The sequence below is a fragment of the Lampetra fluviatilis genome, chromosome 28 (genome assembly GCF_964198595.1).
Source record: "Lampetra fluviatilis chromosome 28, kcLamFluv1.1, whole genome shotgun sequence".
Classification (NCBI taxonomy): domain Eukaryota; kingdom Metazoa; phylum Chordata; class Hyperoartia; order Petromyzontiformes; family Petromyzontidae; genus Lampetra; species Lampetra fluviatilis.
The window spans coordinates 9,694,422-9,937,524 of NC_136302.1; the positions used below are offsets into that span (position 1 = coordinate 9,694,422).

At 50.6% G+C, this 243,103-nt stretch overlaps 9 protein-coding genes and 1 pseudogene across 12 annotated transcripts; 2 read left to right on the forward strand and 8 right to left on the reverse strand.

Moving 5' to 3' along the window:
* The first annotated feature begins 9,009 nt into the window (after positions 1-9,009).
* Positions 9,010-40,328, forward strand: LOC144942750 (complement factor B-like). The gene is made up of 18 exons (XM_078869635.1): positions 9,010-9,226; positions 17,442-17,651; positions 19,549-19,734; positions 20,427-20,600; positions 22,312-22,392; positions 23,499-23,632; positions 25,578-25,716; positions 26,885-27,016; positions 28,800-28,877; positions 30,474-30,614; positions 31,450-31,571; positions 32,094-32,241; positions 33,247-33,409; positions 34,698-34,789; positions 36,377-36,492; positions 37,196-37,316; positions 38,181-38,230; positions 39,534-40,328. The coding sequence occupies exons 1-18, from the start codon at positions 9,103-9,105 to the stop codon at positions 39,663-39,665; spliced, it is 2,343 nt and encodes a 780-aa protein (XP_078725761.1). The 5' UTR covers positions 9,010-9,102; the 3' UTR covers positions 39,666-40,328.
* Positions 40,329-43,051: 2,723 nt separating this feature from the next.
* Positions 43,052-48,786, reverse strand: LOC144942860 (trypsin-like). The gene is made up of 5 exons (XM_078869865.1): positions 48,744-48,786; positions 45,882-46,059; positions 44,599-44,740; positions 43,843-44,100; positions 43,052-43,234 (listed from the first exon to the last, which is right to left on the reverse strand). The coding sequence occupies exons 1-5, from the start codon at positions 48,784-48,786 to the stop codon at positions 43,052-43,054; spliced, it is 804 nt and encodes a 267-aa protein (XP_078725991.1).
* An 11,722-nt stretch (positions 48,787-60,508) lies between these two features.
* LOC144942861 (trypsin-3-like) lies at positions 60,509-67,196 on the reverse strand. The gene is made up of 5 exons (XM_078869867.1): positions 67,160-67,196; positions 64,173-64,374; positions 62,657-62,798; positions 60,811-61,077; positions 60,509-60,710 (listed from the first exon to the last, which is right to left on the reverse strand). The coding sequence occupies exons 1-5, from the start codon at positions 67,194-67,196 to the stop codon at positions 60,540-60,542; spliced, it is 819 nt and encodes a 272-aa protein (XP_078725993.1). The 3' UTR covers positions 60,509-60,539.
* Positions 67,197-69,746: 2,550 nt separating this feature from the next.
* LOC144942862 (uncharacterized) lies at positions 69,747-75,843 on the reverse strand. Its single transcript, XM_078869868.1, has 4 exons — positions 75,182-75,843; positions 73,931-74,106; positions 73,099-73,436; positions 69,747-72,697 (listed from the first exon to the last, which is right to left on the reverse strand). The coding sequence occupies exons 1-4, from the start codon at positions 75,826-75,828 to the stop codon at positions 72,506-72,508; spliced, it is 1,353 nt and encodes a 450-aa protein (XP_078725994.1). The 5' UTR covers positions 75,829-75,843; the 3' UTR covers positions 69,747-72,505.
* Positions 75,844-75,964: 121 nt separating this feature from the next.
* On the reverse strand, positions 75,965-80,273 carry LOC144942662 (uncharacterized). The gene is made up of 3 exons (XM_078869460.1): positions 80,110-80,273; positions 76,384-77,211; positions 75,965-76,120 (listed from the first exon to the last, which is right to left on the reverse strand). The coding sequence occupies exons 2-3, from the start codon at positions 77,194-77,196 to the stop codon at positions 75,965-75,967; spliced, it is 969 nt and encodes a 322-aa protein (XP_078725586.1). The 5' UTR covers positions 77,197-77,211; positions 80,110-80,273.
* Positions 80,274-84,391: 4,118 nt separating this feature from the next.
* Positions 84,392-100,605, reverse strand: EIF2B5 (eukaryotic translation initiation factor 2B subunit epsilon). The gene is made up of 17 exons (XM_078869636.1): positions 100,360-100,605; positions 97,447-97,571; positions 96,862-97,047; positions 96,149-96,323; positions 95,632-95,712; positions 95,216-95,293; positions 94,288-94,442; positions 93,600-93,760; positions 92,816-92,961; positions 92,531-92,675; positions 91,692-91,802; positions 91,242-91,352; positions 90,420-90,510; positions 88,837-88,960; positions 88,329-88,454; positions 87,293-87,403; positions 84,392-85,824 (listed from the first exon to the last, which is right to left on the reverse strand). Exons 1-17 carry the CDS (start codon positions 100,495-100,497, stop codon positions 85,765-85,767), a joined length of 2,124 nt encoding a protein of 707 aa, XP_078725762.1. The 5' UTR covers positions 100,498-100,605; the 3' UTR covers positions 84,392-85,764.
* A 1,942-nt stretch (positions 100,606-102,547) lies between these two features.
* On the reverse strand, positions 102,548-115,197 carry LRRC34 (leucine rich repeat containing 34). Its single transcript, XM_078869869.1, has 12 exons — positions 115,167-115,197; positions 114,805-114,890; positions 113,517-113,636; positions 111,666-111,811; positions 110,354-110,418; positions 109,684-109,770; positions 108,608-108,736; positions 107,353-107,448; positions 105,889-106,043; positions 104,614-104,775; positions 103,369-103,495; positions 102,548-102,791 (listed from the first exon to the last, which is right to left on the reverse strand). Exons 3-12 carry the CDS (start codon positions 113,627-113,629, stop codon positions 102,564-102,566), a joined length of 1,308 nt encoding a protein of 435 aa, XP_078725995.1. The 5' UTR covers positions 113,630-113,636; positions 114,805-114,890; positions 115,167-115,197; the 3' UTR covers positions 102,548-102,563.
* A 3,637-nt stretch (positions 115,198-118,834) lies between these two features.
* LOC144942864 (E3 ubiquitin-protein ligase MIB2-like) lies at positions 118,835-140,220 on the reverse strand (annotated as a pseudogene). The gene is made up of 18 exons (XR_013639420.1): positions 140,167-140,220; positions 136,477-136,714; positions 135,789-135,960; positions 133,344-133,450; positions 132,817-133,014; positions 132,050-132,195; positions 131,046-131,226; positions 129,442-129,516; positions 127,472-127,638; positions 126,601-126,749; positions 125,595-125,754; positions 124,825-124,979; positions 123,653-123,779; positions 122,958-123,194; positions 122,665-122,840; positions 121,901-122,082; positions 121,638-121,703; positions 118,835-119,546 (listed from the first exon to the last, which is right to left on the reverse strand). The product of XR_013639420.1 is annotated as an E3 ubiquitin-protein ligase MIB2-like (transcript).
* Positions 140,221-148,526: 8,306 nt separating this feature from the next.
* On the reverse strand, positions 148,527-205,456 carry DVL3 (dishevelled segment polarity protein 3). Of its 3 annotated transcripts, none has more exons than XM_078869639.1 (15): positions 205,019-205,456; positions 187,736-187,805; positions 181,505-181,629; positions 178,806-178,915; positions 168,086-168,224; positions 165,931-166,018; positions 164,581-164,650; positions 163,772-163,911; positions 163,399-163,475; positions 160,603-160,671; positions 159,533-159,690; positions 158,319-158,450; positions 157,583-157,750; positions 156,414-156,623; positions 148,527-155,195 (listed from the first exon to the last, which is right to left on the reverse strand). In XM_078869639.1, the coding sequence occupies exons 1-15, from the start codon at positions 205,186-205,188 to the stop codon at positions 154,558-154,560; spliced, it is 2,364 nt and encodes a 787-aa protein (XP_078725765.1). In that variant the 5' UTR covers positions 205,189-205,456; the 3' UTR covers positions 148,527-154,557. The 3 variants fall into 3 exon arrangements, with proteins under 3 accessions (XP_078725765.1, XP_078725766.1, XP_078725764.1); XM_078869640.1 differs by having other exon boundaries at positions 159,533-159,679; positions 160,604-160,671; positions 165,931-166,024; XM_078869638.1 differs by having other exon boundaries at positions 165,931-166,024.
* Positions 205,457-209,064: 3,608 nt separating this feature from the next.
* Positions 209,065-232,996, forward strand: ABCF3 (ATP binding cassette subfamily F member 3). The gene is made up of 22 exons (XM_078869641.1): positions 209,065-209,192; positions 212,793-212,940; positions 213,595-213,674; positions 214,175-214,230; positions 215,528-215,625; positions 216,603-216,725; positions 217,002-217,106; positions 217,979-218,140; positions 218,826-218,906; positions 220,555-220,614; positions 220,992-221,048; positions 221,738-221,760; positions 222,190-222,245; positions 223,403-223,603; positions 224,195-224,271; positions 224,920-224,964; positions 225,595-225,727; positions 226,797-226,885; positions 227,121-227,212; positions 227,792-227,924; positions 228,296-228,383; positions 228,798-232,996. The coding sequence occupies exons 1-22, from the start codon at positions 209,120-209,122 to the stop codon at positions 228,954-228,956; spliced, it is 2,139 nt and encodes a 712-aa protein (XP_078725767.1). The 5' UTR covers positions 209,065-209,119; the 3' UTR covers positions 228,957-232,996.
* Positions 232,997-243,103: the final 10,107 nt, after the last annotated feature.

Sequence of the window (243,103 nt, forward strand, 5' to 3'; positions counted from 1 at the left end):
TCTGACTCGAGTCCAAGTCACATGACTCGAGTCCACATCTCATAGGTGGGACAAAGTCATTGTTATGCAAGTCCAAGTCGAGTCGCAAGTCATCAAATTCATGACTCGAGTCTGACTCGAGTCCAAGTCACATGACTCGAGTCCACACCTCTGGTGTAGGGTACTGAAGGGCAGGACTTCTAAGACTGGTTCAGATATTACTCGCCACTGATGGTAGCCACGCCTGGGGATCGAAGGGTTCGTTATACACTGCGCGTACCACTGCGATGGCGTTCTAAACCAAAGACTACGACGGGGTCGCCTTGCGATGATTTTTTCTCGCTACGCCTGCTGGCTGATATGACTCCACAAGAGGGAGCTCTTAACTACCGAAGCAATTATATTCATCAGAATGATACGTTCACGTTTCACATCCTTCATAATATTTAGAAGTGATTGCAGAAGACCGTTTCTGAGTATAAGTGATGAAAAAAAAACATGTTCAATAATATAGCAATTAAAAATGAGTCTCTTAATGAAGTATATTAAATTGAGGTTAACTTATCCAAGTTCACGTTTAACGTTTCACAAGTTATATTTTTTTGTTAATTCATTTAAATTTGTCTCTGAAGTGTTTCATTAAAGTGGAACAGTAAAGTCGAATTGTTCATCATAATCGCCCATGATCAATCCACTGCTGGATGAACGCCTCTCCAAACCAACGGCAACTCTCACGATCCCGTGATGCAACAATCCACCTAGCACAAGGGTGGGGAATGTCCGGCCCGCGGGCCGTATGAGGCCCGCGGGCCGTATGAGGCCCGCAAAATCATTTGGTGCGGCCCTGCCAAGGCAACCGCAGGCGGGACTCGAAATTCAATAAATATAGGAGAAAACCTGGAAAAGCAGTTGCGAGTAGCAACATCATCAATAGCCAGCTAACATCACACGCCTCGCTAAAGAGAAGCAGTTCCAGCCATCACATTAGGGGTGAGTTAAATCAATGTTGACCAAATATAACAGGTTAATTTTTTTAAGTTGATAATTTTGTATGGCCCGCGAATGATGTTAGAAATATACAAATGGCCCTTGGCAGAAAAAAGGTTCCCCACTCCTGATCTAGCACATGCCCCTGAGTTGATTTCATTGCTCCGTCTCATCGGCCGTTGCCCCTCAGACACTCTCCCTGCTTTGGCTGCCACTCCGTTGTTAATCTCTTCCACTGGTCCCCATCCATTCCAGTGACGTGTCCTGCTTTAAAGCCCACTCAACATTCGTAACCGTCAAAGTGTTATCTTTAATCTGCCTATGTTCTGTTACCCATATCTGCCTCTCTCCAACTCTCATTGTAGTCCCACGCATACATCTCTCCATGTTTTATACACACTCTTTTTTTATTATTAAGACAGAGCATTTGTGAAACGAGAACCCCTCATTCCACCAAGTTGCCTCCCTCACGGCCACCACAAGCCAAATGTGGTGGCGCACGCCCACGAACAAGCACACCGGAGCCAAGAGTAGGTGGATCGTGCAGATTTGTGAAGCTGCCATCTCCCGGCCGCAAGGCAGTGCAGCAAGTGGATCCCTGGCCTCATGTGTAGACCCTTGAGTGTCATCCCTTCTCGATCCATAGGTTTTAATCAGGGTTGGTGCCACATTCAAAACGCTCCTTGAAAAGGAGTTTGGTCAAATATCCCAGTGCAGGGGTCTAGAGACTCAACGGGCCTCTCCCAGATTAAGAAACGGCATTTGTTGTTATATACGTGGGTTGAGAATAATTTCCATCGACTGCCCGCATGTACTGCGTAGGTTCTCGTGGTGGTGCTGTGTAGCTCTCCGATGTGATTTCGGTGGTTGTACCGCGTGTCGTTCGCCACGATGGGGAGCTTCCGGGACACCATGTCCAGTTCCCGAGGAAGCAAGTGGCACGAGACGTCGGACATCACCTCGAACAAACGCGCGACTACAACCCGAAAACAACGCATCAGGAGACTCCAACTTGTTGCCGTCGGCACCAACAAAAAACGTACCGTCATGTTTCCGGCGAGCCGGAACACCTCCGTTCTAAATCCCTTTGGCTGGTAGCCACCGAGGGCATCTCTCAACCTCAGCATCTGCGCAGCCAAGTCCACCGACGACGCGCCGCTGTCCCCGCCGTCGCCTCGCTCGGACCCCTTCAGATCCCCTTCGGCCTCGTTGAGCTCAACGATGTTGAACAAACTCCTGTCAGCCACGCTTCCAGCTCCGTTGCTTTTCACGGCCGCCGCCGCCGCGCGAGTCGCGGGATGAGTCTCGCTGCTCGCGTTGCGCCCGCCGCTTCCACGCTCCGCCCGGAGGATCTCCGCTCCGCCGTTCTCGCGAAAGAAGGCTTCGACGAGCTCATTGAGCTCTCCGGCCTTGTCCAGGATGTGCCGAAGCCGCGGGCTGCCCGGGTCGAAGTGAAGATTCCGCCCCTCGGCCAGCGACGCGCCGCTCGGCGGCTTGGGAAGCTCCCGCGAGGCATCCTCCTCCTGGCGCGACGAGGGCTCGGGCTGAATCTGCCCGCGGATCGCGGTGGAGTTGGTGGATTCTTGCTTACGGAGCATTTTTGCCGCGTAATTTTTTAAAGGAGCGCTCGTGGTTCTGGCCCGAGGTCACTGACTCGGACTGTTACACCGGTCTCCACACTGGCTGCCGACACCGGAATGATCCTGCTCGGAAGCAGGAGTCTGCCGATTATGAAAAAAAAAATTGCCACCACCCGTATTTTGTCCCTGTGTGATGTCATGCGGTCATTACGCTTTAAGCTCCCTGCGGTTTCACGATGTGCCTGGAACGACCTCCGCCGCAGCGACAAAACAACATTTAAAGGGATGGGCAAGTCAGCAAATTGCGGTCGAAATTTGCATGACGCCAACGGAATCGCCGTACTGTGTGTGCACAGAGCCACACCTGAAGCGACTCAGAGCCTTTAAAGGGGCATGCGAGCAAGGTCCTCATCTTCTTGGTTCTTTTGGTAAAGTCACGTAAAATGGAAATAATAAAATAATAAAAATAAAACATTATAATATAATAAAATAATATTATATAATTTTTTCTTTTATTATTTCCATTCTACGTGACTTTACCGAAAGAACCAAGAAGATGAATCCCTGCAGTCACGAAAGCTTTAAATCGAAAGGTCATCATCGTGACATCTGACGTTTACAAATGAGCTCAAGCGATTTCGTGCTCGAATGAGCATCGCGGCATTGGTGTTCATCGCCTGTTCACAGCTCTGAGCGAGTTGCAGAGATTCCACATTTCCCTCATCTCTATGGGTGTGTGGCAAACTTGAGGACGATCAGAATCGGAATCAGAATTGTTTAAAGGGGAGGAATCCGATGATATATGAAGCTATTTTTCACAGATGTCCAGTCGGGGCCTGTAGGAACGTTACAGCGACAAAACAATACACAAAAGATGATGGGAGTACCATTGGAACCTCATTTTCCAGTAAAAATATGTTAATTGTTTTTTTACCCTTCTATCTGGCAACAAGGTGTCAGTTTTGTTGCCAGATAGAAGGGTAAAAAACCAATTATGATGGGAGTACTAAGTACAACAGAGGTAAACACATCACCCACATACTGATACAATTAATCCATCCCCATCCTACCAGACGTGGCTTCCCCACAACGTGGTTCTCATTTAACGACCCTCCGAGGGATGATAGGCTGAGTCACCTCCCCCCCAACTCACAAACTTCCGATTTTGAGCCGCTCTCTCTTCGGACGAGACACCAGGCCGACTGTAACATATTCTTGGATCTTTCGGTAAAGTCACGTAGAAGGGAAATAATAAAATCATAAAAATAAAACAATTAAATTCTCACGACGTTTCGGCCAAAACACAAGCAGCTGTCCTCAGGTGAGGACTCAGGTGAGGACGGCTGCTTGCGTTGTGGCCGAAACGTCGTGAGAATTGTATTGTTTTATTTTTATGATTTTATTATTTCCCTTCTACGTGACTTTACCGAAAGATCCAAGAATATGAATCCCTGCAGTCACGAAAGCTTTACATCGATTGTAACACCTCAAGTGACTGCGGTCGTAATTGAGATGACAGCACGTGTGTCGCTTCGGCAGTGATATGCATGAGCAACGATTGACCGAGGAAATTCAAACGCGTTTCCGGGTTACGGTTTCGTTACTCCGCCTGCTGGGCGAAGTTGAGAAACGCCGCTCGCTCTCTCTTTTTTTACGATCAGTGGAAACAAGAAGATGCTCGGTGTAGTCGGCATTTTGCTTCGTTCATCATTTCGTAATTTTTTACTTTGCTTTATGTAAACCCCCACTTCTCGCTCGCTCTCTCGCTCGCTCTCTCTCTCTCTCATGCTCGCTCGTCACCGTGACGTGAGCGATGACACCACAACCACGTGACTTTTTCTTTTGTGTTGTGTGCGGTGCTTACAGCACCACAGCACGTAGATTTGTAACCATTATCTAACGTTTGTTTTCTTTTCGGTTGCTGGTGACTGGTTTTCGTATTGGAGTCGCCTCCGGTGCTTTTTGCTGCTGGTGGCAATAAAAGTTGTTTAAAAGTCAAGTCTCTCATGATCGCGCTCCCGAGGTCACGATCAGAGCGGACTGCTCAGGAATCACCGATCTCGCCGATGATATTTTAGCCGATCAAATGAAGCCGGAGAGGGGGGGGGTGGTGAGGCCGTGGTCACAATATTGGCGATGAATCGACACGGCGATTATCTCGCAAATTACGATGAACCCGCCATCGTTGATGTTCGTTGATTTATATCGTGCCCTTATCTCACGGTGTCCATTTTCATCTTAAACTTGAACCGCATTCGTCACCCCAAGAGCTCTCGCCGTGACGGCCCGGGGAGGCATCCGCGCTTCGCCCCGCACCCACGATCAGCACGGTTGGCGGCTGCGTATAGGGTGTGCGAAAGAAGTTCAACATATTGTACATACATACATAGGCTTCAGCAAAGCAAGCCAAAGGTCTAGTGCCTTAAATAGCCCAAGCCCCCCACCACACACACACACCCCACCCCCCCAGCAGATTTGTGAAGAAAATAGAGGCACGTCAAAAATTCCGGCCCCCAAACTTCAACTAATAATGATGACGACGATGAGCATAAGAGGCGCCGCGTGTCTCGTGTTGAACGGGTGAATTACTTAGATTTTTCTCAATCTAATTCTAACAATCGCGGTAACAATTCAGACGACGAGGTTTCGCTTTGCTCCCAACGAGAGAGAGAGAGAACAACTGAAAGACGCAACGAGGAACCAGAGACGAGCCGGAAGGTAGAAGGAGCTAGGCGACAGTGAGCCGGTGCCAACGATTACCCAAGCTCTAAGGGTCCTCTATATATGAAGATGTTTTCAGGCAATGAATGGGTGTTGAAACAGTTAGGCGGAAAGTGGACGACCCAGATAAAACATGCGTGTGCTGGCCACCCCTCCTCCGCTCCCCCGTGTGACGTAGGTGCTCGCTCACAGCACTTGGCCCAGCAGTGCGTGCCTCGACCCAGGTGCCATGGGTTGACTGACTGAGATGACCCTGCTGTGTTTTGGCCACCCGGCGCTCTGCTCGTTATTGTGGACATTGATCCTCTGCCCGATGCTGTTGTTGGAGGGCGATTGCCTCCAGCTGGCCAGATGCATCCTCCTGTACCACATCAGTCCATCCCTTCTCGAGCCCGTGCCGCACCCATTTCATCTCCTCTATCTGGCCAAACAAAAGCTGTTTGGGTATGCGGTGACTAGGCATTCAGGCTACATGCCTCAGCCAACGCAGCTCACCGATGGTTAAACCCAGGATGGATTGCAGAAAGGGCAGCCTGAACGTTTCTAACCTGGTAAGATGTTCTATTAGAGGGGGTTCACATTTTCTCAAGCATAGGGAAGGGAGGACCGTGACTGTGACCGAGAAGACCCGAAGCTTCGTGTGGAGCGACAGACCAGGTAGCTTCCACACAGACGCAGAGACCCCAGTCATAGAGAGATGAAGAGAGACACAGACGGACAGAGCTGGAGAGAGACGGGCACAGAGAACAGAGATGAAGAGACACGGAGAAAAAGATTGAGAGAGACAAATACAGAGACGCACACACACACAGAAGTGGAGAGAGAGAGAGCCACACACAGGACAGAGATGGAAAAATATGGCGAGAAGACAGACATGGATAGAGACGTGGACGAAAGGAGATACAAGCAGAAACAGATCATGTTTTGGTCTCCCTAAAAATATGGTGCCGAGCTGCTGTGTATTGGTTTAGCACACTGGACGAAAGGTCGCCTCCTCGATTCGATCTGCAGACACGTACGCACGCACGCACGTACGTTGAACTTATTTCTAACCGCGCACAGCCAACCGTGCGAATCGTTAACAGAACGGTGCAATCTTCTTGGTTCTTTCGGTAAAGTCACGTAGAAGGGAAACAATAAAATAATAAAAATAAAACATAACAAAATACAATTCTCACCACGTTTCGGCCACAACGCAAGCAGCCGTCCTCAGGTGAAGAACAGGTCTGTCGGAAAGACAGCGTCTGAATGAACACCACCAAGCTTGGCAGCGTATATTTAAGCTGGGTTAGGGGAAGAAGGGCGCCTTGACAAAGGAATGTGCATATCAAGTTGATTAATCCTCGAACCTCCTCTATCCATCTGGCATCGTACGTGAGTCGCCGTCGTCGGCAAGGGAAAAAGTCGACGCCCTACGGCATCCTCCTCTTGACCAAGTGTGCCCAGACACTTCCTGATCCTAACAAACGCAGTCTCTCGCCTGAAAGAGCGACGAGAGACCACGAGGAATAATCGTGTGGGGACCGCATGAGCTCGTCCGATCGGCAGGTCGTTTGCGGCGGGGCAAAGTGTCGGTTGCTCCTACATCCTACAACAGCAACACGTCTGGCCAGCTTGGAAGAGTAGGCCTAACATCCCCCCCCGCCCCCCGGGGAGGACTCTCTCGAGCGGAGGGCCTGATGCCGGCATTGGCACGAGCGAGGCATACTCTTAGGTTATTTCGGTAAAGTCACGTAGGTAAAAAATAAAATTAAAATTAATAAAAGTAAAATAAATAAAAAAATTCACGACGTTTCGGAGGCAACACAAGCTTCCGTCGTCATGTGGAACCGTCACAGCACGATAGCTGTATCACTTGATTTAAAAAAAAACTCTTTACTTGATACAGCTATCGTGCTGTGACGGTTCCACCTGAAGACGGAAGTTGTGTTGCCTCCGAAACGTCGTGATTTTTAATTATTTTTTTATTTTACTTTTATTAATTTACATTTTTTACCTTCGTGACTTTACCGAAAAAACCTAAGAATATGAATCCTTGCAGTCACGAAAGCTTCAAATCTAGAATTTAAAAAAACTCTTTACTTGATACAGCAATCGTGCTGTGGCGGTTCCACCTGAAGACGGAAGCTTGTGTTGCCTCCGAAACGTCGTGAATTTTTTTCTATTTTACTTTTATTAATTTTAAAAAAAAAATTTACCTACGTGACTTTACCGAAAAAACATACGAGTATGAATCCTTGCAGTCATGAAAGCTTCAAATCACGAGCGAGGCTATTGCAGGGCCGCGCATTGACATTGCGCATGCTGCGGGCTGTGAACTCCCGGGTGACGAAACACGTGGTTTACGGGAAAGCGGTTTTATCTCCACCGCTCCCTGGAATGTGGCTGATTGTCAAGCACAAATGTTTGCCTCCACCAGTGAGTGACCTCCGTGAACACTTCACTTTTGTTTGAAAAAATTCATGGCTCCAGCAAACGTTTACAGGAATCGTACAATTTCGTTTGAAATGTTGTTTTAGGCCTAAATGAGTTATTGTTATTATAATTTCTTACGATGGGCAGCCGTGTGTCGTGTGTTTCTACGCTCTTACATTTGTTATTTCAAATGAGTTACCTTTAAATGAGTTTACTTGTGTCACCGATTCGGTTTGTGTTTGGGATTGTGAGAGGTCACAGCAGCTTGTGTGTGGATTGACCATGACTGATTGTGATTATTGACATGGTTTTTTTACAGCCCTTTGTCATTTCACGCCGTGTCGCTCATGGGGGGTTGTTTCACCATACTTCACCACACGGGTCAGTGTGTGTTGGTGAAGGAGTTGTGGTCCTGCACTGCTGCAGATATCGCTCGCCACTGATGTTAGTCCTGTCCACGTCGACATCACAGTGCGCTTCAACTGTAGCTATTCGTGTCATTTACATTTCTAAGAGCTATCTATCCTACTCTCCCTTCACTCTTTAGTTCATCATTTTGATCCCGATATCTCTGAAATAATTGTCCGAGATATGCACACTGTATATTGCTGCCTATTTAAAGTGATATTCTTTTTCCTGGAGAACGGTGATTATTTTCCACTTAATATTTATTCCAATTACATAATTATTTACATTTAGTGCCATTGCATTATGCATCAGTTCCACTTTTTGACGGACAACGTTGGCAATGATTAATATGTGCTCATTCGCTTTTCAGACAAACGGGTACATGCAGAGACTATGGACGTGTTTTCTATTAAAATCTCCTTTCACGTCTGCAAATAAATTCGTAAAAACTCAAAACATTAATCAATGACACTGTAGACTTAAAAATAATATAGTATGACGGGTGTATTTTAGGGCATTGACCCATGTATGTACATTGAACTTCCTTTGCACCATATGTAGCCAACCGTGTGTGAGCGTGTCAGTGAGTGGGTGAGTGTACGTACGTATGTTGAACTTCTTTCGCACCGTACGTAGCCAACCGTGCTAATCGGAGGTGTGGGGCCTCTTCTTCATAGCACATCAATTAATAAATGACACACGCATCTGACGGGACATATTCTGCGACAACAAATTTTAAAGAATGATTAACAGAAGAAAAATGTAACTTTGCCAGTGGGATTTTTTATCTGCCAGTACCGTTCCAGAATAACAAACAATTTTTCCTCCCCACATCCCCCCACCCCCCCCCAAGTCCTTGGTTCCAGTTTGGACTTTGATAAGTGCCAGGGTTGGCACGATCTGCACAAATTCCAGCCTCCTCGCTGCTTCACGAGGGCACGCATTCTGGCTTGGGTTTCGGGCGACACTGAGCAGACACCGCCGTGCCATCCACAACACGCACGCCCCGCCGATGCCGCTTGGCTTCACGCTCTCTCCCGCGCGGTCTCGTCTCGGCGCAGAGATGTCCCGCGCGAGGTTGACCGTCGTGGTTCTGAGCATTGTTGTGTGGGCTTCGCATCAGCAGCTCTGCGACGGTAAGTCGAATTCCTTTTCACGCGTGTACAATTGTTTTTGGGGGGGGGTTGGCTTTGTTTTTAGGATGCTACCGCGGTGTGAATTGGTTGCCACGGCAATCGAGAGGTTGCCGGCGCGGCAGTTGAAACAGAGGGGCGAGTTTTATGAAATCTCCCTCTCCTGTCTGTGGGGTGCCATGGTGGCGAGATGTTAACTACCTCGCCTAGTATACAGGAGGTCGTGGGCTCGATCCCGACCCTGACGCCTGCTGTATATTTGGAGTCTGCGTCTCTCTCTAATCATCATCACGGTGGCTATGAGATGTTAACTACCTCGCCTGGCATACAGGAGGTCGTGGGTTCGATCCCGACCCTGACGCCTGCTGTATATTTGGAGTCTGCGTCTCTCTCTCATCATCATCACGGTGGCTATGATATGTTTACTACCTCGCCTAGTATACAGGAGGGCGTGGGTTCGATCCCGACCCTTGACGCCTGCTGTATATTTGGAGTTTTCATGTCTCTCTGCCCGTGGTCGCGTGGATTTTTCTTTGGGTCCTCCGGTCTTTCCCTCCACATTTAAAAACATACGTTTAGATTATTTGGCTGATAAGCCACTTCCTTGAGCTATCATTCGTGGCCAGTTCGCTTCAAAAAAATAGCTATATAGCTCAGCGGACCTTACCTGGTAAAATAAAACACGATTTAGTAGGAGTGTGTTCACCCAGCGGCATAAATGGGTAAACCACGATTTTTCTATGATCGGCAGCGTTAGTTGTGGTGGAGCCAATTGTGGCTAATCGCACATCCTCCAAGATGTCTGGGTCAGCGTGGAAGAGAAGGCCAAATACACTCTGGAGGGGGCTCTCTAGATGTCCCTCTAGCGGAAGCCCTTTCGACGGCAGTGGCGTGAGCTTGCAATTTTATTTGTTTTGTTCTCTGTGTAGGGCTGTTACAGAGAGCCCGTTATGCATGGCAGCCTATGGTAAACAAGCACAGTGGGCGGGGCTACGTCAGTGCACGGGCAGGTGCCCTCTACGACGTCCGCGCTTCGGACGTTACGATCCCCCGGGGCCCCACCCCTCAGGGAGGGGGGTGTATAAAAGGGGAATGTATCGGGGGGCTCGGGAGTGATGTTTAGCTAAAGAAGAGGAGGCGGAAGACGTCTGAGATAGAGCCCTGGACTCCCCCTGGTACGCCGTCCTTATCAGGACCGCGCAGGCTCGAGCCAGTGGCGTGGTACCAGAGCCAGAGCCAGTGCTGGTCTGGACTCTGGGTACCGGGCCCGACTGACCAGTGTCGGGCCAAGATAGCCTCCCCTAGCCCATTAGTGGAGGACTCAGAGGCAGGCTAAGGTTAGCCTAGAGGTGTGTCCTCAGATAGACGGGTGAGGGGGCCGATACCCCCTCAATTGTGTATGTCACAAAGTTGGTGTTCAAATAAACAAGTGTGCCTCCAACTCCGGTGTCAACGAGTCGTAAGCGTTACTACATCTGGCGTCAGAAGTGAAACAAAGTACGAACATGGATACACGCCGGACGACTCGAGTCGGAGTACCAGGGGCGGAGGACACCGCTGCAGTTGGAGAGCCCGAGACGGCTGAAGATGCCATCGAGCAGCCGGGGCTGGGTGCATCCACGCCACAGCAGCTGGAGGAAGGGGAGCCGTCGACGGAGGGGCTGAGGCAGGCGCACGCGAAGCTGGCCGAGCTGCTGTACGCCGCAGCCGCCATGCTCGATAACATCACGCGGCTGGGGGCTGCGGGACCGCCACGAGGCGACAGCAGCCAACGACCACAGCGCCTTCCCGCCATTTCAACGGAGCAACATTTTGAAACTCCCGCCATCGCCGCAGCTGCTATTGAGGGCGTGGCCGCTCTAAGCATCGCGTCCAACGGCGGGAGTACAGTACCTGCCGCGTCACCACGGGTGCGACCGGCGATGCCATCGCTGCTTCGGGCCGACGCTGAGTCGAGTGAGGGAGGTGAGGGAGACGAGGGAGCGCGATCGTCCTCTGCAGCCGCTGCCTTACATCAGCGACTGCCGCCGCTCAAAGAATTTGTGGGCGAGGAGGGCGACTGGGGCGGCTTCCAGCGGCGCTTCCTCGCTCACCAGAAGATGGCACAGTGGACAGACGCCGAGGCTCTCCGAGCACTGCCAGCACTCCTCGACAGCGACGCCCTCGCCACACTAACATCGGCAACGAAGGAGAGGCGTTCCACGCTGCGGAAGGCGATGCAAGTGCTGTCCGCTGTGTATGGGCCACCATCGGACTGTCGTCAACTCTTTTACGATCGCCAGCGGGGGACGAAGGAGTCGCCCCTGGCGTACCGTACAAGCCTCCTGGCGCTGGCAAAGGAAGCCTTTCCACGAATGGACGACGAGGGGATCGACGCCATGGTGACAGAAAAGATACTTTTGCTGGCAGACGACTTAGACATCGTCATTGTCGCACAGGACGATGCAGAAATGTGCTCCCTCCAAGCGGCCCGTCTCCTCCACGCAAACCTGTCCTCTCAACGACGGAAGGCCAGCAAGGCGGCGAGCGGGCGTGCCGTCGCTGCGGCCACCCTCCCGGCAGAAGAGGTTTGCGCCATCAACCATCGACGGCAGCACGGAGCGGGAGCGCGGGAGGACCGGGCCGGTTCAAGCCATCTACAACGTCCATCGTCGCCACCAGCGCTTCCACGCTGCTACAACTGCGGCATCCGGGGCCACGTCGCCTCGGGGTGCCGCTCTCCTCGGCAGCGCGGGACGACACCTCAACGGGACGCCGGCCCTCGTCACAAGCTCCACCATCATAATCCGGCGAGTCGCGGCACCCCTCATGTTTGGCCCACGCACACGCCCGTCGCACACTCAAACACCGCAGCGAAAGGGGGGCCAATATCGCGTACCATGGCACCAACACGCACCGCTCTGGGTACTCACATTGAACCCAGCCAGTGGTCCGTGTTGGCCCATCGGGTTGTAGCCGCGTCGTCGGGGTCGTCGGCCGTTGTGGGTCACATCGATGGGGTCGAGGTGCGCATCCTGGTCGATACAGGGGCATCGGCGACCATTATTTCGGAGTTGATTTATAACATTCTCCCTGCCCAGAGCCGTCCTTTGATGCCTGTTAATGTACCATTCTTTGCTGCTAACGGGGGTTCACTTGGCATCATCGGACAAATTCGAGCCCAGATTTGTGTCGGGGATATTAAATTATCTGGGCCGATTTTTGTTTCCTCCTCGCTGGCGGTTCCATGCCTGCTGGGGACGGACTTCCTGGCCAAAATGCCGATTAGGATATTAATCGACCAGGGATGCATTGAGCTCCCATCGGGCCGACGCATGGCGTTTCTGCCATCCCCCGCTACGAGCCGGACGGCGTGCGCGACGGTGCCGGCGTTCGTAGATAGAACGGTGCGCGTTCCTCCGGGGGCGCAAATGTTGATCCCCTTGAAACTTCGGCGGCCCTTTGCTAAAGGCATTGGGGCTCAAGGGGTTCTGTTGGGACCGTCTAGGGCCGGGGTCAGTGGACCTAATTTACTCCCGGCCCAGACCATAGTGAGAGGGGAAGGAGAACCCTTCATCGCGGTCCTCAATGTGGGCTCGCAGACGGTGGTGGTCCCACAGGGGACCGTGCTTGCTCACGCAACGCCGGTGCCCTGTGAGGAACCCGTCGCGAGTCATGTCGGCGCTGTCCCTGCACCGCGGCCACATTCGGACAGCGATGAAGGGTGGCTCGAGGCGCTTTGCGCGGGATCGACGGACCTCTCAAATTTAGAGCGCCAACGTCTTAAGACACTACTGCGGGAATTTTCCGACGTTTTCAGTCGGGATAAATACGATTTGGGCTGCACTCATCTGCTGCGTCACCACATTGATACGGGTGACAGCGCGCCAATACGCCAGAATCCTTTTCGGTTGAGTCCCGCCGAAAAGGACCATGTCAAATCGGCTGTTGATGACATGCTAGCCGCCGACATCATTTCTCCCTCCAACAGCCCTTGGGGAGCGCCGATCGTCCTGGTTAAGAAGCAGGACGGTTCGTTGCGGTTTTGCGTTGACTTTCGGCGCCTTAATAAAATTACGGTTGCCGACGCATACCCGCTCCCACGGATGGACGAATCGCTTGACGCCTTGGCGGGAGCGCGATTCTTCTCCACATTGGACTTACTTTCGGGATTCTGGCAGCTTCCTCTGGACGATGATTCAAAGCCTAAAACTGCTTTCCGTACTCCGCACGGCCTGTTTCAATTCAACCGGTTGCCGATGGGCTTACACTCAGCGCCGGCAACTTTCCAGCGGTTGATGGAATTGGTTTTGGCTGGTTTGCAATGGGAGTCGTGCCTGATTTATTTGGATGACGTCATTGTCTTTGGCAAAACTTTTGATGAACATCTCCAGAGGTTGCGGGCGGTTTTCCTAAAGATGCGGGCTGCTAATTTGAAATTTAAGCCCCAAAAATGCCATTTGTTACGCGAGTCGGTGCGTTATTTGGGGCACATTGTGGGGCGCTCAGGTATTTCTACCGATCCCGCCAAAACGCAGTGTGTAAGCTCCTGGCCGACTCCCACCTCAGTGGGAGAGGTTAGGAGTTTTATTGGGTTTGCGTCGTATTATAGACGCTTCGTCGCTAATTTTGCGACTATCGCCAAACCCCTACATGCTTTGACATCTAAAGGGGTTCGGTTCTGCTGGGGTCAGGAGGAGGAAGCTGCTTTTTGCTCCCTTCGGGACGCTTTGGTAAACGCTCCTCCCCTGATTTACCCTGATTTTTCTAAACCGTTCTTGCTCGACACCGATGCGAGCAACACGGGTATTGGGGGCGTGCTCTCCCAGGTGGTTGACGGCGTGGAACGTGTGGTTGCGTACGGCAGTCGGGTGTTGTCTCCAGCGGAGCAACGGTATTGTGTCACCCGTAGGGAACTGTTGGCAATTGTCCATTTCGTCCAACAGTATCGCCCATATCTGTACGGTCGGCATTTCACCGTCCGCACAGATCATGCGGCACTGCAGTACGCCCTGAGGGTTCAACAGCCATCGGGACAATTGTCCCGATGGTTGGAGGTCCTCCAGGATTACGATTTCCAAACCACATACCGTAAGGGCGTTCGCCACACCAACGCGGACGCTCTGTCACGCTTGCCAACCACCTCCGAGTGTGCATGCCTCCTGGGGTCTGGACGTTGCAGGCCTCCAGGGGACACATCGGTACCTGTCTTGGCGGCCGCCAACGACGACGATGCAGTGGTTCCTAATTCGATCGAACAACAGGGCAAAGATTCCCTGTTGGGGTTGCCCGTCATTGAATGGGGGCGCCTCCAGATGGAGGATGTCTCCCTCCTCGGGTGGCGACGTCGCGTTGGCGGTGCGGCGGGGGGAAAAAGAGGTGGTTCCGACGCATGGGAAATGTGCCAAGGTCTGCTAATGCATTGGGACGGGAAGTCACGTCGACATCGGCTGGTTGTCCCTACTGGGTTGCGGGGTAGGGTGGTATGGGCCGCTCATGAGCGCCTCCTACACCTGGGGACCCAAAAGACTCTCGCCTTGCTGCAACTTGATTTTTACTGGCCTGGCATGACGAGGGATGTTGGGGATTTGTTGGGATCGTGCCCTCAATGTGCACAACGCAAACCGCCGGCACGGGAGTCTAACCCGCCCTTGCAATCGATCAAAGTGTCCAGGATAAACGAGCTGGTCGCTCTGGACATTTTGGGACCATTCCCTGCCACCCCCAGAGGGAATAGATATTTGTTGACGGGTGTCGAGTATTTTACACGCTGGCCTATGGCCTGGCCTCTGGCCAACCAGTCGGCAGCAGCCATCGTGGAGGCCTTTGTTCAGGGTTATGTCCTGGACAAAGGTGCTCCGGAGAGGCTGCTGACCGACCAGGGCAGAAATTTTTCCGGTAAACTACTCAGACAAGTCTGCGATCTCCTGGGCACAAAGAAAATTCGGAGCTCCCCATATCACCCACAAACTGACGGGATGGTCGAACGTTTGCATCGCACCATCTCGTCCATGTTATCACAACAAGTTTCGGACTCGCAAACGGATTGGGACCTACAAATTCAGGGGGTCTTGGCGGCGTACCGGATGGCACCCCATGCGGCTACGGGGTTTTCTCCCTTTTACCTCATGTACGGCCGAGAACCAGACCCGCCTGTTCGTGCCCAGTTGCGGATCCCCGTGCCGCAGGGAAAAACTAATCTGGCTGACCACGTTAAATTTAATCTGGAAAAATTGACCGAGGCACGGGATGCTGCAATGCAAAACTCTGACCTCCGTCAGAAGGCAAATGAGCGCCTCAGATTGAGTCGAGCGCACATGCTGCAGTGGAAGCCGGGGGACAAGGCATGGTTGCACTGCCCCCAGGTGCCACTGGCAACCTCCTCTAAACTGGTGCGGCCGTGGCGGGGCCCTGTGGAAGTGGTGGAGGTGTTACGTCCGCAGTGCGTGCGCATCAAGTGGGGGAAGCGGCGATGGTTCGTGCACCCCTCCAGATTAAAACCCTTCGCTGCGGTACACAACCTCACTTCACACGCGCGTGGCCAAACATGTGGGGGGTCGGCCGACTTGCTGGGTCCGTCTCCGTCGCTCTCACCTAATGCCTTGCCGGCTGTGCCACCTTCAGGAGCATCAGGAGTGACGGGCTCACGCCCAATCACCCCTCCTGCGGATACCGAGGGTCACGCGGAGTCAGATGAATGCTCACTTCAAGACGGACAGTCGCCACCTGATGGTCCGCCACGCGGGGTTACCCCGTGTGAGGGGCCCGCTGCAAGGACGCGCGCTAAAATGCGCAAACTGTTGTGAGGCCGGAAAATGTGTACATAGCTGTTGTGTTTATTGGGTGGTGTGTGGATGGTGTGTTTCCCGCTCCTCGGATGTACATATGTTGGGTTCACCGTTTGTTGTGTGTGCGGGGTGGGTTCCCTGCTGGTTGTATATAAGCTGTTTTTTTACGGAATTCGTATTTATTCGGGGGGGATGCGACGGGTTGTTTCTCATCTTGTTGTTGTGTCTTGTTCTGGTTCCTGTTATGGTTCAAAAATAGTGAGGCACACGCGCGGTCAGGGGGTGAAGGCACCTTTATTGTCAAATTTTTGTATGTTGGCAGCCGGGACGGCTGCATGCTATGTGGGGGGGAGTGATGTAGGGCTGTTACAGAGAGCCCGTTATGCATGGCAGCCTATGGTAAACAAGCACAGTGGGCGGGGCTACGTCAGTGCACGGGCAGGTGCCCTCTACGACGTCCGCGCTTCGGACGTTACGATCCCCCGGGGCCCCACCCCTCAGGGAGGGGGGTGTATAAAAGGGGAATGTATCGGGGGGCTCGGGAGTGATGTTTAGCTAAAGAAGAGGAGGCGGAAGACGTCTGAGATAGAGCCCTGGACTCCCCCTGGTACGCCGTCCTTATCAGGACCGCGCAGGCTCGAGCCAGTGGCGTGGTACCAGAGCCAGAGCCAGTGCTGGTCTGGACTCTGGGTACCGGGCCCGACTGACCAGTGTCGGGCCAAGATAGCCTCCCCTAGCCCATTAGTGGAGGACTCAGAGGCAGGCTAAGGTTAGCCTAGAGGTGTGTCCTCAGATAGACGGGTGAGGGGGCCGATACCCCCTCAATTGTGTATGTCACAAAGTTGGTGTTCAAATAAACAAGTGTGCCTCCAACTCCGGTGTCAACGAGTCGTAAGCGTTACTACATCTGTAACGTTTAAGTGTCACCAAAGTGCAGCTGCCATCTAGCCAGAAGCCCCTTGGAGATGAGACGCAAATCTCAAAAGGCTGGCTTGGCTGGCGAAAAAAAAACAACTAAACTGCCACTTGCAGAGGATGCCAGAGCTTTGTTGGGAGGATTTTGTAGTTCAACATAACAAGCGATTGCTCTAGATGCGATTGGAAAGACGAGTTTGCAATGGGTGGGACACGTGTAGAAGTAAAATTACTGAGACAGCCATTGGAGTGGTACCTCGATGTTGGTGACCAATGGGAAGACCCTAACCCAAGAAGGTGGCGGTGGTGAGATACTAAGATAGAATGTTGGGCGTTGACTTTGCAATAACTACGTGCCTCAGCAGAAGTAATCAAACGGATGACGAGGGCGTGCTGGCATCGATGGCACGGGTCGCGATGCGCTCTTGACGGCGGTGACACTGACGGCAATCGTTGACAAAGGTGACGCTGACAATGACGGCGGCCGTGATGGTCCCGATGACGACGACTGACCGCGCGCGTTCTGCCACCCACAGCTCAGTTGCAGTGCACCAAGCAAGGGGTGTCGATCCTGGGGGGCAACACCAGCATGCCCGACGAGCCGGCGGTGGGCAGCGTGCTCAAGTACAGGTGCCCGTACGCCATGCGGCCGTTTCCTGTCCACGCGCGCGTCTGCCAGAAAAACGGGGACTGGTCGCCGCTCGTCAACGCCTACAACCAGAAGGCGAAGAGGGCATCGTGCCGCCGTAAATTCGCACGCGCACAAATGCACCCCACCCCCCTTTAGTGCCCCGAAGGGGGTGGATGGAGGGTGGGGGGGGTCTTGTAGAAGGCTGAGCCCCCCCCCCTCCCACCCCCACCTTGTAATTCATAACAAGTAAAGACTATTTGCTACAATCTTTTTTTAAAAATGTGTTGCGGCGGGTTTTCTTCAAAGTTCGGAGGACATCCATGAGCAGCAGCTGCTCATCACGAGGGAGCACGTGTGGTCAGTTCCCACGAGTGAGAAAATTTTGAGTTGAAAAAAAAAATACCTTAACAATCTTCTACCTATTCTTTCGTTCTTTCGGTAAAGTCACGTAGATAGAATACAAAATTATAATATATAAAATAAAAACCACGACGTTTAGATCGCAACACCCCCCCCATCACCCCCCCCCTTTTTCCTGATGACGACCGCTTGCGTTGCGATCGAAACGTCGTGGTTTTTATTTTTTATTAATATTTTGTATTTTATCTACGTGAATTTTACCGAAAGAACCAAAGAATATGAATTCCTGCAGTCACGAAAATTTTAAGTCAAAATTTAATCTTCTATCTGTTCCTCATAAACATTTTTAACCCCCCCCCTCCTTCTCCCCCCCCCTCTTCCCCTGCTCTCCCTCCCTACTCTGTCTTCACGTATAAATATTCGAACTAACCAACGTGGACGGGCCCGCTGCATTGCCAGTGAATGTCCCTCTCTCTTGAAACAGCGAGGCAAGCTCCTCAGACCGTTAGCTCCTGACACGATGCGCTCTGGGCTACCACCGGGTCGTGCTAAAGAACACATTCCTGCGGAGGGAGCTGGTAGGAACGTTGGGTTGCTCGGTCAATGGCCAGGGTCAACGGCGGCGTGGTGTATTCCGCAAATATGCCCGACTGTGAGGGCGGGCACAAGCCGGCGTGAGTAGGTTAAACGTTGAGTTTTATAAGGGCACTACGGGGTGACCAGCCCCTCCCCACCCAGCCCCACCCCCCACCCAGTCCCTCCCCACTCTCCCCACCCAGCCCCTCCCCACCCTCCCCACCCAGCCCCTCCCCACCTAGCCCCACCCTCCCCACCCAGCCCCTCCCCACTCTCCCCACCCAGCCCTCCCCACCCTCCCCACCCAGCCCCTCCCCACCTAGCCCCACTCTCCCCACCCAGCCCCTCCCCACCCAGCCCCTCCCTGCACGACGGGAGGTTCCTACCAGTAAAATCACTCCGGAGTGCTCTGCCCATTGAATGCACCCCAGATCTCCTGTCCCCCCCCCCTGCCCGCATCCCAGAGCTGGACTGGGTGGCGACACAGGACAAACAATCTACATCATGAGGCCTACTTTGCTAGTACCAAAATATAATAATAGGGTTTTTTCCCCTTTTTTCTGGCGACAAAACTGAAACCTTTTGCAAGGAATCATGTTTCCGTTAATCACAATATTTGCAGTTAGAACGCAAACAAAAAACAACACTCTGATAATTTATGCATTGTCCTTGAAACTGATTGGTCCACACCAGAGACAGATTTCCTTAGAGCCTAGTCTCAAACGGTGTTCGACCAGCTGTCTCTGCTGTGGACCAATCCGTTTAAAGGACAATGCATAAATTATCAGAGTGTTGTTTTTTGTTTGCATTCTGACTGCAAGTATTGTGGTGAACGTAAACATGATTCCTTGCAAAAGGTTTCAGTTTTGTCGCCAGAAAAAAGGGGAAACCCCCCTATTATTTCAAACAATCTAGTTGATTATTTACTTTAGTTTGATACAATTAATCGACTGATTTTTCTCGGCTCAAGTTGCATGCCTAACTTACACACGGCCCAACCAATCGGCCACTCATGCCAGCCACGTTCCTAACCCACCAATGTTATTTCCTTTTTCGCTTCCCTCCCCCACCGACAGCGATGACATGCGTGGGGCCACTGGAGTTTGAGAACGGGGAGTATTACCCGCGCAAGCACCCCTACAATGTGGGCGACACCGTCACCTTCTCGTGCTACAGCGGCTTCTTATTCTACGGGTCTAGTAACCGCACGTGCCAAGCCAATGGAAAGTGGAGCGGCACTGTTCCCGCCTGCGATGACGAGAGTACGTGCCCACCCACGTCTGTAAAATGCATCAAAATTGTCGACCAGCTTCGCCCGCTCACTTAGCCTGGGCATTGCAACCGCGACGAACATTCACAGTGAAGCTCTTTGGAGCGTTTGATTATTATTTACGCCTCCTCGCTACACCTAAGTTTTCAACTAACTTTACGATGCTTAATAGTCTTAACTTCCTTATGGAATTGGAGCCAAGACAGGTCTTGGCTTAGGCCACGTATAGCATTGCTTAAGTCCTGAGCTCATGGTCACAGGATCTCGGGTGATGCCAACTCGGCTCTCTGACCTGTTGCAGACACATACCTGTCAACCCCTTATCAGTGTCTACCTTGCTACAGACCAATTCAGATCTTATTGGTCACCCCGTGCCCCTTATACATTTCAACGTTCATCCTACAAAGTCCCATCACAAGGGAGAAACACAAAGACAAAACTAAATTGTGCCCGTATTGAAACGGCTGTTATGCCATATGGACTTGAAAACTAAATTTCCCTGTACAACACAGGTAAACAGTATGGGTTGACAGGTATGCGTATGCACGGTACGTTGAACTTCTTTCGCACCGCAGGCATGGCCAACCGTTGCTAATCGGTGGTGCATTGCGGACCTTTCTGAGCCATCCAACGTTTTCGTTTATTTGTTATTTTTGGGGTGGGTGGTTGGGGGGTCATACACAGGTTCATTTTGCCGAAACCCCGGCGTTCCGTTCGGAGGTCGCAAGATGGGAGTCGACTTCGACATTGAAGGAGTCGTCTCCTTCACCTGCAGCCCGGGGCTGGTGATGTCCGGGGACACCCGGCGCACCTGCCTGTCGACCGGAGAATGGACGGGGAAGGAATCGGATTGTGAAGGTGGGTTGTTGTGGACATCCCCGGTGTTACACCAGTACTCAATTACAAATCAGAACGTGTCTTTGGTAGAGTGTGACCTCATTGTTGTTGTAGGTCCCCCCACCCCGTGTTACACCAGTACTCAATTACAAATCAGAATGTGTCTTTGGTAGAGTGTGACCTCACTGTTGTTGTGGATCCCCCGTGTTGCACCTTCTTTGGAAGTTAGGGGTTTTTTTTTTATTCCGTGGCTGGTTCCTCTCGGTTATTGTTGAAACTTTACATTATAGATTCACAATGCCTCCCTTGGGTGCTCCATGTTCTTGGCAATTACAGTTGTCATGCCATACAGAGGACTGAAAACCCGATTAAACTTACGTTAAACTTAAACCGAACGACAGTCTTCGACACTATAATCGAGGATTTAGTAACCGTCAATCTATATTTAGGAGTCGGGGAGGCAGGAGACTGAAGTCGGCCGCTAAACAATCTAGGAAAGCAGGCAGTCGATGTGGGCCTACATCGCGACCAGCAGCGTGAAATAATGAAGGCAATCCACGCGTTCCCTCTGCCCGTCTAGCCAGTGCAATTCCACCCAGCCCCACCCTCCCCACCCAGCCCCTCCCCACCCAGCCCCACCCCTCCACCCCCCACTCAGCCCCTCCCCTCCCCACCCAGCCCCACCCTCCCCACCCAGCCCCTCCCCACCCAGCCTCACCCCTCCACCCCCCACTCAGCCCCTCCCCTCCCCACCCAGCCCCACCCTCCCCACCCCAGCCCCTCCCCACCCTCCCCTCCCCACCCAGCCTCTCCCCACCCTCCCCACCCAGCCCCTCCCCACCCTCCCCCTCCCCACCCAGCCCCACCCTCCCCACCCAGCCCCTCCCCACCCTCCCCTCCCCACCCAGCCCCACCCCTCCACCCCCCACCCAGCCCCTCCCCTCCCCACCCAGCCCCACCCTCCCCACCCAGCCCCTCCCCACCCTCCCCTCCCCACCCAGCCCCTCCCTCCCCACCCAGCCCCTCCCTCTGCACGACGGACACAATAATCCCCTGTGGGCTGGTGTAACAAGGAGGTTCCTACCAGTATGAGGGAATATCTTACGCATGTCTCCTATGCTTTAATGGTCGCAGTATCATACAGCACAACTGTCAACCTCCTTCACTCTACACGAAGAACTAAGACCATCACTGCTGGGCGCTGATTCTCGGCAGCAGCCCCGGCCGTCTGGAATACCACTGGACATTTTTCGATTTAAAGCTTTCGTGACTGCATGGATTCATATTCTTGGTTCTTTCGGTAAAGTCACGTAGAAGGGGAAATAATTAAATATTAAGAATTTAACACAATAAGATACAATTCTCACGACGTTTCGGCCACAACGCAAGCAGCCGTCCTCAGGTGAAGAACAGGTCTGTCGGAAAGACAGCCTCCTAATGAACACTGCTAAGCTTGGCAGCGTCTTTTTAAGCTGGGTGGGAGGAGGAGGAGAGCGCCTTGACAAAGAAGTTTACATATCAACACTGGACATTCCAAATATTCAGTCTACACCTTTTAAGAAACACCTAAAGGCCCCACCTCTCGCGCCTGGCATGACACTGAGCAGACATACCTCATGGTCATGGTCATTCATGTTTGTCAAATGTTGCGCACGTTACAAATTGCTTTGTTATTATTATTATTATTATATCTTACGCCACTAATTATTTTATCATCTTTGTATCCTCACAGATATTTACAGCTATGACAATCCAGAAGATGTGTCCTTTGCACTCAGCAAAGTCACTTTGTCAATGGGTGTTGAGCAATCAGGTACTGTGTTGCAAGCAACACACGAAATATTACTCTTGCTTCGTGTTTTAAATGTACGTTTATAGATTTGTGTGTGCGTGTTTGTCTAAGAGTATGGGGAGCGGTGGTGCAGTGGTTAGCGCTCTGCACTACGAACCCGGTGACCCGAGTTCGATTCCCACTCACGGCCACCACCAGTGACGATTATATGAACCGGTTCTGGTCCTCTCTTTAGTTGACTCGGCATCAAATGAGTACCTGGTGTAAACATCGCCACTCGGGAGATAAAAGGCGGTCGGGCGTGGTGCTGGCCACCCACCCCCCTCGTGTACCGTTCCGGCCTTCATAAGTCCTCACTAACAGCCTTTGTCCCAAACGTGTGTGACGACTATCAGGGTTGTCTTTGCCTTACAGCGTGGGGAGTGGCAGTCCAGGTGTCAAGCACAGGTGCCATGAAGTCGGTCACGACCACCTGAGTTCGATTCCCGCTCATGGCCACCAACATCAGCGGCGAATATCTGAACTGGTCCTGGGCGTCCCCAAGAGAGGGGAAATAATACAAATTAAACCCTGAGTTTAGCAATACGTAGCCTAATTGCCCTTAATATCACTGGTCAACAAAAAAAAACTTTTTTTTCTGGCCTGGACTTTTGCAGCTGTCTTAGACTAATTTCAGGGTGCTGATTCCAAATCTGATCTCTGATTTGCTCTATCACATCTCATTTTATGCTATCGGCATACCCCATTTTCAATGATTTTACCCGAAATTGACTCTGTCACTTATGATTGCAAGTCGTTGCGAGTCAGTGACTGCTTTAGTGTTAAAATATGGCGCTGTATTCTTAGGATAGTGTGTTTATAATATCATTTTATGTAGATATCCACATTTAATATTTTTCTTCTGCAGTTTTTATTGAAAATGCAATATTTGATATCTCAAAAACCTGATGTGATAGACAAAAACTGATGCCAGATTTGGAATCAGCACCCCAAATTTACATTAAAACCGTTGGAATACCTTATGCCAGAAAAAGTGTGTTGACCAGTGTATTACGTATCCTGCATTTAAATTGACAAATTGTGCCGTTTAATATGTTGGGATTTGTACGTGTGTGTGTGTGTTTAAGAATCAATGGCACGATCCATCAATTTGACGAGCTTGTACGACACGCACATCTACCTGGTCATTGATGCCTCCTACAGCGTTGGCAAGGAAGACTTTGACACGGGCTTGAATTTTGTCAAAGATCTCATCAACAGGGTAAGGCACCGCACACAACTCACCCCCAATCACAGTGCATGGACACGATGGGTCTGCATATTTTGATTCGCACCCCAGCGATTTGATTATATTATCTGTCACGATTGCGGATCTTGATTCAATGCAGTACGTTGATTGTCGTTTTCCGCTGATCCCAGTAAGCGTGGTGTGGAACCGTTGGAACCAGCGTCGGCCCAACATTCCTTGCTTGCCGACGTGGTGCGTGTAGATTTGCAAGTTGCATTAGGGCTCTCATGAACCACTTAGGCACAATATTTGTATTAGACGAGCTGCGACGGTGTTCTAGCGGTCAAGACACCAGATTTGCACGACAGAGGCGGCCAGCTCAATGCGATCGCCACGGGTGGCAGTTCAAACAATAAGGACAAGTTTCTTAAATTCCCCTGCCTCTGTCCGCCCAGCAGAATACATGGGTACGACACAGTTAATTGATCGGAGTGTCACGTGTTCGTCAATCGGCAGGGGTAAAGTGTGCTTATGTCCATCTCTTGCCAACGCATCTGGTCAGTGTGGAAGAGTAGACCAAATACTCGCTCGAGTGGAGGCTTTTTTGACGGCGGTGGCATGAGCCAGCAGTTGCAGGTCCACGCCTTTACCTTTCATATACTTTAAGGATGAGTTGCGGTTTTCATTTCTTAGGATACCAGACTTTTAAATTTCTAGGGCCAATTTAGTATTGTATTTATTCTATTTTCAGATTTAAATGTGTTACATTGAAACAACATTCATTGTGTATTGCACTAAATATAATTGTTCATTGAAATTATTTAATCCAAATTTATTTTTAACCATAAAGTTCAATCAGTAACGCAATCATTTGACCTTCATTTATTTTATATGTTTCAATAGCTAGCAACCCACACGTCCTTTGGATGTGAAATCCCTTGAAATCCCTCGGTCCCCCCCAGCCAGCCAGCCAGTAAAACAATGAATCTTATACAGAGCCCTATCTCATCTCCACCTTTCTCGTGCCTTCTCTGTACCGAGTATCCTAATTTATCCCAATTCCTCACTTTGTCTCTGTTTCTATCTGTTTCTCTATTCCTCTCCCCCCTCCACTGTATCGCCCCCCCTCCATCTCTCTCTCTCTGTTTCTCTCTCTCACCTCTCACCCTCACTCTTCTCCTCCCAGCTCTCCCTTTCTCATCTAGATTTCCCTAATCCTCTCAACCACTGCTAGTTGCTTTCCCTCACTGTCCTCTTTCCGTTTTGCTCTATCTCTTACCTCTCCGTTCCATGCCCTTGCACTCACCCCCCCTCTCCGCTCTCCACCTCTTTCTATCTCCCTCCTTCGCCTCCTTCCTCTATAGCTCTGATTTATCTCCCTTAGCGAGGAACATCTTTCTGCGTTTTTGCATCCCTGCAGGAAATATGTTTTGATTGAAGGTGTAATTTTGGAGAGTTGTACAACTGGCCAAGGCTTGTTGCACACTTTTCAGACTTGCTTCTCATTTTCTTAGGTCTTTTCGGTAAAGTCACGTAGGTAAAAAATAAATAATAAAAATAAATAATAATACATAATATAAGAAATAAAATAACAAGTAATATTTCTTCTTATATAAATAATGTAAGAAATAATATAAGAAATAATATTTCTTCTTATTTCTTATATTATAATATTATTATTTTTTTTACCCACGTGACTTTACCGAAAAGACCTAAGAGTATGAATCCTTGCAGTCACGAAAGCTTCAAATCTAGAATTGTTTCTCATTTCACACACGTGTTATTTAGCATCGTCGATTCCCCGCGCACACAGATTTGAAGCGTCTATCACGAGTGTAAGAATCGATTTTACCCAATTGATCATCGCAATACGTAGAAGATGTGCCTCTTCACGCCGTGCGTGCGTGCGTGGCGCGGGTTTCATTGGTGGCGAACTGTTTAATCCTGACTCGTGAATGTCTCCGTTAAAATTCCTTAGATTGGAATGTACGTCAGGAATATAAGGTACAGCATCGTGATGTATGCCACGAATCCATCCTTAAAGCTTTCGGTGCGTGACAGTTGGTCCAATGACCCCAACGCTGTGATCAAGATTTTGGATGATCTGGATTATTACGGTAAGTGTACATTTTGGCAAGCACTGCGTCACATTCATGATTGTGGTCGGAACATCCGGAGGTCACCCGTTCAATCGGCCGTCGAGGCAGTTAAAAGAACGGGGACGCGTTTCCTGAATCTCCTCTGCCTCTGTCAACCTTGTCACCTTGTGCCGTGAGGTCGAGTGCGAACTCGACTGAAGCCATCACTTTCTGGCTCTCTCTCAACCAGCTGTAACCTCCTGCTTTTAATCAAGAAAGTCCCGCTTTGTCAACAAATATTGGTGGTTCATAATAAAGGTTTTTGGGTCAGATCGCGTTATTTATAAATGTGTCGTAACCCTCCACCACCCGACACGGCCAAACAGTAAAAAATGTGTCACGTTTTTTAAAGGACAAATTAATTGACTTATTTAGCCCACCGGTGTGCTGAAGAGAGAATCAACAGCATTTTAAAATTTGAGTACGACGTTTCGCTGATAATTACAATCAGCTTCATCGGGCAAGAATGGTGAAGCTCTCCTGTTGCTCCAGCAAAATGTTTTCTTGCTGTGGTTTTCCCACCTGATGATGATGATTGCTTGTGTTGCAATCGAAACGTTGTGATTTATATTTTTATTTTATTTTATACCTACGTGACTTTACCGAAAGAACCAGAGAGTATGTTAAGGCTATACGGGGAATCTTTGTCTTATGGTGTAGTAATGTTGTGCTGGAGTCAACACGCTGCCCACGTGACCCTCAACAGGACAAGCGGACTGAGAAACGAATGAACGGACAGACATTTTGAGAGAGGAAAAAACTGATTTCTTAAAATGTTTTCCTTTGATAATTGTTTTTTTACCCTTCTATCTGGCAACAAAACTGACACCTTTTTTTACAAGGAGTCATGTTTGCATAGACCACAATACCTGCAGTCGTAATGCAAACAAAAAACATAACTCTGGTAATGTATGCACTGTCCTTGAAGTTGATTGGTCCACACCCGAGACAGCTTTCCTTAGAGCCTAGTCTCACATGGTGTTGGACCAGATCACGCCAAAAGGCGTCATCAAAATAAAAACAAGGTGTCAGTTTTGTTGCCAGATAGAAGGGTAAAAAACCGATTATCATGTTTTTTACTGGCAAATGAGGTTCCAATGATGTTTTCCTTTGTGTTTTTTTTCATCTCCGGTGTACAATGATACAGAATTCGACGATACTCCGGGTACAAATACAGCCATGGCTTTGAAGATGGTGCTGGATACAATGGCTTTATATAAAGTGGCTAATCAGAGGACATTTAAGGATATCAGACAAGCCATTATACTTCTCACAGATGGTGAGCCGCCGTTCACACGTGCACATCTTTGGCTCAGAAGCAACAGCAACTTTTCATGCGCAAGGCTCCAAATCACTGAACCGAACATCTCGCAAACAAAGTCGTGCCCACGTTGCAATTCTCCCGATGCAGAAGTTCAAACTTTTGTTGTTCGCCCCAGTTTTATCCTGATTGTGCTTTTTTGGCATCATGTCATCATGGGACAGAGCAACACGTAGGCTTTCGCGACCAATGTTATTCATAATCAACGTTTTTGGGTTTAGATCGCGTTATTTATAAATGTGTCGTAACCCTCCACCACCCGACACGGCCAATCAGTAAAAATGTGTCACTTTGACAAAAGACAAATAGTTCACTGCTTTAGCCCACCGGTGTGTTGAAGCCACAACATTTACAATTTGAGTACGACGTTTCGCTGGTAATTGCATCCAGCATCATCGGGCAATTCGCCAGAATGGTGAGGCTCTGCTGTGTCTCCCGTGAGGCTCTGCTGTGTCTCCCGTTCTTATATATATAGCGAAACGTCGTACTCAAATTGTAAATGTTGTGGCTTCAACACACCGGTGGGCTAAAGCAGTGATCTATTGGTCTTTTGTCAACGTGACACATTTTTACTGGTTGGCCGTGTCGGGTGGTGGAGGGTTACGACACATTTATAAATAACGCGATCTAAACCCAAAAATGTTGATTATGAATGGGACAGAGCATCCAATCATATCTCTGAAGAGCTAGCGTAGCCCGTTGTGTTATAAACCAGCCCACCAAAGCGGATAACATAGCAGGAGGAAGCACTTTTCCACTCGCTCTGCATGTGATGAGAATATTGTTCGTTGCATGACAGTCAAACTGATATTTTCATTCTCAGAGCTGCCGTTTAGGAAATTAAGTGCAAAACAAAATGTAATGTGCGTGCAATGATGACTGAACCGACACAATCAACTCTGTACACTTTTAAACTAGTACTGGTAGGAACCTCCTGGTTACACCAGCCCACAGGGGATTATTGTGTTCGTCCGTCCGTCGTGCATCCAAAAATTTGAGGAGTGGGGCCGGGTGGAGAGGGGAGGGTGGGGAGGGGCTGGGTGGGGAGGGTGGGGCTGGGTGGAGGGTGGGGCTGGGTGGGGAGGGGCTGGTCACCCCGTGGTGCCCTTATAAAACTCAACGTTTAACCTACTCACGCCGGCTTGTGCCCGCCCTCACAGTTGGCCATATTTGCGGAATACACCACGCCGCCGTTGACCCTGCCCATTGACCGAGCAACCCAAGGTTCCTACACCAGCTCCCTCCGCAGGAATGTGTAACTGCCACGTGGCGTGCAGTTTACTCCGCATCCGTTTCGTGTTTGTAGTTTCAAACTATTGTGAACATGCAGAGTCATTACGGGGTGGCTGGTGGCACAGTGGTAACACTCACGCCTCGTAGCAAAACAGGTCCTTGGTCTGATTGTTTTTGTCTGTGCTCTTAGCAGAGTATTCCATTGTTCTTCCCCTGTTCTGCATTGATCTCCTACAGCTTCTCTGTTTTCCTCGCACAGATTGAAATAACCGCTATGTAACTGGTACTGGACATTCTAATGTTGAAAACTAACTTGCACCCCCCCCTTCCCCCCATGTAAAAACGTGTCGAGGACCCTCCTGAAGAAATAGCTTTGAGATTCAGCAAAGCTCTCCTGGGTATATAAGTACCATAATGCTAAATATGAAATAAGTGCTTTCTGATTGTGTCTCCCCACCCCCCTCCCCCCACCTTTCCCCTCCCCTTCTCATTTATTTCGTGCTTGAAGGAAGATCCAATGTTGGACCTCCACCGGGCAAATTCCTGATGGACAACATTGACCTGGACATCCCTAAAGAACACATGGGTAGTTGGAGCACAACCTGCAAAAAGCAGAACAATTATTATACTCCTGTGTTTTCATTATTATTACTGAACAACATAGGATGGCATTTCCGTCATTAAAGAGACGTTTAATAATTCTGTAACCTATTGTCAATTTCGATTTCAGTAAGAGTTACACACCCATTAGGGTGTGGCCCTGGTTTCTCGAATGTAAGTCTGATCTTGTCAGAGTAATATTTAGTACAAATCATAACAAAGTTGAAAAAAAGGCTAAATTGCGTATTTAAACCTTGCATTTCCTTTGGCCATTTCAAATGAATACTGATCAAATTAATCCAACAAGACTCAATACCAACCAATCCTATAATGCTAAACAAAATGTGGATACGTACCTCTAAGCGAACAATCAGGTGGCACTGGAACACAGTACAGGGCCCAAACGTAGACAAACACCTACCCCCCAAAACACACAAAATAAGTAATATTTTAAAATACTTTTTTTAAACACGCTTTAATGAAATGTACCGTACGAGTAATGGAAGTGGCCCCGAGGCTTGCCATAAGGTAAGGGGCCGTGGTGATTTACAGCCAACGTCATTTGAGCGTGGACAATCAGACCCAAGCCGAAATCATAACATATACAAAAGATTGCTTAAAAATATATATTATTTTTAATGATAGAATATACGCAGAGGTGTGGACTCGAGTCATGTGACTTGGACTCGAGTCAGACTCGAGTCATGAATTTGATGACTTGCGACTCGACTTGGACTTGCATAACAATGACTTTGTCCCACCTATGAGATGTGGACTCGAGTCATGTGACTTGGACTCGAGTCAGACTCGAGTCATGAATTTGATGACTTGCGACTCGACTTGGACTTGCATAACAATGACTTTGTCCCACCTCTGGAATATAGTATTGCCATCGGTATGACATACGTATACCAAGTTTGCAGTCGATACGACATTGGGAAGTGGGTTGAAATTGAGTTACAAGATTTGAGGATACGACAACAGACAGAGTTGAGGATGCAACAGACAGAGTGTGAGTTAAATAAAAGCGTGCAATAATAAAAACACCCCCATCACCTCGGGAGAAACAACGCATACGTTATACTGGTAGGAACCTCCTGGTTACACCAGCCCACAGGGGATTATTGTGTCCGTCCGTCGTGCAGGGAGGGGCTGGGTGGGGAGGGAGGGACTGGGTGGCGAATGGGAGGGTGGAGAGGGGCTGGGTGGGAAGGGAAGGGGAGGGTGGGGAAGGGCTGGGTTGGGAGGGTGGGGCTGGGTGGGGAGGGTGGGGCTGGGTGGGGCTGGGTGGGGGGTGGGGCTGGGTGGGAAGGGGCTGGTCACCCCGTGGTGCCCTTATAAAACTCAACGTTTAACCTACTCACGCCGGCTTGTGCCCGCCCTCACAGTCGGCCATATTTGCGGAATACACCACGCCGCCGTTGACCCTGGCCATTGACCGAGCAACCCAACGTTTCTACCAGCTCCCTCCGCAGGAATGTGTTCTTGCAGAACTTCAACCCGCCCATTCGATTCATTCGATCAAGTCGCCTTTCTCGAGTGTCTCTTCTGCATGTGTGTATCTTTTTTTGCGTTTGTCCAGACGTTTATGTCTTTGGCATGGGAGACGTCTACAAGGACGAGATCGAAACTATTGCGTCGCAGAAACCCAACGAGCAACATTCCTTCATTCTCAGGGATTACGATGATCTGAACGATGTTTTTGAAAAAATGCTGCAAGCAGGTGATGTTTACTTTGTTTCAATATCGCGCAGTCGAATCGACGCACGGGTTAATATTTCCTAAATCGTTGCAATCGGACCGAGTTCCATTGTAACGGGGATATCAAAGTGCGTGGGCTGTGAGAAACATTGAAATACAAGCTGCCTCAAAAACATGTTAACACTTACATGGGACTATCGTTTTTAATGGTAACATGATAACACATGTATGTTAATAGCTTCAAAGAGTCTCCACTTGTTCGCCGTCATTGTCAGCGCGTGCCTGGAATCTTCCCCAGGTGGTCTCCAGAGCCGGGAGGAGCACTTCTTGCAGTATTGTTGCAACTTCTCGGAAGTGTTAACATTTTTTTGAAGCAACCCCTGCGTTGTTCGAAATGTTTCTCCATGTGGAGAGAGATCCTTACCGGAGAGGGATCCGTGTTGAGTTTGGTAACTGGGTGAGGGAATCAGTTTGGGCTTGTGGAGTCTTTCATTCAAGAAGGGGGAGGGGGGATAAGTGTTATGGAATTATTCCAAAGATTTGGCCAATCGGGGATAAGACTTGCTGCAGGTGGCTCCTGACAACTCCGACAGGGGTGAGGCTCTATTGGAACCTCATTTGCCAGTAGCAAAATATGATAATTGTTTTTTTACCCTTTTATCTGGCAACACATTTTTTGCTATTTTGCTACTGGCAAATGAGGTTCCAATGGTGTAAATGCTTACCCCGAGCTCTCATTGGGAAGTGGGTTAAAATTGAGTTACAAGATTTGAGGATACAACAACAACGACGACGACAGCAACTGACAGAGTGAGTGAAATGAAAGCGTGTGGTGTTCCTTATTGCCTGCGCTGCAGACGAGAAGCTGTTTACACAGTGCGGTACATCAGGCACCTTCAGGATACCGCGTGCTCGGATCGCAGGAGGCGATCCCACTAAAATCGAGCTCTGGCCATGGCAAGCGCAGATTAGTATGAGGGTACGTGTGCACCTTTCCAAACGTGTTCGTGGACTGTCTCTCTGTGGAGGGACCTCTATGTGGAGGTGCACGTCTGTCGGTGTTGTTGTTTTTAAAATTCCCGACTGAAAAGCTATTTTTTTTTAGATACTTCTTTTTCTTAAAAGCTTTTTCTCCAAATTATTTTTAATCCTGCTGCAACACGGTTATTTCTTATTTGACCTTTCTGCTTTCGTCCACGGCACCTTTAGGCATCGTTAAAGGCACCTTACGAGTGAAAATTATGGTGAACGTAGGTGGTGTATAAAGTGTATTGAATGCATTAAATACTCTTTGGTTCTTTCGGTAAAGTCACGTAGACATAAAATTAATTAATTTAGGCGCCTGATGACGTCTGCTTGTGTTGCGATGGAAACGTCGTGAGTTTTTGTTATTTATTCATTCTTTTTTATTTTATCATTTTTATCTTTTTTATTTTATTATTTTCTATCTACGTGACTTTACCGAAAGAACCAACGAATTTTACTTTACTTTTCTTTTCAGGTGCACATCTCAAATGATCACGTAAAACCAGCATTTTGTGGAGGCTCCATCATTGCCGACCAGTGGATCCTCACTGCTGCCCATTGCTTCGACGAATTCGCCATCACTGACGACGAATGGTGGAAGGGATCGATTGACGTTGTGATAGGTACTGCCAAAGCAAAGCCTTCATCACAGGATTGCCGTGGCTTTCGGGTGGCAACACGGCCTATTGTTGCAGGGGCATTGCAGTTCTAGCCTAGCGGTCACCCTTGTAAATGTTTTGTAATGTTTAGTTTGTTGTCCTTCCACCTGCACCTCCGCTTTTTAGCACGGTTGGCTACGCACGGTGCCAAAGAAGTTAAACATACGTAGGATATAGTAATAGGTTTTTACCCTTTCAACTGGTACAAAACTTACACCTTTATACAAGGCATCATGTTTGCAATAACCACAACACAAGCAGTCAAAATGCAAACAAAAAGAAACAACTCTGATAATGATGATATGCACTTTCCTTGCAAATGTGATCCCTTGTATAAAGGTGTCAGTTTTTGTACCAGTTGTAAGGGTAAAAACCTATTACTATATTTTGGCACTGGTAAAGGAGTGTCTCATAGTGTAAATGCTTACCCCGAGCTCTCAATACTCTGATAGTGCACTGTTTTTGAGTTGTACGCCTTTTAGCGTCATCTGGTCCAACACCAATGGAGACTAGGCTCTAAAGAAAAGCTGTCTCGGGTGTGGACCAATCAACTTCTAGGACAGTGCATATCATTATCAGAGTTGTTTCTTTTTGTTTGCATTTTGACTGCTTGTGTTGTGGTTATTGCAAACGTGATTCCTTGTATAAAGGTGTCAGTTTTGTACCACTTGAAAGGGTAAAAACCTATTACTATATTTTGCCACTGGTAAAGGAGGTCTCATAGTGTATACGTAGGATACTGCAGACGTGTTGAACATAGACACACGCCATCTGCTCCAAAGTGGACGTTAAAGATACGGTGCAATGCGGGCCCAACTTGGAAGGTTCAGCAGGGATTGGCGTCGTTGATACGATGTCGCAAGACATTGTGTTGCTGAGCCCTGTAAGCACTATAAGTTTAACTCCTTATCCTAATTGTCGTAAGTTGATGTGCACATGAATTAACGCATACATGTTTCTTGCTTGTAGGATCAAGTAACAAACTTGGAGGAGATAAAATGTCTCCAAAACAAATTATAATCCACGAAGGCTACAACAGGAACCCAGACGCCCATGTACAAATCGAAAATCTGGATAATGACATCGCCCTTATTAAACTTAGCAAGCGTCTAACATTTGGATATACATATCGGTAAGCAGTTCGTCATTAAAAACAGATATTGTTTGTCTTCTTCGAAGCCAGAAATCTCATTCTTGCATAGGGTCGGCTGCTCAGATATTCAATTTCCCACGTGGTTCAGCTCGTTGCCTGTACAAATGTATCGTATACATTTGCTAACGTTGCGTGTTCCAATATTTAATTCTCACTATACTCCATGATACATCGTTTTTTTTTCGTATCAAATTTAAATGCGAGGACATTCATTTGAATGAACATTTTCTACGTTACATGGGTCACACATGTCCACACATACGAAGGTATGTATTGTATGTATTGTCATTTGAATCAGCGTTCTCTCCATCACATGGAACGTTTCGATTTAAAGCTTTCGTGATTGCAGGGATTCATCTTCTTGGTTCTTTCGGTAAAGTCACGTAGAATGTCTACTCGACAGACATGCTCTCCACCTGAGGACGGCTGCTTGCGTTGTGGCCGAAACGTCGTGAGAATTATTTTATTATGTTTTATTTTTATTATTTTATTATTTCCATTCTACGTGACTTTACCGAAAGAACCAAGAAGACACATGGAACGTGTTCAGCAGGCGTGTGAAGTGTGTAATAACGTTTTACTTGCGGATCATGCAAATTATAATGTTGTGTTAACTAGATAAAGAGACCACACTGCAACAGGGTTACCCAGAATGCAATGTGTCGGCAACATTTTTGAATGTTTTACTTTTAATACAAATGAGTTTGTTGTTTGTTGTAACACATGTGTGACCATTGAAGGGTTTGTCTGCTACTCTCTCTCTACGAATAGGTAACTAATCACATTCCAATTCAAAACTATTCGTCACAATGTTTGTACATGTTAATTCTCATCAGACCGCACGAGAAACAGTGCAGTATCTAACTGTTATCCACTATCTGTACCAAGGCCGTAATTATCCCCACCAATATTCAAATATGCTCAAAATGTCCCCCCAATATATTGCTACAACAACATTTTTTTGAAGCACCCTGCATATATCCCCCTCCCCTCCTCCCCTCTCTAATACCACCTCATCAGTTACACACAGTGATGCGTGTTCGTCAGCTCGTAGCGTACGATGGAGCACCGGCGTTTGGGCCTCCTACGTCGCGGGCTGCCCCGTCATCATCAGTGTTGGTCAAGGTGGTGACCGGCACCCCTGTGATGTACGAAGAGCCCAAAAAACGGCTAATCCCATCGTGTGCCCCGACAACGGCATTCGGAGGTTTTTTCGTGTGTCGCAACGGACTTCTGTTCTTCTAAACGCGCTTTCATTCTCACACAGGCCAATTTGCTTGCCATGTACAAAGGAAACGAATGCGATCCTGGATCTCAATTCGGCAAACAAGGATTGGACAACGCTCTGCAACATACATGGTACGTCTTGCCATGAACAATGATTACCCATTAACACTCCGACATTCATTTTTTAAGTTCATTTAAGTTCATTTATTAGGTATAGCCCTGTGAGCCATTCGGCTCTTGAATCGGGTGCAACCGCAACAAACAAAAAACAAAAACATGAACAAAAAACATCTTAAAGTGAATATGTGACTAAGTGCAAACAGAAAATCCAAGAAAAGACAGCAAAATATTGCAGAAAAAAATCACCGTACACCAACGCTGTGTGCAAAAATCCCAGTGGGATGCAAGTCAAACAACAACAACAACAACCACAAGACAACTTATATTAAGGCCATCAGTCTAACTCTGTACTACAACAAACAAACATGGCTAAACCAATACACTTTTCGAAATCACCAAAATAAAGCCATGAAAGCAATGAAACAGTGGTTATAGGAACTGTGACAGACGTGTTCCTGGTTTGCGCCGAGCGCTGTTCGGCACAACGTCACGGAACGTTTCACTGCACGCGCTAGGGAGGTTTTTTTAGGAGCTGAATGGAGCAGCTCCCATTGTACCTCGATTGTCTAAAGCTGTCTAAAGGTGCTGGAGGTGTTTGTCGTAGTGTCAGCCGATGATATTAGCTTCGTCGAACAGCAGACGCTTGGCCTGCATTAAACAGCAGACGGCTAGCAACGTTTTAGAATCGAGATAGAATGAGAGCCGCTTTTAGTTTCGAGGCGAACCACAGTGGCGAGATGCAATCTCCTTCATCTGGTATGCAGGAGGTCGTGGGTTCGATCCCGACACCTGTATATTTGGCATTTTCACATTCTCCCCGTGGTCATGTCGATTTATCTCCGCGTCGTCTTGTTTTTTCACCTCCGCGTTTATCAACATCATCATTAGTTCCATGCGCAGATCGCCCGTTGGTGTCCACTGCACATTTCGTTATCCGTTTCAACTTTCCTCTCGTCTCGTGCCAATATTGTCAAGTAGTGGCCACATCTTTCTGACACCAATCTCTGGTGATGTCGTCAAGCCATCCTCTCTTAGGTTTTCCTCTCTTTCCGGTTCCTTCCATTTTTGCAAGCAATTTTTGTTATTTTCCTGTTCATTCTACGTGTTCAAATAATGCCAGTTTCCGTCTCACCGCTGCCTGCATCAGGTCGACTTCTATAGTGCCGGAGTATCGTAGTAGCAAAAGTAGCGACACGTGTAGCTACGAGCCCCGCACTTTGCAGGGCCCCGCACTAAATGCATTCAAGCTATCAATTCCGATTCAGTGATTCTGCACTTGCTCTATTACTATAGTACTATACCACCTTCAACTTTTATGAACGACTGGGTGTTTAAGGTTAGCGCATTCGCTTAATCCGGCACGGCTTCGATGTGCAACATTTTTCTTCGACGTTGATCACTCTTTTGGGTCCATCTGAGATGCAGCATCCTTCTGTAGCAATAGATTTCGAGTGCCAATATCTTATCTCTGTCAGTATATTTTAACGTCCAAGTCTCACAGGCATACAAAGCTGTACTGAACACGAATGTGAATGTTCAGTTTGGTCTTGTAGCTGTTTTACTTGCTTCTCCTAGATGTTGACATGTTTTTCATTTCAGGAAAAAACCTCATCGATGTCAAAAAAAATACATCACTTACAGTCACAGGATTTGGCCTTCTGGAGGGTGATAAAAAGCACGCCCAGCAGCTTCAGCAAGCTACTGTGCAATATGCGGTGAGTGGCAGCCAAGCGGTCAATCGGCAGGTGGCGTGTGTCGGGGTCAAATGTGGGTAGTCCTCAGAGGTCGCAACCGGGTACCCGATACCCTACCCGATACCCGGCTACCCGTACCCGGCCGGGTACGGGTAGGCCGTGAGTCACTGGTGAGTAACCGTTTGTCACTCATTTCGGGTAAGGTACGGGTACGGGTAGGGAACGGGTACCCGTACGGGTACCCATTCGCGACCCTGGTGCGGCCGGGTACGGGTAAGGAATCAAAACCCGTTTGCGAACTCTGGTAGTCCTCCCTCTTCCGAGATGTCTGACCGGCGTGGAAGAGCAAAGCCACATTCCCTAGTCGAAATGTGAGAAATCGTTCACAGGAACTCCTCTACTTACGAACGAGTTAGGTTCCAGAGGTCTGTTCGTAAGTCGAATTGTTCGTAAGTCAAATTTACCCCTGTCGATTCCAAACACGGGGAATGGGTTTCAACGTTGTATCATCTACTGCAGTTGTAGATGCCGCCACCACCATCTATTGCGTGGCAATTGAACTTACGACTCTCGGTCCGAACAGGCAACTGGACATATGGGCAGGTTTGTTCGTATCTCTACATGTTCGTAAGTCGAATGTTCATAAGTAGAGGAGTCCCTGTAATTATAATGGAGTGCAAATTGTTGCATTCCTACTGAGTGTCACGTGTACTTTATTTTCCAGAAAAAGGAAGTGTGTCTGAAAGACATAATGGCCAGATTTAACGTCACCGAAGAGAAAGCAGAGAAACATATCACAGAGAACATGCTGTGTGCATGGAACGCAACAGCAGACACGTGCCGAGGTATGTATTTGGCTGCGTTAAAGCCATCAGAGCTTTCGTAAAAAAAATAATAAACTTTCATACATTTTACTCAATTTTTTCTCGACATTACTTGAACTAGATTTTTGTTGTAAGTCCATCACCCATGTGGCTTACCAGAGCAATATTATTCAGCAGCATTTGTTTAGGCAAGCAAAGCCTAAGATTCATTATATTTAGTCTTCACATAGAGCTACGTTTTAGGTCCTCTGAAGTCCGCGCTAAAATATTCGTTTTGACCGCCATGCAAAGAACATTCCTCTTCATCATCCCAAAGGTCGCACTCTTTACACACAAAGTGCTTGCCACAAATGAACCACAATACCTTTCCGATCTCACCAAGGAGCAGAAACCATCACGCGAACTCCCGTCATCCTCGCAGTGGCTTTGGGCTAACCATTGAACAAATGCAGTCGCCGTATCGAACGCTTTGAGATGCTCTTGTGCGGACATCTGAAACACGCTTCCTTCCAATATTAGGAAGCTACTGGAGCTATGTACTTTTAAATCATCTATAGAACTGCTTTGTGTTTAGTTTGTGGTCCTTTCCCCGCACCTCCGCTTAGCACGATTGGCTACGTACACTGCGAAAGAAGTTCAACATACATACCCCAGCATCGGAGGCAAAAAAATGTCACTGAAATAAATCTCCGAATTCGTTGTTGCGACATCTCCTACCACAGATCATTCCCCAAAAGCACGATGCATCACTCTACGCGAGGTCTCAGCAGACGTGCGTCTAGCAGCATGACACCAACAGCACAGTTGCTATGAAATGGGGGAGGAAAAAGACAACAGCATGAAATATAAATCCCTCCATCCCCCCCTCCACTCCGTTGTGTGCAGGTGATTCCGGAGGACCTCTTGTTTTGCAAAAAAACAGAAGATGGATTCAGGTGATTTTAAAACACAGCTGGGCATTGCCGGATTTTCTTAGGGGGCGCCCTCTGCTTTACAATGGATAATTAAGAGATCCGGTGACAAATAAAAAAAACAGGTCACGTGGTGCCTGCGTCATGATCCAAATTTGCCCAATTAGAAAACAATTACTTGCAAGTTACTTAATTGGATTAACCAGTAGCAACATCACAACATGACCTCCGCTCGTGGCAGACTTAATTCCCACTTGCAGGCCAGTGTTGTGGTCGCCTCTTGCCACGTGGGGGCAGCTGGCAGCAGAACGGCAGGGGGAGCGGAATCCCATTGTAAAAATTATCCCTTAAAGATGTTGAGTTATGGGTGCAATAGAAATTCAAGTACTAATATATTAGCCCTGTTCTTTAGTATTTAGCCTGGGTGTTACGGTGCAATTCAATATGCATTTGGAAAAGAGAAGTTTCAGTTTTTTTTATTGCAATGACATCACCTCGATTTGCTATCAAGGCGAACTGCTGGAAATATTTCAAAATGTTTTTTTTTAAGGACACAAAACTGAATACCACATTTGTACTGTTACAGTAGTTAATTCAGGAGGCCTATTGGAATGGGGTGGGAGATTAATGATTACTTTGGTATTCTTTTTTCACAAAGTCGAGGAGCAAACGCACTCCACCGTCATAGAGCGTTATGGGGTGTCCGCGAAATATGTCTTTGAGGTTGTGTTTACATTATACTTTTGGGTTAGATCGCATAAATATAAAATGTGTCATTAAACCCGCCACCACCCGACACAGCCAATTAGTAAAGTTTGTCACATAAACAGAACATGCCAATTCATTACCACTACAGCACACCGGTGTGTTGGAGAGTAAACACACAACATTTCACCAGTAATCATCATCAGGTGACAGCCACATTTGGCTCAAATTTGATAGCCACAAATCTTTCTAAATTGGCAATGTCGGGGTGGTGGCAGGTTTAACGACACATTTATATTTACGGGATCAAACCTAAAAATAAACCTCTACCGGATATTCCGATTTAAAGCTTTCGTGACTGCAGGGATTCATCTTCTTGGTTCTTTCGGTAAAGTCACGTAGAAGGGAAGTAATAAAATAATAAAAACAAAACGTAATAAAATAATATAATTCTCACGACGTTTCGGCCACAACGCAAGCAGCCGTCTTCAGGTGAAGAAATGTTTTCTTTTTATTATTTTATTATTTCCATTCTACGTGACTTTACCGAAAGAACCAAGAAGACGGATCATATTGTTCGCGAAAGCGTGTTAAAACCGAGGATGTGTTCGTTCCACAACAGGTTGGCATCGTGGCTGGGGGAGTGGCACAGCAATGTGGGAAGAACATCAAGAGCAGCTTTTACACGAACGTGGCAAAGATGATGCCGTGGGTGAAGAGACAAATTCCCGATCTAAAATTTGGTGACGTTTGAGATTTGTTTAAATGTTAATTGTTCGCGTTGAGATGTCCCGCATTACTCTGCTTCTAAAACGTTAATATGCAACGTGCATTTGTAGGATATCAGATGTCTGGGGTTGGTTAGAGTTCGTAAGATTACTAGTCAGGCCCAGTCAATAACGCCACTGAAATGCACCATTCCCTCGTTATTCGCGAGGGATATCTTGCAGATGACGACAATGGCTTACGAAAGCCTAACTTTTTAATGCGTTACCTTAAATAAATACGTAAATAGGCTCTCTCATTTCATCTCATCGCCTTCTCTCACCACATTCTCTCTCATCACTTTCTCTCTCTCGATGCAGCAGTCGTGTTGAGTTCCAGGGGTGATTCGCGGATAGCCAAAATCGCAGATAGCAAGGTCGTGAATAACGAGGGAATACTGTGGAGTGAGACTCCAGCGAGCGAGCCAGGCTGATTGATGAGGGCCTCCTGGGACCGCGGAAAACCTAAAGGTCCAACCCAGCTGTGAATGCAACGAAAAATCTACGTTAAATAACGACGTCTACAAGTCTAATCCACACAACAATTAAATAAAACACGTGCGCAATTAATAGAAACAGTTTTTTTTACATTTATTATACCACTTGAGGGCTAAACACTGCAATAAATTAGATTTAAAATGAAAAAAATATATAAGTCCTGTGCTTGTGTTACGTCCCATGCTGCAAATTGTAGTTGTGTGCACGCTGTGTGGCTCACACACGTGTGTGGAGGCAGCGAGGGTTTGTAGATCGTGGGCGTGGAGGTGGTGAAATACCCTCACCTCGCCAGGAGCAAGTGTGGCCTCCACTTCTTCCATCTGCATCGGATAGCGTCGCTCCCTCCCACACACGTTTATTTCCTCCCACATGTAAACACCCACTAATTGGCTCAAAGCATCTTTATATGTAGAGGACCGCAGAGCTTGGGGTGGGGTTATTTGGCGCTAGCTCACAAAGTGGCTGCCTTTCCCCGCTTGTCTGTGGTTCCTCGAGCCTCCCGGAGTTGTTCTTGCTTTTCGAGGGGGCCAAATACCGTGGCACGGTGCAAGTTTAAGCGAGCATCACCACAGAAGTTCTAACGCCTTCTTCTTGGTTCTTTCGGTAAAGTCACGTAGAAGGGAAGTAATAAAATAATAAAAATAAAACATAATAAAACAATTCTCACGACGTTTCGGCCACAACGCAAGCAGCCATCCTCAGGCGAAGAATGAAACACCCCAAGCTTGGAGCGTATATTTAAGCTGGGTTAGAGGGGGGGGAGGTGGGAAGAAGAGCGCCTAAACAAAATAATTTGCATATCAAGAGGAATTCAGCATATGGAAAATGCGTAGGAGGTGGGCGGGGGGGGTTCCAAATCAATACTATGCCCGTGCATTATGCAGGATTAGCAGCATCAAAGGGGGGGGGGGGGAAGGGGGGGAGCATTAACAAAGGAAAGGAATGTTAATAGTATGTAGCTGTAGTTACTAAACAACCACGTAAAAAACTACAGTATAAACTGCATGACAAACTAAAGTATAAACTACATAGCATCATCAGTAAACTTACTATACTCTACAATAAGCTGAGTTACTAACAGTAAGTAATACATGAAAAATTCTACGTTGTAAAAAATTATATAATATGCTTCCATCTAAACTTTATTCTCTTACATCACACGCGTCTATACCGTACTATATACTTCCATAGGCAAAACCAACATTAAATTACATACTGTATTGCTATAAACCACCCTATACCTTATACATTTTTAATATAACACTATGTATTATTCTACCCACCCTAATGTGTATCAAAATGGTTTATTACGTCCTTCCAGTGATTGCTAAGCCAGAATCCATCTTCTCGGTTAAAATTGTCTCTGTGTTTGTAAATGTGGATCGCCTCATGTACGAATCTCTCATGATAGCCAGATGGCTTGCAGAGAACCTCTGTCTTGGAGAAGTCAATGTCATGTGAGCCCACTGAGTTGTAACAGTGATCTGCCACGGCTGAGGTGTTTGTCCTACAGTGTTTCAGGTCAGCTTTATGTTCACGGATGCGGTCCGAGACATGTCGTTTGGTTTCCCCAATGTAAAAAACGACATGTCTCGGACCGCATCCGTGAACATAAAGCTGACCTGAAACACTGTAGGACAAACACCTCAGCCATGGCAGATCACTGTTACAACTCAGTGGGCTCACATGACATTGACTTCTCCAAGACAGAGGTTCTCTGCAAGCCATCTGGCTATCATGAGAGATTCGTACATGAGGCGATCCACATTTACAAACACAGAGACAATTTTAACCGAGAAGATGGATTCTGGCTTAGCAATCACTGGAAGGACGTAATAAACCATTTTGATACACATTAGGGTGGGTAGAATAATACATAGTGTTATATTAAAAATGTATAAGGTATAGGGTGGTTTATAGCAATACAGTATGTAATTTAATGTTGGTTTTGCCTATGGAAGTATATAGTACGGTATAGACGCGTGTGATGTAAGAGAATAAAGTTTAGATGGAAGCATATTATATAATTTTTTACAACGTAGAATTTTTCATGTATTACTTACTGTTAGTAACTCAGCTTATTGTAGAGTATAGTAAGTTTACTGATGATGCTATGTAGTTTATACTTTAGTTTGTCATGCAGTTTATACTGTAGTTTTTTACGTGGTTGTTTAGTAACTACAGCTACATACTATTAACATTCCTTTCCTTTGTTAATGCTCCCCCCCTTCCCCCCCCCCCCTTTGATGCTGCTAATCCTGCATAATGCACGGGCATAGTATTGATTTGGAACCCCCCCCGCCCACCTCCTACGCATTTTCCATATGCTGAATTCCTCTTGATATGCAAATTATTTTGTTTAGGCGCTCTTCTTCCCACCTCCCCCCCCTCTAACCCAGCTTAAATATACGCTCCAAGCTTGGGGTGTTTCATTCTTCGCCTGAGGATGGCTGCTTGCGTTGTGGCCGAAACGTCGTGAGAATTGTTTTATTATGTTTTATTTTTATTATTTTATTACTTCCCTTCTACGTGACTTTACCGAAAGAACCAAGAAGATGAATCCCTGCAGTCACGAAAGCTTTAAATCGAAATTCTAACGCCTTGGCTGGATATGGTGCAACAGAAAAGTTGCACGGCCAAAGTACCGTGCACAGACGGGACACACGGGCCCACGTGGTCCCTAAGTTGATACGGTGCGGGGGACGGTGTTAATTTTGTTCATCCAGTCACGTAAAAATTAGTGAGCAAAATATTCTTATTTTTTTATTCAACAATGACCATGGACAGCGTGACTGGCCAACTGCCCACGAATGACCGAAGCATGACGGCCGAGACGATATCAACGTGTCCGGGCGGCGGCCGTCACGCGGCCGCTTAGTCACGGGCGGCGGTTGTCACAAGGCCGGGAGTCGCGGGCAGTCGCCATCGTCTTGCGGATCCACAAGATGTACCGCGACACGTTGGCGTAGACCCCGAAGAAGTGTGGACGTGCGCAGCCCTCCCCCCACGACACCACCCCCGCGAGCTTGTCGTTGCATATCAACGGGCCCCCCGAATCACCCTGAGTTCGAAGAGGGGTGAACGCAGGGTAAGAGGGGACACACGTGCACACACACACACACAGGGGAACGACGGATGAGGGATGGCAAGGGGCGGAGTGGTCGACACGGGGTGGCGGGGGGGGTGGGGTGTAACGATGCGTCCACACGCATCGATTATTATGCTCAAGATGCGTACATTGGGTCGCGGAAGAATATTTTTTTTTTATCTCATTCGTGCAAATGCTACGGGTAGAATATGCACCTGCGTCAGGCAAACTCACACAAAGATCCATCGTGTAACCTTAATAGGCTTCTGGGGAAAGTGCTGCAAGTACCTATGAAGGCCGGCCGCCTTTGTCTCCCTCGTGGCAATGTTTACACATCACAGTGGGTATTGATCTGAGGCAGAGTTGACCTAGGAGAGAGGCTCAGGACCAATGCAGATATTCATTACCGGTTTTGAGCGCAAGCGGGAATCGAACTCATAAGGGGGGAGGTGGTGGGGGTGGTTCGCCAGGCTTGTAGAGCATGTGCGTATGTACGTTGAACCTCTTTCGCACCGTACGTAGCCAACCATGCTACTCTGCCAGTACCCCGCTAACGCAGACACGCGGGCGGTCGGGCGCACCTGGCACGAGTCCTTGCCACCCTCTTCGATGCCGGCGCACAGCATGCCGTCGGTGACCTGCCCGCTGTAGTAGGAACTGCACAGCCCCTGCGCCACAACAGGCACGGCGACGGCCATGAGCTGGTCGGACAGGATGTAGTTGCCCTCGGCCGTGATGCCCCAGCCGGACACGAAGCACAGCGTGCCCGGGGCCACGGCCCTCTCCGAGAGGGCCACCAGCCCCACCACGCCCCTCGTCACCTGTGCCGGGCTTTTGAGCTGCGAGGGGAGGGAAGGTGGACAGAGAGTGATGGGGGTTGGTGGCGGGGCGGGGCGGGAGAACAAGTGTCTCGTTCAGGATTTAATATATATAAAGAGGTAAAAGGTGGAGCCCTGCAATTGCAAGCTCACGCCACTGCTGGAGCAAGGGCCTCCGTTGAAGGGGAGAGCGCTAGAACGTGTGGCTGGTTCAGGACGGAATGGCAGCCAAAGGGAGGGAGAGCGTGTGTCCGGAAGGAGCGCCCATCACAGAGATGGAACGAGGAAACACCGGACACTTCGCGGGAGTGAGATGGATTATGGCATCGTGGAACCGGGGCGGCGACGGCACAGGTGCTGCGGGGTTACCCAACACGTTGCTCCAACTTTGGTCCAACAACGGCACCAAACCACATACCAACGTTGGCCCAACGGTCGGCACGTTTACCGAGTACCACAAAGAAGGGCAGCGCCCGCGTGCAAGCGTCCTCCACCGAAGCCTCCGCACACACGAGGCACCTTGAGCAGCAGGAGGTCGTTGTCCATGGTGACCTCGTTGTAGGCCTGGTGCTTCACCGCCAGGCTCACGAGCCGCACCTGCTCCGTGCCCTTGTGCTCAGAGCGCCTGTGCACGCCCAGCGCCACCTTCAGCAGGGTCACGCTGATTGGCAGAAGACGAGAGGGCAGGGGGGGGGGAGGAGCAAAGGGAACCAATTTAGTGCCTTGGCTCATCCAATGCTGCGCCAAATCACATCGCTGTTGAAAATCGCCTGGCGACAGCTTTGTCCACATCTGAGCGAGTAGTTGTGTAGAAACAACGCCCAGCGGTTTTTTCTTTGTTCCGGACAACAATAGGCAAGCGGGAAAAGGGTCCCCCCATACGTCTCGCCACATTAAAATATTAAAGTATTTCTGACTCAAAACATTGGGCTGTACGGCCTTCTGGAAGTGTGCAATCTCAGCAGCGTTTTCGGTGCAAGAAAGTCCCGGGCCGGTTTCGACATGCAGGGTCTCATCAGCAGCGTTTTCAGTGCAAGAAAGCCCCGGGCCGGTTTCGACTTGCAGGGTCTCATCAGCAGCGTTTTCAGTGCAAGAAAGCCCCGGGCCGGTTTCGACTTGCAGGGTCTTATCTGCAGCGTTTTCAGTGCATGAAAGCCCCAGGCCGGTTTCGACATGCAGTGTCTCATCAGCAGCATTTTAATTCAGTGCAAGAAAGCCACGGACCGGTTTCGACTTGCAGGGTCTGGATCAGCAACAGAGTCGGGGCTTGCTGGAATAAATGCTGGCGAGCCCCCAGATGTTAGCAGGCAAGGACTTCACTCCCCTTGACCATACAGGCCCTAGTTCGACACGCAATTATAATATATAATATATATATAACTGGTTAGGTCCACCAAACCCACCCACACGAGGATTGAAACGAGCAAATCATAGTTCACAAACCATGTCATTACAAATCGCTGAGCAGGTCGCTAGAATGCCCGTGTCTCTTTGCAAGCAACCGTTTGCAGAGACGACAGCCCAAGCAATAACAGTCGAATGCACATCGCCACCAGGTTAGCCTTTGAGGCCGAGTCGACCTCGCGGAGTACCAGGACCAGTTCAGATAATCGTCGCCGGTGTTGGCCGCCAGCGAGAATCGAGCCCGTGTCGCTGGGCTTCTTGGCGCGGCGTGCTAAAACCCTTGCACCGCCGCTCCCCCTAGACACACAAAAGTCACGCGGATTTACAAGAGGGCTTGAGACGATTTAGAGAGACAGAGAGAGAGAGAGGGGGGGTGGTGGGGAGGGGGGGCCGTGTACTCCTTGTAGCAGTGTGCGGCGGTCAGGACCCAGGAGGGCGCGATGAGTGCTCCTCCGCAAATGTGGGACCCCCGGTAGAGGAGCGACACCTGGAAGGGCAGCGAGTGCGGGACCACCTCAAAGCCCCCCACGATGCGGCTCAGGGGGTGCACCGCGTGTCTTCTTGCTGAGCAGCCAGCTGAGGGAGGGGGGGGGTGAACAAGAGGGGGGGGGGGGAGAGGGAGATTTCCGATCAGCACGGTTGGGGCTACGTGCGGGTGCGCGAAGGAAGTAAAAAATCTGAATCAGAATATTCATTTGTGCTGGAGGAGGAAGCCGATGGAGCCATGAAGCTCTTTTTGACAGATGTCCAGAATGCAAAATATAGGAGAGGTAAGAGAATTATTAAAACAATACAAATTTAAAACAAAACTCTTTGTGTAATAAGGTAAGGCCCCACTGGGCTATTCGCTTCATTTTCAGAAGCGACCTGGCCACAAACGGATAGCCAAACGAAGCGGCTTATCACGTGGAAATGTACAGCCAAATCATCGACATACACACCAGTGTAGAGGAGAGGATCAAGGCCGGAGTGTGGAGGAAAAAAAGAGACCGCGATGAGGAGCTCGACGACACGACGAAGAAGAGGAGTTGGCAGGAGGCCGCAGACGAGGCCATGGCGGACGGGCTCGGCGAGGGGGATGCAAACCACCCCGTCGTGCAGCTTCAGGATACCACCGTGGGAGCCCGCTACCCAGCGCCTCATCTACAGGGCCACCACCTGGGGCTCTCGACAGCTTCAGGATACCACCGTGGGAGCCCGCTACCCAGCGCCTCATCTACAGGGCCACCACCTGGGGCTCTCGACCCATCGTCGTCTTCGTCGTCGGTGTCTGGCGGTGGAGCGCCGCGTCGTGTTGCCGCCAGCACGTGGAGGAGCGGCGGCTCCCCGGAAGTCCGGCTCCAGGACAACGGGGAGCGGCTCCGGGCGCAGGCGGCCAGACAGCGCCATCGCGCAGCGTCGTTGTCGGTGTCTGACCATGAACCGGCCGGAGCTGCGGTGGAGCACTTGCGGCACCTCCACGTGGAGGAGGGGGAGCGGCGGCGCGCCTCGGAACCCCGGCTAGACGACGACACCGAGCGGCTCCGGGCGCAGGCGGCGGCTGTGGCCGCGCCGCCCTCGGACGGCGCGGACGGCGCCATCGCGCACGTGGGAGAGACGCGCCGCGGGGGGGGCGGGGGCGGCGCGAGTTCCGGTTCACGCTCAACGGCCGGCGGTGGCGGCGCCGGGTGCAGGACGAGCGGGAGGCTGTTGATTCTCTCTTCAGCACAGCGGTGGGCTAAAGAAGTCAATTATTTTGTCCTTTGAAAACGTGACACATTTTTTTCTGTTTGGCCGTGTCGGGTGGTGGAGGGTTACGACACATTTATAAATAACGCGAACTGACCCAAAAACCTATATTATGAATAATATTGGTTGCAAAAGCCTACGTGTCTACTTGACGGACCTGTTCTCCACCTGAGGACGGCTGCTTGCGTTGTGGCCGAAACGTCGTGAGAATTATTTTATTATGTTTTATTTTTATTATTTTATTACTTCCCTTCTACGTGACTTTACAGAAAGAACCAAGAAGAAAGTTGAATCAAAGAGCTGTTTATTTTATATATATATTTATGCACGACAGACAGACAAAAAATCCCTGGTGGGCAGTGTGGAACATTGTTCCTACCTGCAATATTTAATTCACGGCATGTGCAGTGGATAGATCGTGGCTATGTAAGATGGTGGTGGTGATGATGATGAGAATAATGGTGGGAATTATTTGCGAGCAGTGGTCTTCCTATAGACGGACTGCTGCCACCAGGGAAAATCTGGAATTCCCAACGCTGGCTCAAAACTGCCCCCATAGCTCGTGAGATCAGGCCATCGTTTTAAACTTAATTTTGTATTCACTAATTGCGCCCTTAGCTTTAAAAGGTGTATGGGATTACGGAGCACGATGGGGGTGGTAGCGGTGGTGGTAGTGTTCACCACGCTGCGCCTAAGAACCTGGACCACCCAAACCCGTTCCCCAGCCACGGCTCGAACATCGGATGGCGAGCAAAATCAAAACCGGCGCTGCCCTACCCGTTCATCAACCCGCATTGATCAGCGGTGTGGTGAAGTATGGTCACAACAGCAAAAACCCATAACCGACACGGGGTGGAAAGAACTTCATCCATTGATGGATTTGATAATTGCTGAGATTGTAATACCCGGGCTCGCCTCGTGAAATGAGGGGTTGGTGGACCATCATGAGAGCATCGAGTTCAGTGAAACCCGAGTACCAACCCCGCCGCGCTGCGAGGAGGCCAACAACGGCAGTACAGCAAGTGGGTTGAACAGTGTAATCAACCTGCGTGTGAATCTGTTTTAATTTCCACAGTGTCCAACAGAGGTGGCAAAACAATTGGGGTGCCGCGGTGGCGAGATGTTAACTCCCTCGCCTGGTATGCAGGATGATCGTCGGTTTTATCCCGATCCTGATGCCTGCTGTATATTTGGAGTTTGCGTGTGTCTCTCTCCCCGTGGTCGCGTGGATTTTTCTCCGGGTCCTCCGGTTTTTCCCCTCCACGTTTCGAATCAACATCACGCGTTTAAGAGTATTTAGGCTGCAATAAATGTCCACGTGATAAGCCACTTCGTTGAGCGATCATCTGTAGCCACGTCGCTTCTCAAAAAAGAGTTATGAAGCTCAGTGGACCCTACCTGGTAACATGTTTTTTTAAAAATGCTCAACTTCAATTTAATTACACATTGATATGGCAGGCGCCATTAGAGGCACTGTACACACGATTGACAACACATGGATCGCAAAGTCCCGCAAACAACAATAACCTTACCTGCAGACACCAGCGCCATGATCACACACATCAGCAGCTCCATGGCACACCTGGAGCTACTTGAGTATCACGTGCACACCTGTGGACACGTGACGCTCAGACTCCTCCTGTCGCCACCTATTTATCTGGTGGGGGTGGGGTAAGGAGTGGTGGTGGTGGTTGGGGGGGATTTCTGAACGCCGTTCCGTCCAATCACAAGCAGGCGGCATTGATTTAAAGTGCCATCGCTGTCAACCAATACGGTTTACTCCGTGTTCTTGTACACGTGATAAGAGACTCATTGTCACGTGTGAGACTCATGGTCACGTGTAAGACTCATGGTCACGTGTGAGACTCATGGTCACGTGTGAGACTCATGGTCACGTGTGAGACTCATGGACACGTGTGAGACTCATGGACACGTGTGAGACTCATGGTCACGTGTGAGACTCATGGTCACGTGTGAGACTCATGGTCACGTGTGAGACTCATGGACACGTGTGAGACTCATGGACACGTGTGAGACTCATGATAATTTCCACAACGGCGTTCCGGATTTTTCAGGCCGAAATTCAGCGCTGCCTGCAAAGGTGCTGTATATGGCTGGCCGCTTGACGTTTTTGCGTGATTTCTTTTCTACCATAATTTAATATATATATACATACATTGTCATTATTATAAATCACACGACTGCGGAAATGCCACGTTTGAGAATCCTCGGCTCGTGAAGAGCCAGCTTTGCTGACGAACTAATTACTCGCTCGGCGGTTTTGTTACTGAGACCCCCCTCCCCCACCTCACCTCCCCCACCCCCACCTCACCTCCCCCACCTCACCCCCCCCCTCCCCCACCTCACCTCCCCCACCTCACCTCCCCCACCTCACCTCCCCCACCCCCACCTCACCTCCCCCACCTCCCCTATCTCCCCCACCCCCCCTCCCACCCCACCACCACCCCTACCACCCCCACCTCACCACCCCCCCACCCCCACCTCCCCACCCCCACCTCACCTCCCCCACCTCACCCCCCCCACCCCCACCACACCCCCCCACCCCACCCACCTCCCCCACCCCCACCCACCCCCCCACCCCCCACCCACCCCCCACCTCACCCCCCCCCTCCCCCACCTCACCTCCCCCACCCACCCCCCACCTCACCTCCCCCACCCCCACCCACCCCCCACCCCCCTACCCCCCACCCCCCCTCCCCCACCCCACACCTCCCCACCTCCCCCACCTCCCACCCCACCTCCCCACCCCCCCCCACCCCCACCCACCCCCCCCCCTCACCCCCCCCACCCCCCACCCCACCCCCCCCCCCCACCTCACCTCCCCCACCCCCACCCCACCCCCCCCCCCCACCACCCCACCCCACCCCCCCACCCACCCCCCCACCCACCCCCCCACCCCCACCACCCCCCACCTCACCCCCCCACCCCCACCTCACCCCCCCACCCCCCACCCACTACCTCCCACCTCCCCCACCCACCTCCCCCACCTCACCACCCCACCCCCCACCTCCCCCACCCCCACCCCACCCCCCCCACCCACCCCCCCACCCCCACCTCCCCACCCACCCACCCCCACCCCCCCACCCCCACCTCACCTCCCCCACCCACCACCCCCACCCACCTCCCCCACCCCCACCTACCCCCCACCTCCCCCACCCCACCACCCCCCCACCCACCTACCTCACCTCCCCCACCTCACCTCCCCCACCCACCCCCCACCCCCACCCACCTCCCCCACCTCCCCTACTCCACTACCTCCCCTACCTCCCCCACCTCACCTCCCCCACCTCACCTACCCCCACCTCCCCAACCTCCCCCACCCCCACCTCACCTCCCCCACCTCACCTCCCCCACCCCCCACCTCACCTCCCCACCCACCTCCCCCACCCCCACCTCCCCCACCTCACCCTCCCCCACCTCACCTCCCCCACCTCACCTCCCCCACCCCACCTACCTCCCCACCTCCCCCCCCCCCTCCCCCACCTCACCTCCCCCACCTCACCTCCCCCACCTCACCTCCCCCACCCCCACCTCACCTCCCCCACCTCCCCTATCTCCCCCACCCCCGCCTCCCCTACCTCCACAACCTCCCCTACCTCCCCCACCTCACCTACCCCACCTCCCCAACCTCCCCCACCCCCACCTCACCTCCCCCACCTCACCCCCCCCACCCCCACCTCACCTCCCCCACCCCCACCTCACCTCCCCCACCCCCACCTCACCTCCCCCACCCCCACCTCACCTCCCCCACCCCCACCTCACCTCCCCCACCTCACCCCCCCCTCCCCCACCTCACCTCCCCACCTCACCTCCCCCACCTCACCTCCCCCACCCCCACCTCACCTCCCCCACCTCCCCCTATCTCCACTACCTCCCCTACCTCCCCCACCTCACCTCCCCCACCTCACCTACCCCACCTCCCCAACCTCCCCCACCCCCACCTCACCTCCCCCACCTCACCTCCCCCACCCCCACCTCACCTTCCCCACCTCACCTCCCCCACCCCCACCTCCCCCCACCTCACCTCCCCCACCTCACCTCCCCCACCTCACCTCCCCCACCCCCACCTTACCTCCCCACCTCCCCCACCTCACCTACCTCACCTCCCCCACCTCACCTCCCCCACCTCACCTCCCCCACCCCCACCTCACCTCCCCCCACCTCCCCTATCTCCACTACCTCCCCTACCTCCCCCACCTCACCTCCCCCACCTCACCTACCCCACCTCCCCAACCTCCCCCACCCCCACCTCACCTCCCCCACCTCACCTCCCCCACCCCCACCTCACCTTCCCCACCTCACCTCCCCCACCCCCACCTCCCCCACCTCACCTCCCCCACCTCACCTCCCCCACCTCACCTCCCCCACCCCCACCTTACCTCCCCACCTCCCCCACCCCCACCTCCCCCACCTCACCTACCTCACCTCCCCCACCTCACCTCCCCCACCTCACCTCCCCCACCTCACCTCCCCCACCTCACCTCCCCCACCTCACCTCCCCCACCTCACCTCCCCCACCTCACCTCCCCCACCTCACCTCCCCCACCTCACCTCCCCCACCTCACCTCCCCCACCTCACCTCCCCCACCTCACCTCCCCCACCTCACCTCCCCCACCTCACCTCCCCCACCTCACCTCCCCCACCTCACCTCCCCCACCTCACCTCCCCCACCTCACCTCCCCCACCTCCCCCACCTCACCTCCCCCAACCTCCCCCACCTCCCCCTCCTCCCCCGAGGCCGCTGGAGCAGAGAGGGATGGGAGGGGGTTGGGGTCCGGCTATAAGAAGGGACGGATGGGGGATCTGCCCATGAAAACCCGACTTGGTTTTCTTTAATGAGTCGGGACTTGAATGGGTCGCAGAGGAACGTGAAAGGATGTCATTGTGCCCAATGCAATCACCGTCTTTGTGAGCCGAGTAAGGTGACACTCATCAACGAATGCCCATTCAACTCGCCCCCCCTCCCGCACGTACACACACACCACCACCACCACACATTCCCCCGTATAGCCTTTGTACAGACTGCCGCAGCAAGCGCTGTTAGGAAGGCCGCTACAGCGCACAACGGGGTGATGGTGTGGCCGGAACTGCGCTCATTCAGCCACCTTTGTCTCTCCAGCGCTGATGCGTTGCACGCCGCACCCAGTACTCACTTATTGCTGAGTCGACCTAGGGGGGGGGGCGTGCACGACCGGTACGAATATCGCTGTGCGCTAACCAGTGCCGGATTATCCTCGTAGCAAAACACATGCAGTAGCTAAAAGAGAATAGGTGCACTTGGGGTTAAGTTCCATTCATTGGCTACCACATTCAGATAAGCCCCTCCCCCCCTCCCCCTCAACTTGTATTTAAGGGCTTGTCTCTTGGAATTTTGCCTCACTTGACACAGTAAATTCAGCTGTGACGGTCCCACCTGATGACGGAGACTTGTATTGCCTCCGAAACGTCGTGATTTATTATTTTATTTCTATTATTTATTTTTACCTAAGAGTATGAATCCTTGCAGTCACGAAAGCTTCAAATCTAGTCCAGCTGTATGTTGTTGGTCGAAAAAGTTGTGTTTTTACACCTTTAAAATGGCAGCAGTTGTGTGTGCATTATGACAAAGCTCCCATGGGCTCCTGTATACCTGGGAATGGAATGAGGAGTGGTGAATGAATAATAAGATACGCGATTGAAAATCAGGCGAATTTATTAACATTGCTCAATTCTGTAGCAACGGAAACATTTCAGTTCAACAAAACTAAATCTAAATAACTCGCAACAAATTTTGTGAAAACAAACAACAACAATATTGAACATAATCAATACAGGTATATATTTTAACATCATCAGTTTCATGATGATGATGGTAGTACTTCTTATCGTGGCATTGCTTTTGATTATCCTAATTGTGCACATATCCCTTTCGTTCATACATTTACCGAGAGAGAAAAAAAAAACTTCACCGAGTCTCGAGGCTGTGTCAGCAGGGTCCTGCATTGGGATGTTTTGAAAATGCCGATTTAATGAGTATTTTTGCATGCAGGCAAAAAAACAGAGTAATGCAAAATCAAAACCCACCACTCATACGATGGTGTAACACTTTATAAAAAATATATAAAAAATCCCCACATCGGCAACCCACTTGCTGTACAGCCATTGTAATAGCACCATCAAGTTGTGATGTGGGAGAGCATCACGCACCCCCAATGGCTCCATCGCTGTGTGATCCACCAATCCCGGTCTCCAATTCACCAAAACCACCAAAGACAAAGATCCCCGTATAGCCTTAACAGACTGTTGGGGCAAGTGCTGTTCGCGAATAGCACCTATGATGGCCGGCATGGCACACGAGTGGGTTGGGATGGCCAGCACCACGTCCAGCCGCCTTCGTCTCCCCAGTGGCAATGTTATGCACTGTACCAATTACTTATTTGAGTTCTAGATTTGAAGCTTTCGTGACTGCAAGGATTCATATTCTTAGGTTTTTTCGGTAAAGTCACGTAGGTAAAACATTAAAATTAATAAAAGTAAAATAAAATAAAAATCACGACGTTTCGGAGGCAACACAAGCTTCCGTCTTCAGGTGGAACCGTCACAGCCACGACAGCTGTATCAAGTAAATGAGAGATTGCAAGAGCTACCACTCCGTATATATAATGGTTGGAGAGGGGGAAGGGCCAAGTACGGCACACTTTTTATTAATATGGTAAGGTGAGGCTTAAGAGGCTGAGCCTTTGTTATGGAGAGGTACGGTTTGTGACTAAGCCTGGCCTACATAACAATAGTGTGAAAAAAGAAACAAACTAAACATGGTAAAACAAGCCTGGCTGTCTATCAATAACCTCTAATAGTTGTCTGTCAAATAAGATGGTCCAAATAAGTGTAGTTAAATCTTTTTTTTTGCATGGTTAATCACATCTTTCCAATGATTACTCAGTTTGTAACCATCATCACGGTTGAAATTATGTCTGTGTTTGTATATTTGTATGGCTTCGTGTACAAACCTTTGATGGTAGCCAGGAGGTTTGCAGAGCACCTTGGTCTCGGAAAAGACAATTTCATGAGAGCCCACCGAGTTGTAGCAATGATCGGCAATGGCCGAAGAATCAGTTCTGCCGTGTTTCAGATCTGACTTGTGCTCGCGGACACGATCAGAAACATGACGTTTCGTTTCTCCAATGTAGCAATCACCACAACTGCAACTCAATTTGTAGACTCCAGGATACTGCAAGTCAGAAACGACTTATTTGAGGCCGAGTCAACCTAGGAGATGCCCAGAACCGCTTTCAATAATCGTCGCTGGTGTTGGCCGTGAGCGTGATTCGAACTCGGGTGGCCGAGTTCGTTGTGCAGTGCGCTAACCGCTCTGCCACCCCTCCCAACACCAAAACCACGACATAAACCACGACCAGCTCCCCCGTCCCCGCCGCAGATCTTGCTCTGCCCCCCCCCCCATCTCTAGCCCCGCCCACAAACCCTACCCGATGTAGTGACTTGTAGCGTCACTACTGTGTATACACGCACACGTGTGACGTCACTATGCGGGGGAACGTCACTACCCCGCGGGTCTACACACACACACACACACATGACGTCATCCCGGCTGGAGGCGGGAATGACGTCAGGGCCGGTTCTGGACTAGGGAGGCCACGGGGGTGGTGTGAGGTCGTGGCACTCTGTGACCCCGGCTGGACACGTGACCGGATCCCAGTGGGGGCCGGGGACCCGGGGGGGGGCACCTCGGGGGGCACGTGGACAGCAGGGGGGGGGGGGCTTCAAGAGGGTTCTCGAAGAAAGGCGTGGCCGGGGTGGGGCCAGGACACGCCCATATAAGCAGCCTCCTCACGAGTAGGCCTCGGCAAGGTAAGGTAAAAGTTAAAAGGTAAAAAGCAACGAGCCTACCTTTTACCCTACCTCCATATAAATTACCCAATTACAGGGTAATTACTAGGGAACTACACATGAACAAGGTTTATAACAGGTAAATGCTAGGTAGAGCGCTTTATTCATATAGAATACTCTCGATGATTCCAATTTTATACGCTTGTTGTCGTCGTCGTCGTATCCTCAAATCATGTAACTACATTTTTACCCACTTCCTAATGTGGTATCGACTGCAAACTTGGTCACTGATGACAACACTATATTCTATCATAAAATCTTTTTTTATATGTTATGTTTCAGCTTGGGTCTAATTGTCCACGCTCAGCTGACGTTGGCTGTAAATCACCACGGCCACCTTACGTTATGGCAAGCTTCAGGGCCACTACCTGGAGTCGTGGAGTTCTGCCATTAGTAGTACATTTCATTAAAGCGTGTTTTTTTTAAGAAAGTTTGTTTTAATATTACTTATTAAATGGAGGCCACGGACTGCACCACGGAGCTTTTAGCGGTAAACAAGGTACCGTATTTACCGGATAATACTTCGCGTTACCTTTACCCTACCGGGTAATTCTTCCGAGCTACCTTTACCCTACCCTTTACCTTACCCCTTGGCATGCCGACATCTTTACCTTTACCCTTTTACCCGGTAGAAAGGGTAAATTACCTTACCTTGCCGAGGCCTACTCACGAGGTTCGTGGCTGCCCGTATCAAGAATGAAGATGCATCGTGAAGACGCCAAGAAGAGTCAAGTCAGACAGAGGGCGGGCGAGGTTTGGGGGCTCAGGCGTGGGCCGTCATAGGCGCCATAAAAGAGGCCCTGTGGACGGCCCGCCAGAAGATGATCAAAGGCACCAATATGTTGCCCCTCGGGGTATACCGCCTAGCCAAGGGGCTGTTGGACAGGGTGGTGGAGGTGTAGCGGGAGACGATGGGCAGGAGCGCCACAAACGCGAAATGGCGATGGCCGCCACCCCCGTGTGGGATAGGTTGAATTGTGAATGCCCCCCCGCCGTCGAGAATGGGTGGATGGATGTACCCTCCTTTGCGACGGTGATTTCTTGCCTTTCTGCCTAAAGGGTGTGTAAGAGGGAAATTCTACCGCGTCGTACTCTGCATCTGCTGTAGGGGCACTGATTGTTACAAAAGGATCCCGGGTTCCGGTTACGGTCATGTGTTCTCCTGTATTTTTTTCTGTTCTTTTTGGCTGTACAAGGCAGAGGCCTGCTCTTGATTGAAATGAAATAAAACATTTAAATAGCCAAGAAGAGTCAAGCCTCCAGTCAGTGGACCCACCAGTAGCCCACCCGGCTGGGTCACGAGAGAGTATCCGAGAGTCAGTGCTAGAGAAGTGTGTGTGTTAGCTAGAGTAGGTCGGTGGTCACCACCCTATGCATAATGTAAGAGTTAACTGTCGTGTTCAGTAATAAATAGGGTTGCCTCCCAAGAAGTTGTGTGCACCTAAATTCGAACCCGTTACACCTATATAGCCACTTGTCACGGCAGCTCTCTCGCCTGTTTCAGCAGTTTCCCTGCAGTTATTGTCTCATCTGATGACGATCGCTTGTGTTGCGATCGAAACGTCGTGATCTGTTTTTTTTCTTCCACCTACGTGACTTTACGGAAAGAACCAAAGAGTATACACTACCATTACTGTAATAACATCGGGGATGTCACTGTATGGTGCCGGCCCGGTACAGTGCATGTTTGTTGCGGTTGCACCCGATTCAAGAGCCGAATGGCTCACAGGGCTATACCTAATAAATTAACTTGAACTTGAAGGGCCGTGCCGTTCGATGTTCCTACATCGTGGACAGCACCGTGTGGGTGGCTGTGTGTAATACCAGCCCTAACGGGTTTGGCGAGCACTGGGATAGTGCGGGCACCACGGACTGTGTGGTGGGGGCTCCCACGAGGGGTAGTGGGTGAGCGTCAGCCCAGGGACAGGGTTACCCCGGGCCATGGCACTCTAGTTGACGCCGTAGACACGTGATCCGGAGTGTCCACACAAGGGGCCCCAGGTGGGGGGGCTAGTTGGTGATCACCTGTCCGAGGAGAGCTCTTGAGAAGGATCGAGAGGGAATGAGAATGCTCGAGAAGGCGGGCGGGGCCGAGGACGGAGCGAGTGCCTGCTTCGTGCACCCAAGAAGAGGGAAGAGGAGGTCGAGTACGGAATTCCGCTAGCGGCGGCACCACCACCTGTAGTTGCAGCAGCAGCGGCGGCGGCTATAAAAGTGTCCACAGCGCAGCAAATAGCAAATGTGATGGCGACAGCAGCGGCAGCACAGAGGAGGTGCAGAGCGGGATGCGGACCGGGCAGGGGCCGGTCCGCCTCGGGGCTGGTGGCGGAGGCTCGATCTCGCATCCACACGGAGCCTTTCCGCTCCGAGTACACTCTGGCGGGGAGCAACGAACTGGGAATTGCGGCGGGAGTGGAGATCTTCAACCAGTGCGTGGCGGAGAGAGAGGAGGCATTCACGGAGCGCGACGTAGTGCGCCTCATGACCCAGATCCTGGACAGCGTCGCCTTCCTGCATCGCTAGAGCATCGTGCATCTCGACCTCAAGGACGGCAACGCTGTGGTGGGCAGTGCTGTGGGGGGAGGACCAATTTAAATTGGCCTTTACCCTCATGGCATTTGTAACCACCACAGCGGCCAAATGGGGGATCTGGATGGGTGCGTGGGGCTGGTAACCCCTTCACCTTCAATTAATTACCACTAAACCACGAATGAAACATTTATTTCATAAGCTTGTGCCGGAGGCCCCGGGGGGACAGGTGTCTATGACGTCTCCTGCCAAATCCCATTTGGCGGAGCCAGGAGACCGAATCCTTCCCCTCGTGGCTCCTCCAGAAACAACAAAAAAACACTAACCACCACGCCTTTGGAACCGTTGGCCTAACATTGGCCCAACGTTCCACGTTTACTGGACACTACAACCAGATGTGTGCATCTAAGTCAGAGCAGCCTGCGGTGTTCGAGTCACGGTGTTTTTGGCAAATGGCTCGGCATCACCAGGCAAAGAGACAAGGGGAACGCGATTGGCGACGGATTCCGTAAAACGCCGAGCGAACGTGTGAGACAACGGGATGACTGCCTTCACACCTAAACACCTAATCTGGAAGCGTGACGAAAAGGTTCACGAATGATGTCGTCGTGCGGGGGGGGGGGAGAGATGACGAGAGAGGGTGCCCAGCAGTTCGCCAGAGGAAGAACGTGAGAAGAGCAACCATACTGGTCATCCCTTCATCAGTGCCCTACCTTATCATGGACGAATTCAGACCTTATTGGTCACCCCGTGCCCTTAAAAATCTCTAAGTTAATCCTACTGTTGCGCCATAATAAGGCGCTGTAGGCAGCTGATCTGCTGCCACGCTCACGAGCCGACAGGGGGCAGCCGAGAGAGAGCGAGGTGGGTAGGGGTTGACCAAAGGTCAAACCCCCGCCCCTCCGTGGCCGGAGGTTGACACCCCAGACCCCCCCAGGGGCTGGGGGCTGAGGGGGATGATGGCCCCCCTCCATTTCCTAAGACCCCTTAAGAATTAAGACCCTCTAAGACCTTCCAGAAGGTTCTGGAGAGGGGGTCATGAGGGGAGGGGTGACCCCGACCTGGGGATAAAGGGCCGGCCCTCGGAACGGTCGGGGCAGTACTCACCAACTCAAGCTCGAAGACATCTGAAGATCTGAAGACTGGACCAGCGACCCGGGGACCCTCAACCGTGGCTCTCGTAAGCCGGTTGTAGCGGAGCCGAGGTTGCTCGGACCCCCTGGGACCCTCCCCGAGGCTGTCGCCAAGCCGGGGTTGAAGCGGTCCAGGGCGAGTCCCGTACCCTGGGTGGGTCGGTCGGTCTAGCCTTCCCCTAGCCGCCGTCGCAAGGGAGCGGCGTGTAGTGTAGCCTGGAGTGGGTAGAGGACGCTAGAAGGGAGGCTGTCTCTCCCTTAGAATATCGAGTGGAAGGGGTCATACCTCTCCGTGTTAATATTGTAGTGGTTAACAGAGTAGCGTTAACAGAATGTTTTTGTTTTTTGTTTGTTGCGGTTGCACCCGATTCAAGAGCCGAATGGCTCACAGGGCTATACCTAATAAATGAACTTGAACTTGAGACCTCCTTTGCCAGTACCAAAATATAATAATAGGGTTTTTCCCTTTTTTTTCTGGCAACAAAACTGAAACCTTATTATTATATTTTGGTACTGGCAAAGGAGGTCTAATGATGTAGATGCTCGTCCCGAGCCCTCATTACTTTGATAGTACATTGTCCTTGAGCTGTAGACGCCTTTTGGCGTCCTCTGGTCGAGCACTAATTGGGTCGAGGCTCAAAAGAAAGCCGTCCCTTGGTGTGGACCAATCACTTTCAAGGACAATGCATATATTATCAGTGTGTTTTTTGTTTGCATTTTGACTGCAAGTATTGTGGCTAATGCCGACATGAATCCTCGTAAAAAGGTTTCAGTTTCATTGCCAGAAAAAAGGGGAAAAACCCTATTATTATATTTTGGTACTGGCAAAGGTGGTCTAATGATGTAGATGCTCACCCCAAGCCCTCATTACTTTGATAGTGCATTGTCTTTGAGCTGTGGACGCCTTTTGGCGACCTCTGGTCGAGCACCAATGGGGTCGAGGCTCAAAAGAAAGCCATCCCTTAGTGTGGACCAATCAGTTTCAAGGACAATGCATATATTATCATAGTGTGTTTTTTGTTTGCATTTTGACTGCAAGTATTGTGGCTAATGCAGACATGAATCCTTGTAAAAAGGTTTCAGTTTTGTTGCCAGAAAAAAGGGGAAAACCCCTATTATTAGAGTGTTAAGAGTTGTTCAATAAATGCGTTGCCTTCAGCAGAAACACAAACAAATAGACAAAAACAATGTTTTTACCCTTATTGAAACGGATACGGCTAAACCGTCTAGGTTGACTGCTATGAGCAACGGTCTCCCGGAGTTGTAGAAGCAACGAGATGGGCCAGAGCAGATCGAACATCGGTCGGAAGACATTTGTGATGGTCACAAATCAAATTGCTATTGAACCAATGTGATACGAACGAGGAGTAGAGTAGGGAGAAGGAGCGAGGAGGAAAGAGGGAAGCGGGAGATTGAGGAATAGAATAAGGAATAGGAGGTGGATTGGGGCGGGGGGGGGGGAGGGCGGTATGGAGGATGAGGCGCAGAGGAGAGAGGAGGATGAGTAGAAAGAAGGAGGAGGAAGATGTGTAACAAGAGGAGGAAATATGGTGGCGCAAGAAGGATGAGGAGTAGAATCTGGAGTAGGCGGTGCAAGGAGTACAAGTCGGAGAAGGAAATGAGCAGGGGGGGTGGAGTAGGAGGAAAGAGGAAGGAAGAGAGGAAGCCCAGACCAGATCCCATCCTTTTGTTTCTTCCCCCCCCGACCCCGTACTACCTCCACGCCCCCGCCGAACTCTCTGCCACCGTCTCCAGCGTCACCAGCGGGAGCGGCGGCGTGCGTCGCGTACGATGGTCATCTCGATCCAGTAGCGGAAGCGGGCGATGCTGCTGTAGACGCCGGGGTAGCGCGAATCTGCGCAGCTGTTCCCCCACGACACGACCCCAAACAGGCGGCCCCCGCACACCAGAGGACCCCCGGAATCTCCCTGCCGGAAGGGGATGGGGGGGGGGGGTGGTGAGGGGTGGGGGGGGGATCGCGGGGCACAGCAGCAACAACCGTGGCGGTGCCCGTCGGTGCAACCGCACCTGGCACGAGTCCTTGCCGCCGGACCTGTAGCCGGCGCACACCATGCTGTGGGTGATGAGGCCGTTGTAGGCGAGCGTGGAGTTGCACTGAGCGCTGGGCACGAGCGGGACACGCACGGCGCGGAGACGATCGGCGGTGGCTCGGCCCAGGCTGGACGTGAGGCCCCAGCCGGAGACACGGCACAGCGTGCCGGGGCCGGGCCACGAGCCCGGCTCCGCGAGCCCTACGGTGCCCACGAAGGCGTTGAGGGTGGCCGGGCGGTTGAGCTTTGGAGGGGTGGGTGGGGGGGAGAGGGATTGAGTGGGGGGGGGGGCAGAGGTGGCGGGTCGGGGTGAGACGTGGGGTGAGACGTGGGGTGAGACGTGGGGTGAGACGTGGGGTGAGACGTGGGGTGAGACGTGGGGTGAGACGTGGGGTGAGACGTGGGGTGAGACGTGGGGTGAGACGTGGGGTGAGACGTGGGGTGAGACGTGGGGTGAGACGTGGGGTGAGACGTGGGGTGAGACGTGGGGTGAGACGTGGGGTGAGACGTGGGGTGAGACGTGGGGTGAGACGTGGGGTGAGACGTGGGGTGAGACGTGGGGTGAGACGTGGGGTGAGACGTGGGGTGAGACGTGGGGTGAGACGTGGGGTGAGACGTGGGGTGAGACGTGGGGTGAGACGTGGGGTGAGACGTGGGGTGAGACGTGGGGTGAGACGTGGGGTGAGACGTGGGGTGAGACGTGGGGTGAGACGTGGGGTGAGACGTGGGGTGAGACGTGGGGTGAGACGTGGGGTGAGACGTGGGGTGAGACGTGGGGTGAGACGTGGGGTGAGACGTGGGGTGAGACGTGGGGTGAGACGTGGGGTGAGACGTGGGGTGAGACGTGGGGTGAGACGTGGGGTGAGACGTGGGGTGAGACGTGGGGTGAGACGTGGGGTGAGACGTGGGGTGAGACGTGGGGTGAGACGTGGGGTGAGACGTGGGGTGAGACGTGGGGTGAGACGTGGGGTGAGACGTGGGGTGAGACGTGGGGTGAGACGTGGGGTGAGACGTGGGGTGAGACGTGGGGTGAGACGTGGGGTGAGACGTGGGGTGAGACGTGGGGTGAGACGTGGGGTGAGACGTGGGGTGAGACGTGGGGTGAGACGTGGGGTGAGACGTGGGGTGAGACGTGGGGTGAGACGTGGGGTGAGACGTGGGGTGAGACGTGGGGTGAGACGTGGGGTGAGACGTGGGGTGAGACGTGGGGTGAGACGTGGGGTGAGACGTGGGGTGAGACGTGGGGTGAGACGTGGGGTGAGACGTGGGGTGAGACGTGGGGTGAGACGTGGGGTGAGACGTGGGGTGAGACGAAAAGTGGAATGACAGGTGGGGTGAGGTGTGGGGTCGAGTGAGATGTGCAGTGGTTAAGTGAGCGGTGAAACAGACGCCGGTGTTAAAGATGACGATGAGGTTAACGATGTTGAAGCCGTGATAATTGTTTTTTTACCCTTCTATCTGGCAACAAAACTGACACCGTTTTACAAGGAGTCATGTTTGCATAGACCACAATACCTGCAGTCATAATGCAAACAAAAAACACAACTCTGATAATGTGCACTGTCCTTGAAGTTGATTGGTTCACACCCAAGACAGCTTTCCTTAGAGCCTAGTCTCACATGGATTGGACCAGATGACGCCAAAAGGCGCACAACTCAAAGACAATGCACCATCAGAGTATGAGAGCTCGGGGTAAGCATTGTAAAAAGGTGTCAGTTTTGTTGCCAGATAGAAGGGTAAAAAAACAATTATCATATTTTTACTGGCAAATGAGGTTCCAATGATGTTGAAGCCGACATGGTTGACGATGTGGAGGAGCCCACCTTGAGGAGCATGATGTCGTTGTCCTCTGTGCGCGAGTTGTAGAAGGGGTGCGGGATGGTCCGCACCGCGCGGAAGAACTGCTCGCGCCCCTCCAATTTTGAAATGGAATTTTCCCCAAGCACCACACGTATGATGGGCAGCCTGTACCATCGCACGAATTGAGATGGATGCGGGGGGGGTGGTCAGCCGTTAGCGCTCTGCGCTACGAACCCGGCGGCACGAGTTCGACTCCCGCTCACGGCACGGCCAACACCAGTCACGATTATCTGAACCGATCCAGGGCCTCCCCTAGATCGACTCAGCCTCAAATGAGTACCTAGTGCGGTGTGTAAACTTCGCCACTAGGGAGACAAAGGTGGCCGGGCGTGGTGCTGGCGACCCGCCCCATCGTGCGCCATGCCGGCCTTCACAGGCGCAGCTCCAGTGCCGGATTATCCTAGTAGCAAAAGTAGCTACACATTTAGTAGCTACTACATATGTCGTAGCTACGGGCCCCGCACTTTCAAGAGCCCCGCGCTAAATGCTTTCAAGCTATCAATTCCGGTTCAGAGATTCTGCACTTGCCCTATTACTATAGTACTATACCGCCTTCAAACTTTTATGAACAACTGGGTGTTTAAGGTTAGCGATTTGTCGTATTATCTGGCTGTATAGCAAATGAAAAAAATACAATTACTTTACGATGCAAGTTAAAAATTGCGTTTCAATTTTTTTTATTTAGGGCCCTTTATAAAATATGCTACCCTGCACTAGCTTAATCCGGCACTGCGCAGCACGCAAACAACATTTGCCCCTACCGTCTTTTAAAGGCTATACGGGGGCATATTTTTTGCCTTTGTTCAGCATCGCGGGTGGAGCATTGAGAGAGGCAGGAGCGCTTGCATTGAAAGAGTCCCTGCGATCAATGTAGCTGGCGCACAATGGGTCCATGGAGCACGAGTGGGCCTGGGAGGGCTGCAAGGTCTCCAATCGAAGACCCGAGCGACGGGGCCTTAATTACAGATGAAAGGCAACGACTCTGGTAGAGAATGAAAGATGGAGAGGGTGGGGTGAGTGAGTGAGAAGGGAGTCGGGTTAGGTGGAGGAGAGCGAGAGTTGTGGAGGGGGGGGGGAGTGAGAGTTGTGGTGGGGGGGCGATTGAGTGAGAGTTGTGGACGGGGGGGCAAGTGAGTGAGAAGGGAGTCGGTTAGGTGGAGGAGAGCGAGAATTGTGGAGGGGGCGAGTGAGTGAGGGATGGTTGTGGCGGGGTGGGGGGGGGCGAGGAGTGAGAGAGAGTTGTGGAGGGGGGGGGCGAGTGAGAGTTGTGGAGGGGGGGAATGAGAGTTGTGGAGGGGGGGAATGAGAGTTGTGGAGGGGGGGGGCGAGTGAGTGAGTGAGAGTTGTGGAGGGGGGGGCGAGTGAGAGTTGTGGAGGGGGGTGCGCGTGAGTGAGGGATAGTTGTGGAGGGGGGGGGGGGTGAGTAAGTGAGAGTTGTGGGGGGCGAGCGAGCGAGCGAGCGAGCGAGGCAGCACGTACCGCAGGTTGCAATGCGCCGCGGTCACCACCCACTGCCGTCCCACCAAGGAGCCCCCGCAGAAGTGGGAGCCACGGGGCCGCTGCAGCGACGCCTGGTACTTGATGGAGTAGGGGGGCACCTCGTAGCCCCCCACGATGCGAGGCGTGCCCGGGCGCGGAGTCCCGACGGCCAGGGCGGGTGGGCACACGCAAGTGCACACGGCTGCCCACAGGTCATCACTCGGGGTCAACCGAGTGCTGCGAGGGGGGGGGGGTGGTGGGGGAGGGGGCCCCACGTTGGTGGAGCAGTGGGGGGCTGCTGCTGCCCCCCCTGCATTTCCATTGAAAAATCGGCGCGTCCCAGTGAGTGCTGGGCAGTTGCGTTTCTGTTGATGTTTCTATGTGGCGGTACGACCTCATTGTATAGTTAAAGATCCGAAGACAAATAAGTAAAATAAAAAAAAACGTTTTTTTTAAACACGCTTTAATGAAATGTACTAGTAATGGAAGAACTCCACGACTCCAGGAAGTGGCCCTGAAACTTCCCATAACGTAAGGAACCGTGGTCAATTACAGCCAACGTCAGTTTACCGTGGACAACTAGACCCAAGCCAAAACATAACATATAAATAAGAATGTTTTAGAATATATTTTTATGATAGAATATAGTATTGTCATCAGTATGACATAAGTATACCAAGTTTGCAGTCGATACCACATTGGGGAATTGGGTTAAAATTTAGTTACAAGATTTGAGGATACAACAACAACAGACAGAGTGAGCTAAATGAAAGCGTGTAATAATAAAAAGGTTCGATGCGTTTCATCACAGTGGCAGGAGCGGCCTGAAGTTATGGCACTGCATTCAGCCTCGTTAAACACATTCCTGCGGAGGGAGCTGGTAGGAACGTTGGGTTGCTCGGTCAATGGCCAGGGTCAACGGCGGCGTGGTGTATTCCGCAAATATGGCCGACTGTGAGGGCGGGCACAAGCCGGCGTGAGTAGGTTAAACGTTGAGTTTTATAAGGGCACCACGGGGTGACCAGCCCCTCCCCACCCAGCCCCACCCCTCCCACCCCCACCCAGCCCCACCCAGCCCCTCCCCACCCTCCCCACCCAGCCCCTCCACACCCTCCCCACCCAGCCCCTCCCCACCCTCCCCTCCCCACCCAGCCCCTCCCCACCCTCTCCTCCCCACCCAGCCCCTCCCCACCCTCCTCTCCCCACCACTCCCATTTTTGGATTCACGACGGACGGACGGACACAATAATCCCCTGTGGGCTGGTGGAACCAGGTGGTTCCTACCAGTAGAAGCGATTAATATCCCCATCAATTTGCCTCACGCGGAGTGCGACGCTAAAGCCCAGGCAAAGCACTTTTACCTGTTAGAATGCACCGTGTGTAATACAGGGGTTATTTTTTTGTTAGATCGCGTAAATATATAAATGTGTCGTTTAAATATTTATGCGATCTCACCCCAAAAAAAACCTGTATTATGGATGATACTGGTCGCGAAAGCCTACGTGTTCAACTGCACCGTGTATGTTGCTACTCGGCAATTGTGCACAAGCACAATTAACAAAACAACCTCACAAAAAAATGTATTTTACCAGGTAAGGCCCACTGAGCTGTACAGCTCTTCTTTTCTCAGAAGCGACCTGGCCACAAATGATAGCTCAAACAAGTGGCGCATCATCACGTGGAAGTTTATAGCAGCAACATTACTCTAAACGCGTGGTGTTGTTGTTTCTAAATGTGGAGGGAAAACCCGGAGGACTGAGACAAAGCCACGCCACCATCGGGAGAGAGACACACAAACTCCACATCTAGAGGGGTCAGGGTCGGGATCGTACCCACGACCTCCTGTATACCAGGCGAGGTAGTTCACATCTCGCCACGTGGCCGCAGAATTCGCGAATAACACCACGGCCTTAAACGTAAATAAATATGTAATAGCCAACGTTTCGGGCAACGGCCCTTCAAAGCACGTCTTTACATCACAGATGGATATTCTCATATGAAGAAGGGCCATTACCCGAAACGTCGCCCTATTGTGTTTTATGTCATATTCAGGGCAGTGGTCGTCACAACACAGAACCACTGTCGTCTACTCTCCATCAGCGGAGGAGGAACAGGAAAACGACACGAACTCTCTCATCGTGGCGACGTTTAGGCCATGAACGTACTGCCATCATCATACACAAGATTAGAATAGCCTCTGGACAAAGTTAGTCTATGGGACAAAGTTAGTCTCTGGGCAATATTAGTCGATGGGACAAAGTTAGTCGATGGGCGATGTTAGTCGATGGGACAAAGTTAGTCTATGGGACAAAGTTAGTCTATGGGACAAAGTTAGTCTATGGGACAAAGTTAGTCTCTGGGCAATATTAGTCGATGGGACAAAGTTAGTCGATGGGCGATGTTAGTCGATGGGACAAAATTAGTCTATGTGACAAAGTTAGTCTATGGGCGATGTAAGTCGATGTCAGTGGTTCTTCTTCACCTGGGTTGCACGCACCCCATGGGGTGCGGAGCCATGGCCAGATTGCTTTCGAAGTTAACACGAACTACTTTGTTTAATCAAACCTATGCATTTATTAACATTATACATTTAAACAATTGAGAACCCAAGGGGTGCAAGGCTGCAGTAAAGGTTAAGAACCACTCCTGGTATATTTGCAACGTTAGTATACAGCCGTGGTTTGTTTATGGGCAATGTTAGTCAATGGACAACGTTAGTGTACAGCCAATGTTAGTATACAGCCAATGTTAGTCTATGGGCAATGTTAGGTCTTGGACGGTATATAGTAAACCTCCAACGGTGGAGGAATCAGAACAACACTTCACAAACTCAGCCTCTCGCCATCCCATCGCCAGCAGCAGACACCGACGTTGGCGTTCAGCTCATGAACACCACGCGCGAGAAGAACAACAGAGAAGCAGCAGCAGCATCGGCAAGCGAATGAGCGAGGCAGCAAGTAAAAGTCGACGTACGATCTGAAACCGACCTGCCACGGACAGCATCGCGGTCGCAGTCACTTCCATTGTGCGCCGTGCAAGGATGTCCCCCTCCTCCTCCACCTCCTCCACCTCGCGTGTAATGTAATGGTCCGGGGTGATGTGTTTCTTAATTAATCATAGACACGTGCACACCGCAAGTATAGCAGGATACGGCTTCACACGGCACGGCGTGTTGCCTCGTCTCGCCTGACGGGGGTGAGCGGTGGGGACTCTTTACCTGCAACCCCCCCAGCCCCAGGGCACCTGGCAAGCGTCGAGTTCACCTGTGCGGGGTGACGTCACACGCAATCAGCACGCAAGCGAGTGACGTCACACGCAGCTCGCCGTCATCCACACAAAGAATGACAAAGATGCCCCCCCACCCCCTACTTTAACAAGGCGGTGTGGGGGAGGGCAAGTGTTGGTTAGCGAGCACCTATTATGAAGGACGACACGACACACAAGAGGGTGGGTGGGTGATCACCCACGCCCGGCCGCCTTTGTCTGAACCCCCAACGCCGATGTTTAACACACATTTATGGCTGAGTCGACCTAGGGGAGACCCAGGACCGGTTTCAGATAATCGTCACTGACGGTGGTGGTGGTGGCCGTGAATCGGGACTCGGAACCCGGGTCGCCGGGTTCGTAGCGCGGCGTGCTACCCACTACACTACCGCTCCCCGGAGTCACAGACACACACACACAGACACACACACAGACACACACAGACACACACACAGACACACACACACACAGTCACACACACAGACACACACACACACAGTCACACACACACAGTCGCACACAGTCACACACACAGACACACACACACAGTCACACACAGTCACACACACAGACACAAACACACAGTCACACACACAGTCACACACACACAGTCACACACACAGACACACACACAGACACACACACACAGTCACACACACAGACACACAGACACACACACAGACACACACACAGTCACACACAGTCACACACACACAGACACACACACACAGTCGCACACAGTCACACACACAGACACACACACACAGTCACACACAGTTACACACACAGAGACACACACACACAGTCACACACACAGACACACACAGTCACACACACACAGACACACACACACAGTCGCACACACACAGACACACACACACAGTCGCACACAGTCACACACACAGACACACACACACAGTCACACACACACAGTCACACACACACACAGCCACACACACACAGTCGCACACAGTCACACACAGACACACACACATCTAATACTGGTATGAACGTCCTGGTTACACCAGCCCACAGGGGATTATGGTGTCCGTCCGTCGTGCAAGGAGGGGCTGGGTGGGGAGGGTGGGGCTGGGTGGGGAGGGTGGGGAGGGGCTGGGTGGGGAGGGTGGGGAGGGGCTGGATGGGGAGGGTGGGGCTGGGTGGGGGGTGGGGCTGGGTGGGGAGGGGCTGGTCACCCCGTGGTGCCCTTATACATCTCAACGTTTAACCTACTCACGCCGGCTTGTGCCCGCCCTCACAGTCGGGCATATTTGCGGAATACACCACACCGCCGTTGACCCTGGCCATTGACTGAGCAACCCAACGTTCCTACCAGCGCCCTCCGCAGGAATGTGTTACCTTTTCATCATAACTTAATAGCCCACGGGGCCAAAGCATACATTGGTGGTGCACTGGTGGTGGTTACGCACGCCTGCAATCCAGCACTGTTGGTTCAGGTGAAACTCCCCTCCCGTGAGCGTTGATGTGCCATACCCTGGCTCGCCAGGAGAAGGCAGCAGAGCAAAACATATTCTTAGTTCTTTCGGAAAAGTCACGTAGGTAAAAAATGAAATTAATAAAAATAAAATAAAAATCACTTTTTTATTTTTATTAATTTTGACTTTACCGAAAGAACTAAGAATATGAATCCTTGCAGTCACGAAAGCTTCAAATATAGAGCAAAACGTTGAACTCCCGTCTCTATGGGATATACGTAGATGTCGTGACGTGGAATGAGTCACTGGAGCGCGTGCCGCTGGGAGATTGGTAGACAATAGAATCAGGGGTAGCAGCGCGCTCGACCAGTTGCACCTGTGGGCAAGGCACGGGGCAATCTGGGGGGTCCAGAGGGGTGCGGAGGCCGAGGGCGGAGCCTGGCAACGCTGGGCAGGATAGTTCAAGTTCATTTATTTGGTATAGCCCTGTGAGCCATTCGGCTCTTGAATCGGGTGCAACCGCAACAAACAAAAAAGAAAAAACATGAACAAAAAACATCCTAAAGTGACTATGTGACTGAGTGCAAACAGAAAATCCAAGAAAAGACAGCAAAATATTGCAGAAAAAAACACCGTACACCAACGCTGTGTCGGGGCTGCTGCGATGTGGAGTGGAAGTCGTCGTGGTGCCGTCGTCGTTGTGATCTTCGCCCTCTTCATGCTGTGGGTCTGGCAGCGTGTTGGCTGTCCCGACCCCCCCCCCCCCCCCCCCGGTGGGTGGTTATCCCCTAAAGGCTGTGACGGCCGGAATAAAAGAAAGACTACCTCCCACTGTCTGTGAATTAGTATACTACATATGCTGACCTTCCTTCACGCCGTATGTAGCCAACCGTGATAATCGGAGGTGCGGGGGAAGGATGACAAACTAAACACAAAGCGGTTCTACAGAAATGAGTTTTCAATCCAGATTGAAAAGTGCGCAGCTCCAGTGGATTCCTAATATCGGAAGAACGTTCCAGACGGCCGCAGAAGCGCATCTGAAAGCGCGCGACACGGTGATCGTTTTTGTTCGATGGCTAGCCAAAAGCCACTGCGAGGATAACCAGAGTTTACAGAATTCTCTCAACGGGTTATGCATCTTGACGAGATCGGCGAATAACTGTGGTTAATTTGTGGTGAGCACTGTGTGTGCAATGAGTGCGGGATAGAGTGTTCCCCCCTCGCAGGCGTGGGTTTTTTTCCCAGGGTGCTCCAGTTTCCTCTCACGTGTTAACCACTCGTTAATTAGACCTCAATGTGTAGGAGAACCGCAGAACTTGGGAAACTGTGGGCACCAGCTCATCACGTGGATGTCTTCTCCACTTGTCTGCTTTCCTTGAACATCCAAGTTATTCTCTCTCTCGGAGAGCGAGTGATTGCTGTGCGGTGGCGCGTTACGAGTTTGCATGATCGTTATTATAATGACCAATATGAATTACAAGTGTTTAAGTCACTGATTTAAATGGCCGTGGGTTGGTGAAAAAGGGGTACCGCCTCGGTGATGTTGACAATAACCCCGGCTGGGCATGTTCCACTTAGATTTAAACAATAAAATTATGAATGCCTCAAAATTGACAATCCACATTCCACGTCTTCAATGTTTAATAGTAAGCATATTGTTTTCCCTATTAAACATTCGTAAAGAATACACATTGAATAATCCCATGACCTGTGAAATGCAGTATATATCTCTCTGAACCCAACCCCATTGCTGTAAACATGTGGTGCAAACATAACCCGACATATGGCTTCTCAAAAGCATCATCTGCAGCAGTCGCGCAGTCATTAACTCCCGCACGTGCAGGCAGTCGAGCAAGTGGGTTCATGAACCCGTCAGTGCGAACCCAATGAGAAACCCACCTCGTTTAAACAAATTTCAAACGGTTATCGAATTTGACGAATTTCCATCGATTACATCCGGGACACGTGCCCGAGTGCGTTTCTACCCAACGACCCGTTCGCAGCCCACAGGGCGCATCGTATCAGGAGCGAACAGACTGAGGAGCTCCCTTGCAGGGGCGTTAGGTGGCGAGCGTGTCAGAATCCAGCCAATCGGAGGCGCCGTTCCTTCCCTGCCCTAACGCTACCGTTCAACAGGAGCGAACGTCAAGCCCACGTAGCGCCACGCAAGAGCCCTCTGGGGCTCACTGAAGCGCACCTCGATTCTCCGTGGAATTACGTCACAGGATCCCGTGGCATAGAGCCGCAAAGTAAAAAAGCTCATATTTGGTTAAAGCACTCGCGGTATTTACCAGGGAGGCCGCTTGGGCTCGAACAGCAAATCCCGGCAAGCGCGGTAACGCTCACGACATGTCACCGGCCCATTAACACATTCCTTCGGAGTGGGCAGGTAGGAACTTTGTTGGACAGCGCATTCGTGCGATCCGTATCACGCGGCGCGTCACGTGGTGCTGAGCCCGCCCGAAGCGCCCTATGAAATACAAATCGAGGGCGTGGCTATGCACGACAGACAGACAAATAATCCCTGGTGGGCAGTGTGGGTGGAACTGTTGTTCCTACCTGTATCATCCGCACCTCCGATTAGCACAGATGCCTACGTATGGTACGAAAGAAGTTCTACATACGTACGGACACCATGGGCACTAGACTTCTGACCGCTGGGTCACCAGAGTGGTGTGTATATAGTAGGTAGCAGAGCAAATAGCATGGTGGTCTCTCTGTATATATTATAATTTTTTTCTAGTGTCATCTCTTCGTACGCTCCGGACACTTTGGAGTGGAACCCCACACGTTAAAGTATATATTTTTAAAATTCTCAACAAAAATCCCATGCAAGACCCTCACCTAAATGAGTTTTGAGACTCGGTGAGAATTTCCCAAGTTCATAAATAAAGTATGAATATTTAAATCTTGACTTAAAGCTTTCGTGACTGCAGGAATTAATATTCTTTGGGTCTTTCGGTAATTCCACGTAGATAGATTTTTTATTTTCTATCTACGTGGCTTTACAAAAGACCCAAAGAATATGAATATTTAACTCGTTTGTACTATGACATGTTCGGCAAACGCACTCTCCCTCCAAAAGTTACATTCAAGGCACCCTATATTTAGTTTAAATTTTAAAATAAAACATATGCCCCTACAGTGTAATGCATTTGCGTTTTGCCATTATGAACCGTTTTGCCCACGGCACCACCACACGACGGGAAGGGGAGTTGGAGCCAATTGCACTAAAGGGCAACAGACGGAGGGGGCAAGATGACCAGGAGAGGGAAAGGGACACTGAGACGGTAGACGCCAAGACGGACAAAGAGAAGGGCACGGCTCAAGATGAGGGCAGCAGGAAGGACGAAGGAGCTGCCGGCAAGAAGGGGAGGAGCGGGAAAAGGAATGACCAAGATATCGCTGATGAGAGGGAATTGATGATGATGAGAGGGGTGGAAAGATGGGAAAGGAGACGCAAACGGAGCTGCACGGAGCAGCGTCTGTTTCCACAGGGGGCGGCGGGCAGAGGGCAGGGATTCAAAGTGGGGGGTGGCAGCCATGCATGAGTCACGTGATGTACGGGAGGCTTGAGGCGACTTGGACAAGTGACGAGACAAAAACGGCTTCCGTTGCGAATTCCCCGCAAGCTCACTCCTCCACCGGCGGCCTCGTGGGCCGTAGGAGGGGGCGGACGGCCTTGTCGTAGAATGTGGAGAGACGCCCCAGGGTTTGGTTCCAGAAGTCGGCATCAAAGGGCACGGGCGCGATGGCCAGGTCCTCTTCCGTGTAAACGACAAAGTCTGCCAAGAGGAGGCGGCTCACCGCCAGCTGACACTGCACCTGTACGCACGCGCGCAAAGTGCACACACACAGACAAAGTGTTCCCCTGTGTGGTATTTAACGGACTGTTCAAATGCTGTGTGGTATGGCCCACCGAGCTATCTGGGTCTTTTTCGGAAGCGACCTGGCCACAAATTATAGTTCACCGAAGTGGTTTATCACTTGGACGTTTATAGCAGCCAAATACTCTTGAATGCCTGATGTTGATTCTAAACGTAGAGGGGAAAACCGGAGGACCCGGAGAAAAATCCACGTGACCCCAGGGAGAACACATGCGAATTTCAAAGACAGGCGTCAGGGTCGGGATCAATCCCACGACCTAGGCGAGGTAGTGAACATCTCGCCACCGTGGCGCCCACGGTGGCGAGATGTTCACTACCTGACATAATAACATCTCTCACCTGTGTGTAGTAGCTGTGCTCCCTCTTGAGCTCGTAGTTCGTGCGTCCACCCTGCTCGACCACGTCAAGGCAGAATTTCCGATCGCTCGCCCACGCCTCCCTGACCGACCCCGCACGGTGCTTATACGGACACTTGACCTCCAGCAGCAGTCGCTGCGTCGCATCCACCGCCGGCGGTGGCGATGGTGGGGATCGCGGGGACAGCGAGGAAGAGTCGAGGTCCCCTGCTGACGGTGCCACGGGCTCCAGCGTGACGAGGCCGTCGGGGCTAGCGGCCAGCCAGGGTCGCTCGGCGTCCACGTAGAGGCCGCAGGGGCTGACGCGGACGACGTAACGGCCTGGGGCACGGAATGAGGGAGAGATGGGACGGGAGGGGGGGGATCATCGCATGCGAGCAAGCGGTGTGGCAAACCGGGACACGGCACACCGGGATGGATTTAGCAGTGGGGGTGTGGGGGTGGGGGGGAGAGACATGGGGACAGGACGCAGCACAAGGGACATTTAATCCATGACCCAAAACTCTCGAGAAGCGCACGAAAAAATATACATTTACACCACATGGGCACGCACCGTCATCGCAACCCATCCTGCACCACACAGCATCACCATCACACAAACCACGCACCACCATCAAACACCATTAGACATCTGATAGCGTCATCACAAATACAGGACACGGCACAGAGCGGCGTCATCGTCGTCATCATCATCATCCGCACCTCCGATTAGTACGGTGCGAAATACGTTGAACATACATACATCATTATCATAACCACCACCGCCACCATCATCATCGTCGTGATGGTCACGGCGAGGCGCGTGGCTCCCCCACCTTTCATCTGCCTCTGCTTCTTCTGCCGGTAGAGCTCCACGGCAGTGGCCTCCATGTTCCGGCCCCACAGCAAGGCCGCCGTGCGGAGGGTCCTCGCGGTGGCGGCCCCGCCCGGCGGGGGCAGCAAGGACCGCAGGTAGGACTCGGGCACCCGGTCCGAATGCCCAGACACGTAGCTGTGCGAAGGCGGAACGAGCGACGGCAAGAGGGGCGGCACAGATGCACCGATGCGCCGCGTACGAGAAGCCCGAGGCCTGGTGCCCACGGGGCAGCTGGTGCCCGCAGGTGGTTGGGCTCGCTGCCCTACTAACTCATGTAGGGGGCAAGTTTTTTGTTTGTTTTTAAAACAATGTGATATCAATTTTTCTTCTCATTCTACTTAATTGAATACTGGGTAGTTGGTATTTATCGTTAACATTGTGCATTCTTAAATATATATATGGAATTGTTTGCAGTTAAGGCGGTAAGTCAAGAAGTGTGTGACCTCAGTTTGCTTGGGTGAAAGAAACGAAATACTGTGCACGAATCTTCATCGGGAAAAACTAAAATAAATCACCGAAGGCCATTGTCATCTTCGTCAAGATGATCGTCATCACTGTCGTCATTATCGTGGAGATAGTCATCATCATCATCGGCACCATTACAATCATAGCTGTTGTCGTCAGCGTCATCATAATGAACACGATCATCGCTATGATTGTCATCATTGTGGTCTTCGTCAAGATGAGTACTGTACGACAATCATATTATCATCACTGCTCAGGTCGTCCTGCCCACTGCTCAGTAACCCCGCCCACTGCTCAGTAACCCCGCCCACTGCTCAGGTAACCCCGCCCACTGCTCAGGTAACCCCGCCCACTGCTCAGGTGGCTCTGCCCAGCCCAGATAGCCCAACCCACTGCCAAAGTATCTCCGCCCACTACTCATATAGCTCCGCCCACTGCTCATGTAGCTCCGCCCACTGCTCAGGTACCTGCGCCCATCGCTAAGGTGTAGCCCCGCCATCCGTCCACACATGTCGGATGAAACAGGAAGTAAATCAATATTTAAGCCATGGACAAAATCCCGAATCTCACTAAATGTTCAGGACACCGGGACAGCCTTGCAGAAACCTACCGGGACCCGTACCGGCCAAACCGGGACAAGTCGATAGCACAGCCTTGATTTAACGGCGTAACAACCTGCCCCGGGACGCTTGCCATTTTCCTAGTCGTTGCCGTGATGTCTCGCGTACCCCGACGGTGCCCTTACCGGCAGTGCGCGATCGAGTGAGCGACGGACGCCGTGATGCGGCCCTGGCGCCACGCGAACCACGCCTCGTTGTCGCTCTGGCCCCGCGTCGCCCTCTCCACCTGCTCCACCTGGTCCAGCGTCAGCTTGCGCAGAGGGTGCGTCGGGACGGTCGCCACGAAATCCTCTTTGCTGGCGCTCGCCAAGCCGTCGTCGTCATCGTCGTCATCGTCATCGACATCGTCTTCATAGTTTTCATCGTCGTCGTCGTCATCGTCAATATCTTCGTAGTTATCATCGTCATCATCATCATCACATTCATGGCCACGTTCTTCATCGCGGTGTTCATCTTTGCACCCGTGATCGTGATCTTCAGCGGAATCGTCCTCACGATCTTCGTCGTCATTGTCATCATCCTCATCCCCATGATCTTCCGTATAATCGTCAACATCATAACATTCATGTTCATCATGAACAGCTTCGTCATCATGATATTGACCATTATCATCATCATCGTCACAATCATCATCTTCATTGTCATCATCGTTATAATCACCGTTGTCATTGTTGATGTAGCGCACGGCTGAAGGATCTCCGCGTCCAGCCCCGGTCCAACCTCTGCCCCAACAGCGTCCCCTGGTGCCAACCCCCCAGGTGCCAAACCTCATGGTGCCAACCCTCCAGGTGCCAAACTTCATGGTGCCAACCCCCCAAGTAGCACCCGCCCTGCTGCCAGCCCCCCAAGTTCTGCCCCCCCAAGTGCCAGCCCCCCAAGTAGCACCCCCCCTGCTAGTGTTGCCCCTGTTAGTACAGCCCGCTCTCGTGCTGCCCGCTCTCGTGCTGCCCGCTCTCGTGCTGCCCGCTCTCGTGCTGCCCGCTCTCGTGCTGCCCGCTCTCGTGCTGCCCGCTCTCGTGCTGCCCGCTCTCGTGCTGCTTGCTCTCGTACTGCCCGCTCTCGTGCTGCCCGCTCTCGTGTTGCCCCCACTAGTGCTGCCCGCTCTCGTGCTGCCCGCTCTCGTGCTGCCCGCTCTCGTGCTGCCCGCTCTCGTGCTGCCTGCTCTCGTGCTGCCCGCTCTCGTGCTTCCCGCTCTCGTGCTACCCGCTCTCGTGCTGCCCGCTCTCGTGTTGCCCCTTCCAGTGCTGCGTCCTCTCGTGTTGCCCCCACTAGTGCTGCCCCTTCCAGTGCTGCCTGCACTAATGCTGCCCGCGCTCGTACTGCCCACGCTTGTAATGCCCCCTCTCGTGCTCCCCCCTCTAGGTCTGCCCCCTCTAGTACTACCCGCGCTCGTACTGCCCCCTCTAGTGCTGCCCTTCCCAGTGCTGCTCCCTCTCACCGCCGAGGTCCAGACTCCCGCACCCCTGGGCTTTGCCGCTCGTCCTCTGTCGGCCGCCCTGGCCGCCCGGCCACCTTCCCCACCCGTGGCTCCTTCCGCCCCGAGGCCCATCGCCCTGGCGACGAGCGAGACTCCGCCGGCACCGGCGCCACGGCCAGTCGCTCCGCTCCGTGTGGCGTCGCTCCCTCTCGCGGCCGCCCCACGCGCCGGACGCCCCCTCGCTCTGCCTCCCGCGCTCGGAATCGCCGCTCCGTCTCCGCCCAAACCCGTGAGGCTGCCCAACACGTCCCTCCCCATCTTCAAGCCGGCCTGCAACAACCACCACGCGCCGCCGCCGCCGCCGCCACCGCCACCGCCACCGCCACCCGTCTCGGCACAAGCGCCGCCTCGAACGCTCGTTCTCGCGCTTCCTGCCGCACGCCTGGGCCGCGAGGACGTGGCGCCGGCCGCCTGCCCTCTCCTGGGCCCTGCCGACGGAACGGGCCACTCAACGGCCGTCGGCGGCTTTAAGGGTTCGCCCTTCGCCTTGGCGGGCCTTCGCTCGCTGACGGGCTTGGCTGGTCGCTCTCTCACGGCCTTCGTTTCAGAAGGCTGGGCCTTCTTCACCGATGAAGCCTTCGCTGCTCCTCCGGGTGGCCTCCCCACGTCCCCGGCTTGAGATTTTGAGCCTCTCTTGGCCCCGGCCTTGCTGCTGCCGAACATGATGATGCGCCGCTCCTGCGCAAAAAACGCACGATTGGAAAGACAAGAATTGTTACTCACAAAGCAACGCTTAATCTGTTTATTGTTTGAGCAGGAATGATGCATTGAGCAGGAATGATGCATTGAGCAGGAATGATGCATTGAGCATCCGCGGGATATAGTCGGAAAGTATCAGCTTGTGGGAAGGAGGGATGTTGTGATTCATAGAGTCGTTAGCATGAGATATGTTAGTCCCTAAAGTCACAAAATCAAATGTTCTTGGCAAATGATCTCTCTCTACACCTTGGACAAACAGCACAAGAGCAATGTGGTATACAACATCACCGGACGATAATAGAGCATTCTGGGTAATTAAATAACGAATCACATTCTGCTCCACATCTCAAAAGAATACGTTGTAGTCTCTCGGCTTATCGGCTTTCCAGAGTGCCCCTACACCAACGGCATGTCAATGAAAAACAATTTCGTTTCATAAAACGGGAACTCACTTAAATTAGACTCTCGCACAATGACATCGGTCACTATAGGAACTCGGCGACGCAAGTCGGATTGCACGCCACGGCCGTCATCGTTGGTGACAAACAACTGTGCTGGTTGTAGACTCGCCCCACCCCATCGCCACCAACCTGCACTGACCAGTGTGGTGAATTAGGGTCAAATAACCCCCACGATCCGCATGGTGTGAGAAGGCCTTCATCCGGCAATGGATTTATATAAGCACTGGCGGCTGGCGGCCTTTAGTGCTTTTACACAAATAGTGAAAACACCTGCTTGCAGGCGGTGTGGTGGCCCTCACACCGGCGACATCTTATCGGCGAAAGTGGCCCCCCGTCTGACAATTAGTGAGGGGCACTGGGCCCGCAGAAGTGTTCTCACGATGGAGTCGAAGCCAAGGATCGGAACGCGTCCGAGAGGTAGATCCACCCGGGAGAATAGAGCGATGAAATCATGTTGCAGGTGCTAGGGGATCGTCCATAAATGACGTCACGCGATTTTTGACGATTTTTGACCCCCCCCCCCCCCACTTCGTAACACGACGTCACAAAGAGTCAGACCCCCTCCCCTCAAATATGACGTCACAAAGCTCTGCCCCCCCAAAATTAAACATGCTTCAAATCGCTTTGAAGTATTGTCATTGTAGTGCGTATTTAATGTGGCGCTGCACTCTGATGTTGTAGGAGAAAACATTTATTAAAAAGTCTATTTAATTAAGTAGAACGTGTTGTCTATATTTATTTGAAGTTTCGCATTTTTATGTGACGTTACATTTCTCAACACCCCCTCCCCCTCATCACACCTCGTCACAAATGTCTGACCCCCCCCCCGCCCCCAGGTGCGTGACGTCATTTATGGACGGCCCCTAAGGTGGAGTTATAATTGTCGCGTGATCGTAGCAGGTGGTGGTAGCTTGGGAGAGCATCCATCCACCAGTGGCTCGAACATGGCTGATGATAATGATGGCCTTGAGTCTCGAGACAACGAAAGGTCACTGCTATCTGTCACTTGAATGTTGACTCGTGTAGCTACGTGCCCAGCCCAGTATTGTGAGCTATAGCTGTGGTTACCAATATCGAGTTTAAACTTAAACACATTCCTCTGGTAGGAACACGTTGGGTTGCTCGGTCAATGGCCAGGGTCAACGGCGGCGTGGTGTATTCCGCAAATATGGCCGACTGTGAGGGCGGGCACAAGCCGGCGTGAGTAGGTTAAACGTTGAGTTTTATAAGGGCACCACGGGGTGACCAGCCTCTCCCCACCCAGCCCCACCCCACCCAGCCCCAGCCCTCCCAACCCCCACCCAGCCCCACCCTCCCCTCCCCACCCAGCCCCTCCCCACCCTCCCCTCTCCACCCAGCCCCACCCCTCCCATTTTTTGATGCACGATGGGCGGACACAATAATCCCCTGTGGGCTGGTGGAACCAGGTGGTTACTACCAGTACTATTTTTGACTTTACCACAACAGCTGTCTCTGCTGTGGTCAAAGTCACACGATCACCCCTCGGTGTAAGAAGCCAAACGTTTTGTGGGACTCCGCACTGCTGTGTTTACACATAAGGGGACGTCAATAAATGACGTCACGCGATTTTGGACGATTTTTGACCCCCCCCCCCCTCAAATATGACGTCACAAAGCTCTGCCCCCCCCCCCCCCAAAAAAAAATAGAAAACATGCTTCAAATCGCGTTGAACTATTGTCATTGTAGTGCGTATTTAATGTGGCGCTGCACTCTGATGTTGTAGGAGAAAACATTTATTAAAAAGTCTATTTAATTAAGTAGAACGTGTTGTCTATATTTAGTTAAAGTTGCGCATTTTGATGTGACGTCACATTTCTCCCCCCCCCCCTCGTCACACATCGTCACAAATGTCTGACCCCCCCTCCTAGGTGCGTGACGTCATTTATGGACGGCCCCTAACCCCCTCCCTGTACAGACTTCATAGACTGTTGTTTGCGAGCACCTATTAATGATAAGCAAAGGTGGTGTTTGTGTGGTCAGCACCACGCCCGGCCGCCTTTGTCTCCCCACTGCCAAGGTGCTCACTTGAACGCCGAGTAAACCTCAGACGCTTCGAAATAAACTTGCATAGAGAGACAGAGATCCCCCATACATCCTTACAGATCGTTGATGATAACAATGTACTGTACAACCCTTTAATACGAAAACCCACCGCGCTCTGCCGTGTCAGTCAAGGGTGTGGGGGTGTGGGAGGACATGTCCGATTGACCATACTTCACCGCGCTGGTCAATTACTGTGCTTATTAGATATATCGAGCGGTAGTAGAACTCGTGTTCGTAGCGCAGTGCGCTAACGACTGCGCCACCGCTCCCCGCCCACACTTAGTCAATAAACACTGCACGTCCAAACACAAACAACTTGCGACGTCGCCAAAACGCGATCAGCTGTCGGTACCTTTCAATGCCGTGGCACACACGTGGCAAGAGTCAGCAGCAGCAACAGCAGCAGCAGCAGCTCCGAATCATTATCAGCGTCGCTTTAAACGCCACCACGTCTCGAGGTGGAGGACGGCTTTGCTCGGAGCACCGCCATCTACAACGAATGAGTTAGAAGTTAAAGTCCGGGGGGAGGAGGGGACTTGCCTCCGCCTGCCTCTGCTTGCCGGAAGCCTTCCAGGAATGTGCCCCCACGTGTCCCGAGATCATCATAACATCATCATCGTCATCATAACACACCCACCACCAGCGTGCACCCCCCCCCCCTCGGGCAGAGATGCGCAATGGTACAGCCCGAAAGCACGCCCACGTGTTTACAATGTCCCACCCCACTCCCACAACTCGCCCCCACCCACCCTACCCCCCCACAACTCATCCCCACCCACTCTACCCCCCACCCCTAACTCCCCCCCAACAACTCACCCCCACCCACCCTACACCCCCCCCACCACTCACCCCCACCCACCCTACCCCCACCCCTCCTACTCCCCCCCACAACTCACCCCCACCCACCCTACCTCCCCACAACTCACCCCCACCCACCCAATCCCCCCCCACAACTCACCCCTACCCACCCTACCCCCACCCCTCCTACCCCACAACTCACCCCCACCCACCCTACCCCCCACTCCCCCCCCCACAACTCACCCCCACCCACCCTACCCCCTACTCCCCCCCCCCACACAACTCACCCCCACCCACCCTACCCCCCACTCGCCCCTACAACTCACCCCCCCAGGATAAAGACAATGGGTTGACCCACCACTCCCTCCACCCTCAATGACTCGATTCATCAACCCACACCGAGCCAAGAGCATGGCGAATTATGGTCACATTAACAACAGCACACGACCTAAGGAGGCCCTTATCCAGCAGTGGATGTTATGTGCATTACAATATGCGGTGTACTGTGTAATGCTGGTGAACAAAATAATTACGACAGTTTCGCGTAAATGATCGTGTTAGCATTGCCCCTTCACCAGCCCCTGTTCTGCTGATGAATCAAAATAATAGCTGATGACCCACGCACAGGTTTTGTTCAACTGGGGCATGTATGTGGCTGGCTTATGATGTGACTTTAAACAAAAGGCATTTGTCAACATTCCACAATGGTCCACTTGTACATCCACACGAGCCATTTCGCGGGGGGAGGGAAGAAAGGTGACGACACCAATGCTGATTCTATATCAAAATCAGCATATTTATTTATACCGGAGGAATCCGATGAGCTATGAAGCTTTTTTTTCACAGATGTCCAGTAAGGGGCGGGTAGAACATGTTACAACAACAAACAGTACAAGCACGTGATGGCAGTGTAAAGTACAAGGAAAAGTAAACAAATCACCCAAACACAAATAAAACTCAACCATCCCCATCATACCAGGCAACTGAGCTACATAGATTTATATTATTTGGTTATTTCGGTAGAAAATAAAATATCTACGTGACTTTACCGAAAGAACCAAAAGAGAATATGAATTCGTGCAGTCACGAAAGTTTTAAGTCGAAATCTTTCTAGATCTACTTGGTTTTTTTTACTTATTTTTCAGAAGCTACCTGGCCACAAATGATAGCTCAACAAAGTGGCTTCTCGTGCCATCCTCATCACTCGGGGTGGATGTCCATGACAGAAGCTGTCGCTCGCCTTTTGAGATGTTCATGGTCTCTCATTCTGCGTGCTGACAAAGTCCTACCGAGTCTCATGACACATTGTCGAGGAGGATTCCTGCAAAGCTTTTGCAACATGTGGCGAAGACTGTTTTAAATCGAAATTTAACCGCCACTACGGGGTGTGATTCCACAAAACTTTAAGATCTTTCAACAAACTCCGGGATAATCGAGTCTCTCATCTTTCTGAAGAGATGCCGCGACTCTAAGGTAATACCAATCGCATTTGCACTAACCTCTGCTGCTGTCCTCTTCATATGCAAATTCCTTTGTCAAGACGCTCTTCCCCCTCCAACCCAGCTTAAATATACGCTGCCAAGCCCGGTGGTGTTCATTCAGACGCTGTCTTTCCGACAGACCTGTTCTTCACCTGAGGACGGCTGCTTGCGTTGTGGCCGAAACGTCGTGAGAATTATTTTATTATGTTTTATTTTTATTATTTTATTATTTCCCTTCTACGTGACTTTACCGAAAGAACCAAGAAGATGAATCGCTGCAGTCACGAAAGCTTTAAATCGAAAAAAAAGAAGACTGTTCTGTTTCGGTGCTGTATAGTCCAAACGATCAGCTTGCACTTTGGTTCTTTCGGTAAAGCCACGTAGAAAATAAAATAATAATAAGAATGAATGAGAAAACATAGTAAACTTGGAAATATAACGCAATACAACACAGACTAACACAACAGTCAACACCCACCTGGTTGATTAAGTTCTTCCAAAGATTGCTAAATTTGAGAGAGTGTGTCTGTCTATGTTGTCTGTGTTTTGTCTCTCTCTCAAATTTAGCAATCTTTGGAAGAAGGTAATCAACCAGGTGGGGTGTTGACTGTTATGTTAGCCGACTCTCTGTGTTGTATTGCGTTATATTTCCAAGTTTACTGTGTTTGTTTTCTCATTCATTCGTACCTGATGATGGTTGCTTGTGTTGCAATCGAAACGTCGTATTCTATTATTATTTTATTTTCTACATGGCTTAATTTCAGCCGAAACCGAAACCAGACCGAAAGTAAAAAATTTACTTTCGACCGAAATCGAAGCCGAAACCGAAAGTTCAACTTCACTTTCGACCGAGACCGAAACAGAAAGGCATATAACCGAAGTTACCGAACACAAGATTTATGAAATACTGTACTAGCTTTACTACCCGGCTTTGCCCGAGACTTGGATTCACCACGGCCGGCCGCCTTTGTCTCCCCAGTGGCGATGTTGACACACCACACCGCTTACTCGTTTGAGGCTGAGTCGACCTAGGGGAGGCCCAGGACCGGTTCAAATAATCGTCACCGGCCGTGATCGGGAATCGAACTCGGGTCGCAAGGTTCGTAATGCAGCGTGCGAATCGCTACGCAGTCGCTGCCCCCCCCCCCCTAGGTGCGTGACGTCATTTATGGACGGTCCCAGACCGTGGTTGCGGCTGTAACCTCGCTGGCAAGCTGCTGACGTGTGTGTGTGTATGCAGCCTATCGCATAGGATTGCCTAGCGCCGACTGACCGGCTGATAGACTTAGCACTAGCGTTATATTCTAAAAATAGATCTTCGGTTGACGAGCGAAAGTCAATATCAGTTTCGGTCAAAACCGAAACCAGACCGAAAGTAAAAAATTTACTTTCGGCCAAAACCAAAAGCATGCCGAAAGTGGCCATTTGCCAACTTTCGGCGCCGAACCCGAATTTCGGTCGGCCTCTAAACCAAAGAGTTATTCCTGCAGTCACGAAAGCTTCGAATCTAGTTGGAGTAGCTTGCAGTGTAATCTTCCATGATGCCGACAATAGCCAACTCTTGCATCACGGGATCTTTACCGTCCACCGACGCGCTTATTATTTGAGTTGTTTACACCCGCAGAATTGATGAGGGCTGCCGCTGGATCCGAACCGTTATCCTCTGCAACGAGAAAAAATCACCTGTGCCACATCATCACCTATTGTAGCGACTACTGCCCCAAGTGCTCGCTCACATTGTGCCACTAACGGATTTTATTTAAATCTTCATCCTCTCTTCCCTTACATTTTTATCCTTCATATTTCCAGCTGTAGCCCTCTTGTGCCTCGTTGTTGTTGATTGAACTAGGGGAGCAATGGACGAACAAAATGGAATCATTTAGTTCAGGGGTGGGGAAACTTTTTTCTGACAAGGGCCATTTGGATATTTATAACATCATTCGCGGGCCATACAACATTATCAACTTAAAAATTTGCCTGTTATATTTGGTCAAACATTTAATTAACTTACCCCCTAATGCGATGGGCTGGAACTGCTTCTCTTTAGCGAGGCGTGTGATGTTAGCTGGTATTGATGATGTTGCTACTCGCAACTGCTTTTCCAGGTTTGCTCCTAGAATTATTGAATTTCGACTCACGCCTGCGGTTGCCTTGGCAGGGCCAGACCAAATGATTTCGCGGGGCCTTATACGACCCGCGGGCCGGACGTTCCCCACCCCTGCTTTAGTTGAATGTGTAATAAAACAAAAATTACAGGGACTTACTCATTTAGCCGTTCGTATGTTGCGCTGTTCTAACCACTGCGCCACCACTTCCGTCACATTGAGAACACAACAGCTTTTGCTCTGTACGTTTGTTTATTCGCTGTGTAGGCAGTGCGACATTGATCCGCTCGACACATTGACAAAGTGCAATCCAAACAGAAAACCTCTGCGCTACACGGCCGCACGTCATCGCTTAAAACCCTTACGTTGAAATGTTATTCCAGGATTGCCTCGTTTGTCAAATATAATGTCCAAAAGGAGGGGTCGTACTCGGAATGTGAAGCCAAATTTATTTTTAGACTACCACACTTTGTTATTGTGGGAAGAGGAACAATGCACGCAGAAACCCCCACCGATAACACATTACGATACTGAAACTTGATGGCACCGTGGGGAACAGCTCACGCCCATCATCGTTGTGGTTCTAGTTGTAAATAAGAGATGGAGGAAATGCGTCCCTTTAAGAATCCACCACTCTAGTGACAGGACGCTTCTGGGATAATTGTCTCCACCCGTGGCACTGAATGGTAAACACGGTGATCCACTATGGGCATTAGAATTTATTTATTTTTAACCGGCGGAGGGAGATTGCGAATGGATGGCAAGATATTGCAGGCGCAATGCCCTGGGTGTGAGCGGTAACTGGAGCCAGTTTGTTTCCAGCCTGGATTACGATCGTTATCAGGCGTTGCCAAAACACGGTTCCCAAGGACGCATGTGCATCGCGGGCCGTTCAAAGTGCCGCTCGAAAGAGATAACGGAATTTGATTTGAAGCAGGAAAAATCTTCCGAGGCCAGAGCAGCCAAGCGTACTTTTCTCCTGGACAGCAGAGCCAGACACAACTGCTCCAGAAGATAATTTTTTTATTCAAAACTCCAGAGCCAACCAGCACGCGCAAACCGATCCGTTGACCACGTGTCTTGTAGCTCTTGGCTGCATTCCACGTTTTGTACGTGGTTTGTCGAGTCAGGAAGTTTGGCAACAACTGGTTTAGATTCCTGGAGTAAGTAATCCGGGGATTGGATGACAGAACCTGGATTTATAAGGGTTGGGAGCCCGAAATCCTTGTTTCTGAAGCCACAAAATTGGAGCATATTTCGAGCCTGGATTTGCAGAACAATACCGCACCGTAAGATTGCACCATGCAAAGCCAGAAAGATCTCACCACTTAGTATAAATCAGTACACAACACTGACTTTTAAGTGTTTGGCCACAACTCTCCAAAAGTTCTTTATTTCTATATTAACCATCGCTACAGGCAGCAACATCGCGAATCATAAAACATCTGCCAAAGGGATGAAGCGCATTTGTTTTTAAAAAAATGTGTCAAAATTAAGAGGGCAGGCTTGGCCGCTCCAATCCACGCGTGTTGCATGGGTTGGCCCATGGCGTGCAGAGTTGGAGGGCCTGGAGAAGATGAGTTCCATTGTCCCTTGACACTTTGACGTGCTACCGATTGATAATTAGTTCTCGTCGCTCGACTCCTCGTCAGCTTCTCGTAGCCACTGGACAAACTTCTGGATCTGCACAGGAAAGATTTACATTGCCATCAATTACAACGCAGGCCTCCATATCTTACCGTTTCATCCTATGCATCATCATCGCTTAAATCAGGGTTTCCCCAGACTCAATTCCTCATGATGCACAATGACACCTCTCTCAGCATTTCATCAACTGTCCCCATTTAAACACAAATTGTCATTACACGCAGCACATGCCTGATGATTGGTTAACACACACCGTGTGATGTAGTAACTACAGATTCAACCTCCGTCTTAATCACAAAATTCTTAATCTTCATTCGAATCAGGTGTCTCTGTCACGTGGGACTTTTTTTTAGCAATTATCAGCCGTATGCAGCTTGTATTGACTTATAATTTCGATTCGAATGGGGAAGACTGATGAAATTTGAAAGGTGTAACATCGTCGGTTACAAGGACTGGAGTTTGAAAGACATTGACAAAACTACCTATAAATTTTGATTTAAAGCTTTCGTGACTGCAGCGATTAATATTCTTGGTTATTTCGGTAAAGTCACGTAGAAGGGAAATAATAAAATACAAATATAAAACATTAAAAAATCTCACGACGTTTCGACTGCAACACAAGCAATCATCATCATGTGTTGCAGTCGAAACGTCGTGAGAACTTTTATTGTTATATATTTGTATTATTTTATTATTTCCCTTCTACGTGACTTTACCGAAAGAACCAAGAATATAAAAAAACTACCTATAGTTAATATTTTACTTGCATTATTAGTATCAGTCATGTTATGACGTAAATATATGCCCTTACGAAGCCCTCTCAGCTCACGACAAAGGCTTTTTTACACGCTTATATTTAACTCACTCCGTCTGTTGTCGTATCCTCAAAAAATATTGTAACTAAATTTTTACCCACTTCCCAATGTCCTATCGACTGAAAACTTGGTATACTTATGTCATACTAATGACAATACTCTATTCTATCATAAAAATCCAAAACATATATTTTTTTACATTTTACACGCTTTTATTTAACTCACTCCGTCTGTTGTCGTATCCTCAAATCTTGTAACTCAATTTCAACCGTCTTCCCAATGTCGTATCGACTGCAAACTTGGTATACGTATGTCATACTGATGACAATACTATATTCTATTATAAAAACAATTTAAATATAGATTTTTAAACGATCTTTTTTATGGGTCTAATTGTCCACGCTCAACTCACGTTGGCTGTAAATCACCACGGTCCCTTACGTTATGGCAAGCTTCAGGGCCACTTCCTGGAGTCGTGGAGTTCTGCCATTACTCGTACGGTACATTTCATTAAAGCGTGTTTTTAAAAAAAGTATTTTTAAATATTAAATTTTTCACTCAGCATTAGATGCCAATTGCCTCATAAGCCCAAATTAAATGAGGGAACACAAATGGGTAGGCGGGCAGTTTGGCAGGCTGATGGGCAGGCAGGAGTTGGGGCTGGCATGTCCCACGGGCACCACACTCACCGAAGGCAACTGCCGCAACTGCCGGGCCTTCTCCGAGCAACCAGTCTGGGTGAACCACCTCATGATGGCTTCCTCCTCCAGCACCTCCTCTTCGTACATCGTCATCAGGATCTGTGAGCGAGGAGGTGGGCGGGAGGGAAGGGACGTTGCGGGTGCGAGAGTAAAGCGAGCTTAGGGGGTGTTCCGAACACTGCCAAGGGCTGCGTTGTTTCAACGCGTCGCGTGCCGTAACCCGCGCTTGCAATGCGACTTCGCGTCTTCGCGTTAAAGCCAGGCGAGAGCACGTTGAGAATAAGGTCCTCTTTTTGCAAGCGACGCAGCAGTGCCATACTTCAATTACCCAGGGAAGCCTTAAAGAGCCTCAATACGGTTGTGGGAGAGTCTTGCATTGTTCGTAAACTTGGCCAATTCCAAAAATCCCAATTTTTTTAATGTGCTTGGAAACAGCAGTACGAGGAAAGAGCACTCAGAACTTTGTGCAGAGAAGCCTCAACAACCCATTTCTGAACCGTATTTTTCTTGACTGCCTCGCAGCCCAAGCCTACGACACCTGAACGGTCCCACGGAAGTCTCCGGTGTGAGCACTATATGCATGGAGGTTGGACTTCTTTCGCACCGTAAGTAGCCAAACATGCTGATCGGAAGCACGGGCGAAGGACACCAAAAACTTTTAACACAAAAAGCAGTTTTCAAGAAATTCGTTTTTAATCTAGATTTGAAAGTGCATAGCTACCAGTGGCTTCCTAATATCGGAAGAGTATTCCAGACGGACGCAGAAGCGCATCCGAAAGCGTGCGTCATGCAGTGTCCGTCTCTTCGTTCCATGGGCTAGCCAAAAGCCGCTGCCGCGTGGATGACCGGAGTTCGCGTGATGTTTTAGGTTCCTTGACGAGATCAGCAAGTTGTGCGGTTCATTTTTGGCAAGTATTTTGTGCGTAACGAGTGTGGCCTTGTAATGTATTCGTTCCCCGCGAGCCCCAGCGCCACGGCGGGACGCTCCGTGGGCTGGCGCCTGCATCACGTCCCCGGGACTCACCGTGGCGAGGGCGGCGTGCACCTGCGGCAGAGCGAACGCCGCTTCCTCCAGCACGGCCAGCACATCCATGTGGTCGCTCAGACGCTTCACGTAGTTACGGAACAGCGGCGTCCACTGCACCAGCAGCTGGGGGGGGGGGGGGGGGGAGGCAGTGGCGGCAGCGGCGAACAGATTCGCACACACGTTCGTATACACACTCATTACACACGTAAATATATACACACATTCAATATAACAAGCATACGGCCACGAACACACACACACACCAAAGATCCCCTGTATAGCCTTTAACAGACTGTTGGGGCAAGTGCCGTTAGCAAGCATCTATGAAGGCCGGCATGGCCCAGGACCGGTTCAGTTAATCGCCACTGGTGTTGGCCTTGAGCGGGAATCGAACAAGGATCGTTGAGTTCGTAGGTCAGCTCCCCACAACATACATGCACACAGTGCACAGGGTAAATTCACAAATGTCAAGGTGGCAACGTCAGGAGGGCAACAGAAAACATACAGGCTTGAGGGCTTTCATGAACTCCGACGCTTGCACCATCTTGTTCATGCGCCCCAGCACCACATCCACCGCTCCGCGGGTCAGCGCCTGCATCACGTCCCTGAGGCTCACGTTGTACGCGTACCTGAGGGTAAAGGTGCGTGCGCAATAGGTCAGTTACACGTGTAGTGTCAACGAGACAGAGTTTCTAGGAGGCACCTTCTCTATTAACAACTTTCACGGGTCTCGTCCACACACTCTCCACAGTAGCTCAGCCTACCTGGACACAACACTAGCTGTCTAACACCGATGGCGCTGATTGAGTTAGCCAACTACTCTCCTTCGTAGCGCAACATCTAGCGGAGACGATTAGCGACGACGATGGTGACGAGACGACAGCGACGACGAGTCGAGTCCCCTCCCAAAACCGGCAGCCCCGATCCCCCCACTCTCGCCTCCTTTTATGCTCCCAGCTCGGCCTGGCTCCGCCCCGACCGCGCCTCCCATCTCGAACCCGCTAGCAGGTTCCAGGGGCCTCCAGACGGGGTCCTCCGTGACCCTTGCCCCAGTTCCTCCGCCCTGCCAACTCACCGTGCTCACGCTCACCGGCGTGTGCACTGTCTGTCCACCACGGCTGCCGCTGGTGTCCAATAGCCAGCGCTATTACACCACACGCGCAATGTGCCCCTGGAAAACTGGGGTCGACAATCTAGAGATGTTGATGCAGTTGGCCCACGACCAAAATGACCCAGAATGGGTCCGATGTCATCCGTCGGATCTCGCGAGCAAAGCAGGTTTGAGCCTGGATAGTGACCAGCATGCAAGCCAGCTTGTATAGGCAACTGCAGGGTGCTACTACATTGCAGGTCAAAAACGCTTTTCTTTCTGCTTCTTTCCGTGTACTGCTCAACTCTGGAATTCCCCTCCCATCGTCTTGTTTCTCCAAGTCCTTACAATTACCTTGCTCGATCCAAGAAACGTATTAACTCTAATCTATTTCACTCTCAATAGTTCAATTTGTTGCTGGAGGCTCGCTGTTTTATTTGGGCCTTTTGCTCATCAACCGTGATGGTTAAAAAAACATTTTAAAAAACACTTAATTGACTTTCGGAGGTTGTAGTACAAAAGAGAATACATGAGATTTTCCTTACGGCCGTGTGGCTTTGACGGTGCCTCTTCCACTGGGTCAACAGAGTGCTGCGTTCCGGACGTATACATTTTGCTGCATTGACCTCTTGCTTGCCCATGACATAGCACAGCCCTGCAGCCGCGTGCATGGTCACCCATCTAAGCACTATCCGGGCTCAACTCTATATGGTCGTGTGGAATTCTCTCCGGGTCCTCCGGTTTTTCCCTCTACGTTTAGAATCACGCGTTTTAGAATATTTGGCGGGTATACATTTGCACGTGAAAAGCCGCTTTGTTGAGCTAACATTTGTGGGCAGGTCGCTTCTGAAAAAACAGCTGTATAGCTCAGTGGGCCTTACCTAGTGAAATAACAATAGAATAGATACAACGATACGATTAGCTTCCGAGACGTGTTGATATTGGGGTGCGGCGTGGGGGCGATTCCCGGCGACTGACACACGATCAACGAGACTCACTTGGACGAGTTGATTTCCAGTACGAGGTTGTCGCATGACACGTTCTCCTCGGCCCCCCGCTGCAGGCTGTCAAGCACCTCGTTGTAGAACACTGCAAACACAGCGAATCACAACGCTGCTCACTCACTGCATTGGTTTCATGGCATAGCGGCGTTGGCTTTTTTTTCATTGGAATCGACGACGTTCTGTTTGTGATATTTATGTTAATGATAGTGATGTCGCTTATCAATGCAAGCCCCATCGAGTCTCAAAACTATGTTTCGTGTGTGCGGCATATGTGTGCGTGTTAACATGTCTTTGTGCCTGTGTGAGAGTGCATGGGGGTATGTGTGGGGGTATGTGTGCGCGTGCACGCATCTGTGGAGTGGTAGTGCAGTGGTTTGCGCACTGCGCTAGGAACCCAGCGACCTGAAGTCGATTCGAACTCACATCTAACATTAACGGTAATGAATATCTGAACTGGTCCTCGGACTCTCCTAGGTCGACTCAACCTTAAATGAGTACCTAGTGTGGTTTGTAAACATCAGCATTGGGGAGACAAAGGCAGCCGGGCATGATGCTGGACACCCAACACCTCATGTGCCGGTCTGGCCTTAACAGGTGCTCGCTAACAGCACGTGCCCCAACGTTCTGTTAAGACTATACGGAGGATTGTTGTCTTTGTGTATTGTGCGTATACGTAAGTGTGTGCGAACTTGGGTTAATGTGTTCTTGAACGCGTATGTATGGTGTGTGTGAGCCCGTGTTTGAGAGGCCATGTGCGAGCACGCTTGCGCGTGGGAGTGTGTGTGGGTGTGTTTGCGAGATCGTGCGTGAAGTTACTCTTTGTGTCGTCTGGCGGTGGAGACATTTTCCCATCACACACGTCACCTCCAGACTCATCCTCACTCTCCTCCTCACTCTCCTCCTCTGGCACCTCCTCCAGGGACAGGCCTGAATGAGCGTGCACACACACGCACATTAAGAAGCACACACACACGAGCATGCACTGGATTATAACCAATTGTTACTGCGGGTGTTATGACCAAAATCATATACGCCGTCTGCTTCACACGGGATGTTAATATCATTCGCATAAGGATCGCCATCCAAATTTGAAAATTACCCGCAAATCTTTTCACTTTGGATTATGCATGGCAATCATCACCTAATAGCCGACTAATACCCCAGGTGACCATTGCAAATGAGGCGCTGAACCGAGCCTTGCGTGCCGAGCGAAGCGCCCGTCCCATTTTAACGTCGAGTGAACAACTACCGACGGACGTCACGGACCCCACACGTCGTCCGCGAGCGGGTCCGCATCATCCTCCTTGGCTTCGCCCCGGCTAATCAGGTTCCAGACGTAGCCTTTGCCCTCCGACCCCACCTCCGCTGGGTTGTAGCCTGGGTGGGGAGAGGGCAGGAGAGCAGGACAGAGCAGACAAGATTCATGGAGTGCTGTCACATAGGACACACTGAAATATTCATCTGAAACTTCACGGTTAACGAATCGTACCTGGATATTGTCAAGGAGTGTTGAAGCAGTCAGTGCCGCAGTGGTTAGGATGCTGTGCTATGAACACTGCGATTGCCGGCAGCAGCTAACATCATTGACGAGGGATATCCGAACCAGTAATGGGTACTCCCCTCACCAAGCTGCCACTGACCAGTGTGGTGAGTCTGATCAAACAACTCCCGTGACCGACGCTGCGTGGCGATGCATTGGTCGGACTCGCACACATCCCACTGAGAGTTATGTTCATCACGTGTGTGCTCACACACACATGTTTAGTAGCACACAACGGCGGTCACGGTGTGCGTGGGGAAAGTGCTATACCCCTACTGTGTGGGCCAGATATCGCTTGAAGGGATCCGAGAGGGAGCTCTGCGATATCCCCTTCTTTGGGCCGCTCCCTAAGAAGAACAGATGCACTGCTCTGCGAGGGATCCAAATTCATTCTTCGTCTGATGACAAGAGACCATTAGTCCAACCGAAATAAAGAATTGTTAAAAAAACACAAGTCAAGTTTGCGTGTAATCTTACATTACATTGAGCAAGGAATGTCATGTTGTATTCACACGAGCGTGCCACATCGTAGAGCCGCACACATCGCTGTGTATGTCACGGTGACCTTTGTCCTTGGATGGTGCCTTGACCTGGTCAGACGATTCCTCCTCGCTGAACTCGTCGTAGTCATCGTCGTCGTCGGCATCGCGTGGGACATGCAAGGAGACGGCCGTCCCCTCGGGCAGGGAGACATCAGGGCCCACCACCGTCTACGCGGACCGGCAGACGAACCACAGAGACAGAGATCAGCCCCTTCCTAGAGAATGGCATCGTCGTACTTTTCCTTCCTACTCGGTTCCTCCGAGTGTTTGTATGCCCCCCTCCCCCCCCCCCCCGGGTTGCTGCTCACCCCATAGGAGATGACGCAGCGTGGAAGCACGCGCACGTTTTGCCGGATGGAGGCGCCGCTACACACGAGGGAGCCGCACACCACGACGCCGTCGGCGATCGTCACGTCGTCCCACAAGACCGCGTCTTCCAGGCGCACGTTGCTGCCTGCCGCAGAGACAGAGGTTACCCCGCGTTAGCTGCGTAAGGTCCTGTCGCGATTGCGCTGCTGCACAGGACTTCGATTCCTGAAGAAGCTCCGAGCACGCGAGGCGAAACGTCCGGGACGTTGTGCCGGGCAACGCAAGGCGCGACCCGAAAACGCGTCGGAAAGCTATGCAGGCTGATACTGATGGCGCAAGTACTACACACGCGCACACACTCGAGCACACACACACACGAGCGAACACACAGACACGGGTAAACAAACGAGACACAATCACGCCAGCTGTTGGTCATACACACGTACGGGTCAGGAGCGCATTTCACATGGGCACAAACACGGGCACAAACACGGGCACACGGCAACATACGATCCTGAGCGCACGGGCACATGTGCACGTGGACAAGAAAACGTGTAAAACACACAGCAGAGGTGTGTACATGGTTATGGGTCTACAGGCACATGGGGGACACACGGACACATTGACACACACACACACGTGCAAATAAACAGGCACACACAAAAAGACCCGGGCAAGGACGGCAGATGAAGACTACGATCCCGTTCCTGTCGTCAAAACACCTTAACTTGTCGTCACAGTGACGTTAACTACAACTGCGAGAAGACGATAGCGCGTCGTTACCGATGCTGCATCTGCGGCCGATGACGGTGCGTGTGATGTGGCAGCCGGCGCCGATCGTCGTGTCCTGTCCCATCACCGAGTCACCCTCCACGAGGCTGCCGGGCCCCAGCGACACGCCGGGTGCACGGTACACATTGTGGCGCGCCAGTGCGTAGCCGTCCCTACGCGGGGCGGCCGGAAGAAAAAATCAACGTCAACGATGATTGCGATTCACAGCGTAGGGCATTTAAGTACGAGCTGGGGGGATTTTTTCCTTAATGAGGGCCGAACATCACAAATTGTGTGTTAATGCTAACATGCTCCGTACGTAGCCAACTGCGTGAATTGGAGGTGTTGGGGGAAGGACAACAAACTAAACACAAAAAAGGTTCTAAAGTAATTAGTTTTTAATCTAAATTAAAAAGTGCATGGCTCCAGTGGCTTCTTAATATCGGAAGGAAGAGTGTTCCAGACGGTCGCAGAAGCACATCCGAAAGCGTCGCGACACGGTGAACGTCTTTGTTCGATGGCCAGCCAAAAGCCGCTGCGAGGATGACTGGAGTTTGCGTGATGGTTTACGCTCCTTGATGAGATCGGCAAGGATGAAAGCATTTAAGAAATGGGGATAGCACTCATCCCTGTCGGTGGGCCGGGACTCGCACACGTTGTGGAAATCCCATGTTCTCATTACGGGGGGGGCGACACCTACCCGCATCCCGCCGACGGCACCATCACTTCGGGCGTGAAGGGGCAGGGCCAGCGGCGCACGATGTCGCAGCTCACGGCGTGGTAGGCGTAGAGGCTGGACGCACGCGCCGCGTACGAGTCGCGCAGGCACACCATGTGGATCTGGTTCCCGAGAATCTGACGCGGACGCAAGACGAGGTGTCATGTCAAGCGGTCAAGGGATGCCCCGGCGCAAAGGGCACTGCATCGAAAACAAATGATTATTTCCCACCGGATACCACCCAGGACGATGATCTGCAATGTCACCACATCTCTGTTTCAGGCGTCAAGGTGAATGATGTCGGCGAGCAGCTAGTAAGGCCTGCACGGGGGAGCTTCCGTGGGTGTGTTTGACACCGTGTAGCCGATGCGTCGATTGGCATCGACTGTTAGGCTCACGATACAAGCATCGAACCGTGTGTGCGAGGATGAGTTATCTACAATTCGAATTTGCTGTAATTGGTTTGCACAAACCCTACAGCCAACCGAGACGCTTAGTTTATCGCAACAGAAAAAAAGTACTACTACCGCCTTTCGAATCAAATCGCGATAAAAAATTACGACAATTTGTCGAACCACGGGGAGAGCCCAACGGTTACATTTCTAATGTAAACCGAGTACAATTCATCTCTCGACTGTCGGTGTTTTCTGACCACACAGCCACTGCGAGGGACGTCACAAGTTCTGTTGACCGCACGTCAGTGGTGGTGCGGGCGGATAAGAGTCCTGCACCGGTTCCTGGAATTTTAGCTCGGCAAAAAAATTAATTGCCAAGCTGTTTCATTCCAGCGATTTCATTCCAACCATGCAGCTATAATGGACTGCAAGCGCAAGTCCTTTTGGGCCAACCATAGCTCGTTGGGCCAAAGCACCGCTCCGCATCGCGTCGGACGAAGACAGGGAGCACACACCTCTTCGTTGACAAGGATCCCGCGGACGAAATCATCCCTCGTCTGGTAGTCGAAATTATCTGTGAAGAGCTCGGCCACCTGTCGGGCAGGGGGAGAGCAGGCAGAAAGAAACCGACGATTGGGCTTTCGTGTCGACAGGCGTCAACGGTTTGACCAGTGACTTATAGCACTTCCAAAGTATAATAATTACAATATGATCCGCGCTACGAGATTTTCAAATGATAAAAAAACTGTCAATCAAACAGTAAATCTGGATGGTAAAATTTAAAAATAAACGGCGTGTTGAATTAAATTTGTTTGTGTTTTTATCAAAGGCTTTGCGCTTCTTTGCCAGGTGTCAGGAGTTAGGGGTCGGGAGGTTGATGGATGGTGGGGGGGGGGTTCGGGGGGGGGGGTGTCTGGGTCGCAGTGGTCACCTGCGGCGAGCAGATGCTGATGTGGCAGTCGAGGAGATCGTGCCTGACCTCCACCTCGCCACTGCCGCCCTGGAAGATGTGCTGCTCCATCAGACATGAGGGAAGGCAAGGGAAGAACACATTCTTTACTCACTCTCCAAGAGAGCGACTCCGAGGCACGAGGGGGAACCAAACGGGAAAGGACGCCACGCAGCGAGCCAATGCCAAGCTCTGCGGTCCTCTAGATATCAAGATGTTATAAGCCAAGCAATGAGTGTCTACGTAATTATAAGAATGATTTGGACAACGGGGACACTGCCCGATGATGATAAAAATACTTTCATTTTATATTGCGTCATTCATGCTAATAGCATCCCACAACGCTGTACGTTAATTAAATGAGGACCAAATCCCATACACAGCCACTACCAAGCAAATGAAAACCCTACTACCAAGCAAAATCGAAAATGAACAAACAAATGAAGAAATGGCACCAAGACAATAAGCACGAAGACAATCAAGACCATTGTCCGCTCACCAGCGGCAGGCGGATTTTCCCCGGCGCGGCATGCTGGTAGTGCAGCACGCGCCCCGTGCACGCGTCCGCCGCCACCACGACGTCGTCGTGGCGCGTGCGGGCGCGGTGGCCCGGTCGACACTCGCGGAACACCATGGTCATCACCGACACGTTCCGCTCTCGCTCACGCCGCTGCCTGCCAACCAACGCCACACCAGCATCAGCAACGTCATCGTCATCCTCAGGTATGTCACCGCACGTCGGAATCGTCGATTCGTACGCTCAAAATACACGCATGGATATTCCTGCGTATTATAACGTTACATTTTTTTTTGGGTTAGATCGCGTAAGTATATATGTGCGTCGTGTAACCCACCACCACCCGACAAAGCCAAATAGTAAAGTTTGTCATGTAAACGTGTAATTAGTTCATACTTCAGCACACCGGTGTGTTGGAGAGTAAACCCACAACATTTACAATTTACTAGAATGTCCTTGATTATTATTAATATTGGTCGCAAAAGCCTACGTGTTAAACTGTAACATTAAACTCTGGAGTCACCACTGTAACTCTGGGATCAAAGCTAAAGTATCTCCCCCGCTCAGAAGACTGCCGTTGTTCGTCCCCAAGCCTGCGTGAGCAACTCCATATTCCAGTGGCGGGGGTCGGCCTGTCCACAGTGTTGAATGGTGGCGGCGGTAGGGGGAGCGGTAGGTGGGGGAGGATGGCGCACTTGTGCTGCTGCAGGGCGCTCTTGAGGCTCGCGTTGCACACAAGGTCGGCGTGCACCAGCAGGAAGTCGGAGCGCACCAGCGTCTTGGCGTCCACGTCGCGCAGCACGTCGCCCAGCGAGCGGAACGTCTCCGAGCTCAGCACGCGCACCACGTTGCGCGACCCCGGCGCACTCCACCGCGACTTGCTGTGCCCGCCACGTGCACGGCAACATGCGGTGGCACGCAGACATGGGTACACGCACGCGTGAATGCGCAGGTAAGGACGGGGATGCGCAGGAATGCACGTGGGTGCCCAGGGACAAAAAGGGACAGACGAACACACACGGATGCAAAGGTATGGACGGGTAATTCAGAGGCAAATAAGGATACCCAGGGATGCATGAGGACACCCACGAATACACGGGTATGGTTATGGATGCATCGGATACACGGGAATGCCCAGGGACAAACAGGGACACCCAAGAAACACACGATGAACGCACAGGGAATGCATAAATCATATTGGGGAAAAGAATAGTAGGCATTCATTTGGTGATACAGCTCGTAGAATAAAATGGTGAGGCGGCGAGTCTGACGACACGGACCTGATGTACGCTCGGACTTCCTCCGCTTTCCAGCAGCAGAAGATGAACGTCTGCTGGACACCGGCAGCCGCGAGCATCTCCAGAGCGTAGTCGATCATGGGCACGTTGACCAGAGGTAAGAGTGCCTGCACGCAATGCCAGACAGACAACTATTTAAAGCAGGCGTGGGGAACCTATCCCTTAATGAAGGCCAAATCGAACATCCGAATAACTTGGTTAAGCTATGCATTAACACAAACACCTGAGTCAATTCTGTCACTGCAAGAGACCCTTGGCCATGGCAAGTGACTGAGCGCAGTGTTGTTTCCAGGTCAAAAATATTCCCCCCTCGTGCCCGTCTAGTGTGGCTAAGAGGTTTGCTGTCATGGATAGATATAGTTTGTGGGTGGTTGTTAAGTGGATGGCCTTATGTGGCCATGGGTCACATGAGATTAATTTGCAGGATGCAGTTTCCCAACCTCTGATTGAACACCAGACAAGGGCTGGATCGTAACACTGTACTGCACACGGATGACCGACACGATCTACAAAATAATAGTGAGAACAATGTAAATAAAAACTATTTAAAACATTTAAGTGAGGTACTAGGAGGTAAAACTCAAAGCTCCACAGATAGGTTCAACAATCCATTGCTGTACTGCCACCGTTTGGGACACCCTTGCAGCCAAACCATGCATCGAGGCAAATCTTGGGTTACAAGAGTTTGCTTGTAGGCTAAACACATTCCTGCGGAGGGAGCTGGTAGGAACGTTGGGTTGCTCGGTCAATGGCCAGGGTCAACGGCGGCGTGGTGTATTCCGCAAATATGCAGGAATGTGTTTTATGAAGAGCAACTTGCAGACATCTCTTAGCAAGTGTTTCAAGAGAGAAGAGAGAAAACACGAGCACTAAAGGGAATTGACATCTACATATGCAGAACATAAAGAACAAGTGTGGCATCTACATATGCAGAACATGAAGAACCAGTAGCATCTGTAGAACATGTATAAACCCGTGGCATCTCCATCTACAGGAGATTATACAACTTTTAAAGCCATCCCCCGTGTTCAGTGTACATGCCGTACAACATATTTGAATCGACGGGAGTAAAGTTGGACTTACGAACAAATAGACGTACGAACAGGCCTGGAACCTCACTCATTCGTAAGTAGACGAGTCCCCTATATCCGAGTGCACATGCTCTGGTGGATGATTACAGCCACGGGAAATGGGGTGGAAATTACGCAAGCACTATTCATCCCAGGCTTGATTCTGCTTTAGCTTCTGAGATAAGAGACTGCAGTTATTCCAGGTGGCTTTGGTCACAGGCACTTTTAGACGGTATACCCTGAACCTAGTGCAGTATATTGTACGTTCAATTGTCTGGCTAATGTATCTCATGTCATTTAATAGCGTGGATCAGTCGTGGAAATTCCAGATTATCGTAGTGGGGGGGGTCCATTCGGGGTAAGAGAATCTATCTCTTCCCTGTTGACAACCAATGGGGCAGTGCCAACTCTGCTGATGTTCATCCGAGTCAGTGGTGGACATTCCACATTACTATGACGGAACCGAGTCATTTCACTTAGAGGACAGCCACTCTTTGAACTCGAAATTATAAAAATTAAAAACCTGTTATGTCCATACTGTACGTGTAGCATGTGCAGTGCAGGAACCTCCGTTGTTGTATTGTACTCCTGGGATCTATGCTCCCCACCTTAAGCGACCGGAGTGGTGAAGTATGGTCAAATACCCCCCCACGATCCGCGAGGCGTGGGGGAGGAACCTCGTCCATCGAGGAAATTGACAAATGGGCTGTGCAGCACAGGACAATTGTCGTGGATAGACTGCGTTGTTTTTGTTGTTGTCAGATGTGCAAATAAGACACTGCGGCGACTAAAAATGTGCCCTTTAAAATGTGACATTGCGATACGAACACCAATAAAATGTTCATTGCAGAATTGCAACAAATCGCCGTCGAATGGAATAAATCGGCGCTTAAGAGGCCAGCGTTCTTAAACACATAACTGCTACATTAAAATAAACCCCACATACATGTGGAACATTTACAACAAAAAACCACACACACACACGTGTCTCAAACCAATCAAACGCGGCCAACACAATTCGTACACCGCATCGGCTGCATCGACACCCGCGACGCCCGCTTATTGGACGAGCGACACCAACGTGACTGGCGCTCGCCAATCGCATCGCACAACAGGCCGGGCCCCGACCAATCGGAAGGCGCGACTCGCCTAAGCGCGCTAGCAATTCCAATCCGTCCCCACTACCACCAACTCACACCGCGGCCTTCCCATCAAACCCCTTCACGTCACCACCAACTCACCACCACCACCAACTCACCACCACCACCAACTCACCACCACCACCAACTCACCACCAACTCACCACCACCACCAACTCACCACCACCACCAACTCACCACCACCACCAACTCACCACCACCACCAACTCACCACCACCACCAAACCACCACCACCAACTCACCACCACCACCAACTCACCACCACCACCAACTCACCACCACCACCACCAACTCACCACCACCACCAACTCACCACCACCAACTCACCACCACCAACTCACCACCACCAACTCACCACCACCAACTCACCACCACCAACTCACCACCACCAACTCACCCCTCACGTCCCCACCACCAACTCACCACCACCAACTCACCACCACCAACTCACCACCACCAACTCACCACCACCAACTCACCACCACCTCACCGCGGCCTTCCCAACAAACCCCTCACGTCCCCACTCCCTCACCACACCACCCCTTCACCACCACCACACCACCACCTCACCACCACCACACCACCACCTCACCACCACCAACTCACCACCACCACAAACTCACCACCACCCCTTCACCACCTCACCGCCACCACCACCAACTCACCCTGGGCGCGTCTCTCGTCACGGGCCCGAAGCGCTGGTCGAAGCTGTCCGCCAGCAGCACGGCCTGCAGCACGTCCTCCTGCCGCAGCTCCTCGCGCCCGGGCCTCCCGCCTCCCTGCTTGCCCGACTTGCCCGCCATTTGTTGTGGTGTTGGTTGTGGTGGTGGTTGTTGTGGTTTGATTTTCGTAGACTGCTTCGGCACCCGCGGGCCCTTCCGGAGCCGTCGCGCTGATTGGTCGAGGTGCCCGAGGCGAGCGGCGGCAGCAGCCAATCGTAGCGAGCCCTGTGCGCGGTGTGGTTTCTACACGTGTTGTGTGTTCGTAGACGTGGTGGTGGGTGGTGGTGGGGGGGGCATGGGGGGGTGGTGGGGGGCGGGGTGGTGCTGGGGGGGGCTGGTGGGTGCTGGGTCGGTGGTGGGTGGGTGGTGGGTGGGGGGGGAGCGGGGGTGGTGGTGGGGGGTGGTGGAGGCTGGTGGGTGGTGGGTGGGTGGTGAAAGCTAGTGGTGGTGGGTGGTGGTGAAGGGTGGTGGTGGGTAGTGGTGGTGAAGGGTGGTGTTGGGTGGTGGATGGAGGGTGGTACGAACCCGGCGACCCGAGTTCTATTCCCGCTCGCGGCCAACAATGCCCACTGACGATTATCTGAACTGGTCCTGGGCCTCCCCTAGGTCGACTCGGCCTCAAATAAGTTATACGGTGCTGTGCGTAAAAAAAAACATTGCCACCGGGGAGACAAAGGTGGCCGGGCGTGGTCCTGCCCACCCCACCCCCTCGTGTGCCGTGCCGGCCTTCATAGGTTGCTCGCTGACAGCACTTGCCCAACAGTCTGTTAACGCTACTTGGGGGTGCGTAGGGAAACTCCCGTGTTGTAGTAGGTGGTGTGTGACCCCCCCCCCCCCCCAGTAATATCAAATGATATGTTTACACAATCCACGTTGTTTACATGAAGATTACATTCATCCCATGTACAGTTATACAATACCATTTGTGTTGAGGTTTTATATTTTTTACGTGTAATTGTCAAAACCAGGTATTTTTTTCCTTCCAAATTAAACTTCAAAATAAACCATTTAATTGTCCGAATATTTATTTCTACTGGAAGAATCCGATGAGCTGTAAAGCTCTTTCTCACAGATGTTCCAGTTGGGCCTGGTCAGAGCATTACAACAACAAACATAAACACATTTGCAAAGAGACGAAAAGACAATATGGTGTTCCACGCGCTGTGTGTATGTGTAAACGTGATGTTTTGAATGCTCACACAATGTCAGAGGATTAACACAAATCAAGTTATGAAATAAGCACATTCCTTGCCTTTGGTAGTGCGTTTGAAACTAAAGGTCAATTGTGATGGTGAAAAGAGTTGAGCCCGAGTGAGCGGTGGAGAGGTCGTGATGCTGGCAATGGACATCTGCGTCCCCTACTGGACATCTGTGAAGAAGAGCTTGAAAGCTCATCGGATTCTTCAAGGAACAATACTGATTCTGAACATTGATGTGATGAGATGGTTGATGTCGTGAGATGGTCTGGGCGAGTTGGCGTGAGAGTGGAGCTGACATGGTCGTGCGTGAAGGTGAGATGGCGGTGAGATGGTGATGCGAGCCTCAAGTGAATGCGGAGGTGAATGGGCTGTGAAAGTCAAATGATGGTGGTGGTGAGATGGTCTTGTGGATATGGTGAACGTGGAGAGACGGTGGTTCTGTCTTTGCAATGGAGGTGAAACGTTATAAGTAAGTAGAACATCTCGGATGGAAGTTAGCTTCCATGGCAAACAAACAATTGACCAATCTGCAAACACTGAGGAGCCATTGGATGTGAAGAGGCAGCTGGAAGCCTCCACCATGGCGAGATATGAACGACCTCCGCCTGGTGTACAGGAGGTCGTGGGATCGATCCCACCCTGACGATGCCTGTATATTTTGGAGTTTGCATGTTCTCACCGTGGTCGCGTGGATTTTTCCCTCCACATTGAAAATCAGCATGTGTTTCCGAGTATAAATTTCCACATGATAAGCCATTTGTTGAGCTGTACACATGTTGAACTACTTTCGCACCGTACGTAGCCAACCGTGTTAATCGGAGGTGCGGTGGAAGGACAACATTTGTGGCCAGGTCACTTGTTAAAAAGACCTATATGGCTCTTTGGGGCTCATGTAGCGCAACAAAACATCGTTTAGTTTGAACTTGAACAGCCTCCACCATCACGGCGTCACCACCCGTCGAGCGAAGACGCCACTGGCGACGGCGGCGGCGACGCTGACGGCGACCATGGGGGCGACGATGGGGGCGACGTCGGAGAAGAAGTCGCGACCTCGAGCCGCAACAGGGGCGACTTCACCTGGAGCTGAGCCAGGTACGGGCGGCCATCCACCTCGTACGCGCTCACGTCCGCATGCCTCTCCTTCAGCCGCCCGCTCTTCAGGAGCTCTGCAAAGACCTGCACGTGGTGGGGAAGAGTCGCCGTGGCTCGCACGGTGCAACAATTGCAGTTTAACGGATGGCGTGCCCAATCACTGGCCCACACGTTGGACTCACCCACTGCACATAGGCCCTGCACATTTCTCTGCCAACCCTGCCCACTGCTCAGATAGCCCCACTCTTTGGGCCGTGTGAGTCAAAAGCAGGAACTCTTAAACGAGCGTGAGATACTATTTTGACCGTTGTAGAATTATGGCCGTGGAATCTTAAATACTATATTCTATGAACGACTAACCCTAATCCTAACCATAACCCGAACCCTTCATCTCAACGCTAGTATTTTTACCCTGAGGTCCAATTAATATATAGTATTCTGGCCCCGGGGAGGGAGGGTCATTTTCCCATGGTGGGAGTCGCATTGCTCTCACAGTGCTATTATATTTGTACCTCGGGGTTCAAATAGTATGCTGTATTCTGACTGCGAAAAAAAACGGTGACCTGTCACTAATTCTTCGGGACACGGTGGGACAGCCGTTGCCTCGGTGAACCTGGGACAATCTCGGCCGTGCCGGAACATTTCGTCGACTTTGACGCACCTGGCACGCCACCCTGTCGAGCTTATTTCCCCAGATGTGCACGGAGCGCAGGGTGCGGTTGGTGGTCATGGCCACGGCGAGCTCCCTGAGGCCCTCTCCCGTGGCGCCGTTGCTCACCAGCACCAGACTGCAAGGCGCACGAGACACGGATCTCGGTCTGGGGTTCATCCACACAGTTTTAGAAAGTGCACGCAGGTCATGTGACCGAAATTTCTAAGGAAGGGTGGGGGGTGTGTCTATAATTAGCTTTTTTGCCTCTCCAGAACAAAACTATAGACGAGCAAGGGAAATTTCGAGAAAATACTAATTTGCAGGGAACAAGCTGGGGTCATCAATTGACTCCACCGTCACTTTTGGAACCGCCACTAGGCCGAGTCACCCTTAAAGCACCCGGTGTTGTCGGATCTCGGAAGCCGAGCACGGATGGGCCTGCTTCGGACTTGGATGGGAAGACCCTCCTGGGGATAACCAGGTGTTGTAGATTTGGGTTCCGTGGTGGTCAGGAGATGGCACTACAGATCAATCTGGAATCTACCTCAAAGCCAATATGTCAAAACCTCTGGATGCGCATTCTTCTCCAATATTTGTACAATATATTGGAATGCAGTCACGTTTAGCCTCTTTATACATTCAAATTGTAATTGTTTTTGTACAACAGCCATTCGGAATATATGATATCACAGAATTATGGGACTTCTGAAATTCTCAGGGACCCCTTTACGGGACCTGAGACAATAATAATAGCAACAATGCTTATTTGTATATCGTGTCGTTCATGTAATGTGCATTTACAAATCACAAAGGAACCACAAACAAGCAGAGAAGCAGCCAGGCGATGGGCCTGTCTGAGTGTCTGTAACATTTGGTCACAATAACTCTCGTAAAGGTGGTCCAACATAAATTAAATTTTAGTTTAATAGTTGTGTTGCCATTAGGGACGTACCCTATAGAGAATAGGACAAATTGATGAAGCATTGCCCAAAAACTCGGCGATAACAGAAACACCGCGAAATGGATAAGCCTCTTCAGCCAGGGAGATGATGCCACACGCCACGATGTCGTCATCTTGTTACGGTGTTTGGAAAGTTAGCGGTATTATCGCGAATTCAATACTTCAGAGGTCCAAACATTTGCGGACGCTCACGCGTTGGAAAGCGTGACAGAATCCCCGCGGCGCGCATGATTTTTCCTCCCTCGTTATATTGATCGTCGTATAATCCTTAGCCAGCTCGGCCCGCCACGCACGTGTGCAGGGGACAGCGACTGGAGCTGCCGACGGCCCTGGCGAGCGCCGTGACCCCTGCGTCCCCGATGCGGTTGAACCCCAGGTCGAGGACGCGGAGGGCGGAGGAGCCCTGCTTCAGCAGGAGCGCGAGGCTCGCCGCTCCGTCGCGTGCCATCAAGTTGCTGCCCGCGGGCGCCGTTCACGGAGATCCGCGGGGTTCGCGTTGGGGGTCGGGTGGGGAGGGGGGATGGAAGTGAAAACAAAAATACGGGCGGGGGAAAGGGAGAGAAGGGTGGTTAGGAGATGGTGGATTTAGGATGAATATAGATTGGTGGGCTGATGTTAGTAGCTGATTGGCACGTTTTGCTTTGGCGACAAACCTTATTAATTGGATGTGTCGGGTGGTGGCGGGTTTAACGACACATTTACCCGATCGGACACAAAAAAAACTTTATTATGAATATTTTTTTCTGATGATAGGATTTCTACTTTTTTACAAATTTTATAATCGGGTGTCAGTGGGAAATTAAGCCCTGGTGGGGCTGTGACGTGGTCTCGTGGTCAGACATTCACCATTTATTGCAAAGGTTCATGGTTAGAATCCTGCGGCCGCCCTAATTATTACTGTGGGTGTAATAACCCTAATAATACCGTCTGCTTCGTAGTGGATGTTAAAGATTCTTAAGCAAGAGTATCTCATCGTGTGCCAGCGTCAGAGTCACAATTTTTCCAAATCCAAAAATTATCCGCAAATTACTCAATTTGAATGTCCACAGCTAATTATCGTGCCCCTCCCGTGAAAACTCGGCAGAATCCTTTTGAACAGAGTCATGGGCCTCGGTGAGGCTTTGCTGGGTGTCTGCCTGTCTCCTGTAAGCCAAGCGCTTCTTCACCAGTGCTACCTTAGGGGCCGTCCATAAATGACGTCACGCGATTTTGGACGATTTTTTACCCCCCCCCCCCCCCCCGTCGTCACACGGCGTCACAAAAAATCAGACCCTCAAAGCTCCCCCCCCCCCCCCAAAAAAATATAAAACAAGCTTCATATCGCTTTAAGCTATTGTCATTGTAGTGCGTATTTAATGTGGCGCTGCACTCTGATGTTGTAGGAGAAAACATGTATTCATAAGTCTATTCAATTAAGTGGAACGTGTTATCTATATTTATTTAAAATTGCGCATTTTGATGTGACTTCAAATTTCTCAACGCCCCCCCCCCCTCGTCACACATCGTCACAAATGTCTGACTCCCCCCCCCCCCTAGGTGCGTGACGTCATTTATGCGCGGCCCCTTACCAGCTCAGGTCGAGGTGTGTGAGCGAGCTGTTGTTTGCGAGCGCCTCGCTCAGCTGTCGAGCGCCGAAGTCCCGCACGCCGTGCTTGGCGAGACGTAGCGAGCGCAGAGCGCGGTTCGTGCGCAGCATCCGTGCCACGTGCACCGTCGTCTCCTCCTGTGTTCACGCGCACGCAACGCAACGCACGCGTGAACCATGCATTGAGATTCGTTTCGATTGTTTTGATGCTGAAAATGTCCAAATGATGGGCCACTTTGTTGGGATGTCACGTGTGGCCCACGTGGCTTCTGAAATAATAAGTGAATACAGGGAAGCTTTGGATTGCGAGCATGATTCGTTCCGGAAACGTGTTTGTAATCCAAAGCACTCGTATATCAAAGCACTCGGAAATCAGTTGTGATCACGTGACGCTCGGCAGACAAAGCATGTACACGTACTACTCGTATTGCAAGACCTCGCTCGTTTATCAAATTAGATGGTGCACACGCACAAATAATAATGGCAATAATAATTTGTAACACTGTGAATGTCATTCACACATCCCAACTGCACTATATTGTCACGTGGTGGGCACTACACAGCAGTGCGGTGATATCCATTGTTGTACTGTATATCTATGCTCCCGCAGCTGCCCCCCACCCTCCCCTTTCACCAACCCACAACGACTTCCGTGGTGGGTGTAGTTATCAGAGACCGGGCAGATGCCACTGACACGACACAGATGATAATCCGATTAAATCTCAGCTGGGAGCACTGGAATTAGAGCTTAGGCGTTCAGCAGTTTTGGGTTCAATGTGCTTTGACTCCACAGCCATTGTGAGCATCAACCACCTTCCTCCCATCCCCTCCAGAGCTTCATATCAGCCGGATATGTCTGGGTCAGTGACCTGGGAAATATTTATTTCTTCAATATGCCTCTGGCTGTGGTGATGGCTTCTCGTCAAATACCACCTCCTCTGTCTGCCCGTGACCCAGAAAATATTCGGTGAGAAATCAATCCCTGCTATACACAGCAACCCACACAAAAATTAACTAATACTGAACACTTTACAACCCATGTATGATCTTAGGGGCCGTCCATAAATGACGTCACGCACCTGGGGGGAGGGGGTGTCAGACATTTGTGACGATGTGTGACGAGGGGGGGGGGGGATTTGAGAAATGTGACGTCACATCAAAATGCGCAACTTTAAATAAATATAGACAACACGTTCTACTTAATCAAATAGACTTTTAAATAAATGTTTTCTCCTACAACATCAGAGTGCAGCGCCACATTAAATACGTACTACAATGACAATAGTTGAAAGCGATTTGAAGCATGTTTATGGTTTTGCGGTGGGGGGGCAGAGCTTTGTGACATCATATTTGAGGGGGGGTCAAACTTTTTCTGACGCCGTGTGACGAGAGGGGGTGGGGTCAAAAATCGTTGGCTCGGGGTCAGAACCGGGGTACAAGCCCTCACCTGCAAGCTGAAAAGGAGCGGCCGGCTTAAGTCAAGCTCCTCCACGCTGCTGTTATAGCTGAGTGCCGTTGAGAAGGCGATGATGCTGTCCGTACCCTGAGCAGCAGGTCAACAAAGACAAAGATGCCCCCTTTAGAGTATCACAGAGGTTCGGGTTAGTGGTGGCCAATACGTGGATCGTGATCCGTGGTTCTATCGCAGAAGATTTGTTTTTGATCTCAGAACAACTCAGAACTTGATAAGCACACAATTCTCGTTACGGCTGATGTCAAATAAAAATCCGCTTGAATTCTTACTTAATATTTTTTTATTTGGGCCAATAGATGGCGCTAGAATGCTCTGGTACATGACATGATTCAATTCACCGTGGTAAACTGTTATTTGTTTAATTTGACCAGGTAAGACCCACTGACCTTCGGTTTATTCTGGCTTCCCTGGATTTTCCTGCCGGTGCCTGACGTAGTTCCAAGCGAAACGTGGGATTGTCAGAGCTATCAACCCATACGGTTTACCCCATATTCTTGTACAGGACAATTGAGTTTTCAGGTCCATCCGGCGTACAGCCGTTTCAATACGGGCAACATAATATATTTTTGTCTGTTTGTGTTTCTCCCCTTGTGATGGGACTTTGTCGGATGAACGTTGAGATTTATGAGGAGCACGGGGTGACCAATACGGTCTGCAATAAGGTAGACAACTGATCAGTGCCGGATTAAGCTACTGCGGGGCCTGTCGCATATATTATAAAGGGGCCCTACATTTTTAAAAACACACATAAATATTAAAACACAAAAATGTTTACTTGCACAGTAAAGTCATTGTATTTTTTCATTTGCTATACAGCCAGATAATACGACAAATCGCTAACCTTAAACACCCAGTCGTTCGTAAAAGTTGAAGGCAGTATAGTACTATAGTAATAGAGCAAGTGCAGAATCACTCAACCGGAATTGATAGCTTGAAAGCATTTAGCGCGGGGCCCTTGAAAGCGCGGGGCCCGTAGCATGTGCAGCTACTTCCGGCACTGCAACTGATAAGGGGTTGACGGGTATGGGCCGTCGTTACTCGATGCGGCTGCGAGGATTGTCCTTCAGCAGCTCACCGACAATCGTTCACGCGCGTGGGTAAGTCGGGTGGTGGAGGGGGGTGCTGACGACACAAAACGCGACCATCCACGTGGGCAGAATGAACACGCGCCGAAAACAAATGCGGTGAACAACAAAATATCGGCCGTGCGGCGTCGCCAAATCCGTACCAGGTCGCAGTGATGCAGGTCCAGTGACCGCAGGCTCACGTTGGTCTGCAGGGCAGTGGCCAGGCTCACGCCGCCCTCCTCCCCCACCTTGTTCCCAGCGAGGTTCAGGCTCCTGAGTGAACGGTTCGTCTGTGTGCGTGTGAGAGAGAGAGAGAGAGGGAGCGGTGGCGCAGTGGTTAGCGCGCTGCGCTACGAACACGGCGACCCGAGTTTGATTGCCTAAATTTCGATTTAAAGCTTTCGTGACATGCAGGGATTCTTCTTCTTGGTTATTTCGGTAAAGTCACGTAGAAGGGAAATAAAAAATAAAAATAAAACATTATAAAATACAATTCTCACGACGTTTCGGCCACAACGCAAGCAGCCGTCCTCAGGTGAAGAACAGGTCTGTCGGAAAGACAGCGTCTGAATGACTGCCTACTGACGGCCAACGCCGGTAACGATTATGGGAACCGATCCTGGGCCTCCTCTAGGTCAACTCAGCCTCAAATTAGTACTTGGTGCGGGATGTAAACATCGCCACTGGGGAGACAAAGGCGGTCGGGCGGGCGTGGTGCTGGCCACCCATCCCTTCGTGTGCCGATCCGGCCTTCATAGGTGTTCGCTAACAGCACTTGCCCCAACAGTCTGTTAAGGCTATACGGGGGATATCTGTCTTGTCTTGTGTGGCAACCAGGCAGAGGGTAATTGGACAAAGCAGTTGTATATTTGGATACATTAACCAACAGTATATTCAGACGTACAGGACTACAGGTGTAGAGATACATTGACAAACAGGTGTTTAAACAGACGGGTGCGTGTGCACGTGTACAGGCTGGTAGCGAGACAGCTATAAGTTCAATCGGACAGGTGTACAGACACATAGCTGCATGTTCAGTCAGTAAATAGGCAAACGTCACGGTGTATGTTCATATATAAAGACATACAGATGTATATTCCAGGCAGGTGCGTGTTCAATCAGGTATATGATCACACAGTTGTACATTAAAAACGCACGGAAGTATGTTCAGACAGATAGGCAGGTGTCAACTCAGTCAGGCAGACACGTGACACTCTCGATGGAGCTGTGAACTCACCTGCAGAACTTGTCCAAGGGCTTTGGCCCCACGTGGTCCGATGTCATTGAGAGACAGATCCAGCGATGTGAGCCAACATGATCCCTCCTGAGCCCACACACACATACGAAGATTTTAGATTTGAAGCTTTCGTGACTGCAAGGATTCATACTCTTAGTTTTTTCGGTGAAGTCACGTAGATAAAAAATGAAATTAAAATTAATAATTATTATTTTATTTTTATAAATTTTATTTTTTTTACCTACGTGACTTTACCGAAAAAACTAAGAGTATACATACGCAGATCCCTTACGTGGCCGTACAAACCGTTGGGGCAGGTGCTCTGAGCGAGCACCTATTCAGGAGGGCACAGCACTCGAAGGAGTGGCGTGGCCGGCACCACACCTGGCAGCCTTTGTCTCCCCACTGTTGTTATAGTTTTGTTATTCACTCAAACTAGTGGAGGGCCCAGGACAGGTTCAAACACTACTTGATGCCGATGTGAGCCATGGACAGACCCAGGCACCAAAGCTTTAACTGGCTGAGATGACGAGCAAGAGACACCTGTGCACCCCACTGTGCCAGCTTGCCGTGTTTCAGCCCCCCCGGTGCCTCTGCCCGGTGTTGTCGGCGAGCGGACAGGGAGAAGGGAAGAATTTACCGACGGTATGGAGAGACGAGGCAGCGGTACCTGCAGGAGCGATGCTATCGCCTCGGCTCCATCGTCCGCGATGAGATCACAGCGCAAGTTCAAGCCTACATCGTCGTCATCACCATCGTCGCGCACACGCCACAAACTTTGATGAGTGATAATGCACCGTCTGGCTCGAGGTCTTCCAGTTGGGCCATCGACCTTTGGGCGCCACTCCTCGTGCCCGCCTCGGTGGACTAGTGGCCACGGGAGGTAATGAAAGGGGAGTCAGCCTGCAGTGCGAATGGACTAGTGGCCACGGGAGGTAATCTAGAATTAACGGGAGGTAATGACAGGGGTGTCAGTTGTGAGTGCGGAGGGACCGGTGTCTACGGGAAGGATCGAGAAGGGAGCGTGGTCAGGAGACGGAAGAGGACGGTGGAGTCTGCCGGTGGAGCGAGCGGTCCAGAGCCAGCGAGAATGATCGAGAAGGGGGGCGTGGCCTCCGTCGGTATATAAGGGGGAGATGCGCGGGAGACTCAGGGCTGTTGCGATGGGGGTCTCCGCCGATGTCAAGTGAACGCGTCTTCAATAACGTTCCATCTCAAGAGACGTGTCAAGTCGTTATTACATACTGTATGTATGTACCAGTATGTTGAACTTCTTTCGCACTGCACGTAGCCAACCGTGCTAATCGGAAGGTACCTATTTCTTCTTTGAACACCTCGACTGCCCGTGTCCTTGCCAGAAAAAGGGGTTTTGAGCCAACAACAAGAATGAGAACAATTCGCGGTGACGATTGTGTTGCCCGGTCAGTGCCAGATTAAGCTAGTGCAGGGCCTGTAGCATATTCATAACCAACGTTTTTGGGTTTAGATCGCGTTATTTATAAATGTGTCGTAACCCTCCACCACCCGACACGGCCAATCAGCAAAAAAAGTGTCACGTTGACAAAAGACAAATAGTTCACTGCTTTAGCCCACTGGTGTGTTGAAGCGTGAAACCACAACATTTACAATTGTTATAAAGGGCCCTAAATAAAACACAAAATTTGTACTTGCATAGTAAAGTTATTGTATTTTTTCAATTGCTATACAGCCAAATAATGCGACAAATCGCTAACCTTAAACACCCAGTCGTTCGTAAAAGTTGAAGGTGGTATAGTACTATATTAACAGAGCAAGTGCAGAATCACTGAACCTTGAAAGTGCGGCACCCGTAACATATGCAGCTACTTTTGCTACGAGGATAATCCGGCACTGTGCCCGGTGTCGTCGCGAAGAGGTTCAAGTTCAAGTTCATTTATTAGGTATAGCCCTGTGAGCCATTCGGCTCTTGAATCGGGTGCAACCGCAACAAACAGGCGGCTGACCGTCAATGCGACCCGGCAGGCAAGCGAGCACGCGGCACAAGGCGAGGACGTCCCCGTCAGAGACGCGCGTCGGCACAGACACCTCCAGCCCGTCCGGGCGGAAACCGCCGCTGAGATCCAGCAGCCCCGAGGGCGAGCTCCTTCCCCTACGGGGAGGGCACGGAGCGGGTTTTCGAGTCGAGGGAGAGTGCATTAATTCTAGATTTGAAGCTTTCGTGACTGCAAGGATTCATATTCTTAGGTTTTTTTCGGTAAAGTCACGTAGGAAAAAAAAACATTAAAAAGTAAAATAATATGAAATAAAAAATCACGACGTTTCGGAGGCAATTTTTATTTCATTTTATTTTACTTTTTAATGTTTTTTTTTACCTACGTGACTTTACCGAAAAAACCTAAGAATATCGAGGGAGAGTTTCGTGATAATGGCGATGATCGTGGTGGTTGTTAGGATGATGGTGGCGGTGGCGGCGGTGGTAGCCGTGGTTATTTTAACACGACCAAATTATCTTCTTGGTTCCTTTCGGTAAAGTCACGTAGAAGGGAAATAATAAAATAATAAAAATAAAACATAATAATTAAAATGAAACATTTTATTATGTTTAATTTGTATTATTTTATTATTTCCCTTCTTCGTGACTTTACCGAAAGAACCAAGAAGATGAATCCCTGCAGTCACGAAAGCTTTAAATAGAAATACGACCAATTTACATAATAGAGGTTTTTGGGTTAGATCTTGTGATCTAACCGGAAAACCTCTATTATGGAGTCATGGTTATGTTGGTAAAGATCACGATATTGGTTATGATCATGGAAATTATGATGACGATGAGGGTTGCCACCCAGTCGGGGAATTGGCATCTATGTTGGGGTGACAGTATTTTATTTGTACCTGGATCTGGTGCTGCTATTGTGTTGAACTTTGTTGCAGTGCAACTTGCACGTTTATCTGGCTGTCTGCCTGACAATGCTAGTTGTAAATTACTGGCGAAACGTCGTACTCAAATTGTAAATGTTGTGGATTCTCTTCTCAACACACCGGTGTGCTGTACTAGTCACGAATTGGCATGTTCCGTTTACGTGACAAACCTTGCTAATTGGCTGTGTCGGGTGGTGGCGGGTTTAACGACACATTTATATTCACACGATCTAACCTAAAAATAAACTATATTATGCACGGCTATGTTTGACCTAGACTTACTGAAAAATATGTCTGCGTTTAGTCTGTAGAAGAGGTGGCAACCCACGTGATAATGATGATGATGGAATAAATTTTAGTGATTACGATAATGATGATGATTGTAGTGATGGTGAAGTGGTGTTGGTGGTCTGGGTGGTGGTAACAGTTATGATAATGGTTATGAAAAAGATTAAGTAAATTCGGTGGTGGTATGGGTGGTTATGATAATGCTGATGATGGTGGTGGTCATGATGATAGTGCTTATAGTATCGATGATGATGTGGATATAATTATGGTAACTATGATTATAATGGAAGTAACAATGATTGGGGGTTACGGTGATGATGTCGTGGAGATGGAAAAGATGATGGCGGCTATTATGATGTGGATGATAAATGAGCGATTAATTTTTGGATGTGGTGGTTCCAACCAATGAACATTTAATTCACAAAAATAACTTGATGGACGATTGACGACACACTATTTGATAATGATGATGATGATTAACAATGTGCGACACAGGAATGGTCTACGGTTGACGATCTGATGGTGAAACAAATACCGATTCAAAACTCATTGATGATGTGTTGAACGATCTACGATCGTAAAAAAAAAACAGTGTTGATGATTATTCCGTGGATGGCGATGCAGAAGAATAAGAAAGAGTGTGTCACGTGATCTGGTCCCGGTCCAGGCAACGGAGGGAGTCCCGAACTCTGGGGTTTGGGCTGAGTCCAGATTCTTCGCAGACGCGACACAGGGTCTCGCACAGCCCCGCTTCGTACATGGCAACCCTGTGTGAGCATTTACACCATTGGAACCTCATTTGCCAGTATAAAATATGATAATTGTTTTTTACCCTTCTATCTGGCAACAAAACTGACACCTTTTTTACAAGGAGTCATGTTTGCATAGAGCACAATACCTGCAGTCATAATGCAAACAAAAACATAACTCTGATAATGTATGCATTGTCCTTGAAGTTGATTGGTCCACACCCGAGACAGCTTTCCTTAGAGCCTAGTCTCACATGGGTTGGACCAGATGACGCCAAAAGGCGCACAACTCAAAGACAATGCACCATCAGAGTATGAGAGCTCGGGGTAAGCATTTACACCATTGGAACCTCATTTGCCAGTAAAAAATATGATAATTGTTTTTTTACCCTTCTGGCAGCAAAACTGACACCTTTTTTTACAAGGAGTCATGTTTGCATAGATCACAATACCTGCAGTCATAATGCAAACAAAAAACATAGCTCAACTTCAGGGACAGTGTATACATTATCAGAGTTATGTTTTTTGTTTGCATTACGACTGCAGGTATTGTGGTCTATGCAAACATGACTCATTTTAAAAAAAAGGTGTCAGTTTTGTTGCCAGATAGAAGGATAAAAAAATAATTATCAACCCTGTGTGACACCACGCGTGAACACTCGGACATTAAATTTCGATTTAAAGCTTTCTTGACTGCAGGGATTCATCTTCTTGGTTCTTTCGGTGAAGTCACGTAGAAGGGAAATAATAATTATTTTGTCAAGGCGCTCTTCCCCCTCTAACCCAGCTTAAATATACGCTGCCAAGCCTGGGGGTGTTCATTCAGATGCTGTCTTTCTGACAGACCTGTTCTTCACCTGAGGACGGCTGCTTGCGTTGTGGCCGAAACGTCGTGAGAATTGTATTTTATCATGTTTATTTTTATTATTTTATTAGTTCCCTTCTACGTGACTTTACCGAAAGAACAAAGAAGATGAATCCCTGCAGTCACGAAAGCTTTAAATCGAAAAATGAATGACATTGGTCACGAAAGCCTACAGTGTTAAACTCAAACGTTTCCTTTATACGGATATCATATCTCCCCACATGAACAAAATTAAGTATTTCTTACACAACCCATAATAATAATTACATTAGCCCCAACTGTGACCCATATCGTCAAGGAAGAGGTGGGGGGGGTCCTTGCCTCTTCAAATCGAGCAGCTCACCGGCCTTGAGCCGCTTGTGTGGCGAGACCGGTCCAGAATTAAATTGTCTTATCCTGATTCGACGCTGCTGATGGGATGTAAAACAAAAAAAAATTACAGGGCGGTCCAGATGTTTTGTGACCACCATAATCATTTAGTTCATTATTTCTTTCCAGAATGACCCCACTTATTATTATGGATGATGTGTCTGTACGGGCGTGTGTACATTTAATGCGTATCACGTACCCCCCGTTGATGTGTAGTGGTTGCACTTATCATGTACTCCCTGGTGCTGTGTAGTGACTGCACTTATCACGTACCCTCTGGTTCGTTGTATTTGCTGCATGTATCACGTACTCACTGATGTTGTGTAGTTGCTGCACGTATCACGTATTCCCTGGTGCTGTGTAGCGTCTGTTTGGCCACCCTCGTGTGTTCACTCGTTGCCAAGCAGCAGCAGCGAGCGAGCGATGTTGATGATTGCACAATCTCAGCCACCGCTTGCCCCCCAAACCGCTCTCACTCCCTCTCACATTCTCCACTCGCAGACCCACGGACACGTCGTGTTCGTCAGCTCCCGCGTGTGTTGCCGAGAGGAGGCACAGCGGGGGAGACGGAGCCCGTGCCGGAGCGATGCAGGTGGATTCGTTTCATCGCAGGATCGTTGAGTGACGGGCGGAGGCTAAGGGAAGCCTTCATCCAGCAGTGGACCATGACTGACGATGATGATGTTTGTGTGTGTGTGGGGAGCGGTGGTGCCGTGGTTAGCGCCCTGCGCTTTGAACCTGGCGACCCGGGTTCGATTCCCGCTCACGGCCAACAGCGGTGACGAGTATCTGAACCAGTCCCGGGCCTCACCTAGGTCGACTCAGCCTCGAATTAGTACCTGGTGCGATGTGTAAACATCGTCACTGGGGAGACAAAGGCGGCCGGGCGTGGTGTTGGCCACCCACCCCCTCGTGTGCCGTGCCGGCCTTCATAGGTGCTCGCTAACAGCACTTGCCCCTACATTCTGTTAAGGCTAAATAGGGGACCTTTGTCTTTGTGAATAAGGAGCGGTGGTGCCGTGGTTAGCACACTGCGCTGCAAGTCCCGAGTTCGATTTTTGGCCGCGGCTAAAGCATTAGCCGGATAAGAGTAATATCTAAATCAGTTCCTAAGCCCCCCCCTAGGTCGACTCAGCCCTGAATGAGTACCTGGTGCGGTGCGTGAATACCAGCACTGGGGAGACAAAGGCGGCCGGGAGTGGTGGTGACCACACCACCCACTCGTGCACCGTGCCAACTTTAACAGGTGCTCGCTAACTGCCCTTGCCACAAAAGTCGGTCCATAATAAAGGCCGATAAAAAGAGGGGGGGGGGATCTTTTAGTTTACTAAGAATATATTTTGTAGTAGTAGGTTTTTACCCTTTCAACTGGTACAAAACTGACACCTTTATACAAGGCATCATGTTTGCAATAACCACAACACAAGCAGTCAAATACCAATGGAGAGTAGGCTCTAAGAAAAGCTGTCTCGGGTGTGGACCAATCAACTTCAAGGACAGTGCATATCATTATCAGAGTTTTTTCTTTTCTTTTTGTTTGCATTTTGACTGCTTGTGTTGTGGTTATTGCAAACATGATGCCTTGTATAAAGGTGTCAGTTTTGTACCAGTTTAAAGGGTAAAAACCTACTGTATTTTGCCACTGGTAAAGGAGGTCTCATAGAGTAGAATATATTTTGTATTTGGCTGCAACGTCAAAATCTTCGTGGCGCAGGCGGTGGTGGTGGTTGATGTATGACAAATTATAGTGACAGAACGCGATACAAGTAAAGCACTCTACGTTTATTTGAGTTCACGCTCCACCGATGTGCGCGTTCTGGGCGAAGACCCTCGCTGTCGGCACAGCACCACGGTGGTGGTGGGACGTCGCTTGGCTGGCCTGGGAACGCCTGGGGAGTTCCCAGGAAGAGCTAAAGTCTGTGTATAGTGTAGTGTATAATGTATAGTAGTGTATAATTCATCGTAGTGTTGGAGTGTATAGTAGTGTAGTGTATAGTAGTGTAGTGTATAGTGTAGTGTGTAGTAGTGCAGTGTATAGTGTATAATAGTGTAAGTGTATAGTGTTGGGTGTAGTAATGTAGTGTATAGTGTAGTTTAAAGTGTTGTGTATAGTGTAGTAGAGTATAGTAGTGTAGTGTATAGTGTTGTGTTTAGTAGTGGAGTGTATAGTGTAGTAGTGTAGTGTATAGTGCTGGGTGTAGTAGTGTAGTGTATAGTGTAGTAGTGTAGTTTAAAGTGGTGTGTATAGTGTAGTAGTGTATAGTAGTGTAGTGTATAGTATTCTTTGGGTCTTTCGGTAAAGTCACGTAGATAGGTTCAACGAAAATAACAAAAATAACAAAAAACTACGACGTTTCGATTGCAACACAAGCAATCGTCATCAGGAGGAAAGCTGCTGATGCAGACTCTTTTAAAGGTTAAATGGGTGTAGCCCGAGGGTCATAAGCGAAGTTGGCGGGGCTAGTGATGTTAATGTGAGAGATTAGCGTGTTAATGTGAGAGATTAGCATGTTAATGTAAGAGATTAGCGTGTTAATGTAAGAGATTAGCATGTAAATGTGAGAGATTAGCGTGTTAATGTGAGAGATTAGCATGTTAATGTGAGAGATTAGCGTGTTAATGTGAGATATTAGCATGTTAATGTGAGATATTAGCATGTTAATGTGAGATATTAGCATGTTAATGTGAGAAATTAGCATGTTAATGTGAGAGATTAGCATGGTAATGTGAGAGATTAGCGTGTTAATGTGAGAGATTAGCGTGTTAATGTGAGAGATTAGCATGTTAATGTGAGAGATTAGCATGTTAATGTGAGAGATTAGGATGTTACTGTGAGAGATTAGCGTGTTAATGTGAGAGATGAGCATGTTAATGTGAGATCGCAGAGCAGCAACGGCGAGCTCGGTGGCTGTGTTAGTGTGGGAAATTGAACCTGTTAATGTAAAATCAGAGGGCCGAAAATAACAACATCGGAAGGTGGTAGGGTGGGAACATCACAGCAAGTTACGACTTAATCTGGTTGATAACGTCCTTCCAATGATTGCTCAGTTCATACCCATCTTCTCGATTGAAGTTGTGTCTGTATATGTGGATGGCTTCATGAACGAATCTTTGTTGATAGCTAATGCGTTTGCAAAGTACCTTCGTCTTAGAGAAATCAATTTCGTGTGAGCCCATCGCGTTAAAACAATGATCAAACCATGGCCGAGTTATTGGTCCGACCGTGTGTCAGATCTGCCTTATGTTCACGAAGATCCCATCTCACCCACCCCGGATTTTCCATGGACTGGGTGCCCCTTGATAAAAAAAAAAGAATTATCATCTCAGTGGGCACTTACCTGATTGAAATAAAAATTATAATTTTCAGTCGATTTGACTCTTTCTATAATCGTCATCAGCAATAGCCACAACCGCAGTAGTAGCAGCGGAAGCATCAATTGCACCTCATATACGATCATCATCAAAACATAAAAATACCACTGTATCTGGAGTCAATAGAGATCAATAAATTGAACCCCGTCATCTGCTCAATCACCTCTTATCTCGGAAGCTAAGCATGCTTGAGCCTGGATAGTGCTCGTATGGGTGACCATCACACGCAGACAGGTGGCATAGGGCAGCGTCGCAAAAGCGTCTACTGTTGCACTGTACTTCTATGCTTCCACACCTACGGAACCTGCACTGAGCGGCGTGGTGAAGTATGGTATTTTAATAAAGCGTCTAAATGTTGAACGGCCGCTAAAGCCGTTGGAGGTGGCAGCCGGGGGGATAAAACAGGGATAAGGGTGAAGCAAGGAGGCCGAGACACGGGATGTATGTTTGCAGTCTTAGTTCTTTCGGTAAAGTCACGTAGGTAAAAAATGAAAATAAAATTAATAAAAAATAAAATAAAAATCACGACGTTTCGGAGGCAACGCAAGTCTCCGTGTTGCCTCCGAAACGTCGCGATTTTTATTTTATTTTTATTAATTTTAATTTCATTTTTTACCTACGTGACTTTACCGAAAGAACTAAGAGCATGAATCCTTGCAGTCACGAAAGCTTCAAATCTACAAGTATGTTTGTAGGTTGAACTCTTTCCGCAGCGTACGCAGCCAACCGTGCACACCGGAGGTGCGGGGGAAAGACACGGCGGCAGCGTGCAGCTGAGGGCGCCGCCGTCGATTGCGACCCCGAGATGCCGCACGGATGGATTCCAGGAGGGAGTGGGGTGTGTGTGGTAGGGGGGCATCGCAACGGTCATTGACACGCGGATGCAAGGGGGGGGCCACGTCACACGTAGATGTGCGTGCGCTCCGTCACGTCCCTGCGGCACAGCGGGCACGCGCGCAGCATGAGGCCGCACTGGCTGCAGGCCGCGTGGCCGCATGAGAAAACGAGGCCCAGCGGCCGCTCCATGCACACGGCGCACGTCAGCCGCGCCTCCATGTCGCGGCACCGCACGCGCAGGGCCGGGCCGTTCTCGGACAATCCCTCGGCCTCCTCTTCCGCCACCGCCGCCGCCGCGTCGTCGTCATCGTCGTCGCTGCCGGGATCGTTTTCGTCGCCGCCGCTGTTGCTGCCAGAGGTTCCGGCGCCGTCTCCGCCGCTGGTGCCCGGGAAGGGGTCCTTGACGTTGCCGGCGCAGTCGTCGCGGCCGCCGCCCGGCAGCGGAAAGCACGACGAGTGCGTCGGGCACTCGATGACGCTTCCGTCTGCGGTGTCGCGGGGGGGGGCGGGCGTCAGCGAGAGCGAGGCAAGTTTCACCATCCCCCCCACCACCCCCGCACCTCACATTGGCACGGTTGGCTACGTACGGTGCGAAAAAAGTTCCAACATACGAACGAGGCGCGAGCCGCTAAACCAAAATAGATTTCGCTGAAAGGATTTTGCCCGTCGTCCTGACGATCACTCGAGGACGAAGCTTCGCGCTCGGATGAGCAAAAATGGGTCACCGCATCGCGCGCTTTCAGATGGCGCTTCTGCGGCCGTCTGGAACGCTCTTCCTTCCGATATGAGGAAGCCACGGGGAGCTCTGCACTTTTAAGTGATCTGGAGTGAAAACTAATTTCTTTAGAACGTCTTTTTGTGTTTAGTTTGTTGTCTTTCCCCCGCACCTCCGATCCGCGCGGTTGGCTACGTGCGGTGCGATAGAAATATACCCGTTACATACAATAGACCAAGGAGACATGTACATGAAAAAAAATACTTTTCCAAAATCTTAGATTTATGTTGCACCTTAATCCAAGCTACTTTACAATAATTATACAATTGTACATAAGGGGCCGTCCATAAATGACGTCACGCGATTTTGGACAATTTTGCCCCCCCCCCCCTCGTCACACGGCGTCACAAAAAGTCAGACCCCCCCCCTCAAAAATGACGTCACAAAGCTCTGCCCCCCCCCCCCAAAAAAAATTAAACATGCTTCAAATCGCTTTAAACTATTGTCATTGTAGTGCGTATTTAATGTGGCGCTGCACTCTGATGTTGTAGGAGAAAACATTTATTAAAAAGTCTATTTAATTAAGTAAAACGTGTTGTCTATATTTATTTAAAGTTGCGCATTTTGATGTGACGTCACATTTCTCACCCCCCCCCCTCGTCACAAATGTCTGACTGTCTGACCCCCCCCCCCTCCTAGGTGCGTGACGTCATTTATGGACGGCCCCTAACATCATTGTGGAGGAGGTTATGATTTCTGTGGTCGGCCTCCACGCATCTTCACGGGATGACAAGCACTACCAACTTCTGTTGACTTTGCCACAGGGAGAATGTAATGTGGTGAACCCTGTAGAATGTGTCACTCCCCCCTATGTGCACGGGGCTTTCTTCTCATGCTGAATGGAAGTTCGTAAAAACAAATTGCAAAACACCTTAAACGGGATCCTTTAGACGGTCAGGAGACTCAAAAGAGGCTTTCTTTCTTTCTGGGCGCCACGGTGGCTATGATATGTTCACTACCTCACCTGGTATACAGGAGGTCGTGGGTTCGATCCCGACCCTGACGCCTGCTGTATATTTGGAGTTTGCGTGTCTCTCTCTCTCTCCCTGTGATCGCGTGGATTTTTCTCCGGGTCCTCCCGGTGTTCCCTCCACATTTATAAACATGCATTTCGAGTCTTTGGCTGCAATTAATTTCCACGTGATAAGCCACTTCGTTGAGCTATCATATGTGGCCAGGTCGTTTCTGGAAAAGAGCTACGTAGCAGCTGAGTGGGCCTTACCTCGTAAAATAAAAAATATAGTTTAGTTTTTTAGTTATTCTTGAGGAAATATTGACATCATAACACAATCATAATTGGTTTTGAGCGTGCGTTTTTCAACTTTTTGATTTGCCTTTTCCCCCTCAAAAATGTCCACCCCGACTCCGCTACCGGTGTCACGTCACGAGTTGAAGTGTCCACTCGCCTCGCTTAGCAGAGCAGTGCGAGCCTTCGTGTGGAAGAATGTCCCGCGGAAGTGGACACCACAGAGGTATTCCTGAGATCAATTCAAGTCTGGTCCACACATTCGTCGAGGTAAGCCCCGTCCCACGTCCCCTTCTTTCCACTGGGGGTATTGTTGATCACGTGATCGTCGAACTGGCCCAAATTAAGTTCACACCTAAATTTGATGTTTGATTTATTTTCCGTGTTCAGTCATTGGTGATCGGGCCTAGGCCTCACTCGAAAACCCGGTTTCACTACAGGTGGCTGAAACCAGGAAACCAGGAACCAAGGTCCTCAATGTTTCCAGCTCAGACTCCATCTGCCCACTAAACCTCTTGGTTTTTTGTTGTTGTTTACAAAGGCCCCTTTTCTTACCTTCCCTGAGCTTTTTGGTGATGGTCACCTGACACTTGAAACACCTCTTCATCCGCAGGCTGCACCCTGCGTTCAGGACACGCGCGTGAGAGACGCCGGTTGTTGTGTTAGCGAGCGACTATTAAGGCTGTCCATTTGAACGTGGTCGAGGTTTACGATGCCATCGATTAACGATATTTCAATGAGCGATCCGCCTCCCACGCATGCACGCACCCTCGCAGAAACACACGCACGCACGCACCAACGCGCTCGCACGCACGCACCCTCGCAGGCGAGGCGGTGTTGGCAGGGCAGGAGGAGCGAGGGCGAGCACGGCTCGGAGCAGACCAAGCACTCGCTGCCTCCCAGGTGCTCCACGCCGCCCAGGTTGGTCACCGTCATGAGCGGCGTCGTGTGCACCCTGCGCAGGGCGACGGGACCCGCCACGGAGCCGGACTCCCATCTCCTGCGTGGGGGAGCGGCGGGGGGGGGGGGGGGGGGGCACAGTGGAGGGGAGGGGGTGGAGGAGGAGGGGGTGGGAGTTTCAGGGTGCCCGTTAGTTTTGTGGCACCACTGATGATGGAGAGTGCGCTGGCACGCACACACAGGGACAAAGATCCCCCGTATTGCTTGAGCAGACTGTTGGGGCAAGTGCTGTTAGCGAGCACCTATGAAGGCCGGCACGGCACACGAGGAGGTGGGTGTCCAGCACCACGCCCGGCCGCCTTTGTCTCCCTCGCGGCGATGTTTACACACCGCACCAGGTACTCATTTGAGGCCGAGTCGACCAAGCGGAGGCCCAGGACCGGTTCAGATAATCGTCACCGGTGATGGCCGTGAGTGGGAATCGCACTCGGGTTACCAGGTTCGTAGCGCAGCGCGCTCACCGCTCCACACTACACCCCCCCCCCCCCCCAGCCTCAACAGACTGCCGTGGCCACGCTAGTCACACGCACTCTCACACGCGCATCACGGACACGCGCTCTCACACGCGCATCACGGACACGTGCGTGCCACGCGCGAGCGTCCAGGGGCGGGCGGAGCGAACCTGTGCCTCTGCGCGAAGTGCCCGAGCAGCTGGCGCACGCCGGGGTCGGGCTCCAGGCCGAGCGGCGAGCGGCCGGCGTGGTCGCGGACGAAGAGGTCCCCCCCGCACTGAGCGAGGAAGCACGCGATGGCCACTCCGACCGGCGCCGCCTCCGGGAAGAAGCCCGACGCTCGCAGCTGCGCGTCAGGGGAGCGGTCAGAGCGAGCGTCAAGAGCCGACGACCCCGAGCGTCACCGCGTTCGTAAGCCTGGGGGGGTGGGGGGTGGGGGGGCCCATCACCGTCCCCTCCTCACCTCTGCGAGCATCTCGGCCTCGTCCCCGCACGCCGGCTGGGGCCGCCAGGGCGCGGCGTGGAGCCGGCGCGCCCCCAGTGCGGCGTGCAGCGCGGTGCGCCCCTCGGCGTCGCGGGCGTTGGTGGAGCAGGCGCCGTCGCGCACGAGCACCAGCACCACCCCGGCGTGACCCTGCCCTGCCGCCAGAGCCAGCGCCGTCTGCAGCCGCCCCGTCGCCGCGTCCGCGTCGCAGCGGCCCTGCGGCCGCGGGGGCGGAGAGCAACTCGATGGACGGCAGGGGGGGGGGGGGGGGAGTCGAGGCGTCGTCGGGCCGCGCAGAGACGGGCGCCGCGGTGGCTAGGAGATGTTGATTGCCTCGCCTGGTGTGCAGGAGGTCGTGGGTTCGATTCCGAACCCTGGAGTTGTGCGTGTTCTCACCGACAACAATGACGACAACGACTAGGAGAACGTCACCAACAACGACTATGACAACAACAACAATAACGGCGACAACAACGACTACAACAACAGCGACTACAACAACAACAACGACTATGTCGACGACGACTACAAAAACAACGACGACGATTATGACAACAACGACAACGAAGACTACGACAACGACTACAACAACGACTTCAGCAACAACTACAACAACGACGACTACAACCACAACGACCACCGGCAAATCCTCGCCCGAGCTGCCGTGCGCTCACCTGGCAGAGGAGCACGCGCACCACGGCCGCGTGGTTGTTGAGGGCGGCGAGGTGGACGGGGCGGTAGCCGTCCTCCTTGGCCACGTCCACCAGCTGGCGCGCTCGCTCCAGCACCACGGAGGTCGCTCTGTGCCGGGGGGGGGGTCAGAGTCGGGGGTCAGGGTCATGGGGAGCGTCAAAGTCGGGGTCAGGTCACGGTGTCGGGATGGGAGAGAGAGAGGGTGGGTGGGTGCCCGGGTGGGTGAAAGGTGAAGTGGGGATAATGATGAGCGTCACCAGGTGTAGCAGCAGCAGTATCAGCAGAAGCAGCAACAGCAGTGACAAAAGCATCAGCAGTAGCTGCTGCTGCATCATCATCACCATCAGTAGCATAATTGGCAGAAGCAGCTGCATCATAATTATCAGCTTCAGCAGCATAATTATTATCTCCATCTTGTCATCATCACCAGGTGTAGCAGCAGCAGAAGCAGCAGCGGCAGAAGCATCAGCAGTAGCTGCTGCATCATCATCAGCAGCAGCATCATTGGCAGAAGCAGCTGCATCATTATCAACTTCAGCAGCAGCGACTGAAGCATCAGCAGTAGCTGCATCATCGCCATCAGCAGCAGTATCACTATCAGCTTCTAATTGTGGGAGGGGAAAAACCGGAGGACCCGGAGAAACACATTCCTGCCGAGGGAGCTGGTAGGAACGTTGGGTTGCTCGGTCAATGTCCAGGGTCAACGGCAGCGTGGTATATTCCGCAAATATGGCCGACTGTGAGGGCGGGCACAAGCCGGCGTGAGTAGGTTAAACGTTGAGTTTTATAAGGGCACCACGGGATGACCAGCCCCTCCCCACCCAGCCCCACCCCTCCCACCCCCCACCCTGCCCCTCCCCACCCTCCCCACACAGCCCCTCCCCACCCTCCCCTCCCCACCCAGCCGCTCCCTCCCCACCCAGCCCCTCCCTGCACGACGGATACAATAATCCCCTGTGGGCTGGTGTAACCAGGAGGTTCCTACCATTTAAATCCACATTAACCACTGGGAGAAAAAAGGAGAGACACGCAAACTCCAAATATACAGCAGCAGGCATCGTCAGGGTCAGCTTCGAACCCACGACCTCCTGTCGCCCAGGCGAGGCAGTTAACATCTCGGTTGAGACGTGGGTCACCGCAGTCGCTCGCTCACAGCTGGTTCCCTTTGAGCGCAGCCTGGTGCAGGATGTTGAAGCCGCGGCGGTTTCGGAGCGAGAAGTCGGCGGATGGCGCGGCGAGTAGCAGCGCAGCGACCCCGCGGGCCTCCTTCGCCAACGCGTCGTGCAGAGCCGTGTCCCCACACGCGTCCTGACCGCACAAAGATAAAGCCCCCCCCACACCGTATAGCCTTCAGCGGATCGTTGGGGCAAGTGGCGTTAGCGAGCACCCTACGAAGGCCGGCACGGCACATGACACACACACATACTCACTCCTCACACACACACTCACGCACACGTACACACTCATACACTCCTAACAGACTCACACACACACTCTTCACACACACGTACACACTCACACTCTTCACACTCACGTACACACTCACACACTCCTCACACACACACTCCTCACACACACCTCACACGTACGTACACACACACACTCCTCACCACACACACTCCTCGCCACACACACTCCTCACACACACTCACCACACACACACTCACTCCTCACACACTCCTCACACACACTCCTCACTCACACACACTCACACACACTCACACACACACACTCACACACACTCACACACACTCACACACACTCACGTACACACACACTCACTCCTCACACTCACTCACTCACACACACACACGTACACACACACTCACCACACACACACTCACACACACACTCTTCACACACACTCACTCACCACACACACACTCACACACACACTCACACATGCGGCGACGCCCCGCCCACCTGCACGTTGACGTCACAGGCGTGCTCACAGAGGACGCGCGCGACCTCCGCGTAGCCGCGGTTGGCCGCCACGTGCAGCGCCGATGAGCCGGAGGAGTTCACGGCGTCTGGGTCGACGCCGTCCTGCAGCAGCAGCAGCTCGCACACCGCCTCGCGGCTCCTGAGACAGAGGGGGGTGGTCGTAAGCTACCGACAACTCGAGAAACGCAAATGGACAGCAGCAGCAGCAGCCAAATGCAATTTTTTGAAAACGCGATTCTAAAATTGTGGAGCAAAAAACAAAACTGGCAGGCGCAACAGCGTCACCGCCGTGTGCTCGCGGACGGCCCATGGAAAGTAGATGCCGTAGAACCGCTTCCGAAATCTCTTCCGTTTCTGGCCTCCCTCGATTCGCGGGGCTGGCCGCGAGATGGACCGCCCTAGGCCGCAGGGACTCCGTCTGAGGCCGTTTTTACGAGTCATCTCAAACCGAGCCCTGTCCTGAACGCAGCAGCGACGTCGCAAAACCAAAGCTCGTCTTGGGCCACAGAGCTGCTTCCAGAATCCCTTCACAGTGACGTTGACCCCTAAGGGCAGCGATGACCTATCAACGATGGATCGTCTAGTTACTCTGGTAGTGCGTTGTCTTTGAACTGTGCGCCTTTTGGCGTCATCTGGTCGAACACCATATGAGACTAGGCTCCAAAGAAAGCTGTCTCTGGTGTGGACCAATCAGTTTCAAAGACAATGCATAAATTATCAGAGTATTGTTTTTTGTTTGCATTTTACTGCAAGTATTGTGGTTAATGTAAGCATGATTAATTGCAAAAGGTGTCAGTTTTGTTGCCAGAAAAAAAGGGGAAAAACCCTATTAGTATATTTTGGTACTGGCAAAGGAGGTCCCATGATGGATTACCCAGTTACGGTTCTTGTGGCTCAATCGGCCCGGACTGCCTGGGTGGGTGGGGGAGGGGGGAGGGGGGCCCCGTGGGGGGGCGGCCCCCCAAGGCCTGGGCTTTCTGCATACCCGTAAGCCGCGTAGTGCAGGGCCGTGTCTCCGTCGGGGTCCCGGCATGCCGCGTCGGCCCCTCGCTCCAGCAGCAACGACACGGCCGCGCCGTGGCCCAGGTGCGCGCTCACCTGCAGCGCCGTCTTGCCCTCCACCTGCGCGTCCACCTACCAGCACGCAAGCACCCACCCACCCACGCACGCATTCACTCACCCACGCACTCACTCACCCACTCACTCACCCACCCACGCATGCACTCACCCACCCACGCATGCACTCACCTACCCACGCACTCACACATCCACGCACTTACTCACCCATGCACTCACCCACGCACTCACCCACTCACGCACTCACCCACCCACGCACCCACCCACCCACGCACTCAACCACCCACTCACTCACCCACCCACCCACTCACTCACCCACCCACCCACGCACTCACCCACCCACGCATGCACTCACCTACCCACGCACTTACTCACCCACGCACTCACCCACGCACTCACCCACTCACCCACCCACGCCCTCATCCACCCACGCCCTCACCCACCCACGCACTCACCCACCCACGCACTCACCCACCCACCCACGCACTCACCCATCCACGCACTCACCCACCCACGCAACCCACGCAACCCACGCAACCCACGCGCGTTGCTTCTAAATGTGGAGGGAAAAACCGGAGGACCCGGAGAAAGATCCACGCGGCCACGGGGGAGAGACACGCAAACTCCAAATATACAGCAGGCGTCGGGGTCTGGATCGAAACCCACGACCCCCTGCACACCAGGCGAGGTAGTTAACATCTCGTGCCTCTGAGTCGTCCTCTCTCCCCTCTCTCTCTCTCTACGACAGCGAGCGGATACCGAGCGAGCGACGTCCGCACCTCGTGCGGGAACGCGTCGAGCAGCGCGCGCATCTCCCGCACGTGTCCGAGCGCCGCGTGCGTGACGAGCAGCACCCCCGGGGGGTCTCCGCGGGCGCTCGAGGGGCGGGGCGAGGACGGCGGCGGTCCCCCACGCAGCACCACCTCGAGCAGAGAGCCCAGCGAGCCTGCGCGCGGCACACCGCATCGCGCGCGCCACACGTAACCGCGCGCGTCACACCGCATCGCTCGCGCCACACGTGACCGCGCGCGCCACACGTGACCGCGCGCGCCACACGTGACCGCGTGCGCCACACCGCACCGCGCGCGCCACACGTGACCGCGCGCGCCACACCGCATCGCGCGCGCCACACCGCACCGCGCGCGCCACACGTGACCGCGCGCGCCACACCGCACCACGCGCACCACACGTGACCGCGTGCGCCACACCGCGCGCGCCACACGTGACCGCGCGCACCACACCGCGCGCCACACGTGACCGCGCGCGCCACACCGCATCGCGCGCGCCACACCGCACCGCGCGCGCCACACGTGACCGCGTGCGCCACACCGCACCGCGCGCGCCACACGTGACCGCGCGCGCCACACCGCATCGCGCGCGCCACACCGCACCGCGCGCGCCACACGTGACCGCGCGCGCCACACCGCACCACGCGCACCACACGTGACCGCGTGCGCCACACCGCGCGCGCCACACGTGACCGCGCGCACCACACCGCGCGCCACACGTGACCGCGCGCGCCACACCGCATCGCGCGCGCCACACCGCACCGCGCGCGCCACACGTGACCGCGCGCGCCACACCGCACCGCGCGCACCACACGTGACCGCGCGCGCCACACGTGACCGCGCGCGCCACACCGCACCGCGCGCGCCACACGTGACCGCGCGCGCCACACCGCATCGCGCGCGCCACACCGCACCGCGCGCGCCACACGTGACCGCGCGCGCCACACCGCACCGCGCGCACCACACGTGACCGCGCGCGCCACACGTGACCGCGCGCGCCACACCGCACCGCGCGCGCCACACGTGACCGCGCGCGTCACACGTGACCGTGCGCGTCACACCACACCGCGCGGGCGCGCGCGTCGATAACGCTGTGACGATTTGCTCTTCAACCTTACCAGGTGAGTGGGCCGGAATGACGACGATGACGACGTTGACGACGACAATGACGATGATGGTGACGACAAGAATGACGATGACAGTGACGACGATGATGACGATGATGATGGTGACGACGATGATGACGATGACGACGATGATGGTGACGACGATGATGACGATGATGACGACGATGATGGTGACGACGATGATGACGACGATGATGGTAACGACGATGATGACGACGATGACGATAACGACGACGACGCTGACGCGTCATACGCTTGCACACGTTGGTAGATTATCGTTTGTTTGGCTACGTCGGGTGGTGGAGGGTCTTACGACTACACGGGGAGGGATACGGAGTTGGAGGAGCAGGGGGTGGGAGGAGGGTGGCATTTAATTCCTTGCACCAGGGCCGATGCCAACCTCGCCTAGGACGCCGCTGTGAGTGTGTCTGTTTGATTTTGTCGGCACAGGTAAACAACCCATCGGACAATAATGCAAGCTGTCGATAGGCACCTGGTTCCACAATGGACACGTGGCGACAGCAAATAAACATGCCACCGATGACGGCGGGCAGTGCACTGCGCGACAAACCCGGCCACCCGGGGCTCGATTCCCGCTCCTCGCTGGCCAACAACCCAGCGACGATTTTTTTGTGAACCCGTCCCGTGCCTCCCCTAGGTCGACCCAGCCTCAAATTGAGCACACGTGGTACGGAGAGTAAAAACATCGCCGCTCGGGAGACAAAATGCGGACGGCCGCACCACCCCCCCACTTGCCCCAACAGTCTGTTAAGGCTACACCGGGGAGGGGTGGTTGTGGCGGGACCTTTGTCTTTGTGCGTGCGTGCCGCTCACTTGCCCCGCGAGTCTTGGGCCGAGCGGCATCTTCGGGGGCGGCCGCCGAGACGCACGTGGAGTCGTCTACGAGTGACGCCGCTCCCAGGACCTGGTGAGCCACGGGGGGGGGGGGTGAGTGCGAGGGGGTGGCCAGGGGGGGAGGGGGGTGATGAGGTGAGAGGGAGGGGGGCATGCAATGCACGAGGTGATGGAGAGAAAGAGTCGTGGTGCACAAGAAGGAACCTGCGAGGTATGGGAGGATACTGGGAGGCATGGGAAGGGATTGTCTTAAAAGCTTTATTTTGGTGATTTCGAAAACAAATGGTTAAGCCATGTCCTCAAGTGAAGAACAGGTCTGTCATTCAGACGCTGTCTTTCCGACAGAACCCGTTCTTCACCTGAGGACGGCTGCTTGCGTTGTGGCCGAAACGTCGTGAGAATTGTATTTTATTATGTCTTATTTTTATTATTTTATTATTTACCTTCTACGTGACTTTACCGAAAGAACCAAGAAGATATACGGGGGATATTTGAGTAAAGAGGTGCGCGAGTTACGAGGTGAGTGGCGAGATTCCTGGGTGACGTGACGAGGTGAGTGACGACGTGAGTGAGTGGCGAGATTCCTGGGTGACGAGGTGAGTGAGTTAGTGAGTGACAAGGTGAGTGAGTGGCGAGGTGGGTGACGAGGTGTCTGGGTGACGTGACGAGGTGAGTTAGTGAGTGACAAGGTGAGTGAGTGGCGAGGTGGGTGACGAGGTGTCTGGGTGACGTGACGAGGTGAGTTAGTGAGTGACAAGGTGAGTGAGTGGCGAGGTGGGTGACGAGGTGTCTGGGTGATGTGACGAGGTGAGTGAGTGACGTGACCCTCACCGAGTCGCCTGCAGTGAAGCCCTCCGCCTGCAGGGCCATCGGCGTCAACACATCAAGACATTAAACGTCATCGCCATCACCGAAAACTAATCATCAACATCGTTACTCATCATCAACATCACCATCGTCACCATCATCGTCACCATCATTGACATCGTCTAGACCATCACCATCATCACCGTCAATTTTAAAAACTGTCATCAACATCATCAACGCAATTATCATAAACAACACCATCATCAACACGATCACCATCATCAACACCATCACCGTCATCACCAACATCACCGTCATCAACATCATCAATAGAAGTCACCATCATCGATATTATCAACATCATTATCATCATCATCACCAACATCAACATAATAACCATCAATATCATCATCGGCATCATCATCAACATCATCAACATCATCACGATCATCACGATCATCGACATCAGCATCATCAACACCATTACCATCAACATCATCACCATCATCATCATCGACATCACCATCATCGTAACCCCCCTCCCCCGCCCCGCCCCCCCCATCATCAACATCATCTCCTTGCAGAGACTTCACATCATCCTCCTCATCATCTGTCATGTGTAGAGGGCAGTGAGACGCAAGTCGATTGAACTGCGTGCGCGTGTCTGCAGAGACAACGCCTGTTGGCCATGCATGTTTCGAATCCAGCAGAGGCAGCGAGGGTTCGTGGATCGCGCAAACGCTGCGAAACTCCCATCCCCCGTGCGCGTCGAGGCGGTACAGCAAGTGCGGACTAATCTCCATCTATTCCATCTGCACCGGACAGAGCGCTACCCCCTCGCGCGCCCACCTTGGTGAGCGCGTGCGGGTTGTGGGTCGAGCGCGTGCCGCTGGGGTGGGCCACGTGCACGTGCCCGCTCTCCGTCACGCGGTTCACCCGTCCGAGACGCCCCATGTACTGGAGGGGTCAGCGGTCAGGGTCAGAGTTGGGGTCAGGGTTCATGGTTTGTTGCAGCGGCTTTGACAACCGATATGCTGCCCCGCCGCCGCCGCTGCTGCTCCACACAAGAGACGGAGATCGCCCCGCGTTGACATTGACGGTTGGGGCAAGTGCTGTTAGTGAGCGCCTATTAAGGACGGCACGGCACACGAACAAGGGTGTGGTGGTGGTGGCCAGCACCACGCCCGGCCGCCTTTGTCTCCCCAATGCTGATGTTAACACACCGCACCGGGTACGCTTTCAAGGTTGAGTCAACGTAGGGTGAGGCCCAGGGCTGGTCCGAATGTCCGTTACCGACGTTGGCTGTGAGCGGGAATCGAACTCGGGTGACCAGGCTTGTGCGCTGGCTACTACACTACCACTCCCCAGAGACAAAGACCCCCCGTAAAGCCTGAACAGACTGTTGGGGCAAGTGCTGTTTGTGTTTGAGGTCAGGATTTGAGTTGGGGGTCAGGGTTTGAGTTGGGGGGGGGTCAGGGTTTGCTTTGGGGGTCAAAGTTTGAGTTGGGGGAGGTCAGGGTTTGAGTTGGGGGGTCAGGGTTTGCTTCGGGGGGGTAGGTCAGGGTTTGCGTTGGGGGTCAGGGTTTGAGTTGGGAGGGGGTCAGGGTTTGAATTGGGGGGGGTCAGGGTTTGAGTTGGGGTGTAGGTCAGGGTTTGCGTTGGGGGGGTGGGGTCAAATTTTGTGTACGAGGTCAGGGTTTGCGTTGCAGCCACACTCGAGCCTCGTGCTCGCGCCGTGACCCCCCCCCCCCCCCGCGCGTACCGCCGCTGTGCGCTCCACCTGGGTCATCTCGCTGTTCCAGCCGCCGTGGCCCCGCTGCAGGACACGCAGCGTGCCGGGCCGCGCGTCACGCGGGCGGAACGGAGACGTGGGCAGCGGTGAGGCCGAGGAGACGCGCTCCGACCCGCACAGCGCCGCTGCCTGCCCTGTGTGGTGGTGGTGGTGGGAGAGACGCCAGGGTTCCATAACCGACCCGTCACAGATGTCGCCCCTCTTTGTTGACGGCTTCAAGTTTTCTCTCCGGATTGTTTTAGGCGCTCCGGGAAAGTAAGAAGCAACCACGCGAACCTGTGGCCGCCATCAATTAATTGACACGATTCTGGTCACAAATACCAAAGATCCCCCGTATAGCCTGTAACAGACTGTTGGGGCAAGTGCGGTTAGCGACTGTCACCTATGAAGGCCGGCACAGCACACGAGGGGGTGAGTGGCTAACACCACACCTGGCCGCCTTTGTCTCCCCATCGGTGATGTTTTACACACAACACCAGGTACTCATTTGAGGTTGAGTCGACTTAGGGGGGGGCCCAGGACCGATTCAGATAATCGTCACCGGTGTTCGCCGTGAGCGGGAAACCAACTCGGGTCGCTGGGTTCGTAGCGCAGCGCGCTAACCGCTCCACCACCGCTCCCCGCACACACAAAGAGTCGAGAGGGGCCTCGCGCCGGCTCGGCTCGGATGTGGCAGTGGAAAAAAAAATGGGGGTGGGAGTTTGAGGAGGAGGGGGGGGGACGGGCTTATCAGTGAAGCCCCAGTCGGGACTTACCCAGGCTGGGCAGGTGCTCCCGGAAGTAGTGGCCACCCAGGGCCGGGCTGACGCAGCGCAGGTCGACGCGGCCCTGGTGCCCGACGCGGTACACGCTGCGGCTGCCGCTCGCCTCCCAGAGCACGCAGGCCACGCCGCTCCGCTCGTCGCCGTCCCAACCGCGGAGCTCCGTCACGCGGCCCACGCCACCGGCACCGCCTCCTCCGCCAGAGTCGGGGGGAGGGGGGGTCCCATCGCAGAACATATATCAATGATAATTGTTTTTTTACCCTTCTATCTGACAACAAAACTGACACCTTTTTTTACAAAGAGTTATGTTTACATAGACCACAATACCTGCAGTCATAATGCAAACAAAAAACATAACTCTGATAATGTGCACTGTCCTTGAAGTTGATTGGACAGCTTTCCTTAGAGCCTAGTCTCACATGGGTTGGACCAGATGACGCCAAAAGGAGCACTGAGGTTCCAATGGTGGAACATATATCAAGTTAATGTTGGATTGTCAGTGGTCCGTGTCGCCTTACCGTCCTGATCGCCCCACTCCCAGTCCACCCCTCGGACGACCTTTGCCCCCGGGAATATCCCCATGAGTGGCACCCTCTGCAGGCCCATGCGGCAGCCCACGGCCACCCTACGGAGCAACAGGACACGCGGTTAGACTCGGGGCCAGTCGTGAGTGAGAGTGTGGAGGTGGTGAAATCGCCGTGTCTGTGGTTTGGACAGCGTTGGCAGGAATGTGCACAATGGAGGAACGTGCAAAATAAAAAAAAACTATCTTCTTGGTTCTTTCGGTAAAGTCACGTAGAATGGAAATAATAAAATAATACAAATAAAACATAATACAATAAAATAATTATTTTATTATGTTTTATTTTAATAATAAAAATAAAATAATTATTGTATTATGTTTCATTTTTATTATTTTATTATTTCCATTCTACGTGACTTTACCGAAAGAACCAAAAAGATGAATCCCTGCAGTCACGAAAGCTTTAAATCTAAAACTAAACTATTTTTTATTCATGGCAAAGAGGGCAATAACAACCCGTACAAGATGCTTATCGTCGATTGGGAAATCGCACGCGGTCAAATCATGGACGCCAATCACGGGAAATAATATAAACTACATTTTTATTTTACCAGGTAAGGCCCACTGAGCTATGTAGCTCTACGAAGTGGCTTATCGTCGTGTGGAAATCTATAGCGGTAGCCAAATGCTCCAGCAGCCAAATACGATTGTGTAATATGCACAATAGACGGTTCCTGATGCACTACCGCCCGTCAAAGACAAAGCTGCCCCATGTAGTCTTTAACTGACTGTAGCGGCCAAGTGCTGTTAGCGAGTAGCACCTATGAAGACCGGTACGGCACACCAGTGGGTGAGTGGCCAGCACCACGCCCGGCCGCCTTTGTCTCCCTCGTGGTGATGGTTTACGCGCCGCACCAGGTTCACATTTCGGGCTGAGTGGACTTAGGGGAGGCTCAGGACCCGTTCACATGATTGTTGCCGGTGTTGGTGGCCGTGAGCGGGAATCGAACTCGGGTCGCCGGGTTCTTAGCGCAGTGCGCTCACCATTGCCGCGGCCTTCACAAGCGTTTTGTTATTTGCTGTAACCATGGTTTCCATTGGTTCTCAGCGCGCTACCCACTGCGCCACCGCTCCCCAAAGGCAAAAGATCCCCCGCACGGTATAGCCTTTAACAGGCTGCAGAGGCAAGCGCTGTTAGCGAGCACCTGCGAAGGCTCCCCACACACAACCCACACTCGATGTTCTCCATCACTCCGTGGCCCACCAACCCCCCACTCCCCGCACAGCTGGATTATCGATGATCACTGGAGCGTGGGCACGCGGCATCGGCCTCCGAGTGCCCTTGCCCGCGTCTCCGCGCTAATCTCAGCTCATCCCTCGCAGGGATCACAGCAAGCTCCGTTGCCACCACGTGCACGCTAACGTTTATTAGACGTCGTGTTATTATAATGATTGGAATTTTGGTTACGCTGGATAGCCTCGCTCTCTCAAGATGGGTCCTGAAAAAACTGAATTTCAGTTGAGTTGGGGAGCTGAAGGGGTGGATCGGTGGGTGAGTGGATGGTTGACTGAGTTGGTGAGTGAGTGGATGAGTGGGAGAGTGGGTGGGTGAGTGGGTGAGTGGATGGTTGACTGATTTGGTGAGTGAGTGCATGAGTGGGAGAGTAAGTGAGGGAGTGAGTGGTGGAGTGAGTGGATGAGTGAGCGAGTGTGGTGAGTGAGTGGACGAGAGAGCGAGCAGGTGGTTTATTGAGCGAGCGAGTGAGTAGACGAGTGAGCGAGCAAGCGAGCGGGTGGTTGATTGAGCGAGCGAGCGAGTGAGTGGACGAGTGAGCGAGTGAGCGAGCGGGTGGTTGATTGAGCGAGCGAGTGAGTGAGTGAGCGAGTGAGCGAGCGGGTGGTTGATTGAGTGAGTGAGTGGACGAGTGAGCGAGCGAGCGGGTGGTTGATTGAGCGAGCGAGTGAGTGAGTGGGTGGTTGATTGAGCAAGCCAGTGAGTGAGTGGACGAGCGAGCGAGTGAGCGGGTGGTTGATTGAGCGAGCGAGTGAGTGAGTGGACGAGTGAGCGAGCAAACGAGCGGGTGGTTGATTGAGCGAGCGAGTGAGTGAGTGAGTGGACGAGCGAGCGAGTGGTTGATTGAGCGAGTGTGTGAGTGAGTGGGTGGTTGATTGAGCGAGTGAGTGAGTGAGTGAGTGGACGAGTGAGCGAGCGAGTGGGTGGCTGATTGAGCGAGCGAGTGAGTGAGTGGACGAGTGAGTGAGAAAGCGAGCGAGCAGGTGGTTGATTGAGCGAGCGAGTGAGTGGACGAGTGAGTGAGCGAGCGGGTGGTTGATTGAGCGAGCGAGTGAGTGAGTGGGTGGTTGATTGAGCGAGTGTGTGAGTGAGTGGGTGGTCGATTGAGCAAGCGAGCGAGCGCGTGGACGAGAGCGCGCCACGCACGGCACGGCGCGAGCGTGCTCGTAGCGCTGGAACGCGTGCGTCAGCTCGTGTCGGCCGCCCGCGTAGCAGCGCGTGCAGAGGTCGAAGTCGCGGCACGAGACGCAGCGCCAACGCAGCCCCGCCAGGCCGCGCGTGCCGCAGGCGTCACACGCGATGTTCGGGTGCCGTACGCCTGGGGGGGCGGGGGGGGGGGGTCAACGTTAGGGGAGGAGGCACTGGTTCATTCATTGACATCGTTATCGTTAAGCATCGTCGCGGTCATTGTCATCATCATCGTGATCATCATTGACATCATTGTCATCAGCATTGTCATCATCATCGTCGTCGTGATCATCATTCCAGTTATCATTGACATCATTGTCATCATCTTCGTCGTCGTAAATATCGTTGACATAATCTTATTGTCATCGTCGTCTTCATCATCACCCGTGTAGCCTTAACAGACTCTTGGGGCAAGTGCTGCTAACGAGTATCTATACAGCACAGACACCACACGCACCCACACACACCCACACACAACCCTCCCCACACACCCACACACACCCACACACAACCCCCCACGCACACACACGTGCGCAGGGCACCCACACACAAACCCCCACACACACCCACACACAAACCCCCACGCACCCACACACCCCCACACACCCCCCTCCCCCCACACCCCCGCTCGCAGGGCCACCCCCACCGATCTGCGCGTTGTCCAGCAGCAGCAGGTCGTGTGCGCCCTGGTAGCCGGCTCGGTAGTCTGCGCGCTCTCCCGTGTCCCACTGCACCACCACGGTGCGCGCCTCCCTCGCCGCCCGCTCGCCGCGTCGAGCCACCAGCGCCACGGTGCCCGCGTGGCCCTCGCCGCCGTCCTGCTCGGCCCAGCGCCAGTCACGGCCACGCACCACGCGGACCCCCACCTCAAACATGAGCGCGGTCTGCCGAGAAAAAACGAAGACACCCCCCACACCAACCCACACCGGCCCGTGTAGCCTTCACTGATTGTTGAGGGTCAGTGCCGGTTCGCGAGTAGCAGCAAGCTATGAAGGCCGGCACACGGTGCATGGGGGGGGGGGGGGCAGCACCACGCCCGGCCGCCTTTGTCTGCCCAGCGGCGATGTTTTACGCAGCGCACCGGGTACTCGTTTTGAGGCTGAGGAGCAGTGCCGGATTATCGTAGCTACACATGTAGTAGCTACACATGTAGTAGCTACACATGTAGTAGCTACACATGTAGTAGCTACACATGTAGTAGCTACACATGTAGTAGCTACACATGTAGTAGCTACACATGTAGTAGCTACACATGTAGTAGCTACACATGTTGTAGCTACACATGTTGTAGCTACGGGCCTCGCACTTTCAAGGGCCCCGCGCTAAACGCTTTCAAGCTATCAATTCCGATTCAGTGGTTCTGCACTTGCTCCATTACTATAGTACTATACCGCCTTCAAATTTTCCGAACGACTGGGTGTTTAAGGTTAGCGATTTGTCGTATTTTCCGGCTGTATAGCAAATGGAAAAATACAATTACTTTACTACGCAAGTAAAAAAAATAATATTTTAATATTTACGTGTTTTTAAAATGTAGGGCCCCTTTGTAACATATCGCTACAAGGCCCCGCACGAGATTCATCCGGTATTGCACAGGAGCCGTTCAGACAATCGCCACCGGTGTTGGCCGTGAGCGGGAATCGAACTCGGGTCGCTGGGTTCGTAGCGCATTGCGCTAACCCCCACAGTGCAGACACCCACACACAGCCCTGTGAGCCATTCGGCTCTTGAATCGGGTGCAACCGCAACAAAGAAAAAACATGAACAAGAAAACATCTTAAAGTGACTATGTGCAAACAGAAAATCCAAGAAAAGACAGCAAAATATTGCAGAAAAAAAAGCACCGTACACCAACCCTGTGCAAATATCCCAGTGGGATGCAAGTCAAACAACAACAACAACCACAAGACAACTTAGATTAAGGCCATCAGTCTAACTCTGTACTACAACAAACAAACATGGCCAAACCAAAAAACGTTTTGAAAATCACCAAAATAAAGTCATAAAAGCAATGAAACAGTGGTCATTTTGAGAGAGGGGTCATGTTTTTGTCCAAGACGTCACGCCTCTTGTTGACACCCTGATGGTTAAAGATGCTTGGAAAGCCAAATGGGAGTTCACACAACAACAACAACAACCGCCGTTCGCCACTAAGTGGCGGAGACGTCACCACGGCGCGTGTGCCAGGCTAGGTTCACCAAGAAGCCACCTCCTCGTGCAAGACTCGACGGAGAAGATCCCTGCCTTCGATCTTCCCCGAGATTTATGGGGCCACAAGAACCACTAAGCCGCTATCCGCACACAAACCATGGCAGCGGCAGATGCGGATAACTTGATGATGATGCTAACCAAGTGTCTACCTGCTTAGCTTCCGAGATCCTAACGAGATCGGGCGCGTACTGGCCGACTTGGTCATCATCTTCCCTGCCGATAGAGACTCGAGGCTAAAAATAGGCCGTCAATCAGTCGAGTCAATTAACCGTTCATTAGCTCTCACGTGGCTTAACGTTGTTGTTGTTGTCAGCTTGTAGCTTCCCACAGCGGGCAAAGACCTCCTCCAATCCACCTTCGAACTCGGTGAGCTCATCTGGCTGCTATGTGTGTTCAACTTCTTCCCCGTACGTAGCCAACCGTTCTAATCGGAGGTGAGGGGGGAAAGATCTGACGTAGATGCGTTCCAAAAAAATCTGTGTGTACGTGTGTACACAGTACACACGTACACACAGTACACATACAGTACACAAACACACAGTACAAACACAGTACACAGTACACACTGCACACACAATACAGCAGAGGTGTGGACTCGAGTCATGTGACTTGGACTCGAGTCAGACTCGAGTCATGAATTTGATGACTTGCGACTCGACTTGGACTTGCATAACAATGACTTTGTCCCACCTATGAGATGTGGACTCGAGTCATGTGACTTGGACTCGAGTCAGACTCGAGTCATGAATTTGATGACTTGCGACTCGACTTGGACTTGCATAACAATGACTTTGTCCCACCTCTGCAATACAGTACACACACAGTACACGCAATACATACACAATACAGTACACACGCAGTACACAGTTCACACACGCAGTGCACAGTACACAGACAATGTTGTCCCACGCACAGCGACGACTACGGACGCAGACAAACTCATCCCGTGTCCCCAATGGCGTCGCCGTTACAACTTCTACTTTGAGCTTCCGCTTTTATTCATGGCACGGAGGACCATGCAACAATCAGCAAATTACAACCCGTGCAAGATCTTTGTCGTCGACTGGGAAATCACACGCGGTCAAATCAAGGACGCCCATCACAAAATATTATATTTTATTGTACCAAGTAAGGCCCACTGAGCGAAATGGATATTTTCCAGAAGCGACCTGGCCACAAATGACAGCCCAACGAATTGGCATATCACGTGGAAATGTATAGCAGCCAAATACTCTAAACGCGTGATGTCGATTCTAAAATGTGGAGAGGAAAATCCCGGAGGACCCGGAGAAAAGTCTACGCGACCACGTTGAGAGAGACACGCAAACTCCAAATGTACAGCAGGCGTCAAGGTGGGGATCGAACCCACGACCTCCTGTATACGAGGCGAGGTAGTTAACATCTCACCACGGGGAGAGAGAGAGACACGCAAACTCCAAATGTACAGCAGGCGACAAGGTGGGGATCGAACCCACGACCTCCTGTATACCAGGCGAGGTAGTTAACATCTCACCACGGGGAGAGAGAGAGACACGCAAACTCCAAATGTACAGCAGGCGACAAGGTGGGGATCGAACCCAAGACCTCCTGTATACCAGGCGAGGTAGTTAACATCTCACCACGGGGAGAGAGAGAGACACGCAAACTCCAAATGAACAGCAGGCGTCAGGGTCGGGATCGAACCCACGACCTCCTGTATACCAGGCGAGGTAGTTAACATCTCACCACGGGGAGAGAGAGAGACACGCAAACTCCAAATGTACAGCAGGCGACAAGGTGGGGATCGAACCCAAGACCTCCTGTATACCAGGCGAGGTAGTTAACATCTCACCACGGGGAGAGAGAGAGACACGCAAACTCCAAATGAACAGCAGGCGTCAGGGTCGGGATCGAACCCACGACCTCCTGTATACGAGGCGAGATAGTTAACATCTCCTAGCCACTGCGGTGCCCTGAATCTCAATGGGGGTCTAATGTGGTTAAACATATGACGTGAATCACGAGAGAGATGATGCATTTCAACGGGGACTTCGCGTGGTTAAATGAAGGACGTCATACCACCAGACACAACGAATATCCACAGATCCTGTAAAACAACAACAACAGCAACAACAGCAACACTTACCTTTACAGAAAACTCTCCGTCTGGCGTCGGGAAAGAGACGGGTCCGTCGCTTCGTTTCTTCGTTACGGTGAGATCGTCTCCGACATCTAAGAAGCGCTTGAACCGCTCACAAAAATAAACTAAAAACAAAAAAAGCTTTCAGCGGCGAAGCGAACGTGAATGGGTAAATGGACTTGGCAGACGTTGCGATAAGATATGTTGGTGGCACATCGGTATCTGCCAATAGCGTCAGTGGCAATTGATCGCCGGCGTTCGATTGCGAAGAGCCAGCGAACAGCCGGTGCGACAGGCGATCAGATGGACACACGGCTCCAAAGAAATCAAGTTAGACAGCCAGCCAGCCAGCTATCTTTCACAGGTCATAACACGAGCAGTCAAAGGCAGCCCAACACTAACTCATGATTTAGACAGAAAGCCTCCAGTCAATCAGTTGAAACATGCGGTCGTTTTTCACAGATGTCTCTGCTGGACAGCTGTGCAAAAAGTGCTTCTCGGCTCATCGGATTTCTCCCGCGGTCTAAATGAAGATTCCGATGAAGAGAGACGCACGGAGAGACACCGCGAGGCGTCAACGGCGCGCTGCTGCCCTGAACGACGACGCCACAAGACGACCTCGTCAATGCCCAAGGTGCGCACGGATGGGTCTCGAGTGCGAATGGCCACGGGTGCTGACAGGGGGCGGTGTTGATGGTGATTATGACGGGGGCGGTGGTGATGGTGATTATGACGGGGGCGGTGGTGATGGTGATTATGATGGGGGCGGTGTTGATGGTGATTATGACGGGGGCGGTGGTGATGGTGATTATGATGGGGGCGGTGTTGATGGTGATTATGACGGGGGCGGTGTTGATGGTGATTATGATGGGGGCGGTGGTGATGGTGATTATGATGGGGGCGGTGTTGATGGTGATTATGATGGGGGCGGTGGTGATGGTGATTATGATGGGGGCGGTGTTGATGGTGATTATGATGGGAGCGGTGTTGATGGTGATTATGATGGGAGCGGTGTTGATGGTGATTATGATGGGGGCGGTGTTGATGGTGATTATGATGGGGGCGGTGGTGATGGTGATTATGATGGGGGCGGTGTTGATGGTGATTATGATGGGAGCGGTGTTGATGGTGATTATGATGGGGGCGGTGTTGATGGTGATTATGATGGGGGCGGTGGTGATGGTGATTATGATGGGGGCGGTGTTGATGGTGATTATGATGGGAGCGGTGTTGATGGTGATTATGACGGGGGCGGTGTTGATGGTGATTATGATGGGGGCGGTGGTGATGGTGATTATGATGGGAGCGGTGTTGATGGTGATTATGATGGGAGCGGTGTTGATGGTGATTATGATGGGGGCGGTGTTGATGGTGATTATGATGGGGGCGGTGGTGATGGTGATTATGATGGGGGCGGTGTTGATGGTGATTATGATGGGAGCGGTGTTGATGGTGATTATGACGGGGGCGGTGTTGATGGTGATTATGACGGGGGCGGTGTTGATGGTGATTATGATGGGGGCGGTGGTGATGGTGATTATGATGAGGGCGGTGTTGATGGTGATTATGATGGGGGCGGTGGTGATGGTGATTATGATGGGGGCGGTGTTGATGGTGATTATGACGGGGGCGGTGGTGATGGTGATTATGATGGGGGCGGTGTTGATGGTGATTATGATGGGGCGGTGTTGATGGTGATTATGACGGGGGCGGTGGTGATGGTGATTATGATGAGGGCGGTGTTGATGGTGATTATGACGGGGGCGGTGTTGATGGTGATTATGATGGGGGCGGTGTTGATGGTGATTATGATGGGGGCGGTGTTGATGGTGATTATGATGAGGGCGGTGTTGATGGTGATTATGATGGGGGCGGTGGTGATGGTGATTATGACGGGGGCGGTGGTGATGGTGATTATGATGGGGGCGGTGTTGATGGTGATTATGATGGGGCGGTGTTGATGGTGATTATGACGGGGGCGGTGGTGATGGTGATTATGATGAGGGCGGTGGTGATGGTGATTATGATGGGGGCGGTGTTGATGGTGATTATGACGGGGGCGGTGGTGATGGTGATTATGATGGGGGCGGTGTTGATGGTGATTATGATGGGGCGGTGTTGATGGTGATTATGACGGGGGCGGTGTTGATGGTGATTATGATGGGGGCGGTGTTGATGGTGATTATGACGGGGGCGGTGGTGATGGTGATTATGATGGGGGCGGTGTTGATGGTGATTATGATGGGGCGGTGTTGATGGTGATTATGACGGGGGCGGTGGTGATGGTGATTATGATGGGGGCGGTGTTGATGGTGATTATGACGGGGGCGGTGGTGATGGTGATTATGATGGGGGCGGTGTTGATGGTGATTATGATGGGGGCGGTGTTGATGGTGATTATGACGGGGGCGGTGTTGATGGTGATTATGACGGGGGCGGTGGTGATGGTGATTATGACGGGGGCGGTGTTGATGGTGATTATGATGAGGGCGGTGTTGATGGTGATTATGATGGGGGCGGTGTTGATGGTGATTATGATGGGGGCGGTGGTGATGGTGATTATGATGGGGCGGTGTTGATGGTGATTATGACGGGGGCGGTGGTGATGGTGATTATGATGGGGGCGGTGTTGATGGTGATTATGACGGGGGCGGTGGTGATGGTGATTATGACGGGGGCGGTGGTGATGGTGATTATGACGGGGGCGGTGTTGATGGTGATTATGACGGGGGCGGTGGTGATGGTGATTATGATGGGGGCGGTGTTGATGGTGATTATGATGGGGGCGGTGTTGATGATTATGATGGGGGCGGTGTTGATGGTGATTATGACGGGGGCGGTGGTGATGGTGATTATGATGGGGGCGGTGTTGATGGTGATTATGACGGGGGCGGTGTTGATGGTGATTATGATGGGGGCGGTGGTGATGGTGATTATGACGGGGGCGGTGTTGATGGTGATTATGACGGGGGCGGTGGTGATGGTGATTATGATGGGGGCGGTGTTGATGGTGATTATGACGGGGGCGGTGGTGATGGTGATTATGACGGGGGCGGTGTTGATGGTGATTATGACGGGGGCGGTGGTGATGGTGATTATGATGGGGGCGGTGTTGATGGTGATTATGACGGGGGCGGTGGTGATGGTGATTATGACGGGGGCGGTGTTGATGGTGATTATGATGGGGGCGGTGTTGATGGTGATTATGACGGGGGCGGTGTTGATGGTGATTATGACGGGGGCGGTGGTGATGGTGATTATGACGGGGGCGGTGTTGATGGTGATTATGACGGGGGCGGTGGTGATGGTGATTATGATGGGGGCGGTGTTGATGGTGATTATGATGGGGGCGGTGTTGATGATTATGATGGGGGCGGTGTTGATGGTGATTATGATGGGGGCGGTGTTGATGGTGATTATGACGGGGGCGGTGTTGATGGTGATTATGATGGGGGCGGTGGTGATGGTGATTATGACGGGGGCGGTGTTGATGGTGATTATGATGGGGGCGGTGGTGATGGTGATTATGACGGGGGCGGTGTTGATGGTGATTATGATGGGGGCGGTGTTGATGGTGATTATGACGGGGGCGGTGGTGATGGTGATTATGACGGGGGCGGTGGTGATGGTGATTATGACGGGGGCGGTGTTGATGGTGATTATGACGGGGGCGGTGGTGATGGTGATTATGATGGGGGCGGTGTTGATGGTGATTATGATGGGGGCGGTGTTGATGATTATGATGGGGGCGGTGGTGATGGTGATTATGACGGGGGCGGTGTTGATGGTGATTATGACGGGGGCGGTGGTGATGGTGATTATGACGGGGGCGGTGTTGATGGTGATTATGACGGGGGCGGTGGTGATGGTGATTATGATGGGGGCGGTGTTGATGATTATGATGGGGGCGGTGTTGATGGTGATTATGACGGGGGCGGTGTTGATGGTGATTATGACGGGGGCGGTGTTGATGGTGATTATGATGGGGGCGGTGTTGATGGTGATTATGACGGGGGCGGTGGTGATGGTGATTATGATGGGGGCGGTGTTGATGGTGATTATGATGGGGGCGGTGTTGATGATTATGATGGGGGCGGTGTTGATGGTGATTATGATGGGGGCGGTGTTGATGGTGATTATGACGGGGGCGGTGTTGATGGTGATTATGATGGGGGCGGTGTTGATGGTGATTATGATGGGGGCGGTGTTGATGATTATGATGGGGGCGGTGGTGATGGTGATTATGACGGGGGCGGTGTTGATGGTGATTATGACGGGGGCGGTGGTGATGGTGATTATGACGGGGGCGGTGTTGATGGTGATTATGACGGGGGCGGTGGTGATGGTGATTATGATGGGGGCGGTGTTGATGATTATGATGGGGGCGGTGTTGATGGTGATTATGACGGGGGCGGTGTTGATGGTGATTATGACGGGGGCGGTGTTGATGGTGATTATGATGGGGGCGGTGTTGATGGTGATTATGACGGGGGCGGTGGTGATGGTGATTATGATGGGGGCGGTGTTGATGGTGATTATGATGGGGGCGGTGTTGATGATTATGATGGGGGCGGTGTTGATGGTGATTATGATGGGGGCGGTGTTGATGGTGATTATGACGGGGGCGGTGTTGATGGTGATTATGATGGGGGCGGTGTTGATGGTGATTATGATGGGGGCGGTGTTGATGATTATGATGGGGGCGGTGTTGATGGTGATTATGATGGGGGCGGTGGTGATGGTGATTATGATGGGGGCGGTGGTGATGGTGATTATGATGGGGGCGGTGGTGATGGTGATTATGATGGGGGCGGTGGTGATGGTCATTATGATGGGGGCGGTGGTGATGGTGATTATGACGGGGCGGTGGTGATGGTGATTATGATGCGGGCAGTGGTGATGGTGATTATGATGCGGGCAGTGGTGATGGTGGTAGCAGCGGGTGGATTGTTGGCTACAAGACGCGAGGGAGAGTGGAGGGGGGTGATAATCGCCTTCTCTTGGAATCCGCTGTCCTCCGTCTGGGCCTGTGCCACAAACAGAATCACGGAAAGCTGCTCAGCAGCGAGTGACCCTGCATTTAACCATCATAGCCCGCCCCCCCCCGTTGACATTCGTTACCGCCTCGGCAGGGGAGACCTCTTTCGGGTTGCCACTGGCATTAACGAAGAGCGAAAGGGACCCTCGATGGGCTCACAGCACAATTCGACTTCATATCCTGCCGCGAAATACAACCACGACTCAAGACGCCGCGTAAAACGGCGACACGCGCATCGCGCAGACGATCATACTACACACGCAGCGCCGTTTAGATGATTATGAATATGTTTGTTGACAGAGGATAGATTTACACCATTGGAACCTCATTTGCCAGTAGAAAATATGATAATTGTTTTTTACACTTTTATCTGCCAACAAAACTGAAACCTTTTTTACAAGGAGTCATGTTTGCATTGACCACAATACCTGCAGTCGGAATGCAAACAAAAAACATAACTCTGATAATGTATGCACTGTCCTTGAAGTTGATTTGTCCACACCCGAGACAGCTTTCCTTAGAGCCTAGTCTCACATGGTGTTGGACCAGATGACGCCAAGAGGCGCACAACTCAAAGACAATGCACCATCAGAGTATGAGAGCTCGGGGTAAGCATTTACACCATTGGAACCTCATTTGCCAGTAAAAAACATGATAATTGATCTATGCAAACATGACTCCTTATAAAAAAGGTGTCAGTTTTGTTGCCAGATAAAAGGGTAAAAAACCGTCACAGGCAGCAGCGAGGGTCTGGAACTTGAACGGGGGCAAGGAGTCGAGAGCACGGACGACTGGGGCGGGTTGGTGCTGCGGAGGGATTTTCAGAAATATTTCTGGGGGGCAGCAAAGGAGAAGGAGCGACCTCCCACCGAGCAAGAGGTTGACAGAGGGGAGGGGCGGGGGGGGGGGGCTCGCTCCGCTGCTGCTGGAATGGGGTTGCGAATCTACGGAGGACGTTGAAGTTGACGCGAGACTGGGCAGGGAGCCAGTAGGGAGGTGATCGGGTTCATTGGGGTGATCGTTTGCGGGCGAGAAGTCTTGTGGCCAGTTGGCGTTCGGGGGCTACCTCCGCGTTTGTGGAGGCGAAGGGGGGAGGGAGATAGTCAAGACGTGACGATCAAAGGACATCCGTGCAACACGACACGCGCACGCACGCGCAAGATATTGCGCGTGACATAGCAGCGGTCGTTCGCCACAAAGTGGCGGTGACGGTCACCAAGGCGCCTGTGCCATGCTAGGTGCACTTTGAGGCCACGGGAAATGTCGACGGTCCGCTGGCAAGTCACGGAAGAGGCCCAGGTGCCGTGGGTTGACTGACCAGATGCACCAACCTGTGCTCCACACTTTGGCGCCCGGCGCTCCGCTCGTTGTTGTGAGCGTCGCTCCTCCGCCCTCCGTTGTTGCCGGAGGGCGATTGCCTCCCAATTCCCCCGCAGAGTCCTTCACGAGCCTCCTCCAAAAGAGGCCGATCTTGACACTGCTGGTGCCAGTCATCGGCAAGTCCACTCAGCTCCACGTCCTTCTGAACTACATTCGTCCATCCACCCCATGTGCCGCGCCTGCTCGTAGCCGCATGGCCAAAAAAGAAGCTGCTTCGGCATGCGGTGGCTGGACATGGAGTCTACACGTATTGTACAGCATCCCCAAGCAACGCACTGGCAAATGTAAATACATAAAAAAAACATCTGACACTAAACAAGTTGCCGGCCAGTGCCGGCAAAGAATTAGAGGTTTTCACAACCTGTCGCTCGCGCCTGGGGATAAACGAGCTCCCCTCCTTAAGGCAAACATCTCGCCCGCGGGGCCGATTACAATTCGGTGAATATTACCGTCGTGGGATTAGAGATTCGGGAGTCTTGCGACGACGTTCCTTCGCTGCGGATTACTCGTGTCGACCCGACGCTCATCGCCGTCACCACCTCACCAATGAACCGCTCGACCGCACCAGACAGCACGTGTCTGCTTAACTTTTTGCTTTGCAGAAGGGCGCTTATGAAGCTCGTGAACGATGGATAGTGAAAGTGACTTGCAGGTTCCGGAATGTAAGCGAAATCATTGTTTTATTTTACCAGGTAAGGCCCGCTGAGCTGGTGTGCAGCTCTTTTTCACAAATGACAGCGAAGTGGCTTATCGCGTCGAAATGAAAAGCAGCCAAATACTCTAAACGCACCTTGGAGGGAAAAATCGGAGGACCCAGAGAAACATCCACGCGACCACGGGGAGAGAGGCATGCAAACTCCAAATATACAGCAGGCGCCGGGGTCGAGATCGAACCCCACGACCTGCTGTACACCGGGCGATGTAGTTAACATCTCGCCACCGTGATAATCGTGTAACCAGGGCAGAGCGGGGGAGGGGAGATGTTGTCATGGTTGGAATGAGTGGAGGAAGTTGGGTTATTGAGATAGGGATTGGTGTGGTGCCTGGAAGTCGGCGACCAATTTGGAAGAGTTCAGGCCAGATGGTGGTGATAGTGGTGGTGATGATGGTGGTGATGGTGGTGGTCGCTGCGCTACAAACCCGGCGACCCGAGGTCAAGTCCCGCTCACAGCCAACGCCAGTGACGATTCTCTGAACCGGTCGTGGGCCTCCCCGAGGTCGACTCAGCCCCAAACGAGGACCTGGTGTGGTGTGTAAACATTCCCACTGGGGAGACTAAGGCGACCGGGCGTGGCTTTGGCCACCCACTCCCTCGTGTGCCGTGCCAGCTTTCATAGGCGCTCGCTAACAGCACTTGCCCCAACAGTCTGTTGAGGCTATACGGGGGATCTTTGTCTTTGGTGGTGATTAAACTCCAGATCGGTTCTTGAAGGGCGAGTCAAATGTGCAACAACGGGTGGCGAGCACCCTTTAATATATCTACATTTGAATTCTACATCAAAACCTCCACGACTTACATGAAGTGGATGCTACGAGATTGCCCTCGTGGGTGTGTGGGGAGCGGTCGCGCAGCGGGGTAGTGCACTGCGAACCCGGCGACCTAAGTTAGATACCCGCTCAAGGCCAACAGCAGTGACGCTCATCCGAACCGGTCCTGGGAAAGCACCACCACCACCCCCCTAGGGTCGACTCAGCCTCAAATGAGTAGCTGGTGCGGTGTGTACACGTCGTCACTAGGGAGACAAAGGCGGCCGGGCGCGGTTCTGGCCGCCCACCGCCTCGTGCGCCGTGCCGGTCTTCGGAAGGTGCTCGGCTAACGGCACTTGCCCCAACAGTCTGTTGCAGGCTATACGGGGGATCTTTGTTTGTGCGCGTGCGTGAGTTTGTTCGACACGAGAATATTCACGCGATGCAACAATCCAAATTCACATGCCCACAGTCGTTCAAGATAAACATGTGGTGTTTATTAATACTAGTGTCTAAACAAACGAACGAAAAAAATGAATTACAGTACAATGTTAAATAGCTACAAAGGGGAAGGGAGGGAGAGGGAGGGGGGGTAAAGAGAAATTTACCAAAGTAAATAAAAATGTAAAAGTAAAAAGAGAGGAGTTCGGTTTTTTTTTTAGTCATTTTCAAAAGTACAAAATAAACGCGGATAAATCGATTCCTTCATGTGACGTGGGCAGGGTGCCACAAATAAACATTTTAAGAGAGCAAAGTACCACCGATGCATTGAGTCTCGATTCAGTTCAGAAGGGGGTGGTGGGGGAGTGCCACACGCCGACTGGCTGGGTTCACTCCACTCTCGCACCCATTCACCATCGCCGAACGCGAGCGGAAACCTGTGGAGATTCAACGATATACTCGTCCGGCCACACTCATCCCCGATCGCCTGCCAAACTAATCGCTCGCTCACAACTCACCCCCAACCGCTAGCCCCCCCCCCCCCCAGATCACTCGCTTCACGCATTCAATTTTTTTTATTTTGGTCACACTCACCCACCCAGCAATTCACTCGTTTATCCACTCACTCACTCACTCGAAGCACTATCGTCGCAAAGTGGTCATGTTTCCATGCAGTCAAATTATAACGCTTCACTCAAGGAAAGTGACAGCCCAATGCGTGGCCCCATTCGTGTGTTGGCGCAAAAGTTCGTTCCCCAACGGATGTTTGGCAAAAACAGAGAGATTGAGGGCGAATGTCCACGAGTTTACGTCCATCCGGTGATATTTCTGGCCGAAAGGCAACACCGTAAACTCGCCCGTCTCTTTTGGCAAGGGAGACTCGAGGCACACAATAATCCCCAGATTTACTACAAAGCTATGCCGCCTATTGCCGCAAAGGCAGCCCCCCTTCTCTCCAATTGATATATTTTCAATAGGGCTGTATTGCCATCACTCTCACACATGGCAAATTTGGCCGAGATTCTTAAGCCATAGATCGGGGCGCACCGGTGAGATTATTTTTCTTTTAAGGGGAACAATAAGATGAATTTTTTTTAAAGGCATTAAATGAATAAATCCAAAATGCCCAACACATTGCCCCTTCCCCTACTTCTCCCATCGACGTAACAGGCAGGCGTGGTTTCATTCAGCAACAGAAATAAGAAACATTAAATAAAAATGTGAAAACAAAATTGAATCACCAGCGCAGGGGTTTACAGGACACAATCCCACATTGACCTGGGCTGAAAACATTTTCCACGATCCACATGGACCAAGAAAGATGATTAGAATTTTAATGAAGAGTTCTGGAAAAACAGGGAAATCTGATGAAAGCGTGCCTACTCCTGGTGACCCGAAATATAACCGTAGGCCGTGTTCCGCTTAGTGTCAGTTCACCACGGGGCATTCTCACCACACACACTCACTCACTGTCTCTCAAGGCGAATCCACAAGAATTGCTGCTGCGAGTCTGCAAGTCTCGGTGCACTCGGCTGAAGTACCCCTCCTTTTCCCACTGGGACACCCGAGCCAAACCAATGCAGGGCCGTCACACACGGCACCGGTTTCTTTGTTTCTTCCGCTGGCTCGTTTTGCTTTGCGGCGAAGGGCAGGAACAACCAAGCCGTGCGTGGTAGGCTGGCCTCACCACACACCCGTATCTCGCTTGGGACGAAAAGCTGCGTGGCAAATGATGCCAGCCATGGTGCACGCGACGTTGAGTCGGCGCACTGCCGAGGACAACGGCATCGGCGTGGTTCGGCTTCTGCAAGTGGGGGGAGAAATAAAAACCTGGCGCCTTTTGTGCCACGCCATGTTGGCTCGACGCGTCCACGTCGCAAGCTCGGTTGGACACAGTGGAAAGAGAGGTAAACGTGCCCACCGAGGAGGAAGTCTCACGTCTGCACGGCGGTAACCACAAGCAGGTGGCTGCCAAACGCCACTCGATGCATGCGGCAGTCCATTACGGAAGGTGGGGGGGGGGACCACCCTCAAATTCAATGAACACGATTAACACGGTTGTAACAGATCATACCACGGGACCACAAAGCAGCCGATCGTAAGGTCTGTTTACCCGGTCACTTGGATTGAGAACAATTGATATTTCGATAAGGCTTCAAATAAAACAAAAAAAACCCTGAACGGCTTCACGCATGCACCAATGCTGCTTTTCAAGACAACAAATGGCGGCTCGCAGCAACGGGGAAACTCGCCTGCGGGAGGAAACGTGCCGTGCAATGATCGGGTGGTCCCAACCACAGGTTTGCAAAGTTCAGTTCGTCCACCCCATCCCATCCACGTGTAAAACTGGGAAAGGGGCATTCACACGCACAGCTGTCGATTGGTTGACTCGAGGTAAAGGGGGGGTATCCAATTGTGCAGTCGCTCATCACTGGTCTAAGATCTGAACCTGAGGTGGAGTGGAGGCTAGGTTATTCAAAGGGCTCATACCGTCTCAAGAGGCACAGAGCTGGCACTGCCGAGAAATCGATGTTAGAGCCACCGGCGATTTAAACCCAGTCATCAAGTGTAGCAAGTCGATGGCCTCTGCCTGGTTACTGCAGGCAGAGGCCACTGCACATCTTAATTTGGAAAAGAAATTACTTAATGCGGCGTATTTCTTCTAGAGGATAAAACAAAAAATTGCCGTGCGACAAACAGCTCTAAAGCAGTGCATGTGAGAAAGTGCAGTGCCCCGAGTGTGGATGGTGGGGAGGGGAGTTTGAAGGGACCTCCAGAAATATTCAAGTGACGCCATCAGCGGGAGGCTACCCGCCGCCTGTGTGGTGGACGTTTACCCTGCTTTCTGCACGAATTCCAGCCGGAAATTTCCTAACCTCGTGACAAGACGCCAGATACCACATTTGGAAATTAACAGTCGGGGCGGGCGGTCGGGTGGGGGCTGGTAAAATAAAGAAAACAAAAATCTACACTTTTTTTTTTAACCATGTGAATGTGGAATTTCCACCACCGACCCAAGGCCAAATGCTCCGCTTCATCGCTCGCTCGAGAGCGGCGGCAGGAACGAACGAAAGCGCCACGGCCTACGAGGGCCTTTGCAACCAATCGACAGATGCCGGCTAAGCTGCGAGATATCTGGGTGTCGACGACGGTGGCCGATGGCCGCGGCGAGTGGTGCAATGCCCCTGAAGCCTGCAGTCCGTGTCGGAGCTGCTCGTGTCCCAGCGTTGCCGGAAGCGAGAGATGGTGGGGGGGGGGGCGCAACAACAAGGAGAAAAGAAAGGAGCTCGCGAGCTAATTCATAACGAAATATTTTTTTTTACAAAAAAAATGCTCAACGGCAGAAGAGAGACTGTAGTAGTGTGTAGCTAATACTGCAGCGTCACCCTCCTACGCAGCCATAATCAAACGAAAGTGAGAACAACGATCTTAAACGATATAAAAAAACGTAACCGTTGAGGTTTGCGAAGTTACGAAAAGCTAGCGATGTAGTTCACGACGGGAGATTAGTGTTGGGGGGGAAGGGGGGAGGTGAAGTGGGAGGCCAACTCCTTGGGTGCCCGGCGCCGTTGCCATTTGCCGGCGCCGAGAGTGGACCGGTCGGCACGCGGCAATTTTTGTTATTTGAATGGTGTCGTCAAAAAAGAGGCGGCCGATGTCTGCACGCGATGACCGAAGTCAAGTCGAGAGAAGGCCTCTCTCTCGTCCTTTACGTTTTAACGATCCGCACTCGGGATCTGACCCCTACTCAATGAACGACAACCTCGGGCGGAGTGGGAACTGCGAGAGGAGGAGGAGGGGGGTGGGAAGGCAACTGATTGCACAAAGTTCAAAGAAATGAAACATAAATAACAATAACCAAAACAAAAACATGAAACGAATATTAAACAAAACACGCGGATGGCGGAGAGAGACGTCTGCTGGAATCGCGCGGGTGAAACGCCCGCGGCACTTCTTAAGATTCCCGATGGCGATTTCATTTCCAAGGGCTCGCGTCTCATTTCCAAGCGCCTCCTTAACTCGAGAAGGCCTCGGGCTTTCGCCGGGTGGAAGCCGCCCCTCGCTCGACAAGACGGTCGTGTTCCCAAACCACGCGGTACGGGGTGGGGGGGGCGGGCGTTTGACCAACAGCGGACGGTGAGCGGTGATGATTTCAACACGGTTGCGTTTTTGTCCCTTTTTAAAAAATGCGGCGCTTGCTTCCCAACACCGCTTTACAAGACAGACACGTGGGGGGGGGGGGGGGGCGGCAGCAACGCGAGTCGCACAGAGCCGTATTTTCTGTTGCCTTGCCGTGAAGCTTTACGGGCCCTGCGGCCAGAGAGGCAGCAGCAGGAGTCCGCGTGTGGGTTTTGGAACGGGAGGACGCCACCCACGCGCCACCGTGCACCTCGCTGGCTCACGGAGCAGTCCCACGATGTTGGCGAGGTGCAGCCTCCACCGCCCCCCCCCCCCGCCCCCCCCCCGCCCCCCCCCCACCAATTCTTGATGGCGGCAGGACGAGAGAACGCTCGGCCTTGTTGGCTCTCGCGCCGCGGTCCTGGGCAAGAATATGTGCGTGGAAGCGGAGAGTCCCAAGCCGGAGAAACCCGAAAGGGAGGGCAGTGCCGAATCGGAGCCTTGCCCGACGATGAACGGGGGGGGGGGGGGGGGGGCGCGGGCAACGATTAGTGTTTTTGATCAGCGAGAGGGGCGGGAAAAAACGAAACGAAAAGTTAACAACGTAGAGTAAACTGAAGTAGAACCAAGTCGTATTGGAATATTGGAATATCAACCCAGGGTTCGGAAGGTCCGCTCACATCAAATGCCTCTATATATAATATACACATATATATAATACGATAGTAACAATTTATCCCCGTTTCAAGAGCGTCGAATGATTCCAGAGCGATGGGTAATTCTACGCAGAGAGTGGGGGGAGGGGGGGGTAAACGTAAAAAGACTTTTGCAGGCGGTCGGGAAACAAAATACAAAAAAAAGACATTACATCGTTTAGGCTTTCTGTATCACTCGTTAGGTTTTTAAAGAATCGCGATTAAAAATACACTTCATAACAGCTTTTTGGTTTACATCGCGTGAATATAAATGTGTCGTTGAACCCGCCCACCACCCAACACAGCCAATGAGTTACTAGTACAGCACTAACCGGTGTGTTGGAGAGGTAAAGCCACAACGTTTACAATTCGAGTAGAACCAGCCTCATCAGGCGACCGCCAGACTTTGTCAATGTTGTGGGCTTTACTCTCCAACACAACCGTTAGGGCTGTACCAGTAACGAACTGGCCACGTTCCGTCTACGTCACGCAACCTCACTAATTGGCTGTGTTGGGTAGGCGGGCGGGTTTGACGACACATTTACATTTAGGCGTTCTAATCCAAAAAAAACCTCCACTGTGGTCGCGAAAGCCTCCTACACGCGTGTTAAAAATACACTAAACCAGGCCCGCTCCCCACAATCCGCAGAGAAATGCGGGCAAGCCGAACGACAAAGTCCTCAACACCGGGGATGGGCGACCGTTGTTTTTACAGCACCTGTAGCAAGTATTGACATGAGCGTCTTTGTCATATCGTGGGACGTCGTTATCTTTTTGTTCCATCTTGAATCGTTTTTTTTCAGTTTTTTTCCCTCCCCCCGCCCCCCGACGCCCGCCGTGTTTTCGCAGTCGCGGTTCCACCCTGGGTCCGGCTCCCGCGAATCTCGCTTCACCGCTCGCGCACTCGCCGCTAGACGCGAGCGTGAACCTCGGGAGCACCGACGGCAACAAAGTTTTCCGTAAATTCTCTCCCTTTGCTTTCATGGCCACATTTTTTTTTTGCCCCGCAAACCTTCCCCCCCCCACCCCACCGTTCCTTTCATTTGACTTCATCTCTTTTTTTCGTTTTCCCTCCATCTTGTTTTGATCTTCATTTATGTACACGACGATAAACTACACCGCGGTCAGGAGACGAGAAAAAAAACAAATTCATTACGATCAGCTTTCAGTCAACGGAAAGAGCGACCCCGGCTCAATCGGGCGGGGACACGAGCGGAGGGCCCAGCCAGACGCACGCTCGCTCGCTCACTCTCCCCTTCACATGATGTCCAGGTTAAAGTCGTCGGGGTTCCCCATGGCCATGCGGAACGACTGTCGGCTTCCCATCAGCTCTGGCGGCACAGAGCTCAGGTCCCTGACGGGCGGCCCCCCGGGGGGGCCCGTCAGGGGCGGCGCCACCGACGACGTCGACAACTGCGGCGGCGGCGGCGACGCGGGAACGATCGTGCCGGGCGGGAGATGTCCCACGCCGCCCATCATTGCCACCGCGTACGGCGGGGGCATGACGCCCGGCGACGCGCCGACGGCAGAGGCGGCGGGGAGGAGGGCGCCGGCCGACACGAGCGCCGGCGGAGGCGGCGGCGGCACGCCGGGCGCGCCGTACGAGTAGTGGCTGCGCGGCAGGCTGTGGTGCGACGCGCTGGCGTGGCTGCGGTGCGAGCGCTCGCTGGGGGCGCGCCGCACGCTGCCCGTGCGCGTCGTGTGGTCCGACTCGCTGCCGCTGCCGCCGGACTTGGAGTCGGCACCGCCGCCCCCGCTGCTGCCGCCCCCTCCCCCTCCTCCTCCCCCTCCTCCGCCTCCGCTTCCGCCGCTGCCCTGGCCCTTGGCGTCCTTCTCCTTGACGGAGCCGCGACGCTCGGCCCCTCCGCTCCGGTTCGAGCCGCTGCTCCGGCTCCCTGTGGTCGCGCCGGGGGGACGACACGGACCGTCGTGCTGCGTCAGGTTACAGCCGGCAAACGCATTCGGAGTCGTTTCCCCGACCCGTCCAACGTCGTCACCAATTGTGTGTATCGGCGTAATTTAATGAGACGAAATATCCATTCGGATTGCTTGCAGAGAGCATTGCATCGCCCCTTCTTGTACAGCACGTGCAAGTGGATTACATACAACTCAGATGCTTAAAAAACTCAAGTGACCTCTGATTGACAGTATGGGGCAGCCTTTTCCCACACTGAGAATATTTTTTTATAGCATTACCGTCAAACCAATATTATTATGTCTGAAGGCTTAAATTTAGCCGAATGAGTGCCAAACCATTGATGGCCAGGTTGAGACCATCAACTCGTTATGTGTCAAATAACTTTGCTTCAATCCCAATAGGATGTGTGGATTCGATCATAATCATTCATGCCAGCTCAGCACTCTTCCCCTCTGAACGATTTGAAAGAATAGTTACAACTCGGGATTGGGATTCAACTAAGGAATGGATTCACGATCCACAAATCGAACGAGAATGTATTATTCCCACTGCTGAAAACTACGTGAAAATGTCAAAGTCACGTTAATGCAGCAAACAGACTTTGCAGGTGTGCTGATGAGTCCTAATTATTATAAAACCAGTTCACTGTGCTGTCAGTTGCTTCCATTTCCATACATTTATTTTGATTGTGATCGAGTGTGATCGAAGACAAAGGAACCACAATGCACTGTTGGGCTTTTGCATAATGCACAAACGGCTGTGTGCTTTTCACACATTTTTGCGTCTTGTTTGAAAACAGGAGACACAAACAAGACGACAGGGGGGAGCGCTCATCATATGCTCGCGTGCTTGCACGTGACACGCATGTTCATCGTCAGCCACAATGAATCCACCGCTGGATAAGGGCCTCCCCAAACCGTCGCCCCATCTCCCAGAGTCTTGCAACCGAACGCATCCAACCGGCGCGTCCGTGCAATCCGATTTCATCTCTCCCACCATCTCCTTCTGCGAAGCGTGCCCTCCGCTCGTCCGCCACCCCACGGCACACACGCGGCGTCCTTCCGCGTGCGCAGGGCGGCATCGTAGCACGCGCCGCCGCACAAGAAGAGCCCTCCCGCTTGCTCGCCGCGCCCGTCAAAACGGCCCCCATGCATCCCCACGCGTCCCCACGCGCCCCCTGCGCTGGCACACGTACCCTCGCTGTGCTGGCTGCCGGCGCTGCCGCTGCCCTGCTCGGGGAAGCCCGGGGGCAGCGGGCCGTACGGGTGCGGGGGGTAGGGCGGGTAGGGGAACGCCGTCTGCAGGGGCCACGGAGCGGCGCCCGGGTGGGGCAGCGGCGCCAGCGTGTCCTGGTCGGAGGCGCCGCTGGAGCCGTCGTGGTCGTGGATCGACAGGTTCGCCATGTCTGACGGGGAAGGCGAGGGCGGCACGGGCGGGATGAGCAGGTGGGGATTATTTCAAAGTGTTGCTGCGTGTTGGTATTCGAGCCGTTATCATAGCGCAGGGATATCGCGAAGGCGCCGTCTCTCACGGACGGGTCTGGCCTGCGGTAGTTTCGCAGCAAGGGGGCGATGTTGCGACGTGGCTATACCCCTGATGAGCCACTTAGTCGAGCTATCATTTGTGGCCAGGTCACTTCTGAAAAAGATTATCTCAGTGGACTTTACCTGGTTCAAATAAATCGTTTCTATATATTTTTTGAGTGAATTGCTTACCTTTCCTGAGCTTTATATACTGGATTCCTCCAGTATAAATAAGTATCGTGGTTCCAATTTGCGAGTGACTTTCTAATGACGCGGGCAGGCATCACCTACTCATGCACGAGTTATGTCACAGAATCATTAACGTTCGCCACGAAGCGGGCGGTCCATATTTGTATTCAGTTGATACGCCGGCTGTATTAGAATCAAGGCGGACGCCGAGCTCGAACTGCGAACCCTCTGAACACAAACGGCAAAAGTGCACCACCGCTCGCTCGGGAAGGCGGGTGTGTGCGCACGAGAAAACAGCGGCCAGCGCCGGTCTTAGTTGGTGGCGCAATCTCAGTTGGCCACAGCGGCTGGCGCTCTGTGGCTGTCGGTCAAGTGTGGATGTCGTTATGCAGCATGCGTCCGCACGTGTGCGTGCTTCGTCAGATCACGTGGCGTGCGTCCGTGTACGCACTGCATCATTATCGTCCCTCGGTAACAAAAGGTTGGCTACGTATGGTGCGAAAGAAGTTCAACAAACATACATAAAGGCAGCCACTGTTACAATACTGTATGTGCTTTAGCACATGCGCGCGTTCATGCATTTGTGCCTGTGCAATTGCGTGCACACATCCCTGCGCATGTACGTCTGCGCATGCGCGCGTGTGCCACGTACTGCCGCAGAGGTCGCCGAAGATGTAGTAGCACTGCTCGGAGAAGGTGATCTTGTTGACTGTGTGGCGGATGAGGCCGGCCTTGAGCAGGTTGCAGGCGTACTTGCGTGCATCCCGCCGGTCCTGGAAGCCCTCGAGGTGATTGAAGAGCCAATCCACCAGGTCCGAACCTGAGAGAGAGCGAGCGGGCAGACGGGGGTAACGCATCACATCAAACGGAGAGACGCGCGAAAGACCAAGCCACAGACCGCTTCAATATGCCTCTCTTGTGCCCGTCTGTTACTCTCTCTACAGAGCGACACACCGCATTACCTGGGGCAGGTGACGACGCACTGATAGACTAAAATCACTCGCAGTCACGAGGTACCTACTGCTATGCTGTGAAACTTGCTACTAAGCTTACCAATATCAATGCCGAGATTTGTATTTGTTTTGGGCAAGCGCAGCCATGTAATATTTTCAAAAATGTGCTCTAATATTAATAAAGTAGATGTTAACAAAAACACTCTGCGATTAGCGTGCGTGCATGAGAACGCGAGCAGATGGGTAGACGAGACACACGCACACACGACATTCGTGCTTTCGTTCGCTCGCAAATCTTTTTCCCCCCAAGCACCAAACGCAGGCTCCCTCGATAAACGAGCGCGGTCCTGCTTGCCGTTAACGAATTCGTCAGTTCCCTCCTCCACCGCCGCTCCGCACCCCCCTCAGGCAAAGGTCCGTGGTGTGGTCGCTCACCGATGAAGGCATTGGGGATGGTGATCTTGAGCCACATGCGGTCTCGGACCTCCAGGCCCGACTCCGGAGAGGCCATCGCCTTCACCACCGTGGCCATGTCGCTGTGTATGGAGAGGTGCAGCTCATCGAACCCTGCCAGGGAAGGGCACGGGAGGGAGGGAGGGAGAGAGAGAGAATGGGACGGGGTGGGAGGGAGTGGAGCGGATGTGAGGAAGTGGAAGGGATAAGAAAGAGGGAGAGGGAGCAGAAAGGAGGGGAGGGAGAGGGGAAGGGATGGGAGGGAGTGGAGGAGATGGGAGGGAGTGGAGGGAGTGGGAGGGAGTGGAGGGAGTGGGAGGGAGTGGAGGAGGTGGGAGGGAGTGTAGGGAGTGGAGGGGTTGGGAGGGAGAGAGAGTGAAGTGGATGGGAGGAAGTGGACGGGATAAGAAAGAGGGAGCAGAAAGGAGGGGAGGGAGAGTGGAGGGGATGGGAGGGAGTGGAGGGAGTGGGAGGGAGTGGAGGGGGTGGGAGAGAGATAGAGTGGAGCGGATGTGAGGAAGTGGACAGGATAAGAAAGAGGGAGCAGAAAGGAGGGGAGGGAGAGCGGAGTGGATGGGGAGGGAGTGGAGGAGATGGGATGGGGAGACACGGAGGGAGTCACGTCAGCACAGTATAGCAATCACGACACCCTTGTGATGATAACACAGAGGATGTTGTGCGTGTGCATTTCTAGACATGTACCAAGACATTTATTCATCAATAACATTACATCTGTGCACTTAAGGGACATGTATCAAACAGCATGATGCATGTGTGGGTGTTATCGGTTATATGCACGCGAGTGAGTGCACTAGTACATGCGTGCATGAGTGCATGATTATTTGCATGACCGAATGCGTGCGTTCTTGAGTGCATGCGCGCCTGAGTGTGCGGATGTGTACGTGATTGTGCGCAAGTGCATGTGCATGCGAGAGAGTGCGTGAGAGTGTGCGCGTGCGCGAATACATGAGCACAAGCGTGTGTGAGCATTAGTGTGCGTGAGTGTGCAAGCGATTGAGTGTGTGAGTGTGCGAGCGAGCGAGTACGTCAGTGTGCGAGCGAGCGAGTGAGTACGTCAGTGTGCGAGCGAGTGTGTGCGTGAGTGTGCGAGCGAGTGTGCGAGCGAGTGTGTGCGTGAGTGTGCGAGCGAGTGTGAGTACATGAGCACAAGCGTGCGTGAGCGTGCGCTCGCTCACTCTCGGACTCGGGCACGGAGCTGGAGATGGAGGAGGAGGTGGACGTGAGGGCGCTCATGGAGTGCGTCATCCCGTAGGGGTAGGCGCCCGTCATGGCCGCCGTGTGCGACACCCACGCCGCGGGGTCGATGGGCCGCACCGGCTCGCCTGGCTCGACGCCGACGCCGCGGCAACCACAACCGCACCGCAAGCAACAACAACCACCACCACAAAACCACGGCAACGTCCACCACAACCACACGGCCACAACAACCACCACCGCAACAACCACAACAAGTACCGTCACAACCAGGGAGGAGGGGGGGGGGGGGGGAAGACAACCACGGTTAAGTCACGCTTCGTCAAATGCAACCAATAGGTACCAGCAACCAACTCGACGGGTATCAGCTTGGCTCGGTCGCCGGGTTCATAACGCGGCTGCGCTAACTGCAACGCCCACTACTGAGCGCCCAAACATTCCCCCCCCCCCCCCCAACACAAAACTATTATGGGGAGATTTTATATGTATGTCCAGACCATGAACATCCAGTAAAAAAAAGATCGATACACAAACTACGTTGGTTGAGGTGCACAGACAGAAATTACAACAAAAAAACCCGGCCACCTTGATCGTTAACGCTTCCATGTAACGAAGAGGGTAGAACGGTAGGCTAATGTTTTTGGCCAAGGGCTCTTCTTCAGGCACGTTGACGATGCACGAGGCTTCAACAAAGCCGTTTTTTGCGTGTGCACGATACCTGCGTGAAGCCGTATGAGAATCAACCATTTGAGAATGGCTCACATCGTAAATTTAGTGAACCTGAATTGTGGCCGCACCAGGTCGACCGCTGCTATCGAGGTTATGGGATAAGAGGTGAGCTCTCGCTTGATTGGGGGGGGGTGGGGGTAGAGGCGGGTGAGAGGGCGGGGGCGGTTCTCCGCAAGGGAGCCTCGTGATGGAGGCTGCTACGCGTTGTCTCGGCGTAATGCTCCCAGGCAGTAGCGTCAGTGTTGTTTGTGCGTGCACAACGGAGTTCACGTGCGTTTAGGCAGGAAGAAAGACGGGGAGGGTCTGGCGGCGCACACACTCACTGCGTGGGATGGTGAAGTATCCGCGCGGCGTGGGGTCCCAGCACTTGGCCACGGTCAGGGTGATGGGCCTGTTGGATGCGGCACACAAAAAACACAAAGACCACACACCGTATAGCCTTTAGCAGAATGTTGGGGAAACTTATGAAGGCCGACACAGCGCACTAGGGGGTTGTATGGCCAATACCACGCCTGGCTGTCTTTGTCTCCCCGGTGCAGAAGATTAAACACTGCACCAGCTACCCATTTGAGGTTGAGTCAACCTCGAGGAAGAAGCCCAGAACCACTTCAAATATTCTCCACTGTTACTGCGAGCTGGACTCAAACTCGCGTTGCCGGGTTCGTAGTACGGTGCACTAACCACGGCACCTACAGCTCTCGAAGCGGCACAACAACAACCGCCATTCGCCACCAAGTGGCGCTTGTGCCAGACTATGTGCGCATGCACATACACTCACAGAATCCATATAGTGGCAGCTGAACCTCGCGTAAGCGCATATACAGGTTGGTTGTTTTTTTTAAACACTGACAAGCAACACTCTGCAGACCATACAAAATGTGTTCGCCCTTTGAGTGGATAAAAAAAACACGTCCCCCGAAGTGAGTTTAGAAATATGTTTTGTAGAGTCACCCTCTGGGTCCAGTTTCTGACAACAGGTCGATGCGCAGCTGGCTGCAGAGTTGCAATGAAAAATGGTTCGTCTCATGAGATGCTGCTGCTACTGCTCATAACAAATGGAATGTGACTACTCGAGAGGTGAGGAGGGGGGAAAGGAAACGAAAATGAATATGCATGCACCAGGATGCGAGCCTTTGGTGCAGATCACTAAACTTTGCAGTTCATCCAAAGTGAAGGAGACACCGTGGAGACCGCAGAAGGAAGCCACGGGACGAGGGAGAGAGAAGAGGACAGAGCGGGCGGGCCGATTTGAGCCAAATCCCGCACACATATGGCACGCTTACTCCTCAAAACAACATGGCATCTTGCGTTAAACAGCCAGGTGACGAGATTATCGCAGGCACAGGCACAGGCACGCAATGATGCGCCGATCCATTTGTCACAATCGCTACCTGTGCTCACGATTGCGGTGAAATGTTTTTGCAATTGCGTGCAAATGATATGCTAATGTTACATGTAGGTCAATGTATTGTAAATTTTGCGGGTTTACTCTACAACACACCGGTGTGCTGAACTAGTAATGAATCGACACGTTTTGTTTACCAGACAAACCTTACTAATTGGCTGTGTCAGGTGGTGGAGGATTTAACGACGCATTTATATTTACGCGATCTCATCCAAAAACCTCTATTATGGATAGGTCAATGTAGTCAACAGAAGTGTACTATCGGGTTGAAGCATCAACTTGAATTATGACACTTCATCAAATTACTAGGGTGCAAGGGGGATGCTTGGTACCATTACAGGCCTCATCAGTCACAATATAAAAAAATTAGCGGAGCAAACCAAAAACGTAAAATACGTCAGAGGATGCGTGACGCAGAAGGCCCATGGGGCATCACGTGCCGCTAACACTCGGCGCTAAGACGAACGAACGCACGCGACCGTCTAAATCCGGATTCACCCGCGAGGACTTGGACCTGCCTGACCCTAATGTGCCAACCGGGCGCAACGCTTCGCCGGCTTCCGGACCAAAAATAAATCATCTCGGGCGGGAGGAGGCCAGACGTGTGTGTGCGCATGCACGCGAGCGAGCGATTAGCCCCAGCTTGGGACGTCACGCGCGGATGCCTCTTAACCACCAACTCAGCAGTGTGCTCGCTCATCGACTCCGACAAGGGTACGGTGGGGGTTTTTTTATTTTCACGACCACACAATTAAAACCAAAATAAATAACATTAATAAGCAATACTAATTAAAATTGGGTGAATATGCCAGTCGAGGTGTACTGGCACAAACAAACAAAAAACGCTCGCCATCTCTCGCACTGCATTTTAAGGGGACGACCTCTTCTCGCGCTCTGGAGCTATCCCTGCCCATTTCAAATGTCGTCACTGCCGCAACCAAAGGGAGAGCGCTTGGCAAGCAAAGATCATTCGAGTCATAGGCCCACGGCACGCGCCCCGGATTGTGTGGGTGGAGAATCGAGCATTTTTGATTCATGTGCATTTCACGTGATCGACTTCACGCAAAATCCTGCAGGCAACGACAGATGCAACATGCTCCGCAATACCAAAAATAAGGAAACGATTATTGAATCGAATCGCGATCTTGAATCGCGACATTCATCAAATTGCGAGTTTGGGGAGGGGAGATCGGCAGGGGGAAAACATAGTCCTTGAAGATACGAACATCAAACATAACACTGCGTGCAACTCAGCCAGAAAGCTGCTTATTCTAGATTTGAAGCTTTCATGACTGCAAGGATTCATATTCTTAGGTTTTTTCGGTAAAGTCACGTAGGTAAAAAATTTAAATGAATAAAAGTAAAATAAAATAAAAATCACGACGTTTCGGAGGCGCCACAAGCTTCCGTCTTCAGGTGGAACCGTCACAGCACGACTGCTGCATCAAGTAATTTAATTTTTTTACCTACGTGACTTTACCGAGAAAGCTGCCTCCCAACTCTCACGGCAGTGGAGCAGAGCTGGGTTCACAGGGGACTGACCTTTACATCCTGGGGCATACGCGGCTTACATAGCATTGACACGCTTGTCGTCTTAAGTGCGGGAAGGAGGAAGGGGGGTGAGGGACGAGCGAGAGGGGTGGGAGGGAAGAGGGAAGGAGGGAGGGAAGAGGGAGAGAGGAAAAAGGGAGAGAGGGAGGGAGGGTCACGTACCCTGGCTTGTGCACGATGTCCCGAAGCACCCGCACCGCGTCGTCGTTGCTCATGTTCTCAAAGTTCACGTCGTTCACCTGCACAGCGCAGCAGGAAGAGGGGAGCATGAACAGGATAGAGAGGTGGGGGGAGAGAACGCGCCTGTGTGTATGTTGAACTTCTTCCGCGCCGTACGTAGCCAACCGTGCAAATCGGAGGTGCGGGGGTACACGTGCAAGAGGCACAGACAGACAGCAGTCGCCACTCGGGGGTTCACGCACAAAGCAGAGGCCAGACACTTAACCTCGCAGCTTCCTGAACTCGGCACACACGGCCATCAACTCGTCAAAAGCCCGGGTGACAGCAGGCAACACACCCCCCTGCGACCCCTGACCTGCAGCAGCATGTCGCCGGGCTCGATTCGCCCGTCGGCGGCAACGGCGCCTCCCTTCATGATGGAGCCGATGTAGATTCCACCGTCTCCCTTCTCGTTGCTCTGTCCCACGATGCTGATGCCCAGGAAGTTGTACTTCTCTGTTTGAAGGAGATGGGGAGATGATCATGATGATGATGATGACAATAAATTATTACTTATTTACCAAGGTTCTGCTAACATTGGGATGTTTGGCCAACAATAACGACGTTGTAAGTCTTTGGCTATGGGGGGAAATTGGAGAACACGGAGGGAACAGCCGTAGAAATGCGCTAGAGTTGGAAATCGAACCCAGGCCCTTCGTGCTGCGAGCCACAATTGTTAACCGCTGCGCCACCCTGTCGTGATTTAATATGTAACAAGTAAGGAGATATCGTGGATTTAACAATAATTTTACACGTGCGATTGTCTTCGGAAGTATTTAATTGGCAGTATGGAAGCTTAAGGGTGGCTTTGCATATTCATAAATAGTTGTTTTTGCTAAAAAATTTCGTTGGCCAAAACCGATCAATTTGGCTGTCCATATCATTTTTACCCAAATCGCACGAGCATAATCATCTTTGCGGGGCATGTGTGTGTATGTAAGTGGTGTGTAAACATTGCCACTAGGGAGACAAAAGGCGGCCGGGCGTGGTGTTGGCCACCCCGCCCCCTCGTGTGCTGTGCCTACTCGCGAACAGCGCTTTGCCTCAAAAAAGTCTGCTAATGTTATAGGGGCGGACGATCTTTGTCTTGAGTGCGTGTGAAGGTTCGCAGTAACGAGCGCGTACCCATGTTGAGCGTGACCGTGATGATGTTGAGCGACATCGTCGAGTCCGTGATGCTGCTGAAGGAGGACGACTGAAACGAGAGCGGACGTGAGTATGTACGGGAGATCATCGATTATTATCCGGTGGCTTCGGGGGGGGGGGGAAGGGGGTGCCGGATTTTCTAAAACGCCGGAAAACCATATCATTTTTAAAAAATAGGTTATTTTGACACATTCTTGTATAACATTATATTTGTTGGTGTTGTGTATAGCTTTTTTAACGTTTAAAATTTGTTTACCATGCAAAATTGGCATGGAACATACGAATAGACGAAAATACATATCCTACTGTAAAACGATACTGTATTCCCTAGACTGTACTTCCCATTCCAATCTCGAAGACTCTGCATGGGGTGATGATAGGGGGTGTAGAAGTGTCCACTGAAATCAAGCTGAGCTACTTTTTTTGTCCCGCAAACGGTGCCGATCGCCGGACTGGTTACAGCCTTTGGAGCGGTTTTGCCGTTTTCGCCGGATCGGCCCAGGACCGCCGGATAATGTTGTTATCCGGATAATTGCACAGTGCCGGATAAATCAACGATCGACGGTACGTACGTTGAACTTCTTTCGCGCCGTACGTAGCCAAGTGTGCTAATGGAACGTCTCCGTCACAGCCGCAAAGCGAGGGCGGCTTCCGCATGGGCCCGGCTGACTCGGTGTAACATCAAGTTAACGTATGTTTTGTTTCATCAGGTGAGAACCCCAGATAACAGGATAGTCTCAATTGCATTATCGATCCTGGTGCATTAGTTTGCCAGTAGGGGGCGATGACTGCTATGTATCATAACGATTTAATAATTGGCAGGCAAATTTCAAATATTATCAAATTTGGACCCACAGCTAAAACATAACAATCGGCGTGTTAAGCGCTCGTACACGATTTTATTTTATTTGGTTGGCTGTGCTGTGTGATCGAGGGGTCGTAACGACATTAAATTGGGCAGGTCCCAAAACATTTTTCTATAAATTGTGAATCGTAATATTGTCTGCGAAAACAACCTTGCACGTCAAATTGACTTCACATATATGCTGGTCTACTCTACATTCAGAAAGCTAACTGTGTATAATGCTCAACCACAAACACGTTCACGACGCTTTACAGACACGCTGCCAGAATATTGAGAATCAGTCATTTATTTATACTGGAGAAATACGATAAGCTATCAAGCTCTTGTTCGCAAATGTCCAGTGCCACGTGAAAGCACGCAGCCTCTCATCGCAGGCTGCAGCCCTGACGCACAACACTGCACGGGAAAGTCCTTCCCTACCCCCCCCCTGCCCGCACCCCACACACACACACACACCGCCGTACCCGGTCGAGCTGCTGGGGCTGCGGTTTGCGTCGCCGCCGCCGGTGACGCTTCATGAGGCGCGATGCGCTGCTCTGCTCCGTCGAGCAGCTGAACCTGCCGAGCGGCGTCCGCACGCGCGCGCCGTTAGCGTCCGCCCTCACGCGGCACCTCCTCCGCCACCGCCGCCTCCACCGCCGTCGCGACCGCTCGCCTCCAAAAATCACCACGTCACGCTTGCCGTCAGCGGCGGCGCAGAAATTATTTTTGCAGTGCCCCCCCGCCCCCCCCCCCCACTTACCTCCCGCCACCTTTTAATTCGTCAAAAAAATAATTCTCTAGCGAGAAGGCGGGAGAGCTGTACGCAGGAGAGAAATGCGGTGGGATTAAAGAAGCAGATGTAGTGAGGTGAAAAATGCCGACGAGGTGGAGATGAGAGAGATTGCTTGGCCTGTACGTTAATTGGCTTCTTGTTTATTCTGATTTGAATCCGGGCTGATGTTGAATGCACCCCTCATTTGTCGTGTATCCAGGACCCCTTGAGCTGCTATGGGCCCGAAGCCTTTGCCTGCTTTGCTTCTGACTGCCACTGCCACAGAATGCCACTGGCCTCTAACAGTGCTGTTGGACTACAATGCATTTCCCGGTGACAAAATCACCATGAAATGCATCACCCTATCTTTCAAAAAACCCATATCTTAACGAGAGGGTCTTTGCCTTCAACATCTGGCCGTGCAACAGCGTTGGCTTAAGTGAGCCCGACTCGGCTGATGAGACACTGTATGTCGAAACCAGAGTTCACTTTTTCGATTTAAAGCTTTCGTGACTGCAGGGATTCATCTTCTTGGTTCTTTCGGTAAAGTCACATAGAAGGGAAATAATAAAATAATAAAAATCAAACATAATAAAATTATTCTCACGACGTTTCGGCCACAACGCAAGCAGTCGTCCTTTACCTGAGGACGGCTGCTTGCGTTGTGGCCGAAACGTCGTGAGAATTATTTTATTATGTTTTATTTTTTATTAATTTATTATTTCCAGAGTTCACTTGTGGGAAATCAATGCCGCTGATATTATGCACTCCCAGAAGGTCGTTGGGCCTAAAAAAATGACTTTAAATCTACTTCACATTGATAGCGATGAGTATAAAAGAAAAGCGCAAGCAGGATTAAGACAGAAATTATACTACGAGCTGTGGCGGTCAGCAGATGGCGGTACAGCAAAACCCGCTGCCGAGCCATCCTCTATATTCCCACGTCTAACTCCTACACCGCCCACCTTCATCAACATTCACCGACCAGCGTGACGAAGTACGGTCAAGTAACCAACACATCTCCGCATGGCACGAGGAAACCCTCATCCAACGGTGGGTTGACAAAAGGGCAGGAAGATGGAAACACGACGAACACGAACACGAAACTCGTACCGCGTGGACACACGTACCACGGTGGCGTTTCTCGCGCTCTTCTCCACGAGGCTAAAGCATCGTTCGTACGAAAAAAAATCATGGTCGGGCGCCCCTAAATATATAGCGAACGTGACGGCATCCACGTGGTCACTCGAATGTCGCGTGCAATTACGTTTGAATGCGTCAGAGCGCAGAAATCACGACAGCACACAGGGGAGCGCCTGACCATGGCTTCAGTCTGTTTTCACAACAGCACAGCTTAGAACACATTTGCGAGAGAGCCCAGGATCCCAAGACCTTTGGCGGGAATGTACGAGACTACAGCTGCCTGTTGATTGGGTTGTGCGTGTCATTTAATGATCCAAGCCCTGACATAGAGAGCAGACTTTGACGAAGCCGTTTTAATTAATAAAAAAGTTTTTGTTTGGGTTAAATCGCATAAATATAAATGTGTTATTAAACACGACACCACCCGACACAGCCAATAAGTAGGGTTTGTCATGTAAACAAAAAGTGCCAATTAGTTACTACTTCACCACACCGGTGTGTTGGAGAGTAAACTCACAACATTTACAATTCGAGTATGACTTCCGCTGGCGATTACAACCAGCTACGTCAGGCGATTAGCCTGATAATTGTAAACTTGTTCCAGTTTTCCTACAGCTGCAGTATTAACCAGGGCGGCCGCTGGGCTCGAACCGCGAACCTCCGCAACTAAGGCGGGAAGAAGAAACGCGCCACCGCTCGGGCATGTCAGCGCCCCTCCTGACCTGCTCGTGGAGCCATCTTCGTCAGAGTCGAAGAAGCTGGTGGAGTCCAGCTCGCTGCTCATGAGTGTGGACGAGCTCTCGTACCCGCCCAGCGCGTCCCGCTCCCTCCGCTCCTTCGGCTGCCCGTTAACTCTGGGCGCTGGTGAAGGGGGGGGGGGTGTCAACAGGGACAACAGCGAGGGCATGCCCGCACTCACGTCACTAAACGACAACTGCGAACTTTCGACATATTAACAATATCTTGAGCTCGTCAACGCGGATAAACAATCACGCGAACTCCGGTCATCCTCGCAGCAGCGGCTTTTTGCTGGCCGTCGAACAAAGACGGTCAGCGCATCGCGCGCTTTCAGATGCGCTTCTGCGGCCGTCTGGAACGCTCTTCTTTCCGATATTAGGGAGCCACTGGAACTATGCACTTTTCAATCCTCTAGATTGACAAACTCACTTCTTTAGGACCGCTTTTTGTGTTTAGTTTGTTTTCCTTCCCCCGTACCTCCGATTGGCAAGGTTGGCTACGTACGGTGGAAAAGAAGTTAAACATATGTCCATAAATCTGGACTTAAAGCTTTCGTGACTGCAGGAATTCATACAACAGCAGCGGCAACATCATCACATTTACTGCACTGCGAGTAGCGCCTTCTGCGGCGAATGGCTCCGAGCGCTCACAGCAGGGTTGGGGAACCTAGCCACCCCGCCCCCCCCCCGATTCCCCCGTCGGTGGGATACGGGCCCACACAACTGCACGTCGCATAGAGGCCCGCAACTTTGATAAGAGCCGCAAACGATATTAAGTTTATCCGTCACTGCAAGCATCTTAGAAATCGGATAATGGAGTCAAGTATTTTTGACCTGACCGCACGGCCGAGCCGCTTTGTCGCTGCGAGGAACATCCTGCAGTGTTGCTTGTTGTTCTTGTGTGGACGCCCGTCAAAGGTGTTTTAAAGCCGTGTTCCTCCCTCTGGAAGGGAAAGGTTCCTCAAGACCTGGCTTAGTGTGACTATTAAAAATGGTGGAGGCGGGGTGGGGGAACCCCTCCTTTCTGATCAGCAGAAACCTGATGGATGAGTGCAGCTTGGGGTGCAATAACTTTGGGCGGAAAACATAATGGGAAGAACAGTGCGGATAAACAGGCGGATTATAGTGCAGAAAGGCAAATAAATCCCTGTATGGCACCTGAACGAACTGTTGAGAAAGTGCACGTGGGAGAGGCAATTAATGTCACCATGGTGCACGAGGATTTGGTGGTGCACAAGCACGCATAACAACAACAGCAATAATTTAAGGTTAATTCTCGACCCCGAGACTGGTTCTGATATCACTCTCGCCACCGACGTGATGGCCATTCCCAGGGATTAAACTCAAGTCGCGAGGTTCTTAGTGCAGCGCACTTCCCCGAAGATCCCCCGTATAGCTTCTACAGACTGTTGGGGCAAGTGCTGATAGCGAGCTGCTATGAAGGCCGGAACTGACACACGAGGGGGTGGGTGGCCAGCATCACAACCGGCCGCCTTAATCTCCCCATTGGTCTCCCCAGTGGAATCTTTAAACACCACACCAGGTACTCATTTGAGGCTAAGTCAACCTCAGCGAGACCAAAGGACCAGTTCAGATAATCGTCACTGGTGTTGGCTGCGAGCGGGATTCGAACTCGGGTCGCCGGGTTTGTAGCGCAGCGCGCTAACCGCTACACCACCACTCCACTACGCATACAAACTTAGCCGTGCCCGTAATGGTCGAGACAAAAGAAAAAAACACAACAAGACCAAATCGGCTAAAGTGCAATTAATCCTTCAGTGTCCGAGCGTGGGTCACAAGACGGAGCAAAGCTCTTCACCCGCCAGACAAATCGCCCCAAAGCCCGGGGGGCGTCTAAGCCACCAAAGTCGCCTCTATAAGTCACGCAGCGGCCTCAACCCGCTCCTGCCCGTGGCCACACTCCGACCGGGCGGCGCTCCATACCTCAAGTGGCTATCCCTCTTTCCACCGACAGCGTAAACAGCCCAGAGACAATGGCGAAAACGAGACGAGCGGCCGACTTCTGAATAAATGCAGAGACCGTGGCGGCCCGACGTCTGGCGTGCAGAACCATCCGCGGGTTAAGGGAGAGGCTTGCGCTCGCAGTGCGCGCGCTGACATCGGCGTGCGTAAAAGTCAAACACTTCTGCTGCTTCGCGCGTATCGAATGTCGCCACTGTACCTTGATTAAAAACCAAGGTGAGAGACCACTGACACCCAAGTCTCTTTTTCAACCAAATGCTTTTCATATCGCCGCAGATTCCGCAGGTTCTTGTGCCTCTACAGTAATGCCTACATATGCACCGCAAGAACAAATGCAACCAAAGCAAACAAGGGAGTACAACCACACACACACACGCATGGATTCTGTAATGCTTTGCAACAAGTGTTTGCCCTTGCATGTAATTTTTCCAAATGAATGCGCTCTATTCGAGTTAAGTTGCCGAGCTAATTATTCACGCTCTACTTCATCCTTGCGATACGCAACTGCAAAACGTAACATTGAATGGAACCTGTAACCTTTCGTTTGGAAGCCAGGCGCTCTTACCACTGCACCAACCCAGCCTGTACTGCTAAACAACAACAACAAAGGGGGCAGGGTGGCACGGTGGTAACACTTGTTACCCGTGGCGAGAAGGCCCTGGGTTCAACTCCTGACACAGGCGCCTTTCTGTACGAAGTTTGTACGCTCTCCCCCTGTTCTGCATGGGTTTCTTCAAGGTTCTCCAGTTTCCTTGAATAGTTAAAATAAACCACACAATATTACTGGTATTGGCCAAACAATCCAAATGTTGGAAATGTATCTCAATATGATTGCACCTAGCAACATCGCCCACTACTGCGAAAGCTTGGCAGGAACGCTCCTGAAATAGTCTCGAGACCCAGCGATGCCTTCCTGGGTAAACAAGCGTAATTATGACAATAATAACAAACAATGGAATCAACTGCTGCTACATTTAACATTAACACTCGGCAACCAAGACATTGCAATTTTCATCGACGTTAATCCTCGGAAGCCAAAACATTCCGGTGAACACATCAACCGACCTGGTGCCGTCACATCCAGGTCCAATTTCACTCGCAGCCTCGGTAGCATTTTAATTTATTTGCCTTTTTTGTCAACTTGCACAGAGGGGCGGGGGGGGGGGTTTCCATTTCACAGGAGAGGCCATAAATTGCAGACGGGTCGCCAACCCGCGCCATGACCCTGCGACCCCGTGACCCTTAAGGAGGCGAACGTCTCTATCGGAGGTCAGAGGCTCGGGGCCCCGCTGGGCTTGGCAGGTGCTCTCTTCGCGGGTGACGGAGCACGTCTCTCGGTTTGGGTTTTTATTTTTGAACAACGCGAGAATTGTTTTTTCTTGCCGTCCGTCCGAAAGCGCACTTTTCGCTTGACTTTGGCGTGCCAAAGAATGTGCGACTTTGCAGAGAGACTCGCTCTCTTTGCGACTTTGGAAAACAAAAAACACTCAATGGACGCGCACGCCTCCTGGCGCAGCCAGCACCAGGCCAGGGTGGGCTTTGTCTTCCCAGCGATCGTGTTTACACATCACGGCAGGCACTCAGATGCTGAGTCAGCCTAGGAGACGTCTAGGACAGCCACGCAAACCCACTTGTCATGCTATTTATTGGCAGACATTAAACCCTGGTCAACGAGATTATAGTGCAATGAGCGAACCACTGCTTTAATACACACGCACACACGAACCAACCCGGTATTTGGAGATTACAATTACTGCCCTTTGACAGCCCAATACTGAATTTTCGATTTAAAGCTTTCGTGACTGCAGGGATTCATCTTCTTGGTTCTTTCGGCAAAGTCACGTAGAAGGGAAATAATAAAATAATAAAAATAAAACATAATTAAATACAATTCTCACGACGGATAAAGGCGTTCCCATAGGGGTGAAGTTTTACCATCCTTCACCACGCCGTTCAGCATGGGTTGGTGAAAGTGGAGCCAAGGACCAGTTCAGGTATCACTCGCCAATTTATTTGGCGGGTCGTGTAAAACTTTGACTTCCAATAAGGGGTCGCCAAGCCGGGAGGTGTGGACCAAAACTACGACGACTTAAGGCCTTTGGTGTCCCCTCACTTTCGGAGTGTTACAGGCAAGGCAGATGGAAGCCCGAGCATTAAATATTAACCCACAAGCGGAGACATGCACGCACGCCCGCTCGCTCACATGTCCAAAAACACTGGCGCGTGAGAGCGCGTGAATTATTCACAGCGCGCCAAGAGGCCCGAGGGGCATGTGGTGAAAACGAGCGTATGGCGACCGAAGTGAGTCCACAACAAAAACGATGGGCTCACTTCGACGCAGCTTCCGTGCTGTTGATGTAAGTGGCAGGCATGTGGCGATCCATAACCTCCCCGTGACTCAGCGAGCCGTCGCAATTGGCGACCACTAAATCGATTCAAGAATCGATTATTTTTCAGTTCCAATTTGAACCAACACATTTGTGCAGTTTAGAAACTTGCTCCGTCACGCTCGCTACATCGGGCTACAAGTAATGTTTGTACGTAACACGCACATAAGCGAACTTATCGATCGATTCTCAAGACGAATGGATCGACGGACGTAGTTGCGAGCGTAGGAATCCATTTTAAATGTCTGGTGTAATCGTACTGAGTGCGTTCGCGTGAGGCAGCACTACGGCTGGCTTTAAACGGCAGAAGAAAAACGTGTGCACTTTTGACTAGCGGCTCTCAGAATCAGAGCCTCAGCCACTTTAAATCGGTCGCACGCCAGATCGTTACGCAAGCCACAGCCTCATTATGCAAAACGAAAAAAATCCGAAGAAGCTTAAATTGTGCGTGCTTGTAGCGTCCGAAAAAAATAAACTGGCCTGGGCAACAAGATTATCAAAGATTATAATGTCATTCACTCGCTGTTTCCAGGATTACTGCTGTGGTGACTCATTCCAGGCCAGGGAGACGCTTATCAGCAGTCAGGGTTTATACGCCAGCCAAGAACGCCACGAACGCCACGACATGCTCGGGAAACTTTAGGCCAAACATCGCCAGCAATTGCCACTTGCAACGCATTTACCATGAGAGCAACTCTGCCATTTTGCTCCAGCAATGCCGCAGAGGGACAGAGTTCTGTCTGGCCAACGAAAATAGAGTCTTTCTAGATTTGAAGCTTTCGTGACTGCAAGGATTCATATTCTTAGGTTTTTTCGGTAAAGTCACGTAGGTAAAAAAAAATTAATAAAAGTAAAATAAAAATAAACCATTATATATACGGAGTGGTATCTCTTGCAATCTCTCATTTACTTGATACAGCTATCGTGCTGTGACGGTTCCACCTGAAGACGGAAGCTTGTGTTGCCTCCGAAACGTCGTGATTTTTATTTTATTTTACTTTTATTAATTTTAATTTTTTTACCTAAGTTACTTTACCGAAAAAACCTAAGAATATGAAAATAGAGTCTGTTGAGAAGTCTGCGTTTGATGAACAATGATTGGGCTACCGAGCATAAAAACCTTGGGCGGTCGTATGACCTCTTGAGATTCTTGTGCTCACAAAGCACAAATTTATACATGTGCATGAGAATCGATTATTGATAATGTATGCAATGATATGATGTTCTATATAGGCTAATGGACCAACACAAAACCGTACTCGCATGAAGAGAATAATATATCGATAAATGAGACAGGATTGCATGCGTACCAACGAGTCTGCCACAGCTGAACAAATTATTTGGCGAGACTGCGTTGGCAGTGATGCACAAGCAAGCACAAGTAACAAACATCTCAAGACATTCATTGACAACACCGTGACCTGAAAAGGAAACAAGTAGAATGGGTGACACTTGTAGGCACTCGCTCGTCAGACAGATTCACTAGCGAGCCATTAGCATGGAATAATCCACCACCCACAGATTTCATTCATTCTGGCGACCTGCAGTGACTATTCAACAATTGATTCCCTTTCTCTTTTTTGCCATTTCGTTGTTATTTTATAATAATACAAAAAATACTCATTTGTACACTTCTGTCTGTTCCATTAGTGCAAATGCAGCATGATGATAAGATTTGCATACAATCCGAAGAACAATTCGATGCATGCATCACGAGCGCAAAAATGTTAACCTACAGCTCGATTCTTCACTACTCGCCGATAAAACAGTTATTTCACCCGCGTCAGAACGAACGCACAAGTCGAACGCACGATCCCCCCACATCGCCTATTTCTCACACCCACAACAGCAAAGGCGTAACCCATCCTTACTTTTGGCTGAAACGGTCGTGCCGTGGCGGTGTAAGCCGTGGCTCTGCGTGTAACCGGACGCGACGGAAACTCCTTGACCGCCGTAACCGTACCGGGGCTTAAGCATGCGGGGGGGGGGGGGGGTTAGACCGCGGTGTTGAGCATCTCTTCCCTCAAGCTTTCGCCATTGCACTCCTGCGAGCATCTTCAGCGGTTGAAGAGGGCTTGGGAGGAGAAGAAATGGCTCGATGCGCCGGCATAAACCTACGCGCCTAAACGGGGCGCTACTACGTACGTTTGCGCGATCGGGCGGTGACGGCGGCGGCGGTCACGACGGACTCCTCTCCCGTCATCACCGCCAGCGGCTCTCGGGGTGGGCGCCGCCTCGTCGACGAGCGGCCGCCCCTGCGCCGGTGGCACAACCTCCCGAAGCACAGCAGGGTCATCGCTGAGAGGGTCCGGGCGGTGGCTCGTGGCGCCCGTGGCGGGTGCGGCTTGCGAGTCACCTGGGCGCCGCCATCGTCTCGCCGGAGCTAGCGTTCTGGCGCGCAGCGACACGTGCCCGCCAGAGATACCGCTCGGCTGCGGTTCAAAGATGATTCCATCCGTGCGCTGCCCGTCGCGAAGTAATGGGCGAAAGGACGCAAGGACGAATGCCGCCGGTTTGCCGTCCAGGTGGCAACTTCATGCTTCCTCGTGACGCCAGACAAAGTTGTGAAAGGTTGAAATGTTGTTGTTGTCGTTAAGCGTTGCAGTTGTTGTTCTTAGAGGAAGTGTTGTTGTTGGAAGTGGCGAGTCCCTGGAAACTGGATGTCAACTTCTTAAGTCGTCCTGACCCAAACGGCCTCAAGCAGTTAAACACGGAGTCTGCTAAATCCCTTTGTTTAACCGAGGATTTAATTCAAAGTTCCGGCGAAAGGATACCAATGGACTTGGGCCCTAAAATAGCGTCGAGCACTCTCCATGAGAAGTACAGAACACTCCGTTTCAGGCGGCTAAAGCAGCTTCCTGCAGTATAAGAACCTGCTACGAGTTTAAATAAAAACCAACGAGGCTTCACGCTTTTTCTGGTTAATGATTTCCACCGCAGCTTCCCAGCTCCCACACTCGGGTGCCCCCCTCGCCTACAGTTTCACCAGCGAGCCGGATAATTTTAGACTTAGCTGTGGCGATCCCCTAGCCAGGGGCACCCGCGGCGACATGCGAGGATCCACGTTGGCACCCCGCGGAGTTCCAAGGGGGGCGAGAGGCAGCTGGGCAGCTGGGCCTTGTGATGTGGCGAGCCACCCTTCCTTCGCCTCCTCCCGACCAACGACCACCGCGCGCGTCCGACAGGTTCCCTCCGCTACAAATTTACGCGAGCCGGCAGGCGGGACGGATAATTAGCAGCGATCAGTCGGCACAGGTGCGATGATGATGGGGCGCTGTGGCAGCGAGGCCCGTATCTCATCGCTATCGTGACGGCCGGTCGCGCTTCCACCTCCAGGGGCTCGTCGCTAATCCAAGTTGGCGGTCAAGCCACAGCACGCCATCTCTGCGACTGTCCCCAGACGTGAAAAGCCTCGCTCGCTCGCTCAACTCACGTCAACAGACGAGTCTACCGCGTTCGCAAGAAATGGGCAGGAGCTGTTTTTGTCATTGCTTTTCTTGTTTTCTTGTCTTCTTCTTCTACATTCCTCCGGCTTTCACTCAGACAGAAGGGCAAAGGCAACAAAATATGTCCTCGCAACAGGGTCCCCCGGGTGCGGTAGATAAAAAAAAAATGCTACGGGTCTAAAAAGGGGCTCTTGATGCCTTTAACGGGAAGAATTTTAAGACGGAAAGAGACGTCAGGAACAATGCGCCGTGCCGCCGTCGTCTTCCAATCGATATCCCAGGTGCGCACGTTGCTGTCGTTCTGGAGATGCTCACGGGACGATACTCTTCAAGCACAGTGAAGCGGTGGAGGAGGAGGAGGAGCTGGAGGAGATGGAAGCGACGCAGCAGCAGCAGCGTGTAACCCGAGTAAGGCGAAGCCCTAGCTGGGCCAATTCGGGGGCACACAGTACGGTGCGAGCGAATGAAGGAGAGAGAGAAAGCCAGCGTCGTGGCCTCTCCTCCCGCAACCCCCCCCCACCACCTTCTCTCTCGTGCCGCGGGCACATTCCTAGCGACAATAGGAGGCTTGTGCCGTCCCCCCCACACGCACCTCAGCCACTTAGCGCCACGCTAAGCAAACCCTGGCCCGACATCACTGCCCTCACGACATCACTCCCCTCACGCTGCCGATTCAACGCAAACAACAACCAACTGAAGTGGTGCATCATGGTTCTCTTTTTTCAGGTCACCGTCCAAATAAATTTGAGCCAAAGTGACCGACTGACTGCAGCAGTGGAAGACAACTGCGGACCCATTTCATTTGAATTTAGACTCATCGGCACAAGATAATATTTTGTTACGACGGGTTGTGTAATCGTTTACAGGTTTGATTCTCATAGGGCTGTTTGTTGCTGGACGTTTTAATGTTTTGAACCTTTGGGACTATGGCTCGACAACTCTGCAATTCATAAAATCGCGAATCGTTACACGCCTACTGATCAAATTTTTCTTATTTTATTTTACCACTGAGCTATATAGCTCTTTTTCAAAAGCGAGCTGGCCACAGATGATAGCTAAAAAAAAGTGGCTAATCACGTGGAAGTTGATAGCAGCCAAATGGAGGGAAAACCCAGAGGACCAGGAGAAAAATCCACGTGACCACGGGGAGAGAAACATGCCAACTCCAAATATACAGGCATCAGGGTCGGGATCGAACCGCACGACCTCCTGTATACCAGGCGAGGTAGTTAACATGTCGCCTACTTGGCGCCGATCATGTTGGGCAATGCTCGCTCCACCGTCCCCCACCCTTCCAGCCAACCCAAACCCCGGACCCCGCCCCTACCTTCTTACACCACCCACCACCATCGATCTCCCAGTTGGCGCAACAGACCCATACACTCTCTCCCTCGGTCCACTCCGAGAAAGCGAGGGGCGGGTTAACCTCGCCTAGCACACGACCAGCGGCAGCGCTGCGGATTGCCTAACCGTTTGGATGTTATGCCGTTAAAACGTTCGATGCTCCAACTGTAAGGATTTTAAGGTGAGCGCTTGCATTTAGGAAGACAAACAGTGAGGGGGGGGGGTTGTGGGGGGGAAGGCTCGTAAATAATTGGCGAGAGGTTTTTTGACGATGATAAACTGCCGTTAAAAGAGATGCTCACCAACCCAACATCCCCCCCCCACCACCACCATCCACCCCTCCCCGGGGCAACGGTGGCCCTCAAAGTAGCGTCGGATTATTTTTCACACAAAGACTCCGGCGTTTCAGCTTCCAACAGGTTCAACGCACATTCTTTTTTTTATTTTTACCGCTCGCTCGCTCGTTCTCTCTCTCTCTCTCCCTTTCGTGGTTAGGACTTTATCCCTTTTTCCTGTTGCACCTGATGTAGCTGCACCTTTAAAAAAAAGGAAATAACCTGAAAATAAGACAAAATGCTCCTGTTGTGTAATGGCTTACACCTCCCTTACCGACTCAGCGGTTCGATGAAGATGTCACGATTCGAAGCACGATTCAAATGGTGAAGCAATTCCATGTTTTCGTCTCATTCAGAGCATCACCTTTGAATTTGTTATTTTTTCTGTCGTGTGCATACAATTTTTAATCGGACCATTTGCATAAATATATTTTTAGCATGTTATCCTATTTGCATCTGATTTGCAAAGATCACGCGTGATCAATTCTCACACGTGTACAATTATACTCGTGTACCGTGAGCGTAACGAATCGATTTTCATCACCTGAACAAACCCATCTTTAAAAGCAGAAGATGCAAAGCGAAGCTGTGTGTCCCCGGCTCTAACAAGCGCGTTTGAAGCTTTGTTAATGGCAAAGGAAGAATCGCAAAGCCAGCGCAGTGGGATGTTTGCTCGTGGGGACCACTTTGGGCTGGACTGCCACATGGGCCATGAGATGGCTGGGATTAGATGTGTCATGTTTTTGATCATTACGTAGTTCAATGTTAATGTGCCACTTGATTGAGAGAATACTGCTGTGCGGCGTTATCTTGGTGTGGTCTGGCACTGTTTTGTTGTTGTTTTTGCTGGCTTGACCAATCTTGATAAATCGGACTTACCAAGAATTAATTATTTTTTACTTATATTTAGTGACTTGCTTCTACCATTTTCTCGATTTTGCACTCCTATTGTGTGTTTTTGTATTGTTTGCTGTTGTTCTTGCAGTTTAAAAAATTATACTGATTCTAATGTAAGGTGCTTCAAGTGGCCAAGGCTTTTAAGCGCGCGATATATACAAATCCCACCCCCCCCCCAGCTAAGTTGAAGTGGATACGATTATCGACTCCGTGACTTTTGTAATAGATAAAAAAATATATTCTCGATTTTTTTTTTTAAACCATCAGTTGACAACCCTGGCGGATGATAGCGATGTAAACAGCGACGCGTTACCTCCATCGTGTCGGTCTTTCCTGCGCGCCCTCTCCCTCCTCGCCGATACCACAGACTCCGTCTCAGTTGTGTCCCGGTCCAGATTTTCCCGGCTCCCGGCCGTGTTCCCGCTGAACGGGGTCGGGAGGAGGGGAGGGGGGGCGATGATGGTGGAAGAGCGAGGGGGGAAGGAGGTAGGAGGGAAAGAGGAGCGGTCGAGGGGAGGGAATGGAATGGGTGAAAATCCTCGGGTAGCGCTTTTACAGCCTCACACACGGTGCCTCGCGTTGTTACAGTGCCCTCGAAATAGCGGGAGCGTTGAGGGGTAGGATAACCCGCTGTGTATCAGTGTTCTCAACATCATTTCCACGAAAACCTATTTAGCCAATCATACAGTTTGTAATTGTGTTATTGAGTGCTCAGAAAGTCACATTGTCACAATACACATATATCTATAAAAGTTAAGCATAATAACTTCAGTTTGTACGGAGGTGTGGTGGTTTAAGACGGTTTACTGACAAGCACACAATATAGCTGGGACTGCGTGGCGCGTGACATTTCGCCGCAGCAAAGAGACACAGCTGACAACATGTCAGCATTGCTGTGAACGCCGTTATTGTTGCATTTCAGAACTGTTAAAGGAGGTGACCAGCTTGGGGCGAGGCCATCATCCAGCAGTGGATTGATCGGGGCCCATGTTCCGACGGCCCCTGAGCTATATTGACGAGTTCAATATATTTTTTTCACCTTTATTTCCCCCCCCCCCCCCGCATATAAATCGAAAGGCACCGTTTGGCAACGCCTAAGAGTGGGCAACGGCCTTTCACGGGGGGGGGGGCGACCGCGTACCAACCCAACGTGCCTTTCTCTCGGCGCAAAAAATGCACGAAACGCTGCCAGAGACCGTTAACTCCCAACCACCAAGGCGGCACCCCCCGTTGTTGTGTAAGAGGAAAGCGTCGCGGACTCGCGTCTTGCACCGGGTCAGATACCCGGGGGGGGTGGGTGGCTCGGTGCATTCCATTGCATTAGCCAGCAGGGGAAGGCCCAGTGCAGCCGCTTTTCGGATATCCGACCACATACGGTACCCTCCGGGTCCTCCAGTTTTCCCCTCCACATTTAGAATCATGCAGAGTATATGGCTGGGAGAAATTTCCACGTGATAAGTCACTTCTCGTTGAGCTATCATTTGTGGCCAGGTAGCTTCTGAAAAAGAGCTATATAGCACAGTGGGCCTTACCTGTTAAATTAAAAAAAGTTTGTTTAGTTTTTAGTTTCAGGGCAAGCATCGCAGACGGCTACGGCCGCAATGATTCACTCTTTCCCTCGCCCCTCTCCCTTAGCAAAGCAATGAAATGTCCCAATTCAGATTTGAAATTCGGTTAGGGAATTCATTTTTTTTCAACTATGTTGTAAATTACTCTTGGGTTCTTTCGGTGAAGTCACGTAGAAAGAAATTAAATAATGATAGAATATAACGTTTCGATTCCAACACAAGCAACCGTCATCAGGTACAAATGAATGAGAAAACAAACACAGTGAACTTGGAAATATATCGCAACACAACACAGAGTCGGCCAACACAACAGTCAACACCCCACCTGGTTGATTACATTCTTCCAAAGATTGCTAAATTTGTGTGTCTCTCTGTTTGTCTCTGTATGAGTCTCTCTCTGCTTGTGTGTCTGTCTGTGTGTCTCCGTGTCTATGTTTTGTCTCTCTCTCAAATTTAGCAATCTTTGGAAGAACGTAATCAACCAGGTGGGGTGTTGACTGTTGTGTTGGCTGACTCTCTATGTTGTATTGCATTATATTTCCAAGTTTACTATGTTTGTTTTCTTATTCATTCGTACCTGATGATGGTTGCTTGTGTTGCAATCGAAACGTCGTATTCTATTATTATTTAATTTCTTTCTACGCGACTTTACCGAAAGAACCAAAGAGTAATTCCTGCAGTCACGCAAGCTTTGAATCTAATTTATGTTGTAAATGTAGCGACCTCTGGTGGGTCAGAAGGGACCAGGCAACCAGAGAAGAAAATAATCAAAAGTTGATTATTTTACAAAGATTTTACGGATGTATCGATGGCAAGAACGATACCCACATTAACTCACGGACCAATGTATCATTACACATCTAGTGACAAAGCATTGTATCGGTACATGTGCCATGAATTATAGAGTTTTGGATAGCCAATGACATTTTAGGTAACTGAAGAACAATAATTGGCATACTGATCACGTAACGTTTGGTGGTCAGGTAACTTCTGATCTGATTGGAAGTTGCCATTCCCAGTTGCCCCGCTGGGTGGAGCAGGAAACAATTTTGCCTGAATTAAGGCAACCTATGATTTTTTTTTACAACAGAAAATCACGCGGAAACAATTGCCAGTGACATTAGCCCAAAAATTGCCGGAGTGAATAGTGGCCTTTGCACAGTGCCTGCATCGGGGACGCAATGCTCTCATGTATCCTCTGCTATTGCCAGGTCACACCCTGTGCAACTTCGGCCACGAGTCTGAGCCATGCCTTCTACGAGTTCGCGTCACACCCTGCGCGAGTCCATGGCACGCTTGCCTTCGAGGAGTCCACGTCGCACTCGTTTCACGTGTATGCCATTCCCAAGATCCTCGCCCTGTGATCATCCACGGTAGTGCCATGCCAGTTCACGCTATGCCCCCCGCCCCTCTCCCGTCTGTCACGCGCCGTCACGGTGCTCACTGGAAGGAGGGCGGTCGCGAGTCTCCGATGCCGCCCGTTCTCTCGCCGGCGCGCGGCCTCAGCTCGCCCTGGCTGTCGGCGCAGTGCGAGCCCGAGTCCGAGTGGGAGCCCTCCGCCGTCACCAGCTCAACGGGGGCGATAGGAACAGGCGCGTTACAAAAACACAAGGAAGACGAAGCAATGCACACACGGGGCGGATTTCTCTAACCCCCTAACAATAATAACGGCAAGCGACAAGCAGGTCTGTCAACGGACAAGGCAGCCACTGATCACATCGTTCACCAACGGACAACCGCCTCAGCTGTGTACTTGAGATGAAATGCATATATGTATATTTAACTTCTTTCGCACCGTTATGCAGCCAACCGATGCTAATCTGCTTTCCCCCACACCTCCGATTAGCGCGGTTGGCTACGTACGGTGTGAAAGTTCAACATTCTTAATCAGAGGTACACGTACATAACAAGAGGGGGACGCACAAAAATACAGCAGAGTCAGTCGGCGGCCTACTTGTTGTACCGCATCCTACCAGTACTACCTCTTACAATCTTTAAACAAACATTTAGGTTTTTTTTTTATTCCCGCCGCGATCCAAGAAAGTTATCGCGCACGACTGAGTCCGAAAAGTCTCCCTGTGAGCGCAAGCCAACAAACACAACTCCACACAGCTCCATCCAATCTGATATTTTTCCTTTTTCCAGAATCAAAGACACACATTCACCAGGGGGGGGCAGGCGGGTGGGTCGAGAGGGAGAGTTTCGGGTGTTGGCGTGTAGAACTGCTTTTTGTGTTTAGTTTGTTGTCCTTGCCCCGCACCTCCGTTTGGTTACGTACGTTGCGAAAGAAGTTCAACATACATACGTATACACACGTGTAACGATTCGCCGGTCCTTAAGCCCACGATATACGCGTTGGTGCATGCACTCAACTTTCCATCGTGAGCATGCATAGCCCCTTTTTGTCAATCCACTGCTGGATGATGCCTTGCCTATGCTGTTACGTGTTCATACTTTACCAAGTTAGTCAGCGCGGATTGGTGAAGACGGTGCTCACAAACATCGGAACACGGTACAGTACAATGCTGCACTGCCTTCTGCTGACAACGTAGCCACACGGCAGCCAACAACACCAGTCTCACGCATGGTGGTTGAGAGGCCTTCATCTACCAGTGCGAACACCATGGCGGCTGCCGATGACGACATTCGGACCCGCCAGTTCACGCTGTACATGCGCGAGCGTAATTTGGAGGGGAAAGCGTTCGCCAGTCACTTTCATTCAGTTCAGTTCCTCAACGTGGAGAACGATCAATTTTCATTGACTTTGCATTGAGATTGACTTCAAATAGACCGCTGGTAAATTGAAGCAATGTCGATTCCCAATCATCGGGAATTGTCATTTTCCTAATTGTTTTCTCTTCGTCTTTCTCGGCCCCCCCCCCCCCCACTTAATTTGAGCTGTGCAGCCGTCATCACGCCATCAGACAAAGTGTCCGTTCGGAACTCTCTCCCCCCACCCGTGCTTGAGAACGGCCCCTGGAAATAGGTACCACAGAACTACTTCTGACATCCCGCCAAGTGCCAGTTACTATTTGCACACTACAAAGCGCACGCATTTCCATATGCCTTGCTGCAGAGAAATTTGCACAGCACGGCAGTAAAACAGATCGTTTTTTAACAACACAATTAAGGCAATTAAAGTGCAAAACAAATATATGATTATTTTGTGTGTCGTTAGTGACCGGTTTGACTGTCAACGCGTGGGTGGCCAATATCCATATTCAAATCCACCGTGTCAACAGTGTTGGCTCCCTGGAGCCATCCATGGCCGCGATTGTACTCACCGATAATTTATCTTTCGTTTTGTTTTTACACTACATCGTTGAAAATTGTTTTCCTCCGTTTGTTCGATCTCATTCATACAGGTTTGTTCTCTCAATTAGCCTAAATGTAAAATTTGCATACATGGTAACAATACGCTTTTGTACGCACTATTTGATGCACGTGTAAATCATATCAATTTTAATCGAAGAATCGATGCATCATTACATGCCTACCATGCTGTAAATTCCAATCCAACACCTACAGCCATTGGGGTGCCATTCAAAATTCTACTTTTGTTATTTTCAAGGTCGCGGCCTCCCGGTTTTAATTAATTTGCCCATTAACCCCGAAGCACTGCCGAGCTTAAATAAAATCCCCTCGATATTTACAGCTTGCTGAACGGAGTTGAAAATGCATGTCAATACGTATAGGCATGGTATAAGGCACATTTAAATTGAAAAATAGGGGAATATTAGAAACATGTAAACAACAACAGATTTACGCTGACATTTTCAATTCAGAGGGTGTGATCCCAAAAAAATGCACATTGAGTTGCACCCTACGATACGTGGTGGTTCAGTGTTGCAAATTCAATGGTTGTACTGTACCAAGCCTAAAACGTCTATGCTCCCCGCCTTCACCAACCCATACTGACAAGCGTGGTGCAGTATAGTCAAACAACAACCCATATGACCTGCAAGGTATGGGGACGTTCTCATCCAGCAGCGGACTGGTAAAAGGGTTGTACATGTACAATACATAAGAGGGGGTGGGGCGGAAATTACGAGACTAAGCCACACTCCATTTGCGGCCCGACAAAAGCCACCCAGACGGCCCTAACCCAACCAAGCACTGCTTCTCTATTGCCCCTTGTACTCTCCCAGCCCAACCTCTCTCTCTCTGCCTGTTCTCCCTAAATCGCAGCTGAATCAACAATGCCGGGACACAAAAACAAAAACTCTGCCGATGCTTTGGAATTTCCAGGGCACAGCTCGGTAGCCGGTGTGGCTTGCCCATCGCAGCCCGGCCGTGGCGATGTGCGGACGTTTGCAGGCGGCAGAGGGCAAGGGAAAAAAACGGGAGAAGGGAAAATATATTTGTAACGGTCGGACGGCGTGAAGCAATTTGGCAGACTCGGTCGCATTTTTGCGTCTGCAAGCGTTGCGAGGGCGAGAGGGGCCTTCGTTAATGAGACTCCGGTCCATCGCGTCTGTAATCCGGGCTCCAGGATTTCAGGGCACCAGTGTCACGTGCTGCCTCGCCATGCGGCCCCCGCTGAGCCCCATGGGGCTCGAATTTTTTTCTGATGTGAAATGTTTTGCTTAGTTTGTAAATTTGAAAAGTATTTTTTAAAAAAAGACATTTGCTTACACTGCGACTGTGATTTTTGCAGAGAACCAAATACATTTCTAAAAGACTACTTGTATTTACTGTATATGCATTTTAAATAGTACAGTACATACAGCACACCGTACAGTACATACTGGAGGCCAAGTAGGTTTGAAATCGTTAATGTATTAAGACATTTGAATTGAAAAGGGCACATTTACACGCAACAAAAACAAGGCGATTATAAAATAACATCGATTATAAATGATCGATACGTAATTCAGCAGTGGAATGATCGTGCCTGATAACGATGATTAACAAGTATTCAGCATCAACGTACATGCTACAAGGAAATTGAGCGGGGTCAGCCAATGCACTCCCTGAAGACCTCATCAGAGGATGGTTTGCTAGTCTGTTTCATTTATAATTGGTTGAGTCGTTTTCAATCACATTCAAACCGAGAGATCACAAGTCAACCCATAAGACGAATGCATTTGCATTCGGAACTATCGACAGTGAGCGGTGCACCACTTTGTGTCGTTGAAAACCCTGGAAGATGACATCCTGGAGCTACTTCTGCAAGTCACCTCAGAGGGCCTCTTAATCCATATTCGGGGGACACCTTTTTAATGAGGGCTTTGCAAACAGGGTTTGTTGCGTGTCAGTCAAACTTTAATTTTGGATTTCCCACCACAGACCCACGCAGAGACGAGGCAATCGGTCTCGTCTAAAGACCTCGGTCTGCCCTAGACTGGTCATCCATCATTCGCGCAACTGAAAATGGATCAGTGTTGAGGTTGCCTACGCAAAACTCATAAAGCATAATGGACCAATACCCAAAGCACTGCTTATGGGACAATACAAGTCAACAGTGGTAGTGAGAATCCAAAATAGATTATGTTCAGCTCCCAGACACAAAGTATATAGCCCATAACCACATCACCTGGTAATCTGCCCTGTCTCATCAGATAACAGAAGCTAATAAGAAGGGGGTAGAATCCTGGACGGTGCTTGGATGAACGATTACCACGGATAAAACGGATGTTGTGGGCTGCTGTGCAGCTATGATGTCCGCACAGGGCAGTACAGCAAAATCCATTGTAGTACTGTATCATGCACCAACGTCTCAGCTCCTCGCATTCACCAACTCACACCGACTAGCGTGGTGAAGTATGGTCAAATAGCCCTGCTCTAGCAGTGGATTGACAATTGGGCTCTGCACGTACACAGGACACTCTGCAGGACACGCGAGCGTCGAATCCCTGATCGGGAGATTGAAACGACCGTTGAGAACGTCCATTAAAAGAATAAAGATAAACTACAAAACCCGACAGAGCTACCTCCCATATCCACCTGTCCCCCCTCACGTCGGGAAGCAACCCCCCCCCTTTCTTAAACTCACTTAGGGCCTAAACGGCAAAATTAACCTCCGCCTTAATTTAAAAATCCCGGTCAGCACAACGGGCGGCAAGAGGATGGGGTAAAAGCTCTCTCGAGGGTGGGGGAGGGGCAGGAGGGAAACCTTGCCAACAGATGGGGGGATGGGGGAGGAGGGGGGGCTCACACCCCCGAACACTCCCTCCCGAGAACACTCGTACTACGGCTGGACGGTTCCACTATTCAAGTAATCGATTACCCTCCCGATCGACGCTTCGATGACTATTCACTGTGAGAGGGGGTTAAGGGGCGGAATGTTTTAAATGGTGAGAGGCAGAGTGTAGGGAGCGGGAGATGTACCTCCGATTAGCACGGTTTGCGACGTAAGGTGCGAAAGAAGTTCAACATACATACAGCCTGATAAAGCCCTGATCTTTTCTGGCACACTGCTCAAAAGTATGGGACCCATCGCTTGCAAAACATTCAATCGGCCATTGAGATAAATGTCATAGAATAATTCGAAATCAGTGAGCTATCGATAAATGGATCACCCGGGTTCATCATTAGTTTCCGGCCAGCATGCAATCTGTTCGCTGGAAACGTCGGCGATAGAAAGTGGCTCACTTTTGTCTTTGGTGCGCACATCGCACGAAAAAATGTTCCCAGTTGGTTACATACGGTGCCAAAGAACATACGTACACCGCGTCTTCCAGACCTATATAAATCCCTACTGTGGTGTGCCCAGGGAGGCATGGGTGCCAACTGACGGGACTGTGTAAATCCCACCAATTAGCCACACTTGCGTCGCATTTCCCCTCCGCCCACCCCCCTTCGCTCACCCGGTGATCAAGGAACACAGCGCTCTAAGTAATGAAGGGCCCTCTCGTTGGAACAAACGCCCTTCACATCGCCGCCCTCGCCATTTACAACTTGGCGTGGCTGTTCAGGAAACTGAACGGCAGCTGCTCTCTCCGCCGAGCCCACCGCTCTCTGCACAACCCGAGCTGAAGCTTTTTTTTCTTTTCATTTATTGTTCAATTTTTAATCACAAACCCAGGTGGTCGATTACTCCTGCCCCTTTAAAAATGGTGGCCGCCGCCCCCCACATCTTTCCTCCCTAAGGTGGGAACTCCCCCCCCCCCCCCCCCACGAGCCACATCCAACGTGATGTGTCCGATACCAAGAATATCTCCGCGCACCACCCATCACCTCGCGTCCAGCGGGACAACACATGGAAACAGAGGTGAGACTTCCCCCCCACCCCCCACAACTATTTTCTGATTAGTCGAGTAATTGCACCAATAATCGGTAGGGTAAATTTAATGCGTTGGTTCCGATTACTTCAATGATCATATAACCCGGCTGTAAATGCAACCTTTGTCAGTGATATCAGACACGACCCCGGATCAATGTGTGAAGGGCTGACGCAGGCAAGACTGGGTCCAACTGATCGGGGTTGTTAACGGTCTCACAACCCATCTGAAGCCATCACTTTTGGTTATCAGAAGGCCCAGAAACATTTACGCATGATTTCTCTGAAGCTGCGTTTGTATGCGTGTATGTACGCTGAACGTCTTTACCACCGTACGTAGCCAACCATGCTAATCGGAGGTGCGGGGGAAGGACAAGAAACTACCCATTCTGCTTTATATATATACAGGCACGCGGTGTGCGCTTTAAACATTGCGGTTTCGTGGGAACTCACCCATGCCACGACGCGTCCGTTGAAACAGGGCAGCTTGGCATTGTCGTCCGAGATCTCCTCCTTCACGACGCTGCGAGAACAAAGGGGGTGGACAAGATGCAGAAGCGACACTTTACAATCGACGCTCAATTTCTAACTCAACATGTCCCAGATAGTTGATAAAGACTGCTGAGGCCGGTTGTCATTACCAGCGAAACATCATACACGAATTGTAATTGTTGCTGGTTTACTCTCCAACACATCGGTGTGCAGAACTAGTAACCAATTGGCACGCTCTGTTTACGTGACGAAACCTGACGAAATGGCTGCGCGTCAGGCGGTGGCGGGTTTAGCGACACATTTATATTTAGGCGATCAAACCCAAAACACCTCCCTTATGGATATTGGACGTGAAAGCCTACTATGTGTTAAATAGACTGGAGCAGGCACGCAACTAATAGCAACAGCCATTACGTGGAGCCACACTGGATATGATGTGCCGGGTGCGCAATGATGCGTTCAGGTCATTGCGCGAAACTGTATCAGCGGCGCAGCTCAAGAAAGTAGCTTCTCGTCAACCGCTCAGAAACCGCGTTATAACGGCGCACGCTCCGCGTGACAAACGGGGTGCGCATTTCGCGTTGTGCGAACCGCATTGTTGTGTAAACCCGTTTTGTGAACACGCTTCAAGCAAGAACTTACCGTAAATGTTACGAAGAAGATAACCATAGGCAAGGAAAGGTTTTGGGCCTGGGCTAAAACAGGGGCAGGGGAGCCAACAGCACGAACGGCTGGAGGTAGGGAGTTCCATTTTACGGCGGCAGCAGCAGAAGAGAAGCGGCAACTTCCCACCGAGCGGAAGTTGACCGAGGGTTTTGGCAGGAGGCCTTGGCTGCTGGATCAGAGAGGTCGTGAAGTCCAGCAGCGTGAGATGAGGGGGGGGGAGGGGGAGAGACTAGAGCACTGCTTGCTAACTTGTGCTGGCACGAGCAAAGACGGAACGGAACTTGACCACAGCACTGGCCAAGGTCAACAGATCCGTCAATGGCGGCACATGCACCGCTGAAGACTGCTGGAAAGGAACCATCGCCAGCTTTGGTCTCGCTTACACCAGAGGCTTTCTATGGCAATAACACGAAGTTGATATGGCACCTTTCAGGACCTCGCCAAATGTTTAACAAGCCAACCATAATCCCCAGTTACCATGAGCGAATTCACTCAAACGCAGCTCATATTAAAATAAAATAAAATTGAGGCATTTTCATGGGTGATGTAAACATGGACATTGAATGAATGAATGGCAGTAAAGAGTTCCAAATGCCTGGAACATAATAGCAAACGGTTATTAAACAGCCAGAGGGGTCCATTTTTAACTGAGAAAGGGAGTCTTGTTGATGAAGTGAATGATGTAGGACATAAGGAGATAGGATTTCAGTCAGGTGAGGAGGGGGCAAGGCACATTGAGAATCTTATAAACAATATGTACAACTTTTAAATATATCTGAAAGCAAACCTGGAGCCAGCGAAGCAGTCGCAACCAAGCCACGACTGTAGCTTTAATGACTTCAACAGCTCTGCAGCATATCTCAAGTCACGGCACACGCGCCAAGGCATAAAACACAAGCCCTACCACAGCAGTAATGCCACCACAATTCCCACTTCCGGATGGATGACCGCCCAAGCTGCATTGCAGTGCAAAATACATATACAGCCCTTCTGTTCATCCACTAATACAAGAGGGCCTCCACATGCCTTGTGCATACCTCAGCGTGGGCTGCATAGGTGTGGAAGCATCGTGGGAACCTGCTTTACATGGTGGTGGTCACCCAATCAAAGCACTATCCAGGCCGAAAACCAGCTTGGCTTCAGAGATCCGAGGAGATCGCACGCAATTCGGGCGATTTGATCAGAGGCCTGGGAAATATAACCGGTACGAAAAACAGTGCTGCGGCCATTCAGGAGGTAATCCTTTAGCACTTCAATATTCTCTGTTCACTTTTCCCCCAATGCATGGCTATGGGACGCCACCCATCAACACACTTCTCATAACCACACTTCTCATAACCACACTCCTCATAACCACACTCCTCATAACCACACTCCTCATAACCACACTCCTCATAACCACACTCCTCATAACCACACTCCGAGTCCCCCCCCCGCCCCGAGCCAATTCTGATTGGGAGGCTTCAGCGTTTCTGAGCACGGCGGTATTTTTCACCACGCTGCCACTTCACCTCCGCGTTTCACGACAGACCGTTTCCCTGTGAAGTAAGCGTCTTCTGTACTTGCTTGCACCCAACCATGCTTTCATCTTCTTGAGCTCTCTATCCTGCGGGCACCCACGACGGCTCACTTGGCTTCCTCCACTCGAAAAACTCAAAAACAAAAACCCTCCTCCTCTATTCCAAGCACCCTTGGCACACACATCCCTCTGCACGTACAACATCTTGGGGTCGGTCATTTCGATGTGCTTCGTATAGAACTTGTTCGCACCGTACATAACCAAACCTTGCTAATCAGAGGTGCGATTAGCACGGTTGACAACAAAGCTCTCTTTGCCCCCGAGGCATGGTTCTGTCGCTACGTTTGCTGTAAGGACAGTTCGTTCGGCATTTTTTTGCTTGTCGCGCAAGAAACCGCGTGCCGTCGTCGTTCGTTTGACCCAGGTTTCCCTCGACGGGCGGACAGACTGCCGTTCTCGAAGGGTGCCTCCCCTCCTTCGATTTCGATCACGTGATCCTTGCCGTAAACGTCATGGCCGCCCTGGATCGCCTCCAACCGTCACGTACTCTCGCTCTCCTCGGAGCTTCCACCATCAAAGGCCCAAGTTTCGCACCTCCGGTGAACACGGTTGGCTACGTGCGGCGCGAAAGAAGTTCAACATACAAGTTGTCCCATAATTCCATTTCTCCATCTAATGGCTGCTCTATCTCACCTCTTTCTTCAAAAGATAATTTTCTCCAGGCAGGTTCCAACTCTTCTCGCAATGTGCACAAAAAATGACAGCTTCTTCTTAACGACATCTTCGAGCAGTCGTCTTCCGCTACCTATTTTACCAAGCACCCATTCGCCTTTTTTTCCCCTCTCAGCCCATGGTATTTTCTCGGCACACGTTCAGAATACCACAGAAAATATAATTTTAAAAAATCTATTTTCTTTTCATCTTATTTCCCTGAACTCCAATTTCCTCAACCGCACGCAGCAACTGGGAAAAACAACTTAAAGCAATTACATTGCACTGTACCGCGAGCCCTTCCGAAAGCGGGTCGCGTGCCGCCATGCCCTCGCAGGGTCCTGTGCCCCCCCCCCACCCCCCACCTGTCGGCCGCCTGCCCCCCACAAGCCTCCCACCTGTCATCACAAGAGCGAGCGAGCACCGGCGAGCAACGGCGAGTGGTCACCACCCACGTCGCCCACGGACGGGCGACCACCGTCAACGACGAGTCTCCCCGTGTTGGTCGGCACAGCGAGGCCGGCTGGCACGAGTGACCTCCGTGGCATCGGCGTGGGGCGTGCGGGAAGGGGAGAAGCGGCGGCGAGGATGGGGGTGTGCGCGTGGGTTCGTGCGCGCAGGAGAAATCTCGGATTCGGGCGGTCACGGACGGAGGTCTGGGGGGAGCTCGGGAGGAAGGAAGCTGTCTGGGCTGCAGGCTCCAGGTCAATGCTCGTGGCTCCCCAAGTGCTGGGTGCGGACTGACTGGCTGGTGGGCGGACCGGCGGGCGAGTATGTGGTCCACCCGTGTGTAGGTGGGACAAGCCAAGGCTCACGTGTCGTTATCGCAGCCCGGAGGGACATGACATGGAGGTTTACAACAAAGTAAAAACAGCATGTACGCTGGAAGCGGGTAAAGTGCTTTGAGAAGTCAATTCACGTGAATTTGCACGCTCACGCTACGTACAGTGAGGTGTGCGTGTAGCAAACGATTATTTTCACATTCGTATCTGTATAACGTAATCGGTTTATCCGATTACCTGCAACTGCCAGCCGCCAAATTCCCCGCAACGGCAGAAAAAAAATCGATTCTTGAATCAAACCGTGACACCAAATCGCGAGCGGGGCGAATCGTTACGCGTCTAGCACAGCGTAAAACGTGAAGGGTGCATCCACCTGTGCAACTGCTTACTCGAGACAGCCCATCTAGACGACATTTTTTTTGGGCTACTCATCAATGCCAAGCAGAAATCTTAGAAGTGGGAGTACCCACACTTTATCTCACCACACGCAGCCTGCCGAATGACTAACTGAAGTGTACCTGTTTATGTGGCGTACCTGTTTATGCGGCGTACCTGTTATGCGGTGTTCCTGTTTATGCCGTTGGGTGGACAGAGGCGGGGAGGGAATTTAATAAAATCGCCCTGTTTCATCTGGCGGATATAATTGATGCATGAAAAAGGTAATTGTCACTTTGCTGTAATGAGCAATAGGGCAGTGCTAATTTCCACTGCTGACCCTTGAACCAGCGGTGGAAATTCCACATTAAAATAGTGGAACCAGTTTGTCCATAGGATGACCACTCGACTTCGCACAAAGTGATACTTAGGTGTATTCTGTAGTCAGTGGAGAGCCACAGCCTCGATACAGAAATGAAAGAAAGCCAGGGAGATAAATCAAGTCAAATCCGGTTCAATGTTTGCTCCACTTAAACAAATATCACCGGGCCAAATTCATCAAAAAGGCCCAATTACCAATGGATTCAATATCATCTCATTTGTGCGGAGTAAACAATCTCCTTGGCTGCTTGCATGTTTGATTGTTTATTGTTATTACTCATAAGAAACTTCTAATTACTGCGAAACGACTTTTTCCATGCCCCTTTGAACAGTGCTTCGAATTATACACGCATATCCAGAGTCAAGTTGTATTGCTCGGACATGAAGGTAAATTTTAGCTGTTATCCACACCCATGCTTAGGGAATGTGTTCAGAAAAGACAAAAGAAGACGCAATAGAGAAGGCAATGGCGATTAGAGACCCATCAAGTCACAGAGAGACCTATAGACTCCTACAGACACCTACAGTCTCACACAGACCCACAGAAACCTAAAGTCGAGAACGACCGTGGAGATGCCGCCGGTGCCGGGCAGGAGTGGAGGGACACCCAGGGTGAGATAGGAGGATGTAGTGGAACAAGATACAAGGCCTGTGGACATGACAAGAGGCGAGGCACAGAGTAGAAGCACATGGAGAAAGAAAATCCGAGCGACGACTCCATGCACAAATGAGACTTCTGGTTCACAAAAGAAGAGGATGCACGCTCATCTGTGGAGAGGCCAAGCGGTCTCCCTAAAGTCTCAAATGCATCCTATTACACGTAGCTCTCCACGGATACGTGACCTGAAAGTGAAGGAAAGTTTATCCTATTATCCACATACGTCCGTCCAGATAACTGCATTAAGTAACTTGAACAAACGCATATAACAGGATTGGATGCTAGCAGGCCACAAATCATGCCGGATTAGAGGGGGTTCCACCGCATTAAAAAACAAGTAATGTTTTAAGGCGTCTGCCAACCACCGCCACGTAGAGCCCAGACCAATTACCGAAAACAACAAAACAGGAAATAAATAAGTGGCGCGCACCAATTAACTGTTGAATTAGTTTTTTTTGTTTTTGCAAACACTCATGGACGCCACTGATTAAGGCCAGCGGCGAGGGGTTGCGTGCAATTCCGCGGGCACGGTCTAATTTACGACGACCGGATTCGACTTTGATCACTTTTGGCCAATTGATTTTTCTAATTAACTGGGGATTTAGAACAATGTATGCGTGTGTTGAGTGTACATGTGTTGTGTGTACATGTTATGCTGCCACAGGCAATGAAGGGCTGTGATTTAATTGTGCCGGTGGGGCACAGAATGCACAAGAATATCTCCATATGCATGCTTGACTTTTGAGGAGCACATAACCTATGACTTGAGCCTCCAGCAAAATTTACACCTTGGCCGTGTGGCTCTGAAAACAAGGGGCCAATACCTCACCGAGTCTTCATGTGCACGCGACGGAGGAGCCAGCACACCGGGTGTGGTGGCGGATGCCTGCGCTTGGGGCGAGCGGTGGCCAGGAGATGGCAGTACAGCAAGTGGATTCACAGACACAGCAGTATGGATATTTTGGATGTTGTGTGACCTTTCTCCGCGTACTTCCCGTTTCATCGCACGAAAAAAAAGGCAACTGGCCAACCATTTCAACACTAGACCCTCATAATACAGTCTTCAGACCCGGTGAAGCTTTGCTGGTAAATAAATGACATGATTGTTTGGATAAAGACATGTAAACGTTGCTGGTCTTCCACTGTTCTGTGTCATTTGTCCAGTTTTGTTTGCTCCATTAGCCTAAATATAACATTGGCATTTTGTCCACAAAAATCGTACGTAATTGATTCTCTCTCACACACACATGGTTCAATGTGTTGCAGGCATCAGATTCTATTTTAATTGATGCAATTATGCATTGTTACATTCTAATGTCGAAGAAATACCCTTCCAATATTTCTCCCTTCCGATATTAGGAAGCCACTGGAGCTATGCACTTTAAAATCACAATTGAAAACGCATTCCTTCAGAACTGATTTTTGTGTTCATAGTTTGATGTTCTTCCCCCGCAGCTCCGATAAGCACGGTTGGCTACATACAGTGTGAAATAAGTTCAACATACGTACAGAGCAGCCAACAAACCCCAAGACTAAAGTATGCCCCTTTTATTGTCCTTAATGTTTGATGCAGACAAAACGAGAGGAAGGAGAAAGGAATGCAAGAGCAGGCCATGCCAATGAGCCCCAATGGTCCCAAGGGGTGACCCTTAGGCTTTGAATTAGCGTTCCACATTACAGTTGAACGTTAATATTATTGCAGGATGAACGTCCAACTCCGCTGCCACGTTTGCCTAAATCTTTTCTCCGACGACGAAAAGGAATGGTAACAAAAAATATTAGGGCACGTAGCTTTCACCGAAACATTAAGAGAACGCTCCATCAAACTGGAACAGTTGGCAGCCACTCGAGCAAATGCACAAAAAACCAGGGGCCTACCGAAACACAAATGGCTGCACTGCAGAGTTAATCAGAATGACCTAAAAAAAAAAGAACGTAAAGAACTTAAACCGAGAAAACTTTTAAGCGAGACATTTTATCGGCAATATCGTCTAGCGGTTGCGGGTATGGCATAATTTTTTTTTTTCCAGATTTGAATCGATTGCTTTATTACGCTCTCATGCAACTTTTCTGGGCGAGAGTTTTGCGGAACAATTGCGTTCAATCTGGCCGCAAGTTGCGGCAGCCTGGGCCCCCCCATTGGGAAATCCAATGCAGGATTTCCGTTTGTTTCCATCGATCTCCTCTCTCCCTTTCTCCCCGTAAACAAAAAAAATGATACTTTATTACGAGAAAAATGGATTTCAAACGAATACCCCACTGCATTCTTACAACTACAATCAATTACAGGCGCACGCGCCATGCCACTGCGCGACGATTTGTAAAGAGACATCATCTGCCGGCGGATAAAAAATAAAAAATATTAATAAGAAAATAAAACAACTCTTGTGGTTCAGCTCTTGTGCGGGACATTGCAAAGCTGTAAACGGGAAGACAAAAATAAGAAAATCATTCTTCGTCATCACGATCCATGGGCAGATATCCCGTAGATGTCCAATGCACATATCGTCATGTTTTTCACTTCCTTTGTCTTCTACCAATATGTTCAAGTAGTGTCACATCTCTTATGTCATCAAGCTATTCTACACTTAGGCGGTTGTGCTTTCGCTACGTTGTCCCCACCTGAAGAAGGACGCTTGTGTTGCGCCCGAAATGTCGCGATTTAATTTAGTTGTTTTAATTTATTTTAGTCTATTTTTTACCTACGTAACTTTACCGAAAAAAAACAAAGAGTATGAGTAAGCCATTCTCTGTTGTATCTTCCTCTGTTCCCGGTGGTTCCTTCCATTTTTCCCAACAACACACTTTTAATATTCCTGTTGCGATCCATCATACATGTGTCTAAATAGTGCCAGCCTCCTTCTCATCACTGCCTGCATCATCATCAGGGTCTTCTTCTACGTGCAATCTTTTTTCTTACTTCTACGTTGGTCACTCTTTGGATCCAGCCTACATGCAGTATCCATCTGGAGCAATACAAAAAGCATTATCCTCCATTTTCTTCCATGGCCTGTGCTGCACCTTTGCAAGCAGCATCCAACACAACAGCCTGCAATCGCGCGGACATTACGCGGAAGTGCATTGTCTGGCCACGTCTCTGTAATTGCATCAAGCCTCCGTATGGCGCACACAAGCCGTCTCGCCAACAAGTGCACGCCGGTGACGGCAACGCGCGTGGGGGGGGGGGCTCTACGGCAGCGGTAATTTACCTGAGTGCATTTCGGATGAGACAGAGGCTCCACGCATTGTTCCCTCATTGCCGCTTAATGTGACATCCCCCGCCTGATGTCAACGCGCCTCGTCATCTCTGACAAAAATAGATCTGTTGGAGAGTTGAATCAAGCACTCGCTGTTGTGGCTGGTGCGGAAGGAAACCCGTCTGCTTGAGAAATACGTGCAGGCTGAACACAGTATATTCGTCATGTAAGCACAAGTATGTTACAGTCAGCAAGGATGTACTTTCGGCTCTCTTGAGATGGTGGCTGTCGACGACACGCGTGCATACGCACTCATGGTGCCGTCATCATGCAATGCAGACCATGCTGGGACCTCCTGTTGCGTCCTTGCCAAATGAAACATCTCTTTATACGCATTATCATGGGATTCTTGTTCGATATAACACGTCAGCTCATCTCAACACCTCTTCTCTTTTTAAATTAAGATTGCCCTTGTGTACAGTAGCAAATCCTCTACGTCTTCAAGCCAATAATTAACAAGGCCCTCAACCTACTCGTCGTCGCTCGGCTGTTTCACCAGGACACGAATCTAATCATGATCAGAGTGCCAGTCAGAGCCTAAAGGTTAAACGTTTTGTAAACAAGATAATAACGCCCTTTACTTACCCCGAGGAAAGTCTCAATGGGTGTCTGGTGTGTGGGAGGAAACCAGAGCATCCAGAGAAAACCCATGCATGATGGAATAACACACTCCCCACAGTTTAAGATTCAATTCATTGTCTTCCGTCATATCCTGGCCACCTTGCAGCTCAAACCTACAACACCCCTGTATTCCCATACAGCCTCCCATTCAAGCACGAAACAGGTTCAAATCTGCTTCGCTTTCAAGATGTAACAAGATCGCGGGCATGCCCAATGATTCCATCGTACGATTAATTGAATACCGATTACAAAAGTCATGGAATCGATCAATCGATCCCAGTTCAAGTTTTAATCACAATCAAAAAGATTGGAAAACAGGAACATATCACATTATTGTTATAAAGATTAGTCTTTCCGTGACCATTGAGATGAGCCGCTCTTCGTCTTAAGGGCCTGCAAACGCAGTGTCAGCGTTTGCCCGATCCGAGCGTATTACCGGTTCCGTTCAAGGACACGACAGCAACACAAACCCTGGCCACATAAACCCTGGCCACCCTCCTGCCGAACAAACATAATGCAGGGTGACTCGATGCAGTTTCTTTGCGCCCCCTGAGCACACGATGACGTGCTGCCACCACACCGTGTTGACACGAGTCGCCACTAAGCCACTACAACGTGAACGATGTAATGACAGTGCGCACACAACGAGCTTGCACCCGTAAACGAGACCACATGACCACAATACTACGATCGCTCCACTGGCTACCGATCCATACCAGATCACTTTCAGGATCGCCCTCATCATCTTTAAGATGATCTATGGGCTTACTTCGGCCTACCTCTTCACCTCTCTTCTCACTCCATTTCCCTCCACACTTTCCTACCTCACTCCCGTATTATCACGCTCTGCTCTGCTAATGCACATAAGGCTTTCTGTCAAAGGCCCCAGTCAAGCTTTGCTCGGTGGGCGGCCACTCATTTCGCCCGTTGCTCCCTTCTCCCAGCTATCTGTGATGTACAGTCCTCTTCAAGAACAAGCTCAAGACCTCTTACTTTTGACTAGCCCATAAATATAAATACACACACGGCTTCTGTGCAGCGTCTTGCCATGCGGTCACACGTAGATGCTATATGAATCCAAATTGCATTGTAATTCCTTATCGATAACCACAGGAGGCATGCAATTCTTGAAAACCCACGCTTCATAAAGACTGCAACAACCGTCCAATAAAGCACCCCAGAGATCCGATGATTCATCACAATTCAGAATTCCTATTAAGAACGGATGTTTCCCGTTCTTATTTTTATAGTTAAATTTCCCCATTTCTCATTTGTTTCATCTTATTCGGACAAAGTTTATTTTTCTATCTACGTGGCTTTACCGAAAGACCCAAAGAATATAAGGTTTGACTGCTCCGCTCGCGTAAGCATCACATCACAATATCACTGTCCGAATTTGCATGAATTACAAAGAATAAATTCTCACACACACAAAATTCGATGCATACATTGCGAGCAGCTGAAATATGATTTCAAACTGATGAACCTAGTGCATCATTTGAATGCCCACGAAAAACAATTTGGCTCATGTCTTCATCCCGAAAAAGAAAAAAACCCCAGCACTATTCGCCCACATACAGTGTGTCCATTGAGAGACAACACAGAACACACAGGATTGGAAAACATATGCAAGTTAGAAACATCATATTTACTGCTAATAATAGAAAGTGGCCTTGAGCTGCAAGCGTCGTGAGTAGGGACAATGGCCAGTGAACAAGCCCCACGATGGAGTGGCAGCCAACACGGTACATATGGGTGTATGTTGAACTTGTTTCGCACCGTACGTAGCCAACCGTGCTAATCGGAGGTGCGTGGGAAGGACAACCAACTGTGAGGTAGGTGTCCACCACAGAGAATGAGCGATAAGGTCAGCTGGTGTGCCGGTGCTGAAATCAGGAGAGATCAGAGCAGCTTGAAGGAGGCATTCATCAAGCAGTGGATCGATCATGGCCGCAACACTGGGCCAGATTTCAGGAAAGGCCGAAGCTACACTCATCAACTTTCCCGAAACATTACTTCAGCTGAATGTTTGCAATAGACGTATTGTCTCAACAGATTCTCACTCTAGTTAATGCTGACAATGGCCTGATGCCTTTGGCATAATAAATGTGCAATAACTATTAGAAACCCACGAGGCTCCAAAGGCACCGCCCCAAATCGCACTTAATTTAAAACCTGCCTTTGCTAATCAAGACCGAGCAGAGTGAGCGGGAATGCATTTCACCAATGTCATTCACTGGCACATTTCAGTAGAGTTTGGCTCTCAATAGCCACCAAGGGAGCACGCACGTTTTTCCTCCCCAGAGCTCACCAGCAGAGAACAAGCTGCGCTGCGGCCAAGGTAAATCAACAAGGGCACACGATAAAAGTGTATTCTTCCGAGGGCATGGGACATGAAAAGCAACGGCTGTGGCGATGTGCAACGTGCGACGATGGATCCAGCTCATGAGAAAATACCACGGCCCACATCCCAACAGATGAAGGGACCTCGAGGGTGTTGACCTGCGCAAGCAGCAATGTGTGAGGCACTGGAGAACAAACGCCAGCGGCTTTGGTCGTAAGCGCCACGTCCAACTGCCAAGTGCAAACTGCTGTGGCAGCAACAGCCTTCGGACGCTAGTGTTAACTCGTGAAAATGGGGAGCCGTGAGTTTCTGCAGAACCCACATCAACTCAGGACCTAGGTTCTGCGAAAAACTATGACCAGTACCCCAAATTTATCTCTGGAAAGTCCCATGTTCTTATTAGTATCCGCAGATAGATGTCATTCACAACTGGCCGCAAATTCATTCCATTCGCTTGAATCTGCGGATAAGACGATACAGCGTTGCCTATCGTAAGATCCTACGAAACAACTGGTGAATAAAAGTAGACAACGAAGTCAGATACAGAACCAAGACAAAAGACAGTTCGTCTTATTATCACGAAAAAGAAAAAAATACAATGGTTTGGACAGCTACTAAAGTTGCCTTCTGCAGAGGTAACCAGGAATAGGAATGTAATGCAAACTGGCACACGGAAGACTGATAAGAGGAAGAGCTATGACCAGAGGGGAAGGATAACAAAGATTTAGCACATTGAAGTCTAAAAATACGAACAGCAGAAAAGATGGTGCAAGATCCGAAGAGGTCTAAGGGAGCTCGCATCGACAGCAGGTGTGGAAACACTACCGGATGATGATGATGTCGATGACGAACCACCTGGAAGTGGTATAACCCGAAGTAATAAATACATTTTATTATCGGAGCCTTTACACAGATAAGAGGAGCCACACAGACCTGGAGAGATAATCCATCCTCTTATCTGCATTTATCTGCAGATAACCTCGTGGACAAGAGGAGCGATAGCCACAGATAAATTCAGATAACAGAATCTGGACAATAGCATTCCCTCCACATCGCCATCGACGAGGGAATATTTATTGCAGTAGGATTACACATACCCAAGACAAAAAAACCTGTCTGACATGTGCACTACATGCCCCCGAAAGCAATTCCACTATTCTCTAGCACAGTGGGGCCACCCAGCTGAGGCCAATTTTAAATTTTAGGCGAGTGACTCTTCCAGTAAAGTTTAAAGGAAAACCACATTTGGGAGCATGGCCTGTTGCTGCCTTTTGACATGATACAAGGGGACCATGCAAAGGCGGTGTGTGACTGGAGACGCAGACATGCCTCCCAGCACCGCCAGGCTACAGCAGCCGAGATGAACCTTTGACCTCGTCGGGTTTCATCAGCGAAGTGCAGCTGTGTGCTCTGGCCAAAATGGAAAGTTCAAAGAGATGCGCACGCAGAGCATGGTGATGCATCCTGCAGGCGGACACGAGCATCACACGAGACACGCGCTCATTATGGTAGCACAGGACGTGGGCGACAAGCACAATGTGGGTGGCCGCTACCACGGTTTCAAGACACATCGATTTATCCATTTAGAGACTTAGGGTTCATGTTACACACGTCAAATGGCGTGTGTAAGAATAGATTTTTTCCAATTCGTGAAAATTATGTCAACGTGATGGACTAATGTTACATTTGTGTTAAACGGTGCAGACAAAATTGTGCAAATGAGACAGAAAAAAATGAAACAATACCAGCAAGACGTTAAACATAATACAACAAAAAGAATTGATTATGTTTAATCACATCACGGCTGAATCACTGGAAGGGGGTCAGCGTTACACCCGGAGTAACTCGACTCACCACGATAAGACAGCCGTCATTGTTAGTCATCCACATTGTTAGTCATATTCACCGTTCATTTTTAGAAACTACGTGCTGTACTTATTTCAGAGCAATGGTCCAGCGTAATGTATGCTTGTAATAAAGTGTGTTCTGTAACCAAGGTTTTATTTTTTTGACTGAGTTACATTAATTATGCATGTCGCATGTACAATTTATTTTTATTTTTCCAAAATGAAGACCTCTTCTCATCTTGCCGATGTGTCGACCGTCTTGTTCATTCCCCCCCCCACCCCCCGGCACAGAGACTGTGCGTACATTCTTTGCTCCACGGGTCTTCTGTTGTTAAGAGACAATTGTGTCTTTCGCCTCTCACGTGGTTATAAACGAAACTCAGTTATCTGCCTTCGTCTTATATAAGGCCTGCCTTGATCAAACATGATCAATGTGTCAGTGATATCCCACCCGCTTATTTTTAATATGCATGTTTATTTAGAAGGTGGTGAGAACACATTAAATCCCGAGGGTTAGCGGTTTGAAATAAACTGGTAAAAATATTTCACCCAAAGTGAGATGACAGCCCATTGTGTCTTAATGTTCCTAATAAACTACATTACGACAACACTGCATAGCACTGGAGTGGAGAAGCGGCCACGGTCATCTTAATCCAATCCGAATCCGGCGACCCGAGTTTGCTTGGTTTAACACGTAAGCTTTCGCGACCAATATAATCCACAATACAGGTTCATCTGAAGCTAATTGTAATTACTGGCTTTGCTCTCCAACACACCGTTGTGCTGTACTAGTAACGAATTGGCATGTTCTGTTTACGTGACATACCTTAAGAGAATTGGCTGTGTCGGGTGGTGGCATGTTTAACGACACATTTATATATTTACGCGATCTAACCCCGAGTTTGCTGCCTGGCCACAGGTAACATCAACGGCGAGTGATATATGAACCAGTCCCGGGACACTCGTTTAACACAACCAGCACTAATCAGCGTGAAGTATGGTCAAACAACTCTCATGATGATAACGGGTCGAGAGGCCTTCATTTAGCAGTGTATTGAAAATCGGCTGTACAGTAAAATATAATAATACATAGTCACGCTGGTAGAGAAGCAGACTTCCGCACAAAGGTGCCGAGTAGAAATTTCTACTCGGGGTCGTTTCAACCACATCACCACTACTACCATCATTATCACCACATGTATTATTTATCAACACCAGTATCACCAGCAGCATCATCATCATCACAACTGTCAGCATCACCCCCATTAAATTTCGATTTAAAGCTTTCGTGACTGCAGGGATTCATCTTCTTGGTTCTTTCGGTAAAGTCACGTAAAAGGGAAGTAATAAAATAATAAAAATAAAACATAATAAAATAATTCTCACGACGTTTCGGCCACAACGCAAGCAGCCGTCCTCAGGTGGAGGGAAGTAATAAAATAATAAAAATAAAACATAATAAAATAATTCTCACGACGTTTCGGCCACAACGCAAGCAGCCGTCCTCCACCTGAGGCTGCTTGCGTTGTGGCCGAAACGTCGTGAGAATTATTTTATTATGTTTTATTTTTATTATTTATTACTTCCCTTCTACGTGACTTTACCGAAAGAACCAAGAAGATCACCCCCATTGTCAACGCTATAATTATCACCACAATCATAAACAAAACCAACATCAACACAACCATCACCACCACTATCACCGCCATTCATTATCATCGCCTTCATCATTATCATCATCAGCTCATCATCATCATCCCTACTCAAGTTTGTAAAATTATTCCCAACCAGTGAAGGCTACACAATTTTGTACAGAGTAAGTTAACAGTCATTATAGCGCTGTGGATAGACTTAACCTGACATAGAAACGTGGAATTCCAATGACTGCCTTCGGACAACACTCGCTTAACAGGACGATACACAAAAAGGCTAACAATATAAATCCCACTGAAACTGTTAATCTCGGAATTAATGCCTCTGAAAGTAACAAAAGTTAAAGCTTATTCTCAATCATTACATTAAAGCGATACAATAAGATCAACTGCATGTTTTATAATAATCAGTAGTAGTTGATTAATGCCACAGCATCTTAAATGTAAGATTGTAACACTCAAGATCAGCTGTTGTTCTGCTGTGCGCATGTGAATGTCTGACAAATGAGCAACATTTATTTAACTTGCTTGACCCTGCCGATGTGACTCATGAAGTCAAAAACCGGTTTTCCTGCTCAAAACAAATACACCTAGAAAACATTCTGCAAGAACCAAAGGCCGAAGGTCTAAAATGACAACTGAATCTACATTTGTTTGGCTGAGGAACAAACCATCCTGAATGATCATATCTCAGAAGCTAAGCGGAGTTGAACCTGGTTAGTAGATTCATGGGAGATTCCCTGGCAAGTAGCGGCTGTTTTAGACTTCTACTGCAAGATCAACAGATGAGAGTAAAACATCATTTTTGACGCCATCTGTGCAGACATGTGAATGTTATAACCTCTCTATAATACGTGGGCTTTCTCTGGGCGATCAGGGAGAGCAGTAGTTCATTGATACTGGCACTGCACTATGAACCGACCACCCGAGTTTGATTCCAAGCAATAAACCGAAAAAGGTGGTGATTGATATCGGAATCGTTCCACTCTTCACCAACCCACACTACTAACCAGCTTGGGGGAAGCCTTAATTCAGCCATACAACGGGCCGTGTATTATTCTCAAAGTCCTTTGGCCAGAAGAGAAAATAGCAGTTCGGATTTATTCATACAGCGAATAAGGGTCAACTACTTTGTACCCCACTCGTTCCAAGCGATATTCACGTAATTCACGGTGATTGGAAGCAAAGAATCTGCCTATCGGATTCCTCCAGGATAAATAATTATTCTGATAAAAAAAAAAGATTCAGTACCAACCAATAAATCATCTTTGGGCACATATTGACTCTAATAATTAAGGTTTTCAGGTTTTCTCCCACATCGTGCCACTCCTTAATAAATGTCCACACGCCCACACCCAGCCATCCCAATACAGAGCCCTCTAGAAAGAAGAGATTTTGAGACTCGGGCCGTTCTGGGCACGACAACACCGGCAACTATTTAGTTCTCCAGTCAGCACGCACAGTTGCTGTCTGACATAGTACGCGTTTCTTACACGCGCCATAACAATGTGGAATTTCCACTACCGGCAATTGGGGGGGGGTGTGTGATTGAAATCGATGTGCCCCACCTGATTTGCACCGTGTCATTTACAACTTAACCTCACGTGAACTTTGGGGGGGGGGGCAATGCTGACCACGTAGAGATGTAGAGTGGGGGGGAGGGTGCAATTAGGGCTGCAGACGGCAGGTTCACAATGGGCAACTCTTTTTGCCGGTGATGTAATTGAGTGACATCACATGGCAGTGGAGGGAGGGCATCAATGATGAGAGGGAATGTGGCAACCGAGACCCCCACCACCAGTGCCAACCTCCGCCTGCTCCACCTCGTTACTTTGTCAAACATCTCTTAAGAATGAACGTCTGGCCATAGTGGTGGCGGTCGTGGTTTGAGAGTGGGGGGTGAAGAGTGCCTCGCCCGCTCACACACACACAACATAAAATGGAGGAAGAGGCTCAGCCGGTCCCTTTACATTCCGCAGTCCGCATGGGCGAAGAGTGGCGCCGAGCCGCCTCCCCATTGGACGAGCGGCTCGCCGCCGACCAATCGGCGCCTTAGCTTGGCGCGTGCGCGCGACCAAATACAAAAGCCCCCCCCCCCCTCCACACACAGCCGCCGACGCAACACAAAACGGATCGGCGAGATCGGCGCTCTGCATTTCCCAACGCAGATAGGCGCCGCGCGCCGTGTCGACGACGCCCATTGGCCATCGGCCGCGGACATGACGAGGCGAGAGCCAATGGGGAGCGGCGTAACATCTAGCGCGGTGCATCCGCTCTGCGAAATGCAATCGGCAAGCAAACACCAACACCCCCCCTTCTCCTCACAACCCCCCCACTCAGCACCACCACCACCTTACCCCCCCACCACCCCTTCGCCTCCCCGCAATCAACCCCACCACTAACGCTTTACAATGCAACGCGAGTCGCTCACCCAAAATCCACGTCCATGGACTTAAAATAGAACTTGTAGTTGTGCGTGGGGCGGTTGAGCGCCGTCTTGAAGTCCCCCAAGGTGACCCGCTCGGGCGCGACGGGCAGCTTCACCAGATACGGGGTCTCCTCCTCGTCCATGTGATAAATGATTTTCGTCTCCCCCGCCATGGTGATGTTTGGTGACGGCTGCTGCTGATACTGCTGCTGGTGGTGGCGGCGGCGGCGGTAGCGGCCGCACAGCGAGGGCTCCCCGCCGCCACCTCCTCCTCCTCCTCCGCTTCCTCACTTTCCTTTGCACCGGCGCAGAGAAGGAGCCGCTCGAACGAGGGGGAAGAAGTCGCCGAATCCAATGCGGCGGCGGCGGCCGGGGGGGGGGGCCCAGGAGAAGTTGCGCCGCCGCCTCCGCCGCTGATCAACCCGCCCGCCCGCTCAGCGATCGGGCCACACCCCCCGTCCAGATTTCCCACAACGGACAGGCGCGCGCCGCCTGCTCATTGGTGCGCGCCGCGTCACGCGCACGGCTCTCGACCAATGGCCGGCGTCGGCTTGCCGATGCGGTCTATGTATTTTGAGAGCCGTGTCTCGGTAGTGCAATACAGTCAGGATTGTTTTATTAATTTTATTTGTGTTTCTTTATTTTTTATTTTGTTTATTTACGATCCGTGGTTCATTTGTTTTGTGCAGAGGACGCGGTTTTCTCGTTCCCTTGAGAAATGCCGCGACTGTAAAGGATTTAATGTTGTGGATTTTGCGTATGTGTGTGTTTAATGCCACTCTATATAAGTAAATACGGAGTTCCCCCATGGCCTCTTGTTGGGACCCTAATTATGAAGGACCATATCAAGGACCATTGCCCGAAACGTTGCCTATTAACCTTTTAGAGCAGGGTTATTCAACGAATGTTTGGAGGGTTTTTATTTATTTAATTAAGCAGGAGCTCTTGAGCCTCCATCAATACTCAAGGTCCTCATTGGACTTCGCTTGCAGGGGACATTTATGGTCGTTTTTTTTTACTTTAGAATTCCAGGATACCAAAGATTTACAGGACTAACAATGTCGTTTATGGACCAGTCTTACACATGACACTTGGGATTCCTGTAAATGTATGTGTTTTTGTCATTAGAATTCCTATATTTATGTGACTTTTAATGTCCTTACCAGCCCGATTTTATCAATATTGAGTGTGCCATTTTTTCAATGCCATGGGCCCCAAAACCCTTTCTTTAAAAGTAGTGAACATTACGAACTCAACAGCTAATGTACGCCGTTGTTCTACCAAAAGTCCCATTATGGATATTCTTATGGCCCTAATAACATTTTTCTCGAGGAAGTTAGGGGACTGGGGATGTTCTGGAAGACTAATTAGTCTTTAGATGGTTGAGATCAAGAGAAGGCATTAAACAGTGTCGAGGGATAGAGTAGTGAAGGGAAAGGTGTATGTTTGAGGTGGATGGTAGGTTTGGATCTGGAAATAGGTGGCTTATGGATGGAAAATAAAACAAATTTGAGGTAGCGGTGGGTCCTTAAAGTGACAGGTGCGATGGTGGTGCGAGTGGTGGTATTGGACATGATGACGTTGAGGGTGTGGCCACGGGAGTGAGTGAGAAATGAGAAGAGTTGGGAAGAGATACACGGATTCCTAAAGTGGCTGGACGTTGGTTGAGATTAAACTAGATAAAGTGATGCCATACGCTGTAATGTCACAGAGCACGCTGTGATGTCACAGAGCACGCTGTGACAACATAGTGTAAATGCTTACCCCGAGCTCTCTATACTCTGATAGTGCGCTGTCTTTGAGTTGTACGCCTTTTGGCGTCATCTGATCCAACACCAATGGAGACTAGGTTCTAAGAAAAGCTGTCTCGGGTGTGGACCAATCAACTTCAAGGACAGTGCATATCATTATCATCATCTGAGTTGTTTCTTTTTGTTTGGATTTTGACTGCTTGTGTTGTGGTTATTGCAAACATGATGCCTTGTATAAAGGTGTCAGTTTTTGTACCAGTTGAAAGGGTAAAAACCTATTACTACGCTGTGATGTCACAGCGAACATCATGCATTCTGCTCTAGCTCTCACCACTATGTGTATACGATGAAATACATTAGACGTGGTCGGAGAAAGGGGGGTCAGTCAGTCCCCATCAGCCCGAAATTTGGTTCTCCCACAATGCGGCCGAGCCCACACCGAAGCGATCAGGTGCACAACCACACGGCTCTCGAAATCGCACAGCTTAGTGGCCGCCACGGGCTGCTTTGTCCAACATCTGAGCGAGACGTTACGCAACGAGGACGCATCTAGGCATGGCTTGAAGTGTCTGGGCACGCATCTCTACTGGTTAGGCTCGCTTCCCCACCCACTGTCACCAATAAACGGAGACAGTATCGATTATTTGATGATACTGCATTGGCAGTGGTGCACAAGCACAAAAACTCAACACGTCCGTTAATAACACTGCGGCCTTGAAAGGTAATTATATATAACGGGCAGAGATTTGGGAAATTTCCCTTCGTCATAGCACATTAATAAAGAGGCCATAATTGGATAAGAGTGAGATGCTGCACGATACACCATGGGGTCTGATGAGAATTAAAGCTTAAATCTATTTTCCGATTATTATTTTTAATTGGCACACCTATTTTTGGATGTTTTTTTACATTATTTGGTGATAATGCGTTGGCAGTGGCGCACGACCACACTAACAAAAGGCACTCAACACATTCGTCAATTTTGACTTCGTCAATGAAAATGCCGTTTCGGACAATGAAGGATCATTGCCGAAAGCATCGCCTATTATGTAATGTTCCTTTTAGGGTCACAGTGCTATTGGCGATTATAATTGTTTCTCGAGTAACCTATTGAATAGCAATGTCACAAGAAATCGCTGATCAGGTGGCTTGAATGTAGTGTCTCCTGTAAGCAACCGGTTGCAAAGACCCCCCCCTCCCCCCCAGGTGTGTACGATTATCAGTAGACAAACCTGTCAACCCCTTATCAGTGCCCTACTTTATCACAAACCAATTTACACCTTAATGGCCACCCCGTGCCCTGATACATCTCAACATTCATCCCAAAAAGTCACCCTCACAAGGACAGAAACACAAACAAATAGACAAAAGCATGTTTTTGTTGTTGCCCATATTCAAACGGCCGTACGCCGTATGGACCTGAAAACTCAGTTTCCCTGTATAATAACACGGGGTAAACCGTATGGGTTTACAGGTTTGCTATCCCTATCTGACATACCTGTCAACCCCTTATCAGTGCTTATCACAGACCAACTCAGACCTCATTGGCCACCCCGTGCCGCTTATAAATCTCAACGTTTCATCCTAAAAAGCCCCATCATCACAAGGACAAAAACACAAATATACACAACCTATATAATCTATATTTTTTTGCCCGTAATTGAAACGGCCGTACGCCGTATGGACCTGAAAACTAAATTTCCCTGTACAAGAATACGGGGTAAATCACACGTATGGGGGTTGGCATTTGCTATAACAATTGCACAGCAACCACCTTGCATGCAACCTAATCGCTCAGCCGTCTCTGCACGTGTTACATTTTTGAGTGACGTAATCGCAACACGTTCACGCCCCGTTGCGCGCGTCACATCATGTGACGTCATCGCGCGATTACGTCGATTTTTACCACTACGTCGCTCGATGACGTATTTACTTGCCACTCGGACTTTATCCCTCTTAGTGTGCTTGTGAATAAGAGTCATTAGGCCGAACAGGTCATCTTGCGTGTTATTTTGAAGGCCACACACACACACCCCGGCGTTATTATTGACGGATGCGTTGTTGAGTTTGCATTATTTGTGCTTGTGCAGCACAAGCAATTCTGGCAACGTCGTCGCCAAATAATTAGTTTAACGTTGTTTTAATATAGCGAATGATGACGCCACTCATTCTAAACGCAGCCTCGCACGAAAACGTCATCGAGAGTTAAATCATTTCGATTTAAAGGGACAGGGAGTTTATTTATTTAGTTTAGACAATGACGCCATCGCCAGAATGTTGGATGACGTCATTTCCCGATGACGTCACCCCCACTCCCCTCACCGACAACGTCACCCGCCCGCCACGAGCCGCTATGGACGCGTGCGTTGAGTTGCTCCGTGAAGAGTTCCCGCTCATCGACAGCGAGCTGTTCGAATACGTGACAGGTGACGGCGGCGAAACCTCCGACATTGCTAGGGGCGCGGGTGTCGCTGGCAACGAGGCGCTCCGCAGGGTTTGACGCTCGCGTTTCACACCCACCCCCACCACCAACCACCTCGAGGCGATTAGGCCTCGACCGCCCTCGACTAGGCAGCTTCCCCCGTGCCGGGTCGCTTGTGGTCGGTAGGGAAACCAGGCGAGATGGGGGGGCTCGCGCGGTCTCTCGCCCGCTTCGCGTGGCGGCGACCTCCACCAAACCCGGTCTGGACGTCTCTCGTCGCCGGCTCGGCCACATTTAATTATGAAAAAGTAACTCGTTGCAAAGTTCACGGGAGAAGAAGAAGTTGGTGTCGGTGACTTCGCGGGGATTGTGCGAGATGGCGGCGACTCGGGCAGGCCTTCATCCAGCAGTGGATTGTGCCTGGCCGATTATTGTGTAAATACAATTTTAGACAAACGCCGATGTCACCCACCGTGATTGAGCAGCGTCTGTGTAAATATCTTGCGGATATCCAGCAGCGCTTTTAGTTTTATCTTGGGACCGGTATCGACGTCCTGAGTACTGCATCATCAAATGTTGCCGAGATGATTGGTGTTAAGAGGCTAGAATGTTCCAGAATGTTATTTTTTGTAATGTTAGATTCCATTAATTCACTTCTTTCCGTTGCCCAGCGCTTGTGTCCAGCTGGTGTATGCAACGACCAATGAATGAATCGCCAATTTAAACTGATAATTCGGCGAAAGTAGTGATCCTGCGTGTGAAAATCTATTAATTAATGTAAAGCGTACGCTGTATAGTTATTGGTATACGACTAGATTTTGTATGTATACATTCATATCACCGTGGATTCGTCGAGTTAGAGCAGTGGCGCAGTAGTTGGCACAATACGATGGATAGCCGGGGTCCAATTCCCGGCCATGGCGAACGTGTGACGAGTGAAATATCTAAACTCGTCCATTCCTCCCCCCTACCCCTTGCCAACCCGCACTGACTGACTAGCTGGTTAAGTATTATTGCCCACCCGCACTGACTGACTAGCAGATTAAGTATTATGGTCACTACCCATTGCTCACCCGCACTGACTGACTAGCAGATTAAGTATTATGATCACCACCCCTTGCCCACCCGCACTGGCTGACTAGCTGGTTAAGTATTATGGTCACTACCGCTTACCCACCCGCACTGACTCACTAGCTGGTTAAGTATTATGGTCACTACCCCTTACCCACCCGCACTGACTTACTCGCTGGTTAAGTATTATGGTCACTACCCCTTGCCCACCCGCACTGACTTACTCGCTGGTTAAGTATTATGGTCACTACCCCTTGCTAACCCGCACTGACTTACTAGCTAATTAAGTATGGTCAATACCCCTTGCCCACCCGCACTGACTCACTAGCTAGTTAAGTATTATGGTCACTACCCCTTACCCACCCGCACTGACTTACTCGCTGGTTAAGTATTATGGTCACTACCCCTTGCTAACCCGCACTGACTTACTAGCTAATTAAGTATGGTCAATACCCCTTGCCCACCCGCACTGACTTACTAGCTGGTTAAGTATTATGGTCACTACCCCTTACCCACCCACACTGACTCACTAGCTGGTTAAGTACTGAATGGTCAAACAACCACTATACCACTATAACCGAGATTACTGGGAGAGGCCTTCATTCAACAGTGGATTTACAGAGCTGTAAAGCAATTACATCTAGATTATATAGTCTCGGGACTGCTGTAGATTGCCACGAGGTTATGCACATTAATATTACTAAATTCATAGAATACTGTGGATTCTATAGATTTAACTGCTAGATTATGTTTTTTTTACAATTGTTGATCCTATATATTGGCACAAATTTAGATTATTACGTGCCACACGGTCAAAACAAATGCATTTATCAATAATATTCGTGGAGAGAAGTGGGTTAATCGGTCGTGCCCTATTGCTGATGCGCGCTCGTTTCAGCGTGACAGGTAAACTACGTGATTATATCGATTAACTGCCCTATATAATACAACTATTGATTTCCAGAAATTGTCTTATGTCATGACCGTTCTCGCCAACGCAATGTGGTTTTATTAACCATCAGTTCAAGACTGCTGAGATTAGCGCCACCCCATGCTCACATGTAGAATGCACGGCCACTGTCATCGGTCATGAATCCTGTACTGTCCGTGGTTCGCATGTGTTTGACACGTGTCGTTGGAAAGTTTTATCGGAGCACAGCTGACGAGAACGGCTTCCAACAATGAGTATGTGGTCAAAGTAAAACAACTCGGGGACGTGTGTTGTAGACAGTGCGATTATCTTGGCTGTGTGTCCCATTCTGTCTGACACAAGTTTTCAGCTTTGTTCACAATCAGTCATGGTCAGTTCATTGCTGCATGAAGGCCTCTCCAATACTTTGAATCCGTGGCGAGTCACACTCGTATAGCTCTAATTACGATCCTAAAGTGACACAACTCATGTCAGACAATCCAAGACACTCAGTTTTAAAACTTAATGGAACGCATACAATCACTGACAGCTGCCTGGGTATTGTAACGATGTTAAAAAAGCAACTACTGTGCCACAGAGAACATATTAAATGAGACTCCAGACATCTTCTTGGTTCTTTCGGTAAAGTCACGTAGAAGGGAAATAATAAAATAATAAATAATAATGTTATTATTTCCCTTCTTACGTGACTTTACCGAAAGAACCAAGAAGATGAATCCCTGCAGTCACGAAAGCTTTAAATAGAAAGGGACTCCAGACACTTATGTCGCAGGATCCTGCATTGAGATGTTTGATCAATTCCACTAATGTTTGGCTTCATGTGGAAGGGAACAAGCGTGCCTGAGGAAAGCTGCATGCAAATGAGAGGGTTATATTAAAAGATCTGCACAAATCGAGTCGAGCAGCCATTCCTGGTGCTGCCATATGTCCGTCACCTTGCTGCCCAAGCCTGACATTTCTGTGCAGCTTTTCATCTAAGTTATAACCAGATTTAAAGCCCGCTTAGCTTCTGAGGTTTGACGTAATTTGAGGATATTAAGAGTGATTTGGTCATGGGCAAATTATTCATTTAGGTCACTGGTGCAAACATGACACAGAAGTCACAGGTGGCAAGTGAAACTCTTCTACTGTATATTATGTAATCGTCCGTGCTCTCCTGCTCCACTGCAGGCGGCCCATCTAAGTCTACGAGTTGAAAATAAATATACTCTGAGTGAAAAGGTGAAGAGAGTGGGGATTTGCATGCCATTCATCATTTATTGTGGGGAACGCATGGAAAATTGCGAACACGTCTGCTTGCGAGGTGGTGCCCCTAAAGCGAGTCCACAGGATGTGGTACTTTGTCTTGTATTCGTGACATTTCAGGCGACCCAGTGCCTCCACTTGTCACGGCCATGTGCTACCAGTTGGGGCTCTTTCCACGTGACACTTGTATAATCACACATCTGAGGAGCAAGGAGGTGCGAAAGAAGTTCAACGTATATACATATGCTATACCTACAAGAAAAGGAATCTATATATTTTTTGTTGGGTTGAGTCCTCCATTAAATCGCTGCCCTGTGTTTCTGTCTGCGCCCACGTGTTTTTCATCCCGTGTCCCAGGTGTGCTCGAGTGCAGTGCTCTGGACTTTGAGTCGGCGGACGATGTGGTGGATGCGGTGGGTGATGTGCTGCAGGAGGGCTCGGAGGTTGTCAAGGACAACGAGGACATCAGAGACGTCTGCCAGAGGATGTTCAACGCGCTGCACGTGTACGTGCACGCCGAGCTAATCACCAACAGCTTTTAACGCTCCAGAGACCCTGAGAAATTAACAAATTTAAAAGTTTTTTAATGATACATGTTAAAGTGTAATACACTTATAAAAAGTCAAAAGTACACGAATAAATGGATTAAAATAAAAATGAGCATATTTGACCACATCTTTATGCCCTCTATCTCTGCTCTGAAGAAGAGACATTCCTCTAAGCGTCAGAATAATATGTTATAAGAAAGGTACACGTAGATTTTAGTAAACCATGACAATTTATTTTGCTTGGCTATGCCGGGTGGTGGAAGGCCTTATTGCGCAAATTTGGCCAGATCATTACGTGGCCTAACCCAGAAATTTATCGTGAATCGGTATATCATTTTCGTTTTTAAGGCAGCGTTCCTGACATGTAGTTAGTTTTTGATGATTTATGCCAACACATGACTGTCAAGTATGTGCTTTTGATTTTCTTGGCTCAGGGTTCTTAGTATCATGTCAGTCTGTTGAAGCCAGTCATATTCTGCCGTTGCTGTCTCTTTCCTGCCAGTTTTTTTTTAATGTTCATCCAGTTTCATCGGGATCAGGCTAAGGTCACTGATTGGCTTCGAAAGTTATTTTCAGAGAACACAAATTATTGCTGCTGTTTGTGCCCCTAGGAATGGACTGAGTGGCTCAGGGAGGCTACAATCCAGGCTTGATACTCCGATACAGCTGGCGGAGATGGCTGGACATTTTGGTGAGTGCTTGTTTCTTTGGTCATGCGTTCTTTTATCAAGATTTTTTAATCCAGTTGACCGTTATATTTTGTATACATTTTTTTATCTTGTCAAATCTCTCCTCTTGGCAGCATGAATGAGTACACCAGTCAATTGACAGGACGTGTGTAGTGGAGTAAAGTGTGGCTATTCCCACCTTTAACAAAATGTCTCACCAGTGTGGAAGAGTAAGTCAAGGTACCCTATGAGAGAGGCTCTCCTAGATAATCACTTTAGCAGGCACCCTTCCGCCTGCAGTGCCATGAGCAAGCAATTGCAGGGCTGCACCTTTACCGTTTTTTTTGGCAAAAGCATAACGTTTTTTTAAGGACGAACACGTTAAAAACGTTTGTTTTCGTTTAAAAAGCATACTTTCCTAATCTTTTTGTGTACCTTAATTTAAAAGGCACGTAATTTGAATCGTTTAACCTTCCGTTTTTTGTTTTGCGTTTTCTTTTACTTTCGGTTGTTTTTTTTAAAGAACGCGCTTCCTCGAACGCAGCACACAGTTTCTTCGCAAAGAAAGGACCGAACACGGTGAGTTGTGGCCCCGCTGAGATAGGCGTCCGGGAATCCGTACGATGTAACCACGTACGCGAGAGGACAAGGAACGCGCGTGAAATAGGCTGACGTACGTAAACCAGAGGTCGCGACCGGATACCCGTACCCTACCCGATACCCGGCTACCCGTATCCGGCCAGGTACGGGTACCCGTTTGCGACCCTGGTGCGGCCGGGTACGGGTACGGGTAGGCCGTGAGTCACTGGTGAGTAACCGTTTGTCACTCATTTCGGGTAGGGTATGGGTAGGGAACGGGTACCCGTACCCGGCCGGGTACGGGTACCCATTTGCGACCCTGGTGCGGCCGGGTACGGGTAAGGAATCAAAAACCGTTTGCGACCTCTGACGTAAACACGGACAGTATTCGTACTGGGTTTAAAGCAAGGCTTCCATGGAACCCTTTTTACAAGGCGTGTAACAACTTCATAAAATACCATTCATTCTTAGGCTCACGATGCAATGCATACAATCGCATATGTCAGAATTGATTATAATTAATGCAATTATATGTAAATGATACATATGTTAATGCGGACAAAATTCGACTAGAAACGAGACGATACACAAGGGAATGGATTGTGACAATACGTCGACCCTACCTTTAACCTCTCTAACCCTACTCTCCTGCGCACACACTCCTACAACCAGCAGTGTAAATGAGCGCTGTGTTGGTGTTGTATTCAACATCAGCGTTTATCTGGTGACGGGGACTGTGCGTGTGTTCGTCGCGTTGGCCACATGACCGCTTGGTGTTGTTTAACCGGACTGTGGCGCATGCGCCTGTAAACCAGCAGTGTGGGGGCGCGGGTTGGTGGATATCACAAATGTTGCGAGAATGTTGTGAAACTCCTTTTCCTGTGGGCATCGAGGTGCCATTCCTCGGCTTGCCCGGAGAAGGCGACACATCAAATGTGGACTCCCAACTGTTCCATCTGTACGGGATAGAGTTTTGCCCCCTCACACGTTAAGGTTGTATCCAGGCGCTCCAGTTTCCTCCCATGTATAAACACTCATTAATTCCCCGTAAACACCTTAATATATAGAGGAGCACAGAGCTCGCAGGTGGGCCTTTGGCACTCGCTCACTGCGTGGCTGTCTTTCCCACTCGTCTGTGGCTCCTTGTAACCTCCGAGTCATTCTCTTCGAGAGTGAGCGGATGCTGTGCGGTGCGTAAGAATTTTAAACAATAATTAAACGTATTATTATGACAAGACACTCGCTAACAGCGCCGTGCGAGGCTAAGCGGCGGATCGTTGTGCCTGTGCGTTGGCAGCAAGTGGACCAGAAGAAGCTGGGGAAGGCGGAGGCAAAGCTGAAGGCAAAGCAGGAGCGGCGGGCAGAGCGCGATACAGGTCGGCCCCGCGGCCCCGTGTAAGTCTCCCAGAGTCCAACTGCTCACGCTGTGCCTGTGTAGCGCAGGCTGTGTTAAAGGCTGTGTGTGTGTTGTACGCGTGCGTGCGCCATGTTAGTAGTGTTTTTGAATGTACAGTAAAACCTTGGATTGCGGGTAACTTGATCTGTGAGTGTTTTGCAAGACGAGCTAAAAAAATGTATAAATATTAATTTGATAAACGAGCGAGGTCTTGCAATACGAATAGTACGTGTATACGCCTTGTCTGCCGAGCGTCACGTGATCACAACTGATTTCCGAGTGCTTTGATATACGAGTGCTTTGATATACGAGTGCTTTGGATTACAAACACGTTTTCGGAACGAATTAAGCTCGCAATCCAAGTTTTTCCTGTACTGTGAATAATATTCAGCTCTCGTCGGTTCACTCGGTCACTCGCGCACTCACCTGCCGCCTCGTCGCTCTTCTATTGCCACGGCCATTGTGACTTTTCCTTTGTACTTCACCCATTGATCCCTCCACCCATGTTGAGGACTTGATCTACCACACTGACCGTTTCATCGTATCCACACTGTTCAACGACCACACTGTAGGTCACACCATTTGTCTTCCTGCTTCGTACCACATACAGCTGCAACTTTGGAATTCCCTGCCATAGTCTCTTTTCTCAAAAATATGTATGACCTTTCTCAATTTGAGAAATGTTTTTACTCTTATCTATTACAACTTTGAAAGTGCTGGTTGTTGTTGGCGGCTAAATGTTTTGGGGCATTGGGGTTGTGCTCCGTAACTGTATTACAATATATATGGTCAGCATCTTAATAAGTTGATGAATCAGCGCTGCCGGCTATAATGAGTTAAGAGTCTGACCATAGTCCACATCTCCCCATTTGCATCGACGTTTCCCCAATCAATGAACACATGAATGAATGAACAAACAAATGAATGACCACAACGGCAAATGAATGAATACATTCTACGGCTCCATTTGCTTCAGGATTCTGGAGGAGGCGTCGGCGAGCCAGGCCTCCAGCCGGAAGGACACCAAGCTAGAGGCCTCTGGGAAGAACAAAACCTTCGACATCCGCATAGAGAACTTCGACATCTCCTTTGGAGAGAGGTGTGTATGTACGCGTGTACTGACATTGCCAATAATACTACTGCTGCCGCTGATTCTTATTTTATCATTGCTTATTATCCTACTTTTTACCGTCGCTGCCACTGCTTTCTCTACTGCTTTAGCTATGGCTGCCGATGATGATTTTAGTATTGCTGCCCTGGCTCCTACTGCGTCTCCTATGAATTCTGCTGCTTCTCTCATTGTTGCTGCCGCCGCTTGAACAGAGCATGGTTTGCTCGACTGACGGACGCGAGCGTGGATGTTCTCCCGGTGCAGGTCGCTGCTGTGTGGCGCGGAGCTCTTCCTCGTGTACGGTCGGCGCTACGGACTCATCGGCAGGAACGGCCTGGGCAAGACCACGATGCTCAAGATGATCGCCAAGTGAGCGGCGCCTTTGGGCATCGGGGTGGCTCAGTGGTAACGCTTGTGTCTCACAGCAAGAAGGGCCTGGGTTCGATTCTTAACTCGGGCACCTTTCTGGGTGGAGTTCGTATGTTCTCACCTTGTTTTGTGTGGGTTTTCTCCGGTTTAACAGTTTACTTACAAATAAAAAGGAGCGTAACTTGTACTGGCCAAAATATCACAATGCTGGAAAATTACCTGCAACGTTACTCAATTGGGGTTACACGCAGTAACATTGCCCCCTGCTGCGAAAACTCGGGAGAATGCTTCTGAAAAAGAGTTGAGATTCAGTGAGGCTTTCCTGGGTAATGTGTGTCGTGGCATGTATGTATTGCTGCTAATAGGGGGCACAGGTGGTGCATTGGCCTGTCATCTCAGTCAGTCGACCCATGGCACCTGGGTCTGTCCCGTGACCTCCTGCCAGCGGGCGTTCGACACTTCACGTGGCCTTAACGTGCACATAGCCTGTCACAAGCGCCACGGTGACGTCACTGCCACTTCGTGGCGAATGGCGGTTATTGTTGTTGCGTCGCGGAAAACATGAGTACCTGGCACGGTGTGTAAAAACATCACAACTGGGGAGAAAAAGGTGGCTGCTCGATTGTACGTCTGTGAATAATTGTCTGGCGTGTATTTGCTGGAGCAATGGCTTGGTGGTTAGGGCGCTTTCCCAGGAACCCAGGGCGTTTCGAAGTGGTAGGCCTTCTTGTGGCCGCCGGCCGTATGAAACTAAATCGCGCTTCACCGATCATCCGTCGTTGCTCTAAAACTCGCCCTCGTGCATGCACACTTTGCCGCCTCCCTCCTAACCCTCCCTGCTCCCCCCTCCGCCCCCCCCCCCCCTCCCACAGCCGCAGCTTGCGCGTGCCCACGCACATCTCGGTGCTGCACGTGGAGCAGGAGGTGGCGGGCGATGACACGCCGGCGCTGCAGAGCGTGCTCGAGTCAGACACGGAGCGGGAGAGCCTGCTGCTGCGTGAACGCGAGCTCAACAAGCGCCTCGCCGCCGGCATGTGAGTCTTCCGTCACCGCCGGTGCCGGCGTCACTCAGCCGTGGTTTACGCGACAGAATCAATCAGAATCTGAAACTTTATTTAGACCGGGGGAGGAATCTGATGAGCCATGAAGCTCTTTTTCGCAGACATCTTGTGGGGCGCTGCCGGCCGCCTCCTGTTCTCTCTGGCAGCCAACCGGCTCTCTGCCGACGATGCGGAACATATATGTAGATATTATGGGAAAAATAATATTATTGTTTTTCCATTGTAACATTGGGGTGAAGACTCAAAGTGTGCCGTCTGTTTTTATTGTAATCAGTTTTGGACATTTGTGGTCACGTGGCCACTGAGTCAATCGCTCACGACAAGCGGAGCAGCGTCTAACTAAGAAACTAGTGCCCGCGGATATAGAATTTACTTTTCTTTCGCAAGCACGGTTAATTTACAAACCCGGACAAGTCTGTCTGTGGATAATCTAGAGTGCCGTTTTTAAGGTTGGATAAGCTCTTTACTGACTTCATAACGAAGGTGCGGTGACTGTGCAGCGTCCAGGACGGCTGCTTGCGTTGTGGCCGAAACGTCGTGAGAATTTTATTTTATTATGTTTTATTTTTATTATTTTCCTTTTACGTGACTTTACCGAATAAACCAAGAAGAAGCGTCCATGAACTCGCGTTGTTCTCTCATTCCGCGCACTCCGTAGAGTCGATGGCACGGAGGCGGCGCAACTGACCGAGGTGTTCGCCCGCCTGGAGGAGATCGAGGCCGACAAGGCGCCTGCCAGGTGACACACGGGGCTTTGCATTGTTCTGTTTCGTCTCCTGCCGTGTCCGAGTCGCACAGGGATTCATCATCATGGTCTCGAAATGTTTTGGACTTCCAGTCGTACTGAATGACCGTACTGATACAGGAAACGTGCCCTCGTTGTTAAAACACCTCCACGTCTCGTTAGTCTCGCCACGAGAATGATTCCAGGGTCAGTATCGTGGGTGTTGTCTTGTTGTGTGGGTATGTGTGTGTGGTGCGGGGAGTGGCGATGTCGTGGTTAGCGCATTGCGCTACGAACCTGACAACTCATGTTTGATTCCTGATCATGGTCAACAGTGATGAAAATCTGAATCGGTTTCGGGCATTCCCCTAGGTCGATTAAGCCTTAAATTAGGACCTGATACGGTTTGTAAAACATGAGCACTGAGGAGATGAAGGCGGCTGGGTGCAGTGATATCTACACCACCCGCTCGTGTGCCGTGTCTTGTTTGTTGTGTGGCGTGTGTGTGGTCTTGTTTGTGACTACGTCTTGCAATTTTTTCTGGTGTATATTTATGTGTGCGAGTATTGGCTCGGGCATTTGTGTGTTGTGTGTTTTCTTAGGTGGTCATCTCCTGTTTGTGTACGTAAGTGTTGTCTCATATGTTGTATTGTGTAAGTGTTTGAATTTTGGCTTGTGTGTGTAACAATATAATATAATTTGTCGCTCGCATACTTTCCATCCAATGTCGAGAGATATGGAGAATGATTCAGAGGCGTGGGAAACCACAGACAAGCCAGAAGACAGCGCCAGAACCGGTGCCAACAATTGCCCAAACTCTGTCGCCCTTTATTGGGATGTTTGACCAACTCAGTTAATGAGTCTTCTTGGTTCTTTCGGTAAAGTCACGTAGAATTGAAATAATAAAAATAAAACTTAATAAAATAATTCTCACGACGTTTCGGCCACAACGCAAGTAGCCATCCTCAGGTGGAGAACAGATCTGTCGAGGAGACAGAGTCATTCAGACTTTGTCTCCTCGACAGACGGCTACTTGCGTTGTGGCCGAAACGTCGTGAGAATTATTTTATTATGTTTTATTTTTATTATTTTATTATTTCAATTCTACGTGACTTTACCGAAAGAACCAAGAAGATGAATCCCTGCAGTCACGAAAGCTTTAAATAGAAAATTAAATCCGTTAATGAGTGTTTAGACACGTGGAAGGAAACCGGAGTACCTGGACATTACCCACCCTTGCTCGGGGAATAACAGTCAATCCCCATACAGATAGAATACAGATAGGAACTAATGCACTTGCTGTATTGCCAAACCCTGGCAAGCCAGGAGATGGCGGCCTCGGTGACTGCGAATAGAGAGGGAGTTTCACGATTTTGTGCAGCATAGCCACGAGTGCCTGGCACCGGTAGTGTATTTCCATGGTCTCCTCTGTGTGTGTTGTGTGAACGATTGTCACGTACGTGTTTGTCTATTTTCCATCCCATCTGTGGCCCCGTGTGTGTGTTTCGCGCGTGTCTGGGTAATTTAGAATATCCCGCAAGCGAGTTGCCAGTGGCTGTATATAAGATTCGTTTTTGTTCTCTGATTGGATACATTATCTTCACGTTGGCAAGTACGTGGCGCTACGTTTTTGAATTGACACCCGTTTGGGGAATGCTTACAGGGCCTCCGTCATCCTTGCCGGCTTGGGCTTCACGCCCACGATGCAGCAGCAGCCGACGAGGTGAGGACAAACCCATCATCACCAAACCCCCCTTTTTCGTTGCGTTTGGTTGCCAGCTTCCCGATAGCCGGGGGGGCGGGGGGGTTTGGGTCCTCCACGAAGCTGCTTCTCGGGGAAGAGCCGGCCACGGCAACCACGAAGGAAAAACTAAACAATAGACCGTGGACGCGCCGCAACAAACGGGTGGGACACAACGCCGCACGGATTTACAACTCCCGACGACAGCGATTTATCGTTGCTACTCAATTAACATCCGTACAAAAGAATAGGAATATTGAGGGGTTGGCGACCGTTGATACTCGCTGCTCCAGCGTCGCGTGCGTCAATGTCGGCGGCTCACGTGCACGCATTCCTTTTTTGCTATTTTCCGTCAACAGGGAATTCTCGGGAGGGTGGCGCATGAGGCTAGCGCTCGCCAGAGCACTCTTTGCCAAGTGAGTATCACTGCACAACACACGGCCAAGGTTTTCGTACGTAAAAGTGAAATGATAGCAGTGTATATTAGGTCGGCCTATGACTCGGTCAATGGGAATATGCCGCGTATCATCAGATCTTGGAAGCTACGCAGGGTTGAGCCCGGACAGTGCTTGGACGGGTGATCACCATGCACAGAAGGATGTTATTTAGGCTGCTGCGAGCTATGTGGTGAATAGCAGAGCCCAGCGCTGCGAAATCCATTGTTGCGCTGTACTTTCGTGCTTTCCCATCTGTGAACCACATCTTCGCGAACCCGCACTGACCAGTGCGTAGTGAAGTATGGTCAAACAGCCCTGGTGACCGACACGCCACGTGGAGGAAGCTTTCATGCAAAACACATTGTCACTGGTGTTTAACTTGGTATTGATGATGTTTTCCAATGGCTGTGGCTCAATTTTGCCGTTTTCCACATGTCTTTTTTTTGCGTGGAAAAAGCGGTAAAATGCACACAGATAAGTGTGACCAATATGATGGGACAAGAGTGCTCCCCCCCCCAACGTCAGCGCAAAGTAGAGGCGTTCTCATGTGAACAAGTTTAAATCTGGCTGAACATGTCTCGAGCTTTTCATAGCTCATAATATTTTTTGGAATAAGAGTTGTGTTGAATTGATTGAGAGTAAAACTCATCATGTCTGTTGTCCCTCAGGCCTGACCTGCTCTTACTTGATGGTGAGTTGGGGCCCTCTGAAATCCATGCTTGTTTTAACCGTGGTTTTTTTTTTATTTGTAATCTATATATTTGCTTTATTATTATGTTTGTTAGCCCAGGATAGCCTCACTATAGGATAGCGTCACTATCCTGGATAGACAAGTAAAAAAATGAGTCTAAATGCTCCTTTTCAGGAGGGTGATGTGACTTTTTTGCAGTATGGGGGCGATGTTGTTATCCGTGTAATCCAAATTGAGTAACTTTGCAGGTAATTTTTCAACATTGGGATGTTTTGCCAGCCCCACTTACATTGCATTTTCTTTTTGTATATTTAAAACCTGTGAAAGCCCATTGGCACACCACGTCTCTCACAGGAGAGACCTGGGTCACGGGCACATGTGTTATGTTTGTGTGTCTCTCTCTGAGCTATCATGGTTGTTTTGTCACAGAGCCCACCAACATGTTGGACATCAGGGCCATCCTTTGGCTGGAAAACTACCTGCAGGTGATCATCACCTCTTCTCCTCGTACATTCACAGTCCTACTCTTTGGTTCTTTCGGTAAAGTCACGTATAAAGATAAAATAATAAATTAAATAATAACATACGACGTTTCGATTGCAACACAAGCAATCATCATCAAGTATAAATGAAATAGCAACAAAAAATCTAACCAGAAAACTATAGACAGACATATAAGCAGACAGATATCTATGTATCTTGGTGATATCTGTCTGCTTATATGTCTGTCTATAGTTTTCTGGTTAGATTTTTTGTTGCTATTTCATTTATACCTAATGATGATTGCTTGTGTTGCAATCGAAACGTCGTATGTTATTATTTAATTTATTATTTTATCTTTATACGTGACTTTACCGAAAGAACCAAAGAGTAATTCCTGCAGTCACGAAAGCTCCAAATTCAAGATATTCACAGTCCTCATGTCAATCCACTGCTGGAAGAGAGCCCCTCCCCACACCGTGTGGGTTGTGGTGGGGGGCGGGGGGGGGCGATGCTTGACCAGGCTTCACCACGCCGGCCAGTGCGGATTGGTGGTGGCGAGGAGCGGAGACGCTATTGCACAGATGTAGAGTTCCACTATGGATCTTGCTGCGTTGCCCTCTGCTGCCCACCACGTAGCCTCTGCAGCAGCCTGTGACATCCTGTTTGTGCGTGGTGGTCACCTGTCCCCAGCACTGTGTTGCAGGCTCAAAATCTTGCTTAGCTTCTGCGATCTGACAATATCAGGCACATTCCAGGTTCATTGGTCATAGGGTTTTTCTACTTGGTAACAATTTCATCTGTCTGTCTTTCCCATGTTGTTTGTTTCGGTGTCATTTTGCCTTTGTTTGGTGATTTCATCTCTCTGTAGCACTGTCTGTTCCTTTGCACATGAAGACAAAAAGGACAGATAGATGGAGGGACAGACAACAGCGTGATTTTATCTATCTGTCGTCCCTCTGCCTGACTGCTTGGCCATTCCCTCTATGGCTGATTCCATTTCCCTCTGCCTTTATCAGCGCTGAGTCAACCTGGGGTGAGACCCAGGACCAGTTCAGATAATCACCCCTTAGTGTTCGCCGTATCTGGGAATCGAACTCGGGCCGGCGGGTCAGTAGCGCTGCACGCTAACAGCGACCGTGTCGTGTGCACGCGCCCACAGACGTGGAAGTCGACCATCCTGGTGGTGTCTCACGACCGCAACTTCCTGAACGCGGTGGTGACGGACGTCGTGCACCTGCACTCGCGCCGCCTCGACGCGTACCGCGGGGACTACGAGGCCTTCATCAAGACCAAGGAGGAGCGGCTCAAGAGCCAGCAGCGCGAGTTCGATGCCCAGATGCAGTACCGTGAGCACATTCAGGTGCGTGCATGCGTTTGTGCTTTCACGCTTGCGTCACGCCGCGTTGTGGTGGGCGGCGGAAGGCAGCGTGAGACTGGACTGGCTTTGGCAGCTTGGTTTATTCGGGGGCGGTGAAATGACAGAACGGTAGCACGTTCGTGTTCACCCGCTTGTTGCAGAGGTTCGCGGTTGTAAATTTGGCAGGCCTCCCTGGTTATTACTGCGGTTGTGTTCACCAGAAAAAAACACTTCGCATCGTCAGTTTACTAGTGGACGTTAAAGATGCCCTGCTGTCATTCGCAACACTAGCGCATTGCCGGCGTAACTGTCCAGTTCAGAAAAATTTACTTCAAATTACTAAATTTGTATTTTACACGAAGCAATCGTTTCCCCCTCTACTGGAAGCATAACGCGCAATTACAGGTGTGGTGTTAAATCACCCTTGTGCCCACAGGGACAGCAGCAACTCAGGGTGCCCTTTCAAACCGCGTGAGATGAGACGTTGATGCGAGTCGCTTATTGCGTGTAAAGCGCCCCCAGATGCCCCGACGTCGATTTTTATTATTTCTGAACCCGTGGTGCTAATGACGGAACGCGCTTTTCCTCTCGCAGGTATTCATCGACCGCTTCCGGTACAATGCCAACCGTGCCTCCCAGGTGCAGAGCAAGCTGAAGCTTCTGGAGAAACTGTGAGCCTCTCTTTCATAGTTGGCAAGGCGGGAGTTTGTTATGGCTGTTGGGGGTAGCTGTAGGGGTGGGGGGGGAGTCTTCTTTGCTTGATCAACATCGCACTACGCATTACGAGATGTGTTTTGTGTATTTCAGGAGGTGGTGGTAAAACAACAATGCATTCTTGAATCCATCTGTCCAGAGCTTTGTGTTAACCCCTTATGTCGGTGGATTTATTCAATGGGGTAAAGGCGATTATTGTTGTTGCTGCTGCAAGTATTGTGGCATTCAGAACCGTGGTCATTGTAAGCGTAGTTTGCTCTTTTACTTGTGTAAATTTTTTTAAATATTGTTGAGATGGTGGCAGCTTGGGGAGGCTTTCATCGAGCAGTGGATTAACCATGGGTGACGATGATTTGTGGTTTTTATGTATATATGTTGAACTTTATTCGCACTATACGTAGCCAACCATGCTAATCGGAGGTGTGGGGGGAGGACAACAGACTACACACAAACTCGGCTAACTTAAAATTAGAATGGCAAACACTTAAGTAGGAGTGCGATTGATCATTGTGGTTGTAGCTGTTCACCTAAGCTGTCATTTCAGTCCACAAACTGCCTCGATGTAACTCTCATAACCCGCGTCTTCTCTTTCTGCCCACATGCAGTCCACAGCTGACGCCGATAGAGAAGGAGTCTGAGGTCATGCTGAAGTAAGTTCTTTGGTACCTTTGTCGTCTTTGCTGGGCCTTCCCAGCTGCGCCTCTTAATCCGCTACAAATGACATCTCTCGGCTTGTTTCGCTGAGTTGACTTCACCTTATTCGGCATGTCCCGCCGCGACCGCATTGCGGTGAACGTAGCGACCTCTAGTGGCTGGAGGGATCGCGGGAAGCCACTACATACAACAAATACAAATTGAAGAGTTGCACTTAGGTGCATGTAATGTGTGCAAGTCTTGACTTAAAGCTTTCGTGACTGCAGGAATTCATATATATTTTTTCCTGCCCCAGCAGCTCTCCCGCTATATTTTTTCACCTGATGACGATTGCTTGTGTTGCGATCGAAACGTCGTGATATTATTTTTCTTATTTTTCTATCTACGTGGCTTTACCGAAAGACCCAAAGAATATGAAAAATGTGTGCGAGCTTAAGGAATTGATGAATCGATACATCATTTCACGCCTGAAAAAGGGTCTTGAGTCTCTGAGTAAATAAACGCCATCATTTACAATCTTGAGATGCACGCGATTGAATGATCGATTAATTCACTCGCTGAGGTTTCCGCGCATGCGTATATTCCATCGTGACCCCCCCCCCCCCACCGCCTTGCGATTGTTGCAGGTTCCCCGACGGCTTTGAGAAGCTATCGCCGCCCATCCTGCAGCTCGACGAGGTGTTGTTCCACTACAACCCCGGGGATCCCATCTTCCACAACGTCTGCCTCTCCGCCGACTTCGACTCGCGCATTTGCATTGTGCGTCGCCCCCTGCCACCACCGCCGTCGCGTTTCCTGCACCACCTCTCACCCCGATAGTTTTTTCAAATGTGCCCCATCCCGGCGCTGCCGCGTTAACCTATGGCTGCAATCACTCCCGACTCTCCTTCATGCGCGCCCCTCCGCTCCAGCAATTGAGGCCTCCTGTCAAACCCCAGTGGCGTGGTTGACACGGCCCCTTGTACGCAAGGAGTGAACTGGGACCATGTGTTCAATTTTGTCCCCTATTTGTAGCCCACAACTTGGACCCCTTTCTGATCGTAGGCCTCGGTGCAGTTGCAAAGCCTGCACACTCAACAGGGTGCCACGGTGTTAAGATGTTAACTACCTCGCATGGTATACAGGAGGTCGTGGGTTCGATTCCGACCCTGACGCCTGTTGTATATTTGGAGTTTGCTTGTCTCTCTCCCCGTGAACGCATGGATTTTTCTCCGGGTCCTCTGGTTTTTCCCTCCAGGTTTAGAAATATGTGTTTAGATTATTTGCCTGCTGTAAATTTCCACCGAATGATAATCCACTTCGTCGAGCTATGATTTGTGGCCAGGTCGCTTCTGAGAAAGAGCTACATAGCTCAGTGGGCCTTTCCTGGTAAAATAAAAATAGTTTTGTTTTGGCTTCCTCCAACTGGTAAAAACCCTCGGTCGAGGTTTGCTTGAAGGAAGGAAGTTCCTTCCCTGCAGCTGCTCCCAATGTCTGGAATGTTATCTTTTCTCTATAAGTACGTACTACCGAAGACCCCCTGTCCGAAGGCGTAATACATGATTCTATATCTGACTGTGTGTCCATTGTCTGTGTGTGGTATGTCTCTGTGTGTGGTGTGTATGTGGTATATGCGTGTGCGGTATGTGTTATACTTGTGTGGTATGTTTGTATATTTATGTGTGCTGTTTTTTTCATGTTGGATGTGGGCATCTGTGTTCTCTTTGTGTGTGATGTGTGCGTCTTATGTGTTTTGTGTGTTTGTGTGGTATATGTGTGTGCCCTGTGTTTCATGTTGGTTATGAATGTGTGTGTGTGTCTGGTATATATGTGTGTGTGCGTGCCACAGGTTGGAGAGAACGGGGCTGGCAAAACGACCCTGCTCAAGATTCTCATGGGGAATTTATCACCAGTGCAAGGCATTCGGCACGCACACAGGTGATTCTAGTTAGTACACATGCATACTAAAGAAAAACAAATCCCGCAAATAGCCATGGGGAAATTACTGTTATCAAGCGCCTGTTAAGGCCAGAATGGTCCATGTGTGACTCGCTGCTTGCCTGATGCTGTATAATCCGTGTTCCTGACTGCACTGCTTGCCTGTGCTGCCTGTGCGGTCTTGTCTCACCTCTGTGCCCTGCCTGCGCTGCGGCCACCATCTGGGAACCACCAGGAACCTAAAGCTGGGCTACTTCAGCCAGCACCACGTGGATCAACTCGACCTCAACGTTAACTCGGTGGAGCTGCTCGCCGCCAAGTTTTCAGGTCCGTCTCTGACAGATCGTTGGCTACGTACGGTGCGAAAGACGTTGTAAACACACACTTGCGTGTGTGTGTTCGTAGGAACCTAAGGTCACGCAGCATAGACCGGAGGTTGGAGAGCCTACGGCCTTGTGGGCCAAACATGACCTGTGACTTCACTTCACTTGGCCGGCAGCCACATTAAAGCCGACTGTCACTGCAAGAATCTTCGCCGCACTAATCAGCTACTGCAGGGGAATATTTTTGACTCGGCAAAAACACCGAGTTTCTCATTTTAACGCTATGTTTCGGTCACTTCTGTCACTGCAAGAACTTCATACTCGATCGATACGCAATTACATTTTGCGGTGGATGTGTATTATTTCTTGTAAGACATCAACGCGTTAGCGATAGGAAAGCAGGCACAGGCGTTTCATTCGCACGGTAAAGATGAACCCACGTTTTTTTTGTCATTCCAAAACCGTGAAGGTGCGTAGCTAATAGCCAAAGTTATTTGGCAGGGCCCCAGCTGCAGAGAAGGGAGCGAACGAGAGTGGGTGGCTGTAGCGGGTGGCTGTAGCGGGTGTCGTGTGCGACACACAGGCCGCTCGGAGGAGGAGTACCGCCACCAGCTGGGTCTCTACGGCGTGTCGGGAGAGCTCGCAGTTCGCCCCGTCGCCAGTCTTTCCGGGGGGCAGAAGAGCCGCGTCGCCTTCGCACAGATGACCATGCCCAGGTAAGAGCCATGCTCCAGGTGAGAACCATTCCCAGGTGAGAGCAATTCCCAGGTGAGAGCCATTCCCAGGTGAGAGCCATTCCCAGGTGAGAGCCATTCCCAGGTAAGAGCCATGCTCCAGGTGAGAGCCATTCCCAGGTGGGAACCATGCCCCAGTGAGATTTTCACCATCACTCGGAGCTTCACCGGATCCTCTGGTGAACATGTGACCACATTTTTACACTCCCCAAGTGAGGACCTTGCCAAATTCTTCTCTCAATGGTTGCAGTCTCACCCAACTTTCACCCTCGCCATGGGGAGGTGTGGGCGGGTTGTGGGTGGAGTGGTGGTGAGTGGTTTCATGACTGCCCCGACTGTGTGTCGCCTCCCAGTCCAAACTTCTACATCCTGGACGAGCCGACCAATCACTTGGACATGGAGACCATTGAGGCGCTTGGCTGTGCCCTCAACAAGTTCAAGGTGGGCACTGCTTCTGTTGTGTGTCGAGTTCAATAAGCAAATCGTCGTCATCAAGGCATCGGATCAGGGGTGGGCAAACTATGGCGTAGAGGGTAACTTGGGAACATCCAAAACGTGACGTCGCTCTCGCAGCCGTGATGTCGCACCTCCAATTATCACGGTTGGCTACGTATGTTGCAAAAGAAGTTCCATCATGTCGCATTCATCAGTGCGATGTTGCATTCGCCAATATGACGTCGCTCTTATCGACGTGGTGTCATGGTCGCATGTTTTCACATGAACCTCTTGCCCCCCCCCCCCGGTGGGGAGCTCTGAGTATTGCAATGTGTGGGCCCCCCGCACTTGAAAAAAAGTTCACGCGCCCCGAGCATCGATGGCGAATGATGGATTCTCGGCGTGCGCTTCTGTCCACAGGGCGGCGTGATCCTCGTGTCTCACGACGAGCGGCTGATCCGCACGGTGTGCCGCGAGCTCTGGGTGTGCGAGGAGCGCGGCGTGCGCAGGGTGGACGGCGGCTTCGACGAGTACAAGCACGTCCTGCACGAGCAGTTCAGCAAGGAGGGCATGATCTGAGCGCCGCAGTCGCGCCGGCTCGCGCGATCACAGGCTCCACCCCCCTCCTCCCGCCCCACTCGATCGCTTATCCGGCTGCTCGCTCACCTATGTGCTGGTTCATCCACCTACTCTCTCGCTAATCTTCTTACTCGCTCATTCATGCACCCGCTCGCTCGCCCATTCGCTCGCCCATTCGCTCGCCCATTCGCTCGCCCATTCACTCGCCCATTCGCTCATCAACCCACTCACTCATCAACTTGGTCGCTCACTTATCCACCTCTCTCGCGAATCCACTTATTCGCTCATTCATGCACCCACTCGCTCGCCCGCTCGCTCATCAACCCACTCACTCATCAACCCACTCACTCACTCATCCACCTACTCTCTCACTAATCCACCTACTCGCTCTTTTCAATCACTAGCTCATTCATGCACCCGCTCACCCGCTCGCTCGCTCATCAACTTGGTCGCTCGCTGTTCCACCTACTCTCGCTAATCCACTTATTCCGCTCATCCACCTGCAGATTCATCTCTTCACTTGTTCACCTTCCGGTTCATCTGCCTAATTGCTCGATTGTCCTTCTGTCTGCTCGTTAGCACCTTACGGTTTTCCCTTTGGACGCAGGCCTATTTGGCAGAATTGATGGGGAGGGGGGGGATAAATAAGGGAAACGTTGATGATGAAAGGGTGCCTCGATCAAAGCGCACCGAGGCCTGTACAGCACATTGTTCACAGTTCGATTTGTAGCGCGTAGGTGAAACAGCCGGTGCCGTGCCCTGCGTCTATGTGTGTGTTGTGCGTCCCCGGCAACACGAGACGTACACAGACTTGCGCGCGCACAAGCGAGACATTGTTTTTGTCATCGGAAAATCAAAGTTGCCTGCTTTATAGCCGCAAACGTGCGCCACACAACCGCACGTCAACTTGGGAAGATCATGATTCGTGATACTGCACATACATCGCCATCGTCAGCAGCATCGGGAAAGGGGGTGAGGTTGCCCCACCCGGCTGGATATGCGTTCCCCAGTCGCCACTTTTTCCCCGTGACCTTCATCGCGGGGTGACCCCACTGACACATAGTGCCGTACCCTGGACTCTTAAAGATGGAGCCTGTGCGTCGTCCCTGTTGTTGCAGCGCAGAAATATTCCCGGAAATTTTTCGCAGTGCGGTTTTTTGTTTGTTCTCTCCTGAAAGTGATTTACGTTTTTGCAGTTACGTCAGAACGTGTGGACAGTGGCCTCTGTTGTTGGCTGTGTGTGGTGTTAAAAGGAGAACGGCAACGCAAAAAGAACAGACGGTTTATTCATTGTCAATTTTAAATGAGGGAGAAACACTTGAACAAAAAAAGACAATTTGTTGCTGCGCTCTGCGTAATAGGATTGTTTATGAGTTTACGTAAACTCATTCAAGAGTGCCCAGGAGGATTGAAGGACATACATTAAAAGTGTACCCTAACTCAATCTCCTCACCTTTTTTTTCTAATTTATTCACCCCTATTAATATATGACAAATAGTCATTAATCTTCATCTGCTAATGCCTGGTCCGTCAGTTTGTTGTCTAGAGACCCCATCAGAGAATGATCTATTCTCCAAATTCGCGATACGATGCATCTTGTTTAAACACCCTCAGTCATAAACCAACTTAGAGGGAAACTAGAGAACGACTGAATTTTAAGGAGCAATTTTTTTTTATTGATGTGGATAGAAGGTTTTAAGGAAAAAAACATTCAACACAACAGTCAGTCTTTAAACAAATTACTTGGTGATGCTGCTGCTGCATTGGCAGTGGTGCAGAAACATAAACAAGAATAACACTGCCTTAAAAATAAAAATTATATAATGTGGCATTTCAGGCAATGGGCCTTCATCATAGCATATTTACGTTTTTCGAAACCGTCCTTCTCAGCACGTTCCTGAGAAGCACCATTGCCTCAAGTCGCCTGTCATATAATTTTTTATCTTAGGAAATGTTATTGACGCAAGTGAGTTGTTTTTTTTCGTATCTCAGCTTTACATTCGTTTGGGGGTGACTTTTTAAATATTTTGTTCTGAAAATCTTTCGATTTCTCCACTTGCACACGGCGTGTATCCATTTCACCTGATCATTTCATTCCCATTGACATCGAATGATGATGATGATGATGGTTGTTTCGCGTGCACAGCTGCCTAGCCAGCTGAGAATTGCCCGTGCTGCTGCTACAAAACCCGCGTTGCGATTCCCGGCTTCACGTGTTTATTGACGCCGAGCGTAAAGTTGTAGCCTCCCCTCGTCCACCAGAGCGACCCGGAATGTTGCCGTCGTTACAGATGAGTGGATTTATTTTTGAACCCCACTCTTCGCTCGACACCCATCCGAGGAGCAGACGAGAACCAGTAGGAGAGCCACAGCTGACCTGTGACGACAGATTGTGCGCAGTCGATTAACGCTCGGTCTTGAGTTGATAGCAAAATCGCTTATTAGTCGTTCGTGACAGCTCGCGAACACGTTTTTACGGTATTTAACAACGCGCGCTTAGGATTTATAACCTCCGTTATGTTTTTTGGGTGAAATTGGTCCACGTTCATGAATTGATATTATGCACCCTAACGGAAACGGAAGGTTCTATGTGGAATGAGCGCAAGGTTTTGTATCGAATCATGGACTTTAAACCTCCTTCATGAGGCTGGTTCTGTGTCACATTCAGACAAAGATTTATCTTTTCATGTGAAGCCACTTTGTCAATCCGCTTGCTGAATGAGGGCCTACCCCACGCCATATGGGCCATGAGGGTTTTATTGACCATGCTTTCACCATGCTGGTCATTGTAAGTTGGTGAAGAAGGGAAGAATAGATGTTGGGCCATAGAAATACAGCACAGCAATGGAGTTTGCTGCGCTGCCCTCTGCTGCCCATTATAAAGCTTCCTCCCGATGACAACCTGTTTTGTACTTGGTGGATACCTTTCAAAATACTGAGATCTGATGATGTTGGGCACATTCCAGGTGATTTGGTCAAAGGCACATTCGTTGATGAAACCCCTCGTAAGAAGTCATGTATTCTACATTGAATGGCCATGTTAAATCTCTCAACAAAACAATGGTTCCAAGGGTGTGCATCAGATTAGACGAGGGTTATTGATACATCTGGTTACGGCTTCCGTGTATGACTTGGCTGGTATTTTACAGAATAGTTTCACGCAAACCCTGACCAACTGCAGAACTCCGAACGCCTTATTTTAGTCGCCTTTTCTGGCGAGAAATAATCAACAAATCATTGTGGATCTCGTCAGACCTGGGGCTCGGTTTTTTTTTCTGCCCCCATCGCTGTCACCTGCGAGCCTTTCGAGCGGCGCGAGTCTCGATTTTATGGCAATGCTGCTTTGTTGTGGTGTCATTGGCGGAGTTGAGAGGAGGGGCACTACTAACGTCAATCCTTCACTCTGGGGTGCTGACGGTGCAGCGCCGCCACCGCTTGTAAATATCAGACTGGTGGTGTTTGGCCAACATTGGCTTGGCCACACCCGACGCGAGGAATTTATCAATATTTAACATTATTTTGAAACCCGTGTAAGGTCACAACTGATGCTGGGTCTGTGCTAAAGCCTGGGGCTGACTCGTCCTGTTTTTAGAATCGAAAACCCCACAAGCTGACAGAAACACTTCGGAAGCGTTCAGTCACGTAGCACGGTTGGCAATGGCCCTCACGCAAGGAATGAAATGGGGCTCCCTCTACGATTTCTCTCATCTCCGTAGCCCAGCGTCTGGGCCCCCAGTGCAGTTTCACCGCCTGCACACTCGAACAGCTATGCCACTGGAAGCACTCGTGCAGCAAAGGTTGTTTTTTTGTTTGTTGGCGGTTGGTTTTAACCGACGAGATGCTTCGTCGAGTGGAATCGGCTCATGAATTGTGTTTAATCTATGCAGTTGCTCCCACAATTGGGTGAATTGTTGCTCTGTAAAGGTTGCCCCCCCCCCCCGAGCTGTGGATTTCGGCCAGCCCGTAACATGCCGCGTGGTTTTGACAGTGACTCGTCGTGCTGCCCTCCGCTCTCCATTGTAATAAAGCATCGACTGCGATCCCGTGCTGTGTGTGTGGCTGCCGCATTGCTGTGAAGTTAAACGCGGTGGAATATGTCGTGTTGTAAATAATGCATATTGAATGCAATAACATCTCCACGGAACCAGAGTGAAGTGTGCTCAAATTGCCTCCACCACTGGTCACAGCTTGGGGAAACGTTCATTGGAATAATGGTGCTGGCCTGGGAACGTGTGATTTCCCAGCCTGCACTGTTATTCGGTTGTTGTGGTGGAGTTTTCTCGTTATTACAGATTGCATTACTGTTGGCATTCTGCACGTAGGGGCCTCGAGGTTGGAGAAGTGCCGACTCCACCACATACGTGGTGCTTGGAGGCAGACTTTGCAGCAGCGAGCATTGGTGACTGCTCTTGAGGCCCCAAGTGAGGACGAAACCGGCCCACGGTTATCGAATCACTGCATAGACTGCTGCTGTGAGTCGGTCTGGACCCAAATTAAACTTTTTTTTTAATCCTTTATATTAAGTTCACTTGCTTGCTTGCGCGCTTACGACCGTGCAAATCTTTCGGTCGTTTTTTAACCCACTTCCCGTGATCCAATCGAGCTGACATTTTCCACACAGACTGGTTGTGCGTGACAATTTTCGTGAAATTTTTTTCCCAAAATGTTACACTTTTTAGGAAAAAATAAATTATATGTAATTACCAATTGCTTAATGGTGGCAGGCATCATCTGACCCATAGGTGGCAGCCATCTCAAGCCAGAGGACGAGAGGACTCTAGCCGCCACGCATATAAAGGATTTATAGTGAAAAACTTGGTTTTTACGGGTTAATTTTTTACCAGGTAAGGCCCACTGAGCTGTTTAGCTATTTATCAGAAGCGACCTTGGCCACATGATAGCTCAAAGAAGTGGCTTATCGCGTGGAAATTTATAGCAGCAAAGTAATCTTAACGCGTGTTTATAAATGTGGAGGGGAAAACCGGATGACCCGGAGAGAAATCCACGCAATCACGGGGAGAGTGAGAGACACGCAAACTCCAAATATATAGCAGGCGTCAGGGTCGGGATCGAACCCACGAGCTTGTGTATACCAGGCGAGGTAGTTAACATCTCTCAACCGTGGCACCCCACGTCGCTCATTTATTTTGATGATGACAAGATGACCACAATCCACTTCGTAAATTGATGGTTTTCTGCATATTGGCGAGATGTGAACTACCTCGCCTGGTATGCAGTAGGTCACGAACTCGATCCCGACCAGACGCATGTTGTATATTTGGAGGTTTGCATGTTTCTCTCTCTCCCCGTGGTTGAGTGTAGTGTTTGGCGCCTCTAAATGTCCTACACGACGGTAAGCCACTTCAACGAGCTGTCATTCGTGATAGCCAGGTAGCTTTTGAAAAAAATGCTCTCCAGCTCAGTGGGGCATACATATACTGTACCTGTCAACTTCTTATCAGTGCCTACCTTAGTACAGACCAATTCAGACCTTATTGGCCACCCCGTGCCCTTATAAATCTCAACGTTCATCCGACAAAGTCCCATCACAAGGGATAAACAGCATTTTTTTCCCCGTACTGAAACGACTACGCCGTATGGGCCTGAAAACTCAATTTCCCTGTACAAGAATACGGAAAAAACCGTGTGGGTTGCAGACATTCCTGGTGGAATAATAATTTAATACATTTGGTGCGTATAAGAATGGCTTTTACCCTTTCTGGCAATAAAACAGTTGTGTTAAGATGTTCAAACGCCAAACAGAAACCTTTTGCATGGAATCAAGTCACTGCATTAACCACACATTACTTGTGGTGAACATGCAAACAAAACATGCTCTGGTCATATATGACATTGTCTTTGAAACTGATTGGTCTACACCTGAGACAGCCTTCTTTAGGACCTCGTCTCACGAGCAGTGTTACACCAGAGAACGCCAAAAGTTGAACAGCATCAAGACAAAAGTTCAAAGTTTCATTTATTAGGTATAGCCCTGTGAGCCATTTGGCTCTTGAATCGGGTGCAACCGCAACAAACAAAAAACATGAACAAGAAAACATCATAAAGTGACTATGTGCAAACAGAAAATCCAAGAAAAGACAGCAAAATATTGCAGGAAAATCACCGTACACCAACCCTGTGCAAATATCCCAGTGGGATGCAAGTCAAACAAAAACGACAAGACAACTTAGATTAAGGCCATCAGTCTAACTCTGTACTACAACAAACATGGCCAAACCAAAAAACTTTTCGAAAATCACCAAAATAAAGCCATAAAAGCAATGAAACAGTGGTCATAGGAACTGTGACTGTGGCGTTGTTGCAAATTCTCCGAAGTGTTAACATCTTTTTGAAGCACCCGATATTCCCGTTGCATGTACGTGTGTGGCCAATGCAGACTTGGTTCCTTGCAACAGGTTTCTGTTTGGTGTATGAACACCTTAACACCTGGGTTACTGCCAGAAAGGGTAAATCCTATTCATATACTCTTTGGTTCTTTCGGTAAAGTCAAATAAAATAAATCACGACGTTTCGGGCGCAACATAAGCGTCCGTCATCGGGTGGGAAAGCTTTATACCTACGTGACTTTACCGAAAGAACCAAAGAGTATGGATTCCTGCAATCACGAAAGCTTCAAGCCTATTCTTATATTTTGATCCTGACAAGAAAGGTCCCAAATTGGCTCCTATTTAAAAAAAAAACACACAGATCGATTCGATTCCTCCTGAACCGAATCGCCGTGCTGTGAATCGCGATAGGGAATCGAATCGACGGGGATCCCGGATCCTCTTCCCCGCAAGGTGCCGGGGTTCAAGTGGCGACGTAAAAGCGTTTGACACTTTACGACACTTTACAACACTTTATAACTCTGCCACTCGGTCGACGGGAGCCATATAAAGATATCCAGCGAGCTCGCCGTGTCTCTATTAAGGTGAGGAAATTGTTTAACAACAAAAAAGCCACTTTAACATTTTTATTCATGTCAAAAGTTGGTCTCGTCGAGGTTAAGCGGAGCGGATACTGTACACGCGCACTGTACACGTGTACTGTACACACGCACTGTATACGTGCACTCTGTCACTCCACTGCTGGATGAGTTGGGGGGGTTGGGCAGGCCCCCAACTCGACTTGGCGCGGGGTTGGTGAAGGCGGCGAGTGGCAGACCGTGGGAGCATTGGTTAGTGGAGTTCAGAGGTCGTTCTCGGGGTCACCAGCCACGTTCCCCGAGCCTGTAGCACCTTGGTATGCACTCTGCTCGGGTCCAGTCCAGGCGCTGTCCAGGCTCAGTACTGCTGAAGGTGATGGCCTCGTCGTCGTTGTTGTTGTTGTTGACGGGATCGGCGACAGTTGTGGGTCATTGTGGCGATGCGTTTCGGTTGTGTAAGTTTAACACATTTCTCCTGCAGTCTCTAACATACATGTTAGGGTAACACATTCCTCCTGCGGAGGGAGCTGGTAGGAACACGTTGGGTTGTTCGGTCAATGGCCAGGGTGAACGGCGGCGTGGTGTATTCCGCAAATATGCCTGTGAGGGCGGGCACAAGCCGGCGTGAGTAGGTTAAATGTTGAGTTTTATAAGGGCACCACGGGGTGACCAGCCCCTCCCCACCCAGCCCCTCCCCACCCAGCCCCACCCCTCCCACCCCCACCCAGCTCCACCCAGCCCCACCCAGCCAAACCCCTTACACCCCCCACCCAGCCCCTCCCCACCCAGCCCCACCCCTCCCACACCCCCCACCCAGCCCCACCCCTCCCCACCCAGCCCCCATCCCCACCCAGCCCCTCCTCACCCTCCCCACCCAGCCTCACCCCTCCCACCCCCACCCAGCCCCACCCCTTCCACCCCCCACCCAGCCCCTCCCCACCCTCCCCACCCAGCCAACCTCCCCAACCTCCCCTCTCCACCCAGCCCCACCCCTCCCGTTTTTGGATGCACGACGGACACAATAATCCCCTGTGGGCTGGTGTAACCAGGAGGTTCCTACCAGTATGATGTCTTCGAGGTTATGCTCTCTAAACAAACACAAACTTGTGACTCTTGTTATCTGCAGTGATTCGGTGAGCAAGCGCGTTAATTGTGGAACCAAGACGGGACCTTGTCGATGAAAGATTAATTGGGATGTTTTTTTTGGGGTAAAAGAGAACTTGTATTGTATGGCCTCTTGCCAATTTGGTTGCCAGTGTTCATCATCCCGAGTGTTGAGTAATTGTTAACGTGAACGCCCTTTCACGTGTGCGGCAGCTGGATAACAGTGCTTTCATTTAATCGATTTATTATCATCGCTGGAGGGCGGCGTAGTGATGTCACGTTGATTACTCACGCAAACAAGATCCTGGGTTCGATTTCCCACTCGGGAAAGGTTCTGTGTGGAATCCGTCGATTTAACCCCCCGTGATTAATGGATTTCCTCCGGGTTCTCCCAAAGCTACAAATAAGTAATATTTTAATAACTTTTTAAAAAACACGCTTTAATGAAATGTACCGTACTAGTAATGGCAGAACTCCACGACTCCAGGAAGTGGCCCCGAAGCTTGCCACAACGTAAGGGGGCCGTGGTGATTTACAGCCAACGTCAGTTGACCGTGGAAAATAGACCCAAGCCGAAACACAACTTGTAAAAATAGAATGTTTCAAAATATATTACTTTTAATGATAGAATATAGTATTGTCATCAGTATGACATAAGTATGCCAAGTTTGCAGTCGATAGCACATTGGGAAGTGGGTAAAAATTGAGTTATAAGATGCTTTTAAAGATACGACAACAGACAGAGTGAGTTAAATAAAAGCGTGTAAATAAAAAAACCCTACTAAGTGACCGGTGTTACAAAAATATATACTGTCCTCTACTGTTTTTCAATTCCGTATTTACGTGTAGCAACATCGCCCCCTACTGTGAACGTTTGGCAGGACCCTCCTGAGAGCGAGTCTTGAGACTGAGTTGAAGCTTTCCTGGGTAAACAAGCTCATACCTGTCAACCCCCCTCATCAATTCCTACCTTATTACAGACCAATTCAGACCTGATTGGTAACCCTGTGGCCATATCAACGTTCATCCCTACAAAGTCCCATCACAAGAGAGAAACACAAATAGACACAAACAATGTTTCCCCGGATTGAAACGTCTGTACGTATGGACCTGAAAACTCAATTTGCCTGTACAAGAATACGGGCCAAACCCCATTGGTTGACAACTATTCTAGCGTCATAAATAAATAAACATCGCCGTCATCTAACTTGGTATAGCCATGAATAAACATGTATTTATATTTCATCATTATTAATCGTGATCATAACTTATGACCCTTGGGTATTTATGTCACGGCATTACTCATCATCATCATTTGAAACTTCATCATAGTATTTTATGGTTTACATCATTGTGGTCAGCCGTGTACGGTACTGTGTTGAGGCTAAAGACGGTCACGTGAGAGTATTGTTATCCTAGCCCACTTAAACTCAGCTCAACACAGGCTGATCCTAACTCCTAACTCTAGTATTTCAAGGGTTGAAAGCGCGGATAATATCGTTGTGAATCCAATTACTTTACACCCGAACTGAAGTATGCTTTAACCCAAAGATTAGTGTTACCCATAACCCAACTCCCACTGAGCTTCAGGGTGGAATATTCTGGCTGACATAACAACCAGCCCACTTGGACTAGCTCTACTACTGACCTTAAGCCACACACAAACCAGAGGTCGCAAACGGGTACCCGTACCCGGCCGGGTACGGTAGGGTACGGGTATCGGATACCTGATTGCGACCTCTGGGATGAAGCCATGTTGCAGGCGTGGGTGGGTTGATTCTAGGAACTTGAATTGTGAGAAGAGACAAGACGTTGGGAAATGAGTGACAAACGGTTACTCACCAGTGACTCACGGCCTACCCGTACCCGGCTGCACCAGGGTCGCAAACGGGTACCCGTACCCGGCCGGGTACGGGTAGCCGGGTATCGGGTAGGGTACAGGTATCGGGTACCCGGTTGCGACCTCTGACACAAACTCACCATATCCCAAATTCTAACTACCATATACTAATTTCACTTTACTTTTAGACTATCTCTGGCCCCAAATACAAACATAACTTGTTTACACTGCTCATACTATATTAAATTATATTCTTAACACACTCCAAATCTAATGTATCTTTAACCCTGATCTCTAATCCTTTCTATAGCCCAGTACTTCCTCTCTAAGAGGTTATTCAGCTTACTATCCCAGTTGGAATGAGAGTTGTTTAACATTTTGAACCAACACAAAACACCCACCTCTCCACCCCCAGAGGCAGCTGTGGTTGTAATAATAGAAAATAGTGCTGAATAAAACATACGCCACAGACAAGGAGAGGGACCCCATGCTGTTATTGTTTCATATTAATAATTCACAACCCTTTGTAGCTCCACTGCTGGATGAAGGCTTCCTCCTCGTGCCTTGTTGGTCGGCGGGAGTTGTTTGGCCATGCACGCTGCTCAGTGCGGTTTGGTGAAAGGGTGACCATGGACCCGGCTAAGATGTCACTCGCCACCGATGTTAGACGTGGCCATAAATCGACCTCGGTTTGCCGAATTCACGGCGCGGTGCGCCAACTCCTGCGCCACCAATTCAACTCCCCCCTCGGGGCGGGGTCTGTGACGGAGAAACGATTTGTGGAAAATGAGACATTACTAGCCCACCTAAAAACAATAGGAAAAGGGCAATTCCGAGTGAAGTGAATCGAGTTGGGTTTCTCTTTTTAAGGGGATAGCGATGTGCGATGCGGGTGAGGTCAACTTTGGCTCTCGCCTCTTGTTGTCCGCATGATGGATGGCGAGAGCTCCCTTTTGTCTTCTTGGCGAACAGTTTGTGCCGTTGGTCAACAGCGGATGAAGAATCTAATAGCCAAAAATAGTGTTCCGCTAATATGAATCCAGTGCGAAAGAGCTGGTATCTTACTCACGCCTCAAAACGTCCCCCGATGCCTGTTTTTGTTATATATAGTTAACGCTTTATTTATCCATAAATATACTCGCACCATAGGAATGTGGAATTTATACCACTCGCTCAGGACTGTCAACAGGAAATCCACCAGTGCTCAATTCACTGGGAAACCACTTCGAGCAGGATTCGAATTTTGTTGAAAGGACCCTGGCCACTTTACTTGTCCATGTTGCCAACATGTTTACAAAAAGGGACATTTTCCATGGCACTCACTGATTGTGCCATTTCACTCGAAGTACGTTTACTGATTTTATGCATCGAATGTTAGTTTTTGTCTCGTGCTTTGAGCAATGTAACAATTTTATTTTATTCTGGACAATTCCTTTCCAAGTTTTCATATTTAATCTTAATCGCAATGTGATGTTATGAGGGTACAAGGTTGAACTTCTAATTCACTTCAGGAATCCACAGGGACCAGATGTGAATCGTCTTGTCTGGTATATGAGCAGCAGATGCGTTTTCGATTAATATTCTACTCTAAATCAAAAACACATCAAAGCTTTCACATCATATAATAAGTAACACGTGTTATCCTTTTGAGCCACTAATGGGGCTCAATGCATCTTTAAAACAATGACCACCGCTGACTTTATACCAGAGGTCGCAACCGGGTACCCGATACCCGTACCCTACCCGATACCCGGCTACCCGTACCCGGCCTGGTACGGGTACCCGTTTGCGTCCCTGGTGCGGCCGGGTACGGGTACGGGTAGGCCGTGAGTCACCGGTGAGTAACCGTTTGTCACTCATTTCGGGTAGGGTACGGGTATGGGTAGCGTACGGGTACCCATACCCAGCCGGGTACGGGTACGGGTACCCGTTTGCGACCCTGGTGCGGCCGGGTACGGGTAAGGAATCAAAACCCGTTTGCAACCTCTGCTTTATACTAAGTAGCTTCACCAGTGCCAACCTTTTTCCAGACCAATTCAGACCTTATTGGTCACCCCGTGCCCATATAAATCTCAACGTTAATCATAAAAAGTCCCATCACAAGGGAGAAACACAAACAAATAGACATTTTTTTTGCCCGTATTGAAACAGCTGTATGCCGTATGGACCTAAAAACTCAATTTCCTTGTCCAAGAATACGGTTAATCCGTAGGGGTTGACAGGTATGAGCTGATACTGATTATACCCTCCTGAGGGATAATGATGATGACAGGGCTGAGTCATCCTTGGCTATTACTCTATTGGAGAAGATAACATGTTTCTTGAAAAGGTGAGCTAAGTCTTAGCCTATGAGACCTCCTTTACCAGTGGCAAAATAAAGTAATAGGGTTTTACCCTTTCAACTGGTACAAAAACTGACACTTTTATACAAGGGATCATCTTTGCAATAACCACAACATAAGCAGTCAAATGCAAACAAAAGAAGCAACTCTGATAATGATAATTATATGCACTGTCCTTGCAAACATGTCATCGTCGTCATTGTCATCGTCATTGTCATTGTCGTCGTCGTCATTACTGGAGTCAAGTCTCAAGATACTACTGTCATTGGTGAGTGTAGAACACCATAATACGTATCGTATGAGAGAGAGAGAGAGTGAATGTATAATATTAAGGTTTTATAATTAAATAGATTTAAGTAAAATATATATATAAAGTATAAATATACATATTTTAAACATTCTGGTACCCACACACACATATACGGAAATTTCTAGGGGGCCAATCCTTCTTCGCGGATTTTCACCTATCGCGAGGGGTTCCGGTCCCCATTAACCGCGATAAACGAGGGATCACTGTATTTAAATAAGACTAACGCTACATTTTGATTGTTCACGCAGAAATGAAGGGGGGAGCGATGGCATAGCGGTTAGCGTGAAGCGCTGTGAACCCCAGTGACTTGAGATCCATTTGCCACTCAACTTCAACCCGAACTGACCAGCGTGAGGAAGTATGGTCAAACAATCCTCCTCGACCCTGACGCAGTGAAGGGGGAGGGCTTCATCTGGCTTGGATTGACAGAGGGTGTAAGTTGTATTATATATAGAAAACTTAAGGTCACCACTCTGGGAAGTTGAATCGCTTTTGTTCGGCCAACACAATACATCTTGTATTATTCATTCTCTTCACTTAAGAGGCCCTTTGTATGCCTCCTATTCACAGGGCATGGCCATTAATGTTTAAATATATACCCAGAATCCCAAATAATGCGGGGCTCGTTTATTGTGACCACGTCTGGCCATGAGGTTCTGCCACCATTGCTCTGACACGTATCCCCAACTTTGTAAGTATGTTCAGCGTACATCTGTGTGTTTGTGGAATGGTAGCATAGTGGTTTGCGTACTGCGCTATGAACCAGGCAGCCCGAGTTTGATTTCTGGCCATGGCCAGCTTCAGTAGGTCTTTTCTGAAAAAGAGCGATATTGCTCAGTGGGTATTACCTGGTCAAATAAAAAATATGTTTTAGTTTAGCTTAGTTGTGATTATTTGAACTGCTCCTGGACCTCCCATTGGTCAGCTCGGCCTTAAATGAGTTCCAGATGCACTGTGTAAACATCACCACTGGGGAGACATAGGTGCCAGGGTGTGGTGAGTTACCCCACCAGCCCCATCTGTACCCTGCCGGCGTGGATAAGTTGCTCACGATCAGCACAAGCACTTACGTAGGCTGTAAGTTGAATCTTTGTGTGCGTGTGTGTGTAGAGCTTGCGCAAGTCGACGTGACTCTACCGCGCAACCCTCACCAGTCAACGTCTGCAAGAGGACGTTCTTTTCTGGTGAAGCCACAGGACCGTGTGATGCACGTTGTGCGAGTGAGTGTTTTTCATGCGTCTGGCGCGGGCTGCTATTTTTAGAAAACTCCGCGCATAGCTGGCGGCACCCGGAGCTTGCCCACGCCTCGCAGCTGACGTCGCGGCCTCGTACATAACGGACTGCTCTCGCTCGCGTTTGGCAGAGGCGGTGGACATCCCGAGCAGAGTTGCCACCACAACGCTCCCAACGCAAGCGACTTAGAAACTTGTGACAGCTCCCCCCGCGAGCGAGGCGACAGGAGGCTGATCGAGCTTGGATTCCCGTAAGTTTTGGAGAGGGGAGTGCCGTCTAACTCTTGCGACGTCCGTCTGTGACCTTTTGGAGCCTTTTGTCTGTGAGTCTCCCTCCTCGTTCGTTACACAAGGATGCAGTGTCCGTGTGTTTGCGTTGTGCGACAGTGGTGCG

Excerpts from the sequence above, each read along its gene's own strand:
- LOC144942750 (XM_078869635.1), top strand. The coding sequence starts at position 9,103 with ATGCCGCTTGGCTTCACGCTCTCTCCCGCGCGGTCTCGTCTCGGCGCA. Across the intron at positions 33,410-34,697 it reads ACATTTGGATATACATATCG|GCCAATTTGCTTGCCATGTA; the intron begins GTAAGCAGTTCG and ends ATTCTCACACAG. Across the intron at positions 34,790-36,376 it reads AACGCTCTGCAACATACATG|GAAAAAACCTCATCGATGTC; the intron begins GTACGTCTTGCC and ends TTTTCATTTCAG.
- LOC144942860 (XM_078869865.1), bottom strand. The coding sequence starts at position 48,786 with ATGGAGCTGCTGATGTGTGTGATCATGGCGCTGGTGTCTGCAG. Across the intron at positions 44,741-45,881 it reads GCCGCACACTGCTACAAGGA|CGTGACCCTGCTGAAGGTGG; the intron begins GTACACGGCCCC and ends TCTGCCAATCAG. Across the intron at positions 43,235-43,842 it reads GTGGCAAGGACTCGTGCCAG|GGTGATTCGGGGGGCCCGTT; the intron begins GTGCGCCCGACC and ends CTTCGAACTCAG.
- LOC144942861 (XM_078869867.1), bottom strand. The coding sequence starts at position 67,196 with ATGGAAGTGACTGCGACCGCGATGCTGTCCGTGGCAG. Across the intron at positions 64,375-67,159 it reads CGCGATGCTGTCCGTGGCAG|CCGTGTGCACTTGCGTGTGC; the intron begins GTCGGTTTCAGA and ends ACCTGTGGGCAG. Across the intron at positions 60,711-60,810 it reads GCGGCAAGGACTCGTGCCAG|GGAGATTCCGGGGGTCCTCT; the intron begins GTGCGGTTGCAC and ends CCCTTCCGGCAG.
- LOC144942862 (XM_078869868.1), bottom strand. The coding sequence starts at position 75,828 with ATGAGGTTTGGCACCTGGGGGGTTGGCACCAGGGGACGCTGTTGGGGC. Across the intron at positions 74,107-75,181 it reads CACTCGATCGCGCACTGCCG|CTACGTGTCTGGGCATTCGG; the intron begins GTAAGGGCACCG and ends GCCTTCGCACAG. Across the intron at positions 72,698-73,098 it reads AGCACAGCTACTACACACAG|GTGCAGTGTCAGCTGGCGGT; the intron begins GTGAGAGATGTT and ends GCGTGCGTACAG.
- LOC144942662 (XM_078869460.1), bottom strand. The coding sequence starts at position 77,196 with ATGTTCGGCAGCAGCAAGGCCGGGGCCAAGAGAGGCTCAAAATCTCAA. Across the intron at positions 76,121-76,383 it reads CGAGAGGGGGCATTACAAGC|CACGAGAGCGGGCAGTACGA; the intron begins GTGGGCAGTACG and ends GAGAGCGGGCAG.
- EIF2B5 (XM_078869636.1), bottom strand. The coding sequence starts at position 100,497 with ATGGCGGGCAAGTCGGGCAAGCAGGGAGGCGGGAGGCCCGGGCGCGAG. Across the intron at positions 95,294-95,631 it reads TCAGCATCTGCTCGCCGCAG|GTGGCCGAGCTCTTCACAGA; the intron begins GTGACCACTGCG and ends CCTGCCCGACAG. Across the intron at positions 87,404-88,328 it reads TGCACGCCGCCCTCGCCACG|ATCCTGATGACGATGTACGA; the intron begins GTGAGTCCCGGG and ends CCTCGCTCACAG.
- LRRC34 (XM_078869869.1), bottom strand. The coding sequence starts at position 113,629 with ATGTACGAAGCGGGGCTGTGCGAGACCCTGTGTCGCGTCTGCGAAGAA. Across the intron at positions 107,449-108,607 it reads ACCTGCATCACTGCGACCTG|GGTACGGACAGCATCATCGC; the intron begins GTACGGATTTGG and ends CCTGCTGCTCAG. Across the intron at positions 106,044-107,352 it reads CGCTCCTTTTCAGCTTGCAG|GAGGAGACGACGGTGCACGT; the intron begins GTGAGGGCTTGT and ends GCGTGAACACAG.
- DVL3 (XM_078869638.1), bottom strand. The coding sequence starts at position 205,188 with ATGGCGGGGGAGACGAAAATCATTTATCACATGGACGAGGAGGAGACC. Across the intron at positions 166,025-168,085 it reads GAAGATGGCTCCACGAGCAG|GTTCAGCTGCTCGACGGAGC; the intron begins GTCAGGAGGGGC and ends GCCGCTCGGCAG. Across the intron at positions 155,196-156,413 it reads CGGCAGCCAGCACAGCGAGG|GGAGCCGGAGCAGCGGCTCG; the intron begins GTACGTGTGCCA and ends GCGCGACCACAG.
- ABCF3 (XM_078869641.1), top strand. The coding sequence starts at position 209,120 with ATGGACGCGTGCGTTGAGTTGCTCCGTGAAGAGTTCCCGCTCATCGAC. Across the intron at positions 209,193-212,792 it reads GCTGTTCGAATACGTGACAG|GTGTGCTCGAGTGCAGTGCT; the intron begins GTGACGGCGGCG and ends CCCGTGTCCCAG. Across the intron at positions 225,728-226,796 it reads TCGACTCGCGCATTTGCATT|GTTGGAGAGAACGGGGCTGG; the intron begins GTGCGTCGCCCC and ends TGCGTGCCACAG.